This window comes from Capra hircus, chromosome 17 (assembly GCF_001704415.2).
Source record: "Capra hircus breed San Clemente chromosome 17, ASM170441v1, whole genome shotgun sequence".
NCBI classification, from domain to species: domain Eukaryota; kingdom Metazoa; phylum Chordata; class Mammalia; order Artiodactyla; family Bovidae; genus Capra; species Capra hircus.
This window is the reverse complement of record NC_030824.1, coordinates 10,393,455-10,680,488: the sequence shown is the minus strand read 5'-3', so window position 1 is coordinate 10,680,488 and position 287,034 is coordinate 10,393,455. Positions and strand designations below refer to the sequence as shown.

Below are 287,034 nucleotides of genomic sequence, written 5' to 3'. Positions count from 1 at the left end.
ATCCTTACAGCCTTTATATTTTCCCAAGCCTGGAGGAATTTATTTAATTATGAACAGTAACAGCAATTGAATGATCCCTCTTTACAATCTTCCGCCCCACATGCTTCTTAAAAGGATCTGGAATAGCCTCCAGTATGGGTGCATACCCAGAAGACTCAGTAACTGTATCATGTCGCCTCTTCAGCCTCGAAATAGGATGGCCAAAGGAGCAAGTGATCAAAGTCTGCACAATCAGGGGGTTATAAATAGGGGAAAGCTGGACTTAGCAAATTCCTACGTGCCTAAACCAGGAGATGCCCTTGCAATGTGGGGGCTTTAAGTTGAACATAAATAAAATACATGCTTGGCTGTGCAGTAAAAGGAGCATGCAATTTGGAATTGGCAGCAGCCAAATTCAAATCCACACCTGCCACTTTTTTTTTAATTGAAGTATAGTTGATTAACCATGTTGTGTTAGTTTCAGGTGGACGGCAAAGTGATTCTGCTATACATATTTATCTATTCTTTTCCCATGTAGGTTATTACAGAATATTGAGCAGAGTTACCTGTGCTACAGAGTAGGTCCTTGTTGGTTATCTATTTTATATCTAGTAGTGTGTGTCTCTTAACTCCAAACTCCTAATTTATGATCCCCCCCCCCATTATTCCCTTTGGAAACCACGTTTGTTTTCTATGTCTGTGCATCTATTTCTGTTTTGTAAATAAATTCATTTGTATCATTTTTTCTTTGATTCCAGGGATAAGCATTATCATATGTTTGTCTTTTTCCATCTGGCTTACTTAGTGTGATTATCTCTAGGTCCATCCACGCTGCTGCAAATGGTGTTATTTCATTCTTTTAAAATCAAACCTGTCGCTTTCTTCTTAGGTGCTCTTGTGAATATCTTCGAACCTCTGTATCTTAATCTTCTGCCAAGTGTGGATGTTGGTAACAGCAGTTTCTCCAATGTGTAATGCTGGGCATGAATTAAAAAGCCAGCTCACAGATGAATTATTCGTTCTGTTTCTTTTCTCCCTCTGCTTATTTTTCACAGAGACCTTTATAGCACTTGCATCCCACGCTCTGTTCTGAAGACTTCCAGATATTAACTCATTTCATCCTCATAACATCCCTAGGTTGTGAGACTTTTCAGAGGGGGAAATGGAGGCAAAGGAAGGTGAATGGACTTACCCGGACTTCACAGTGACTCAGTGAGCAGAACTGGGATTTGGACTTGCAGCGGTATGGATTTTCGTATTGGTTTGGCCTAAAGGTTCATTCGGATTTTTCTGTGAGATGTAACAGGAAAAATCGGAACGAACTTTTTAGCCAACCCAATGCAAACAGTTTAAGAAGGGAGAACTTACACAAAACCATAGATGAAAACCTCACATCCAGCTGTCAAGTTGCTGTTTAGTCACTAAGTTGCGTCCGACTGTTTGCAACCCCATGGACAGGGCTGCGATTTCCTTCTCCAGGGATCTTCCCAACCCAGGGATCGAACCTGCATCTCCTGCTTAGCAGGCAGGTTCTTTACCGCTGAGCCACTAGGGAAGCCCCCAGCTCTCAAGAGAACACCCTAAATTCAAGCAACTGTCTGGCTAAAATTGGGTGTGTGAGGGCTCTGGTTATGTTAGAGCCTGGCCAGGCTTTGGGAAGCTGAGTTCACAGCCCCAGCTTATTCACAGGACCTGGGGAAATCGCCGGGACCCTCTAATACCTCCTTTGCCCCCTGCAAATGGCTTTGTCCTTGATGATGACCTTCTGGTGGGAGACAGCTTCCACAAGCTCACATTGGCTATAGAAGGACACACATCTTTAGGGAGAGCATCCCTTTATTATCTAAACAGGGATGCATTTGACAGAGGAAGGTGGAGCTGTTAATTACACCAAGACAGCTGGCATCAACTGGGAGCCTCCGGTCACAGTCCTAATACGCAACACCTGGAATGAAATACTTGCAGGAGCCACTTGTGGGCCCAGGTGAACGGCATTTGGGAGGAACATAACCAGCCAATAGGCAGCATGGGCGGCACCATGGGAAGCCTTAAAAGCACCGCTTTGGGCCATCTTCAACTCTTTTCTCTGGAGCCTGCCATCCTTTTAGGGGAGGGGGTGGGGGTTAGTATAGAAGACGCTTTCCTTTATCTAAACCAAGGATGCCTTATTGGGGGTAGGGGGCAGGTGGCTGCTGGTTAGGCTTTCTCTTTCTTAAGATATTCTAGAGTTTAGGAAAATCCTGGTGTAGGCTCAACATTTTTTGACCCAGAGGAGGAAGAAAGAGCAGCAGGGAACTTCCTTAGAATCAGAGATGAGAAGGATGTTGGAACTGTGGCTGGGGGGCAGGGGTGGTCCAGAGTCATAGAGGGGGTGGGATTTGTCTTTTCTACAAGGAAGCTTTTTTAGGCTCTGACACCCCTACAAGCCTTGCCTGTCCTCCGGGGGCTGTGAAAGGAATTGAAAGAGGAAAGAGTCAAGCTGTCTGTCTAGGAGGCCACTCAGCTAGCCTTAGTTCTCTTCCTTGAAGCTTTTAAGAAGTAAAAAGCTCCTTTTCGGCATCTCAAAGCTCCCCCTGAGGTCCTGGACCCCAGCCTCTGAGCAGTCTGTGGGCTCCACGTGGGGCGTGTTGACTATAATAGGGAAATGCGATGGAAAAAAAAAATGGAGTTTCCATTTCTATTAGCTGGGCTGTCGGACCAAAGAGGGCACGCTTGGTGAACCTGCTCCTCTTCCAGTCCAGTTCCTCCAGGGTGGTGCTCCACACTGGCTACTATGTAACTTTGTAAGGATGCTGGGCTCTGAAAGCCTACCTTCCAAAGCATTCAAGGAGGGGAGAGAAGGTGGATGAATGTTAACTACAGCTCAACTTTGGCCAGCTGGGAGCAGCTCCTGGGATGGTTTAAAAGCTATCTGGGTTTTCTTTGATGGGGAAGGAAAAGCTTTTGGTTACTGCAACCTCACAATGTCCTACCTTGGTAGGCATTTCTCAATTCCATCTCCCAAACTTTTCACAGCTGAGGGAGACAGGTTAACAGTGACCCAGAAAGGAGCAGGAGGGTTGGCACAAAGTAGGGTTGAAAGCCCACAGTCTTTCTCACTGAGGGTCCGAGTCATGCAGGGTATTGGGTACTAGGGCTCTGAAGTCGGGCTGCCCAAGCTGGAAGCTTAGCCTGGCAACTCCTTTGGAAGTCCTCCTGGGCAAGTCATGTAGCCCTGGTCCTTACAGAGTTTTCCTCATCATTAAACTGGGGAATACATGCGCTATATGCGCATCATCATGCAAGGTCAATTAAATGGGTATATCGCTCAGATGATCAAGGCTTTGTGTTGGTACAAAGCACAGGTGAGAGAAAGCTGACCCTTAATCTGGGGAAAGCAAGAGTGGTGCCTCAGATCAAAAATAGTTCTTTCATTTCAAACTGTGAGCAGGAAGAGCTTCCTGGTGAGGCAGCCCCAACTAGCTCAGGCGAGGGTCCCCAGGGATCCCCGTGGTCATATTTTCGCTGCCTCTTCTCCGAATTCAGCTCCTTCTGCACTGCATAGGGATGAAGGAAGTGGGGTGCTTGGTGGCTTAGCTGTCTTTTTTTTCCCCAAGGCACCCTGTGGACCCAATGGAGGTCAAGACAGCTTATGCCAAGTTGTGGGTGCCCATTTCCTACCAAAAAAAAAGCTAATTTGAGAACACCCTTGAAAGGGCCCAACGCTCCCATCCCCAGGGCCCTCCTTTCAGCAGAGCTGGGACTAAGTCCAGGGACCTGGGAGTAGAATTGTGCCCCATGGGTCCCCCCTGCTTGATTAACCTCTAGTGTGAGGCTTATACCCACGCTCTTAAGGTCTCAGCTGCTGTTGGGGTGTTACATTTGCAGCGGACTGAGATCTTCGTAAGCTGCAAAGTCGGTCATCAAGGCTCAACTAGCTCTACCAGAAGTTAAGTTCTCTTAACCACCTCAAGCGTTGTTGGGCCCCCTCTCAGCTTATTTTCATGTTCTCCTAACCCATTCCCTATAACCAAACACTGGATAATCTACGAATTGCATGCATGCATGCTAAGTCACTTTAGTCATGTCCAACTCTTTTGCAACCTCATGGACTGTAGCCTGCCAATCTCTTTTGTCCATTGGGTTTTCCTAGGCAACAAAACTGGAGTGGGTTGCCGTTTCCTTCTCCAGGGGATTTTCCCGACCCAAAGATCGAACCCTCGTCCCTTACGTCTCCTGTATTGGCAGGTGGGTTCTTTACCACTGAGTCACCAGGGAAAGCTCATCAGTGGTAATATAAGGAGCACTTCACGGCTTGGGATGACTTTTCCTCGCCTAACTAGGTCACCGATAACGCCTCCCACGGGCTGAGCGTTTACCGTGTACTAAGTACTGATCTGCTTCTGAATCTCCCGATTTACCCTAAAGACGAAGCTTAAGCTGGGTTCCGTACTCCAAATTCATAATCTTGTATCTTAGAGACTTCAAGTTTAGCTCAGGCTCTACCTGGCCTATGTCTGCCTCAATTGGGGGTGATATTTCTCAGTGGATCCTCATCACCCAGCCAGCTAGGTACCATCATCACCTTCATCAAATGAGGAAAGCTGGGGGAGGAAACCATCTGCCCTGGGTCCTGTGACTGAGCCTGAATTTAGCTTAGCTCGGCTTGCTGAGGCCATCCGAAGTGTCTCCTTGGTATCCTTTCAAGTTCTGCATGTTCATTCATCTCTAGGCAGATGGGAGCTGCCAACATCTGGGCGTTCATCACACCTCAGCCATTTGATAATGTGACGTGAGCACTGGTGGCCCTTGCAAGCTCCTTACTGTGCCCCTAAAGGGCCTGATGGGGGACGGGGTTGACTGCCTCTATGTTCTTACCTGGGTTTCCCAGGTGGTGCAGGGGTAAAGAATCTACTTGCCAATGCAAGAGATGTGAGTTCGATCCCTGGGTTGGGAAGATCCCCTGGAGAGAGGGAATGGCTATCCATCCCAGTATTCTTGCCTGGAGAATCCCCATGGTTGGAGGAACCTTATGGGCTACAGTCCATGGGGTCCCAAAGAGTCAGACACAAGTGAGCACACACACCCATTCTGACCTCCTAGGTTACCCTTTCTCTCCCCACCCCCAGGGCCCCCTTCTTTCTCCCCCAGATAACCTGTTGGATTGAAGTCACACAATCTTGTCTCACTTACTTGCTATGCCTGTGACCTTGTGCCCAGCACCTTATAACCAGGACACCTATGGGTTCTGGGGTTCCCAGCAGTTAATGGCTTTGATTGCTGCTCCCCCCACAAACAGCCCTAGAGAAATCAGAGCAAGGGGAGCAGAGCTGGGCTACCTTTGTGACACTGTCACAGCCTATCACTTTGTGCAGCAACTGGGGGCTCCGGAGAGGAAGTCAAGTCATGGATGAAGGAGCCTCATGGGAAGTTGGCAGGATAATGATTTTCCCTGGCATCCTAGTTGGGTGTCTAGGAAAGACTGGGCACTTAAGCCCCTTCTAGAGCCAAGATTGGGCTGGAGGGACAGCAGGTCTGATCTCTAGACCTGATCATTCTTACTCTTAGATCTTAAGGGCTTTGCTTCTAATAAGCACGTCTTACCTGAGATCAAGGCAATAAAAACGTCAATATCTAGGGTGGAATAAGAGGATAAAGAAAGTTTAAGCACCTGATACATGTCAGACACTAAAGCAAGAACAAGAATAAGGAATGGTCTAGCTTTTCCATAAACCTAGACTTGGATTCTGACATCAATCTGGTCTTTGATACTAGCATTTGACTTATGAGAACCTTATCTTGTTAGGTGTGAGAACCAGACTCTTCTGCGGGTGGCAATAAGACTAAATATCTAAAGAGAATGATTCTATGAGAAAAGGCATATAACTGTTCCTGAAATGTGCACTCTGCCTAGGTTCATTTCTTGTGAAAGATTCCCCAAGAAATTCCTCCCTAACTCAAGATTGTCATCTGCATGAGGCTTCTCAATCCTGTTGGGATAAGGCACTTAGGACAAATTTGGAGAATCCATATCCCAGTGTGGGCGTCCCTGGTGGCTCAGTGGTGAAGAATCTACCAGTGCAGGAGACAACATAGTTTCAGTCCCCTGGGTTGGAAAGATCCCCTGGAGAAGGAAGTAGCAACCCACTCCAGAATTCTTGCCTAGGAAATCCCATGGACAGAGGAGCCTGGTGGGCTATAGTCCATGGGGGTCACAGAAGAGTTGGACACAATTTAGAGGCTAAATAATACCCGATGCAGGAATACTTCATACAGTGTACCTCGCACCCCCTGTGCCTGAATCCAGTACAGGGTTCACTGGCTACTTTAGATTCAGTAACTCAGAGTTCTCTGCTGAGAATGAATGGATGCACGACTTAGCTTAAGTCTGACAAAAATCTCAAACATCCGAAGTGGGAGGAATAGCTGATGCAAAGATCCTGAGGTAGGAATCAGTTTGGGGTGAAGCACAAAAGCACAGTGACTGGAGTGCAATAAGCATGTGGGGTGGCGGTGGCATCTTTAAGATGAGAGCAGCTGGGCAGGAGCCCTGTTCTGTGGGATCTTGTCATGGTGAATGGATTTCAGACTTTTTCCCAGAGATGATGGGTCAAGACATCAACAATCAAAACTTGAGTGTTTGTCAATCACTGGTGCTATCTCAAGTTGATAACAGGCAGGGAGAATCCCAGGGATGGGAGCCTGGTGTAGACTGCTGTCTATGGGGTCACACAGAGTCAGACATGACTGAAGTGACTTGGCAGCAGCAGCAAGAAGTAGGGAGAACAGGAAGCTACTCCAGTTATCCAGGTGGGAGATGGAACTGGGGTCCAAGCCCGTACCAGTGAAGATGCTAAGATGAAGATGGATTGGGGACAGAAGAAATAGGACTTGATAAAAGATGGGCTGTTGGGTATGAAGGGGAGTTGAGCCATCCAAGCTGGAACTCCCAGTTGTGTGGGCTAAGCAGAGCAGTGTTCCCAGAGATAGGGAAGCCCAAGGTGGGACTATGTGATGTGTGTGCAATGTTTGAGATGTTATCAGGCCTGAGCCCCTGACTGTACTCTAACGAGTTCTAATACAAGTTGGGGACCTCAAGAAATACTCCCGTAAGGGGGGCACGGGGATCCTACCTGCCTGGTGTCTCTAGGTAAGCCTGAGGCCTCAGTAGCACAGCTGTGGTCCATGGGAGTAAGCAACGACCTCACCAGGAAAGAGTTGGCAAAAAGCGATGGCCAGCAACCAGAACCTCATCCCTTGAGGACAGAAGTTTCAGGAACAAAAGACTTATGACAGCAACACTAAACCCAAATGTCTGCTAGGCGTATAGTCAAGGCTGGAGTCCAAATCATGGAAGCAAATCATTAAACGCCATCAAGTGATTCTAAGAAGATACAAAATCAAGCCCTAAGACATGGGGAAATGTATTGCTAAAGCCTCCCTCCTAATCTCTACTTTCCAAACCATCTTTTATGAGCGGGGATTACTTCTAACATACTCAAAATGAGATCAACCCATACCCTAGGCAGAACCGTCCAAGAAGTCATACCCATCATGGAAAGCATGATCCGGGCTCAGCTGCCTCTGGGTATGTGAGTCATTTATGTTGTAAAAATAATGGCTTTTCCAAAACTCAACTTCTGAAGGCTCCTGAGCTAGTTAAACTAACTAGTTTCAACTGCCATGAACATTTCTAGCTAGTCTTGGAAACAGTCCCTGGAAACTTCAAGACTCTTAAAGACGAGTGCTGAAGAGGGGGTCCTAAGCTGGTCTAGCCTCACTGCCCCTTTATACAGATGAGGTAAACTGAGGCCCCATCTGGGGAAAGACTTGGGATCTGAGCTAAGGCTGCAGCTCAAATTCTGACTCAGGCCAGCACTTATTGCCCTAAATCTTCAGCCCTCCTGTTCTCACCCCCCTCCCTTGCTGAATCTGTCCTCTACCTATTGATTGAGGAGGGTCTTGATGGCACATCTGAATCCATTGATTCATTGATGCCTTGAGTAACTCTGCTCCCATTAGAGATAAATAATGCACGCCCTGACACAGTTCTGGCATGGCATTGATCGGGAACCAGGGGAGGATGGGACAGCTGTCAGTACAATGTGAACTGAAGTCTAGGAACTGAAATGATTCTTCAGCAGACAAGACAAAAGCACGTGCACCTGGGTTTCGGCAAAGGCAAGCAGCAGGAACAGCAGAGTCCAACCCAGCTCTGCTGTGAGCCTCCACTCTCGGCCCTTCATCGAGCCTTGCTCCAGCATCACTGTGGATGTGTGTGTTAGCTGCTTCAGTCATGTCTGACTCTGTGACCCCATGGACTGTGAGCCCGCCAGGCTCCTCTGTCCATGGAATTCTCCAGGCAAGAATACTGGAGTGGGTGATCATTCCCTTCTCTAGGGGATCTTCCTGACCCAGGGATTGAACTCAGGTCTCCTGCATTGAAGGCATAATTTTTTTACCATCTGAGCTACCAGGGAAACCTACTACAGACTTCTGTAAAGTACCTGCTTTTACATCTCTCAGAACTTATTCCATACATGCCAATTGCTGGGGAGAGTCCAGCCTTCTCTCCCGGGGAGGGGTTAGAGGGATAAACTGTTGTCTTTCGAGCATCACTGGATCCCTTTTGGCAGGGGGTGGGGGGGGGCAGCGGGGGAGGCAGAGAGGTAGATGGCCTCCCTTAGGTAGTCTCTGTGGGATCCCACTTGCACTAGCTCAGTCTCCAAAAATCTGAGTTAGAAAGCCCAAGTTGAGGGAAGAAGGGCCTTTGCACAGACCTTGGGGCCAGATAGGGGAGAGCCTGAAGTGAGGAAAGGCAGATGCTGTGAGCTAGAAGAGAGCAGGGGTTAAATTCCGCAAGCGTTTAGGACATGGTGCCCTATGGACACTGGCAACTCCGCTTCCTGAATCACCATGGACTAGACTTTGTTGAGGTAGATCACACACCAGCTTTGTCCAAGTGGATTGAATGCTGAAAGCTGGCCAAGGTTTGGTTTCCCAGAATTGAGCACTGAGCAGGAACACATGGATGGAAGAGAGGACAAGAACAAGATAGTGAAGTGTTTGTAGAACAACGGAGACGCTCAGAAGTGCCCTGAGCCTCCAGGGGAGGCAAGAGCATGCCTTGGCTTCTCTATAGAAATGGAAGAAATTCATCCCACAGTCCTCCCTTGGTGTCCATGGAAAGCACCTATACCTCAATAAGTTTTTTAAAAAGGAATGTTCTCCAGGGGTGGCGTGGACCCTTAAGATCACACACATCCATGATAGTTTGGAATCACTTCTGTATTAGTCCAATAAGCTCAGTCCGCAGTGCCAGTAGTGTTGGAAGAAACTTTTTTCTACGCTTCTAGGCTCTTCTGGCTGCTCTAAGAACTGAATCAACACGAGACAGATGAACTGGAGACAAACAAAAGGTTGAAGGCTTAGGTGGGAGTGGTTCAAGAAAACTAAGTCACCAAAATGATCAAAGCCTTCGCCTTTATAGATCATCTCCAGTGAAGACAAGAGGGTGGTGGATAGTTTGGGTAGCTCAAAGCCGAGGAAGGCAATTTGCATGGAGATGGACATTCACGTGTCTGGTCCCTGGGCCACATGTAGACTCAGTGGGACACAGCAACTCTGGTCTCTCGACCCTGCCAAGTCTCCGCCACCACACCTAGTCCATATTCTTTTATGTGTTAAGATGTTTTTTGAACTCATGATCAGTGAGGGAACTGTTTTTAAGATGTCAGAACGAGTTCAAAAGCGAAGCTAAAGAGCAGGCACAGCTGTGGATGAGGAAGAGCAGCCAGAAGGGCCTAGAGGCAAAGCTGGCTTCCTGGTGTCTAATTGTGTGCGCAGTCACACCCAACTCTGTGACCCCGAGGACTGTAGCCTGCCAGGCTTCTCTTGCGTGGGATTTTTCAGGCAAGAATACTGGAGTGGGTTGCCATTTCCTTCAGGCTTAGCCCATATTCTTTGTAGATATCTCCAGTTGCTTTTTCCCCCTACCAGGGAACAGAGCTTTTACGTTCTTCTAGGCAGTTAAGGGAGAAGGTAATAAAGCTGCTTCCATCTTCTGTTTTCCTAAAAGTCAGCACAAGTCAACCCTCATGGCAAATTTTGCTCCCATATAGCAGGCTCAGCTGGTCTTAGAGTTCAGGCTCAAGATGGCCCTAGAATATCAAACTGAGTTTGATACTGACTTGCTGCAGAGATTTTCCATGTACATGATATTGACTTCATCTCAAAGGTACTTCCAGCCCCCATGCTCAGCTCGAGAGTTCTACTTGCTTGTCCCCCTACTCCCTAAAAGAAATCCTTCTGAGACTTAAGGGAGCAAAGACAAGATGTGACGCTTAGGCCAGACAAATTCCTTTCTCCGAATCTGTCCCCATCCTTGGAAAGATCCCACCCTTCCCAAGAAGCGAACCAGGCTCGAAGAAGCTCCTGGTGTAGATTTGGCACTCAAAAGCAGACCCTCAGCGATCAGATTTCTCTTCCCATCTTACCATATGAAAACAGTCCCTTCTTGGGGGAACCAGTCTTAAAGATTGAGAAACTCAGATTCACATTTAATGGGAGGAACTGACATCAGTGGGGTGAGCGTGGCTCCAACCTGGGAGATGTCAGCTGTTAATGTCTCCTGAGAAGCCCTCTGCACAGTCCTAGTGGCTTAGGTCTCCATTCACAGATAACATGGTGGAGGTTCTAGCTCGATGCCAGTTGACAGAGGCCCTCTAAATGGAGATTTGACCATTTCTGACCTCAGTTGCACTGATTGAATCCAACCCTGGTCTAATGAGCCTCGTTAAGCATTTTACGCCTCTGCTGATGGCTTGATTGTTCTAAGAGAACAGCAGAGATGGAGTCGCATGTCATCCCAGGTGCTATTATCTGAAAGGGGATGTCCCAAACTCCACAGCCAAGCTTTGGTTCCCCTGTAATGCACATGTATTCGTGCTTTTTCACGGCACGCAAGACGATCGTTACTGCACAGGGGGACGGTATTAACCTTCTCCTGCTGCACAGCAGAAACTTGGCAGCTTTAAATATTCCACTAGCTCACTCTTCTGTAGGTGCTGACCAGGCTCAGGGTGGCTGGGTTCTCTGCTCAGGTGCCTCGAGCCCAAAATCAGGATGCCAGCTGGCTTGCAGCCTCACTGGGAGACTAGGAGTCAACTCAGCTTCCAAGCTCGTTCTTGTTCGTCTAATTCAGCTTCTGTGTCCGGCTGCGGTCACCTCCTTTCTGGCTGGCAGCTGAAGGCCACTCGTATGTCCCCCTCCATCTTCAAGCTGCCAACAAGCGCATTATGGTTCTTGTGCTTTGATTTTCTGGCTTGCCCTGTCTGATTTCTAGACATGTGATTAGGTCATGCTCAGTAGAATAGTCTTCTTACCCTGTAACAATCGCGGGAGTGGTGTCTCATGCAGACATTCACTCACACCCAAAGGGTTATTCGGCGGGGTGTGGATGGGATAGAAGTCACGGGGTGCTACTTAACCTCGTCCGTGGCTGTGATCCTCCGTTAGATCCCCTTGAGGACTGGGGTCGTCCTCCCTCACTGTGCTCAGCACCCATGGCAGAACTGGAACATAGAAGATGTCTGTGCTCCTAGGACCAAGTCTTCTACTAGAACTGGGGGTGTTCTTTTGAAGTAACTTTGTCTTCCTGGGGACAGAGCCTTCAAAACTAGGAACGTAAAACACTGGCAAGACATCTCAACGTACCAAGGGGGCTGCCTTCTGAGATCTTGTTTAGAATGCACCCTCCCCTTCAGTTTTCTAGGGTGTCCACAGCATCTGTGAAAGTCCCATGGAAGGCACTGCCGTTGCTGTTACTGCCATCAAGGCCCACAGCTTACACCATGGGTGTTACAGACCTGACCTCTTCTGATGAAATCCATTCACGTGCAGTGTATGACTGCGGTCACCTCCTAGCTGGCTGGCAGCAGAAGGCCCCTCAGCTCCCAGAGGCCCTCCTACACCCCCGGTCCATGTGCCCACCTCCACCTTCAAGCTGCCAACAGTGTATTACGATTCTTTCTTGTGCTTTGACTACTGACTTTTTCCATGTCTGACTTCTAGAGACACATTTAAAGGGCTCATGTGATTAGATTGAGCTCATCCAAAATAATGAGAATAACTGAACTGAAATGCCCCTCATAAGGGACTGAGCCAAGGGTTTTTCCTCCAAGGGCTTTAATACTTTCTCTCCCGATGTTGGGTGAGTGCTGCCCCCTGTGGGTCACAGGGAATAGTTCTTGTGTCCGCCGTCCACGTGTTCATCAGTCAAGTGTCAGGAAAGCCAAGTGCCATGCATCCCTTCTTCCCTCCTCCCTCATCAGAGGAGTCTGGATGTTTCTGCCTTTTAAAAACTTACAAGACGCTACCCATGTTCTTCCTTTTACATTTTTAGGAGATGAGTCTGATGGTTCGGGGCAGCACTATATCAAAGACAGGGAACTCCACCCTGCTTTCCCAGTGATGCCCACGGCCAACCTGTCCACCCTCCTCCCTGGGTCTCAGCTTATCCCTAACAGTGCTTGGTCCACAGTGAGCTACTGTTGAATGTGGAATCCTTTTCTCAACGCAGCCTCCTAGGGCAGCCTTTCAGGCTAGTATCTGTTATTCCTGAAGCAGTCACGATCATGGCTTTGTAAAGAATCAGTCCTCAGTTTCCTGGTCCAGGTGATGCTTGCTGGCATCATGGGTCAGCCTAGGGGCTTTGTGTACAATCTCCATCTGGAAACCTCCAGTGGGAGTAAAAGGGAACCTGCCTGTTAAGTTCTGTCCTCTTACCCAGGCTCAGCGTACAAATGAGGCTGGAGAGTTATAATCTCAGGACAAACGCAAGGTCGTCTCAGGTTCATGGGTCAGTTTGGGGAAAGTCTAAGCTGTCATCTGGCCTGAGGCTGAGGTCTTCCAAATTCTCCAGAGCGACTGTGCTTCTGGGAGGAGACCTGGCCTGAACCTCAGATGCGAGTTCCAGCCTGAGTTTTAACAGCTGTGGGTCTTGGCCAGAGTCTCTTAACCTCTTGGGGCTTGCTTTCCAATAAAAAAGAGTGAGTGTCTATCTTCAGGTCTCTGGAGATTGTGCCTTGTGGGTGGCCATAGTTCTCTGCCGGGTGAATGCGTTGATCTAACTTTCTCCCCTGAAGGCTGAAGAGCCTTAATTTCTCCCATGGGGACTCTATCTTCCTTGTAGTGTTGCCTGTGTGCATATGGGTCCTCCAACCTTCTTGGATGCACTTCAGACGCTCTGAAGGCCACCATGTCCTGTTGGGAGGTGCTGACTCTGGCCGAACCTGAAGATGCTTGTGAGATGAGGGCATCAAGGCACACCATCCCATGTTCCTTCCAGGCCTGCAGAGATCATGAAAGCTGTTGCCAAGAAAAATGACTAAGCCTGATCCTATGGTCACTGCATGCTCAGGTCTTGGCTTTCAAAGGAATCTGTTCAGGATGCACTGGACAACTGCTTTTAGATCCAACTTTGCATCTCAATCTGGGATCACACAGGCCCCAAAGTGGAAAATTACCAAATCAGGGTCAGCATCAAATCAACATCAAATTGACTGAAGCCTAACTCTTCTCTAGAATTGATGCTTTCAAATTGCGGTGTTGGAGAAGACTTTTGAGAGTCCCTTGAACAGTAAGGAGCTCAAACCAGTCAATCCTAATGGAAATCAACCCTGAATATTCATTGGAAGGACTGATGTTGAAGCTTCAATATTTTGGCCGCCTGAGGAGACTCATTGGAAGAGACCTGACGCTGGGAAAGATTGAGGGCAAGCGGAGAAGGGGGCAGGAGAGGGATGAGATGGGTAGATAACATCACTGACTCACTGGACATGAATCTGAGCAAACTCCTGGAGATACTGAAGGACAGGGAATCCTGGCATGCTGTAGCCCATGGGATCGCAAAAAGTCAGACATGATTTAGTGACTGAACAACAACTCTTAAAGCCTTCGAGATGTGAAATGCTATTTTGATAAGACATGGTTATAGAGCAGAATGTGAAAATGTGATTCCAGATCTCCTTAGAAGCCTGTGCATGTTACAGTGGAGGAAGCCAAATTCAAGCTGCCTGCTATACTCCAGACACTACTGGAGCTGCTGAATATTCAGTGGCGGAGAATGCCTGCCTGTGTGGTATATTCTAGATGCATGTGCAGAATACACTGGGTAGTGATAGGGTCTATGAAGAAAAATTGAAGCAGGAAAAAGGTTAAGGAACATAGGGGAAGCTTGCATCTGCCCTGGGTCTAAGGCCACGAAGATCTTGGGTAAACAATTTGTATACTTGGGTAAACAACTTCTCTACTTCTTGATCGGCAGAAAACTAATCCTCAATTTTGTCTTGAGTGTGTAGAATCCAAGAATTGACCTTTTTGCAGCGTGATCAAGGGTTCAGATCCCAAATAAGTTTGAGGAAATGCTACACCTCATAAACATCTTAGAGGTTCACATCCATATCTATAAAAAGCTATGACAAGCCCTGCAAAGGAATGTTGAATGCTGCATAAACCAGAGTCTCAGACTTAGTAACCACAAACTTCTGGGGGTGACAGTGGACTTGGGATCCTACGGACTCGCTTGGATATGCTCACCTAACCTCTGAAAGGAGAAAAGGTGAAGCACCTGGGGTGAGGCAGGAATGATGCAAAGTTAGCTCATGTTCCATTTGGGTTCTTTGCTGACTGCCAACACCAGTCTTCTCTAATCAAATCATCTTTAAAGACATGCCTGACTCAGGACCACATGTGAGGATAAAGGACCATCGTGTGTTCTAGTGACATTTTTTTTTTAATCCCAGGGGTTTTCCTAAACAGTTTCAGTCGACCACTTCAGAAAAAAAGCACAATTCCCTTTAAAAGAAATGCAGATGAACACAGAATTGGAGAACTAATCCTACATGGAAGAATCATGGTATAGAAAAGGCCAACTTAATTGGGACGGTTTGTTCCTGCAAGCTTAAACTAGGTCATCCTCAGGTCTTGACAAAATGCTTCCTCACTTGAGTTAGACTTACTAGAAAGTCTCTTAAAGAGGATGGAGAACTCTTGAATGTTTTAGACGGCGAATAATGACTTAGGGAGAGTAGTCTCTTTAGTGCTGGTTCCTCCCCACACCACACACTTTGGGGAGCTGCCTCAGCAGAAGAAGGAAATGGGGAGTTTGGCTTTGGAGGGTTTTTTGCTTGGGGTTGAAGAGGTGGTCCTACTGGGCTTCAAATCTGAAATAAGCATGGTTGGCTGTTGGACTGCAAGTCATGGAATCGCCTGGCCACCAGACCCAAAGGAAGAGCCCAGAGACAGTGGCAGACATCAACTTACTGGATAGGGAATCTTAGATGTATGAAACCAAGTCCTAGAACAATGACCCATTGTGTACAGCAATCGACAGGCAGGGTATAGAATCTTTCCTTCGTACTTAGAGGAAGGAATTTTTTATAGAAGGAATTGACTTCCAGAGGGCTCATCAGTTACTAAGAACACCAGAAGGAAGACCCTCATACCCTCTCGTGTTAATGACCATCACAAGGGCAGGTGTTTCCTTCCAATAAACGAGCAGGATTGCCCTGGTCTAAGGATTAGAATAGTTATTGGCCAGGGCAGGGAGCAAGAGAGCCACTAGGCAGCCAGTGGTGAGCTCAGTCAATGTGAGTTGAGTGTAGGTGAAGCAGGGATGGTTGAGCCTTGGGATGCATGGAACGCGAGCACAGCCATGAGGTGGCTGATCACACCTTAGTTCTTTGTATTCAAAGCTGCCTCTAGACACAGGTTCACAGATCTGGGGCGGCAGAGATTCCTTTCCATGCTAGCAATGCTTGTTGAGTTCGTGGAGTTTCCAGTCTACCAGCAAGTCCTACAGGATGGATACTGGGTCATAACTCTGAGACCAACAATCAGAACATGAAAGTACAGGCTATAAAAAGAAAGCAGTGTGTTCATAGTGTGTGTCTATGTGGGAAGGATTAAAAAAACCATAAACCTGTGCAAGTGAATGAGGACAGATGGTTGGCACAGCAGCTTGAAGAAATCAGGGTCTTCGCTGACCTGCCTGGTACTCCAGCTAACCTGAGTTTCCTGGTGCTCTCCCCACCCCCTCCCTCTCTTCACCTCTGAGATGAGCTGGAGAGCAAAAGGAACAGTTCCCAAGCTGACAAAGTTCACCTCGGCGGTCCAGACCCTGGATGGAGGAAAAAAGACTCGCAGGAGCATCTTGGATACAGGGAGTCAGCAGATTGCAAAGACAGTTTTGCTGTGAGTCCATCTTGCTTACGAAATGCAAACTTGCTGCTTCAGGGTTCAAAAGAGGGGGCCCCTGAAAGCTCACCTTGGTTTGCAATTGGGATTGGATTTAGGCGGAAGCACTGGATTCTGCTAGTGGGCTGTTTGCTTTTGCAGGAGCCAAAGGAAGGGAAGAATGGGCACCTCTCGGCCCTGGCACCTCCTTCCTTGGAGCACTCGGTAACAGAGCTGTCTAGACGGGGGGGTCCCCCACCTCTGGGATCCAACACCTGAGCCGAGGTGGAGCCAGTGGAACGATAGGGATAAAGTGCACGATAAAGGTCATGCACGTGAGTCATCCCCAAACCATCCCCTCTCCCCCAGCCACCGGTCTGAAAACTGTTATCCACGAAACCAGTCCCTGGTGTCAAAAATGTTGAGGACCTTTGGTCTAGACTGTTAAGCCAAATAAGGACCAGTAAGTAGCCTTCCAGCTGTAATGGCAGTTTTCACACCTGGAACATCCTCACACCTCTTTCCTCTGATGCTTGGACAACGTGGCACTGTAGAGCAGATGTTTCTTTCAGAACCTTCTCTCCACCCATCATCCCTGGAGCCAGGAAAGTCTTTTCCTTCTAGTCTGGGCCTTGACTCTGCATAGAATCCATTCTCAACCTTTCCTTCCTTCCTTGTGGGGAAATAGAGGCCAGTAAACAAGCCCATTATGACCCCAAGCCTGAGCCCCACTTTGAGATGAGATGAAAAGGTCGTCTGGAGTCGGGTGGGGACCATCCTCTAATCAGGGCTAAAGCCTTCATGGAGGAGAATGCTTATATTCAAGTAGCCTGGGTTGATGAATTTGGGTTCAACAGTATGTGAGCTTTGACCTGCAGGGAACTTGACACTTCCATAACACCCTTTGTCTTAAACATTGTTTTTCTTTTTTTTTTTTTTTTATTTTATTGGCACGAAGTGTAGCGGCTAAATGCTGCTACTTGCTGAGACAGGAGACTGGAGAGGGGTGTTGAAGAATCAAGATCCATTTCTGATGTCTGAACCCCTTTTGAAACTTGCCTTTCCAAAAGCACTAACTGATATCACGTATTGCCAAGACGCTTCTCCATGAACTTCATGCTGCAAACTGTTGTTGACTGAACCCAGACATGAAGACTGAGCTCAGTGCTACGGGCCACTATGTAGGTGACACCAGTCCCTTACACAAAGTCTCATTTATCTCAGCGCCTTAGCAGTCAGATTTGTATACATGACTGGGTCAAGGGTAGGGACTCCCAACTTTCCCCTTGATCCCACGTGGACCAGTGCTTGGCACAGAGCAGACAAGGGCATGGCAACCCACTCCAGTATTCTTGCCTGGAGAATCCCAGGAACAGAGGAGCCTGGTGGGCTGCAGTCCATGAGGTTGCAAAGAGTCAGACACGACTAAAGCAACTTAGCATGTAGGCACAATGAGATGACATGAAGGTGTATTCCTCCCCAATCCTCCCTCCAAGGGAGAAATCTTAGTTGAGCCTTAAAGTTGTGTGGGGTCTTCTCAATATTGAAAGTGCTAATCTGGGGGACCCTCAGCTGAAATCTCAACGAATCTTCATAGAGGAAGCAAACCTAACCCTAGACCTCATAATTACCCCCTGGAGTGTGTACTCACATTTGCAAGTGCTGGAGGTCATTGTGAAAGTGTATGGGTGAATTGGGATACCACTTAGCTACAGCTTTGTTTAAAAAGAAAAATGCATCTATTTAGAAGGGAAGTAAAGACGTACCCTGGAAAACCAAGTAACCGAGAGACTCTAGTTGCAATAACCACCTTTTGAAGGATATATAAGAGTTCTGTGACTTGGTGCATAGAGGAAGAGGGTTTCCTAAACACTAAGACCTCACTCAAGAATGGGTGACTTCTCTGGGCATCTAATGGTCAGGACACCACGCTTCCACTGCAGGGTCACAGGTTTGAACCATGGTTGGGGAACCAAAATCCCGCATGCCTGTAGCCAAAAGAAGACTGCAAGTATAGCTTAATGTTATTATATATAATGTTGTATATATACATATCTTTTTTGTCCCAATATGATGCAGTGTCTTTAGTCATCTGTCTTTGAAGACAAATTTCCAAATTTGTCAATTTTCCAATTAACACTGACTCAGCAGAATATCCTGCCCATAAAACTGGTCATTTTCTGAGGCTTTAGCCCATCAAAGTCCCACTCTTAAAAGAAAGCTGCATTGTTTATGAAGTCATATCCCTGATACCCCGTCCCTTCCTGGGACCTAATATATTCTATAAATACCAAAACTTATTTCAGATTTCTCAAACTGAAGTGTACTCATAGGGACCAGACACATAAGGCAGATGAAATGGGCAATGTGGGGCTTGGCCAGGAGTACACCTGTCTTCAACCAGAGCTGGGCTCCCTCAATACCTCTGAGGTCATGTGGGAATGCGGGCCTAGTGTTGGTAGTTCATCACTCTCTAAGAGGAACTAGAGGGACTTTTCCTGGTGGTCCAGTTAAGAATGCACTTGCCAATTCAGGGGACATGGGTTCGAGCCCTGGTCCGGGAAGATCCCACATGCCATGGGGCAACTAAGCCCGTGTGCCCTAGAGTCTACTCTCTGCAACAAGAGGAACCACCACAATAAGAAGCTCAACCGTAGCAACAAAGACCCAGCACAGCCAATAGAATGTTTTTTAAAATGGGGATAAAAGGGGGAGCTAGAAATGGATTTTGTGTAAATGTCAGGTTCATTCAGATCTCTGGAACCTAACAGATGCCTCTCCTGCAGGTTGGATATGTTCTGCTGGTGGGGCAACCTCTTAACCTTGTCTGGCTACTAGCCCTGGCAGGCATATTGGGGGTGCCCTCTATCTCCCCATCTGCGAAGCAGGATAGTTTTAATTATGCACACGAGTGTGTGGCCCATAGGATGGACATGCAAGGGAGCAACTAAAACTGCATACTTCCTTCGAGCCCAGGCTTTGAGCGGCGATCTTAAAGGTCAGTGTGTCTCAGTTCATGATATCCTACCCTACTTACTTTACAACTGCGTTGGTTTGCTTTTTTCTGCCCATATATCCTTAAGCGGGTAATCTGTAGATTTCAAGTGGGTTGAAGACCCCTCCATGCTCTGTAGAAGCAGACACTGATAACTATACCCCTCAGCACTTACATGCACGTGTTCTAGTGGTCACTGGTGGGGCACACTGAGACAAGAGGCTCACATCTAAGGAGCTGCTAGAGCCCCAAGGCAAGCAGAATAAGACAACAGGACAGCCTGCGGATGGCTGGAGGCTTCATGGGAGTTCATATCCTAAGCACTTAAATGTCTTAAGCACTGTTAGGTACTTTACATGAATTCTGTGTCACCGTAGCCCTAGGTTCTTGACTACATACCCATTTCAAAGGTGAAGTGCTAAGTCTCAGAAGTTAAGTAACTGGAGTTACAAATGACCCCACCTTGTTTTATAGCCAGTCAATGGCAGTGTCAGGATGAGGAAAGTGCTTAGTCTGGGGAGGTACTTAAGTTCTGCCCCAAGGTGGACTTCCAAATCCCTCTAGAAACCCAACTTGTTTGCCCATTCATCACACATGAGGCTCCTTCTCCACCTTCTCCCCTTACAACATACAATGTGCTACCCTGTGGACCAAGACACAGTAAAGAAGGCAGTCACACACTCTGCACTCCCAACACGGCGGCCTTCTAGGATCTGCCAGACCCTGGTCCCTGGCAGCTTACATGTACGGGAAGTAAGCGCCCACTGACTTCAAAATAGCGAGGCGGCACTGAGTTCAGCTGTCAACCCTAGAGGTATGAGCCCAGGAGAGCGTAGTGTCCCCTTCCCATCTGTGGGCCTCCCTCAAAGAATTCCTGGCAGAAGAGAACAATGTGTTGAAAAGGCACGCAGGTGGGCATTTGAATCACAAAATAGAGAGGCTTGAAGAACTTCTAGGCTTCAAGTCTTGATTCTGTGTCTAAACAACCTTTCAGCATCTGTCCCTCTTGCTGATTTTATTTCATCTTAATTTCAAATATGGCTATGATTTAGCCCAGCCCCTCCTTTTATACCAGTCTTGGGAGTAAACAACCAGCCAATAGGCAAACTGCTCCAGGATCAGGTGGCTGCCTTAGTCCAATCAGCTAAAAGTCACATGGTACAAAAATACGACCTGATTGGTGGGGGCTGGAATCTGAGTAGTTTCAGTTCCCAGGGGCTGCGGGTAGACAGGGTGACAAATACCCACCTGGTATCTTATAAAAGGGCAGTGTCTGTGTTGGGGGGATAGTATCTGGAAAAAACTAAGGCTGTCTTTCTAGCACTTGACTAAAAAGTGAATCAGCAAATCTGCAGTCTTCTAACTAGGAAAATCTGCCTACCCCATTCCTCAAACTTGGGAGGTGTATAGCTTGGCCTTAATCCTCATGTCTGACCCCTGAGTTAGATCATTACACATGGCAAACCCAAGAGCATAACACTTAGAAATGCTCTACGTGGACATAACAATCCTAGGTCAGCATTGTCTGTGGGTGTTTATGCTAGAAGCTGGGCACCAGCTTGCTTTTATGCTCATAATACATACAACCGAATAAGCCCATGTCCTACCATCAATAAGCAACTTGTCACCTTCTCTGGGTCTGGCTTTCGCCTAGCCTAGAATGTGCTCACTCTTGATAAATGCTCCATGTGAACTTGGAGGAAGGTGTTAGCGCTGTTGAATACCTTTCCCATTAGATGTAGCTGATAGGTGCTTTTTAGTTCAACTGTCTTACTGATTTCCCTGCCCTGCCGGGCCTGTCGATCAGATAGAAGGGTGTTAATATTCAACTCTCAAGAACTGCAAAGAGAAATGGATAAGTCCATATCTTCACATTTTGACATTATATATGTATACACAAACTGGTAGAGTTGACCCCTTAATCATGCTGTGCTCTTCTTAATCCTTGGTAACTTCCTCAGAGTCTTTCTTTTTGAAAGAGTTCCTCCAGCTCGTAGTGTCAACATGGTATATCTTCATCCCATTACTTTGCATCTTAATACGAAAAATGAGTTTCTTGCAGACAACATGATTGAGTGGCTTGCCTAAAAACCTGTTTGAAAACTAAGTACATGGCCTATGGCTCACTCACTTTAGTGGCGCATGATAGGCTGTAGCTAACCCAGCCATCCACCAAACTAGAAAGTTCCCACTTCAGGGGTCCGCAAACAATACTGAATAAACATTGTCACAATATGTCTTTGTGAACTGGCGCTTGCATTACTGTGGGATGGAATCCCAAGAGTGGGACTGTAGAATCTGTTGCACATAAATAAGTCTTACTGTTGCCAAGTTGCCTTCCAAAAAGGACAATATACACTCTGCTGCAAATAGTACTGTCTTCATTGGAGCCAAAGGCAGAATAACTGGGCAATCGTCCAGGAAGTTGGAATCCTTTTGATAAGGTATCTGGAACATTCAAACCAATACTGTCGTCTTGTAGCAAGCTCTTCAAATTTCAGTTAATTGCTCCAACGCAATCCCTCCTGCCCTATCGATGCATCCTGAGCCAATGGCTAAATACTTCTTAGGCACATAAATGCAAATATGCCAAGTCTGTGTCCAAGCAGAATTCCTTACAAGAGATGTTTGGATGAGCCTTATTTTATGTGAGGAGAAAAACTTGAATTTGGTTAAATATTTAGACTCCTATTACCTGAGTAAGTTAGTTCAGGTGATGGTTAAAGATGGAGTTCAGCCAGTGGTTAATGCTTGTTCTCTCTAGCCCATCCTATACCCTCTAATTAGATGGGCATCTAGAAACTGCAGTCTGCTAGGGAAGCTGTTTGAATGGGCTATAACCAAGGTGTTAAACCAAATTGTTTGTGGCTTTGGAATGTGGGGCAGGATTTTGCACAACAGCTTTATCTCTAGCTCTGCTCGCCACTAATAGGTCATTAACTTATCTGGGCTATGAATGCATCCTCATCGCATATGTCTATCAAACCATAAACCCACAGCCACCCTGGCGGACTGCATAGGCAATGCTGTAGAGACCTCTGTCTTGAAGCCAAGTGCTTTATATAATTCCATGGCGGTGGCCCCAACCAACTTGCTTTTCAACAGCTCTGCGTGGCACCTTTGCCTGTCTCATGGTGACAAGCCAGGACCTTCTTCAGGCATTTCTCAGCAGGTTAATCAAATGGCATCAGTGGGAATGTTTACAGCTTGCCGCCACTTAGGGAGCTTTATCAGGGTCCTTTTAATATCAGCCTGAAACCCAAGGCTGATAACAGAACAGGAGGCGGGATGGGCAGGGGATGGACAGCTTCGGGAGAGAGCTGGTGAAGACCAAAAAACAAGATGTCAATTTAATCTGAAAGACCTCCCATAGAGTCCCTGCAGTAGGGTAGCAGTTTGGTCTGGAAATTCTTTTCAGCGGGGGACATATCTCTAGTTCCAGACTCTTGGCCTCTAGATCTGTAGGTCTGTTCAACACTAGAGCACCAACCACGTACCAGGTTGTGTTTCTATGGTGATAAGATGCTGTCCTCTCTCTACTTATTCATAAATGTTGAGCTAAGATCTAAGCCTGAGTACTACTATTCCTGCCTCTGAACAGTTTCCTTTCTTGGCCATTCTTGATACCATTTGACAGTGGGTATATTTTGAATGCTATTTATATTTATGACCTAACAAGACATGAAGGGTTGGAAAGCAGTTTGAACCACACCATCACAAAGAATTTGACTATATCTGAGTTTTACCCACATTTGGGAAGAATAGAATAAAAGCATTAAAGCAAGAAACCTAAAGGCAAAGATAAAACTTGAGGGCCTCCAGTGAAAGAAACCAAGAGGGAGGCCCCTCTCTGGAGTTCACACTTGCTGCCTTCACTGAAAAATAAACCCTTGGTGCCTTTCAAAGAGCTAACATTCACCAATCTGTTATGGGTATTCTCCTGCCAACCTAGTATGGAGGTTTGATATCTGAGGCATTTTGTGCTAAAACAGGCAACATGCAATTATCTGACCACAGATGAACCACAACTTTAATCCCAGGCAGATCTCCTGGCTTTAATCCCATGCAGACTTCAGTGTCCCCATGGGTGTCCACTGTTTTAAGGGCAGCCTTGGTATCCTAAGCAAGCGGAATATTACCTTTGGCCCTCTAGAACTGCATGATGCATTGAAATTCAGCAGATGTTCTGAAGTCTGTGTTAGAGCATCTATCAAAGAGTCTGTTGTGTGTCAGGTCTAGGCTAGATACACACGAGAGTGAAACATACGAGCATCTTAATCACCCAGTTGGCAAGTCTCGCCCTGTCCACCCAAGTACTTTTCAATGATCTGCTGAACTTCTGTGACCCCCAGGTGCTTACCCTGTGAGCTGATCTGCCTCAATCCCTCCAGGTAGGTGATGGAATCCTTGTTTTCCAAGTGAAGTTCATAAGGATAACCCACAAGTAAGACTGAAATTCAAACTGGGGTGTATGAAGTCTGCTTCTCTTTACCAGCCACCTCTAGCTCCTACAAGTGGCAACTATATAGTCAAAATGAGTAAAGAGTTGACAATTAGATCAAGGTCACAGACTAGCTAGGCAATGGACATTAAAATATGACCTGGGAGGGGGTTCTGGGAGCAGGGAGAGGGCTGAGGTCCCTCAGTTTCAGTTCGATTCTGGCTTTCTGCATCACACTCTTCCTCATGCCTGGTGTTCGAGCATCTGGCTGAAAGCCCATCTAGAGAATAGACGTAATCTTCAGTGGGTGCCAGTCTGTGCTGGGAATGGAGGGCTGAGTGTATGGCTGAGTTGGTGACTGCAGAGCAGTCATCTGATCACCTCACCCTTGTCTTCCCACAGCGAGGTCTGAAGACCCCACTGTGAGTGGATCAATCCATTTTCTCTGTCTTTGCAGATAGTAGTCTTGGCTTTCCTCTCTTCCATCTGGACGTGCCGCATCCTTTTCCAGGGATTTCTCATTCTGTATTGAGTTTCTCATCCTTGTGAGGCGAGTAAAAACTCTTAAATTCCTTTGGGATTCGGGGAAAGAAAAGAGAAAATGGTTACCCCTTGAGCAATCAATCTGAAACACTTACCTGGCAGTTCCGACAGCTAACTTGCCTGTTTATTCACTTCCTTTGAAGTGTCTGTCTCCCAAGACAGCAGTTCCCAGGAGGGAATCAGCCTGTGAGTTCAGTCGACTGGTCTTGTTCCTGGACCAGCTTGTTTCCAGGAAATAAGCTGAGATAGAGTTACAGGCACCAAAGGCGCTTATTGGAGTTACACCGATGAAGGGGAAAGGGGAGAAGCAGGGTTGGATCCAAGGACCCACTGGCCCGTGACACCTACCTGGTCAAAGGAAAGTGAATAAACGGGCAAGTTAGCTGTTGGAACTGCCAGGTAAGTGTTTCAGATTGATTGTTAAAGGGGTAACCATTTCCTCTTGGTCACCCAATGGGGTGCTCTGGATCCAAGACTGCCTAGTAGAGCTTTGCATTAAGCTGACTCTCACGCCATTTCCAGGCATCTCTACACACTTCCCCTGTAAGTCTGGAGAAGAGCTGCCACATTTAAGTCCGTCACTCCTTCAAAGTCTGAAAACATCCGCTTTGAAGATACTGTCTCAATGATACTAGGGTTGCTGGGCTTAGCAAGTATTCAGAATTCCTAATGGATCTTAAATTTCAGATAGGTGCTTTCCAGTCTAAGTGTCCCAAATATTTCCTGGGATGCTGTTTATAATCTGGCAACTTGGCAGTACAGGGAAAGTAAGACACGAATGTTCTAGGAGTTCCAAGAGAACCTGCATTTGAACTCAGGCAATGTGCTTTGACTCCTGTTGAAGTTAAAGGTTTGAAGTCTCTTCCACCTAATGCTTGGAATGCTTTCTTTGGTGTAAGTTTTTGACCTATTCTTAAGTTAATCTTGACAAAACAAAGATAAAAGCCAAGACTATTTACGTTGACAATTGTCTTATTCTAGTTCAGCTACGTCATTATTAGAGCTATATCAAGTCACTAAAATATGGAATATCCATCCTGGTATATTCCCACTGAAATCCTCTCCCAGGTGATAGGAATCTATGCACCTATGCTCTGATTCTTGCCTCATGCAAATACACTAACAAGTTTCTTCTGCAAAGACAGTCCCGTCTGTGGCTCATGTGTTTCTCAGAATTATTACAGTAGCTTACAGTACATCAGAATTATTCAAAATTCTTACTAAGACACCATGAAGTTGTATAACAATCTGTCTTTTGAAAATTGATTCTTTTTCTTCTCTTTGGAGGCATCAAAGAGAAGGTGCTTGAAGATGACACCATTGGGGGTTTCTATTAGTCAACACCAGGAGGCTCGTACACTAAAACAAATGCTTATAGCTGTATCTTCTTCTGGGTTGGTAGCTAACCAGTATTTGATAACCAAATCAAAAGAGCATAATTCCATAGCTTACTATTATACTGAGGGTAACCTAAGTCTTCTGGCCATGTGGTACAACAGGCAGGATCCTAGTTCCCTGAACAGGGATCGAACCCTCACTCTCTGTATTGAAAGTGTGGAGTCTTAGCCCCTGGACCACCATGGATGTCCAGGTTAACCTTAGTCTTGATAACTGCATGGTTATGTGAGATGTTAAGGGGAAGCCGAGTGAAGGTCTAAAGGAGATCTACCACTCTGCTCTTCAGTTAAATTTTCTCAAAAAGCTAAAGTGGGGAGCTGGGGAGAGGATGTGAGTGACTGAGAATTCCCTTAACTTGGGTCTCTGCTCAGAATACTGCTTGCCCCAGAAAGCTGGCCTAGTGACCCCTGACATTCAGATGCTGAGCAAAAATTTAGGCAGAAATGGAATATCTGCACAGAATCAAAAGTATTCCCCCCAATATTAATTACAAAAGGATTTATGATAGAGAATTGAGGAAGATACCACTTTAACCAACTAGTCATAGTTAACATCACCAGCAATAACTGTCCCTGTTATGTGCCTCCTGATAGGTTGCACTGAAGAGGTTATAGCATCACTTCTGTATTCTTAACCCCAAAACTGCATCACCTTGGTCAGGCAAGCCCTTGGAGGGCGTTAGCAAAGTAAATGACCAGAATGCTAAAGAACCAAGGTTACAAGGTAAGGAAAGACTGAGAATCTCCTGAAAGATTGGAGGAGATGGAAACATGAGAATGAAAGGCAACACGGTACCCTGGATTGAATCCTGGGACAATTAGAAGAGCACCAGGAAGGGGGCGCTTCCCTGGTGACTCGGACAGCACAGAATCCGCCTGCAATACGGGAGACCTGGGTTTGATCCCTGGGTTGTGGAAGATCCCCTGGGGGAGGACATGACAACCCACTCCAGAATTCTCGGTCTGGAGAATCTCTATGAACAGAGGAGCCCGGCAGGCTGCAGTCCATGGGGTCACAGAGTTGGGCATGACTGAGCGACTAAACACACCAGGGAAGCCTCATGACCATGGGTCACAAGCCAGCCCGTCAGCTCTGAGGACAAGAGGCAAGATGTGCTTGTGCTGGAACACTCAGAGCTCTCTAATAAGGAAAAGCATGAGGACGTTTCCAGTGTGACAGCAAGCAACTTCAGGAGGCCAAGCTAGGATGGCCCCCAGGCAAACTTCTGTTTGAACACTCTGAATTCTGCAGCTGGAAAACCAGGCTCAAGGGGGCAAGCCAAGGTCAAAAGCACCACCAGCTGAAATCTTCCTTCTCCAGATCTCCCTTCAGTTATCACCCTTTGGTCTCCATAGTCATCCCACTGTATGAAGCTTTACCTTCTTTCAAGATGCGAGGCCTCCTAAGGGCAGGCTTGCCCCCACTTCACCTTTACTTAGCTCTGTCTCCTTCACAGACCTTCATCTCATTCCCAGTCCATGTCCAAGGCCCCAGGCCTGCCTCCTTGGTGAATGAAGCTTCATGGGATATTAAACCTCCCTAGAAAGATTGGGCTTCCCTAGTGGCTCAGACAGTAAAGAATACACTTGCATTGCAGGAGACCAGGGTTTGAGCCCTAGGTTGGAAAGATCCCCTGGCAAAGGGAATGGCTACCAGTATTCTTTCCTGGAAAATCCCGTGGACAGAGTAGGCTGGTGGGTTACAGTCTATGGGGTCACAAAGAGTCGGACACGACTGAGAGCAACTAAGCATGCATGGAAAGAAGACTCTGGGTTCCATCTCTCCCTGTGCAAGCCATCTGTATTAGCTTATTCTTCGCTCTCAAAATAGAGATCAGATTACAAACTGAATAAGAACACCATGGTCTGATGCGAGTTTAAGGAAAATGCCATTTGGTGCTGCAGCTCGGCATCGAATTGTCCTAAAATTTTTGACTCATGGCCCTTTTCATACTGCTTTGCCTTATCACTTGTTCAGGGCACTGAACTTCCCTTGAACCCTCATGGGAGTACCAAGTAGATGACAATCTGATCCTACATCCCAGTCTAATACCATGAGGTTTGCATGCTGCCATCTTGGACTCTTCATAGCTAGGAAATTGAAGCCTAGACATCAGAAATCTACCTGGAATCTGAGTGAAGTCGCTCAGCCCTGTCCGACTCTTTGCGACCCTGTGGACTGTAGCCTTCCAGGCATCTCCGTCTATGGGATTCTCCAGGCAAGAATACTGGAGTGGGTTACCATTTCCTTCTCCAGGGGATCCTCCTGACCCAGGGATTGAACCCGAGTCTCCTGCATTGGAGGCAGACACTTTAACCTCTGAGCCACCAGGGAAGCCTGGTGTTCTCTGTAAAGACACTCATTTCTATCACCCTGCAGGGTCTCTCCTGATTTATTAAAAACTTAATGGCAACACTGAGACTTGAGCTTGACTTTTGCACGAAAATTATTTGTTCAGTTTAAGCTTTGCTATGTCCCAGGCTCACGAGGTCATGGAGATTTTGCCTTCTTGGCACATATTAGTAGGAAACGGACATCTGTCACAGACAAAATCCCAAACTGACAAATCTGAAGGGCAGGCACACAGTGCCAAGGGGCCTATAAGCAGGAGATCTGACCTCATGAGAATTCAGAGGTATGAGGAGGTACCCTTGATCTGCCACGGAAGGATGGGGAGGACTTAACCAGCAGACGGTGCAAAGGGAAGTCTTTACAGAACAGGCAGGGCTGGAAGGTGGCCCAAGTGTAGAGAGCATATGGGTGGGTGAAGCCCGCTGGATGAGGCCGGAAAAACAGATGACAGAAGTGGTGGTAGCAGCAGTAGGGTGTAGACAGCAGACCACATCTGGGGGTGAAGTCACAGACCTGACTCAGGGTCAGGGAAGTTCTGTGAAGTCGACAGCTCCTCCAATAGGAAGGTCTTGCCAACGAAAAATTCTTGAGTGATGTCCAGCACCTCCATCCCACTCCTGCTCAAGTTCTAACTCAACCTGGCTCTCGAGAGTTTGGTCTGTATCTTAAACTGACCTTAATTCCCTGATGGATGGCTATGAAACCCCCATGACAGGAAGCGATGTTTTAATATTTCACCTCTTAGGGCTAATGGTTTGAACACACAGTCTGACTTAATTCTAGGCACCACTGAGTTTCTTTAAAGCAGATTAAGAGTGGGGAGAGGCTGATCGGGTTACTGAGGCCCTGGCCCCCACCCACCACCCTTGCCCCGGGGCCTGGTGTAAACTTCCATGATGTTCTTTAGGCTGCTCATTTTAAAACAATTCCAACAATGTGGTTTCTATTTCTCTCCTAATAGACCATTTTCTGCAGTATTTCACATCTGCGTCTGAGATGTTTTTCCAGCTTCAGTTTTTTCACGTTAAATCTCTCTGGTCAAATTGGGTAGACCAACCTTTTTTCCATTTGTGTTTCTTAACCAAGAACTTCCTGAAACACACCCAAGGGTCAACTGGTACAGTTCTTGGTACAGACTGGACTATGTCTTAGCTCTTATAAGGTTACTTCCTTGGAGATTCATGATAACCTTAGGGTGGGGTGTTTACTGATATTTTTATAGATGTAAACATACTCATAAGCTAAATCACTCAACCAGAGGTAAGAATGAAGGAGTTCATCTGATGTCTCTGAACTTCTAGTTAGATTCTCTATCTACCCAGAGGCCCCTAAACGTAACCAGTTCATGTCAATATGGGTGAATTTACTTTTCCAGTCATTGACTGTTCTACCAAACCTTATATCTGGTGACCATTTGGTTCCTAAACATTCAGTATGTTTCTTATAAATCCAAATTTGGACATATTTTTATGGCTTGTGAAACTAAAAGCTATGGAAACACACACTCCAGGCCAGTACCGTGGACCAAACCTGCAGGGGATTAGAAATGGCCAAGTGTGTGGGAGATGGCCAGCTATTTCTTCATACTTTGGCGAGCACTTCCAATGCATCGCTGCACTCTTGCTCTGCCTGAAAAACATTCAAAACGTGTAGAATAGAGTAAAATACACTGAAGTTAGTGTCAGTGAATCACGCATAAATGGTCCTATAGACACTGTCAACAAACGCTACAAACTTGCTTCTAACCTTCCTGTTGGCAAAAAGTGAAGCATAGTCTATGAAGTCGCTTACTAAGTACAAGTTAAAATTAAGCCTGCTCAGAAGGAGCAAGGGCATCCTGATGCCAGGAGTCAAGACCTACAAGACAGCCCAATATTGGTAATAACCACAGCATGGTATGCATTGAGCTGGTGTTTTGTCTAATCCAGAAGACAAAGGTCAGTTTTAATACCTCCTTTTACATTGGAAAAAACTTGCTTAAACTCGAGAGCTTCTGAGAGCTCAGTGGGGAAATGCAGAAGCAGCACTGAGTTCCAGGTCCCCTGGACTCCATGCCCATGCTCTTATTAATGCTGCCTTCCTTGTCTTTGCTATGAGTTGGCTTCCTGTAAGTGACAGTAAGGGTTTTTCTCAACATAAGAACTTCTGGAAGGAAGGTCCTCCTGGAAACTTGATGAGTCCAAGAAGTAGCCCACTGTAGTCTAGAGTAAGCAAGTGGCCAAGCCCAAACCTTGGGAACATGGGTGAAACTCCTCCTCTAGGCAGTCCTTGAGTTTCTCAAGCATGGGCTTCAGATCACAAGGTAGAATTTAAGGTTGTGATCCCAAGCCCAAGATCTGAGTCTGTGGCTGGTATCCTAAAGGGCAGGGGCTTACCCTAGTGGCTGAGTGGTAAAGAACCTGCCTGCTAGTGCAGGAGGTGTGGGTTCGATCCCTGGGTGGGGAAGATCCCCTGGAGAAGGAAATGGCAAACCGCTCTAATATTTTTGCCTGGGAAATCTCATGGACAGAAGAGCCTGGCAGATCAGTCTATGGGGTTGCAAAAGACTTGGACAAAACATAGTGACTAAACAATATGATGTGTAATCTTTGACTTCTTGCATCCAGCATAATGTCTGTGAACTTCATGTTGTACTGTGTGTCGGTGGCGGTTCCTCTTAAAGGGTGGGATTTAAATGTGCTTCCTCTAAAAAACTCAAAAAAACCACACCTTCTTTTCAAATTTATTTTTTAATTGAAGGAGGCATGGTTTTCTGCTTTGCTGTTTTCTGCCAAATGTCAGCCATACCTATGGCTGATTCATATGGATATTTGGCACATGTCCTATTTATACAACTCATGTATGCCAAATAGTTCAATAACACGGAAAGCTGATCTCAGAGAATCCTCATTCTTGAGGCAACCACTGCTAAAAGCTGAAACGCATCTTACACGCTGCGCACATCTGGCTATCATCGATGGCAGCTTTAGCCAAACCCCATCATGCCTTTCCTAAATTCTTCTAGAGCACTAGCGTTCCACAAAACTGGGAGCCAGCGTTGCTATTCCTAGTACAGCAATGAACTAAAGTCAAATCCAAATGAAACGGAGCAGGACCCTGTGGTCTTCACCCCCTGACCTCCACCTGCCTTTTGTCTGTGGGAGAACTTTAGCCAAAGAATAAGTTGATTCAGAAGTGAGAAAACGCAGAACAAAAGGAAAATGGTCAAAGGAGACCCCATGATAGCCTTTTAAGCATAGTCAGGGACCTTCAGTTCCTTCTCCAGGGCCGCAGGTGTTGGTCTGAGCCATACCCTCTAGTCTGTAGCATCTTATAGATGCTGAAACCCCCACCAGGGGGGAGATGACAGCTACACGATGGCCAGACTGCAGCCGTGACGTAAGCTGCCACAGTTTCGAGAACTGGCCTCAAGAAACAAACAAGCCGACACTGGGAGGGTAACTACCTACAACCACCAGGGTGGTCAGACCACGATGACCGATTTCAGGATGACTGTCAGAGCTGACCATGCTGTTTCTGTGTGTAGCCCCCTCCCTCTGTCTATGAAAGCTCTTGCCTCCTGATTGTCAGGGAGTTGGGGGAGGGGAGGCAGCCTTCGGGCAGCTGTCTGTCTTCCCCCTAGGTTGTCAGCATGCAAAATTAAGCAAACTTATCTTTTTTTTTTTTTAAACCATCCCTCCCACCTTCCTTCCCACTCCACCCCTCTAGACTTTTACTGAGCCCCAGTTTTAAGTTCTGAGTCACACAGCAAATTCCCACTGGCTATTCAAAATAAAGCAAGCTTTTCTTTCCACCAGCCTGGCCTCCTTTTTGTGTTCTGAGGGGTGAGCAGCCAGATCTGGGTTCAGTAACAGAAACGCTTCTGTCCTGTCACCTGAGGTGTGAATGGTATGGAGCTTCCCCAGTGGCTCCGTGGGGAAAGAACCCGCCTGCCAATGCAGGAGGCACAAGAAATGAGAGGTTGATCCCCTGGAGGAGGAAGTGGCAACCCACTCCAGTATTCTTGCCTGGAAAATCCCATGGACTGAGGAGCCTGGTGGGCTACAGTCCATGGAGCTGCAGAGTCACAACCGAGCACACACACACGAACCCTATAGATCTGCAGATGTTGAAAGCCCAAACCAGAAGTCACCTGATGCCAGAACCCGTGAGACTGCTACTTCAGTGCATTGAGGCGCCAACTAAGAGTACAGGGTGACTGGAGTAACTGCTAGGAGCAGGGGCTTTAGTCAAACCAGTGTTCAAGCCTTAGCTCTGGCTTGGCTAGCTATATGATGCAATGTAAATATCACAAAACTTTGAGCCATCTTCCTCTCTTCCCTCACCCCCCCCCTCTAAAAAAAGGACTAATCTACCCTTTGCAGAGCTGTTAGAAATAAGTGTGAATGCAGGGAAGCTAGTATGGTTTATACAAATGGTAACTAAAGTTAATAAAAGGAGATGTGCTCTCCCTAGGACCTGTGGGAGTTTGAGAAGCCCAAGCTTGGGTGGTGTTGCTAAGCAACACATCTCCATCTTGAGGATCTTGGTTGCCAAGGGCTCTCAGAGCTGGACCAATCCAACGCCCCGCTGACAGAGGGCAGAAGCAGCTGCCTTGTTTCAGGGGCAGGGGCTGTGCAGAGAGGAAGTAGGGGTGGGAGCCCAGATGCCTGACCCTGCAGCTGTGTGCCATTACCCACGGCACTTTGGGTAAGAGCAGGCGTAACGCTGGCCACTTGTCCATATAGTTTTATTGCTTTAATCCCACCATACTGGCCAAGGCCAGACCATGATAATATATTTAAGTAATGAGGCATGACAGCCAGGGCCTGCTGCGATGATTAGAACACACCTAGCAGGGTGTGAGAAGGTCCAAAGGTGAGAGTCTTAATCCCTTGGAAACGGCTGCAACTGCGAGATGGTAAATGAACACAGGAAGTTTAGACCCTGAGCAGGGCCAATAGCCAGTCGGAAACTCCGCTTGGGCCCAGGTAAACATATGCGTCCAAAAGCATGAGAATGAAGGGGTCTTTCAGGGTCAGGCTGGTGATGGGTTTTGGTCAAATACTCTGGCCAGTATTAGACACTTAGCCATTGCATACTCGGAAATACTTGGAGGTGGATTTGCCCAAATACTTCCTCATATTTATTAGGAAAGGGATTAAGTGTAATTCCTCAAGCTCTGTCAAAGAAATAGACATGCATGGTAAAACTCAAAAGCTGCAGTGTTGTGTAATTAAATTCTTCTCCTAGCCTGGACTGCTGAGAGGAATATCCTAAACTCTTCCACCTACGGAAAGATCCCTTCCTATATGTGAGTAGGAGCTAGCTACACATTCCAGCTGTCCCTTGATCCCCTCACTTGTTTCCAGTGATCATCCGACACTGATGCATAGATGTATCTCGCTTTCTAAATGGGATCTTGTTTGGACTTTCAGTAGAGGGGTGGTGAAAACATAGTCATTCAGGCTATGATTTCTTAACATGCAGTGAGATGCAGTGTTTTTAACTATCTTCTGGAACACTATGGGGGGAAAAAAGCAACTTTAGACCTTTTTAGTTCAAATCGCTTGTTTCTGACCCTGAAACATGGACATTCCATACAAACTAAAAATAGCCACAGTTGCATCTATGAAGGCAGAATGGTGGGCATTATTTTCTCTAGGTACTAATTTCCTAGTTTCATAACAAGAGGATGAATATAGGCTGATGGCCACCAAACAGCTTCTTAAAGAAGCATTTGCCTCACTGAGTAGGTTGGTTTGAGAACACACCTGAGAATCCATTAAAAGATGGAAGAGTCTCCTTTGAAGGAGATTCCTTTGGGTTATCACTCTTGATGAACAAAATGAAAGCGCCGAAAGTTCTAGAAGTTGACTTTCTAGCTTCCCAAAGGAGACTGAGATATATGATCCATTGTAGCAAAGAATGTTGGCTGAATGGTTTGGGGAAAAGTCAGAATTGCTTTGCCTAGAACAACCAAAATCCACAGGCTCTAACATCTGAAATTCTAGGTTCAATTATTGCTGTGTGGCCTTGGGCAAATGCCTAACGTCTCTAAGCCTTTTATGCCTCTTATAAAATGCACGTTGAGTTCTTGTGTTAATCTAGATCCTCTGAGAAGGAGATGCTAGGTCAGAATTAGACTTGTAAGGGAATTTTCTAGGAAAAGCACCTGGGAAGGGGAAACAGGCAAGCTGGAGTGACCTCAGATGTTGAGTCTGCCACACCACCACCCCAGTGATAAAAGGGAGTGGCAGTCAACTGCTGAGCAGCCTGAGTTTAGCAAGGCCACTGAGGAGTCCTTGAGTCACTCGACAAAAATGGCTCACCCAAGTGTCCCTGCAGTGCCATCACAGGCAGGAGCAAGGAGCAGCTCGTGGGGTGTTTGGCCTCACTTCAGCGCAGTAATAACTCTTTGCGTTCAGCGGGTGTGGTCATCTACCAACTAAGTTTCTAGTATATACAGCTCTGAAAGTCACGGTTTCAAAGTTGCTGCAGTATTATCATCTGATAGACTGAACTAGCATTTCGTGCACTGTCGAACCGGCACATGGTTGCAGTTAAACACACTTTTAAAAAATAATTTGCTATCTTATTTTTTGTTGGTGCATAGTTGACCTACAATGTGGTGTTAGCTTCAGGTGTCCAGCAAAGTGAATCAGCTATACATATATATTGTTGTTCAGTGGCTTAGTTGTGTCCAACTCTGCAACCCCATGGACTGCAGCATGCCAGGCTCTTCTGTCCTCCACTATCGCCTAGAGATTCCTCAGACTCATGCCATTGATTCAGTGATGTTATCTAGCCATTTCATCTTCTGCTGCCCTCTTTTCTTCTTGCCCTCAATCTTTCCCAACATCAGGATCTTTTCCATAAGTCAGCTTTTCACATCAGGTGGCCAAAGTATTGGAGCTTCAGTAATAGTCCTCCCAATAATATTCAGGCTTGATTTATTTTAGGATTGACTGATTTGGTTTCCTTGCAGTCCAGGGGACTCTCGAGAGACTTTTTCAGCACCACAATTCGAAAACATCAATTCTTTGGTGCTCTGCCTTCTTCATGGTCCAAGTCTCACATCCCTACATGACTACTGGAAAAATCATAGCTTTGGCTATACGGACCTTTGTTGGAGTGTGAAGTCAAGTGGGCAGTTGACTGGGTCACTTCAAATGGCTTAAGCATCACTGGACCAAAAGAGTAAACTTTGGGATGAACTGTCTCCCACCCCTCCCCAACCTTACACCTTGCAAGACCCAGCTCATGCAAGAGCGGAAGTGATAAAGGAAACAAGTACACTCAGACGGGGCAGGAAGTCCTAGCCAAGAGGTGTGCAATTATCCGGTCTCTACACACCCTCGGGGCAGAGGGATGGTGAGGAATGAGGTAGAGCTGTTCGTCTAGGGCGAGGTCCCCATCCCAGCAACTCCTGCCATGGCTTCTGAAGCAGAAGGGCTCAGCAGAGGTCAGCTGGACTTCCCCTCCACTGCCTAGCAGCCTCACTTCCTTTCAGCATCCTCAGAAACCCTAAACCAGCAGTCCCCAACCTTTTTGGCACCAGGGACCAGTTTTATGGAAGACACGTTTTCCATGGACCCGGGGTGGGGGTGAGGGGCGGTTTCTGGATGATTGAAATGCATTCCATTTACTGTGCACTGTATTTCTGTTATTACATCATCTCCAGCTCAGATCGTCAGGTATTATATCCCGGAGGCAGGGTCCCCTGGATTGGACAGTGCCTCGCGTTATCAGCTGGGTGATCACGTTTTCCCAGGTTTAAGAACCAGGGCTGGAGGGTGGGCGGAACACATGCGCATCCTTCCCTTCAGCCGTGCGCAGGAAACACATTCATTTCCAACCTGTTGGCAACGCACTGACAGTTAGAGGAGCCGCAGCTGCGGGTGTGGGAAGGCTGCAGGGGAGAAACAATTTCCCAGCCCCAGGCCGCTACGGAAGGAAAAATTGAACACTCACTGGTAATTGCCCTCCCGAGGCCTGTCGGGGCCTAATCTAAGTAGGCACTCGGGCTGAAAGGGCAGAGACTTGGAAGCCGTGACTTTTTCCGGTGGCCGAGTTCGAGCCTGTCCCCTACACCAGTCTTGCCATAGCTGTTAGCCAAGTTGCTAAAGTCTTGAATCCTTTCTTGGGGCTGTAGTCCCTTCCTCAGTAGTTTTTAATTTTTTTTTTTTTCCTTAAAAGTCAAAAACTGAAATCTGGGCTTGGCTCTTGCCATGTGACCTCTGACAAGGTCTTAACTGCTTTAAACGTCTGTCTCCCATAGAACAGCTGCAAAGGCGAGTGAGACTGTACATGCAGATCACGGGTCAGGCCCGACACATATCCCCCAGTAGCCTGTGTGCCTGCTCCTGAGATGAAGCAAGACCCTATGCCCTCCCTGTCCTCAGCCTGCCTTTTGTCTGGAAAAACTTTAGCCAAAGAATAAGTTGAATAAGAGAAGTGAGAAAACGCAGAACCAAAAGAAAACGGTCAAAGGAGACCAAATAATAATCTAGTCGTTGAGCATAAAGGAAAGGAGGTTTCCTTTCCTCCCTCTGAAATGTTTGAAGACCTGAGATATTTTCGTTGACTCTGTTAGTACTCGGATCTGAAGTTCTGTGTCTTTATAGGGGGTTTTCTGAGAGAATGTATTCTTGGATTAAGGGAGTGTCTGATGACTGCCAGGTCTACATGAGTGTTTTAACTCTGTTCTGTGTTGCGAGTTTTGATGGCCATTTTGCTTTGTCTGGCTACCATTTGGTTTAGACCTGAAGCCATTTTGTTAGAACTTGATTTTCTTTCCCTGTGCCTTGAGACGAGGGCTCTGACTCGGTTCTCGGGAACACTTATCTAGACCATCTCTAATCCCTGAGACTGAGGAAAAATGGGAATAAGCCCTTAAAAGTTTTATTTATTCCAACTGTTCTTTATGAATTAGATATTACAATATACAATTTACTGATTCATGACTAAAAACTTAGAAAATGAAACTAGATCTTGCACTGTGTCTGTCTAAATATGTCTTGGTGTATCTTTGTCTCTGGGTAACGCAGAAGGAAGCCCCGCATGGGCTTCCCTTGTGGCTCAGACGGTTAAGTGTCTGCCCACAATGCGGGAGACCTGGGTTTGATCCCTGGGTTGGGAAGTTCCCCTAGAGAAGGAAGTGGCAACCTACTCCAGTATTCTTGCCTGGAAAATCCCATGGACGGAAGAGCATGGCAGGTTACAGTCCGTGGGGTCACAAACAGTTGGACACGACTGAGTGACTTCACTTAAGAATAATCAGGGAGCTTTAGTTCCTTCGCAAGGGCTATAGATAATATTCTGAGCCATCGCCTATGTGTTGTCTTATAGATACTAAAACCACCACCAGGTGGAAGAAATAACTACATGAAGACCAGGCTGTAGCCATGATGTGAAGTGAAATTCACTCAGTCATGTCCGTCTCTTTGTGACCCCATGGACTCTGCAGTCCATGGAGTTCTCCAGGCCAGAATACTGGAGTGGATACCGGTTCCCTTCTCCAGGGGATCTTCCCAACCCAGGGATTGAACCCAGATCTCCTGCATTGCAGGCGGATTCTTTACCAGCTGAGCCACAAGGGAAGCCCATAGCCATGATGTAAGTTCCCCTAGTTTTGAGAACTGGCCTCAAGAAATGGAAAAAGCTGACCCTGAAACTGAAGGCTAACAGTACTGAATCAAGATGACGCTGGTCAGATGACCAATGACCAATTTCAAGATGACCATCAGAGCCTGGGGTTGCTCTTAGCTGCGCAGTTGGCTACTGGTTGTACCTTAGGGCAGTGGTCCCCAACCTTTTTGGCACCAGGGATGGATTTCATGGAAGAAAGACCATTTTTTCCAAGAACTGGGGTAAAGGGGATGGCTTCAGGGTGACTCAAGTGCATTACACTTATTGCGCACTTTAATCTCACGCTGCAGCTGATCTGACGGGAGTTACCAGTCCGTGGCCTAAAGGCTGGAGACCCCTGCCTTAGGAGTCAAGTGTGGTTGTTGAAAGCCTCGCCCTACCATGAGCTGAGTGACCGTAGGCAAGGGTTGGCGTTCCCTGAGCCTCGGGTTGATCTGGAAGCAACACCTGCCTCACAGGACTTCTGTCTAAATAAAAAGTGTTTGACACAGAGCTGTCTGTTCTTTGAGCCCTTTAAGAACTGTCAAGACCCCAACCAGCTTCTAAAAGACAAATAAAAACTCAGGGGTTGAGTCTGATCTATTTAACTTGACTGCTGCTGCTGCTAAGTCGCTTCAGTGGTGTCCGACTCTGTGCGACCCCATAAACAGCAGCCCACCAGGCTCCCCCGTCCCTGGGATTCTCCAGGCAAGAACACTGGAGTGGTTGCCATTTCCTTCTCCAATGCATGAAAGTGAAAAGTGAAAGGGAAGTCACTCGTGTCTGACTCTTTGTGACCCCATGGACTGCAGCCCACCAGGCTCCTCCGTCCATGGGATTTTCCAGGCAAGAGTACTAGAGTGGGGTGCCATTGCCTTCTCAGATTTGACTTGACTTGACTAGAGAGAGATTAAGCCATGAACCTAGATTTGGCTCAGTGTTTCCTTTTAAATCTTTTCCACATGCTCAGAACTTTTGCTAAGATCCCATGGCCTCTTCACCCAACATCATGGAAGGTGGCTGGCCAGGGGCATGAAGATCTGGTAACCGGGTACTCTTGTGTTTTTTGCCAGTGCATGTAAAAGAGGGAGGAGGTATGTTACTTTGTACTCGGTTCATCTAGGAATGATTGTCAAACCTAAAATAACAATGGCTTAACCAAATGTGTGTTGCCTTATTAAAATCTAGAGGCAGTCCCTCTAGGGTGGGCATGATGTAGGGACCCAGCCTTCTTTAGTCTTATTACTCCACTCAAGGCATAGCTTCCTAAAGTCACCTCATATTACAAAGTGGCTGCTGGCGTGCCAGTCATTGTCGGTATCCCAGCCAGCAGGAAGGTGAAAGGTGCCTCCTTTAGGAACACAGCCTAGAACCTGAGCTCACCAATTCCACCTACATCCTGTTCGCTAGAACCTTAGCAAGAAAATCTTGTCCTACTTGGGGTAATCATGTCTACACAACTAGAAGTGGGAAGATTTATTACTAAGACTGGAACTGATATTTGGGGCTAAATAGACATCTTTCTTAGAATACCAAAGCCCTTGACCAAGCAGTAGTGTCATCGGCCATGTGTCTGCAGGCAAACTACTGTGCCCATTTTACAGATGTGAAAGTACCTGTCAACTTCATAGCTTTGAGGGTTGACTTCCATGATAGTGTTTCTCTAGTTGCCAGCACCCAGCCGCTACTCAGATCCTTCCCCTAGGAGTTGTACCTGGCGGCTCGCACATTCTACTGATAAACCTCAGTGAAAACCTAGTCCTCTAAAAGTCTTCATGGAGAAATGCGAGTTGCATGTAGACATCTGGGCCTGATTTAGACAGTCTTTGAGAGATGTACTGTTCTCTGCAAGGCATCCCTTTTGTCAGAGGCTGCCAGCATCACAGGGACACTTAATGGCTAAGTATAAACAGCTGGCCCACATCTGCAGGATCCATTTTCAACAACTGTATACAGTAGATACTGCTGATAATGAACCTGGGTCCAGCAGGGCTCAGTTCATCCGGCGTACAGATTGGAGCGTGCTGCTGTGGTTGCAAGGTGCAAATGATGATTCCAGATAGCAGGGAGGCCCTGGGAGGCTGTATTGCCTTCAGACTGGGTTTCTTAGCTGAGTAAAGTGAGGCTGTTTTTCTACTAAATATTCTTGGTTTGTAAAATAGGGTGGAACTGCATGATGGCTTCCCAGTGAGTTGGAAAGCAATGCCCACCCCCACTCACCCCCAAGAACTCTGATACAACCAAGATCAGTATCATGAAATGTTAGAGCCAGGAGAATCTATAAACCCACCTGATCGGTCACCCTGTCTGGGCAGGAAGATGCACTTCAGATGTTTGACAAATATCCATCCATCTTGTCGAGGATCCCGTTTTGGAATCTGTTCTTGTCCTATTTGTGACCCCAATAATAGAAAGTGCTTATTAAGGTCTCAGGTGACGGAGATGCTGGGTTGCTTCAAGGTTGAATTGAGGGTTTCTGGGAGCTTATTTCAGCACCAGCTCCTCCCACCATGGGCAGCCATGCTTACCACAGCCATCTCCACTTAGAACATGAGCTCAACTTTCTTTTTCAAAGCTGCATAGATGCTCCCCCCTGCCCGCCCTCCCAACCTTTGCAAACGAGGATGCACCCTCCTTTTATCAAGAAGTTGAGTGGTTGTCCTCACAAGCATAAATCTGAACGTTACCTTTAAGAAACACATTTAACATAAAAGGAATACGATGATATCGTTAAAAAATGGTTTTCCAGCTCTAAAGCAATGAGCACTCCTGCCTTTTGACATACATCGGCACCTATGACCCACTTGAACATCCATATGGATCAAGTGTATCAGTTAGACTGGGGCTGGACTGAGAGCATCTCGCCTGACCCCTAACCTCTGGACAAGTTACTAAACACCTCTGTACCTCAACCTCCTCAGGTGTGCTCGGTCGTGTCTGACTCTCTGTGACCCCATGGACTGTAGTCTGCCAGGCTCCTCTGTCCATGGGATTATCCAGGCAAGAATACTGGAGTGGGTTGCCACTTCCTCCTCTAGGGGATCCTCCCGACCCAGGGATTGAACCCACATCTCTCAAGTCTCCTGAATTGGCAGGTGGATTACTTACCACTGGCGCCGCCTGGGAAGCCCTCCTAAAATGTAGGTGAGATTAGAAATAAGTTTGCTTAGTCCTCAAAATACTTTGAAGTAAAATTGCTTAGAACCATGCCAGATGTGTAGTGAACTGAGTAACTTTTTATATACTTTTTAAAAAATACCAACTTGTTTATAAAATCTGGGGCTTTTCTGCTGGGGTGTTGCCCAGCCTGCCCCAAAAGGCATTGTTATGAGGAGTTAATTTTGAAACCTGTCTACACAGATATGAGCAGAGAGTTGTGGCGGTATGACTTGTGACTCTAAAATGTCTTTGGTATAAGGATTATTTTAGGCTGGTAATTAAACAGCAGACATGGAAGAACTGGAAAAACTGAGTAGAAATTTACCTTTCCTAAAATGCTTATTTGTGATCTTAGATCGCATTGAGATTTGGAATCTCCATGGGCTGTCTCCCTCCTATACCAGAGAGAAAATACCCAGTGAAGTGAAAGTCACTCAGTCATGTCCAACTCTTTGTGACCCCCATGGACTATGCAGCCCATGGAATTCCCCAGGCCAGAATACTGGAGTTAGGTAGCTGTTCCCTTCTCCAGGGGATCTTCCCAATTCAGGGATCAACCCCAGGTCTCCACATTACTGGCGGATTCTTTACCAACTGAGCCATCAGGGAAGCTCAGGGAGAAACGGATGACCTTAATCCCTGGAAATTTTGACCCGTGCAGAAGGACACGACTTGAAGCTGCGTAACTACTTCACTCTGTTTACGGTGCCTCTCCTGGTCACCTCCCACTGCCTCCCCTGCCCTCAGTTCCACTGAAAGGGAAATAACCATTTGCAGAGTCTCTCTCTGGACTTCACTTTGGGAGCCATAATGGAATCCTACTGGAATGTTTTATGGAACTCATGCCTCTAACCAGAGCGAGATCTACCATGATCTGAAGACAGAACAGAAGGGAAGAGGCACCGTGCTTTCTGAGATATAGGAAAAGTCATCAACCATGTTCACGATGAACTTTGGCTATGGCTGCCCTGCTGGTGGGTCTCAAATATTTCGCTTCATCAGGAACCTCCCCTGAAATCATCTGCTCTTAGAAAACGAGCTTGTCGGTTTCCTTAACCTACCTTTTCTGGGCCCCTTTCCTGGCCACCGTGCTGCTGGGACCACACTCTCTAAACTCCAGATGACTTTTGGCTACCCTGACTTATATTAATATTTTCTCTCCAACAACCAGCTTATCTAAATGGCCAAACTAACTAGACACTCAGACTGTTCCAAGTCTATTGCAACGGAAGGGGGCGCATGCCCCAAAGGATGTATTTTAAGAGAAATCACTTTGGGGAAAACTCAAGCTTAGTTTTCCATGCCACTTACCAGTTTTTTCTTCCTATGGGGGCTCTGCATTCACCAAGATGGAGCCTTCCAACTCGGGATCAATTAGTTTCTGGGCCATGATGAGGGACCTGAACAAAGCTGGTCATAATTGCTCAGCGCATGGGGACAAGTAGCATCTCCTGGATCTTAATGAGCCTGAATACTTGGGCTAAGAGGGCCCACCCTGACCCCCTGTGGAGGTGATTACCCCCTCATTGCCATCTGAAGAATGGAAGCAAGGATAGGGGGCTTCTCTAATGAGAGCTGACAGTGGCTCCAGCCTCTGGCTTCGGGAATGAGGGGGAGGCCAGGGGCTCAGGAGCAGGCCATCCCCTGAGTGTCTCCTCCCTGACCCGGGAGAGCAGAAGTCTGTTTCCCTGCTGCTCAGCGGGGCACAGGTGGGATCTCTATCTCTGAAGAAGAAAGCGAGCATGGTGTTTGTTTTGCATCGGCTTAGAAAGAGGGATTAAACTTAAAGGCCAAACCAATCAGACCCAGAGGAGGTGCAGAGATCAGGGCAACATGCTCTTGGAGGCTGATCTGAGAAGACCAGTTGCCTTAAAGATTCCAAGCCTGCTCCCCACTGTCTGGGGATGAGGTACCTGATGAGCATGTGCTCATGGGAGTCACAGGACCCTTGCTGATGCCTTTTCTCACTCCGTCCCTTTTTCTTTTTCAATTTTGTTTTAATTGGAGGATAATTACTTTACAATATTGTGATGGTTTTTGCCATATCAATGAGTCGGCCACACACATTACATGTGTCCCCCCATCCTGAACCCCGCTCCCACATCCTTCCCCAGCCCCATCCCTGTGGGTTGTCCCAGAGCACCGGCTTTGGGTGCCCCGTTTGATGCATCAGACTTGCACTGGTCATCTATTCCCCTCCTTCCCTTTTAACAGCAAACATTTCAGTAACCATGATGGAGGAGGATGCCCCCGCAGTGAGCACCACCTGACTTGCTAGTCGCTTAGAACTCTTCCCCCAGCAAACACAGACTTTGGGAGAGTGAAGGGCACTCAGGATCTCTCCTCTTGCTTTCTGATGCTTTATCTTCTTAGATACTGGATAAGTTAAGGTTTATCTTGAGCTTGTTTGGAGCTGGTTCTGTCTGCCCAGCTGTTGGGGCTGGCGCATTTGGTTATCCCCGTGAACCTTCTCTCTGGAATCTTTCACTTTTAGAGAACAAGTTTTAGTTCCTATTCCTAGTTACCTCTAGATTTCTGTTTGTTTCTGAAGCTTGATTTCCAGATCCATCTGTGGACTTGTTTTCTCTCTCAGATACAGAAGTCACAAGCCCCTCTGTTACCTTAACACACTAGAAACTCATTGTTCCCCTGCTGTGCTGTGTATCCATTCATAGTCAGCAGGAAGCGTGTGTGGACCTCTTCACTCTGAGATCCATTAGTTTCATTTTGGGGCTCCATCACCTAGAGCCTGGGGCATCGTCTGCTGGGGAGGGGATGCGGGCAGGGCAGGGCAAAAGGGTGGGACCAGGACTTTGAATCTTTCATGAGCTAGAAGTGCAACTGGTGGCTGAAACTTCTTTCTGTCTGGAGCACTCTTGACTCTGAAATAGACCACTCCTCTGAGATCTCCTACATGTTTGCCCAAGGTGGAGGCGCCCACCTTGGAAGGGGAAGCCAGGGTAGTAACAGCAACCAGGCAGGAGGACAGTAAGGCGGGCTTCCTTCAATGTGCAAACTTCTGGGTCTAGATACATCATGGTGTCTGGCACCTCACCAGGCAGAACTTAAGGCCCCAGGAGCTATTCAGCAAGTTGTCATTACCACCCCTTCCTAATTCCTGTATGTGTGGAGTATGGGGAGAAAGCATGGCTCAAATGCTCTGGGACAAGTAGATGACAGTCATGTCAACCTGTAGCATGCTGTTAGCACCAACATCCCAGCAGGCTGCCGGCAAGCCTGGGTAGGTGCATTTGAAATGGCAGGACAGAAGCTTCTGCAAATATCCCTGCTTACTGAACTGAGAGAACCACTGAATCCAGAGGGGGATGCGTTGTACCTCGAGGCTGACTCACTTGCTTCTCTGCTCAAGCTGTGTGTAGGTCCGGTCTGCTTTGAATGTAACAGACACCACTTGGATGCGCTGCGGCTCTGGCTTTCTGAGGTCTCCCAAGGCTGCTGCCTGGTACCTGCGTGGAAAAGTCTTTCATGGCAGAAGGTGCCAAGGTTTTCGGTTCTCCTGCTCTGCAGCCTGATTCTTGCTTAGCTTCTTAGATGCTGGCTTTCCCTTGAAGACACTTTCTCAAATAGAGACCCTGATGCTTTTTTTCCCTCTTCTCTTACCTGGCTTGCTGTCCAGAGTGACCTTGGGATTAATACCTGTGGAAGCCAAGTAGGAAACAGGATTGGGTGGGTATAGAAGCTGAACTATCCATCTTTCTTTTGATGGAAGCAGTTCTAAAGATGGAAGACTCCATAAAACTTCCTGAGTAGGGGCAAGCGCATCAGACCTCTCTATCTTGTATTGATTTGTCACTGGCAAGGGTGATGTCAGGAAATGGGTATATAAGCTGGGAGAAGGCAGTCCTTCAGCTGAAATAATCTCCCCCAGGAGCTGACTGCTATTAAGTGAAGTCATCAAAATGAAGGCTGTTGGGTGGCAATGTAAGTTTCCCAGAGATGGCATTTCTTCCTCACTCGGTTTGCTTTATCCCAGTCTCCTATATTGTGAGTGATGAGGTCAAATCACTTTTTCTACCAGTTTAGCAAGTGAAATTTGTGAAACTAGAGATTATGTATGTACTAAGTTGCTTCAGTCATGTCTGACTCTTTGCAACACTATGGCCTGTAGCCCGCCAGGCTCCTCTGTCCATGGGATTTCCCAGGCAAGAGGACTGGAGTGGGTTGCCATGCTCTCCTCCAGGGGATCTTCCCGATCCAAGGATCAAACCCGCGTCTCTCAGGTCTCCTGCATTGGCAGGAGGGTTCTTTACCACTCCTGCCTCCTGGGAAACCCCGAAATTAGAGATCACAGCAAATTTATAATAAAATTGAGTTTTTAAATTTATTTTTAATTTATTTTTATTTATTTTTACTTTATTTTACTTTACAATACTGTATTGGTTTTGCCATACATTGATGTGAATCCACCACGAGTGTATACAGCTCCCAATCCTGAATCCCCCTCCCACCCCATATCATCTCTCTGGATCATCCTCATGCACCAGCCCCAAGCATCCTGTATCAAACATAGACTGGCACTTCGTTTCTTACATGATCGTATAGAATTGAGTTTTTATACTGAATCTTAAGATCCACATTCGAGGTAGACATCAACGTCTTTGGCTGAATATCCCTAAAGAATAAGTAGATTGTTACCTCTCGGGAGGTATTTCTGGTGCACAAAGCTCTGTTTTCTTGGGCAAAACAGCACTCAGATGCCTTTATGCACAGCCTACCAAGATGAGTGTTACCCCACTGATGGGGTTGATGTTGAATGATGGCTTTCTCTATACGTTGTCATCGTGTTTGAGTGCCTTTATCTGGTTCTGGGTCAAAAAGGGACGTGTGATCCCACTCTGGTATTCCTTATAACACAGTAACTAAACCAGGCTGGATTTATGAGAAGTACAAAGCCTTGTTCAATTTCTGCATAAGCTTTGTTTGTTCCTCTTTGCCTAAAACTGGGAGAGACCAAGCAACTAAAATTGTACCGTCTAGATTGTGAAGTTGCACACTCTTGCCTGTCCAGCCCCCAGCTCCACTAACAGCCAACGCACATTGTCACGCACATGTGGGCAGTGCCAGGCTCTACCCAACTGACTGGAAGGACCTCGTTTAGTTACTTTTTGGTCATCAACCCTGAGTCAGTTGTGGCAAGTGTGTCTCAAGTATCTCATAAGCTCCACAGAGCCCTCAGATCCAAAGCAGCCAGTCAAGGCTTTCTCGTTGTACTTTCTGAGGTTCAGGCCCACATGGAAGGGACGATGTCTGACTTCAAGTGGAATCTTAACCCTGGTCACTTCTGAGTATTTCTGTCACATGTCCAGAAGGTGGGACCCTAGAGGAGACCTACACCAGACCCACTGTCTTTCAAAGCCTCATGGTGCATTCATCTGGAACGTCCAATAACCTATAGGACAAATAATTTGGTCTCTTTAAATGCCAATAATTCACCTTAAACCTGATCATGGGAGTCTCGCTGTTGGTCCCTTCTGGAAGTATTTCTTATGGCCTCATGTCTGGAGGACATGGCCCACCTCCATGGATGCTGAGATATCTCACTCTAACATCTTTCTATTGCAAAGGTTCCTCTCCCCACTTTGATTCACGTGTGAAATAAGTGTGAGATCCTTAATAGTTTTCCATATATCTCACTCGATTTCTGCCCTGTATTGATGGGGCTTGCAGCCAAGCAGTCTTCTAATCCCATCACTCAGTCTACACCTATTAATGAGCAATTATTATAAAAAGGCAAAGCACAACAATGCAAAAAGCAGATTCAGAGTTCTGTCCAAAGGAATCGCTCATAGAGAAAAGACTAAGAGTTGCCATTCTTTCTTTGAGCTAGTCAATAGAATGAACAGATTCAAAGGATATGGGGAAAATATTCTGGAGCGTCTTATGCAAAGATACTGCTCTACATTCATGTCCTTATTCAAAAATTATCTCATAAATCTTATCTATACTCCATCTATATTTTCATTTCCATTCTATATTTTGAAGCAAACATCAGTGTGTATGCATTTCTTTAAACACACACACACACAGAGGTCTACTTCCAGCATGATAGCATAAGCGTTCTGAGATGGACTTGTTCCCTGGGGAAAATGTTAACCATTCGAAAGTGTCAGGAAATGACCCAAAGATCCTACAGCAAATGAACAAACACTTAATCAAGAAAACCTACAACTTAGAACTACAGGGTCTGGTTTTGTTGTTATCGGTGATGTTGGCAAATTTTTTGGCCATGCCACACAGCGTGGGGGATCTAGTTCCCTGACCAGGGATCAAACCTGTGGCCCCAGCACTAGGAGCACAACGTTTTAACCGCTGGACCACTAGGGAAGTCTGTCTGTGGGTTTTGAACCAGGACCTGCAGACTCCCTTCCCCCTTCCTAGCTCAACAAGGGGTTTAAACTCCACTCCAGCAGGGAACAGCCAGTGACCCAGGGCCCTCTTTTCCCTCAGGCCCTAGCTTTCTTTCAGAGAGATGCAGGATGTCAGCATTGCTTGCCCTGCTCCAGAATCTTGTTGAAACTAAGTCCTATATGAATATGGCTGAGATGTGGGGAACCCCCTCCTTCCACGGGACCCCCACCCATGGGACAGAGATTCTACCTTGGGTTCCACGCTGCTGAAAATACTGGGACTCATGGGGCAGCGGTTTCATGGTGAGAAATAAGCCAAGGAGATCTGAATTTACTGCCCCCCCCCCCATGCACTGAGCACTCACCTCCTAAAGTGGGGATGTCAGATGCTCACCATTGGCCCCACCTGATCCCTGGAGCCACGGCTCAGATTCTGCTCTCTGGGCCTAAAGTCATAGAGCAGAACTCCAAATCTCTCCCCATGAAATGGACTTCATATGCAAGACTATGGAGACCTCCAGACCCAAGGACATGGACAGCTTCATTGGAGACTGACGCTGAACTACAGCCTGGCTAGTGCAGCAGTAAATGGGAAGAAGAGCACCTCGGCTAGGAGGGCCCCTTTTGGGGGCAAGACAAATCTTAAATGCTTCACACCGGCATTGATCTCCCTTGAGGCTGATGGATTGGGGTAACTGATAAACAAACTTCAGATAAGCCCAACCAGTTGTGTCTCCAAGGGTACATCCACCATGCAACACACACCTTGATGGGTTTAGAGACTTCTAAAGAACTCACAGGACTGGAAAAGGTCAGTTTTCATTCCAATCCCAAAGAAAAGCAATGCAAAAGAATGCTCAAACTACCGCACTCATCTCACACGCTAGTAAAGTAACGCTCAAAATTCTCCAAGCCAGGCTTCAACAGTACGTGAGCCATGAACTTCCAGATGTTCAAGCTGGATTTAGAAAAGGCAGAAAAACCAGCGATCAAATTGCCGATATCCACTGGATTATAGAAAAAGCAAGAGAGTTCCAGAAAAACATCTACTTTTGCTTTATTGACTATGCCAAAGCCTTTGTGTGGATCACAACAAACTAAGTGGAAAATTCTTAGAGATGGGAATACCAGACCACCTGACCTGCCTCTTGAGAAATCTATCTTCAGGTCAAGAAGCAACAGTTAGAACTGGGCATGGAACAACAGACTTGTTCCAAATTGGAAAAGGAGTACGTCAAGGCTATATATTGTCACCCTGCTTATTTAACTTATATGCAGAGTACATCATGTGAAATGGTGGGCTGGATGAAGCACAAGCTGGAATCAAGATTACCAGGAGAAAAATCAATAACCTCAGATATGCAGATGACACCACCCTATGGCAGAAAGTGAAGAGGAACTAAAAAGCCTCTTGATGAAAGTGAAAGACAAGAGTGAAAAAGTTGGCTTAAAACTCAGCATTCAGAAAACTAAGATCACGGCATCTGGTCCCATCACTTCATGGCAAATAGATGGGGAAGCAATGGAAAGAGTGAAAGACTTTATCTTTGGGAGCTCCAAAATCACTGTAGATGGTGATTGCAGCCATGAAATTGAAAGACACTTGCTCCTTGGAAGAAAAGTTATGACCAACCTAGACAGCATATTAAAAAGCAGAGACATTATTTTACCAACAAAGGTCCATCTAGTCAAGGCTATGGTTTCTCCAGCAGTTCTGTGTGGATGTGAGAGTTGGACTACAAAGAAAGCTGAGTACCGAAGAATTGATGCTTTTGAACTATGATGTTGGAGAAGACTCTTGAGAGTCCCTTGGACTGCAAGGAGATCCAACCAGGCAATCCTTAAGGAAATCAGTCCTGAGTATTCATTGGAAGGACTGATGCTGAAGTTGAAACTCCAATACCTGATGCGAAGAAATGACTCATTGGAAAAGCCCCTGATGCTGGGAAGATTGAAGGCAGGAGGAGAAGGGGATGACAGAGGATGAGATGGTTGGATGGCATCACTGACTCAATGGACATGAGTTTGAATAAACTCTGGGAGATGGTGATGGATAGGGAAGCCTGGCATGCTGCAGTCCATGGGGTCGCAAAGAGTCAGACACGACTGAGCGACTGAACTGAAAGAACTCAGAATGGGGTTGAATAAATTAGTTCATTGCAATTCTTTTTTAACAAACTTACTCATGTCCTTTAAAGATCTAATTGGTCTTAATCAAAAAAGTTGTCTTCTGGTGGTGTCTTTAGTAATAGGTGAGAGAATCCATGTTGCGAGCTGAGATGAATGTCTTCATTTTTCTAGGGTACATTGGAAAGAGATTGTTCTACCCATACTTGGTTATTTTTAATGGAAGTTATTAGGTCTTTGCAAGACTGGAGTATCTCAATCAAAAGAGGCGGGAGCCAAGGGCATTAGGCCTCCTGGAACTGTCTCAAAGGGGGAGAGTTAATGAGTTTCCAAAGGGGTGGATCTGAGATTTAGAAGGACCAACAGTAATGCTTTTGGCCAAGGTAGTTGGAAGACCTGTAGAAATGTTGCCCATTAAGTCTTAATGTCCTTAGTGCATTTACCAGGCCAGAAGACTGAGGGCAGTAATCAACAGTGAAAGTGGTGTCAGACCAGCCACATGGTGCAGACTTCAAGTTGAAGTACTTGTTGAAGTACTCAACCAGTAAAATGGGTGCTCAATCATTGAAACTAGGTAGGAATGTCCCAGGTAGGGATGGTCTTAACAAAAGGACGTTAACCATGGAAGAGACAGTAGCCTGTATGCAAGGGAAGGCTTTGGTGCAGAGTAAAAACATGATCTCCATGACTAAAATACATTTATATCCATGAGATTGAGGAAGCCATACGAAATGCATCTGCCAGACATCAAATGGTCCGTTAGGCATGAGGGTCCATTAGGCTGCTAGAGACTGGGAACAACACACAAGACTTCCTGGGCTGTATTTTGCACAAGGGAGGTAGGCAGTTCTTCAGTTTCATTCATTTCCTCACCAGTATTCATGAATGTTATTGTCAGTAGACCAATGGTTTAATGCAGGTACAGTGGTGAGGGGTGGGAATCTGAGTCTCTTGTAGCTCTGGTTTGGACTAAACAACCCAGTTCTGTCATTGACCAAACCAACAGTGGAATGGTTGTATTTCCCAACTTGTTTTTTTTTTTCCTGTGGAGAAGCCCAACCATCAACCTCAGCCAGTTTTCTTTTTTTTAACTTATCACTTGGAATATATCCCTTTGGACCATGACAGAAATTTGGCTGCTATTTGTTCCTTTAAGTGTAGCGTTCTTTGCGGAAATGTCAACAAGGCGATTTCCCTTAGCTTCTGGAGAGTCAAGTTTAGAATGCTTGAGAATCTTATAGCTAAAGCAGCAGGTAAAAGTACTGCATCCTAAATAATTCCCAAATATAGGGTTCATTTTAAATGAACCTTATTTCCACTGGAAATAAGGAAGCCACATTGCTTCCATGATATTCCAAAACCATGAACTTTTCAGAAATCACGTGTGTGCATGCATTCTCAATGGCTTCAGTTGTGTCTGACTCTTTGTGACCCCATGGATGGTAGCCCACCAGGCTCCTCTGTCCATGGGATTCTCCAGGCAACAATACTGGAGTGGGCTGTCATTTCCTTCCTCAGGGGATCCTCCTGACCCAGGGATCAAACCACATCTTTACAACCTCCTGCGTTGGCAGGCAGGTTCTTCACCACTAGCGCCACCTGGGAAGCCCTGTATCTTATTATCAATAACAATACTGTCAATTTTGCCCTTGGCTAAAGTGCAAGCCTATGGAAGAGGGTGTAGTTCAGGCTGTAGGGCAGAAGTGTCCACAGGTAAAGGTGCTGCCTCGATACCCAAATGAATTGCAATAGCATATCCGGCATAAGATTTGCCACTGTCGCCTTCTAACAAGAGCCACCTGTGAACACAGACAACAGCGTTATCCAGAGGATTTCTCTTCAGATCATCACAAGGTGTCAGGAGGTGATCTGTCAGGATTAGGCCGTTGTGAGGGACCTCACTGGTGACAGAAGAGTACCAGGGTTAAGGTTATTGCAGTGGAAAAGTTATGTAAGGAGCAGTTAACCACAGGGGCTACTTAGGAGGTAAGGTAGCTGACTGAGAAATGTTGAGTGTGGTGAGAATTCAGGGGGGCTTCTACTGTTTGAGGTACAAATATTGTGAAAGAGGATCCCATGATTTTTCTCAGTGGTCTTAATTAAATGGGCAATGGAAGCAATGGCTCCAATACAAGGGGGATCTTCCATGTCACAGGGTCCCCTTGCTGGCTCTAATATCCTGTGGGTTGATGGTGGCCCCTGTGTTTTTTGAATGAGTACCCCAAGGGCATTCTCTTCTCATATACAAAAAGGAGAAAAGAATCAAGACAATTGGGATGCCCAAGAGTCGGTGAATTCATCAAACCTGTGTTATCCAGCTTTTTCTCATAAAATTCTGTAGAAGTGAATTCTGTAAAACTCTGTAGATGATTCTCTAGTAAAAAACAAAAACAAAAACAAAAAAAACTAGAGGTTTGGCCATAAGAGAAAGTGGAATGCAGTTTCAGCAGTAGCCAACTAACCTGTGAAAATCTTGCAGCTGATTCTTAGTTTGTCATCCTAAATGAAACCAACCCTGAATGTTCATTGGAAGGACTGATGCTGAAGCTCAATACTTCGGCCACCTGATGCCAAGAGCTGACTCACTGGAAAAGACCATAACGCTGGGAAAGATTGAGGGCAGGAGGAGAAGGGGCAACAGATGATGAGATAGTTAGATAGCATCACTGACTGACCAAATCTGTGCAAACTCTGTGAGATAGTGAGGGACAGGGGAGCCTGACATACTGCAATCCATGGTGTGGCAAAGAGTTGGACATGACAGCGACCAAAACAACAAGATCCAGACAGACATTTAGGCATTTCAAGTGTAGCTCTTGTTCTGATATAAGATGCCCTGAATATCAAACCTGGGTTTGGGCAAACTGCAATTTCAATGAAACCACTCCCATTCCAAAAGGAATTAGGCTGAAGGCTAACACAGTTCCAATTGGAACAACCTGATATCAAGAGTCAGGTTGAAGTGCTAAATGAGTACTTGCAGATACAGAAAGCCTTAACCGGAAAAGATGAAGCCTTAAAATAGATCCTGAATAAGACCTGGAGAGCTTCAAAATGCAAAGAGGGTGGAAACTTGGATCCAGGAGAGAGACCTACCCTCAAACCCCAGGGTCCGTGAGAAAAGCAGTGAGCATGAATTGAGATATTGTGGGAACTGAATCTGTTTGCTTGCCCACCTCAGAGCCACTAAGGGTCTTCTCTGGATCTCTATACGAGCCATCAAAATGTTTGTCTTAACTACACTGCCAGGGATTGCTCCAAAAAAAATTGGGTCTATTCAGGATCAGTGTGCGTGCATGTTCAGTCACTTGAGTCATGTCTAACTCTTTGCGACCCCACAGACTATAGCCCACCAGGCTCCTCTGTCCATGGGATTCTCTAGGCAAGAATACTGGAGTGGGTTGCCATGCCCTCCTCCAAGGGATCTTCCCAACCCAGGGATTGAACCTGAGTCCCTAATGTCTCCTGCCTTGGCAGGTAAGTTCTAATTGGGAAGCCCTCCTCAAGATCGGCATAGAAGTGCAATTCCAGGTTTGCATCCATAGCACTGCACTTGCAGGTCCCATGCAACAAGGAGAGAACTCTTGCAGAGGGAGAAAGGAAGTTGGGAGAGCCATAGGAAACAGTCCATTGGAGGAACTGAATGACTTTTCATTAGCTGAGTTATGACAGTCTCTCACTGGCTGAGCTCTTGCCAGACAAAAAGTGTCCTTCCTTTTGGGCTCTACCATCATTGTAGGGCAAGAGAGATTCCCCTTGTGGTGCCCCAGATCTAATTGAGATTTTTTTGTTCCTTGTTTTACCAGCAGGAAGGGTCTAAGTTTTCACATTATGATCACCAGCTTTTTAAAAAATTACGTATTTTTGGCTGTGCTAGGTTTTTGCTGCTCTGCATGGGTTTTTTATAGTTGCTGCCAGTGGGGGGTTCTCTCTAGCTGTGATGCGAGGGCTTCTCATTGAGGTGGCTTCTCTTGTTGCAGAGCGCAGGCCAGTCACAACTACATAATGAAGCCTCGGTAAGGAATCGACCTGTCAATGCAGGAGATGTGGGTTTGATCCCTGGGTCAGGAAGATCCCCTGGAGAAAGAAATGGTGACCTATTCTAGTATTCTGGCCTGGAAAAATCCCGTGGATAGAGGAGCCTGGTGGTCTACAGTCCATGGGGTCACAAAGAGTCAGACATGGCTGAGTAACTAAACAACAACAGAAAACCCCAAAGAATAGGATTAGGAGACATCCAAATCTCTAATTCTAAATTGGTTCTCCTGGCAACCGGCTCTCAGTTTGAGTTATCCAGAACTCACACCATTAACATAACAGTATGGTTAAAAGGGGCTTGTTATGAATAACAAAAGACGCCATTTTACCCGTGTAGCTCTAGAACTATTCAGGAAGTGGAAATAAAACTAAATACTCCAACAAAAGATGCTCCAATGACTCTAGTAATTTCTCCTAGAAGGGTTTTTGAAAGCTGTGTGTTAGGATGAGGATTAAGATGGAATGCATATTTTTATTATGATAATCACAGGGCTACCTTTGCAAGATATCTATGTAGACTTTTCAAAATGTCATTGGTTCTTCCTTCCACAAAGGGTTCAGCAACAATTTTTAGAGATATCCCCATATCAGAGGCTGGAACACTCTATTGCACATTTTAGGCTTTGTCTTAGAAGAGCTTCTTGTTTTTGCTATTGCTGTTTTATCCTTTACTGGCATCTCTTTCTCCAGCTCACCTGGCTCTGTGGAGAAACCTGGAGAGACTGCAAGAGAAGAGCCAAGGGTTAGCTTTTTCAGGCCAAGTAAAGCCTTTCTTTATGTGAGTGGGAATTATGATTGGGGGCATTTCAAGGTCAAACCTAGAGAAGGTCAAGTTGGTGATTCTTCCGTGTCTGGAGTGCTGAGGATTTACAGATCGAATAAGGGGCCAACTCTGAATGGGTGGGGATTTGACTCTGCAACTTGATCCTGTTGTAGCCTCATCTGAGGGTGCTTTTGGCTGCTTGTACCTGATTTCTTCTGTTCTCTCCTTTTCTTATTAAAATCTAGTTTTTGAACACAAAGAGCATGTCATACCGTCTTTAGTCTGGGAGTGGGGGTAAATCCTTCTAGAATAATCTATTTCCCTTAATGCTGGATTGGTCTAGTTACCTGAAAATCAGGTTTTAGGTGGATTCAACCATCAGAGGCTTCTGTTGTATAACACATGCCATCTTGGTCCAAATTCCTAAGTGGAAAAACATAGAAAGGGTACTCAAACTCAGAGGCCACCACTATTTGGGTATTTCAATCTTCCTTTTTTTTTTTTTTCTTTTTAAATATTTATTTTTGACTGTTAGGTCTTTATTGTGGTACACGGGATCTTTCATTGCAGTGCATGGGCTCAGTAGTTATAGCACTCGGGCTTAAGTTGCCCTGAGGCATGTCAGATCTTAGTTCCCCTGACCAGGGATTGAACCCACACCCCTTGCATTGGAAGCTTGGAGTCTTAACCACTGGACTGGCAAGGAAGTCCCCATGTTTCTATCTGATTCTAGTAACCACATAAACACCACATCCCTAGTTATTTAACATTTAATGAGCTACTTAATGCGTATGCGTGGGAAGTCGACAGTGGTGCCAGGGACTGAATCTGTTGTGAATCATGACTTCCTTCTGTATTGCAATAAAAATACTGCAGATAAACAATAGTGATAGTAAAGCAAAGAACACATGTGTTTCAAAGTGAAACTAGTGGCTTAATAGAAAGTAGAATGGAGCCTATCATCAGGATTTCTGTGCAGATAGATGAAGAACAAATGAACAGTCCATGACCAAGAGTCAACCACGTCTGAAGCCAAAGAACTGAGGGATGATCTTGTGGTCCAGAGGAGATGTGAGCCACTGTCTGAAGCCATGGATGGAGCAATAAGATGAAAAACCCAGGGGATGCCCATTTTGTCCTCCTCTTTGCTTAAAGGTTAAAAGACCCCACATGCCCTTGCCAGTGAGTGACAATGACAAGAGCAGGAAGAGGCACTGAACCTACAATCACTTGGCAGTTTCTAGAGACTTGGCCCTGAGTCTCTGGCTCTTTCAGGATGAGTGTTGGGTGAGTTCCTCATTGGCAATTTCTTGGCTCCCGCTGAGATGACTGCGTGCTACGTGCTCAGTCGTGCCCAACTCTATGTGACCCCATGGACTAGACTGAACTGAAGCACTGACTAGTCAGCACTACTTGTGATTCTGCAATCTCTGGACTTCTCATAGGAGCTGGTAAGATTTTCCAGAAGCAGAGGGAAAAACTGCACTTAAAGAATGAGCTTTTACATCTGTTCCTTCATTTTTTCCTAAGTCACACAAGGAGTGAGCTAACCTTAGAAGGTACTAAGACTTCAGACTCTGGCCAATCCTGCAGGAGTGTGGTGAAGAGACTGTAGACCCAAGTTCTCAGGGGTGGGGCCTTGCTTAGGGATGCTCTTCACAAGTGATGTTAGGCTTCTTGGCAGGACCTAGGGAATCTCTTCCTCTGCAGTCCTGTGGGGCCCAGAATGGTCCTCAGTGGGCCTGGAAATGGACTGTAAATAAATGACTCATGGCTTTCTGCCCGGGACCCTTCCCAGGGTAGATCAGGAGGATCAACTTGCCTTTGCAATGGGGCTTGGACAGGAACTCCTCCCCAGAGTGTCTCCTCCGCCTAAAGAGGCTAAGCCCTTTATTGAGGAGATTCCTGTATTTCTTCAATTAATGGAATTCTTGCTCTCCCTGAAGAATCTCAGATTTCTGAACTATGTTTTCATGTACCAGAGTTTTCATCCTGATTAATCTGGAAGAAGGGACCCCCTTTGAGTCCCAATTTATTCATGCAACTCTGCCCTGTTCTTCATCAAAAAGTCTACAAGTCTATGAGATGACCCAGTCATCACAGGAATCCACTCACATTATGACCTTCTCTTACCAGCCTACACACTACCAGCCTTGAATCCTGAAAACTGAATGTCCTTCTCCATGAGAATCCCAACTGGAGACAGAATCCATGTCAGATGACTACTTATAGACATGGGATGCATTGAGAGAACCAATGAGACTCCCTCCACTGGAGTCTCAGGGTTTGTCACTCCCACTCCTAGGACTGAAGGGACGGGGAACATAACCAGTGCTCACGGCCACCAACTCTGAACTGGAGTTATGAAGTTGCAGTCTGAAAGAGATGCAGCCACTGGCTGAAGGGGACTGATTACCCCAACCACTCTCCTCTTGTCTATCACTACTAGTAACTCGAGTCCATCAACGGATTCATTTGCCCTCTGTCTTCCAGATGAGTAAACACAAATGATCCTCTAAGAATCCAGAACCAGGTGCAGAATGCTAGAGTGTGCCTCTGGAGGCAAAGCAAATAATCAAGCCGATAGCAGGATTTGAGTGGGTGTGCTTTCTTGGTTTATGTTCAACTCTGAGGACTGATGGTTTCTGATATATGGAGCAAGGTGTGGTCCTCCACTGCAGGCTGGCCATGGCATATTTGGGGTGTTTTAACCTTATAGCGCTCTGGATGACCTAGTCATGGGGAGACTGTCTCCAGAATGCTTCCAATAGTCTTCCCCTATCTGCTCCTGGTGCCACTGACATCATCACAGCAAGCCTTCTCATGCTTCTCTCAGGTTCCCACGGCTCTCACTGCTATTGCATCACCTCCACACCTGCTCGGAGAAGGCAATGGCACCCCACCCCAGTACTCTTGCCTGGAAAATCCCCTGGGTGGAGGAGCCTAGTAGGCTGCAGTCTATGGGGTCGCTAGCAGTCGGACACGACTGAGCGACTTCACTTTCAATTTTCACTTTCCACTTTCATGCATTGGAGAAGGAAATGGCAACCCACTCCAGGGTTCTTGCCTGGAGAATCCCAGGGACAGGGGAGCCTGATGGGCTGCTGTCTGTGGGGTCGCACAGAGTTGGACATGACTGAAGCAACTTAGCAGCAGCAGCAGCAGCCACACCTGCTCTCCCTGACAACAATGATGGTTAGGAATCAGGTGTATAGTACATCTTGCAGTAAGATTATCCCTGGTTTTTAGTTTTCACAGAACATCCTTCTTTGGCTGTATTTCTCAGCACAATGAAAGACACATGTAATAGAGCAAGGCTCATCAATGGCTCAAAAAGCTGGTGGAGCAACAGGGGTCTGGACTCCCAACCCCAAAGCAGCCTTTTCATGAACTGTAACAAATTATCTAGCATCTCAGAATTAGCTTCAATCCCCATCGTGTGTCCTAGTGGGAGCAAGGCAGATGCTCCAGGTCGGTCTGTCTCCTGGGATCTCTTTGCCACTTTCGTGCCCACTGGCTCCTGAGGCACTTCTAACAACCAACATCTGCATCTTAGTGACTAGAACTCAGGAGGTTCAGTCAGTACACACGTGAAGTATAAACACCTTAACCAATGACTGGTGGCTACAGGAGTATAAATAACTCAGCTCCCTCACTACCATGAGGCCAACTTGACATCATTTATGTGATCTCAAGATTTCACCTTAGAACTGAACCAATTACCTTTTGGGAGACCAGACTTGGTATCAAGTCTTTAATGCTTAGAAGCCTCCCTTGTCCCATTTCCTTGCTCCCTGACTGGTGGGTCCTGAGGCCACGTCTTAACAACTTCCCTTTCCTAATAACATCCCCTCTGAGGTTCAGGTGAAAGCTAAGACAATAGGCTACCTAGGTTCTCCACATGGTCTTTTGGCTTGGAATGTAGCACTTTGGAAATTAAGTTGGGGGTAGATGCAACTGTCAAATTCAGTGCTCTGCATTTTAATACGGGCCTAGTGCTTTTAAGTCAAGAAGTGGGGATGGGCTTCAAACGTGGAATTCTCTAGATCCTGGCATCACATAGCGTGTGTGACAGGGTTGATAAGAAAATGAAAGTGAGGGAGCATCAGGAGATGGCAGAACTGCTGACTAGAATGCCGAAGAATCCTAACTCCAAGCAACCGCCGGATGTGACCAGCTCTGGCTTCTCTGTCACTCCTACATCAGGTGGCTAAACACCTATCAAGTAAGCTGAATAAACTAGGTGAGATTTTCTGCATGTAGGAAGGAAGTCTACGGTGAATTCTCCTGGAAAGAAGACCTTTAAAAAGAACACTCAAAAAAAAAAAAAAAAAAAACCCACTCATCTCAACACATAAGGATGACTTGGTTAATTATAGCCATATGAGTGCATCCACTTAAATTCATCAAGCTCTGTACTTATGATGTGTGCACTTTTCTGTATGGATGGGATAGAAATTTATAGTTAAAAATATTAGATTAAAAATACTGACTTGGGAATTCTGCCCACAATCTTATTGCTGTTAAAAAGGAAAAACAGGGTCCAGGATTTAACTATGGAGAAGAAAGTAGGACCTCACATGTTGCTGTCTCATGCCACTGGCCCAAGCTTTGCTCTCCCTCTTCAGGTCAACCAACTTAGAGGAGAAATGAGGAGGATGCAGACGAGACTTGTTTTTGCCCTAAATACCGGGTGGGCCAAAAAGTTCATTGGGGTTTTTCTATAAGTGGGTCTGGGAAAACTTGAACGAACTTTTTGGCCAACCCAATGAGAGCTTGGTCTCTGTCCTTTCCCAGACATCAGCAAAGTCTGCAACTTTGAAACCACCTCCCTGATGAAGCCCATTGCCTCCAGGTCAAGAGGGGAGGCTGCCATTTCTCTTGAAGCAGTTTCCTCCCAGGCAACCAGACGCAGCAGCTAAGAACTAGCCAGGCATCTGTTGGTGAGGCCATAAATCAGAAGGCCTCAGGTGGGGTCAGGCCTGGTCAGATTGCTGATGGCATTAGGGTAACGAATGGGGAGTGGGCTGTTTATGTTGGTTTTGGCTCAAGTTGGGGAAAGAATGTCAGCGTTTAACTTCGTGATAAACTCAGCACCAATGCATCCCGGGTCAGCAATTTATGTTTTAAAGATCCGTTGGGAGGAGCTGGGGCAGAGCCTCCCTGGGAAATCGTGGCCACCCGAGCAGGCCTGCCCTGATGTAGGAGGTAGACAGGGCCTGACACGGATGGAGGGAGATGGGCTGGAGTGTGGACCGGAGTGGAGACTAGGCAAAGGCACCTGTAGGGAGGGTGGGCGAGGCTGGTGTGAAATAAACAAGAGGAAGCAGAAGCAGGCAGAGAGAGCCTCAGATCCCACTGAAGATGGAATAAGGGCTAAACTCCATGGGCGCCCCTGAGAAAAGACTGTCCCTTTGAGAAGTGCCAGAGCGGGTGGCAGTGGCCAGACCCCTGGACCCCACAACTCAACCAGCAGCCGGGGTGCCCTGGGAAGACCATGGCAACAGCACGGGGCGGGCCGTGATGGGTCCCCCATCGCATTGCTGCTGTGTCCTCTCCTCGAAGGGGGCTGGACCCCCATGGCTGTCACCTGGAGTTCTCCCTACACACCTTTCTCCTTCTAGGAATTCAGGTTCTTTGGAGAACCGGCTGATGCATCCAGATAAAGTGACCATTTAAATCAGGCCCTCGGAGAAAATGAACCTCTAGCTCTTTACAACCGTATCTGCCATCCTAGTGGTAGGCATAATTTTTTTTTTTTTTTTTAAGGCAGCAGACTCTGTACCTGGTGGAGGTTGCTCTTTTCTAAAATTTATTTTTGGCTGCACTGGGTCTTTGTGGTGTGACTGCTTCTCATTGTGGTGGCTTCTCCTGTTGCAGACCATTGGCTCTAGGGTGAGAAGGCTTAGGTGTCCTGAGGCATGTGGGATCTTCCAGAACACGGGATCAAACCCCCATCTCCTACACTGGCAGGCAGATGTTTAAACAATGGACCATGAAGGAAGTCCAGCGTGCATAATTTGAGAGGTACCTTAGTCACCTGCTCAAAAACCTGCAACCCCACCTCCCCCCCCCTTATAACTCCTTGAAAAGCCAAAAGTCAAAGGGTCTGAAGCTATGCCATTTGCTAAACCTTGATATCTCCAAGTGTCTGCTCTGGAGACCTGAAAAGCATAAGAGGGGCAATGGGAAGGTGACAGAAAGGTGACTTGATAGTTAAGGTTGCACGCATGCATGCTAAGTCACCTCAGTCGTGTTCAACTCTCTGCAACCCCATGGACTGTGTCCTGCCAGGCTCCTCCATCCATGGAATTCTCCAGGCAAGAATACTAGAGTGGATTGCCATGCCTTCCTTCTCCAGGGGATCTTCCCAACCCAGGGATCAAACCCAGGGATCTCTTATGTCTCCTGTGTTGGCAGGTGGGTTCTTTGACTAGTGCCCACCATGGGAAGCCCAGTGGTTGAGGTCACCCTCTGTCATATCCCAGTGCTTTCAGGTTGGTGCTGAGCGCTGGCCCAGCCCAAAGCCCAGCAAGGCAGAGAGAGGTGCCAGGCAAAGAGGCCAAGACACCAGTGGCCAGCTGAACTGAAACTCAGGACGTCGGAGTGACAGGTTGCATTTTCCCAAAGTGATGATAATATTTCCTGTATATCTTGCCAAACCCAATCAAGAGGTGGGATCTTTAATACATCCTCAATCCTGAACCTAAAGCAGTCTTTGACACATACACGCTTGATACTATGTATAAAACAGGTAGCCAATGAGGACCTACTGTATAGCACAGGGGACTCTACTCAGTGCTCTGTGGCGACCTGAATGGAAGGAAGTTCAAAAGGGAGGGTATGTATGTATATGCATGGCTGATTCACTTTGCTGTACAGTAGAAAGTAACACACCACTGTAAAGCAGCCATGGTGTGAGGAAGCCCAAGCCTCCCTGAGGAGAGGCCCATCTGAAAAGGAACCGATAAACAGCACCAGCTCACCCGCCATCTAGGTGGGGGGAAAGAATCCACTTTCAAGACTATTCAATCAAGTTGCCCCACCTGATGCCATGGGAGCTGTTGGTCCCACGCACATCCCATACATGCAGATCCATGGGCAAAGTCAATGGCTCCCGTTTCCTTACGGAACTTGGTCTGAGCAAAGGACTACAAAGAGCTTTCCAGCTTTGAAATACCAACGGTGAGGTCTGGGAAAAGAAGATATCATTTACAGATGGATCAGTGGTTAGCATCTTGGACACTTTCAGAGCTGGGGGACTCATCTTTTGGGGTCATATCTTTTTGGCCTTTTATACAGCTCATAATGTTCTCACGGCAAGTATACTGTGGTAGTTTGCCATTCCCTCCTCCAGTGGACCACGTTTTGTCATAACTCTCTGCTATGACCCGTCCATCTTGGATGGCCCTGCACTGCGTGGCTCATGGCTTCACTGAGTTATCAAGCCCCTTCGCCATGACAAGGTAGGGATCATTCATCCCAGTTCCCAAGAAGGGTAGTACCAATTCCCAAGAAGGGTAGTGCCAGAGAATGTGTTAGCCATTGGATAATTGCACTCATCTCCCATGCTAGTAAGGTCATGTTTAAAATCTTGCATGCTAGGCCTCAGTGTTATGAAAACCAAGGACTCCCAGATGTTCAAAATGGGTTTAGAAATGGAAGAAGAACTAGAGATCAAATTGCCAACAGTCACTGGATTATAGAAAAAGCAAGGGAATTTCAGAAAAACATCTATCTCTGTTTCACTGACTACTCCAAAGCCTTTGACTATGTAGATCATGACAAACTGTGGATAGCTCTTACAGAGATGGGAATACCAGACCATCTTACCTGTCTCCTGAGAAACCTGTGCTGGGTCCAGAAGCAACAGTTAGAGCCCTGTATGGGATAACTGATTGGTTCAAATCAAGAAAGGGGTACGACAGGGCTGTCTGCTGTCACCTGGTTGCTTAACCTATACATTGAGCATATCATGAGAAGTGCTGGGCTGGATGAGTTACAAGCCAGAATCAAGATAGGCCAGAGAAACAACAAACTCAGATATGCAGATGATACCACTCTAACGGCAGAAAGCAAAGAGGAACTAAAGAGCCTCTTGATGAGGGTGAAGGAGAATGAAAGAGCTGGTTTAAGACTAAATATTAAAAAACGGAGATCATGGCATCTGGCCCCATTACTGCATGGCAAATAGAAGGGGAAAAAGTTGAAAGTAGTGAGATTTCCTCTTCTTGGGCTCCAAAATCACTGGATGGTGACATCAGAAGATGATTGCTTCTTGGCAGGAAAGCAATGACAAACGTAGACAGTGTGTTGAAAAGCAGAGGCGTTACTCCACCGACCAAGGTTCATCAAAGCTATGGTCTTCCCAGCAGTCACGTATGGTTGTAAGGGTTGGACCATGAAGAAGGCAGAATGCCAAAGAATTGATGCCTTTGCACTGTGGTGCTGGAGAAGACTCCTGGAAGTCCCTTGGACAGCAAGGATATCAAACCAACCAATCTTAAAGGAGATTAACCCTGAATATTCACTGGAAGGACTGATACTGAAGCAGAAACTCTAGTATTTTGGCCATCAGAATCAAACAAACAACTCATTGGAAAAGTCCCTGATGCTGGGAAAGATCAAGGGCAGAAGAGGATGTCAGAGGATGAGATGGTTGGATACCATCACCGATACAGTGAACATGAACTTGGGCAAACTCTGGGAGCTGGTGAGGGACAGGGAGGCCTGGCGTGCTGCAGTCTATGGGGTCGCAAAGAGCCAGACCCAACTGGGTGACTGAACATCAACAACAAAGTTTTGGTGTTGTGATGTCATATGTCTGAAGTCACAGGACTAGTAAGAGAAAACTAATATTCAAAGCCAGATCAGCCTTACCCTAAACACTGTTCTTCCTCATGCTACTAACAATCTGATTGACTGTCTTCACAAACAGAAGTCAGTCAATGCCACGTTTGGCATGCAAAGTATTGGGTTGGCCAAAAAGTGCATTTGGATATTTCTGTGAGATGGTTAAGAAAAACCCAAACTTTTTGGCCAACCCAATACCCTTTGGCTTCTCAAGCAAGGATTCTTAGAACAGAAGAGATATGAAAGACATCCTCCCTCTGTGTAGACCTCATGTTACTAAGAAGAGACACCAGTTTCCACAGTTGCTCAATCCCCAGTCAGACACAGGATTGCTGAGAAAGGTGTGTGTGCATCATGCAAGCTGTGAATCAGAAGCGCTTAATCTTCGAGACAGAAGACAGACAACACCTGCCCATCTCCTAGCTGAGCCTTAGTTTTCTTGGCTGTAAAATGAGGGTAAGGAACTTGCCCATCTATGGCATTCTGGAAGGACTAGTGACTAAAATCCTGACCCCCTAATCCATTGCTCTTCCTGGCACACCAAGAGCTGCCCCCAGTGCCGAGTAGAAGGATGTGCCGATAACATGAAACTTATTTCTACCTTGAGCCCCAAAGGATCTCAGCCTATAGCTTGCTAGCAAAGCCATGGGATCCTCATTGCTGGATCAGACCCCAGGACTGGTCGCATTCTCTCCTACATTCAATTTCCTGCAAGCACAGGTATCTTGGTATTGTTGAGATGGAAGTGAGGCCACCCCAATGCTCTGTGATGCTGAACAAGCTACACCCCTTGTCTCAGATCATATACTCTTTTACAGAAAGGGTATGCTGGCTCATTAAGGGGTAGAGACTTCCACTGTAACAGATGGTGGTCGTGAGGTCTACACTGAGAAGCATGGAAAGAAACTGTGTGTATCCACAGTCCAGGGAAATTCATAAAGATGGGACATGAAATGACACCAAGGAAACTAGGTAACAGCTATTGATTGGCTGATGGTGTCCATCCCAGGCTCACGGGTACCTTGGAGCCTGTAAGTGGAAGGCCGAGTCAGTGACCCACCCTGGGATCAGGAATGAGATGGAGATAGGCTAGCCAAGAAATCGACAGCTGTGTTGACTAGTGCTTGAGGAGATGGGTTTAGTGTCAGACCCTAGCTTGGCACATTTTTTTAAGCCCCTAGAAACTTTTATTTTATTTTATTTTTGGCTATGCTTGGTCTTCATTGTTGAGCAGGCTCTTTTCTCCAGTTGCAACAAGTGGGGGCTACTGTCTAGCTGTGGTGCTCAGGCTTCGCATTGCGGTGCTTCCTCTTGTTGTGGAGCATGAGCGCAAGGGAACACAGGCTGCAGCAGTTGCGGCTCCCAGGCTCTAGAGCCGAGGCTCAATAGTTGTGGCACATGGGCTTAGCTGCTCCTCAGCATGTGGGATCCTCCTGAGTTGGGGATCGAACCTGTGTCTCCCGCATTGGCTGTTTGTTGATTGAATGGGCTGCTTCTGCTCAGTCGCTTAGTCATGTCTGGCTCTTTGTGGTCCCAAGGGCTTTAAGCCCGCCAGGCTCCTCTGTCCATGGGATTTTCCAGGCAAGAATACTGGAGTGGGTTGCCATTTCCTTCTCCAGGGATCTTCCCAACCCAGGGCTCAAGCCTTCATCTCTTATGTCTCCAGCATTGGCGAACAGGTTCTTTCCCACTAGTGCCTCCTGGGAAGCCCCCCTAACTTGCCTCTTGTCTTGCTAGGAAACCTTGGACTAGCTAAGTTGATTCCTTTTCCCCTCCATCTATAAAATGCGAGTGAAGTTACCCAACTCCTAGCACTCTTTGCAAATCTCTGTAATCACATCAAGTCCTTATCAGACTGCTTAGCATGCCGGATACTGCGTAAACTCTTATCAAGGCTGCAACCGTCTACTTGTTCATGGCTGCCATTTACAATGGACTGGGACAAGTCGTGGAATGTCAAGTCAAGTGGGCCTTAGAAAGCATCACTACAAACAAAGCTAGTGGAGGTGATGGAATTCCAGTGGAGCGGTTTCAAATCCTGAAAGATGATGCTATGAAAGTGCTGCACTCAATATGGAAAACTCAGCAGTGGCCACAGGACTGGAAAAGGTCAGTTTTCATTCCAATTCCAAAGAAAGGCAATGCAAAAGAATGCTCAAACTACCACACAATTGCACTCATCTCACACGCTAGTAAAGTAATGCTCAAAATTCTCCAAGCCAGGCTTCAGCAATATGTGAACCATGAACTCCTTGATGTTCAAGTTGGTTTTAGAAAAGGCAGAGGAACCAGAGGTCAAATTGCCAACATCTGCTGGATCATGGAAAAAGCAAGAGAGTTCCAGAAAAACATCTATTTCTGCTTTATTGACTATGCCAAAGCCTTTGACTGTGTGGATCACAATAAACTGTGGAAAATTCTGAAAGAGATGTGAATACCAGACCACCTAACCTGCCTCTTGAGAAATCTGTATGCAGGTCAGGAAGCAACAGTTAGAACTGGACATGGAACAACAGACTGGTTCCAAAATAGGAAAAGGAGTATGTCAAGGCTATATATTGTCACCCTGCTTATTTAACTTATATGTAGAGTATATCATGAGAAATGCTGGACTGGAAGAAACACAAGCTGGAATCAAGATTGCCAGGAGAAATATCAATAACCTCAGATATGCAGATGATACCACCCTTATGGCAGAAAATGAAGAGGAACTAAAAAGCCTCTTGATGAAAGTGAAAGAGGAGAGTGAAAAAGTTGTCTTAAAGCTCAACATTCAGAAAACAAAGATCATGGCATCTGGTCCCATCACTTCATGGGAAATAGATGGGGAAACAGTGTCAGACTTTATTTTCTGGGGCTCCAGAATCACTGAAGATGGTGACTGCAGCCATGAAATTAAAAGACGCTTACTCCTTGGAAGAAAAGTTATGACCAACCTAGATAGTATATTGAAAAGCAGAGACATTACTTTGCCGACTAAGGTCCGTCTAGTCAAGGCTATGGTTTTTCCAGTGGTCATGTATGGATGTGAGAGTTGGACTGAGAAGGCTGAGTGCCGAAGAATTGACGGTTTTGAACTGTGGTGTTGGAGAAGACTCTTGAGAGTCCCTTGGACTGCAAGGAGATCCAACCAGTCCATTCTGAAGGAGATGAACCCTGGGATTTCTTTGGAAGGAATGATGCTAAAGCTGAAGCTCCAGTACTTTGGACACCTCATGCGAAGAGTTGACTCATTGGAAAAAGACTCTGATTCTGGGAGGGATTGGGGGCAGGAGAAGCGGATGACGGAGGATGAGATGGCTGGATGGCATCACGGACTCGATGGACGTGAATCTGAGTGAACTCCGGGAGCTGGTGATGGACAGGGAGGCCTGGCGTGCTGTGGTTCATGGGGTCGCAAAGAGTCGGACGCGACTGAGCAACTGAACTGAACTGGGACAAGTAACACTGGAATGTCACATGCTGAGTTTCCTAGGAAATGGACTGAAGTGAGGTTTAGAGCAGCCAGCCAGCTCCATCCGTTTTGGCACCAGGTACTAGTTTTGTGAAAGAAAATTTTTCCTTGGACTGGGGCAAGGGGGATGGTCTCGGGATGATTCAAGCACATTGCATTTATTATGTACTTTTATTTTCTATTATTACATCAGATTCACCTTGGATCATCAGACGTTAGATCCCAGAGGTTGGGGACCCTTGTTTAGAGGGTGACCTTGGGATCAACCCCTGGGAAGGAGGGAGAATTGATCTCCACTGAGAACCAATGACATGGTCGGCCAATCCCATCAGGGCCCTGGCTCTAGAATGGCCATTGTGAGGTATCCTGGGATGGTCTGGCCTTTATACCCCTTCACAGGTTTGTCCCTGGTTGTGAGCTACATATGCAAGAACACGGCCTTGGGTTAAGGAGCTCTCTGCAGTTGATGTGATCTATGAAAGGGGATCCAGGTGGTACCTCCCTGATATTTGGAGTTGGTGTGGGCTAGGGAGGGCTTCCTGGAGGAGGTGGCATCTTAGCTGAGTTCTTAAAGATCCTGGAAGATTTGGCCATTTGAAAGATTTTGGAGGGAAGGTCTGAACAGACGTCACAGGCGAAGAGTGGGGAGCAAGTGGGAGAAGAAAGCAGACACACCAGTTCCACTGATGACCTTGGACATACAAAGCATGTTCCTATTTCAAGCCTCTGCCCTCGGAACTCATTTCTCCTAGATGCCTGTATGGCTCACTCCCTGTCTGCATTCAGAAAGCCTTTCTAAGGAGGCAACCTTCAAGCTGATGGCTCTCTAAAACGGCCCCTGCTGCCCTGTCCCTTACCTAGTTAGACTTCCCAGCTCTCACTGCTCCCTGATAGGGAGGTAACTTGACCCATCTTCTGTGATGCTTATTGTCCCCAAGAACAGGAAGGGCACTGCCTTGGGCATCCACTTCGTGTTTTCAGCATCCCCAGTGCACACACATACTTGGCTGAAGTGAAGGGCTTTGACTGAGTGAGTGAAGAGACTAGAGAGAAGCAAGGGCCAGGTGGTAAGCTAGAAGATGACGTCAGTGTGCAGGGAACTTGGCATGGTGGAGCTTTTTTAGAAAACTTGGTTCAATCAGATGCCAGGTGTGCTGACACCTGGAATGGATGTCCTCAGAAGGACAGGGGGACCTTCCTCCCAGAACCCTGGAGAATCAGGGACTTTCAAGGCAGCTGATGAGGTCCATCTGCCTGTCTCCAGGCCAGATGGCACCGTAAGCCATCCCAGGTGTGGACTGTGCCAGACTCCCCCAGAGAACGCGCTTTCAGAGGTCTCTCATCAGCTTGCCTTGAAGTCTCACACCTTCCCCAGGCAGGATGTTCCGTTATTGCAAACTCCCCAACTGATCGTTCTCAGGACCAAGGCCTTTGATGGTTTTATTGTCCCTAAATTCACAACAGGCGCCAATAACTTCAGAGCAGGTAGAGAATGCAGAGCAGGGAGGGCACGGGAAGTGAATGGCCCGGGATCAAGGCAGGAGATTGCAACCTATAAATCTGCGGGCACCAGACTTGCCTCTGAAGGCGTCCACGTGTGGGGTGGAGGCGGCTTCTACAGTCTCCAGCCCAGGATGGCAGGGCTAAGCGGATCAAGGTGGTCCTTACCTTCCAGAGCTCCTGAGCACACCTGGTTTGGCTGTGTGGGAAATGGTTGGCCCACTCAGTCAACTGCCATGACCAGCTCTAGAACCAAGTGTCATCAGAGACTTGAATCAGCAAGGCTTTGAGTTTGTTCCCCTACACCAGGCTCATGCCTGGACCAGCTTAGCCAATTTGCCAGCAAAAGGGTCTGTTTGAGGGACCCCAGACTGAGACAGGAATTTGCATTTTGCAGTACATTTTCCTCCCTTCTCTGTCATATTTCCCCACTCCGTTATGCTTTCTAGAATGACCTTCCATTAAAGGGGCTGTTAATAAGATGACCACTCTGGGAAACTGGGGTTTATCCTATTGGGAACCTCTCATGAAACTGCTTAGAGCAAGCCTCAGGGCTGTTCTCTAAGAAGGAAGCTGGGGACATTTAACCACTAACCCCAGGCTTTTATTGGCTCAGAGGATCACTCTGGGTATTAACTTCTCAACACTTCTCTACTGTTCACAATTTTTGTGGCCAGAGACAGCCCTTAGACAGAGATGCAGTAGTTTTAGAAGTGGGAAGGCCACGGGAAAAGAGCTGTCCATTGACGTTGCAGGTGAACTTCAGGGTGAGCCAGGAGGATATAGGGAATGCATGCTACATTTGGAAACTTGGGTCGATGAGTTCTTGCATAGGATTCCAGGTCCACGAACTCCAGCTTGGACCATTTTAGCAGTCTTCATTTGTTCAGCCCACAAATACTGAGGCAACGGCTATGCTGCAGCACTGTTTGAGCTACTGAGATTGTAGACCTAGAGCCTATAGATGGGATCTCCTATCTTCAAGAAATAGCCCCAGTTTTCCTGACCCGATAGTATGGAGCCTCACTTCATCACACCAGCCTACTTGGCCTCCCTAGATCTTCAGACAAATAAAATATCTGAGGTGGCCTCCTGCAGCTGATTAGGCTGAGATCTGAAGAAGAGGAAGGCAGATAAGCCAACAGGAGGTGTGAGGAGCATTTCAGGTCAAGGGGACAAAGAGGAGTAGAGGGTAAGAGGTGACTGGGTTTGTCGTCACACTGTGGGAAAGTCAAATACGGCTGACAGAGGGTGGCTGGGGGATGCGTTTGGAAAAGACAAAGGGGATGGATTGTGTGGAACTTTGTGGGTTGGGGAAGGGAGTTTAGCTTTTATTTTTAGGCCGGTGGGAAACTAGTAGAAGCATTAAGGTGAGATTTTATTTTTAAGTTTATTAAAATTTTTTAATGGTGGTATGTTGCATTTTCATTTTTTAAACTCAGTTCAAGAATTTTTTTTTTTTTTTAGGCTGTGTGGTATGTAGGATCTTAGTTCCTGGATAAGGGATTGAACCCCACCCCCTACAGTGGAAACATGGCATCTCAACCACTGGGAAGCCAGGAACCACTCAAACCAGGGAAGTCCCAAGATGAGATTTTACATCATCATCACGGGTGAAGCCACCTGGTCTCCCTGCATCCTCCCTAGGACAGTCAACAGGAAGGAAGTGGGCAGATTCAGGGTGTATTTGAGTTTGTGCCCTGTGAACAGATGGAATGTGGAAGAGAACCTTGTAAGCTAGAATTCTCAAGTCTTGTTAGTTTGGTCTTTCAGAAAGTTAGGCAGAGATGGAATGTAAAGGGAAAAGTGGCTTATTTAGGGCAATTCCCAAGGATACACTGTGGCTGACATCACTTCCCAACTCTTCGTTCAGCGATGCCCAACAGATAGGCTGAAACTAGTCGGGGTGGAAGTATTTACGCCAAAGAAATCTGACAAGCACCATAAGTCAGAGCCAACAGTTAACCATTTTCCGTCACACCACAGATAAGCCTGGGAAAGAAGAGGAGGGAAGAAGAATTGTCAGGGAGAGCCTCAGTCTCCAAAACCAAGCTGATGAAGTATTAATTAACCTAACAAGGAGTTTGAGCAAAGACTGCAGGATTCTTCTAGTAGCCAGAAAGGGCTAGTTACCCTAGGTTGCTGGGTCATTGCCAATGAGCTGCCCAGGAAGAGCGTGACGTCAGCTTGAAAGTTGAGGCTGATCCCCAAACTGTCAGCTGAACCACATTTCTGCAGCTGAATGAAAAGCTCTTTTTTTTTGGGACCCAGGAGATGCATCTCCACTGTGGCTCTGTTCCGTGCATGTGTATGGCGGGAGTGGTTGTCAAGTGAAACACACATACGCAGACCTCCACACTAGGTCCTGCTATTAGACAACAGTATCGATCCCCACGTCTGGATCTCCACGTCCTCTCTGGACTACATCTCGTTCACTTTCTTTCTGTGCTGGTTCTGCTCTCTTCTTTTGCATCCTATGGAGTCCAGTCAGTGGAGGTGGGAGATGAGAATGTGAGAGAGCTTGGGGTCATTGATTCAACAACTGACTCAAACAGCAGAAACTTGCCCCAGATACCAGCATGGTTTCTGCTTGCTTCAAGTCTTTACTCATGAGTCCTTTTCTAGGCATATTTTAAACTGATAGCCTATGCACCACCCCCTCCCCTCCACCCATGTTCCTGCTTTATTTTTCTTCATAGCTCTTATCACCAACTAAGTTTGCATTTGTTTGGCTGACCTGTCTCCTCCAATATAGGGAATATGAGCTTGGAACATGAGCCCCACAAGGACTGAGATTTCATTGTGTTCACTGCTGTGTTCCCAGCGCTCAAAGCTATAGCAAAGAATAGGTCAAAGTGGACATTTTTTGTGAAAGGTTCCTTGAGTGTGTGCCAGGTACACTTGCATGGCCTAATAGGGCAGATCCATCTGCAAGGTCCCAGACAGTGGGGGAAGATGCCAGATAATTTAATATAGAAAATCCATTTCAAAGCCCCTAACCTGCTCTAGTATTTTTACCCAGGAAATCCCATGGACAGAGGAACCTGGCAGACTACAATCTATGAGGTTGCAATGTCGGACACAACTGAGCACACACACACTCAAAGTGTTACTTACCCTGCTTGCTCTAGCAAGACAACTCGGGCATTAGCAATAGTGGGGGCCCCTTCCAGGGGACATGGAGGGCTGGAGAGGTAGACTCACCTCTTCCTTTGATTGGAGCCATTGGGCTGAATCTGGAAAGGCACTGGATTTTCCCATCAGTGGCTGATGACTGGGGCGGGGCAGAGCTGGTATCATGACCTGGAAATAAGGATGAGATAACACCTGAGGGAGAGAGGAACAGAGAGAAGTAGCCTGGCCTCCCCATCTCCTCTGCTCCCATTGGATGAACCCAAACCAAAGCCAGCTGCCAAGGAGCCCAGGAAGCCTTCAGCTGTCTTTCCATGCAGAGCTGAGCAGAAGAAAGGGAGAGAAGTGATGAAAAAGCAAACAGGTAATGACCAGCAAAGCAGTCCTGGCCTTGCACACAGTAGGTATTCAGATATTTGAAGATGGCAGTTTCTGCTCTCTCAAAGAGGAACAGAATGGAGCAGACCGCCTGGGATGAAGGGGGCAAGGCCATGTGGAGACAGGGAGATGGAAAGTAGCCTCTGTCACTGACAGGCTTCTGACTCCTAGCAAGTCCAGACATTTCTTGTCCTTTAGACATTTTGAGATCCACATCCTTAAAAAAAAAAAAAGACACCTCTCCCTCCCCCTACTTTTTTAAATTGTAAGCTGGCTTGAATGAATGTTTCTAGCAGCCCAAAACAAAAATCTTGATTGGAACAGTTTGATTCCAAAAAGACAGTGTTTGGGGGGAATACTCTTGCTCAACAACCTTCTATGGCTCACTACTACCTTCAGAATCATGTCCATTCTTTTTTTCTGAAAGGCCTCCTATACAGGTTATTGAGCTCAACTCTGTGGTTCAAGCATGATTTCTACTGAGTCTAGGGACTCAGCTGGGTGGGTATTTTGGTATTGGCTGGGCCCACTCATCCATCTCTCATCAGCTGGGCAACTCTGGGCTTTCTCGTGTATTGGCATGTGTGTGTGCTCAGTTGCTTCAAGCATGTCCCACTCTTTGCGACCCTATGGACTATAGCTCTCCAGGTTCCCCTGTCCATGGGATCCTCCAGGCAAGAATACTGGAGTGGGTTGCCATGCTCTCCTCCATCGGATCCTCCCTACCCAGAGGCTGAACTTACATCTCTTACATCTCATGCATTGTAGGCGGATTCTTTACCACTAGCACCACTTGACAAGCCCCTCTTGTGCTGGACCAACCGGCTATAGGTTGACCTCATGGTCATTCTCTGAGGTTCATCCACACCGTGGTAGCATGTCTACTTCAGCTAAAGTAGTAGATGCCCCAGTGTGCCACCCAGATCTCCCCTTTCCAAATGGAAACATTCCCCGGGTGCTCTGAGTTTGGACTGCTAATAGCTCACAGATCAATTGTCCTCTGGAAACTGGCTTCTGGCCAAAGAGAACTTCTCCTAACATCTGCTACCATCTCAGAGGCAGTGTACCGTAAATGGCTCGTCTATGAAGAGCACAAAGCTCACCTCTTCTCACCTTTGAAACTGGGATGGCTCTTCACAGTTGAACCAAATCTCCTGGACGGGGTCCACCGAGGCCTCTGCAGCTGCATTTCAGTCCTATTTCTCCCAGGAGAAGCACAACCCTTCTTCCTTGGCTTCCACAGGGACTAATGCTAAGGGTTCTCCCCAGGATGAAAATCCATCTGCATGCAAATCCCAGGAAACAGCTGACAACATGTGACTTTGTTACTACCCAGTTGAAGAGTTCAACACCCATCCTTAACACCAAGCAGTGTGCCATTAGTTACGTGTAAACAACCAGCTCTCTGGGGGAAACGTTCTGATGTGTGTGTTTGCCAATTTCCATGCAGTAAATGCTTCCACCATGACCAATGTCAGATTATCATTTTGAAGTCATTGAATGTGGGTTTGGGACAAGATGGGCAATATGGGCTCATAGGTGTGTAGGAAGCCAGCTCCAGGCCCCAGCATTCCCATACATGTATGCATATGTAACTAACAAGTATCTTGGAGCAATACCCGCCCTTATTATATGGAGAGATTCTGATTTCTCTACCATTTTTTCAAAGCCCATCTCAAGTCACTGAGTTTTAAGTCCTCTAGTGAGTCCTGATCATGACATCTGGTCCCGTCACTTCATGGCAAATAGATGGGGAAACAGTAGCTGACTTTATTTTGGGGGGCTCCAAAATCACTGTAGATGGTGATTGCAGCCATGAAATTAAAAGACGCTTACTCCTTGTAAGGAAAGTTATGATCAGCCTAGACAGCATATTAAAAAGAAGAAACGTTCCTTTGTCAACAAATGTCCATCTAGTCAAGGCTATGGTTTTTCCAGTGGTCATGTATGGATGTGACAGTTGGACTATAAAGAAAGCTGAGCATCGAAGAATTGATGCTTTTGAACTGTGGTGTTGGAGAAGACTCTTGAGAGTCCCTTGGACTGCAAGGAGATCCAACCAGTTCATCCTAAAGAAGATCAGTCCTGGGTGTTCATTGGAAGGACTGATGTTGAAGCTGAAACTCCAATACTTTGGCCACCTGATGCAAAGAGTTGACTCATTTGAAAAGACCCTGATGCTGGGAAAGATTGAGGGCAGGAGGAGAAGGTTGGATGACATCACTGACTCAATGGACATGAGTCTGAGTAGACTCCGAGAGTTGGTGATAGACAGGGAGGCCTGGCGTGCTGCGGTTCATGGGGTCGTAAAGAGTCGGACACGACTGAGTGACTGAACTGAGTCCTGACCTGCAGTCTGAAACGTGTGTGTTAGGAGTGGGTAGACCTGGATTCAATCTATGACTTGGGAAGATCCCCTGGAGGAAGAAATGGCAACCCACTCCAGTATTCTTGCCTGGAGAATCCCATGGACAGAGTAGCTTGGCAGGCTACAGTCCATGGGATTCCAAAGAATCGGCCATGACTGAGCAACTAACTCTGCTTGGCAGAGTGTGAAGGAGGGTTTGGGGACAGAAATCTTCCCACCCCTCCAGGGTCATCCAAGATCTCCTCATTCAAGAGGTGGGGAGAGAAGGATGAGTGGAAAGTTGGGTTTTTTAAAACATCAAAACTCTTGCAAATAACCTCTTTTCCTGAGAACTGGTTCCTGCTGGACAACCTAATTCTCCCTGCCTGCAAACATGTTCCTCAGCACATTATGAGACTGCAGTGAAGATTCAATTCCCAAAAAGTATCCAAATCTTTCCCTCATCCAGTACCATCACGTCCCCGCCCTAGCTGTATAAAACTCTTGGGTTCTTCCAAAGTCATGGGCTAGGGAAACAAGTCAGGGGTTCACTGGATAAATGAAGCCATATTCCGCCATTAATGCATGCGTGCATGCTCACTCAGTTATGTCCAACTCTCATGACCCCGTGGACTGTAGACCTCCAGGCTCTTCCATCTGTGGGATTTTCCAGGCAAGAATCCTGGAATCAGTTGCCATTTCCTCCTCCAGGGGATCTTCCCTACCCAGGGATTGAACCCATGTCTCCTGCTTTGGCAGGCAGATTCTTTGCCACTGAGCCACCTGGGAAGCTGCTGCCATTAATATCCTGGTGTTAACTGAAGTCACCTCCCTCAAGATGGTGTAAGGCTTCCAGTACCTTCAACAGCTGGCCAACTGGTTACAGCAGGGCTCCGATCAGCTGCAGGCATGTCATTTGGCTTGTGCAAACTGGGGAAACTGGACACAAAAACCTGGAGTTGGGCTTCTCATGAGCAGAGCCTGGCAACACTGAGCCTGAATTCTTGCATGGCCAAGACCAGATGGAGACATAAAAGCCAGCAGAGGGGCGTCTTGAGATCAAAGCTGGCAACGGTGCGTCTGTGCTCTTGCCTGGTGATGACCTGATGGCCTTCAATGGGAACTCTGCCCTGAAGACCAAGATTCTGACAGCAAGAGTTTGAGACCCCAAGAGAACAAGGGGTGAACGTCTGGGGCATGACGACCCTGGGGTAGACGGGAAGCCAGCCCCTTTCCATAACACATGGTGGGATCCCGAAGGGCAGCACCCAGTGGGCAACAGCTGACCGAGTTCAGCTGGAAGAAAACTTGTTCCCAGCCCAAGTCGGTCCACTAACTGCAGCCCTTGCTTTAGCTGTTTGTAGTTGGTTAGAAATGATGCTGTCTGCCCCAGAGAAGTTTCTCTCTTCTCTGGGCAGCTGAGTCTCCTCTATCTCTTTGAAGATTATAGGGCTTTAGCCTGCCTTTAAAGTGAATTTTTCCCCCTGTGTTTTATTATAATTAATGACCAGAAAACTCTTCTCTCCTTCCCCCTCCCGCCTTTATCTCTTAAATATGTTTCTTTCCTCTTTAAAAACGCAATATTTCTTTTAACCCAGGATATAGATGAGCCTGTCCCTAGCAGGGCAGGCCCGGCTTCATCTGTCAACTTGATTATGCAAAGCCTCTCTCTTCAGCTGGCATCCGAGGTGGATTTCAAAGCCATGACTCATGTGCGCTTCCAGGCACAGGACCGGGGAGCAAGCTCCAGCAATGAGCCCTCCACACAGGTTTCCCTTCTGGAGAGAAGGTTTCCTCCAAGTCCCTGGGTGGCTAAAGGATTCGGAAGGCTCTCTGAGTACACACACGGGCAGACACAACCACGCGGCAGACAGTTCTGCCCACCTGAAGCAGCCTTCCTGTTAGCGATGTTCCAGGGTCCTGTCTCTCGAATCCAAAGAACACATCTGCAACAGCTCAGACAACTGGGATTCAGTGGATAAATGTGCAAAGATGTAGGTAATAGGCCTGAGATTATTTCCAGTTTTCTACGATGCTCTATGGGACATGCATTAATCAGAACAATAGACAGATGTCCTCAATATTAGGTGTACAATAGCAGAACTCAGAAGAGTTAGAGTGGGTGCCCACATCCAGGTGTGCAGGACAGATCTAGAACGAGGTTTCTCCATCCCAGCACTAGAGGTGTTGGGGGCTGGATAAGTCTTTGTTTGGGGCTGTTCTTAATGCACATTGTAGGATATTTCACAGCATTCCTGACCCCTACCCACTGGCCCCAGTGGCAGCCTTCAGGTGGATCTCTAGGCATTGCTGAATGTAGAATAGTGGTTCTCTTGAAGATGTTTTTTTTTTGCCACTCCATACAGCATGCAAGATCTTTGTTTCCGAAACGGAGATTGAACTCATGCCGCCCTGCAGTGGGAGCACAGATTCTTGACCACTGGACCACCAGGGAAATCCCAGAATAGTGATTCTTGTGTGAGTGTGTGCTTTGTCACTTCAGTCGTGTCCCACTCTTTGTGACCCCATGGACTTTAGCCCACCAGGCTCCTCTGGCCATGGGATTCTTCGGGCAAGATGACTGGAGTGGGTTGCCATGCCCTCCTGCAGGGGATCTTCCCAACCCAGGGACTGAACCTGAGTCCCTTAAGTCTCCTGCATTGGCATCTGGGGTCTTTACAACTAGTGTCACCTGGGAAGCCCATAATAATTCTTAATGGGGGTGATTTTTTGCCCTGGAGACAAAGATACGTACCAAGATATCAACAGTGAATTTTTCAGGGTAGCAGAATTAAGTGAGTAGGATATTTTACTAATTGACTTTTTAAAGGTTATATCACTTCAGTTTGGGAAGAGGGAGAGATGTTGAGACATTTGCATACTTGATTTAATAAATATAATTTTAAAACTAAAGATCAGGTATTTAAAAATGCAGAAAGCCCACGTACTTAAAGGTTCTTGCCCACACTATTAGTATCCAAATGTATATGTTACTTTTTGGGAGAATGTGATTTCCATTCTGAGTCCTATGCATAGGGCCCCTGAAGCTTTTATTCAGGGCCCAAGTGTCCTGAATATGAGGCAAAATGACTATATACATTAGTCATACTGCGCATTCGACAGGCACGCACTTGACAACAAGCTTAACTTGGGTGGAGGGGCTTTTGCAAAGTTAACTCTTTTATATACTCTCTGAAAAGCACCATTATTTCATCCTCATTGTTCCATAGGTGGGATGCAGGTTTTCATCAATACAGCGAAGAAAGTTACATGTTTGGGACTTCCCTGGTAGTCCAATGGCTGAGACTACACACTGGACTTGTCGACCTTAAAAAGATGCACAATGTGAGAGTTTTGACTTAAGTTTTACTTGGGGGCAAAATGAGGACTGCAGCCTGGGAGCCAGAACCTCAGATAGCCCTGAGGAACCGTTCCAAAAAGGTAGTGGGAGAAGGTCCATCTATAAGACTTTGGTGAAGGGGGAGTTCAGTGCCACCAAGCACTTACTTTACAAAAGGTTTTCTGCTAGTCACGAGGAGCTGATGTCACCATGAAGGGATTTTCTAGACATTGAAGAGATGCAAAGATTGGGATCTTGAAATCAGTTCCTGAGAATATCTGTTCTCTAACTTGTTCCACCAGGTTCCCTGGACCACAGAGTGCCTCACTCTCCACCCTAGATTCCCCTCAGGGGGCATTGAAGGTCAGCAGCTGCAGCAGCACAGGGTTCAGTCTCCGCAAAGGCAGATGGCAAATGCTCTTGGCAAGGGCCAATTTGTAGTTGACAGACTCCAATGCAGGGGGCCTGGGTTCAATCCCTGGTCGGGGAACTAAGTTTCACATGCCACAACTTAGACTCAGGGCAGTCAAGTAACAAAAATATTTTTGTAAAGTGACATATTTGCTCTGCCTGCATTAGGAAGCCCTTCGTGGGAGGAGCAGTGAGAGGCGTGGCTCAGTGCAGGAATAACACCAAGCAGAGGTCCAGTCCACATGGCACCCTCAAGGAGGCGCCTCTTCCCAAACCACTCCTTGAAAAGATTCCTGTAATCTTGGGAAATATATCCAGGATCATGGCTCAAACAGGCTTTGATCCGTCATTTGGGAGATTGTAAAAATCCAGAGGCCAAAGCCCCATTGCTGGAGACAAAGATTCCACTGAGTCTGGAGCAGGGCCCAGGCCTCTGGATGCTTTAAGAGCATCCCAGGAGATACTAATATAACCACACCCCATGTCTTGTGGGCCATTTTCTGCCTGAGCCTGTGGTTAGAAGCCCTCTGTGATAAATGAGGGGTGGGACTTTGGCCGTCTCAAAAGATGGATCAGGGTGGAGGGACCGCCCCATGCATGCTGGGCAGTCAGCGACAGCAAATGTGCTTCCAGAAGGTTTGCAGACCCTATATCTGAGCCACGTGGACGAATCGCCAGCTGAACTTGATCAGAAGCACAAAGATCTGGAGGTCTGAAGCTTCCAGGCTCAGCGTTTCTCAGCTATTGAGTTTTAAGTCTTACTGGGTCTAAAATTGTGCTCCTTGGAGCAGGGAACATAGGAGGTCTCCAGCCTAAATCAATAATGACTCCCATGCCCCACCGCCTCCAAATCCTGCCCAGGCCTTAAGGCCCAATTCTAATCTCCCTCTTCCAAGAAACCTTGTCTAATTCCTATAGAATAGAATTACAAGCACATCATTACCCTAGCAGCTGAGACTACAAACTCCAAGATCACTCAGCAAGGTCAGGTCACAGCCTGGCTTTGGACAGGCCTGGGTTGGCAAACACAGTTCCCCAATACTCCATCCACCCTTTGTAAAATGGACCTACAGACCTGATGAGCCTGGTCCATGGTGGGCAGTGATAAGCACAAGAGGGGGAACACTGCTGAAATCCAATTAAATTCTGGTTTTCAGTTAATAGTAATAATGTAATGTGCTCAGTCATGTCCAGTTCTTTGCTACCTTATGGACTGTAGCCCACCAGGTTCCTCTGTCCGTGGGAGTTTTCAGGCAAGAATACCAGAGTAGGTTGCCATTTTCTCCTCCAGGGGATCTTCCTGATCCAGGGATCGAACCTGTGTCTCCTTGTATTAGCAGGCAGATTCTTTACTACTGAGCCACCTGGGAAGCCCCTATAATGGAAAAGAAACTGAAAACTTCATATATATAACCGAGGGCTTTCCAGGTGGAGCTAGTGGTAAAGAAACTGCCTGCTAATACAGGAGATGCTAGAGACATGGATTCAAGCCCTGGGTCGGGAAGATCTCCTGGAGAAGGGCATGGCAACCCACTCCAGTATTCTGGCCTGGAGAATCCCATGGACAGTGGAGCCCGGGAAGCTACAATCCATGGGGTCAAAAAGTCAGACATCACTATAGCAACTTAGCACGCACGCATGCAGGAATAACTGAATCACTTTGCTATATACATAAAACGCAACACTGCAAATCAACTATACTTCGATACAAAATAAAAATGTACTGATGTTTAAAACACATTAGGTAAAAATGTGAGGTTGTATGTAACCTACAGTATTTATCTCAAACTCAAGGCATGTATTTAAGGATGTATCAGTATTTGTAGGGAAACACAGTGAACGACCTAGGATAATGCTGTTTAACAGAACCTTGGGTAATAATAGAAATCTATATATACCTCTGCTGCTTGGTGCCATACCCACTGGTAACACATACTGTGGAGCACTTGAAATGTAGCCAGTGTAACTGAGGAATTAAGTAGAATTAACATTGAAAGGGAAATTGCCTCATTGGCAAGTGGGTACCATATTGAATGGCAGACGTCTAGAAGGTATAGAACCTAACGGCATGGGGGCAGGAGACCAGAAGTCACAGGGGAATTTTCCCTCTTTTCCCCTCTGGCTTGCTTAGGAAATATACTATCATCCTGTATTATATTGCAAGGGCCAAAAAGTTCAGGTTTTTCATAAAATGTTACAGAAGAACGTGAACAAACTTTTTGGCTAACTCGGTACAAATGAACTCTCTTCTAAGTGTCCTGCAGTGCCCTGGATTGGACCCTGGGATGAAAAAAGGATAGCAGTGGAAACACTGCTGAAATTTGAATAAAGCCTGGAGTGAGTTACCATTAATGGACCTATGGTTTCCAGCTCTAACAAATGTCCCATGGTGATGTGAAACATTAAGGAAAGCATGTATGGTGGGTGGGTCTCTGGACTATTTTTGTAACATTTCTGAAATACTAAAATTACCCCCAAATAAATGCTGTCACGTCCAGCTGTTTGAGACCCAGTGGAGTAGCCTGCCAGACTCCTCTGTCCATGGGATTTCCCAGGCAAGAATGCTGGAATGGGTTGCCACTTCCTACTACAGGGGATCTTCCTGACCCAAGGATCAAACCCTCATCTCTTGGGTCTCCTGCATTGGCAGGAGTGTTCTTTATGACTAGCGCCACTTGGGAAGCCATCCCCAATAAGCGTTTGTGGATCAGTCATGTCTGACTCTTTGCGACCCCATGGACTGTAGCTCTCTAGGCTCCACTGTCCATGGAATTCTCCAGGCAAGAATACTGGAGTGGGTTGCCATGCCCTTCTCCAGGGGATCTTCCCAACCCAGGGATTGAACCTGGGTCTCTTGCCATTGCAGGCAGATTATTTACTGCCTGAGCCAGAAAGGTTACAGCAAACTTTGCTTGTCCCCAGTAAAGCTTGTTGTAAGTAATACTGGTAAGCTTGGTGCTCAGTCTTTCCTAGATGGTAAAAAGTTAGACTCTTGCAGCTTCTCTGATCAAGGAAAGAACACATATGAGAACCCTTCTCGGTTCTGGGCTTAGGAAGTTTGCGGAACCTCGGCTGAGAAGCGGGAGGCTGTCTGACTGCTCAGGAGCTTGGTACCTGCCTCTGCCAGAAGGCTGGTCTTATACCCCAACAGCGGTTACAGAGATGAGGGTGAGAACCCAAGACACTTGAGTCCTGACGGGCACACTGCCATGAAAAGATGCCACCAAAGCTGGTGCTGCTTTGAGGTCCCTTTTAGCTTGTTCTGAATGTACCTCAAATTATGAAAAAGCCTTGGACGTAGGACCCCACCTTCATCACCTGGGTCCTCGTCAGCGTGACCTGGTAGTAGCTGTGAAACTGTTTCACAGCTTCCATTCTAAGGAAGAATTAGAACCACATCACCTCTCTGAGCCTCCAGATCTCAGGCTGAGATCTCGTGCGTGAGCTCTCTTGTGTCCACTACTGATGTACAGTGTGGAAGACAGGCTAGGTCCCTGCCCTTCATGGAGTTACAGGATCAAGAATTGCTGGACTTCAGGATGCATCCTCTGCAAGGATGTAAGGATTTAGGGGTAAATCTTCCTGGGGAGCTTCTGGGAGCCTCCATCTTCTCACAAAATGTGCATGAAGGTGTGGATAAGAATTCACTGTGATTAAAATGAAAGCATCAATTTTTACGACCCAATTCATCGTGACTGCTTCCATTTCTGACACCCACCATTATTCCCCCAAGTGCGAGAGTCTTGAACCGCATCCCTTTCTGGAAAGTTGCCTGGTTGAGCTGGGAAAAGGGGAAGGAAACGGCTGTGACTCTTGATGACTTAATTTCTGACTTGATCCTCAAAATAATGTAGCAATAGTAAACTCAAACCTGGGAAATGCTGGAATCAAATTCGAGTCCCAGTTTTGTCACTGGTAGCAGACCGGACAGATCCCAGTTGTCAGACCTCAGAGGTGGATTTTTCAGTCTGGAAGGAGGCTGGAGGTCCGTATTTTCCTGAGAGGAATAAGGACATCTCCTGAAAAACTTCTGTTGCAGTAGGAGCATCACGGGGATTTAACGAGGTCTTCCAGACGCATCGGGACCATTGCACAAAGTGGAGGCAACATCGTGACTTTCTGGGTTGGCAGAGCTACCGCCCCCCACCCCAGCCCGTGGCTCACGTGACATCTGCCTTCCCCAGCATTGTTTCTGCCGTGAGTAAATGATGACTTTTTAATCAAAACCAGACCCGGCCTCTCTCCTGACCGAGCACCTCACCAGCACCAGCCTTCCCCCCACCCCTGCCTGGGGGCTTTTGGGCCGGGGGTCTTTGTCCTTCGGGGAGCTGCTTCATCACTCGTTTCCTCCTTAGCACAAGGCAGCTGGGCTGAGGATCCATCTGCCCATCACTGCGTCACAAAGTGGGCTTCTGGCTTCTTCTGCAAGCAGAATGTGAATAAGAAATCTTCTGCGGGATGTGAATAAGAAAGTCTGAGATGCTTTGCTCCCATGGTTCCAGCAATACCCATAATGGCAGAGAAGACTGAAGACATACACGTCTGTTTAAAAAAAAAAGAAACATTGAGTCCACAGGGCTAAAATCTGTTGACTTGATGCCAGTGGGTTCTATTGTCCTGGTATTGGCGGCAGGCTTGTAGGGGAAGCTGGGACAGTGTGGAGCAAGTCCCAGCTCTAGGCCACTCCACCCAGAAACTCCAACCACCCCTCCAGCTCTGGGAAACCCCTTGTCCCACCCCTAAGAGGTCCCGGCAGGTCTCTGGGATCTGTTGGATCACTTTCCCTGCTGCCTCTGAGAACCAAGGACCCAGCACTAGACCTGCTTCTCCCCTAAGGAGCAGCCTGGCCGCACCTGTGTATTCCCAGGGGAGCCCCCTTCCTCCTGGCTCCCATGCACCTCTGAAGTCTGACAGTCTGGATGTGGCTGGTCCCAGCCCTTCCAGCGGGACTCTTGTCCCTGCCACTGCAGGAAGGGCAAGTGGACGGGCTGGGTCACCTCTTCACTGAGACTCGAATCTCCAACCCTCACCTTCCCATCTCCAGTCCACAGCAGAGGACCTTGGCAGCCTCCTATGCATCTTTCAGGGCAGCTTCCCTGATGCTTCAGACAGTAAAGAATCCACCTGCAACGCAGGAGACCAGGTTCAGTCCCTGGGTTGGAAGGATCCCCTGGAGAAGGGGATGGCTACCCACTCCAGCAAGGCTTCCCCGCCGGCTCAGCCGTAAAGAATCCACCTGCGATGCAGGAGCCGTAGGAGACGCGGGTTCGATCCCTGGGTCAGGAAGATCCCCTAGAAGAGGGCATGGCAACCCACTCCAGTCTTCTTGCCTGGAGAATCCCCATGGACAGAGGAGCCTGGAGGGCTACAGTCCGTGTGGTCACAAAAGAGTCAGACACAACTGAGCGACTAAGCACACACACACACCTCTTCCAGAATAGTCCTCTCTCCCTCCTGTTTGTGTGCCCAAGTGCCCTGCAGATAATAGTACATATCTCAGAGGCTTGTTCTGAGGATTAAATAAGCAGATATTTTGTCAATCAGTGAGACCAGAGCCTGGCGCATCACATTCTACAAACATTATTTAATAAACGCCCCCCTGAGTCTTCACAGAAACCTCACAGAGGAAGGAGCTAGCATCTCCCTCTTACCAATGTGGAAGCAAGAAGCTGGGGGCTCCGTGCCTCGCAGGTCACACAACCAGCCCATGGCAGCCTCCGAATTTTGAAGCTCGGCAGCCTGACTCTGGTCTTTGCCCCAACCTCCAGCTTCATGCTGCATTAACTGATTTGGTGACCTGACGCCAGATGGTTTTTCTCCTTGAATGTGGGCATTTTGTATTGGTAGCCTCACTGATCACCAGCTTCAACACTATCCATTCAAATTGCCGACTTTTTAGCCCATAGCTTCTCAGGCTATTGTCTTATTAAAATGGCTTATGAAATCTTTTCTTAAGCTGTCTACCAGTTAACTAAAAATTGGGGGTGGGGTGGGGAGAGCTGATATTAGCCAACTGCTGGGTTTCTTTTTTAAAATTTTTTATTAGAGTATAGTTGCTTTATAATATTGTGGGTATTTCTGCCGTATGGAAAAGCAAAGCAGCTATGGGTTTATATACATCCTCTCTTTTGGACTTCCCATTTAGAGTTCCCTGTGCTATGTGGAGGCTCTCATTAGTTATCTGTTTTATACATAGCAGTATATGAATGTCAGTCCCAATTCCTCCTGCCTTCTCTTTCCTCTCTTGGTGTCCCTATGTTTCTTCTCTGCATTTCTGTCTCTCTTTCTACTTAGCAAAGAGCTCCATCTGTACCATTTTTCTAGAGTCCACATTGATGTGTTAATATATGTTATTTGTTTTTCTCTTTCTGACTTACTGATTTTCAAATCACATCTATATCACACCTCCCAGGTACTGAGCACACATCTAAGTTCTCTGCACAAGTTAACCGCTTTGAACCACCGTTTCCCTATCGGTAATGTGAGGAAGGAGAATTGTTTTGAGGATTAAAAGAGTTTGCTTGCCCATGGTTGTTGCTAAAACTACTAAGAGAGCCAGCATCTGAAACCCAGAGTTCTGGCCCCTGACCTGTGATCCTCACAGCCCTCTTGAAGACGAGGGGCCAAGAAGATGCTCAGCTCAGCCGGAGGCTTCTCTGAAAGCCAAGTGCACCGGAGGCGGGCAAGACGGGTGTGCCGGGCAGTCGGCAGTGTGTGCGCTAGCCCCACCCTTCCTTCTGGAATGAAGGCCTTTGGTCTACAGAGGACGTTGAGTAATAACCAGAGAAAGTGCCGCTCTGGTTCCCAAATAAACAGGCTCATGAGTGATGAGGGGATCCCCTCCCCGCTCCCAACCCCCACCCCACCCCAGGCAGCTGCCCCGCCGGCACTGTGCACACGTTTCATACATGAAGGCGGGTAAACACCACCAGGACCCACTTCAAAAGGCTCCGTGGGCAGCCGCGGCTGATGGAACCGACGTGCCTTTGGGGGGCTGGGGTGGCCTCCATAACAGACGGCCCCAAGATGTCCAAATACATCAGCGTGGAGGCCTCAAAGGCCCAGAGCCTGAGAGCAGGAAAAATAAATAATTTCGTTATCTCTGATGAATTTTTGCCTTTGATCTCACACCCGTCCCCCCAACCTCCTTCCATCGCTCTTTCTCCCCACCCCCTTCCCTGATTTTTCTCTCCTCACTACCTCTCTCTCTCTCTCTTTTTTTTCTTTTCGTTTCCTCCTCATGGTTTGATTTATGCCCCAAACTGCTCGGTGAGGCTGACGTCCCCTGATGAATTGATGAGGTTGTTCTGTTCCTAGACCCCAAGCAGGCGGCTGGGAAGGGGGCAGGGGAAGACCTGGAGGGTTCATTGTGAACAGGGAAAGACCTGCTCCAGTTGGGGGGGTGGGGTACCATGTAGACACATGTGGGCACGTGTGCCAACCTGTGGTCCATTGGCACGTCTGGGTACCTGCAGCTGGGGCAGCCTCTGTCTTCCTCTTGACTGCTGGGTTTGAGGCCACCCAGGGGTGGGGAAAAGGATGTTTTCCTGTCTTCCCTTCCTCCCTTGAGGGCTATTCATTGTAAAGCCGCTGAGTGCTTACTGTGTGCAAAGCCCTAGGAATCAAAGGGCAGCATAGTGCCCAGATCTCAGGAGCCGGAATGCCCAGGTTCAAGTTCTAGCTCTTCAATTCACTAGCTGTGTGACATTACAAAAATGACTCAACCTCTCTGTGCCCCAGTTTCCTCACATGGAAAACAAGTGATAGGGTCCATATCATAGCATTTAAGTAATACTGAAGCCACTGAACAGCACCTACTGGGCGCCAAGCACATTTCTACATCCTATGAGTGGGGGAAACCCCGGAAAGAGTGAATGAGGCCAACATGGTTTCCAAAACAGTCTGGACATTCCACCCACAGTTTATGAGAACCACTCACCCACACCTCTGCCAACGCTCGTTTGCTTGGAAGCGACATGTTACTCTATCTCAGCAGGTCATACACTTTTTTTAAACTCTTTTTTTTTTTTTTTAATTCTTACTCTCTTTTAATTTTTGGCCATGAATTGCAGCATGCAAGATCTTAGTTCCCTGACCAAGGATGGAACCCACACCCCTTGAAGTGGAAGTGCAGGCAAGCTTAACCCCTGGACTGCCAGGGAAGTTGATATACTTTTGATACCTTCTCCTGCATAGCCCTGAACATACCTTCCTTCCATGGTCTTCATTTTATCCCCAAACTGATCCTCGTAAGGGAGGAGTTTAATAGCATCCCCATATCATGAACACACAAACTGAAGATCAACCCAGGTCACAATGATGGGAAGGGATCTCTTTTCAGTAACCATCTCAGCCTTCAAGAAATCAGTCTTGGCTGCATACGAGCATTGTCTCTACCACCCTGGAGCATATAGCACAATGGTACCTTCTCCAGGCAGGCAGTAACTTTCATGCTGGGAGCTGGCGTGTGTTCTTAGTCACTCAGTCGTGTCTGACTCTTTGTGACCCCATGGACTATAGCCCTCCAGGCTCCTCTGTCCATGGGATTTCCCAGGCAAGGAAACTGGAGTAGTTGCCATTTCCTTCTCCAGGTAGGAGCTGGACTCCATTCTAAAAGCTTGTGGTGGTGTGGTTTCAAAAGTTTCAGACCAAGGCTGGTGCCACGCTTCGGACTATCGAGCAGGCATCCAGGAGCCGTGAGGAGCTCACACTTTAGAATGAGACCACGTGGTAAGCGCTGCCTCTGTTAACGAGAGCCACGTGACCCTGGGCAAGTTTCTCAACTTTGCAGGAGCTTCCATCTCCATCTGAAAATGGATACACACTTTGCTGCTAGAGCCAGTGTGTAGGTGGGACATGACTGTGGCACATGGTATATTTACAGATGTCAGAAACTTTAATTAGGATCTCGGGATCATGCAATATACACCACCATGACCGAGAGAGAGAGAGAGAGAGAGAGAGAGAGAGAGAGAGAGAGAAGGATATATTTGAGAAAGTAATCTAGTTCCAGCAGTTCAAGTATAAATGCTGAGAAATGTGTCTCCTTATAACTCAGATCCCACAGAATTCTGAAGAGTGTGTGTGTGTTTGTGTGTGTGTGTGTCAAGTTACTCAGAGTTGCTGGGCCACCTTGATTAGAGTGTGGACCCTCCTTGCAGTGGTCACCTTATAGCCACACTTCCTGCCTGCTGCTCCATCAACTAAGAATAAATGGGTAACATTCCAAACAAAGGATAAAATCAACCCAATTAAAGAGGCAGATAAAAGTAGAAGAGGTTAAAATAACAAAATTAGAGTAAAACAACTTCCTTGAGTGAGTTAAGACCCTGAGCTGTAGGTTCTTAAACACCCACACTCCCCTCACTAGAACTACTCACAGTTATAATGGACGTATATTTGCTGATCCCTTCCTGGTGCCCGGGAGAGGAGAAACGTAGGGACAGCCTGCCACCTTAAATGTAGTGTTCCACACAAAGATGCATCTTCACAATTTCCCTGCCGGCAGCTTTATCTAATGAGCCACCTAGACCCAAAAAGCTTCAACAAAGGATAAGCTAGAGCTTAGAACCTGATAAGAGATACAAGCTAAGATGACAAATGATGCCATCATGGTCTGAAATAAGGAGAAAATGGGTGGGAAAATTCTAAAGTCAAGAAGCTAAGAACTTAAGCGACTTCCCTGGTGGTCCAGCAGCTAAGACTCCTCGCCCCTAATGCAGGGGACATAGGTTCAATCCCTGGTCAGGGAACTAAGATGCCACATGCCCCAACTAAGAGTTCACATGCCACAGTTAAAGATCCTGCATATTGAAACCAAGACTCAGCACAGCCAAATAAATACATATTAAAAAAAGAAGAGCTAAGAACTTAATCAGCTAAAAGGAAGCGTGATGTCAGTCTTGAGCTCTTTTTCCTTTGTGTGTTTAAGCTCATAGGTGACTGTCTAGGTTCAGATACCTGGATGTCTTCAGACGAAGGTAGCTCGACTCCAGAAGGGAAATGCTTTTACTTACCCATCTTCCCAGGGTTAGAGTTGTCAGCAAGAGGCCACAGAAGTGCTTTCCCCTAACTTCCAGTAAGCGGTACCCTACACCACTTTCATTTCACGCCCAGGAGTGAGCTTGGGGGTCAAACTCTCAGGCTTGGCTTCTGAATGGGGGAGGGGAAGCCCAAGAGGGAGGGGATATATGTATACATACGACTGATTCACTTCATTGTACAGCAGAAACTAACACAACATTGTAAAGCAATTCTATTCCTATTTTTAAAAGAAGTACTATTTCTAATATTCAAAAAAAATTAAAAACAGGCATGTGCTCACAATTTTTCAGCATAGCTTCCTTCCAGCAGCCTCCCTTCTATAAAATCTCTTGTCCTCCCTTCCTGATTTGGTTGGTGTAGTCTGCTACAGCTATTCCCTCTTTGAGAGATTCCCACTTGAACCAGTTTGCACCAGCCTCAAAATGTCCCTGTGGTTTCTAGGGGTCATGTGTGGGGTGTCTGGACCGGTCAGAGCAGAAAGACAAAGGAAGGAAGGTGATTTGGCACATGACTCCATAGGATCTGCTGTAGCTAGGCATCCAGAATCGTTCATCCATGAACACCAGGTAGCCCCACCGGAGAAAGACCTTGATGTTGGAGGCCCACTGACCATGGTCTGCATAGGAAGGTGTGATGGTCAAGGATGATGTAGGCTACAGGGTCAGGTGGCTGCAATTTCAACCAGTCTTTACCACCCACCAGCAGTTTGCTCTCAGACACATTTGATATCCCTGAGCTTGCTTCTTCTCTCCTGTAAAATAGCAATAACTATACCATGACATAGTATGTCTTGGGTCAGGAAGATCCCCTGGAGAAGGAAATGGCAACCCACCCCAGAATTCTTGCCTGAAGAATCCCTTGGACGGGGGAGCCTGGCAGGCTACAGTCCACGGGGTTGCAAAGAGTCAGACACGACTGAAGTAGCTTAGCGCACAGGCACACGTGACTGTTGGGATTAAAAACACATTCAGAGACGGTAAAGGGTTTTGAGTCCCCGTGTGCTGTACACTTTCTAGTATTCATTACTATATTATCGTTCCTCTTGTGCTTGACATCTGCTGGCTGTGTGTCTTGAAAAATAAAAGTGACATCCTGAGAATCATATCAAATGGGGAGGGTCCGTTCCCCCCGCCACCAGCATCACCAAATTACTGTAAGGATGAGGCAAGATTTACTCAGACCTGCCTCATGTACAAACCTCAGAGTCCATGGTGCTGTGTTTGGACACTGAACCCTCACACAGTGTGCATAGCTTTGGGCAATGACTCTGCCTCAGTTTCCTCACCTGTAAAATGGGAATAATAAAGCCTCAAGGTGCTGCTCTAAGGATTAGCAGAGACTATGCTGGACAAACATAAAAAAGCTCTGCAAACATAAACTGCAGTTAAGTGCAGGTAAGAACTTTTTCTGAAAGTGCAGAAGATTTTTGTGATAATGCTTCAGGCATTGTAGTCATTAACTGTGTGTTCCGCTTTTTCCTCTCTTCCCTAGGGAGCTCTACTCCACCCCATCCTGTCCTGTCATTGTCTTTCCTTTCTCTCCGTTCCTTTTCATTGAGAAAAAAAGGATACCGTCCCAGAAGCTCCCAGCCCATCTGTTTCAACATTCAGGGAAAGATGCCAAACAGCCTCTGCAGCTGGGGACTGGCTTGCCTCTGATAAGGATGGAGAGAGGTGAATTCTGAAAAATTAAACAAATCCCGGTGCCTTTGAAAGGTCACCTGGCTCTAAGGTTGGCCATCTTGTCAATGACAGACTGCAGGGCCAGCCAGCCAGAAGCAGGGAGCCTCTGGAGCAGATGAAACCAAAGTCTGCGGTGGCCACAGGGGAAGAAAGTTCCAGAATGTCACTGTGCAGGTAAGCCACCCAGAGAGGAGGGAGGGAGCTTCCAAGAAGTTGGGTGTTCCTGCTCTCGTTTGGAGCACCTATATCCAGACACAACAAATGTTGGAAAGGCTTACTTTCTGGCAGAAAGTCGGCACTTTTCCATTGCCTTGAGGCAGACAAGAGTGCTGCCTCTAAAGGTGGGGCTTCAGATCTCTCAACAGCAACACAGAGAATGGTGTGGGGGCTGAGCCCGCTATAGCTGCCCTTTTCCCAGGAAACTGCATGAGACTCACGATGCCCATCGCTTCCTGGGGTTGGACAAGGCAGTGGGGCCGGGCCTTGTGTGGCAGCAGCCTTGTCCCCCGAGGACAGGTTAGAGGGTGGGCTCTGAGAGACCTGCTGTGCTCAGGGGGTCAGGGTGGAGAATGGGGACCACACAAGCAGAGCAGGGAGCCCCGCTCTTGGCCACAACGCATTGAGAAGCTCCCATGCCCATAATGAGGTGCCTAGAACAACAGATTTCCTTCAAGAATGTTTCCTCTGCATTTACAACTTGGCCATCTGTTGGGCCAAAACTTGTGCCAAACTTGGCTTCAAATGTGCCTTCCTCACTAAGCTTGGGGCTTCCCCTGTGGCTCAGATGGTAGAGAATCTGCCTGCAGTGTGGGCAACCCAGGTTCAATTCCTGGGTTGGGAAGATGCCCTGGAGAAGGGAATGGCAACTCACTCCAGTATTCCTGCCTGGGAATTCCATGGACAGAGGACCACAGTCCATGGGGTTGCAAAGAGTCAGACACGACTTAGCGACTAACACTTTCATGTTCCTCACTAAGCTAATCGGTCCTTGCTTTTTATCTCAAGTGAGAGACGTGCAACTCTGCCTTTCACTTGAATGTGTAGAGGCCACTGTAGGGTTATGAATTGGCCTAATTTTAATATTGTTGTGTCTTGAGGAATAAAGAGACCCATGGAGAGGGAGAAACACCCAGTGGGTGAAGAAGTCAGAACAGACAAGACATTCATCAGTTAAGTTCACCATCGTATATGGGTGGGGACTGTGGCTCCCCAAAACAAGTACAGTAGGAACACCAAAGATCCCGGATCCTGGGTCATCATAATAAATAGAATGAGGATATAAACATTGGAAATACAGAGAAAATATCAAAGTGTGACACAGACAAGAAAACGAGTAGGTGCTTTGGGAAAAAACATGGCCAATAAACTCACTCAAATGCAAAGTTGCCACAAACCTGCAATTTAAAAAAAAAATGCAAGTATCTGTGAAGGGCATAAAACAAGATATGTGCATTTTATATATATATGTGTGTCTGTGTTATATATATATATATATTATATATGCTATAGTTATGTGTGTATGTGATACACAATGCAACATGAAATAGATGTGAATGTATATCCATACACATACATTCATATATACACATATGTGTATGTAACTACAGGCTTCCCTGATAGCTCAGTTTGTAAAGAATTGAATCCACCTGCAATGCAGGAAACCCCGGTTTGATTCCTGGGTCAGGAAGATCTGCTGGAGAAGGGATAGGCTACCCACTCCAGTATTCTTGGGCTTCCCTTCTGGTACAGATGGTAAAGAATCCACCTGCAATGTGGAAGACCTGGGTTTGATCCCTAGTTGGGAAGAGACCCTGGAGAAGGGAAAGGCTACCCTCTCCAGTATTTTGGCCTAGAGAATTCCATGGACTATATAATCCATGGGGTCACAAAGATAGATATATATAAAAATCAAATATATATACATGTATAAGGCCTGTATATATTCATTCACAGGTATATCATACATATGAATACATGTATATTCATACGCTGCTGCTGCTGCTAAGTCACTTCAGTCGTGTCCAACTCTGTGTGACCCCATAGATGGCAGCCCACCAGGCTCCCCTGTCCCTAGGATTCTCCAGGCAAGAAGACTGGAGTGGGTTGCCATTTCCTCCTCCAATGCATGAAAGTGAAGTCGTTCAGTCGTGTCCGACTAGTAGAGACCCCATGGACTGCAGCCCACCAGCCTCCTCCGTCCATGGGATTCTCCAGGCAAGAGTACTGGAGTGGGGTGCCATTGCCTTCTCTGACATTCATATGAGTCCATGCTAAGTCACTTCAGTCATGTCTGACTCATTGTGACCCAGTGGACTATCCTCTGCCCATGGGATTCTCTGGGCAAAAACACTAGAGTGGATCCCCTCCTCGAGGGGATCTTCCCAACCCAGGGATTAAACCCAGGTCTCGTATGTCTCCGGCATTGGCAGTTGGGTTCTTTACCACTAGAGCCACGTGGGGTTAGTGTTAGTGTTAGTTGCTCAGTCGTGCCCGACTCTTTGCGACCCCACGGACTGCAGTCCACCAGGCTCCTCTGTCCATGAGATTTTCCAGGCAAGGATACTGGAGTGGGGTGCCATGGCCTTCTGCCAGGTGGGGAGCCCTCCCTAAACTTGGGGCTTCTCATCTGGGATGCAGACTCACTGAACATACTCCATCTGCCTGGACCATTCCTTGAGGGACAAAGGGAGCACCATGATCCTCCTGCTTGCTGTGCTATGAGTAAAAAGTCCTTTGTAGCTCAGCAGTCCCATGACCTTTGACAATAAGTATTCAAAGTATGGGCTTCCTTGGTGGCTCAGCAGTAAAGAATCTGCCTGCAATGCAGGAGACCCAGGTTCGATTCCTAGGTCAGGAAGATCCCCTGGAGGAAGGCATGGCAACCCACTCCAGTATTCTTGCCTGGAGAATCCCATGGACAGAGGGGCCTGGAAGGCTACAGTCCATAGGACAGCGCAGAGTCGAACACAACTTAACCAACAGCAGTTGCAGCAGCAGCCTTCAAAATACAGCTTTGAAATAGCCACTATAATAAATACCATTTGTTTCCCATTGCAGATACAGCCAACCTAGATAGTTTTCATCCACAGAGATGGACATGTGAGGTTTAATTCATCCATCCCTTGTGCATTTCCTTTGTCCTAATCATGGCATCTGGTCCCATCACTTCATGGCAAATAGATGGGGAAACAGTGGCAAACTTTATTTTGGGGGGCTCCAAAATCACTGCAGATGGTGATTGCAGCCATAAAATTAAAAGATGCTTACTCTTTGGAAGGAAAGTTATGACCAACCTAGACAGCATATTCAAAAGCAGAGACATTACTTTGCCAACAAAGGTCTGTCTAGTCAAAGCTATGGCTTTTCCAGTAGTCATGTATGGATGTGAGAGTTGGACTATAAAGGAAGCTGAGCACCAAAGAATTGATGGTTTTGAACTGTGGTGTTGGAGAAGGCTCTTGAGAGTCCCTTGGATTGCAAGGAGATCCAACCAGTCCACCCTAAAGGTGATCAGTCCCAAGTGTTCATTGGAAGGAATGATGTTGAAGCTGAAACTCCAGTACTTTGGCCACCTGATGTAGAGCTGACTCATTTGAAAAGACCCTGATGCTGGGAAAGATTAAAGGCTGGAGGAGAAGGAGACGAGAGGATGAGATGGTTGGATGGCATCACCGACTCAATGGACATGAGTTTGGGTAAGCTCTGGGAGTTGGTGATGGACAGGGAGGCCTAGTGCACTGGAGTCAATGGGGTCAGTCAGACATGACTGAGCAACTGAACTGAAAGGATGTTTTGAGCCTACATACTTCCAATTATCTGTCATCTACTGAGAATCAAATTTATACCCATAAAATGATGGTAAAGGGATCATGAGGAGGTGTTGACAAGAGTCTGTCCCTTTGGCTACTTGGGTCAATTAGTGGAAAAGGAAGATTTCAACAATCGAGTCACAGATCTGTATCTGAAATATTATCACAAAAAAGTGCTGTGAATCGGCTTCCCTGGTGGCTTGGTGGTAAAGAATCGGCCTGCCAATGCAGGAGACACGGGTCCAATCCCTGATCCTGGAAGATCCTACAAAGCAGCAAAGCCCGTGTGCCACGGGCTATTAAGTCTGTGCTCTAGGGAATGGCAATTACTGAGTCCTCACACTGCAACTACTGAAGCCCACGCACACCAGAGCCTGTGCTCAGCAAGAAGAGAAGCCGCTGCCAATGAGAAGCCCACGCACCACAACTAGGGGAAAGCCCACACAACAGTGAAGACCAAGCTCAGCCAATAAATAAATATTCAAAAGGGTGTGAAGTCATGCTCTGTTACCAAAACCCAGCCCCGCCACCAACAAGCTCTGTCACCTAAGTCATAGCACCTCCTTCGGCCTCAATTTCCTCAAGTATAAAGGGACCCAGGGGTTGAACCTAAGTCCCTGCATAGGCAGGTGGATTCTTCTTCAGCTCTGGGTCCTAAGAATAGGAAGATCTGAAGGGAGGTAGTTTCTGCTCATCCAGCCCCTCAGTGCTTTGGACAAAGAAGCTCTGGAAAAGTGGAAAACTAAGGAAAGAGATGCCTGGCTTTCTGTGGCAGCAGCTGCCTGCCCCTGGTCTGTCCCCCCAGCATCAGATCACTGCCCCAGTTCCCCTGGCCGAGCCTGACAAGCTTGTACGTTAGCACATTTCAAAAGCGGTGTCCACTTTGGGAACGGTGCTCGGGCCCGAGAGCAGTCACTTCCTTTGACAAATGCCAGTGCTGACAGCTGGATGGTGTTTTACAAACCCTGGCCTCCTGCTGCTCCCCGGGTGGTGCCGGGCAGAGCAGGAAGGAGCTCAGAGGCAAGTCGTTCACCAAGGGCAGTGACACTTGAGAGGACATCCACTTGGTGGAACTATGAGCACGTGGATGGGGGCGGGCAGTTAGCAACCAATGCCTGACAGTCCTTGGGCTGCCCGTTCCCCAGCTATGTCCCCTTAAGCAAGTTAGCTCACGTCTCTGAACCTCACCGTCCTCACCTGTAAAATAGAGGCAGTTACCTTGCTGCATAGTTATCTATAATTGATGACCAGGTTTTCGCAAACCCAGCTTAAAATAGCAGATGTTTATTCTCTCAGTTTCTAGGGGGAATTGGTATATTGCTGGGCTGAATCATCGGGGACAAGATCTCTGGCAAGACTGCAAAGGGTCAGCCAGAGCTGGGGTCTCATCTGAAGGTTTGACTGGGGAAGGATCCACTCCCAAGCTCCTGTGTTGTTGGCAGGACCCAGTTTCTTGAAGGTTGTAGGATGGATGGCCTCCATTCCCAACTGGCTGCGGGTGGGAGGCTGCCCTTGCTTCTTGGCCACGTGTGCCTCCTGGTGTGGCCACTTGCTCCATCAGAGGCAGCAAGGGAGAAAGTCTGCCAGCAAGATGGAAGTAACAGTCCACATAACGTATCACAGATACAGCATCCCATCCTCTTGGCCCTGTGCTATTGCTCAGAAATAAGTCCCAGGTCCTACTTACACTTAAGGCGGTGGGATGGCAGTTTTACAAGGGCATAAACACCAGGAGGTGGGGATCACTGGGGTCCATCCTAGAGCCTGTGCACCAGGCTTACCTCGCTCACAGTGAGGGAATGAAGCAGCTGATGTATGTGAAACACTTAGTGTACAGCCTGGGTTGTCTAATTCTCCTAGCATTCAGGATCCTGGCAGGACACAAAAGGCACATTCAAAGGATTAAGCTTGCCCCCAGAGAGGTGGAGAGGGAGCATAGAAACAAAAATGGGGGGTGCGAAGTACCCCGGGGCTAGCATCAGCAGGTGCTGTTAATGCCCCCATCCCTGAAGAATAGATGCTTGTAGACTGAATGCTTTTATCCCTGCAATGTTCATGTGTTGAAACTAACCCCTTAAGTGATGTTATTAGGAGGTGGGGCCTTTGGGAGGTGATCAGGCTGTGAGGTGGAGCCCTCATGAAAGGGATTAGTGCCCTTATAAAAAGGATCCCAGAAGGACTTCCCTGGTGGTCCAGTGGCTAAGACTCTGCACTCCCAGTGCAAGGGGCCCAGGTTCAATCCCTGGTCAGGGAACTAGATCCTTCATGCCACACCTAAAAATCCCACATGCTGCAGTGAAGGCCAAACAAAGATCCTGTGTGCTGCAACGAAGACCTGGCACAGCAAAATAAACAATTTTTTTGTTTTCAAAAATAGGGGGACCCCAGAGCACCCCCTCCATCATGTGAGGACACAGTGATCAGATGGAAACTATGAACCAGGAAGGGATTTCCACCAATCACGGAAACTGCTAATACCTTGGTCTTGAACTACCAGCTTCCAGAACAGCGAGAAACAAATGTCTGTTGTTCAAGCCCCAGGTTGATGGTATTTTTGTTACAGCAGCTAGAACTGACTAGGAGGGAGAGTACAGTTCCTAGAACATGGAGGAAAGAGCCATATGGAGAAGGCTGCTTGATGGGAGCTGTAGTCTTTGGTGAGGGAGCAGCCACTGGCCAACCAGTGGCCCAGCTTGGGGGAAGCCCAGGGGGAAATACAGGGCCCTCTCTCCTCCTCTTCCCAATATGCTGCCTCACCTTCCAATAGCAAAGGCCCCATGGAAGTCAGAGAGGAAGGGAGCCCAGGTGATCAGACCCCACTGGTCAACCTGAGCAAAGAGGTGCAGAGCAGATCTGGGGGCCAACAGAGCATCCCCTGCGGTCAGTCACACCAGCCGTTTCCTAGGCAACAAGTGAATGGAAGGCAAGTGCGAGTCTCCTGTTCCCAAAGATTGAAGCACAGCTGGGTTCTAGGGCCACGGAGATTCAAAGCCCAGCACAGCATAGTTCTCAGTCTAGTGCAGGGTCAACATACAACAGCTGGTGGTCCAAATGTGCTTCTATAAATAAAACTTTATTGAAACCCAACCATGCTCACGCATTGACATCTTGTCTACCGTATTCTTCCACTACAGCAGCAGCATTGACCGGTTGCAATAGAGAATGTACGGCCCTCAAAGCCTGAAATATTTACCAATTGGCCCTTCACAGAAAAAAAAAATTAAGCTGTTTACAGGACAGGGGTAGGGAGAAATTAAACATAATCCCTGTTTTTAAAGGTAAGCATGTGGTAGGTGATTAATAACATCCAGTGTTTGAATTAACTGGGACACAGTATGAAAGCCCCTAAGTGACACTCTTTTAGAGGAAAGAGTCCTTGTGCACTTCAGAGGTTTCTATTTTATGTTATTTTATTTAATTTTGGCCACACGGCACACCTTGCAGGATGCTATTTCCCTGACCAGGGATTTAACCTGGGCCCCCAGGAAGTGAAAGAGCTGAGTCCTAAGCCCTGGACCACCAGGGAATTCTGCGATATCTATTTTAAAAGGTAAACATGAAATGGTTTCATTGAAGGCACTCTGAATCCCAATATCTCCTTAGCACACGCACACACACAGCCCTGGGTGATCAGTGACAAGCATGGGAGACCCAGCAAAATCTCAGAATGCTTTCTGAATTTACCGTGAATTTGGTTTTACTAAAGCCATCGTGTTTCTATTACCCCAGCTTCCTCGAATAGATTCCCCATCTTGTCTTAGCAAACTCATTCTTATCAATAGTTAAAAGGGGAATGAAGAAAGTCTACATTTAACTCACTCATCAAACGTCTGAGCGTCTTTTATATGGCAGGTACCAAGGCAGGTGCTGGGGAGATTTAAAGCTACAATCTCTTGGAGACCTGAACTTGGAGGTGATCCCCCCACCTCCACACATGCCCTTGGCTCTGTTCCTCTCTCTTCCAGCCCACCTTCACAGTGGATGCATTAGAACATTCCGCACAGAGTCAGGCTGGTCTCCAGGACTCCTGACTCTCACACGTGATACTTACTAGATGTGAGATCCAGGGCCAGGGGTTTCACCCCAACCCTAAGTTTCCTCATCTCTACAATAGGACTAACATTCCCTGTTCCATTTGGTTCAGCAGGCAATCATGAAGCTGGGAAGAGATCCCGGAAGAACAGATGCAGTAGGATTCCACTCATATGAGGTTCCTGCTGCTGCTGCTGCTGCTGCTGCTGTTAAGTCGCTTCAGTCGTGTCCGACTCCCAGCAACCCCATGGACTGCAGCCTACCAGGCTCCTCCGTCCACGGGATTTTCCAGGCAAGAGTATGGGAGTGGGGTGCCATTGCCTTCTCCTATGAGGTTCCTAGAGGAGTTAAACTCAAGAGACAGAAAGTGAAGTGGTGGGTGCCAGAGGCTGAGGAGAGAAGGGGGTCTGGGGGGTTATTCTTCAGTGGGTGCAGAGCTCCAGCTTTGCAAGATGAAAACATTCTGGAGGCAGCTGGTGGTGATGGTTGGGCTATAGAGTGTAGGTATTGAATGTCATTGAACTGCAACCGTACACTTAAAAAAAAAAATTTTTTTTTAAGAGATAATGGCGGAGTAGGTGAGCTTTTGTGAACACTGCTGCGGAAAGAGAGGAAGGCCTTCTCTCTTGTGGTTGTTGGGCTCTGCTGCCACCCACAGTGGACTCTTGAACCTTGAGCCCTTTGCTCCTTGCAGCTGTCAAGCGGCCTCCCCACCCCAGCTCATCCATCACTGGGTCCCGGCTCTCAGCCGTCTCCTCAAGGTCATCCCAGGCACCACGCTCATCTATCAGTGGTGCTGATACCACCCGCCTCTCACCCACCTTCCCCAGCCCTCCACCCCTCCTCTAGTCTCAGGCTTGTCCCTGAGCCTTCTTTCGGCTCCACCTGCCTCTCCCCCCTTACCTCTGTGACCTCACTTCGGCCCTTCCTAATCGTCTCCTCCAGCTCTAGTCGCCAGAGCCAGAACTATGGCAGGTGTGGCAGTGACAGAGACGAGACCACCCTTACTTGGAGCTGATCCCCCTGCCCAATTCCTCTGGGATTCTAAGGCAGCACTTCTCAAATGATGGACCCGTGCCCCAGTCACCTTGGGTGACTCGTTCGCATGCAGAGTCTGAATCAGGCAGTCTCATTGGGGCCTGAGATGCCACATGTCTGACCAGCTTCCAGGTGATGCTGAAGCTGGTCTAGAGACCGCAGTGGGAGAGGCCCCATCTAAGATGCTACCCAGTTCTCCCTTGGATGCCTGACCCCAGATGGATATCCAGGGACCCTGAGAAGGAGCTCGGGGAATATCGGGGTTCTTGCTTGAGAGCTTTTGGAGAAACTCCAATCAATCAAATTGAATGAAATTGGAGTGTGGGGTGGTGATCTTCAATTCATCAAGCATGCAGTTATCCATCATGGAGAAAGATAGGTATTTTGGTGGAATTTGAGAAATTCTCTTTTCACAAAAGTGATTGATGAGGAAAGTGGGACAAACTCTGATTACAGGAGAAACCAAAGAATAAGAAGTAGATGCCTTACTGTCCAGGAGGTGGAGTTTAATCCCTTCTCTCTCCTCCCCCCGACCTTCCCCACAAATAAGAGGATGTGGGAAGGAGGAAAATGGTGGCGTTACAATGAGGAAACCTGGCAGACACCACCTTGACCACAGGATGAAGGTCACCGCCACCTGTGAGGGCGGGTGGCCAATGGGGTTCCCACAGCTGGGGTCTTCTTCCTGGAAACCCATCTCCCCAATCTGATTGTCAGAACAGTGGCAGAGAAGCCGCAGTGCAGGGACATTCTACGAAGCACCGGACCAGTGAGTGGCATTCCTCACGTCGGCCAAAGCCACAAGCAACAGAAGAAGACGGAGAAACTGCCACAGATTGGAGGAAACAAGATCAGTAAGTGTACATGTGATCCCAGATAAGACATTGGATCAACCAAAAGAAAAAAGGAAATATGATTGTGTAACAGGTGTGTAAAAAGCTCAACATTCAGAAAACGAAGATCATGGCATCCGGTCCCATTACTTCATGGGAAATAGATGGGGAAACAGCGTCAGACTTTATTTTTGGGGGCTCCAAAATCATTGCAGATGGTGACTGCAGCCATGAAATTAAAAGACGCTTACTCCTTGGAAGAAAAGTTATGACCAACCTAGACAGTATATTCAAAAGCAGAGACATTACTTTGCCGACTAAGGCCCGTCTAGTCAAGGCTATGGTTTTTCCAGTAGTCATGTATGGATGTGAGAGTTGGACTGTGAAGAAGGCTGAGCACCGAAGAATTGATGGGTTTGAACTGTGGTGTTGGAGAAGACTCTTGAGAGTCCCTTGGACTGCAAGGAGATCCAACCAGTCCATTCTGAAGGAGATGAACCCTGGGATTTCTTTGGAAGGAATGATGCTAAAGCTAAAGCTCCAGTACTTTGGCCACCTCGTGCGAAGAGTTGACTCATTGGAAAAGACTGTGATGCTGGGAGGGATTAGGGGCAGGAGGAGAAGGGGACGACCGAGGATGAGATGGCTGGATGGCATCACGCACTCGATGGACGTGAGTCTGAGTGAACTCTGGGAGATGGTGATGGACAGGGAGGCCTGGCGTGCTGCGATTCATGGAATCACAAAGAGTCGGACGCGACTGAGCGACTGAACTGAAAAGGTGGTGGAATCTAAATAAAGTTAAGATAACTTTTGATAACAGTGGAATGCTGAAGTTGGTTTCCCAACTTTGATGAAAGTTCCATGATGTCAAAAGATGCCGACATAGCGCCGAGCTGAGCTCTCTGTACTATACAGCTGCTTCTGACTAGCCATCTATATTACACATGCTAGTGTGTGTGTGTATATATATATATATGAAAGTCGTTCAGTCATGTCCAACTCTTTGTGACCCTATGGACTGTATAGTCCATTGGATTCTCTAGGCCAGAATACTGGAGTGGGTAGCCTATCCCTTCTCCAGGGGATCTTCCCAACCCAGGGATCGAGCCCAGGTCTCCTGCATTACAGGCAGTTTCTTTATCAGCTGAACCACAAGGGAAGCCCAAGAATACTGCAGTGGGTAGTCTATCCCTTCTCCAGCAGATCTTCCTGACCCAGGAATCCAAATGGGGTCTCCTGCATTGCAGGCGGATTCTTTACCAGTTATAATATCAATGCTACTGTCTCAATTCATCCCACCCTCTCCTTCCCTCACCACATTCACAAGTGTGTTCTCTATATCTGCATCTCTACTTAGCTCGGTGCTATGTGATGATCTGAAAGGGGTGGGATGGGGTGGTGGTGGGAGGGAGGCTCACGAGGGAGGGGATATTTGCCTACTTATAGCTGATTCCTGTTGTTGTACAGCAGAAACGAACACAACATTGTAAAGCAATTATCCTCCAGCTAAAAATAAATTAAAAAATAAAGCTAAAGAAATAGAAAGATGTCAACATGAGGGGTGAGGGGGTATGGAAATTCTCTGTATTATCTGTGACACTGTGACGTAAATCTAAAATTATTCCAACACTTTAAAAAATTCTTTAAAGAAAATAACCTCTGAGATTGTAGGCAGAAATATAACTTGGAACCAATACTGTATTGGAGAGGGTGGTATGCGCAACAGCAGAAAGGAATTATTTTATCACGGACGTTGTTTTACCGTCTCCTGCCAGCTCCTCTCCAAAATACTTCTGTGTCGATCACTGGAACAGTTGGGAGCTGAGGGAGAGGTGTGGTGAAGCGGCTGCCTCAGGCAATAAGAAGGCACATTTATCTGTAAAGAAAAACAACAATAAAATCAATGAACAGTTGGTCTGCTCTTTATTACTGCTATATGCTGGCAGTTCTAAGCAGCCATACTTTTGATGCAAAAAATTCACCTTGCAGGCACTGAATATTGAAACCAACATCAACTGAAATGCTGAGGCCAAGTAGAAACAACCCAGCTGCTGATTTGGGGACATTCTTGCCCCTAGAAGAAGAGGCTAGATAATGTACTTATCAAGGCAATTTGCACATCAAGATTCACCCCAAATCCCAGCCTCGCTGTGTTCCCCCATTCAGAGCCATCATGTCATCAACTCTACCAAATGTCAACCTACTTCCTGCCTTCCAATCATCCAGCCCAACTTTTAAAACCCTATCAATACTCTGCCAGACTTCCCTTTTGATATATGGCTAATATCGTCCCTTAGTGCCGTCAGTCTAATACACTTAGCCTTGGTTTTCTATATTAAACCAACAAGGATCTACTGCATAACACAGGGAACTCTGCTCAATATAATATCCTAAATGGGAAAAGAATTTCAAAAAGAATAGATTTTTTAATTTTAATTGGATCCCATTTGTTTATTTTTGCTTTTATTTCCAGTATTCTGGGAGGTGGATCATAGAGGATCCTGCTGTGATTTATGTCGCACAGTGTTTTGCCTATGTTCTCCTCTAGGAGTTTTATAGTTTCTGGTCTTACGTTTAGATCTTTAATCCATTTTGAGTTTATTTTTGTGCGCTTAAAAGCTTCTGCACAACAAAGGAAAATATAAGCAAGGAGAAAAGACAGCCTTCTGAATGGGAGAAAATAATAGCAAATGAAGCAACTGACAAACAACTAATCTCAAAAATATACAAGCAACTTATGCAGCTCAATTCCAGAAAAATAAACGACCCTATCAAAAAATGGGCCAAAGATCTATACAGACATTTTTCGGAAGAAGACATACGGATGGCTAACAAACACAAGAAAAGATGCTCAACATCACTCATTATTAGAGAAATGCAAATCAAGACCACAATGAGGTACCACTTCACACCAGTCAGAATGGCTGCGATCCAAAAGTCTGCAAGCAATAAATGCTGGAGAGGGTGTGGAGAAAAGGGAACCCTCTTACACTGTTGGTGGGAATGCAAACTAGTACAGCCACTATGGAGAACAGTGTGGAGATTCCTTAAAAAATTGCAAATAGAACTGCCTTATGACCCAGCAATCCCACTGCTGGGCATACATACTGAGGAAACCAGAATTGAAAGAGACACATGTACCCCAGTGTTCATTGCAGCACTGTTTATAATAGCCAGGACATGGAAACAACCTAGATGTCCATCAGCAGATGAATGGATAAGAAAGCTGTGGTACATATACACAATGGAGTATTACTCAGCCATTAAAAAGAATACATTTGAATCAGTTCTAATGAGATGGATGAAACTGGAGCCGATTATACAAAGTGAAGTAAGCCAGAAAGAAAAACACCAATACAGTATACTAACACATATATATGGCATTTAGAAAGATGGTAATGATGACCCTGTATGTGAGACAGCAAAAGAGACACAGAAGTGTAGAGCAGACTTTTGGACTCTGAGGGAGAGGGAGAAGGTGGGATGATTTGGGAGAATGGCACTGAAATATGTATACTATCATGTAAGAAACGAATCACCAGTCTATGTTCGATGCAGGATGCAGGATGCTTGGGGCTGGTGCACGGGGATGATCCAGAGAGATGATATGGGGTGGGGGGGTGGGAAGGGGGTTCATGAGTTTGGGAAGTCATGTACACCCGTGGCAGATTCACTTCAATGTATGACAAAACCAATACACTATTGTAAAGTAAAATAAAGTAAAAATAAAATTTTAAAAAATAAAAGATTATTAAAAAAAAGAATAGATGTACGTCTATATTATAACTGAACCACTTTGCTGTGACCTGAAACTAACACAACATTGTTAATCAACTACACTCCAATAAAAAGTAAAAATTTAAAAAGAACTGGCCTTCTTGGAGAAATATCTTACATTACTTATATGCAGAATCTAAAAAGAAATGATACGAATAAATTTATTTACAAAACAGAGGGCTTCCCTGGTGGCTCAAATGGTAAAGAATCAGCCTGCAATGCAGGAGACCCAGGTTCAATCTCTGGGTCAGGAAGATCCCCTGGAGAAGGAAATGTATTCTTGCCTGGAGAATCCCCATGGACAGAGGAGCCTGGTGGGCAATAGTCCATAGCATCGCAGCCATACTTACAAACAGATTCACAAACTTAGAGAATGGTTGCCAAGGGAGAAGGATGAGGGGATGGGATAGTTAGGGAGTTTGGGATCGACATGTACACACTGCTGTATTTAAAATGAATAGCCATCAGGAAATTATATTAAGCAACTACTTTCAAACTAATCTTAACTCCCTTGAGAAAATATTATGACTTGGCTATTTCTATTTAAATTAAGAAAATTCTTTCTCCAAAAAAATCTAGAATTAGGGTTAAATCCAAATACATATATAATACGTGCTGTTTTATATTCCTGCACATTATCCTGGATCTTATTTCATTTAAAAATTTTTAAAAAAACTATAAACAAATGAATAACCAATAAGTTCCTACAGTATAGCACAGGGAACTCTGTTCAATGTTATGAGGCAAGCTGGATGGGAGAAGAGTTTGTGGGAGAATGGATCCATGTATATGTCTGGCTGAGTCCCTTTGCTGTCCACCTGAAATAATCACAACACTGTTAATCAACTATACTCCAATACAAAATAAAAAGTATTTTTTAAAAAACTTAGCCTTCTTGACCTATGGTTTTCTCAGGGGCTCTTTAGGGGGAGTCAGCAGATGCATTATATAAAATTACTACCACAGGTGCACAAAGGAAAACAAGCATAAGATGTTCACACATGGTATGACTTCCAGGGGAGAAAGTGGGTAGTGACCTAGGTGTCCATCTGAGGGGGGGCAGTCATTAAATGAACACTGACTATTGAGTGGTATTTCACAGGACAGAAAGCTAGTGGAGCCATAGGTATCGATGCTGAAATGTTCTACCCCATTCTGAGATACATCACACAAAAATCACTAACTTGAAAAACAGAATATGATCCATACTTCCCAGATTATCTAGGTGTACATTTATGTTTGAAATATAAAAAATGAAAGAAAGACTGGAGAGTTACCCAAACTAGTCCCAGTGGTAACCTCTGGAGAGGGTCCACGGAAGCTTTTTCTTTATATTTTGGTTTGGCTTTCTCTTCTCTTTCATTAAAACTATTGCTGCCTTTGTTTCGTGTGGGGTTTTTTTCATAGATTATCTGATTTTCTCTTCTGGTGGCTCAGACTGTAAAGAATCTGCCTGTAATGTAGGTGATCTGTGTTCGATCTCTGGGTTAGGAAGATCCCTCGGAGAAGGGACTGGAAACACACTCCAGTATTCTTGCCTGGATAGAGGAGCCTGGCGGGCTACAGTCCCTGGGGCTGCAAAGAGTTGGACATGACTGAGTGACACTTTCACTTTCTCCTGGCCCTACATCTGGAACGTCACTAGGTTGTCCTCCTGTGCCCAGGTGATCCCAAGTGTGAGTCATGATACGACCGAGAACTTACTCCAGGCAAGGCCATGGACATAACTTTCCGTTTAACGTTCGCAGCAGTCCTGACGAGTAAAAGCCCTCCCTTTCTGAGTACCAACCCCTACCTCTCCTGTTTCCCCAAAATAACCAATGCTAAGAGTCCTTTATATTCTTCCAGGTAAAAAATCCTACTTAATAATATGCCATCATAGTAATTATGATGATGGTAATTAATAAGAAATTGCCATGAACGTGAAAATGAAAGTTGCTCAGTCATGCCTAACTCTTTGTGACCCCATGGACTGTAGCCTGCTAGGCTCCTCTGTCCTTGGAATTCTCCAGGCCCGAAGACTGGAGTGGGTAGCTGTTCTCTTCTCCAGCTTTCTCTGGATCTGCCGTGCATTTTCATGGCAATTTCTTATTAATTGCCATCATATGGCACTTTATTAAGTAGGATTTTTTCCCTGGAAGAAAGTAAAGGACTCTTAGTGTTGGTCACTTTGGGCAAACAGGAGAGGGAGGCGCAGGTATTTAGACAGGGAGGACTTTTACTTTGAATTTCTTTCCCTTTTGTACTGATATTCTTAAAAAGAGCTTCAGAAGGTGTAAAAACCCAGTGTCAGCAGGGTTACCCAGGTGATGTTACAGGGCTTGGTTCATGGTAAGTGTTGACAGTTTATTAATTCCTGAGTTTGGAAACATAACTGCCCACCATGCAGTGAGCAGGATCTACACCAGCATTTATTTAGAATTTACTCTTTACCTAGGCCCTGGAATATAAGTGGTGAAATGCATTATCTTGTTTAATTCTCACTGGCTTATAATATAGACACTGTTACTGGTTAATTTCACAGATGAGGAAAATGAGGATTATAGAGAATGAGCAAATTGCTCAAGGTTACCCAGCTAACAGGTGGTGAGCTGAGTGACAGCTCTTTTTTCAGTCTGCATTCTTAGATGTAGGATAACAAGAGCCTGATGCTGGGGAAGATTGAAGGCAAAAGAAGAGGGTAGCAGAGGATGAGATGGATTCAATGGACATGAATTTGCGCAAACTCCAGGAGATAGCGAAGGACAGGGAAGCCTGGCATGCTATAGTCCATGGGGTTGCAAAGAGTTGGGCACGACTTGGCGTCTGAACAACAACAGGGATACAGCCTTCAAGTTTCCTGATTCACACTGTCAAACTCGCTTTGGGGGACTGACTCTACCCATTCTGCTGCAGCAGAGTCTGAGATCTAGACTTTGGATGACAGTGGAATGAAGACATTGCTCCCAAGATAGGGCTTTGCAGAACTGCTATTGTCCCTGTGCCCAGGTCTGCAGAGCCCAAGACAAGACTAGTGTGCCAGGCATTTATTAATGGACTATCCCCAGGAGAAACCTGTAAGGGAGGAGAAGCAGGAAAGGGGGTCCCGTGAGGATACAACTTCAGGCGAAGTCTCAACCCGATCCCACAGGGCATTCTGCAGTGTGAACTATGCCTCTGAATTTGTCCCAGCTCAGGGAAGGGAGCTGGGTTTCTCTACCTCCCATCAATCCATCACAGCCTAAGAGCTGCCCCGGGAAAACATGAAGTTCCCGAATCTTCTCTCTCTCTGCCAGTGAGGACAGAGCAATTCCAGTGCCCCAGGGGCCACCTCCCAGAGGGAGGGAGAGATTCAGGCCAATAGGAACACAAGGGCAGAGACACCAGCAGCAGTGGGGACTCAGGCAGAGTAAACGGCACCCAGGGGACCTGGGAGGGAAAGTCAGGGTCTTCTCCACAGGGCAATGCTCGCTGCGTCCATCCTGGGCATCTCATCCGCCCTTTGCCTTTTTTTTAGCCTGCCCGCAAGGCATATGGGATCTTAGTTCCTCAACCAAGGATCAAACCCATCACCCCTACATTGGAAGTACAGAGTCTTAACCACTGGACCACCAGGGAAGTCCCTCATCCGGCCCTTTGGATCGTCACGTTGATGGCAACGTGCACCTGAGCCCCCCATCCCAGGCTGCGTCCCTCCTTCTGGACACCACTGTCCTAGTCACAGGGCCAGGTCATTCCCTTTTGGATGACAGTCTCCTCTGTGATTGGTTATGTGGCTACAATACCGTGTGACTTCCCTGGTGGCTCAGACGGTAAAGCATCTGCCTACTATGTGGGAGACCCAGGTTCAGTCCCTGGAATGGAAAGATCTCTTGAAGGAAATGGCAACCCACTCCAGTATTCTTGCCTGGAAAATCCCATGGACGGAGAAGCCTGGTAGGCTACAGTCCATGGGGTGCAAAGAGTTGGACAGGACTGAGCAACTTCACTTTCGCTTTCACAATACCACGACTTTTATCTTCTCCCCTTAAAAATGGCAGAACCTTTGCTTTCAAAGGCATATGACATAAAAGTCTTACATATAATTTTTCTTTCAATTTTCAGGTTTCATCTACCAGATTAATTGATCCTAGGCATCCTCCTCTGCTCCCCCACTCTCTCCCACCTTCCCTCCGTCTCTCTCTCTCATACACACAGATAACACTCAGGCTGCATAGAAACACACACCTGTGCAGACCATTGGAGGCACTGTGAATCGCAAGAGCCCTTATCTTATGATTACTCAGCCACTGAAAAGAATGAAATAATGCCATTTGCAGCAATGTGGATGGACCTAGAGATTGTCATACTGAGTGAAGTAAGCCAGACAGAAGGATGCTCCTATGACATCCCTTATATGTGGACTCTAAAAAGAAATGATTACAAGTGAACTTACAAAAGAGAAAGAGACAGACTTACAGAAAGAACTTATGGTTGCTGGGGGTCAGGAGGAAGGATTCAGGAAGGGATAGATAGGGAGTTTGGGATCGACATGTACACACTCCTATATTTAAAATGGGTAACCAACAAGGACCCACTGTATAGCATAGAGGTTGTTGTTCAGTCACTCAATCGTCTCCAGCTCTTTGTGACCCCAAGGACTGCAAAACGCCAGGCTTCCCTGTCCTTCACCATCTACTGGAGTTTGTTCAAACTCATGTCCATTGAGTTGATGATGCCATCCAACCATCTCAACCTCTGTCATCCCCTTCTCCTCCTGCCTTCAGTCTTTCCCAGCATCAGGGTCTTTTCCAATGAGTTGGCCCTTTGCATCAGGTGGCCAAAGTATTGGAGCTTCAGCCTCAGCATCAGTCCCGCCAATGAATATTCAGGATCTATTTCGTTTAGAATTTGGGGGAGAATGGATACATGTATATGTATGGTTGAGTCCCTTCACTGTTTACCTGAAGCTATCACTACATTGTTTGTTAACCAGCTATACTGCATAAAAAGCTTAGGGGGAAAAAAGAGCCATTATGGCAAGCAATTTGATAAAAATCTGCTAGAATTCCGAAATTCCGTGGTGTCTGACCCACTTCTGAAACTCCAGAAGTAGCAGTCAGGGCTCAAGGAACACATACGAGGGGTTTGATCATAGCACGTTTTATAACATGCAACAAACGTGGTGTGACCTTTTCATCCATCAATTGGGAAATGGCTGAATGATGGTATAGCCACAGCATGGAATATTATGCAATGCCTAAAAAGAATGAGGCAGACCCGGACATTTTAACTTGAAAACTATCCGGGGCCTATCAGTGATAAAGGCATGCTGCAGAGTAAACATGAGGTGTGATCTAATTTTTGCAAAAGGGGGGAAATCCTACATGTCTGTATGTTTCTTATCTGTATGGGGAAGAAAGTGGGGAAGGTCACATATCCAGTCTTTCTTGTTGTTTAACTCGAGGTGAGAGGATGCTAGAGGCCCTCTACTTTTCTCATTTTCCCTTGAAGATAGATCGTGAGCACCATTCAGACTTACAAGATGAAGTGTTGACCCTAAAGCCTTGGGAACTTCCCTGGAGGTCCAGTGGTTAGAACTTTGCCTTCCAATTCAGGGGTACAGGTTCGATCCCTGGTTGGGAAGCTACCATCCCACACGCTTTGGAGTCAAAAAACCAAACCATAGAACAAAAATAATATTGTAACAAATTCAATAAAGACTGGGCCATATCAAAAAAACTTTAAAAAGAAAAAAAAAAAAAAACCTAAAATCCAGAAGACAGCTGGTGGAAGAAGGAGCATGGAGAGGGGCAAGACCAGCTTCCCGTCTGCCCCTCTGCCCTCGTCTGCTGTCCCAGGCTGGATGGTGGATTGCAGGGCAGGGTCCCCCCACTGCTCTGCCACCCCCTGAGCCCTCCCCACCGGTCCTCCTGGGATGTCTCATGTTGACAGGCTCCCTGCCGCCCAGCCCTCCAGCTCCCTGGCAGGCCTGCTGCCCCGGCCCTGACCCCAGCCCTCCCAGAGGTTGAAAGGCCACCATGAGATAACCCAGCTCCGTGCCCCAACCCCGCAGAAGGTCAGTTAAAAAAGCATCAACCTGGAGGAACCCTCTAGGCTGCGTCTCTGGACCCTTCAGAGCCTTCCAGGAAAACAGCCAGCAGGCACTGAGCCCTTGGTTGCCAGGCACTGTGCTGAGCCCTTCAGTGCTTCCCCGGGTTGCAGTCTCCTCTGCAGAGAGCACAGTTAAGAGCTTGGACTCTGAAGACAGTGCTGATGTCTCTGGGACTTTGTTTGCTCATCTGTGAAATGGGATGATGATAATAGTACCTTCCTCAATAGACTGTTGATCAAAAGACTGTGTGTCAAACCATGAGACACAGGCCCCCCAAAAAAATGCCAGGAAAGAGTAATGAATAACATAGTGCTGTCTATAGTGAGATTCTAAATTACTCTAAATTACATTGTCAGACTCTAATCTGTTATCTTTATTTTTTTCACAGAAAGTATTATTAATTGTTGTTAGTAAAAGTACAATCAGGAAAAAAATTTTTAATTGTGCATGGGGTGTAAGATGATATCTGTGCTTGCATGCTCAATCATGTCCAAATTTTTGCAACACCATGGACTGTAGCCCACAAGGCTCCTCTGTCCATGGAATTCTCCAGGCAAGAAGTCTGGAGTGGGTTGTCATTTACTACTCCAGAAGATCTTCCAGACCCAGAGATCAAACCTGCATTGACAGGTGGATTCTTTACCACTGCGCCACCTGGGAAACCCTAAGATTATATGTATAAATGTATTCATATATTCATTCATCTAACCTCTTAGCTGTATCCTCATATATAGATATACATATGTATTTATATATATTCGCTTACCTGGATTTCTCAGGTGGCACTAGTGGTAAAGAACCTGGAGACGCAGGAGACACAGGTTTGATCCCTGGATCTGGAAGATCCCCTGGAGGAGAGCATGGCAACCTACTCCAGTAGTCTTGCCTGGAGAATTTCATGGACAGAGGAACTTGGCGGGCTACAATCCATAGCGTCACAAAGACTCAGACATGACTGAAGCGACTTAGCATGCAAGCATTTTCTTATCTATATTAATATACATGTTTTTTATATATTATATATATTTCATTAGCTCTTTTCTGATGTATCTGATTTATATATTTTATTTATAAATATTTTATTTAGATAGATTAGAGCAGAATCAATATAATAGAGAGATAAATAGGTATATAGATAAAGAAAAGAGCCGATATTTATTAAGTACTTACTCTTTCCGGCAATTCTCTTTCAAATAGTAAATAGGACATCTTGAGTTGAACTCAGACTGGACCTGGTCTCAAACCACAGCTCCCTCTTAGATAATAACCAAGTCTCCTCAGATGATTGCCAGGGGGAGGCTGGGAAAGTGTCCCCCGTAGTGCTACCCCTTGGAGACCTGGGGTCAGGTTGAAAGTGTCCCTGCAAAACGAGAGGCCACTTAGATGAACTTTCCCAGCAACAGAAGAGGGTGTGGGCAGGACTGTAGGAGTTTCGATGCTTCGGGGTAGGTACTTGGTCTTCTGTTGGGGGGCAAAGAGCTGGGTCATCTTGCTGCACAGCTGTGAGGGGCATGCCTTGGGGGGTGGTCTCTCAGTGACCTTGGGGCAGCTGCCGCTCTTAGGGAAGCCAACATGGGAGGATGACCAGGACTTTTTTCAGCAGATGCCACTTGCCAGTGAGCTGAGAATGAGATGGTGATGGGGGGCCAACTCCTAGGCCCCCAGAAAACTCACTGCCCCATCTGACCTCCTGTCAAAGGCCTAGCCTAATTTAGCTCCTATACTACTACAACTAAGTTGCTTCAGTCGTGTCCGACTCTGTGCGACCCCATAGACGGCAGCCCACCAGGCTCCCCCGTCCCTGGGATTCTCCAGGCAAGAACACTGGAGTGAGTTGCCATTTCCTTATCTCCTATATTTTTCTGTAAATGGGGACATTAGTAGACTAGGACCTTACAATAATAAAAACAATATTATTTATTAATGGTTAAAAAGATAATGGGAGATTCTGGTGGCTCAAACGGTAAAGAATCCGCCTGCCATGCAGGAGACCTGGGTTTGATCCCTGGGTTGGGAAAATCTCCTGGAAAAGGGCATGGCTACCTACTCCAGTATTCTTGCCTGGAGAATGCCATGGACCGAGGAGCCTGGCAGGCTACAGTCCATGGGGTCACAAAGAGCTGGACATGGCTAAGTGACTTTCACTTTCACTTTCCAAAAGGTAATAATTCAATCAGCTGAAACCCTTGATTGGGTACATGATGTGTACCATCTCATTTAATTCTGCTGGTGACCCCCATGAACTGGGGACTCTTTTAATCCTCATTTTCCAAGAACTGAGCAGCAGAGCCTTATGAAGAGCTGCCACTTACCCAGCGCCTACCGTGCACCAGATACCACACCGAACACTTTTCCTGCAAGCCTGCTCTGATGCTTAGATAATGTGGTTAAAAGGGCTGCTCTCCCCAGTTCTCAGTCAGGAAAACTGAGGGGCACAGGGGTCAAATCCCTTTTCCAAAGCCTTGGGCAGAGCAAGTGGCTGAGCTGGGATGTAAACCAGAGTTTCTCGGCCTCCAAATCCCTTTCTGTTTGAAACAAAGACTTACTTCTGCTGAAAGAGCACGAAGGACCCCTTGTGGCAAAATTTCGCCTCACGGGAAAACAGCTCCCAACGGAAGAGGGCAGGATTGATGGGGAAGAGGCAGAGAGATGAGTAGGAGGGACGTCCCCCTCATACACACACTGCGGGGAGAGAAAGGAAAGACTCCCACGAAGGCAACCTCAACTGTTTCACTCAGCATCTATAAGAAGGTGAAAAATGACGACAACCTAAACCGGCCACCACAAGAGACGGGGTAAATAGATTCATTTATCTGATGCAATTCAAGAGGCCATTCAACCCGATGTCACAGATCGTTAAGGATTTGGAAAGAGGATCTCAAGAGGTTCATGAAAATTTGGACTGGACAGGCATACGTATGTGTACACACACAGCACACGTATAGTGCATACACATAGAGCAGGGGCCCACACACGTACACACTCTCACACGGATCCATCTGAGGTCGTTTAAAGAGCTCTTCTCTACTTTTCGCATAATTGCCGAAGAAGACTCCTTGTCCCTTATTCAAACAATAAAGTAGAGGGATTGTTCCTCTTCACATTAACTTATTCATGTTTTTTTCTTTAAACAATGTGAATTAGCACAGTGCCTGACACTTAGTAGATCTCAGCAAATGAGAAAGGGATAAATGGAAAAAAAAAAAAAAGAGGGCTGGAAACAATCATTTTCGGCTGATCCATCTTTAACAGACGCAAACTACGTTTTACATCCTTTGAGTCATATATTAAATCAATGTTGCACGGTTATACCCGAATGGTAAGATTAATTATAGGCAAGTTTTACGAGTCTTCTTTCTTGTATTTTCCATAGTTAATAAGCCTAAATGCTTTATTTTTCCTCTGGAGAGAAACACAGTTCTACAAAAAGATTAAAAATGCATTTTATCATACTATTGGAGAAGAAAATCTCTACTGGAGAGGGCTCAGTATACCCACCTTTAAAATGAGGTTGGATTAGATGACCTTCACACGCTCAGCTGTGTCTTACAGAAGGTGAGTCACTGGCCACATGCGCTCTGGTTCCTCCAAGCTCGCTTATGAAGAGCAGCTAAAAATCCTTGAAAGTAGGAACTCGGAAGCCTTTGTTGGACATGGAAAGGCAGAATCATCTGGGGACATTTTTCTGCGGGTTCAGTCAGTTCTCTGATCTGGGCCAGTGGCTGCCAACTTGACAAGAATTTCTAAATCTTATAGACATATTGTGCCTTGATGTTGCTGTCTGTCAAATGGGGCAACAGCTTGCCTCTTGAATCTTACCCACTATGAGGTGAAGGAAATAGGCAAAAAATACACTGTATGTGGCTCAGTCCAGGTACCAGTCCTTCCTCTAAGCCTGTCCTTTAGATCTGTGCAGAATCTGGGGAGAGGTGGGAAGTTTGAAAGCCCCTACGGGAAATACTTGAGTGCGTTTTTGAATGTCCCCCCATGGGACTGAATGGGTGAAACAGGGATGAGAAAAAGCCAACTCAAAGGTTGCATTACTGAACTGGGTGCCACTAGGGATATCTGGGCTCTGTCCCACCTGGGGCCCATCTGAAAAACCACATAGAACACACCTCAAATGCTTTCCCCCAAGATATGAACAGAGAGAGTGGGAAATATTCACCCACCAGCTTCTGATCCCATGAGTCAGTGTTTTCCCAGAGAATCTTCCAAGTATGTGTAGGGGTCCACATGGTAGAACTTTTTGCTGTGGACAGAGAAGAAAGCAAAAGTTGGGAAATACAGATGAGGTGAAGTTCTGTCTGGCTGCTGACATAGGCAGCTGTTTTCCATGGCAACAGGATGCTGGCGCAAAAAAAGAGATAGAAAGGAAACGAGACACGGCTTCGTTGCATTCTGTACAACATAGTTAGGTGAGTCACCGTGCTCTAAGAAGAGCTAGGTTCAAACCCCAGCTTTGCGTCTGGATGGCCATGTCCCCTAGGGTAAGACACATCACCTCTTTTCTGCCCCATCTGTTATATGGGGATGTCAGTGGTGCCAATTTCATGAGGTCATTACAAAGACGAGATGGCATGATGTATGTTAAGTGCCCAGGAGCATGTGTTTAATAAAAGGAAATGTTTGAGGATGGAAGTCAGTGGTAAGGAATCTACCTGCCAATGCAGGAGGTACAGGAGACGCAGGTTCAAGCCCTGGGTCAGGAAGATCCCCTGGAGTAGGAAATGGTAACCCACTCCAGTACTCTTGACTGGAATGGTCCATGGACAGAGGGACCTGGGTGGGCTACAGTCCATGGAGTCTCATAGAGTCAGACACAAAGGGGCACAAACACCAAAGATGGAAGCAGCTAAATACACATATTGAACCCAGTATCTGGTAGAGGATCTGTGTTTGCTACTTGCCTTGGGAAATATTTACAAAACAGACCTCAGGTTCCTTCTCTGTAAAATGGAAATAATAATAAAACTTACCCTATAGGGTTAGAGTGAGGAGGAAGAGAGATAAAGCATGGACACATTCAAATAGGTCCTCAGCACATGGTGAGTGCCAAGCCTTGGCACTGTTGTTAACACTCTGAGTTGATTACAATAAGGGTCAGCTTCAGAGAGCGAAGGTACTGCGGCTGGGTTCTGTGTGTGAACCAAAATAAGCCCTAGACAGGGGAAGGTTCTGACCCAGACTCTGAGGTGCTGTTGACACAGCAGGCAGGGGGCCAGGAGCTGATGTTGCCCTCTTGGCTCACATCCCTAGTGGAAGCTGGAAACCCAGGCAGTACCTACAATAGGTCCTGCTGTGTTTTGAAAGGAGCTGTGGAGGACCCACGGGGACGCCTCTGTCACTGAAAGATCAGAATTCCAGTCTCTGCTCTGCCCCGCCCCTTGCTGTGTGACCTTGGGGAAGTCCCTGCCCCTCTCTGATCCAGCATTCCCATATGAACAGTGAGGCTGTCAATTGCAGAACTGCCCAGGATTCTCCAGCCAGAGATTCCGTTTCTTCTCTCTCTTCCCTGCCATCCATCTCTCCTTCCCTGGATGCTTGTCTGATCTGGGGTGGTCTCAGACACCGGGAGCTTCGGCACTGTTGGTCCCGGCAGGGTTTGCTCATTTGGGCCCTATCACCTGGCCACCTAGTCTTCTCCACCCATCTGTCTGATTGGATGTGGTGCTCTTAGGTCATCTGTGGCTCCTCCCTCTTGATTTCCTTCCTTACCCTTTCCCCAGCCCTTGGCTAGTGGACAAGTGCCACCTGGGGGAACTGCAGGGACGTTAGAAACCCCCAACCATGTTAATGCTAAGTAGAATTTAACCAGAACTCCACCTGGCCTGGGGCAGGCCACCCTGCCTTCTGTGTTTCTCTCTGCAAGGGGTAGTCATCACATTTTAAAATTTGCTATATTTTATTATGTTCTGACATCAGGGGTGGGGGGGCATACTTATTCTGGACAGACCACCCCTCCCAGGGATAGCTGATTCCAGGGGCTGGAAAAGGACTTGCTTGTAGGTTTCTATGCAAACCAACCAAGCCAGAGCCTATACCCGGACCCCTTCCTTTACTGGGCTCTCACAGACCAGGTGACCCCCAAGGGCCAGGTACCAGGCAACTAGGGACAGCCTGTATGCCCCAGAACCTGTTTGAACCTGTCAAACTGGCCAAACTTTAACCTGCCTACTGTGGCTTGTTTTTCCTGCAGAAACCACTGGAAAGGCTCTTGCCCATCCCCTGCTCTGCCTCCCGACAGAGCCTGGTGCATCCCATGGCCTTGCGTGCCATGCTGTGCCTTCTGCTTCTGGGTGTTTCTGAGTAGAATTGTTTTCCTTCAAAGCAGTCATGCCTGTGTCTGTACGTCTTACGCATTAGGACTCTCTGTGACCCCGTGAACTGTAGCCCTCCAGGCTCCTTTGCCCATGGAATTCTCCAGGCAAGAACACTGGAGGTGATAGCCATTTCCTTCTCCGGAGGATCTTCCCAACCCAAGGATCAAACCTACCTCTGTCTCCTCCATTGGCAGGCAGATTCTTTACCACTGAGCCACCCAGGAAGCCCGTCTTTCGCCTTATATATGAATTGTTACAGAGTCCTTTTATTACAGGATCCTTCTCAACTCTTATTTTGAACCACAAAGTATTCTTGGGGGACACAATAGCCTAGAAACGTGCTTCTCAAGCTTTGGCAGCACCCCGGAATCACTTGGGAAACTGAAAAATTCTGATGCCCTCATCACACGTGCAGGGAATCTGATACAACTGGTCAGGGATGGAGACCAGGTACCATGATTACTCAGAGTCCCCCTGTGAACCTAATGTGCATCTGAGTCTGAGAAGTATGGGTTGATGACAAAATCAGTCCCTGCAGACGATGCTCGTGGAAATCACCTGGTATTCGTTCCTCCTCATTTGCTTAAATCCCTAATTCCAAGGGGAATTCAGTAGCTATTCCCAGGAGGATGTCTTCAGCATGGCATATGTTGGATGTCACAGGCCAGAAGTCCCTTTAAAAAATTTTTTTTTGTATTGGAGTATAGTTGATTTACAATGTTATGTTAGTTTCTGTTGTACAGCCAAGTGTTTAAGTTATACATATGTACATATTTACTCTCTTTTAGATTCTTTTCCTATAGGTTATTCTTTCCATATAGGTTATTAGAGAGTATTAAGAGTTCCCTGTGCTATACAGTTGGGCAAGTCTCCTAATGAAATAAAGTGGCTGCATTGTAGAGGATGAACATACCCCCAGGGAGGAAATGGAAACTCAGCCGTCCTAATATTGGGTAAAAGGGTTCCCATGGTTTGCGATGCAATTTCCAGCGTCAACATCGGTTATGGATGGAACTGTGTCACCTTGAAATTCATATGTTAAACTCGTAATCCCTGGGACGTCAGAATGTGCTGCTATTAGGAGACATGGAAAAGGTAATCAAGTAAAAGGAGGTCATCAGGGTGGGCCCTAATCCACTCTGATTGGGGTCCTCGTAAGAAAAGGGAATGTAGACAGATACACAGAGAAGGGAGATTAAGGTAAAGACACAGAGAGAAGATGGCTGTTGTAAGCCAAGGGGAGAAACCTCAGCAGAAACCAAACTGCTGAGACCTTGATCTTAAACTTCCAGAACTGCCAGGGCATTAATTTCTGTTTAAGGACTTCGTTATGACAACTGGAGCCAACTAACAATACCATTGTTGTTGTTGTTCAGTCAACCAGTCTTGTCCGACTGTGACCCTATGGACTGCAGCACACCAGGCTTCCCTGTCCTTCACCATCTCCCAGAGCTTGCTCAAACTCATATCCATCGAGTTGGTGATGCCATCCAACCATCTCATCCTCTGTCGTCCCCTTCTCCTGACTTCAATCTTCCCCAGCATCAGGGTCTTTTCCAATGAGTCAGTTCTTTACATCAGGTGGCCAAAATACTGGAGCTTCAGCTTCAGCATCAGTCCTTCCAGTGAATATTCAGGACTGGTTTCCTTTAGGATTGACTGGCTTGATCTCCTTGCAGTCCAAGGGACTCTCAGGATATCATACACTTTTTCAAACCACACTGCATTTCAGACAACTCAGTCTTGTTTTTAACATGGGGCTGTCCAGTCACCAAATCGAGGCTTTTAATGCTGGGAAAGGAGAGTGAAAGACAAGGATTCTAGAGCCTCAGGCTGAAATGGAGCAGGATCCTATGGTCCTTGCCAACCAGCCCCAACCCCTTCCACTGCCAGCCATGTCCTCGGCCTGCGTTTTGTCTGTTGAAAAAATTTAGCCAAAAAGGAAGTTTAATCAGAAAAGTGAGAAAAATGCAGGAACAAAGGAAAATGGTCAAAGGAGACGATATAACCATAATGTAGTCATTAAGCACAGTCGAGGACCTTTAAGCTCCTTCTCAAAGGCTATAGATATTAATAATATTCTGAGCCATATTCTGTGAGCTGTCTTATAGATACTAAAACTCCCACCAGGTGGAAGATGTTCACTTCATGATGACCAGGCTGTACCCAGACATGAGTTGCCACAATTCCAAGAGCTGACCTCAAAGAAATGGAAGCTCTGGAACTGAAGATTAATTGTACCTAAAATAACCAAGATGACAATGGTCAGGCAACTAATGACCAATTTGAAGATGACTGTCAGAGCTGACTGTGTTGTTTCTGCATATAGCCCCCCCCCCACCATCTCTAAAAGCTCTTACACCCTGATTGTGGTGGTGAGGGGTGGGGGGCAGGGTGGGGAAGTCAGCCCTTGGATGGACATCGGCCCTTCCCACCCCCTACCCTCAGCTGTCAGCTTTATCCAAAATAAAGCAAGCTTTCCTTTGCACCAACCTGGCCTCTCTATTGGCTTTTGAGTAATGAGCAGCAAGACCCTGCTTTCAATAACAAGACCTAATTCCCTGTCTGACCAGTTGCAACTTGCTCAACACCCTCCCCTTGGCTCAGGGTCTGCTTCTGGAGCAGTCCAGCCCAAGACACCTTCCAGCCCAGGAATTTGAGTCTGTGATCCATCCTGACTGGGGGCTGAGGTCTCTTTTATGTGTGTGATATGCTTGGCTGGCTTGCCTCGACCACAAGTAGCTAATATTAGGAAAGGATGGTTTCCCAGGTGGGTATTCAGAGCCGCTCAATTTGACCACTTTGCTCTGCAGCAAAAGCCAGCCTTCCGAGACCCTGTTTCATCTCACATGGGCAAAGGGCCTGCGGTTCTGGACTTCATGGACTCAGGTGCAGGCTCTCAACCTTCATATCTCACCTGACCCAACATGCTACATGCTGTGCCAGGTAACTATTCAAATTCTATTCAAAAGGAAGGGACCGTTAGCTGCAGAGTCTCTTATTTACTTATTCATTTCTGGCTGTGCTGGGAAGGCTTTGTCTAGTTGCAGTGACTGGGCGGGGCTGGAGGGTGGCTCCTGTTTAGCTGCGGTGCTCTGGCTTTTCACTGCAGTGCCTCCTCTTGCTGCGGAGCACGGGCTCTAGGGCACGCAGCCTTCAGTGGTTGCGGCACGTGGGTTCAGCAGTTACAGCTCCCGGGCTCCAGAGTGCAGGCTCAGTAGCTGTGACGCACGGGCTTAGTTGCTCCAGGGCGTGTGGGATCGTCCCAGACCACAGATCACACCTGTGTCTCTTGCACCAGCAGGCAAGAGATTCTTTACCACTGAGCCACCTGAGAAGTCCAGCCCACAGAGCCTTACGGAGGAGAGGGGATAAGCTGGGATCTAGAAACCTAGAGATCACTAACATGACAGAGAAAGACAGATTTCTGATATCACTTGTATGTAAAATCTTTAAAAATAATACAAATGGACTCATTTACAAAGTAAACTCAAAGACACAGAAAACAAACTTACTGTTACCAAAGGGGAGGGGAGGGATGAATTAGGAGTTTGGGATTAACGATACAAACTACTGTATAGAAAATGGATTAACAACAAGGACCTACTGTACAGCACAAGGAGCTATATTCAGTTTCTCGCAATAACCTATACTAGAAAAAAATTTAAAAAAATATCTATATATACACACATGTAAAACTGAATCACTTTGCCATACACCTGAAACTAACACAACATTGTAAATCAACTATAATGAGAGAAAGATAGGATATTTTTAAAAAAACTTTCCGAAAATCCCATGGACGGAGGAGCCTGGTAGGTTACAGCCCATGGGGTCATAAAGAGTCGGACACGACTGAGCGACTTCATTTTCACTTTTCCTAAAACTTGAGATCAGAAAACCAAATTGCTGTCAACTTGCTTACATTTAGAATGGATGAACAACAAGGTCCTACTGTATTGCACAGTGAACTCTATCCAATCTCTTTGGATAAACCATAGTGGAAAAGAATATTTTAAAAAAGAAAGCATGTATGAGTAAAACGGAGTCACTTTGCAGTGCAGCAGAGATTGGCACAACATATACATACTTCAATTAAACACACACTAGGAAGAAAGGGGGAAAATCTCTTCAGCAGCTTGCCTGTGCAAGGGCGGTCCCCAAGCAAGAGGCATTGCCTTCGGCTGGGAGATTGTTTTCTGGGCTCTTTTTGGAAAAGAAGTCAAATAAGGTTTTTGAAAATTGTCTTTAAAGGCTTCCAAGAAAACTCAGTCCTCTGACCAGAGCAGGAGGTGCTGTGGCCTTTGCTGGGCAGCAGCCACCCGGGAGCTGGGGAGGGAGTCAGGCCAGCTTTGGCATGAGGTAGCCAAGCGCAGGGCAGAGGAGGTCAGGCTCTTGGAGACGCCAATGGACCACCCCAGGCAGGCAGGGCTGTCCTGTGGGACTCACAAGTGGCTCATTCTCTCTGAGATGGCTGGGCACGGGGCACAAGTGGAAAGGTTGGAGACTGTGTATCTTGGCAAAGCAGGGAAGAGGGTCTGGGAGATAGCTGTTTCACAAGGTGGGCATTTGTGTCTGCCATCTGTGTAGGTGAAGGAGCGATTCCAGGAAAGCCCCCAGAGGACTGGCGCCATCTGTGGAGCAGAAATCTGAAAACTTCAGGACCGAAGTCGGTCAGTCTCTCCTTTTAGAGAGAAAGATAGGGAAAGAGAGAGAAAAAGAGAAACAGAAAGGGAAAGAGAGAGGAAGGGAAGAGAAGTGGACAGGCAAAGAGAGAAAGGAAAAGAGATGTAGAAAAGGGAGGGAGAGAGAGGTTCTGGGATGGGTGGGAGCCATGATATCTGTATGTCAGCATCCTGCCACTGTCCAGGCCCACAGTTCGAAAGCAGAAGCAGGGGGCCACATGATGTGGGCACAGGAGAGCTTAAGACTTTGTAAATATCTCCCCCTCTTCAAAACTAGGGCCTGAACACACCGGCACGAAGCCACCATTCTTCTGATACCTTTACAAAGAAAATTAGGCCACGTCTGGAAAATACATCCCACTGGTCAGTTTATCACCACCTAAATATTAAAAATAGACTGTGTAAAGGCATGTCACCAGTATGTAGCCTGTAGGTAAAGCTTATTTTATTACAATCCTATATATTAAAGTGTTAGTCTCTCAGTCTTAGCCGACTCTTTGCGACCCCATGGACTATAGCCCACCAGGCTCCTCTGTCCATGGAATTCTCCAGGCAAGTGTACTGGAGTGGGTTGCCATGCCCTTCTCCAGGAGATCTTCCCAACCCAGGGATCAAACCCAGGTCTTCTGCTTTGCAAGAAGATTCTTTACTGTCTGAACCACCGTGGCTTGTTACTTTCCACTAATAGGGTGGCTACTGCCTGGAATGTTCCTGGGTTTAGCCCTGAAAGCCTCCTGTCCTGGGAAATCCCTCAGGCCTGGGAAAAGTGGCTGGGCTGGTTAGGCATCCCAAACACACACACACACACACACACATCCCCCACTTCTATGCCACCCCTGATCTTTTTAAGGATTTTGATGGTTTAATTGAAAAACTTAGTCCATCACCCTTTTGGACCTGTTAGCGGCCATGGGGAGCCCTATGTACATTCCACAGAGGTGATAGATGCGGCCGAAGCTCCGCCCACATCCCCATTATTCCTGATGCACCCACTCCCGAGTTGCTTCAGGAGGCTCACAACCATGCAACCTTCCCTGAGAAACTGAACTGGACTGAGTCAAGCCACTTCGTCCAGAGATGGACACCCCTGGGAGGCTACACTTCCTTCTACTGGGGGCAGCCAAGAATCGGCAGGTATGGGGGCAACCCTGTAATGCAGGTGATGCTCCAGAGTCCCCCGAGGGTCAGGCCAAGGCCAGACTTCAGCTGGGACCACACCCTGGCTGGGCCCCTGCCCCTGCCCTCTCCGATGCCTCACTCCCCCTCCCAACCCCTCAGGCTCTGCTTCTAGAAATCCTGACCTGGGACCATGCCTATGGGCTGGGTTCGTGAACTTCGGTGTCATCTTTCCCACCACAGCATCTCTGGAAGCGCTGCCCTTCTTTCCATGGCTAAGACCAGCGCCGAGGACACCAGCATCCCTCTCCTGCCCGACCACACAGTCTGCTCCCCAGCCTCTCTGCCTCCACTCCTGCCCTCTGCAGATCACTCTCCTGTAAATGGCCAGAAGGGACTTCTAAAATTAAAAAAAAAAATGTAAATTTCTGCTCAAGGTGCTCCTCTGCCATCCTTCTGGAATTCAACACCCTTTGTGGGCAGTCGGGGGGAGAAAGGGATGGGAAGAAAACGTCCTCAACCTGATTACAAGAAACCCTCAGCAAGCGTCAGGCTTGTTGTTATTCAGTCACACAGTCGTGTCCGACTCTTTGCAACCCCGTGAACTGCATCATGCCAGGCCTCTGTCCCCCACCATCTCCTGGAGCTTGCCCAAGTTCATGTTCATCGCATCAGTGATGCCATCCAGCCATCTCATCCTCTGACACCCTCTTCTCCTTCTGCCCTCAATCTTTCCCAGCATCAAGGACTTTTCCAATGAGTCGACCAAACATGAGGGCTTAATGATGGAACACAACAAGCATGCCCCACTCTCCCTAAAGATCTGGATTAGGACAAAGATGACAGGATTTCCCTGGTGGTCCAGTGGCTAAGACTGTGTGCTCCCGATGCAGAGGACCCAGGTTCAATCCCTGGTCAGGGAACTAGAAGCTTCAGCCAGGGGATTAGGCAAAAAGAAGAAAGAAAGGAGGGGGGGAAGAAAAAAAAAGGAAAAGAAAAGAAAAGGCAACCAGATGAGAAAGAAAGGCTGTTCTACTTGTGGATGACATGCTCTTGTGGGCTACATGGTGGCTGAAGTCCTAATCCTCAGCACCTATCGATTTCTGTGGCCAATTTCAAAACGTCAGTATGACCTTCCTGAGTCTGGCACTGGGAACTACAATGTCGTACTGGGAGATGACCTCACCATTCACTGTGATCCTTCCTCTGAAAGTTCTTCTCCAACTTTCCCTTACACGGTGTCTGGCACAGAGCAGATGTTCCATAAATACACATCAAATTGAAGGGAAAAGCACTTCTATGGCTTTCCGTTGCTTTTAAGTTAAAATCGCAAGTCTTTGCTGCACAAGCCCCTGCGCGATATATGCCCAGCCCATCTTCATCTAGAACCCCCTCCCCCCTCATTCACTGCTCTTGGCCACAATAACCTCCCTTCTCTTCCTCCAATAATCCGAGTCCTTCCCGCCTCAGGGCCTTTGCACAGGCTGTTTCCTCTCTTCAGAATGCTGCTTTCCATTGAGCTAAGTCTTACTCAGCACTCAGGTCTTGGTTTAATGCAGTGGTTCTCAACCGGAGGGCATCTGTCAATGTTTGGGGACATTCTTGGTGCTCACAACTGGTCACTAGCATCTAATGAGAAGAAGCCAAGGAGGCTGCTCAACCTCCTCCAATGCCCAGGACAGCCCCTCAATCCAAAGAACTATCCAGCCCCAGATGTCAGTAATGTCGAGATGGAGAAACTCTGGCTTCTGCTCAGACCTCCTGCCTTGATCACTTTATTAACGGAAGGACGTCTTCCCTGGTCCATCTCTCATAACAGTATCTCCCACTATTCTTTCTCCTCTTATTGCTTAAGCAAAATCTGGATCAAGCCCACAGGAGACAGTCCAGGCTATTTGAGAAGGTACTTGGGATGCTCAGAACGGACTAAACCACCCCCACTGACATCAGGTTTGCAGAAGCAGGAAAGGACACTGGAAGTCTCCTGCTGTGTGATTTATTAAGGAAGTGCTCCAGGAGGAAGCAACAGGTGATGGGGGAAAGCAGACGCGGGACAAGGGAGAAGCCAAGTCAGGGTGAGGTCTCCACAAAGCCCCAGCTTAGCCTGATCCTGTGGGGAGCTCAGGAGCATAAATTTTGCCTCACAGCTTGTCTCAACTCATCAAGGCAAAGAAATAGAGCTTTTACGCTCCTGAACCAGTTAGTTGATAGCTAAGGGTGGTGCCCAGGGTGTAGTCTATCTCCTGGTATCTCAGCACTCTGGGTTTGTAAGCAGAGCAGTGGGTAGCCTGGGAGCAGACTTCCAAAGACAGCTCCAGGTGCAGCTTTGAGGAGCAAAAGTTCAAGGAAGCCAGAGGATGTTCACACAGAAAAAAAAAAAGTGAAGGGAATCTGAACAGGGCATTGATGGTGCAAATCTGCTGAAAACCTGGCGATCTGGTTAAAATGAACAGCCCTTTGTAATTTTTCTGGTCCGCAAATGCCAGATCCTGTTTATACGTCCCTAGCTTCCAGGGGCTGGCAGAAAGGGACCAGCATTGGAGAGCCTCTCCTGGGAGCCGGAAGCTATGACATGACTCAAGGGGGCTTTATTCATGCCAAACCCTTGCCCACGGTTCTTGCCGTTCACACTCCTTCCATCATGAAAGGTTTCGGGCTTCTCTCCCTTCTCATGATTTATGTTTCAACAAAGGTCGTTCATACAGATAACATCTGTAGATCAAATCCACTTGACTTAATCAGCTCGGGGATGCTTCTTCATGTCTGCCTAAAACTGTCCTCCTCTGAGCAGTAACATATCTCCAATATTCAAGAATTTCTGAATCTTGTTTCCAAAGTGCTACATGCACCTGAGATTTTTGTAGAGAGGATCTGTCATTTTGTTTGATGATTTGCATGGCCCATGACCCAAAACACTTCAGAAAAGAGAGGTTCCTCTCCTTGGCAGCACTGAAATTTTCTATTTTAGGGTGTTTATTAGTCTGCTAAGGCTGCTGTCACCAAGTCTCATCAATGGGGTGGCTGGTACAGTAGAAATTTATTCTCATGGTCCTGGAGGTTGGAAGTCCAAGATCAAGGTGTTAGCAAGGGTGATCCCTTCTGAGGATATGGAGGGTCTGTTTGTTCCTGGCCTCTTCGCTGGCTTCCGGTGGGTTGATTAGCAATCTTCGACATCCCTTGGCTTGCAGACATGTCACTTCCATCTCTGCCTTCATCTTCACATGGTGTTCACCCTGCATGCATGTCCATGTCCCATGTTCCCCTTTATAGAAGTACAGCAGTCATACTGGATTGGGGGCTCCCCCTGCACCAGCATGACGTCATCTGATTATATCTGCAGTGACCCTATTTCCAAATAAGGTCACATTCTGAGGGACTAGGGGTTAGAATTTCACAATGAGAATATCTGCAAAATACATTTCAAGAATGTCTTTTTTTTTTTTTTTTTTTTTTGCTTGTGCTGTCTTTGTTGCTTCATACAGGCTTTCCTCTAGTTGCAATGAGAGAGGGCTACTCTCTAGTTGTGTTGCTTGGGCTTCTCACTGCGATGACCTCTCTTGTGGTAGACAGGCTCTAGGGCGCTCAGACTTCAGTAGTAGCAGCACGTGGTTTCAGTGGTTGTGGTGCGTGGACTTAGTTGCCCCGTGGCATGTGGAATCTTCCCAGACCAGGGATCAAACCTGCACTGGCCGGCAGATTCTTAACCACTGGACCACGAGAGAAGTCATCAAGGATGTCTTAAAGTCAGGCAGGTGCCATCTTGTGTTGTAAGATGGTGCCAAAGCAAAGGATGGAGGGAGTGAGTTCACTTGGGTGGAGAGTGTGAGGGGGAAGGACAACAGCTGAGGTTGACCAGTTGGCTGTGGAGAGCACAGGCCAGCCCCAGCTCACAGATTCTAAGGGGAGTGGCATCCAGGTTCTCAGATTCTTTGCACACCTCTTCTATCTACTCAAACCCACCTCTTACCTCTGCCACTAATGTGGGGACTGGTTCACCAGTGAACAACCTAAAAGTGGGAGGCAGTTAACAGTCATGAGGTCACCTTGACCAGTGGCAGATGGGAGCCAATGGAGAAATGCTTCTCTCTTTCATGTCATGCACAGATGCTTCTGAGAGGCATTCCATGAGGCTTCCTTGGTCCTGCAGCAACCACACCAGTTGCCTATGCATGCATGCGTGCACGCTAAGTGGCTTCAGTCATGCCTGACTCTTTGCAAACCCATGGACTGTAGCCTGCCAGGTTCCTTTGTCCATGAGATTCTCCAGGCAAGAATACTGGAGTGGGTTGTCATACCCTCCTCCAGGGGATCTTCTCGACCCAGAGATCAAAGCCATGTCTCTTACGTCTCCTGCATTGGTAGATGGGTTCTTTACCACTGGTGCCACCTGGGAAGCCCCACCAGCTGCCTGTAGCCATGGCCAAATCAGTGACACATGCCCACACTGGCTCTCCTTCCTTCCCTGCCCCTCATTCCTCCTCCCTGGCGTCACTTTCCAAGCCAAATGCCTGTACATGAACCCGTGCCTCAAGCTCTGCTTTCAGACACAGGCTGAGACCACAGGGACAGGGCAGAGGTCTTCTCTCTGGTGCCATCTACATGTCCCCTCTATGAGCTGATGAAGCTCTTAGAGGAGAGAACTGGTGAGAGGAGAGAGGTCCGGCGGCCGTATCCAGTCCCTGAAGGCAAGCCACTGACCACAGCTTATCAGGAGCTCAGGAGCATCAGTAAAAGCCCACGGGGCCACTGAAATAGGGGCAGCTCTATTTCCTAAAAGCCCCGATGTGTTCCACAATTATCATATGTAAGTTGCTTCTTCCCTAAAACCCCTTCTCCTCCAAAAATCAGAATTGCTATCTGTACTGACCAGGCTTCCCTGGAGGCTCCAATGGTAAAGAATCTGCCTGCAATGCAAGAGATCCAGGATCACTCCCTAGGTTGAGAAGATCCCCTGGAGAAGGGAATGGCTATCCACTCCAGTATTCTTGCCTGGAGAATCCCACAGACAAGAGGAGTCTAGTGGGCTACAGCCCATGGGGTTGCAAGAGTCAGACAAGACTGAGCAGCTGTCACTTTTTCTGCACTGACCACTTCCAAGAGCATCATTCCTCTAAAAGCAAGAGCTCACAGTCCTGCAGCCAGGGCATGAGATTTTGAAGCCTCACTGACCAGCATGTCACCTTGGGCAAGTTCCTTCCACTCTTTGTGCCTCTGTTTTCTCATCTGTAAAATAGGGATGTTAACAGGGCAAGCTTCAGAGTGTTGTTGCAAAGTTCATGTGAGGCCAAGGCCTGCCAGGCGATTTCCTGTGAGCATGCAATAAATAAAAAACAATTTAAGCCGTTTCCATGGAGAGGGTTAGTGACCGGAAGGGCACACGAGGGAGTCTCCGGAGTGGGGGGAGGGGCAGCTTCTCCATCTGGTTGCTGGTTCCATGAGCGCCTTTAGTTTGGGCCCATTCATGTTGATACATGCATTCTGCTGTGTGTATGTTGTATTTTAATAAGACACTGAAAGCCAAAAATAATATAAAATAAAGACTTGACTGGCAGTCCAGCAGTTAAGACTTGGCCTTCCAATACAGGGGGTGTGAGTTTGATCCCTGGTTGGGGAGCTAAGATCCCCCATGCCTTGGGCCAAAAAAGCAAAACATAAAACAGAAGCGATATTGTAACAAGCTCCATGAAGACTTTTAAAAAATGGTCCACATCCAAAAAAAAAAAAAACTAGATAAAATAAAAAATAATCCGCTGCTGTTGGTAGTAATGTTACTGAACCCAGTCTGCAGGAGATAAAAGGAGAATTCTTGGCTTGAGCAAAAATCCCAGTGGCTTTGCATTGGGCCCATGAGGCAGCAGCCCAACCCTCCAGTTAAGACCAGTTCCCAGATGGGCAGATGCTGGGCTCTTTCTTGGTTGCGTGACTTCACATCTCCAGACCTCAGTTTCTCCACCAATCAAATGGAAAAGCAATGTGTGCTAAGTCGCTTCAGTGGTGTCCAACTCTTTACAACCCCATGGACGGTAGCTCATCAGGCTCCTCTGCCCATGGAATTCTCCAGGCCAGAATACTGCAGTGGGTTGCCATTTCGTCACCCAGGAGATCTTCCCGACCCAGGGACCAAACCTGCATCTCTTCCATCTTCTGCATTAGCAGGTGGGTTCTTTATCACTAGCACCACCTGGAAAAGCAATAATCCTTGTTGAATTTCAGCATCTTGTGTGGCTCCCCATTTTACTGATGGGGAAACTGAGGCTCTAAATAAATCATTAAAAATCAGTAGGCACTGGGACTTCCCTGGTTGCCCAGTGGTTAAGGCTCTTCACTGCCAATGCAGGGGGCCCAGGATCAATCCCTGGACAGGGAACTAAGATCCTGCATGCTGCAAGTAAGACCTGGCACAGCCAAATAAGTAAATTAAAAAAAAAAAATTAGTAGGCACTAAAGCTTTGGCGACTATGCAGACCCTCAGTCCCTCTATGATCTGGCTCTAGGAATACCAGCGGCCCTAATAGCGGCAACGACAGCTGGCATTTATGAGCTCAAACTGGGAGCCAGGCTTCTGTTCTAAACGCTGTTCCTTTCTCAACCCATTTTGTCCTCACGCTAATAATCCCCATTTTGCAGAGGAGGAAACTGAGGCATGGAGAGTCAAGGTCCCAGAAGCAAAGCCCATGCTCCTAACAGCCCCTGCAGCCAAGCCCTCGCGGCTGGGTGGGTTGCTCCTCGCCCCCGCCCGCCGCCCCGCCGGCCACCCGACACTCCCCCCGGCCTTCCTCCCCCTCCCCCATCAGTGCATTTAGCCAGGCTGGGTTCTAGCCAAGTCTCCGCTGTCACAGCGTTCTCATCTTTGATCACCAGTCAGCGTTCTTGAAGTGCCGAGTCTCCCAGATGTTGGGCTGATCAAAGGCAGCTGTTGCCCGGGACCCTCCCCAGAGCGCAAGATTATAGACGCGCACCGAGGGGAGAGGCGGGTGGACACGAGGGACGCACACGTGACGGAGTGACCCGCGCAGCCCGCGGGGCGGGGCTCGGCGGGGCGATGGGGGACCCCTGGCCACTGTCCCCGCAGGTCTCAGAAGGGCCCGGCGCTGAGCAGAGATGTCGATGCTGGGGACAGATAGGCGATGGGCTTAACTCTGAAAAGGCGGAAGCTTCAGGGGCCCAAAACTCAGAAGCAGATCAGAGGCAAAAAAACTTCAGAGATTAATGTGGAGGTTGCCAGTAGCTTTTATAATGACAGTAATTCCCTGCAGTTACATGACTCGCCCCATTGACTCCATCTTTTCCTGCAGGTCGTCGAAAGCTGCATTCTGTGTTTACAATTAATTAAATAAAACAGAGCATGAAACAGCATGTACCAGATAGTCCTGAGAGTTTGTTTTTGTTTTTTGGTTATCTTTAATACAGTTATAGCAACAGAGTAGAGGCTCCTACACCAGAAAACTTACAGTGGTGGCATCTGGGTTGGGAGAAAACATTTACTTTTCATCTTCTTTCATCAGTTCAACAAAATGGATGGGCGTATTCTCAAGGAATAGTACCTAAGATTTAGTCAACGTTTGCTGGATTCCAGAGACTGGCTTATATCTATTTTGCAGAGTTAATATATGCTATTTTTATAATAAGAATTTTGGAACTTAAGCAAAATATAAAATCATGTCGCTACTTGGGTAGCAATTTCCTAGAAGATAATATAACTATATAGATGATACGTGGACAGACGTTAAGGGCTTCCCAGGCGGCTGAGTGGCAAGTCATTAGCCTGCAATGCAGGAGACCTGGGTTCGATCCCTGGGTTGGGAAGATCCCCTGAAGGAAGAAATGGCAACCCACTCCAGTATTCTTGCCTGGGAAATTCTATTGACAGAGGAGTCTGGCAGGCCACAGTCCATGGGACTGCAAAGAGTTGGACATGACTAAGGGCACATACAGTCAGATGATAGAGATAGATGATAGATAGGCAGATAAATGGATGGATGGGTGGATGGATACATAGATAGATAAGATATATCAGGCTAGGAAAAAAATGAGCTGAAATACACAAGGAGCCCCCAGCACGTGGCAATGTGGCAGGTGGCAAACCCCATCTCCCTGCCTTGTCCCAGTCTCTGTTTCCCGTGAGAGAAATAGAAACGTATGCTGTGTTAGAAAACCTTGTGTCCCCATCCTCAGAAACCCCAAGGCCACAAATTCTAACTGAAAATTAACTCCAAACTCATCACTTCCTAATTGTTTTAGTACATTTTGCTATTATACATGCTCTTGTGGTTACTTCTAGCTGGTGGAAATTTTTTAATTATTAATTTCATTAAATCTTCACTCTAGCCTACACCTCTTTTTTTAATATAAAGTCATTTAAAATTTTAATTTATTTATTTGACTACACCACACAGCATGTGGGATCTTATGGAACACATCCTCCCCACCCCCACCCTGCCCCTGCAGTGAAAGTAGAGTCTTAACCACTGGACCACCAGGGAAGTCCCTGGCTGGTGGAAATTTTATATAGTGGGGGTGCTACTGTGCATCTCGTCCCAACTCCGCAGGCAGTGACATTAGTACACACCAGCCACTAGGGACACACACCATGGTAGCTGGCACATGCTACGTGACAGGGTTTTGTTTCTTTTTCCCCAACAGCCATGGTGACATGTTTACCAGCACACACTACAGTCAGCGATAGAGCCAGGATTCGCAATAGACAAGCACAGAACCTGTGCTCTAACACCTTCACTGAATTGCAGTCACCCCCGCCCCAGTCAGAGTTCCACTCTGTGACCTCTAAGCCTGTTTTCTAAGCCGATGGTGCTACATCTTCCAGGAACATAAAGAAATAAAAGGCAAGTTTCAAGTAAGCAGAGAGGAATCATTCTATGGGGAATGAAAATACATGAATTGCATGCTGTTCTATTGATGCTGCAGGCTTTCAACAGCAGTCCCAGCCTCGACCCCAGCCCTCTCGGGGGGGATGGATGGCGGTTGTCACAGCTGAGAACTGCCCTTGTTTGAGAGGATTGTGGAGCGTGGAGGTGTCCCAAGGAATGTGCAGAAGAACCCTTTAAGAGAGTTATCTCACAGATGCCCCATGGCACATGTTTGTCCATTCAAACATATTTAGGAAAACTCAGCCACTTCATTTTTCTCTTTCCCTTCATCAAGACGCACCCAAACATCATGTGAATCCTGAGCCCTGAGAATAGACGGGAGAGCTGAAGCCCACGCCTTGTTCTTCCTCACTAGGTACTGTGTCTGCCTCTTGTCCCCAGACATTTCCTGAGACATAAGCACAGCTGTAGAGAGGTCACTGCTGCATGGTTTGGAACACGAGAATGACGTCCTGGTGCAAGCAGCTGACGTCACAGGGTGCCGGGAACCATGTGCGGTCGACGAGGGTTGAAATCAGATCTACCATACCACTTCCCTGCCCCAGATCTTGATGGGGTAGCCCAGAGCCCTTCGGTGAATGTTCAAACACCCCAGCAAAGTCAAGGTCCATTCCGAGCATCTCAGGCACTCAAATGCCATGTCCTTCCCCTTCTCTGCTCAACACACACACACGGGTTATTGACCATCCCTAGAGGTTTATCTTCTCTGAGCTGCCTGGAGAGGTAAGGTTCTCCCTCTGTCCACCAAAAGAAGTGATATTCAAAATAACTAATTGACTAGTCAGAAATCTACCATCACCAGTCTACAAATAACAAATATTGGACAGGATGTGGAGAAGTGGTAACCCTCCTACACTGTTGGTGGGGATGTAAATTAGTATAGCCACTATGGAGAATAATATGGAGGGTCTTAAAATTAAAAAAAAAAACAACAATAAAACTAGAGCTACCATATGATCCAACACTTTCACTCCTGGGCACATATCCAGAGAAAACTCTACCTCCAGAAGACATATGCACCCTAATGTTCACAGCAACACTGTTTACAATAGCCAAGACACAGAAGCAACCTAAGTGTCCATCGGCAGATAAACGGGGTAAAGGAGGTGTGATACATCTATACAATGGAATATTACTTGGCCATAAAAAAGAATGAAATAATGCCATTGGCAGCAGCAGGGAGGGACCCAGAGATTGTCATACTAAGAAAAGTCAGTCAGATAAAGACAAACTTTATATGATATCGCTTATACGTGGAGCCTACAAACGGATACAAACAAGTTTATTTAACAAACAGAAATAGACTCACAGACATAGAGAACCAACTTACAGTTACCAAAGAGGAAAGGGTGGGGGAGGCATAAATTTAGAATTTGGGGTTTACTGATACACACTCTTAAATATAGAACAGATAAACTACAAGGACCTGGTGTGTAGCACAGGGAACTATAGTCAATATCTTGTAATTACCTGTAATGAAAAAGAAGCTGACAAAGAAACTACGTAAGCCGAATCACTTTGCTGTACACCTGAACATTATAAACCAACTATATTTCAACAAAAATTTTAAATTTAAAAGATCTAACCATCAAGCCTGGGATAAACACCCATCAAAACTGACTTTGACTCAATCAGAAGGGAGTAATTCCAGCATAAACAGCCAGGCTACCCACACCAAGCATCCTCTCTGCCCAGCCCTGCCTCTTCACAGGGCTGGACCACAGGGTCCCTTTCTCTCTCTGTTTCCACATGAAGAGTGTGAACAAGCGGAGAACAGGAACCGTGCCCCCACAGACTTGCTCAGTCAATATCTGCTGTGTGCCGAGTAGAATCCAGTCTCACTAGTGAATAGCTCTCTGCTCTTAGCCTAATCTGTGAAACGGGTCAATAAAGACACATGCCTTGTGATTTGGCTTAAAAGGAGCAATGCATGTGATGTGCTTAGCATGGTTAGCATAATCCATTAATAACTGGTAGTTTCTCATTATTATTTTGTGTGTTTTGGCTTTCTGGGCTCGTCGACTGAAAAGGGAGTTTTCTCCAGGATGGAAGGGAGATGAATTGGGCGGTGTCAAGGTACCAGCTTGGTAGCCCACTGCTCAGCCTTGATGCTCTGGGGCTGGAGTCTACCCACCCCTCCATCCTGCCCCCCCCCACCCCCCGAGAGCATGGGACCAAAGAGGAGGCTGATCAATCACCGGGACTTGAAAGGCCAGTCGGCTTTCATATACCGCGTCCTCCCAATGTTTCTCTTAGCTCCATGCTAACACCCGTTTGTTTAGAACTCGCAGCAAATACATCTCAGAGAGGACTTTGATCCCTGGCAGCTGCGTGAGTGAGGCGGGGTCCCAGGGGCAGACAGAGTCTGGAGAGGAGGCAGGCTGGCCTTGCCTCTCTCATGCCCTCTGGGCTTGGCACGTCATCCCCCAAGCCCCGCCCCAGCATGATGTCTTTGGAGGCAGAATCAAGGGCAAAAGGCCAAGCTCCAAAAGTCAGAGAGTCTCGGGTTCAAATTCATCTCTGCGACTTTCCAGCTGTGTGACTGTGGGAAAGGCACTCAACCTCTCTGGGCACCACTTCCTCCACTATAAAATGGGCATAACCGACTTAGTCCTCGAAGCCAGTAGTTTGCACAGGGATAAATAAGATCATGAATGGAAAGCACTTGGGGTGAGATAGGAGCTTAGTAAGTGTTTAAAGGAGCAAATATTTTGCCTCTGCTTGTGAGAAAGACGGCATGACATTGTAATTAAAAGCACAGGGTCAGGTGCCAGAGATAATCCTACTGTCTAGCTGTGGGACCTTGGGCAAGTCACTTCCCCCTTTTGAGCATCAGTTTCCTCATCCATAAAGTGGGAATCTTACTATGGCCTCCCTAGTAGGGAAGGTTCATATAAAAATAAACCAAGGCAGCACCTTAAAGTGCTTAGAGCAGTCCTCAGCACATTGTATACACTCAAGAAACATGACCATTGTCATCACGATGTGGAAGCGTAGTGTCAGGCAGTGCTGTGTGGCCGTCGCATCCACCTCTCCGAGCAGATTCCTATCATGAAAGGATGATGATGATAGAGAACTCACAGGTCCGGGGAGGGCACTGCGATAAGGCAATCCCATGAGGACAGATGGCACAATGGGTCACGGGTCATTTAGGGTGGACTTCTTTTAAAATCAGGAGAAAAAGGGACTTCCCTGATGGTCCAGCGGTTAAGACTCTGAACTTCCACGGCAGAGAGCATGGGTTTAATCCCTCGTCAGGGATCTAAGAACCTACATCCTGTGTGGTGCAGCCTTAAAAACAATTTTAATTATTAATAAAAATAAAATCAGGAGAAAAAAATGAACATAGTAGTAATGAATATAAAGTTGTGAATCCAGCCTGGGTTATATTTATCTTTACACCAATGCAGTCATAAAATAGATATATGACTACTGCAATAATTATATGACTAGGTGTGATGTTACATATCATACATGTATAACGTATATATAACATGATTGTAAATATGTACATATATATAACATGATGTGTATATATATAATGTGATGTGTATGATATGTAACACACTTAGTCATATAACTGTTGCAATAGTCATACATCTATTTTGTGACTGCATTTATGAAAGTGAAAGTGAAGTCACTCAGTCATGTTCGACTCTTTGTGACCCCATGGACTGTAGCCCTGACGGGCTCCTCTGTCTTTGGAATTTCAGGCAAGAGTACTGGAGTGGGTTGCCATTTCCTTCTCCAGGGGACTTCCTGACCCAGAGCTAGAACCCAGGTCTCCTGCATTGCGGGCAGATTCTTCACAGTCTGAGCCACCAGGGAAGCCACTACATGTTATATGTATACATTGTATATAACATATAATTATATGTATATAAATATATGTATCTATTATGCACAGGAAAGGAAAGGAAAGTGAAGTCGCCCAGTCACGTCCGACTCTGCAACCCCAGGGACTGTAGCCTATATATGTATACACACATATATAGGGGCTTCCCTAGTGGCTCAGACGGTAAAGAATCCGCCCGTAATGTGGAAGACCGGGGTTCGATCCATGGGTTGGGACGATTCCCTGGAGGAGGGCATGGCAAGCCACTCCAGTATTCTTGCTTGGAGGATCCCCATGGATAAGAGGAGCCTAGTGGGCCATGGGGTTGCAGAGTCAGACATGACTGAGCGACTAAGCACACACACAGCACACATATATAGAGATACGTGTATATATCTAAACACACAAACACACACATGTACTTATATATATATATAATTGTATTAATGGGGGGAGCAGTCATCTTACTGTGTCCAAGTCCCAGAGGCGCTAGGAGTCCTGAAGCGGGCCTGATGCTGGTGTGGACACTAAGGCTCAGCCAGGCTGGAAGTGTCTGGGCAACTACATAGATCATACCTCAGAGATGTCCTCGCTCACCAAGGGACAGGGAACCTGGGACATGTATCCACCCACTTCACTCGGTGAGAGTAATCACAAAAGCCTGCCTAGTGCCAGGGTGTGCAGGGCCTGCAGCTGTAAGAAGCTCTCAGAGGGAGGACAGGGCTGCAGAAGCAGTCTAGCAGGTGTCAGCGCCCAGGGAGTGTGGGTGGGCATCAACGCCCTCTGATCAGAACATCACTGCTTTCAGTTTCTTAGGCATCTTCCCAGAAATAGTCTATGCATATATAAGCATACGTGTGTGTATTTGATATATTGTTACACAAGTGGTACCCTCATAAAAAAAAGATACATTAAAAAAATGGATGCATTTAGGAAGGCATCATCAAGACATTTGTTATAGTATAAATAAACATGTACATACAGTACAGTCTTTAAACCAAAATGGAATTATACTCTACATACTGTTTGGAACACTGCTTTCTTCCCCCAATGAATATATATTGAAAATCTTTTCATGGCCTTCTTTTTAGGAGTTAAGTGAATATCATTGTGTAAGAAAATTTCAGAGTTTTAAATATTTTTTCTTAAAGTTTTAAACAATTCTTGATGGTTGGCCATTTCTAGAGCTTTGATTTTTCACTATTATAAACAACACATACTCAAAGCTTTAATACGTGGGTGAAATAACTTCCTAAAATAAGCTCCAAGAACTGCAACCACTGTGGAAAAGTCTTCTATGTGGTTTACAAAAAAAAAAAAAAAATAAGAGTAACAAGTTTGCACCACTTCTATCAGAATATTATAGAAGGTCCATTTCCCAACACCATCACCAATACTGATTATTACATTTAAAAAAAAATTTTGCCAAGTCGGAAATAAGTTAATCAGTAAAGATATATTTCAGAAATGTTCCAGAGGCACCATCGTGTGAAGTCTGTATGTTGTCCTGTGAAAGAGAGGAAAATCCACCAAATTATGGGGCCCGTCCTAGGAATGGGCAATCTCGGCTCCAGGGTATAAACCTGGCCGGCTGGTTGTGGTCCATTGACTCCCACCCCCGCCCCCTTGTCATTCACCTGCCTATTGGACTCAGCCAATGGGAGGCACCATCAGACAATCGGAGGCGGGTCAAAGAGCAGAGAGGTCCCACCCACGCCCAGCCTGCACAGGTTCATGAGATAGTGGTTGCGTCTCACTGTGCCCATAGCTGCTCTTTAAGCAGTTCGTGTCGCCTCACTCCCCTCTACCTCTTCACTCCTGCAGTAGCAATGTCTCTATGGCTGCTGTTAACAAACCACAAACTTGATTTGAAACAATACACACTTTCACAGTTCTGCAGGTCAGAAGTCGAAAACCTGGGGAGACAGTGAGGTATCTGTTGGGTAGTGCTGCCTCTGGGGGCTCTGGGGAGGTTCCGTTCCTTTCCTCCTCCATCCTGGGGGTTAGGGGGGCTGCCAGTATTCCTTGGCTTGTGGCTGTATCGCTCCCATCTTCAAAGCTGCGTCTTAAAATCACCCTCTGCTCCATCTCACATTGCCCATCTCCTCTATGGGAAATCTATGGGAATCAAATCTCCCTCAGCCTCCCTCTTCTAGCTTCACACAGAAATATAAAAACACTTAATAGCTGCAAAGACACTATTTTTCCCCCACTATATTTTTCCCCAATAAGGTAGTATTCTCAGTTTGCAAGGATTTGTTGTTGTTCAGTAGCTAAGTTGTGTCTGACTCTTTGCAACCCCATGGACTGCAGCACACCAGGCTTTCCTGTCCTTCACCATCTCCCAGAGTTTGCTCAAACTCTGAGTTGGTGATGCCATCCAACCATCTCATCCTCTGTCGCCCTCTTCTCCTTTTGCCTTCAATCTTGCCCAGCATCAGGGTTTTTTCCAATGAGTTGGCTCTTCGAATTAAGTGACCAAAGTATTGGAGCTTCAACAACAATCCTTCCAATGAGTATTCAGGGTTGATCTCCTTTAGGATTGACTGGTTTGATCTTCTTGCAGTCCAAGGGACTCTCAAGAGTCTTCTCCAGCACCACAATTCAAAAGCATCCATTTTTCAGCGCTCAGCCTTCTTTATGGTCCAGCCCTCACATCGATACACCACTACTGGAAAAACCATAGCTTTGACTATTCAGAGGTTTGTCGGCAAAGTGATTGCAAGGATCAGGGCCAGGATATCTAATCGGCAGGGCCATTTCTCAGCCTGCCATGGGCCCCACTGTTGCATCTCTGGTGCCTTTGGTCTGTCAACTAAAAATAATAGTCACAATCTAATAAGAGTTGAGAGCTATGTTTCCTTCAGCAGGAATTTGGGGACTTCAGGACCAAGAGAACTGCTCCAAGGGGGTAATGGGAGAAGATAGGTTATATAGAAGTTTTGTGACAAACGGCAGGTAGCCTGCATGTCAAAATAGTATTGTCAATTAAGGAAAATCAGTTACCTTAAGGAATTTAGCCTTTTCTATGTATGGAAAGGGCTTTACATGTCGCTCAGTGGTAAAGAATCTGCCTGCTAATGGTAGGAGACACAAGAGACAAGGGTTTGATCCCTGGGTCGGGAAGATGCCCCTGAAGGATGAAATGGTAACCAGCTCCAGGATTCTTGCCTGAGAGACTCCACGGGCAGAAGAGCCCGGTGGGCTATAGTGAATGGGGTCACACAGACGGATGACTGAGCAACTGAGCATGCATACAGACATGTATTGGAAGATGCAAGAGTCTGGGCTCACTGAAATCATGCCTTTGTTATGCGCCTCAGCTGTCTGGTGCCAGTATCCTGTGTTTTCACATCCTGAGTTTCCTCGGGGCTCACCACTCAAGGGAGTGGATACAGTCTGATGGCTACTAGCTGGCAGGTATTATTTCCTGAGTTCCCTCAGCGCTCACCAGCTCACCTCTGGTGGTGGAATCGCTGATGGCTGGGACATCTTTTGTTTACTGATGTGGCAGGAAATATTCCATTTATCAGATCTTTGGCATCTCCTAACCCTGCCCATGACTCTGCTCGGTCCCTGTATCCAATGTCTTCAAGACCTCCAGGGTCTTTTCTCTGCTTGCGACCCTGACTAGCAGTATCCTTTCTTTCCTTCCCAGACAGAACGCTCCCTCTTGCAGTCTGCATTTAGACAGCTTTCCTGCACTTCCTCTGGGTTCAAACCCATTTATTTATCCAGAAATATTTACTGAGAAACGCCAGCCACGCTGTTGAGCAGGCTTCCACTGGCAAGGAGGCAGTGTTCTGTCTCCCCAATGAGACGAAGTCAGGAATAAGCCCCATCCATTGTGACCAGGTTAGGCCCGTATGTCTAGGGCTCCTGCGGCCCAGTGGACAGTGTCCTTGAAACCTCCCACTTTGAATTCAGGTTCACAAAGATTTTCCCCCTTGTTCCGCCGCCCTAAACGTGTTTGCACATGATCCTCTGGCGCCACTTGCTGGCCAACCTCTAGAACTGCAGACAGATTTCTAAATGGGCAGCGCAAAGACTAGATGAGTAGAGAAGCCTTTCTTGATTAAGATGGGCTTCCCTGGTGGCTGGGTTTGATCCCTGGGTTGGGAAGATTCCCTGGAGAAGGGAACGGCTACCCATTCCAGTATTCTGGTCTGGAGAATCCCATGGACAGAGGAACCTGTCAGGCTACAATCCATGGGTTCACAAAGAGTCAGACCGGACTGAGCGACTTTCACTTCCCCCGGTGGCTCAGTGGCAAAAAATCCACCTGCCAATGCAGGAGATGCAGGTTTGATCTCTGGGTCGGGGGATCCCCTGGAGGAGAAAATGGCAACCCACTCCAGTATTCTTGCCTGGGAAATCCCATGAACAGAGTCCACGGGGGCTATAGCCCATGGGGTCGCAAAAAGTTGAATGCGACTAAAGCAATTTAGCATATGAGGGATCTTAGCTCCCCAACCCACCAGAGATGGAACCCACAACCTCTGCACTGGAAGGGAGAGTCTTAACTACTGGACCACCAGGGACTTGCCTCTTCTAGCCTGCTGGTTCCTCATCTAGTCTGATGGTGGCTGGATCACTCAGGCTCCGCCGCAGTCATCTTGCAGAGTTCTCCCTTTGGGTCTGTGTTTTCACGTGGCTTCATTATAAGGACGCCAGCCTTTGGAATGAGGGCCCACCCTGTATCTTAAAAGATCTCATCTTGAGATCCTTCACTTAATGACATCTGTAAAGACCTCACTTACAAATAAGGTCACATCCGCAGGTTCCAGGGATGTCAACATATCTTTCGCGGGGGGCGGGGGGAGGGTTGGGGAGGACATAATTCAACTCCTGGCAGGTGAGAACAACGTTGGCACAGGTGAGAAGCAGAGAGTGGGTGGCGTGGCTGGAGCTGAGTGGACGGGGAGCAGTGGTCAGTGGAGGGACCTCATAGGACTTGAGGCCGATGTCAGGAAATGAACTAGCTTTTCAAGCCACGCCTCCTCGGTGATTTCTCTTGGGCAGTCAGGTAGCTGTAACTGGGATGGTGGAGTGACCAGGCCGTGTGTCTCTCCTCCTGCAGGTTGACCTGGCCTTGTCCTCAGGGTGGGAGGGGCTCCCAGAGAGATGGCAACGTGTAAGCCCCCTATCATCAATGCTCAGACATAGTCCCGCCGCTTCTGCCCCATTCTGTTCATCAGAACCAGTCCCCTAGCCGGCCTGTCCCAGTGCAGGAAGGGGAAATGGGCTTTCTCTTGATGGGAAGAACTTTGAGTCTCCACACTGAAGATGGGGAGAAAAGAGGGAATAACCGAGGTCATCCTTACACTCGCTCCATCACAGCCAGATTAGAATTGTGGCTGCGTAACTTCTGAGCGATGACATTCATGCTTCCCTTCTTTTAACAGATAAACGTGGATAGTAGCTAATTATCCATGGCTCAGGGAGCTGCTTCTCAGGTGGCGCTAGTGGTAAAGAACTCACCTGCCATTGCAGGAGACATAAGAGTCACAGGCTTGATCCCTGGATCAAGAAGACCCCCTGGAGGAGGGCATGGCAACCCACTCCAGTATTCCTGCCTAGAGAATCCCATGGACAGAGGGCTGGGCAGATTACAGTCCATGCGGTTGCAAAGTGTCAGACACGACTGAAGGGACTTAGGAGCAGCATGGATCAGGGATCCGGGACCATGTCCAGCAAAATGCGGAGCTTCAGCTCTTCCTCTTCAATTTAATCACAACATTGCCTTTAAGTCCCTTCTTTGCATTTCAAACACATCAATTGCCAGTTATCAAGGCTCACTGCCTCCAGGAAGCCTTCCCTGATTGCACGCTGACCCACCTTGACCAGGGCACTACCTTTGAAAAGCCCTTCTAAACAGTCAAATAATCAATGCCTTAAAAGCCTTTGGGCATTACTGTTTTTCTTTAGACTTAAAATGTTTCAAGCCCCTGACCCATGGGCCTGAAAAAGCCCAACTTCCTCTTCAACATTGCATTTGATAAATGAATTCAATTAAAAAAAAATCGAACTTGCACCCAGCAACAATTACCCCACCTCCCCCCAGCCATCCTGTTCTCCTTCCTGGAGGAAACTGTTACCAATTTCTCATCTATTCCCCTAGAGCTAGCCAAGCACTGGCTCAGCAAATATTTTCTATGAAGAACCAGGTGGCGGGCCATAGGTTCGGTTTTGCAGGCATGTGGCCCTGGTCACACTGCCTCACCTCTGCTGTCATCACACAAAATCAGCCACAGACATGATGTATGTGAACATATCAGACTCGATTCCGGTACAGTTTTACTGATGGACACACAAATGTGAATTTTACATTATTTTCATGGGTCACACAACGCGGATTTTCTTTTGGTATTTTTTTAAACCACTTAAAAATGTGCAAACCTTGGGATTTCCCTGGCAGTCCAGTGGTAAAGACTCTGCACTCCCAATGTAGGGGACATGGGTTTGGTCCCTGGTCAGGGAACTAAGATCATAGAAGCCACTTGGAATCACAAAACAAAATAAAAATTTAAGAAGTGTGCAAACCCTCCTTAGCTGTGAAATCATTACAAAAACAGTGACAGCACAGGCTAAACCCAGCCCGGGACATGGTTTGCTGCCCCGCATTCAGCAGTGGTTGTTCACACCCCCCGCCCCAGTGTTTTTCTACACCAAGGGGAACATCCTTCTACACCATGTTTCTTGCCCTATATAATATGCCTTGGCGATTATTCCACCTCTATAAATACCGATTGCATCAGTATTCATCCTTCTCTTTTAATTTTCAAAATATCTTTTTAAAGAGATAGTTAATAGATTATTTTAGAATCATTTTCGATATACAGAAATGTGAGAATATTTGAGTTCTCACGCACCCTGCGTCCAGTTTCTCCTACCACGAACATTCCTCTGGCACGTTTGTCACAGTGAACCAATCTACAGCGATATATTGCATTGGCCAAAAATTTCATTTGGATTTTTCGTCAGATCTTAAGAAAAACCCAAATGAATTTTTGGGCCAACCCCATATTATTACTAACAGAAACCCACGGTCTGTTTGAACTTCCTCAATCACCGCCCCCGCCCATGTCCTTTTTCTTTTCCAGAGTCTCATGCAAGATGCTACGTTGCAGTTGGTCAGCCCGCAGCCTTCAGTTCCTCCTGGCTGTGATGGTTTCCCAGATGTCTCTCATTTGGTTGACCTTGACAACCTGGAAGAGTTCCGGTCAGGGATCTTTGTAGGCTGCCCTCTCATTGGAGTTTGTCTGATGTTTTTTTTCATAATCAGATGCCTCGTGTGCAAGAAATCCAGGGTCCCTCTTTTCTCCATCCTCCAACCCTTCTGAGATCTCTCCCCACCACTGGCCCCTCCCTGCCAGGAAATGAGTTACTGTGGGGTCTAGACAGACTTCTCACTGCCTGAGAACTTTTGTGAAGGCAATGTGATTGATGGGAGTCAGCTTAGATTTATCTGCCTTTTTTCTTTTTAATCCCCAGGTGTAATCAGAGAGGCCAGCCTGGTAGGATCCAGGTGCCCCTGGATTATATCTGCTGGGAAGGAAAAAGAGGCAGCAGACAGAACAAGAAGGCAGGAAAGCAGGAAGACTAATAATAATGTTACAACGTAGCTGTTTATTAAATGTATGGGGATATACAGGTTCTTCCTTTCCTGGACATGTGGGGACCATATTTTTCCGGTCCAGAGTTGGGCTGTATGATTAGCCGAGAGCATTCCATTTTCTTTTAAGACCTTTGAAAAGCCTTCTGATTTGTGAATTTCTTGAGAGAAGGCTACATTTAGTTGCACATTTTAATAAAGGCAGTTCATGAAAATAATAAAAGGAAAATACATGAAACCAGGCCTGGCTGGGCAACCCACACTTGCCCTCTCATAAAAGGCTAAGATCTCAGAGCTCCCTTGTAAAGCCTGCTCCGGCTGGGCCCCACCAGGGTTGTGGAGTGCAGAAAACAACCCCCTAATTGTCATTTAATTAAAGAGCACTTTCATACCCATCAATAAATAACTGTTGAATAAATTGGATGTCTTGGAAACACAGTGACCCGTTGTCACCTACTCTAGACTTGAGGGTCCATTTTTACATTGGGGTGTCTGTTTTCTTTGAAACACACAGTATGTCTTATGTAGACAATCTACATAAGACATGGAGAGGGTGAAATATGACCTTTGGAGTAACCTACTACCAAGCAAGAAAATCCTCAAGCAATATGTTAAACAGACATGGCCACCTCCTACTCCCTAGAACCTGTAAACGTGACCTTACTTGGAAAAGGGTCTTTATAGATATCAACTGAGGAATCCTGAGATGAGACCATTCTAGATTTAAGACAGGCCCTAATAAACATGTGGACACCAAAGGAGGAAAGGGTGATGATGGGATGAATTGGGAGATTGGGATCGACATATACACACTACTGATACGATGTGTGAAATAGATAACTGAACCTACTGTATAGCTCAGGGAACTCTAAATGCTCTGTGGTAACCTCAGTAAGAAGAATATCCAAAAAAGAGGGGATATGTGTATACATATAGCTGATTCACTTTGCTGTGCATGAGTGCTCAGCCATCTCCCACTCTGTGTGACCCCATGGCCTGTAGCCCACCAGGCTCCTCTGTCCATGGGATTCTCCAAGCAAGAATACTGGAGTGGGTTGACATGCCCTCCAACCCAGGGATCAAACCTGTATCTTCTGCACTGCAGGAGGATTGTTTTTAACTATGCCATCTGAGAAGCCCCTCACTTTGCTATACAGTAGAAACTAACACAATATTGAAAAGCAACTATGAGTGTGTGCTAAGTCACTTCAGTCATGTCCAACTCTTTGTAGTCCTATGGACTACATAGCCCGTCAGACTCCTCTGTCCCTGGGATTCTCCAGGCAAGAATACTGGAGCGGGGTGTCAAGCCCTCCTCCAGGGGATCTTCTGGACCCAGGGATCAAACCCACATCTCTTTACATCTCTTGCATTGGCAGATGGGGGTTTTTAAACCATTAACATCACATGGGAAGCCCCCAAAAGCAACTATACTCCAACAAAAATGACTTTAGAAACAAAAAAGATGGGCCCTATACCCAGTAGCAGGTATCCTCATGAAACAAAAGACAGGGAGATGGATGTGATTCAAACATGAAGATGGAGGCAAAGATGGAGTGATGCAGTCACGAAGCCAAGGTTCCCCTGGAGCCACCAGAAGCTGGGACACTCAGGAAGGATCCTTGCTCAGAAACTCTGGGGGCAGCGAAGCCCTGCAGACACTTTGATTTTGGATTTCTGAACTCCAAAACCGTGAGAGAATACATTTCTGTTGTTTTAAGCCACCGAGTCTCTGGAAATTTGTGGCAGGTGGTAGGAAACCAATACACCCCAAGATCCTATGTCCACTGGCAAAAAAATGCACAAGCTACAAAGTAGGAATTGCGTTTTATTTGGAAGACTTACTGAGGACTTCAGCCGAGGAGCTTAGGGCTTCTCAGATAGCTCTGAGGCACTGTTCCAAAGAGGTAAGGGAGGAGCCAGGATACATAGGACGTTTTGACCAGAAAAAAAGTTGACTACAAATGATTACTGATAATCACAAAAACAGACATCTTAAATTAACAACTTTAGTGATTTTCTATGTATGGAAAGATGCAAGAGTCTGGGCTCATGGAAATTATTCCTTTGATATCTTGGCCACCTAGGGTCAGGATCCTGTTTTTCTCCATCTTGAATTCCCTTCAGGGGGCACCTTTTGGGGGCAGCTGCAGTAGCTGACGGTGTGGCAGCTGAAACACCGTCTGTTTACTGAACTGGCAGGCAATATTCCTTGTCCACACCTATCACGCTCAGTTCAGTCGCTCAGTCGTGTCAGACTCTTTGCGACCCCATGAATCACAGCACGCACGCCAGGCCTCCCTGTCCATCACCATCTCCCTGAGTTCACTCAGACTCACGTCCATCGAGTCCGTGATGCCATCCAGCCATCTCATCCTCAGTCGTCCCTTCTCCTCCTGCCCCCAATCTCTCCCAGCATCAGAGTCTTTTCCAATGAGTCAACTCTTCGCATGAGGTGTCCAAAGTACTGGAGCTTCAGCTTTAGCATCATTCCTTCCAAAGGAATCCTAGGGTTGATCTCCTTCAGAATGGACTGGTTGGATCTCCTTGCAGTCCAAGGGACTCTCTAGAGTCTTCTCCAACACCACAGTTCAAACACATCAATTCTTCGGCGCTCAGCCTTTTTCACAGTCCAACTCTCACATCCATACATGTCCACTGGAAAAACCATAGCCTTGACTAGACGGGCCTCAGTCGGCAAAGTAATGTCTCTGCTTTTGAATATACTATCTAGGTTGGTCATAACTTTTCTTCCAAGGAGTAAGCGTCTTTTAATTTCATGGCTGCAGTCACCATCTTCAGTGATTCTGGAGCCCAAAAAAATAAAGTCTGACACTGTTTCTACTGTTTCCCCATCTATTTCCCATGAAGTGATGGGACTGGATGCCATGATCTTCGTTTTCTGAATGTTGAGCTTTAAGACAACTTTTTCACTCTCCTCTTTCACTTTCATCAAGAGGCTTTTAAGCTCCTCTTCACTTTCTGCCATAAGGGTGGTATCATCTGCATATCTGAGGTTATTGATATTTCTCCCGGCAATCTTGATTCTGGCTTGTGTTTCTTCCAGTCCAGCGTTTCTCATGATGTACTCTGCATATAAGTTAAATAAACAGGGTGACAATATACAGCCTTGACGTACTCCTCTTCCTATTTGGAACCAAGTCTGTTGTTCCATGTCCACTTCTAACTGTTGCTTCCTGACCTGCATACAGATTTCTCAAGAGGCAGGTTAGGTGGTCTGGTATTCACATCTCTTTCAGAATTTTCCACAGTTTATTGTGATCCACACAGTCAAAGGCTTTGGCATAGTCAATAAAGCAGAAATAGATGTTTTTCTGGAACTCTCTTGCTTTTTCCATGATCCAGCAGCAGATGTTGGCAATTTGATCTCTGGTTCCTCTGCCTTTTCTAAAACCAGCTTGAACATCAGGGAGTTCACGGTTCACGTATTGCTGAAGTCTGGCTTGGACAATTTTGAGCATTACTTTACTAGCATGTGAGATGAGTGCAATTGTGTGGTAGTTTGAGCATTCTTTGGCATTGCCTTTCTTTGGGATTGGAATGAAAACTGACCTTTTCCAGTCCTGTGGCCACTGCTGAGTTTTCCAAACTTGCTGGCATATTGAGTGCAGCACTTTCACAGCATCATCTTTCAGGATTTGAAACAGCTCCACTGGAATTTCATCACCTCCACTAGCTTTGTTCGTAGTGATGCTTTCTAAGGCCCACTTGACTTCGCATTCCAAGATGTCTGGCTCTAGATTAGTGATCACATCATCATGATTATCTGGGTCGTGAAGATCTTTTTTGTACAGTTCTTCCATGTATTCTTGCCACCTCTTCTTAATATCTTCTGCTTCTGTTAGGTCCAGACCATTTCTGTCCTTTATCGAGCCCACCTTTGCATGAAACAATCCCATGGTATCTCTAATTTTCTTGAAGAGATCTCTAGTCTTTCCCATTCTGTTGTTTTCCTCTATTTCTTTGCACTGTAATACAACTTAATATTTAACAGCTCTATGACTTTGAACAAGCTGCTTTACTTGTCTGCAAAATGGGATGTTCATTGCCAATTGGCACCTAACATTCACAGGTGAGCGCCGAAGAATTGATGCTTTTGAACTGTGATGTTGGAGAAGACTCTTGAGAGTCCCTTGCACTGCAAGGAGATCCAACCAGTCCATTCTAAAGGAGATAGGTCCTGGGTATTCTTTGAAAGGAATGATGCTAAAGCTGAAACTCCAATACTTTGGCCACCTCATGCGAAGAGTCGACTCATTGGAAAAGACTGATGCTGGGAGGGATTGGGGGCAGGAGGAGAAGGGGACGACAGAGGATGAGATGGCTGGATGGCATCATTGACTCGATGGACGTGAGTCTGAGTGAACTCCGGGAGTTGGTGATGGACAGGGAGGCCTGGCCGTGCTGCGATTGATGGGGTCGCAAAGAGTCGGACACGACTGAGCGACTGAACTGAACTAAACTGAACTGAACATTCACAGGTGATGCTCAGTAAATGATTCACGGTACCTGGCAGCCTGTCTGAGCCTCAGCCCATGTCTCAAAGACAGGCAAGATTCCCTAATCCTGCCCCCACTCACAGGGCCAGTTAAAAGCTCAATAATAATAAAATAAAACAGGAAAGATAGCTAAAACGATTTCTGCTTAAGCACAGTTCAAACACTGTTCCAGTCAATTCCCTGCCAGTGTTACGAACGAGCTCCCCCTGCCGGCCTAGCCATTACGGTGTCCTACCCAGGTGCGGCCAAACAGCCTGCGCCTGCGCAGGATGCAAGCACTCAGGCCCGCCCCTTAGAGGGTGTGACTTCCTTGGGTAGGTCTTTGGCCACGCCTACTTCCGTAGAGGCGGGCTATGTCTAGAGCACGTGACTTTGTTCCGGCTTGCCAAGATGGCGGCGCCCAGAGCGGTAGCGTGAAAGTTGGTGGTGGTAGTCGCTACCTATTCGTGCTGAAATCAAAAAAACAGTGGGAGAGTTCGCTATGTCGCGACTGATCGTGAAGAACCTCCCGAATGGGGTGAGTACAGAGACTGGGTTTGAGAATCTGAAATTGGGACCCAGCCAGAAGTTGGAGATTGGGAGGGAGGTGCCTGGGGAGAGTTGAGGGGTTTTCTCTCTCGGGCAGGGTTCCTGGAGGATTCCGCAGGATTCTCGGCAGATTCATTTGACGGTTGGAAGAGATGGGTAGTGCCTCTTAAAGGTTTTACATCTGGCCCCTTGGTACCCGAAACCGCTTTCTTAGGAAGATGCTAGTCCCCACGTTGCGTCGAATGCCTTGTTCCCATAACCCCCTCGTTCGATCACTTTTTTTTGTTGACTTCTGACTGAATTAGACACTACACCTATATTCTTCTTCCATTTGGGATACTGTCTGGAAGGAAAATGGGGTGTAATAGGCTGGGTACCTGTTACAGTTTCCGGTTCTCGCCTTGAGGGCAGTAGGAATGAATAGTTTTAAGAAAACTGAGTGACTGTGAAAGGCTTTAAACCACTTAATTCCGTAAGTGGAAAGGGGTGGAAAGGGCATACTTGTCTCTGCCTAGAGCCCACAGAACCTGGCGCTGTGGTAGGCATCCAATAAAAGCATGCTGAGTAAATGAGTGGAAAAAACAGCTGAATGTGTAGTGTCGGATGGCTAGATGCCTTCTGCCCCAGAGAATTATCTGTACTTATTTAACAGTGACCTTTCCTTGGGTGGAGAGGGCCCTCCACCTCTGGTGTGGCCAGTAAGCTCATTCCCCAAATACAAAATGTGCCATGTGGATGGCATGAGAGATCTGTACTCCTTAGAAAGAGTAAGAACATAAAGCCATTTCTGTTTCATTTTTGTGCTTTTTTACTTTACCTTTTTTTTCTCCATGGCAGGTTGGGGATAATCACTTATCATGTGATTATTAAAATTCAGTATAAAATGAGAAGCAAAATCTTTATTTTTAAGGGTCTTTAAAAATTTTTATATTTATTTGGCTGTGGGATCTTTAGTTGTGGCATTTGACCTCTTAGTTGTGGCATATGGGATTCAGTTCTCTGACCTGAAGCCCCTGCGTTGGGAGTGCAGAGTCCTAGCCACTGGCCAACCAAGCAAAGACTTTTGTTCTGTCCTGTCTTCCATCTCCAAGAGTAACCATCTTTATGACTTGGCATCTCTTGACAAGTTACTTATTTCAGAATCCTTAATGTCATCACGCAGTAAGCCTGCAAATTATCAGCTCCTACTACAACTGTTTGTAACTAATTCTTTCATTTATCAGACAAGACATGCAATAGGAAGAGACATGCCATACTGGAAGCAAAATGAGATGGTAGTTGAGAGGGGAAGAAAGGGTTGCCATGCTAAAATCCTTATCGATCAGAGTGAGGCATCAAGAGATGCTGTCTAGGGCTAAAGGATGGATCAGTAACAGATGTGTGTGTTTTTTAAGATTTTTATTTATTTATTTGACTGTGCTTGGTCTCCATTGCTGAGTGGGGGGTTTTCTCTAGTTGCAGGGCAAGTGCTTCTCACTGCAGTGGCATCTCTTGTTGCAGAGCACGAGTTCTAGAACAAGGGCTCAGTAGTTGCGGTGCACAGGCTTAGTCCTTCCACAGCATGTGCGATCTTCCAAGACCAGGGATTGAACCCGTGTCCCCTGCATTTCAAGGCAGATTCTTAGCCACTGGACCACCAGGGAAGCCCCCAATAATTGATATTTTTAAAGTAACCTATTTAGGGTAAATGATGTAAGAATTAAAAACAACAAATAACAGAGACTGGAAGGGAGAAGTGGATGATGTAGGTTTCTTATCTTTCATAGTGGAAGTCAGCAGGTAGTCTTCGGGGGTATAAATAGGCCAGGAAACAAAGTTGAGAGCTTACTGTTGGGACACAGAACTGTGCTTATGAGGAGTCCTGAAAACAAGCTGTAAAGATGCTTACTCCTATCTACCACAATCAGGAAACACTGTAGTTTACCATATTCCTTATTTCACGCATCTACTGTGACAGGCATTTGTTAGATGTTTACATTGTAGCAGCTATGATGCTGGGCTTCTGGCACAACAGGTCTCATTAACCTCCTAGCAGCCCACAGGCCCGGAGGATTCTGAGTCTTGACTTCCTCATTGATGAAGGGACTTGGTTAAGGCCACACACAGACAAGTATTGGAGCTGGTTTAGAACCAGGTGCCAGCCACAAAGCACACTCTGCCACTGCCCCGCCTAAGGGGAGGAATCCTGGGGTCTCGGGTTCCCAGCCCATTTTGTCTCTTTGGCTCTGAGGCCTCCCGGCTCCTCCCTCACCGTTCCTGTCCTGTCCTAGATGAAGGAGGAGCGTTTCCGGCAGCTCTTCACCGCCTTCGGCACGCTGACGGACTGCAGCCTCAAGTTCACCAAAGATGGCAAGTTCCGCAAGTTTGGCTTCATCGGCTTCAAGTCCGAAGAAGAGGCCCAGACGGCGCTGAACCATTTCAACAAGAGTTTTATCGACACGTCCCGGATCACGGTGAGCGGGTGTGGACCTCACCCCCACCTGCCTGTCGCCAGGGATGCCCTGGCTCTTTCTCTCCACGTGCGAGACCAGTGCCTGGCCCCTTCCAGACCGTGATGCCTTTGGTCTTCCTCACTGTTCTCAGATCCTCGTGCTTGTTAATCCCCTGCAGCATTTGTGGAAGCAGTTTTCCCCCGAGTCTCTGATTCCCTGTGTTGTGGGAGAGGAGCCAAGAATTTGTGTGTCTCACAAGCTCACAGGTGATGGTGTTGCCACTGGTCCCAAAATGAGAAGCACTGGTCTACGTTATTCATCCACTGCCCCTGGTCAGCACCCTCCTGTGCTGGGCGTGGTGGCAGGTGTCATCATCATCCTGTCCTTGCAGGTGGAGTTCTGCAAGTCCTTTGGGGACCCGACAAAGCCCCGAGCCTGGAGCAAGCATGCTCAGAAATCAAGCCAGTCCAAGCCACCCCCAAAAGACAAAGACGCCATCTCCACAGGAGCTAAGAAAGTGCGTGGACGGTCACTCCCAGCCATATCCCGGGTGTCAGCAGAGCGGTCACCCTGGGAAGGCAGGGAAGTGGGAGGTAGAGGGATCTGGGAATCTTTCTTGGATGGTTCCTGAAAGCAGCCCTCCCAGGGCAGTGGGGTTCCATCTCCTTTCATCTGTGACCCTCACGCCTGTGCCTTCTGTTTACAGGACGACAAGAAGAAGAAGGTCGCAGGTGAACTGGAGAAGGTGGGTCTGTCTTGGTGACCACGCAGAGCGTGGGCAGCAGAGACGTCCCTCACCACCCGTCTCCCCTTGCCATATCTCTGTGGCTTCTTCGTCTTTCTGTCCAGTGCCGCCCTCCCCAGGACCAACCCAACTGGCCCCCAGGAGTCCTCTAGAGACTGGGGGAACATGCCTCAGAGAACGTGCTTACTCTCCAAAGAGTTAGCAAGGGCGAGCCTTCCCTGACCTTCTCTGCCTGTTCTCTCTTCTTCCCGCTTCTCCGGTGCCCACAGCTGAAAGACGATAATGAGTTCCAGGAGTTCCTGTCGGTTCACCAGAAGCGGACACAGGTGGCCACCTGGGCGAACGACGCCCTGGACGCTGAGCCCTCGAAAGGGAAGAGCAAGCCAGCCAACGATTACCTGAACTTTGACTCCGACTCAGGGCAGGAGAGCAAGGAGGAGGAAGATGGGGAGAACTCGGAAGGTGAGGGTGTGCCCCCCGCTATAGTGGGCACCCTGCACCTGCCCACACCTGTGCACGAGTGACCTGGGACCCCTCCAGGCTGGCCTTGGGAGATAGCAGATCAGATGCTGCCCCATAGAGGGTTGATTATCCCAACCATGGGTACATCGGACTTGATCGATCCTGGTCCCTTATTCAGTCAGTGGATTACTCACTCAAGAATAGATTGAGCACCTACTGTATGCCAGGCAGTAGATGTAGCAGTGAGCAGAAGACAAGAGAGTCTGCTCGGGGAGCTGTCGTCCTGGTGGGGAAAGAAACAGTACAGGAATCAGACTGATTCCTTTCTTCAGTATTCAGTACATGATGTGAGCATGAGTGCCCCAGAGAGAAAGCAGGAAGGTGGGGGGGGGGGACCTGGAGAAGGGTGGCACTTGAACAGAGGCAGTGAGGATGAACCTCTGTCCTTAGAAGGGGCTCACGGTGTAGCCATGAGGGTCTCAGCATGGTGAGTGTGGTGATCGAGAGGTGGGAATCAACTTCGGTTGAAAGGCAAGGGAGTGAATTTAAGGTGAGTTTTATGACTGGTAAAGTCTCTGTGCAAAGCTGGGATCCAAAGGACTCAGTGGGAGTTGGGGGGATTCGGGGGGTGGATGGTGAGGAGAGGTTCCAGGCAGAGGGAAAGGCATGGCGGAGGAGTGGGAAGAGCAGGAGCCAAGGGGTGTCCACGTGCTCAGGGCGGCTGCAGCAGAGGGGGCCGGCGGAGAAGCCAGTGAGCTCGCCAGACCCCCTGAGGAGTTTGGATTTCCCCTGAAAGAGCAACTGGGGTAAAAACCCGAGCTCCTTGTTAGGCCTGGGAGCCACCGGCGGGTCTGGCTCAAGGAGTAAAAATCCTCTCTAGGGTCTCAAAAAGTTGTGCAGCCTCACACTTGGCCAGTGAGAGAGGCTAGTGAGAGAGCCCTGAAATTCTCCATGTGGAGCATGGAAATTGTCAGAATGCCGTCATTTCGGTTATTTATCCAAGGGCTTGCTGGGTACCAGGGGGGCTTGGCAGGGGCTCCTGGTCACTGTGAGCTTGGCACCTAATGTGTCACACCACCACGCTGTCTGCCACCCCAGCCCTCTGGTTTGCCCACAACCATCACCAACTCCCAGCCTTTCCATCTTTCCAGAGGAGGAGGTTGGCCTCAAACCCAAGGAACCCAAGGCAGCCGTGCAGAAGGAGCTGTCCGACATGGATTACCTGAAGTCCAAAGTGGTGGCAGATGAATCACCATCCTCAGAAGAGAGTGAAGATGAAGCTGTGAACTGTGAAGAGGGGAGTGAGTCAGAGGAAGAGGGTTCCTTTGCTGCCCCCGCCCAGCAGGACAGGGAGGCGGCCCCAGCCAAGGTGTGTGTGGATCTGTGAGGAGCCTGGGGAGGGAGACCTGGACCTCGCCTGCCTTCCCTGCAGCCCCTTTGTGGGGAGTTTAATACTAAGGAAGGATAGTTCAGCAGCCTGGAGACCTGCCTTTAGCTCTCAGCCTAGCTGCTTGCTTGCTTGCTGTGTGACCCCAAGCAACCACACTCCCTCTCTGAATTTGGTTCCTTTTGCTAAGAGAGAGGCTGCCTGCCCCTCCAGAGTTGGGAGGGGATGTAAACAAGCTGAAAAAGGGTCTTGAATATATTATATTCAGTATTCAGTAGGAACGTAGGCAGGGGTGAGCCCACGATCAGCAAGACTAGATGAAATTAATTGAGCTACATGTGAGGTTCAATGCTAGGCATGTTGTTTTGTCACTGAATCTCATGGTAGTTGTGGGGGAATGGGGTTTCTTGTCCGATTTTACAGGTGAGGAAACCGAGGCCCAGAGAAAGGAAGTGACTTGCCCACAGTCATGGCTGGGTAGTGGTGGGAGTCAGGACCCAGATCCAGATCTGCCAGGCTCTGGAGTCTAGATTTAAATATGGGCGCTGCCTTCCAGGATGGCCTCGTCTCCCACATGAGGCTGCTCTTTGCTCAGGACAGCGTCCCACATCCTTTGTGTCTTCATTCCCTCCTCTCCTTCCCTCTCTTTCTCCTTTCTCTTCTCCTTCCTTTCCATCTCTGCCCCTCATAATTGCTGCCTCCTGTCCTCTTTTCCTAAAAATACATATTCAAAAGAGATAGTCAAGTGTGGCTAAGTCAGGGAGCTGTGCGTTCAACTCCAGGCTCTGACCTGGAGCAGCCATGGGTCCCGAGGTGAAGTGCTTCTCCTCTGGCCTCTGACCTTCATCTGAGATGAGGCTCAGCGAGCCCTGGTCCCTATGTCTGATTCCCAGGGCTCGCTGAGCCTCATCTTAGATGAAGGTCAACGCCCGTGCCTGAGTGTGCACTGAAACTCAGAAGTTGCAGGCTTCAGGGAGGTATCCCGTAACTCATGCAGGTCAGCACCCCACAAAAGCACATGACTCTTCCTGCAGTGATGTTAGACCTGATCGCTCATCTACTTGGGATAATTGTGAACCTTAAATTGTGCCGGGACAGCTCAGAGCAGATTTCACCAGCAAATGAGTCCAAGTCAGGGCAAGTTTTATTACCAAAGGAATTAACCCCCAAATTAGGTTTTTTTCAGAGCTGTTTCAATTCTAAAATTACAGAAGACATCCCGAACCTGTAACCTCTGTTAAGATTGTTTTACAGATTCAGGAGGACGGCTGTGTCTGCACAGTGCTTTGTACGGTGTCTGGCGTAGAGTAAGCCCTGAATCCGTGGTGGCAAATGTCACCGGAGGGCTCCTTCCAAGTCTCTTGCCCCTCCATGTGGCCTGGGGCCCCTGCGAGCAGACCCCCGCCGTGAGCCAGGCTGTGGTTCCGGCCCTCATCTTGGGGCCACATGGAGGCTTGGCATCTCCTCCCCCAGGCCCTGGCCAGACTCCGCATCCCTGGCAGGCACAGTGCTTCGGGCGTTGCCTGTTTGCCTAGCGGCAGGGGTTTCAGCACGCTCACTGGGACGTCCAGGTCGGCTCCTCCTGCAGCCACACCTGGGAGCTCAGTGCGATCATTTCTGCTCTCTGCCATCACTCAGACCGAGAAACTCACTCAGACCGAGAAACCAGCCAGCCAGAAGGAACCCACCACCCCCCACACTGTGAAATTGCGGGGAGCCCCATTCAACGTCACAGAGGTGCGTGCCACGAACCGGGTGAGGCAGGGAGACCCTGGGGAGGGGGGAGACAAAGCTAAGGGTGCCTGGAGCCTCTGTTGCACTAGGGCTTCAGGGTCGGTTGAGGACTTGAGCTGGAAGGAGCTGAGGGCCTAAAAGGCTGGACATAGAATCTCGGGCATTGTCAGGCTCAGAAAACAAAGACGGCTATACCGAGACAGAGAAAGACTGCACTCCCTCACTGGTCATCTGTACTAGAGGTGGGCAAACTTACCTCTGCTAGAAGCTTTTAAAAAGGGACCAGCTAGTAAATACCTAAGGCTTTGTGATCAGTCTGGTCTGTCACCACTATTCAACCCTGTTGTTGTAGCAGAGGCACCACTAGATGACAGGTAATCCAGTAGGCGTGGCTGTGTGCCAATAAAACTTTATTTACAAAAGTAGGCAGCGGGCCGCATTTGGCCTGCACCCTATAGTTTGCTGGCTCTGAATCTACATAAGAGAGAACACTTTGTAAGTTTCCCTCCTTATGAAAGTACTAGGAAATGTTGTTAGTGTAGCTAAACAGAAAAGCAAAAATGACCTATTGCTGCGATGACTGTAGAAATTGCCAACCCAACTGCTTTGAGAGAAGGGAGTGGTAAATAGAGAGGATACTAGGATGCAGAACTAATGACCTACAGCTCTGGTTACTATAGGTGGAAAGACGGACCCTCCCAAGCAAATTGGAGCAGGCTCCTCCAAGCCCCACATCTATATCCCATTCACTGACAACCACTAATAAATTCTGGGTGTATCTTCTTAGAGATTTTTTTTTCTTTGTATGCAGACACTGACCTATGTCTTTTCTTTTTAAAATGCAGTCCTGCAGCAGGAACTATTTTGAAACTTACCCCCCAATCATATTATGTCATAAATATTTCTGAAAATTAATATTCTGCTGCAGCACCATTTTTCACGTTGCATGCTCGTCTTGGCTGCGTCACGCCTTGGTTGCAGCACGAAGCCTCAGTAGTTGGGGCATGTGGGCTTAGTTGCTCTGAGGCAAGTGGGATCTTAGTTCCCTGACCAGGGATTGAACCCAACCCCCTGCATTGCAAGGCGACTTCTTAACCACTGGACCACCAGCGAAGTCCCCTGCGTGCTGCTCTCTGCTCTGGATGCACTGTGTTAGATGCACTGCTGCTGCTGCTAAGTCACTCAGTCGTGTCCGACTCTTTGCAGCCCCATGGACTGTAGCCCGCCAGGCCCCTCGGTCCGTGGGGATGCTCCAGACAAGAATACTGGGTTGTGTTGCCATGCCCTCCCCCAGGGGATCTTCTGGACCCAGGGATCGAACCCCACATCTCGTATGTCTCTTATACCCAACCCCCTAAACTGAGACATGGGCGTTGTTTCCAGTCTTCTGCTGTTTTGAATAATGGTGCAGTCAGCACATTTCTTGAGATCAGAGGTCAGCAGGCTTTTTCCTGTCAGTATTAGTTGGTGCACATTTTAGGTTTTTGTGGGCATATGATCTCTGTTGTGCTTTTTTTTTTTCCTTAAAATCCTTTGAAAGTGTAAAAGCCATTCTTAGGTTGTAGGCTGTGGGCAGTATTTGACCTGTGGGCTATCATTTGCCAGCCCTGGCTTGTATAAATATTTTATACAAGCACCTGCACGTACATTATTAAGGCTTGGATACAGAAAGTCCGTCACTCTGGAAGCTTGGCCAGTTTATGCTCTCTTCAACAGAGTCTGAGAGTGCCTGTGAACCCTGGGCATCCCTCTTTATCAGTGCAGCAGGTCAAAACGACATCTCATCTTTCTGAGTAACTTGCGGAACTCAGTAGTCATAAGAAAAAGACGGATTAATTGGCTAGATAACATTTACAGCTTCTCTAAGGCAACTTTGTATCAAAAAGTCAAAAGGCAAACAGCAGGCATTTATAACACAAACAACAGACAGAACTTGTTTCTTTAACTTACAAACAGTTAAGTAGAAGTCGGGAGCTATGGATGACCCAACAGAAAAGTAGAAAGAAGCAAGGGTATCTTCTAAGAGAAAGAGTTCAGATGGCCCAGAAAGATGCTTGAGTTCACTGGTAATTAAAGAAATGCAGACCAAATCTGTAGTGAAATGGGGAACGAAAACTGTTTCTTCTCCTCACAGAAAAATGTCATGGAATTCCTGGCGCCTCTGAAACCCGTGGCCATTCGAATAGTGAGAAATGCTCATGGGAACAAAACAGGTGAGGCGGGGGCTGTTTCCGGGGGGGCTGGAGAGGCAGGTGCCTGGACCGGAAGGTTGGGACGGTTGAGCTGTGGAGATGCTTTGAGGATAGTCACTGTTTTTCTTCTTTGTGGTCCCCGTCTCAGTGAATGTGACAGTACCAGGACAGAGTCTGTCTCCTGTCCCCTGCCACGGGTATGAGGTGTGCAGCTGTGGAGCAGGGCCCGGCCCCCAGGCCTGGGGGCTCAGTAATGACTGTGGCCTTCAGCCCAGGGGCTGGGGACCCCCGGGGACTGAAAGCAGGAAGAGGCCACGATCAGATTCAGGATGGCCCCCTGGCTGGTGAGGGGAGGGTCCAGGGCAGGGCCCGAGGAGGCAGGTGGGCTGGGATGGGGGCTTTTGCAGTCCCCAAGGGGAGGGTCTCGTGATACAGACCAGAACCCTGGCCTTTGGTGCAAATTATGGCCCTGCCACCTGCTAGCCATGTGTCCGTGGGGACATCACTTAACTCAGGTTCCCCGACCCGGGACCACGGATCGGTACACGTCCACGGCCTGTTAGGAACTGCACAGCAGGAGGTGAGCAGCTGGCCAGCAAGGGAAGCTTCATCTGTATTCATAGCCACTCCCATCACTCAAATTACCGCGTTATCACAATATAATAATATTAGAAATAAAGTGCACAATAAACGCAATGTGCTTGAATCATCCTGAAACCATCCCCACTCCCGGTCTGTGGAAAAATTGTCTTCCACGAAACCAGTCCCTGGTGCCCAAAAGGTTGGAGACCTCTGTCTTAGCACGCCTCTAGAAAAGTGGGGAGGGGAGGCCTCTCTGTGGCTGTCGGGGTTGAGGCCCCATGAGGTCGAGGCCTTTCGTTCTCGGAAAGACTCCTTGGAAAGGCACCTCCTTGTCTGTGCCAGTCAGAGCCACAGGCGGTCACTGTGCAGGTGGCCCCTCTGGTGCCAAGCTGGGCACAGCCCTGCCACCACAGACACTTGTCCAGAGAAAGCCAAGGAGCAAGCACTGGTCAGCGCGGGGTGAGGCTGGGAGGGAGGCCAAGATCGCCTATGTTTGTGACGCCTGTGGTCCAGCATTTTCATTCCAGAAAGCCAGCCGCAGGGTCAGAACGCTTCCTGCAGAGGGAAATTTGCCTTGGGGCGAGGGGAGTGGAAGGAAGAATCTGAGATTTGGCAAAAACCGTTAGGTTTCCCGCCACCACTTCCTGCTGCTTCCCCCAAACACCTAGCACAGTGTGAGTCTTCCTCCGTGGCTCCCACGAGTGTCTGCAGCCTCCGGACCTTACCTTTGTCGTGGTCCTTTTGCAGGGTATGTCTTTGTGGATTTCAGCAGTGAAGAGGAAGTGAGGAAGGCCCTGAAATGCAACAGGGAGTACATGGGTAAGGATGCCCGCATGGCGGCAGGTGTTCTTTCAGTCAGTTACTCGTTAAGGTCATGTTGAGGGTCTGCTGTGCGCTGCCAGGCACTGCCCAGGGCACTGAGGATAAAGCCCCTGCCTCCTGGGGCAGAGATCAGGCTGAGTTTCCTGTAGAGGATATCGAGAGGGGAGAGAGAGGCAGTAACCAGAGGGGCTGTGCTGTGGACAGATGCGGGCAAGGGTTGGGATTGGAGGATTTAAACAGGATCGTGTCTGCTTGGACCACGTTGAGCTGGTGACACTGGAGCAAAAGCTGGAGGAATTGAGGGAGCCAGCTCTGGCTTTGTAGGGCGGGGCCATTCCGGTACAGGGAACAGCAAGTGCGAGGTCCAGACGTGGGAGGTCTCTGGACTCTATACAAGGACGTGATCTCTGACCCCTCCCTGGTGTGGACAGGTGACTCAGATCCAGCCATCAACCCCTTGTGAGGACATGAGTTATCTTAGGGAAGGGAGTAACCTAAGGAGTCTTGTTCGCAGGCCAGGTGGTAGGATTTATTGAGTACCTACTATGTGCGTGTAGAGGGAAGGTGGTGGTTGCAGTGTAATCAGGCACTCAGAGTGATGCAGGGACACAGCTGAGTGGCAGGGTGGGGCTGTCACCCGAGATGATTCCCTGGGCAGCGCCAGGGACCGGGCTCTGGAGTCGGGAAGATGCAGCCCCGTGACCCAGGCCAGCTCTCCCAGGGCTGAAGCCGAGCTCGCAGGCCGAGTGACATTCAGGCCTGGCTTCAACTGGGGCGCTGCCCTGGTGAGCAGAGCCTGGCATGCGGTGCCATCCCTAGCCGCCTTCGCCGTGGCCTCTGGAAGGCAATAGCAGCGATGAGTCTGGAAGCTGGGAGGTTCCGGGCCTCCCCCCAGCCAGGCCCTGACAGCCTTTCCTCACCCAGGTGGACGCTACATCGAGGTGTTCAGGGAAAGGAATGTCCCCGTGGCCAAGGCACCCCTGAAGAATGGTGCCAAACCCTGGCAAGGCCGGACGCTCGGGGAGCACGAAGAGGAGGAGGACCTGGCCGACTCCGGGAGGCTCTTTGTGCGAAACCTGCCCTACACCAGCTCTGAGGAGGACCTGGAGAAGCTCTTCTCCAGATACGGTAGGGGGGGTAGCCTCTGGCTTGCCACACATGCCCAGGGCAAGTGGCCTGAGTCCCTGTCTGCCTAGGCTTAACTTTAGCCTGACGACTTCCCTCGCTGGTCTCAGTTTTCTCATCCATAAAATGGGCTTCACCATCTCTGAGCTGCTATCAGTCAGACAGGTTGTAGGTAGTGGAGCTTGAAGTCCTAGATAGCATCACAGCCACCTTTCGTGGTCTGAACCCAGACTCCCTTAGCTCTCACTCATTAAAACTCAGAATTGACGGGGTTGGGTATGGTTTTCTGAGGTATCTCTGGTGTGCAAACCCTGACTTTGGTCTCGGAAGCCCACTCTCTCCAGTCTGAATTCTGCTAAATAGTCCTGCTCTCAGACCGAGCATCCGGATAGGTTTGCCAGCGAGGGCTCCTTTCCCTGTTGTGCTGCCAGCGTTATTTTGCCGGGCATGGACTTGAAGGCCCGTAGTTCAGGTTGGCACACAGGGCTGTGCTTGTTTGTAAGGTCATGGTTGTTGAAGAGAAGGAAAGAAGCAGGGGTACAAAACGGTGGGTAGGGGCCAGGTTGAGATGCTTTTAAGATGCCCTGGAGGGGGATCTCCACTTCTGTTTGGAGATCAGCTGTGCATTGAGAAGGATCTGAGCTTGGTTGAAGCCCTGTCCCAAGGAGAAGGGAACCCTGAGTCGGATTCAACCATCTGGCAAATTGGGTGTCACGTCCCAGCCTGTGTCCTGCTTGCCAGATCCTCCCACACAGGCCAGGGCTCTGGTTTACAAGGCAACGCCGGTGCAGAAGAGAGGGTGATCAGTAGACTCGTCTGTCCATCTGGGAAGGAGGACGTGGCCACACCCTGGTGTTCACAGTGGAGAGGGTGTACGTTAATATGAGCATTGTAATGTCCAAGCAGACACTTTTGAGACCCTGTTTAGTATATGACACGTATTAGTGCATTTAACCCTCCCTGATGCCCTCTGAGCTGAGGACTCATGACACCATTTTACAGATGAGAAGACTGAGGCCCATAAAGGCTGGTGGCTGGCCTGTGGCCACACAGGAAGTGGGTGGTGGAGGCAGGGCCCAGCCCACCCAGGCACCTTGCTTTCAGGATAGACGCATGAAGGACACCCTGACCTGACAGGTGGGGGTCTCGTGGCAGCCCCTTGCCAATGTCTTTCTTGGGCCCAGCAGCCGCCTCAGCTCCACACTCTCACTGGTTAAAACCTCTCCCCTGACTAGTGCCCAGAATTTTCCTGCACGGAGCTCATACCTGGCCCCGGCCCACGGGACACTGACGCCCTTCCTGCCCTCAGGTCCCCTGTCGGAGCTGCATTACCCCATCGACAGCCTGACCAAGAAGCCCAAGGGCTTTGCCTTCGTCACTTTCATGTTCCCGGAGCACGCCATGAAGGCCTACGCGGAGGTGGACGGGCAGGTGTTCCAGGTGAGCCCCTGGGCTGGTGGGCGACTGGTGGGCCCAGGTGGTGGGAGGAGGCCGTGAGTGCGTGCACATGTGTAGGCACAGACGTGCAACCCAGCTTCTAGGGACGCACACCCGATGCCCGTGAAGCCGCCTCCTGATCCGAGCTGCTGGGAGGGTCCCCACCGAGGGCAGGGTCTGCTCAGTTCTGGTCCCTGATTTAGTGCCTAGAGGAGGGCCTGGCACATAGCAGGCCTTTAAAAAGTGTTTGTGGATTAAATGAACATGCTCTCCAGCTTGAGAAATACCACTTTGAGGAGGAGTAAGGAAGGAAAGAGTTTTGAACCAGGCATTGAAATGGCCATAGTATAGAATGTAAGAAGCTTCTCTTTCCAAGTGACGTGCTTGGCCCACGTGCCTCCCTTTCCTGTCATTCATTCACTCGTTCACGATCTGTTGATCCCCTGTGGATGCAGGCCGGGCCTGATCCTTGCCCACATGGAGCGCACATGCTCGCAGGGACAGGGTGGGGTGGAGAGCCCACAGGTGTTACTTAGAAACAGCTCAGCATGCTCTTTGAGGTGGTGTCAGACCCTTGTGCTAACCTCATGGGTGTTCTGCCTGAGGCTCCCGTCTTAAGATGGAAGTCTCAGCGCCGGTCCAGCCCCCGCGTGGAGAGGCCAGCGTCCCCTGGGCAGGATGTAGAAGCATTAGCCCCCTGCCTGTCCTCACCTCCTCCTTCTCGTCCCCTCTGCAGGGCAGGATGCTCCACGTGTTACCATCCACTGTCAAGAAGGAGGCCAGTGAGGATGCCAATGCCCCGGGATCATCGTCCTACAAAAAGAAGAAGGAGTCCAAGGACAAAGCCAACAGCTCCAGGTCTCTACCCTCCTCCGACCCGGACTTCCCTGTCCTCGTCCCTCCTCTCCTTGCCCCCTGGGCTCCTGGCTCCTCGTGGTGACCTTAGCCCCTCGTCCGTAACCTTGTTGCGCCTCAGGTTCCCCATCTGTAAGATCAGAATGAGAATCAGTGGTGCCTCACTTTCATGGTGTTGTAAGGACCAAGTAAGTTAGTGTAAGCAAAGCTCTTGTAAGCAGAGCTCTTGGTCCCTGGTGCGGAGTGAGTGCTTGACGGACCTGAGGGGGTGTTAATATCATCGTGGCTCTGTTGTCTGCGGGTCTTGGGGGTTTGGCCCACACCAGGTAAGACAGAGCAGGAGGAGGCTTTGGGGACTTAGGGAGGCAGGCCCAGGAGCTCCTTTTTTACAGGCTTTGCATCTGAAAAGAGCTTCCCCCATTCACTGTCCCTCTGACCTCTCTGTCCTGCCTCAGCTCTCACAACTGGAACACGTTGTTCATGGGCCCCAACGCCGTGGCCGATGCTATCGCCCAGAAGTACAGCGCCACCAAGAGTCAAGTGTTCGACCACGTGAGTGGGTGCCCCCTCTGTTATGTCCCCTGCTCTGGGCAGGGGAGGGGGTGCTCTGGACCTGCTCTTGGGGAGTGGTTCTGGGCAGGAAGGCAGCAGGGCCATAAAGGGAAACAGTCTACCTCTTCTTGAACCTTCCAGCAGAGGAGGAGATGCGATCATTAACCAAAGCACTGCGCATTGGCGTGATAACTTGAAGAAAGCTTCAGCCAAGTAGGGAGACAGAGTGGGAGTGAGCAGGCTGCTCAGGGGTGAGACATTCTAGCATAAATTGAGCAGAGGGTGGAGCTGAGTCTGTATAGAAGCCCCGAGGCGGGAATGAGCTTGACATGAGACCCTTACGTACGAGTGGAGGGGTGAACGTGGGGTCCTTGATTCACCCCGACAGATGTGGAACCCAGAACCATCAAGTCAGAGCGGGCGTCCTCGGGGAGCATCCATAGGGTCTTGCTCTATCCATGCCTCCTCCTCGGACTGTTCAGAGGCGTGACAGCTGATCGGTCACCTGCCCGACAGCCAACAGGGCACCTTCCCTTTCCCTCTCGCAGGAGACCAAAGGCAGCGTGGCTGTGCGCGTGGCCCTGGGGGAGACCCAGCTCGTCCAGGAAGTGCGGCGTTTCCTCCTCGACAACGGGGTCTGTCTGGACTCCTTTAGCCAGGTGGGTGCCCTCGGGGGTGGGGGTCTAACATCAAGGGACGTGGGAAAGAGTTGGAGGGTCGGTTCTGTCAAAGACGTTGACTTTGCAACTGTCAATTAAAGTAAGAAAGGCCATTGGCTCAGACTCCTGGCCTGTTGGAGCTGGATGATGTCTCTTGGGGGCCGATAGGCAAGAGTTTCTGCACACAGGTTGGGGGTGTGTGTGAAAGTCGCTCAGTTGTAACTGACTCTTTGCGACCCTTTGGACTGTACAGTCCAAGGAATTCTTTAGGCCAGAATCCTGGAGTGGATAGTAACTTTTCCCTTCTCCAGGGAATCTTACCATCCCAGGGATCAAACCCAGGTCTCCTGCATTGCAGGCGGACTCTTTACCAGCTGAGCCACAGGGGAAGCCCAGGAATACTGAAGTGGGTAGCCTATCCCTTCTCCAGCTGATCTTCCTGACCCAGGAATCAAACCAGGGTCTCCTGCATCACATGGCGGATTCTTTACCAACTGAGCTATCAGGGAGGCCCTTACACAGGTTCGGGGGGAGCCCTAAGCATCCTTCATCCTGTCTCTCCCCTGCCCCGCTAGCACCTTACTAAGAGCACCTGTGGTGTGTTTGGAGGCTGAGACCTTTCTTGACCCACGTGGGGGGAGGGTCCTCCACGTGCTTCTTCCCCTCTAGGTAGAGGTTCTTAGGTATCTGGACAGTGAAGTCTTCGAGGGCCTATTGAAACACCTGAACCATCACCACCCCCTGCACCCCCCTCATGCGCACACACTGCATTTACAGCCTAGGAACCTGAGGTCCGGGGCAGAGATGGGAGGACCAAAAGGCCAGATGGGGTCTGTCGTGGGAGCCTGGACTCAGTCTCAGGGCTTAACACCCCCAATCTGCAGTTTCCTCGCTTCACCAAACCTTAGAGTTTCACCGTAAAAGAATGGTTCAGGTGGAAGGACAGGTAGCTAGTAGAAGGATAATTAAATGGCTGGATGGTAAGTGGGCGCGTAGAAAGTGGGAGTGATGGGCAGGGGCATTTCGTTGGTGAGTGGATGGATGAATTCAGAAAGTGTGCTAGTGTCTTAACTAGGGCTTCCCAAAGCACTCTTTCACGTTTATGTGCTTTATTAATTCTTTCACACTCATTACAACCCCAGAGAGGCAGCACCATTGTGCTCCCATTGTACAGAAGGGCCCACAATCACAGATTCACTCGTCTTGGGTTATGGTGGAGCTGGATTTGAATGCAGGCCCGAGAGTCCATGCCTCTTAACAGTGCACCCTGTGACCTGAGTTACACTTAAACGCCCAATGGTGCCCAGCTTTTTCCTCGCTGCCAATGGCTTCTATCCCCTTCTCTTCACTTAACCCTCAGAGCAACCGCGGGAGGCTCATAGCTAAAAGGTGGGTGTTGCCATTAGACCAACTTGGAGATGCGCAAACTGAGGCCCTTAGAAGGAAACATAAGCTAAACTCTCTTTGACATAAATCATAGCAGTATCTTTTTGGATCTACCTCCTAGAGCTATGAAAATAAACAAATGAGATCTAATTACACAAGAGCTTTTGCACAGAAGAGGAAACCATGATCAAAACAAAAAGACAAGCCACAGAATGGGGGGAGATATTTGCAATTGATGTGATCAACGGGATTAATCTTCAAAATAAATAGCTCACGCAGTGCAATATCAAAAATCAAATATCAATATCAGCCCAATCAGAAAGTGGGCACAAAATCTCAGTTGACATTTCTTCAAATGAGACAGACAGATGGCCAAAGGCACGTGAAAAGATACTCAGCATTGCTAGTTATTAGGTAAATGCGAATCAAAACTACAATCAGGTATCACTTGACACTAGTCAGAATGGCCGTCATCAAAAAAAGTCTCCAAACAATAAATGCTGGAGAGGCTGTGGAGAAAAGGGAGCGCTCCTATGCCACTGGCGGGAATGCAAATTGGCACAGCCGCTGTGAAGAGCAGTGTGGCGGTTCTTTTAGAAACTAAAACTTGAGCAACCATATGATCCAGCAGCCCCACTCCTGGGCATATATCCAGCTGCTGCTGTTCAGTCACTAAGTTGTGTCCAACTCTGTGACTCCACGGACTGCAGCACGCCAGCCGCTTCTGTCCTCCACTATCTCCTGGAGTTTGCTCAGATTCATGTCCATTGAGTTGATGCTATCCAACATCTCATCCTCTGCTGCCCCCCTCTCCTTTTGCCTTCCACAATTTGAGAAGATTCACATTAACATTCAGTGAAGCACTATTTGCAACAGCCAGGACATGGAAGCAGCCGAAATGTCTATCAGCAGATAAATGGATAAAGAAGATGTCCATATCTACAATGGAATATTACTCAGCCACGAAAAAGAATGAAGTCATGCCATTTAGAGCAACATGAAGGGACCTAGGGATTATCATACTAAGTGAAACAATTCAGAGAAAGACAAATACGATACCACCTACATGTGGAATCTTTAAAAAATTGTGTGAATTAACTTACAAAACAGAAACAAATTCACAAACTTCAAAGACGAGCTTATACAGTTACCAGGGGGGAAATGTGGGGAGGGATAAACGAGGTTTTGGGATTGATAAATACACACCACTGTATATAAAATAGATAATCAGCAAGGACCTTCTACTGTAGGACTTCCCTGGTGGTCCAGAGTGGTTAAGACTACATGTCCACTGCAGCAGGAGGGGTTTTTGATCCCTGGCTGGGGAACTAAGATCCCAAGTGGTGTGGCCGAAAAAATGCCAAAAAGTACCTACCGGGGACTTCCCTGGTGGTCCAGTGGTTAGGGCTCCATACTTTCACTGCAGGGCACATGGGTTTGATACCTGGTCTGGAAACTTAAGATCCCACAAGCCACATGGCCAGAAAATAAACACAATTTTTTTTTTTTTTAAAAAAGAAGGACCTACTGAAGAGCACAGGAGACTCAACTCAATGTTCTGTAATTGCCTATATGGGAAAAGACTGAAAAAGAACGAATATGTGTGTAAGTGAATCACTTCACTATAACCTGAAAACTAACACAGTGCTGTAAGTCAGCTGTGTTGCTGTTCAGCTGTACAGTCATGGCTGACTCTTAGTGGCCCCCCAGGCTCCTGTGTCCATGGGATTCTCCAGGCGAGAATCCTGGAGTGGGTTGCCATTTCCTTCTCCAGGGGATCTTCCAGACCCAGGGATCGAACCCGCATCTCCTCCATTGGCAGATTCTTTACCGAGTATACTCCAGTATAAAACAAAAGAAAAGAATATAGGCCTAGAGGAAAAACACTTGATCAGAGGTTTCAAATTAGACCAGTGGCTGAGGTAAGACTTGTACCCAGATAGACTCCATGCCTGGAATTCTTCCTGTTAAGTTTTTCAGCTCTTATACGCCATCTGTCATTCATTTTTAAGAAAATAATTGCTAACGTTAGCCAACTCATCCTGAATCAGTTTGCCTATGTCAACTTGATAGACTCCTTTCCCAGAACGATCCATGAAATGGGTGCCGTGTCCCCGTGAAAGGTGATCGGCTGAGCCATAGCCGAGTGCATGTCTCAAGGTCGGACACCTGGTATCTTGGTTTGGATTTTTCCAAAAGCCAGTTCAGAGACAGATTCAAGCGCAGGTAGTCATTGGACAGAACACAGGGAAGAAGGGGAGAGGGGGTGGATGAGCCCAGTACAGGCTGTGCTGCTGGGGCAGCAGGCTGAGGCTTTCCCGGGGGGACACCCACCCAACTCACATCAGAGTTGTCCCACCCAAGGGACTGGGGACGCACCAACTCCAGAGGACTGTGGGCCGCTCTCAACCTGGTGTTAACTCCTCACTCGTGTGGCGACAGGCAGTCTGCAGTTCCTGGCAGAGGCCCTGAGGGCAGGGATTCAGGTCCTGGCCCTGGCTGGAGTGTTCCGGAAGGTCCAGTGAGGGCTGTGGTTAGGCAGTGTCAGAATCTGCCTCACCTCAGAGGTGGAGGGACTGGAATTTGACCCAGGGTGGGAGGGGGGTACAACCCCGGAGCCCTCACCTTCATCCCTGCCCCTCATCCCCCTCCAGAGAGGGCAGGGTCTCCTGGGCTAGCTTCCTAAGGGCCTGGTACCCAAGGTGTCACATGGGCGCCTGGTGTGGCTTTATCCACCCATCACTTGCTGCCATTGGGGGTGCAGTGACTCCCTTCCATTATCCCACCTGAGCTGTCCCCTCCCTGCAGGCTGCCGCTGAACGAAGCAAGACCGTGATCCTGGTGAAGAACCTTCCCGCGGGCACCCTGGCAGCTGAGCTGCAGGAGACCTTCAGCCGCTTTGGCAGCCTGGGCCGCGTGCTCCTGCCGGAGGGCGGCATCACAGCCATCGTGGAGTTCCTGGAGCCACTGGAGGCCCGCAAGGCCTTCCGACACCTGGCCTACTCCAAGGTAGGGCCACCCGAGCCCCGCTTCCAGGAGAGGACAGAGGGAGCTGACGGATGGGCTATCTTGGCATAGACCTTAGACCTGGCATGTGCTGGGAACCACCTGTCTTTGTCATACTGTGCCCCTGGCAGCACCTTTGGATGAAAATGTGAAAGGCAGGCTCCAAACATCCCCCAGGAAGCCTGCCTTGGTTCCCTGCCGACCCTGGGTCCCTCAGCTTTCTAGCGCCCCGTGAGCTTGAACCATCATCCATGCTGCTTGGTTGGCTTGCACCTACGATTAGTTGGAAGCCGGAAGGCAGGCTATCTCCTGGTTTTTGGTGTACGCTAAGTCACTGCAGTTGTGTCCAACTCTTTGTGACCCCATGGACTGCAGCCCGCCAGGCTCCTGTGTCCATAGGATTCTCCAGGCAGGAATACTGGAGTGGGTTACCATGCCCTCCTCCAGGGGATCTTCCCAGCCCAAGGATCGAGCCCAGGTCTCGTGTCTGCTGCGTTGGCAAGCAGGTTCTTTACCACTAGTGCTGCCTGGGAAGCCCTTTGGTTACTACGGAAAAAATATGTGTATTAGTGTATTCCTTTCTGTGGTTGCCATGATAACACTAATTTAGTGGCTTAAAGGAACAGAAATGTCTTCTGTCACAATTCTGGGGGTCTGAACTCTGAAATCAAGCTATTCAGGGGCCAAGGGCCGTTCTCCCTCTGAAGGCTCTTGGAGGTGGGAGCATGGATCTTTCTGGCCGCTTCCAGCGATTGGTGCCTCCAGGCATCCCTTGGATTGTGGCTGCATCCCTCCAGTCTTTGCCTCTGTCCACACAGCTTTCTCCTTTTCTTCAACTCAGATCTTCACTCTCCTTTTCTCTTACACGAACTCTTGTCATTGGATTTAGGGCCCTCCCAAATAATCCAGTGTGACCTCATCTCAGAATCATTTACTTGGCAAACATTTTTCCACATTCAGAGGTTCTGGGAGTTAGGACATGGACTTATCATTGGGAGGGCCACCATTCAACCCACTGCAAGTAGCTACTCTCTATCAAGCACTTCAGTGCTTTTCTTGTTTATCCTTTAAAAAGAAAAACCCTCTGCACATACATGTGTACACAAGCACTCTCTGTAAGTGTGTGTCTGTGGAAGGAGAGAAAGCCGGCTGTCCCCCTGCCTAACGTACTTCCTCCAGGGGGCTGCCCTGTATCCATGGTTCTGCCCCTGTTTCCCATTCACACCCCGTTAGAGAAGGTTGAGGGGACACAGATGTGTCCAGTGACAGCAGATGCTGACCTCTCCCCTGAACCCCGAGGTGCAGCAATGGCCCCCTGTTCTCAGGGCTCAGGCGGCACATAGGGCTCTAGGCTGTGCCCCTCCTCCTGACTCCACTCCCTGGGGTGGGGGGAGAGGGTCACCCGTACTCTGAGCCTCAGGCTCTTGGTCTCTGTTGTGGACTGAATCCCCCTCCCTGCTTCTCTGCAGTTCCACCACGTCCCCCTTTATTTGGAGTGGGCTCCAATGGGCGTCTTTTCCAGCCCAACCCCCCAGAAAGAACAACCCCAGGACGCACCAGTGGAACCAGCGGGAACGGACAGGATGGAGCCAGAGACAGGTGAGAGCTGGGTCTGAGGTCAGGGTGTCCTGAGGCAGCAGGCAGGGGAAGGACGGAGGGCTGGGGGCAGCACCAAACTGTGTATCGGGTATTTGGTTGAAAGCTTTTTTCATCCTGAGACTGGTGGGTGCCTGACACTTGGATTTTATAGGCACGAAAACTGTCCTTAAAAAACAGAACGTAAAAATGATGGGTATGGTTAAGGTAGGCTGACTTTTTTTGATTTGTCAAGTAAAGGTTGTGAAAGGGGAAAAAAGGCAGCTAGAACCCATGGCACCCCACTGTAGTACTCTTGCCTGGAAAATCCCATGGACGGAAGAGCCTGGTAGGCTGCGGTCCATGGGGTTGCTAAGAGTCAGACACGACTGAGCAACATCACTTTCACTTTTCACTTTCATGAATTGGAGAAGGAAATGGCAACCCACTCCAGTGTTCTTGCCTGGAGAATCCCAGGGACGGGGAGCCTGGTGGGCCGCCATCTATGGGGTCGCACAGAGTCGGACACGACTGAAGCAACTTAGCAGCAACAGCAGCAGAATCTGTTAGAAGTGATTCAGAACAGAGCAAGAGAAAACAGCCTTCTAGTTCATACATCTGCCAGGATAGGTGAGCCTGGCTGTTGGAAGAGATTCTGTCTCTGGGTCCTTGGGATGGTATGGCGCCCTCTGGTGTCCAGTGACTGCAAAGGCAGGAAAGGGGAGGGACCTGAGACCCCACCCGCTTCACGCTTGGGTGGGGAGGGGCCGCTGCTGGCGCTCAGCAGCACAGCTCTTCCTTGTCAGCCCTGTTGTGCAAATTGAATTGTAAGACATCTTGCTGACCCTGCTCCCTGAATGTCAGGAGCGTCCCCTGTAACTGTAATGTCCCCTGCATGCCAGGTGTCCTCTAGGGGACAGTGCAGCCCTCGATTGAGAACCACTTGGTCAGAGGCCCATGATTCCATCCTAGAATCTGAGATCTTTAGAGAGGACCTGGCAGCCCCTTAACCAGACAGTAAGATCTTGCCCGGGGTCCTCCCTGGTGATCCAATGGTTAAGACTCCAGGCTTCCACTGTAGGGGTATGGCACAGATTCTATCCCTGGTCAGGGAACTAAGATCCCACGTGCTACATGGTTTGGCCAAAAATAGATAAATAAAAACAAGAAACAATTTTTTAAAAAAGATCTCATCGGTAAAACCCCTCCTCCCTACCCCCATCTTACCATCAGGTTGCCAGTTTATTCAGATAGGATTAAAGAACTGCATCCCCCATCTACCCCTAATAAAAGAGGGGTGTTATAGGAGTGGGAGAAGTGAGCAGTGGGAAACAAAAGTCCTCAGATGAAAGAACAGCCCTTTGATTGAATAGACCTCGCTGTTCACAGACCTCCCTAAGCTGTCTGCGTTTCCCAGTTTGTCTTGGATTGGTAAAACCTCCTTCAGGACTGGCCCAGTCGCTACAAGGCATTGGGAACCCCTGGGCAAGAAGCCTCGTTTCCATTAGGAAGGAAAATTCCTCGGTCTCTGCTTTCTAGGGCTCCCAAAGCACCCCTCCCCATTGGGGTTGCCAACCATGGATACAGATCTTTCAGAAGTCCCTCACTGGCCCCCGTCTGTGAGTTATTTTTGTCTACAGATTGGATTAGCCTTTTCTTCCAACCTGCTTATGCTCTCTTCAAAACAAATTTTCTTTATGTAATCACGATTTCTTCTTAATCAGCCATCAGCCTCACATTATCGTCAACTTTGATTTTCACTTAAGTTATTAAACTTGGACGTGACTCTTGTTTTTTGGCCAAAAGCAAGTCCTCCTTTAGAGCACGGATTTGCCAGGAGTGAGAGTCCTGGGAACAGACCCAGCGGAGGCCTCTCCCTGCCCTGGTGACCACTGAGTGTGGTGGCTGCTGCCACGTGGCCGTGCCCTTCTGCACCTGTCCTGGTGCTCCCCTCCTGTCACGCCATCCTTTTCTTCTGTGGTGTTCGTCACAGTTTGTATTTATCCTGCCTATTCATTTGTTTCACTTGCTTAACATCCATCACTGCTGGAGCGTGAACCACGAGGGTGTAGAGCGCCATCTCACTTGCTGCTGGGTGCCAAGCACCCCGTGGGGCCCCAGGCATAGGGTGGCTTGATGAATTCACTCCAAGGAGTGAATGAAAGCAGGTAAAAGGGTTTCTGTGCTTCTCTATCTCCCCTTGTGAAAGGTAGGGGCTGGGTCGTCCTTGTCCTTGTGTCCCGAGCCCCAGCACGTGGTAGAACTTGGTGACGCTGGAAGGTTTGCTCTCCGTCGTTAACTTCAGCCGCAGCATGTGGCACCATCCGTGGCAGTCATGCCGTGGCTCCCCTCATGGGTGCCAGTGTGCACCCACCCCTTCGCCTCCCTCTTCATGTAAAATTAATTACGGTTTGGCTGTGCTGGGCTTTGGTTGCTGTGCGCGGGCTTTCTCTAGTTGGGGCAGATGGGGGCTCCTGTTGATTGCGGTGCTTGGGCTTCTCATTGCAGTGGTTTCTCTTGTCGCAGAGCACGGGCTCTAGGGCCTGTGGGCCCAGTAGTTGGGGTTCATGGGCTTAGTTGGCCCGAGGTAGTATGTGGAATCTTTCCCGATCTGGGATCGAACCCACGTCCCCTGCATCGGCAGGCAGATTCTTAACCACAGGACCACCAGGGAAGTCCTCACCGCATTCTTACTTTGTTGCAAACACTTATTACTTCCAGATGTGCATCCTTACGGCTTCACTTCCTGTCTGTCCGACTCCCTCACTAGCCGTCCATCCCGCAGGGCGGGCGCCGCTTCTGCGCACTGCTGTACCCCAGCCCCTGGGAAAGCAGCACCCAGTGTCTGGTGGGAAAGCAGGAAGTGGTTGGTGAGCAGGTCCACGGGCCAAAGCCGCCTTTCCTCCCCGCCAGGCCCTGCACTAAGCACTCCGGGTCCTCAGGATGTGAGGCTTTTGGCTCCTGGGGACGTCTCTGTCTTCCTTGTCCTCTCCCAGCCCTGTGACCGGGCAGGCCGTCAGCCTTCTCCGAGGCTGTTTCTGCATCTGCACATCAGGCAGGAGGCATTTGTGAGAGTGCAGTGAGAAGCCGCCCGTCCATCACCATTACTCTGACCCGCATTCTGCCTAATTCAGCACCGTCAGCTGAAGTGGATGGTCTCGAATTCAGCCCTGAGGATCAGCCAGATACCAGCTGCTAAGCTGGAATGACCAGGATGGGCTCAACACATACCACTTTCCCCAGAAGCTCCCAGGCTGATCGGGGGACAGAGGGAGCTTTTAGGGGGAAGCTGAGATGTCACAGTCATAGATGTGGGCCCTGGACGCAGAGTATTCTGGAGCCTTTCAAGGGGAGGCTTTGCCAAAATAGTGTAGAGACTGCCCCGCCCACCCCCAGAGTGCAGGTGTTGAGCATCCCAGACCAGGCCCTACCTCCTCCGAGGGGCTGCTGTCCAAGGTCCTGCCGCCACTCACACAAAGGCGGCCTTGGAGCAGGGAGGAGGGAGCCTGTAGCTGTGGCAAATACAGGGTATTTGGGGCCAAGAAGTTGTGCGCGCCTGTGCTGATTTCAGGCCCCACTGAAATCGGCAGGCAGATCCCCACAGAGCTCATCTCCTGGCCTCCTTCACCTTTTTTTGTTCCCTTTCATACTCGAATCACATACACAGTCCCGAGCTGTTCATTTTCACCCGCTCCTCCCCCACACCCGCCCTCTACACACTGTCCACGAAGCTTCCTCAGCTCCCGTCGGCCCTGGGGACTCAGCCAGCCCCCAGCCCTGGATTTTCCCAGGCTCCCCAGGAAGGCAAGCAGGAGGGGAATGGATAGAGTTTTTTGTTCACTGCCCCCCTCTCCCCTCCCCCTGCCCCCACCTTCTTTTCTGCAAAGCCCTCCATTCTCTGTACCCGTCTCGAGGGAGGGGGACAGTGTGTTTTATCTCTCCACAACCAAGACCCTCACCTCCAGATAAAGGGCTCCGAGTGGGGGGAGGTCCTGAAAAGCTGCTTGCAACTGATAACAGTCTGTGCTGTCAGCCTTCCGCGCCCAGAGCCGGGAAGGGGAGGGAGCCACCGTAAATTCTGCGGCCCGATTATAATAAAGCCCCATGTGGCGACGCGTGACTGGATTTTATTGTGCCAACCACAGATGGAAGCATACCCCCCAGCTCCCGCCTCTCTCAGCCCCCTACCACCCCACCTTGCTTTCCAAGCCTCCCCCCTGGTCCCCAGCACCCCCCACCCCCACCCCCAGCCCCGTCCTGCTCCTGCTTCTTCCCTCTTTTCTTCGATCCTGGTGAGGTCGTTGGCAAGCATCTATTTGGTTCATGATACATCCTTTCTCCTTCCCAGTCTTCCTGTCCTCTGCCCACTGGTGGTCAGGGGAGGAAGCGCACTTCACGACGACCTCTGGCTTCGTCCTCGGCCATTTGTGCACCTCTCTAGATGCGGGCGTGGGCCGCAGCAGGGCCTGGCCACCCGGGGAGGAGGAAGCCCTTCCCGGGGACATGGCCAGCAGAGACACGGTCCCCCGGACTCAGAGCTGTGGCACCCGCTGTTCTCTACAGCCTGCCATGGGCCAGCCAGCCTCTCACAGCCATGGGCCTTCAGAGTTAGGGATTCACAGCGTTTCCCCCGGCCCACTGTTTCCCCGGCTTCTGTGCATTAACTCCTGTAACTGTGTGATTGCTCTTCCCCTTTTCTGAATGGAAAGAAGGAAGCACAGAAAGGTTCGGTGACTTCTGCGAAGCCCCACATCCAGAAAGAGCCAGGCTGTGCCCCACAGCTACCAGCTCCAAGGTCTGTGCCCTTAGCCATGACACTGCAGCTTCTTGTGAAAGCTCTGAGCACCCGTCCATAACCTGGGTCCATCTTCCCATGTGGCAGCCGTTGGCTGGTGCCACAAACAGGCTGCCACTTAAATGGCTGTGAGCTCTGCTGGTCACCATCAATTCCACCAGTCTTTTCTGCAGAAAAAAATTCTTTTCGGTTAGTCTCCCATGAACCTCTCTCCCAACCTGAAGATGCCTGGGGTTTAGGGTTCAGATGCAGTGACTTTCTTCGGGCCCCTCCCATTTATGGTGATGTGGCCACTGCGGTCAGCAATGGGATAACGTCCTCACAGTGCCTGGCCCGGCCCATGCACGCAGTGGGGCATCTGATCAGCATCTCTTCCTTTCTCCTTTCATCTCCAAGACATCAGGCACAAGGAGAGCCAGTGGGGCAGGTGTCCTTCAAAGCTGAAGGTCACGGTCTTCTTTCCGATTGAAGTTCTCATTCAGAACCTGGAGTCTCAGCCTCTCTGCATAGCTTTCTTCCCCATCATTAACAATACTTTTTTCCCACCCCGCTTTGCTTTGAAAGTTGAGTTTTGAGGACAAATGGCCACCCCACGGAGTCACTTGTTGGGTAAATTGTGTGAGTTTCTCGGGTAGGGGAGGGAGCCTTCATGTAGATTTCTTCTTTTCTGTCCTGGAAGGAGAGTCTAGATTCTAGGTTTACCTCCAAGGGAGTGCCAACAGCAGAGGCTGCCCGTTCAACTGATGTGGAACGGCAAAGTCCTCACTGTTGCTGTTTCCATTAGGACTTGAAAGGGTTGTTTCATGACAAAGTGGTTGAAGTTTAATTAGGAGTGGCTGGCAGTGGGCTTGCATCAGAAAGGGCCAGGGAGATGGGGATGGCTCTGGTGCTCAGCATGAGGATGCAGGAGACAGATTTGAAACCCCAGCAGCTCCCCTGGGCTTGAACTACTTGAATGCAAGTGTTCACAAGAGAACAGAGGGTCCCCATTGTGTGCAGGGCTCAGACCTGGGGTGGGGGAGGGAGCCTTGGAGAGGTGGTGATGAACTGCTTTGGCAAATGGATGAGATGAGGTTTGATTTCCCCGAAGTGGTGGTGGTTGGCGGGGGTAGGGCTCGGTAAGGGAAGAGCTTCCAAAATCTGTATGTGGGGGAAGGGTGATTGTCCCCAGACCCTGATCATGAAAGAAACTAGGGAGGTTGACCCAAATAGAACACACATCCCAGCAGCATAACTTCTCAGGAGGTCCTGATGCGATTCTCAGCCTCGAGAGGCTTCCACACTCACCTGCCACCAGGGCTGACCAGTGGCCTGAGTTGCAGCCGTACACCCACCCTGTAACTCACAACCTCACGCTTGCCCTTCCCTTCCCCTGCGATGCTGTTCCTTGAGACGAATGTTGCTTCGTCTGTTAGGGCTCCTGGTTGTTGGTCTGTGCTGCGCACTCCTTTCTCTTGAAGACGAGGCAGGATGGGTTCTTCCCTTCCCCCACATTGCCCCCCAAGAGTTGCTAAAACCCAGCATGAGCCAGAGTCTCAGAGTCCTGTCCCTTCCTGACGCTAGCCACTCAGAGGCAGAACCCTCTTGATCCCCCTTGGTCCAGCAGGTTCTGTGCTCTAGGTCCTGGAGCTTAGGCAGGTAAGACATTATTTAATGGATTTCTTTTGTTGGGGGGCGGTTGGCCTGTGCAGATGCTGAGACCCCAGAAGGTGAACAGCCGATGGACAGAGCAGCACACGATGCTTCAGCAAAGATGGAAGAGGAGGAGGAAGAAGAGGAAGAGGAGGAGGAAGAGAGCCTTCCCGGGTGCACTCTGTTTATCAAAAATCTCAACTTTGACACCACTGAGGAGACGCTGAAGGGAGTGAGTGACTTCTTGGCCCAGAGGGAATGGGTTGGGGGCGGGACTTCCGGTCTGGTGATCCATCCCTGTGGTCCCTGCATCTGTCTCCCACTCCCCACCCCCTCGCCTGGAAGCGAGACCTGCGGCAGTGTGTAAATGAATAACCTACAGCCACCTGCTTGACTCTTTTGCTAGGCTGTGTGGTAGACATCTCACCCAGAGATCTGAGCCGTAGCCAGACCAGTCTGGGGGCTGGGAGAGGCGTCCGCGTGCACGTGACACATGAGAGGGCCTGTCCGGGCGCCTAGGGAGGCATATGAGGTGTGAAAGAGGCAGTCAGAAGACAAGGCCCCTCCCCACGTGGTGTCTGCGAGGTTGACGTAAACGCCAGGCCAGCGCAGTCTCCTGGCTTGACAGAGCCAAGCAGGGGCACAGCAGTGAGCATGTCGGGGGCAACCCTGCCAGGAGACCCTGCTGGCCGAGAGTGTTGCATTCATAGGAGGGGGCAGAGGGGAAGACGATGGGGAGCTCAGGAGCCTCTGCTCTTCCTCTCTTCCTGCCCACGCCTGCGGTGGCCTGGCTCCCCTCCGGCTTTCATCAGTCAGCGGGCCCAACCTTTCTGACGCTAACGACCAATTTTGTGAAAGACAATTTTTCCATAGACCAGGACAGAAGCCATGGCTTTGGGATGATTCAGGTGCATTTCATTTCTTGGCACTTTTGTTTCTGATCTCGCACCGCCACTGATCTGACTGGAGATACCAGTCCACGGTCTGGAGGTTGGGGACCCTTGTTTCAAGACACGCCTGCACCAGTTGCAGGATTATCTGGTGACACGTGCCGACCTTCTCTTCCAGGTGTTTTCCAAAGTGGGTGCGGTGAAGAGCTGCTCCATCTCCAAGAAGAAGAACAAAGCAGGTATGCCACATGAAAAAAATGGTGTTGCTCCAGGCAGGGGTAAGGGTGCCTCTCACCCACTCATTCTGAAGGTCTCCTTTCATTTCGGAGCATTGCCAGCCCCACACTCTCTTGTCTGGCTCGTCCAAAATGGTCCTCCTTTCTGGGTCCCTGAAGACTCACGGTTTCCAGCGGGAGCATCCATGCACATCAGGTTCTCCTGAGTCGAGACCCTTTGCCACGCTGGAGTGTCAGGAGTGGTTTCAGAGCAGGGCTGTTAGGGGGCTGGCAGGGTTGACCCTGTTCAGCGGCAGACACCTCTCCATCCTCCCAGCATCTCTGTGCTCCTGGAGGATCTTCCCTCCAGGGAGGGGCAGGAACCGACCCATCTTGGGCTTTCCTGCTTCCCTCCCAAGACCAACCACCCAGATATGGAGCACCTGTAACACTCCACCAAGTCATCATCCATGCCCCTCACTGGCCTTGGGGTGCCTGGGCCAGGCGCCCTCATCCCTCCAGTCCACCTGGGGCAGTCTGACAAGTCCCTTGGCCTCTGGTCTATTTTTCTTTTCCAGCCCTGGCTTCCTACAGATAACGGACAGGCCCTCGGCCCTTGCTTTTTTTTTTTTTTGCAGTCACAGAGTCCCCATCCCTTCAATTTGGGGTATTTGTAGGGATACCATGTGGGTCAGCCCATGACTGTGTCCTGAGAAATAAATGAGCTAGTGATGAGAGCCCGGGGGGCCTGGCTGGATGGGAGCCCAGCCCGGGGTTCTCTACGTCTGATCAAGACTCAGAGAGGAGGGAGACGGAGCAGTTAGTGGGGTGTGTGGCTGAAGGAGGCGGCAGAGGGCTGTGGTAACAGGTCGGGAATGTACCGAAGGGGCAGAAGATGCTCCTGGAAAAGTAGGCTGATTCCACATCACAGAAGGGCTTCCTACTGGGGAGAGGAGTCTGGGCTTTTTCCCAGAGGCACCTTGGCGAGTTTGAAGCAGACACGTGGCCCAGGCTTTGGGGCATTCCCCTGTATCGGTTTGGGCTGCCATCACGAAGCACCAGGAACCAGGTAGATTCCACCTCAGAAGTTCACCATCCCACGGTTCTGGGAGCTGGAAGTCCAGGATAAAGGTGCAGGCAGGGTTGCTTTGTTCTGAGGGCTGTCAGGGAGGATGTGTTCCAGCCTCCCTGCTCGGCTTCCAAGGGAAGGTCTTCATGTTCACGTGGCATTCTCCCCGTGTACCCCTGCCCACCCGCTCCCACCACCCCTTTTCTTTTGCATAGTGACACCAGTCTTAATTGTATTCGGGCTTAGCCTGATGCTGCTAAGTCACTTCAGTCGTGTCCGACTCTTTCAGACCCCGTTGACTGTAGCCCAGGCTCCTCTGTCCATGGTATTCTCCAGGGAAAAATACTGAAATGGATTGCCATGCCCTCCACTAGGGTATCTTCCCAACCCAAGGACTGAACCTGCGTCTCTTACGACTCTTGCACAGGAGAGTTCTTTACCCCTAGCACTACTTGGGAAGCCTAATGACCTCATCTTTAACTTGATTATCTCTGTAAGGAACCTGTCTCCAAGTAAGGTCACATTCAGAGAGGCAGGGATTAGGACCTCAGCATACACATGGAGGGGTGGGGGTAGGGCACAGTTCAAACCATAACGTCCCTGTTCCCCCAAGAACTGCATACATACTTTAGGCTACACGGAAAGGCTACAATGCAAGCAGCAGGTGAGCAACATGAAGGCTCTGTTGTGCCGGGTTCAGGAAAAGAGGTGATCGCTGAAGTCCGGGGCGGGAGTCATGCTGGCAGAGGGGTCGCCCACTCCACCTGAGGCTGTTCCTGCGGCTTTTGGTGTCACTTTGCCCCTCTGGAGCCTGCCTCCCGGCCCCCCCAGAACACTCTTCAGCTTTAGAGCAGTTATCTGGTGATCCCCGGGAGTCATGCTGGCAGAGGGGTTCCCCACTCCACTGAGGCTGTTCCTGCGGGTTTTGGTGTCACTTTGCCCCTCTGGAGCCTGCCTCCCGCCACCCCCCCCCCCCAGAACACTCTTCAGCTTTAGAGCAGTTATCTGGTCTTTCAGTGTTGTGAGCAGCTCCCAAAATCTACAGTCTTTCAAGAGTCTCTGAGAGCCCTGTTCTCTGGGCTCATCCATCAGTGTCTGTTATCAGCAAGGGGCTCTAGAGGAACCAGAAAGCTGGCTGAGCTGGGGTCATCAAGGGGACAGTTGTAATGAAGGAACCAAGTGCCTGGGCGTGGGCTGGGCTGAGACCCACAGGGGATGCCGAGGCAGTGGCTGAGCCCAGAGGCTGTGGGGGAAGGAGTCGTGTGGCCGGAGCCATAGAAGAGGGGCCCCAGGGACTCCCCTGGGGATGGAGGGCAGGCAGGGGCCTGAGACTCCATGCTTCCAGCACAGGGGGCCAGGGCTCAACCCTGGTCAGGGAACGAGATCCCACATGCTGCAACTAAAGATCCTACATGCAGCCAAATAAAAAAATACTCAGAAAAGAAGAGCCACCAGCAGAGCCAAGGGTGTGGGTTGGATACTGGAGCTGCCAGAACACACCAGAGCAAGGAGACAGTGGAGTGCTTGGAAAGAACCAGGACCCTCAATGCGCTCTCCTCCACCCACCCATCTCAAATCAGGGCTTCCCATTGGCTAAACCCAACAGGAAACCAGAAGTCCAGGGAGCCCAGGTTGTGCTGACTGTGGCCGTCAGCCTCCCAGGGCAGGAGAAGGGCAGAAAGGATCTGCACAGTGTCAGTGACTCGGCGACGAACTTGTCTTCATGTATTTGCCTTTTGCACCGTCTCGATGCACTTTTTAAATAGCCTGTGTGCACAGATACCCCTCAGCCACCACCCACACCATTGACCCTGAGAACAGAGATCGCACAGATCCTCTGACACGCAAATACTGGAAGTCCCCACAGGGCGGTGCGGCCCGTCAGCCAGCAATTCCATCTGAGCCTCCCTGCCGTTGCCCAGAGAGCCACGCACATCTGGGCTGTTTGTGGAATGCCTTCCTGCCTTGGGCACCCCTGTTGTGACAACGTGGTTGTGAGCGGAAGTGCAGACACACGGGCGCGTGGCAGAGGCTCAGCCTCACGAAGAGATGCAGAGATGAGGACCACTGAGTCAGTAATGATACACCTTGGAACCTCCTTTGAGCCCATCATCCTTGAACCAGCCCTCTTTGAGTGCAGCTGTGAAAAAGAATACAGAATACAGTCAGTAAATTGGCGTCCCATTTTGTGTCAAAAGGGCGAGATGTCAAGAGATAGCTTATTCGTACATCCCCGCAGTTATACACGTTTACGTACAGGAAGCCAAGTTCCCTATAAATGGTTGCACTGTCCCTGGCTCTCTGAACTCTTGCTACTCACGCCCCAGCAGTAGGGAGCCAGAGAGGGTCACCTAACACAGTCACCCTCCCTGTCCCAAGCTGATGTCTGAAACCTGGGAGCCGGAGGCCGTTGGACGGTCAGAAACACTTTGGAGAGTAAGCCCCTGGCACCCTTGACTCTGTCGCATGTGTCCATGCTGTGCGCTACGTATGGAAGCGGGACTGCCTGGGTAGAGTTTTTTGCTGCTTGGCCCAAAGGCGGTCATCCCTCCCTCTGGAAGATGGGATTCTATCACAAAGTTAATTATCGTGTCTATCATCTGTTAATTAATAGTCCACCAGGCCTCAGGTGGCGGCTCTGTAACCGCGTTGGCTGATTCTTCCAGACGACCAGTAATAAACGGCACACCGGGGGCTGGGGTCTTTCTGGAAACCAAGAGGGGCGTGAAGAAATCAGAGAGTTGAGGGGACGTCCAGGGGGCCCCTGGGAACCCTTGAACTTGGTCCGTCCCAGCTTCTTTGTTTTCCTCCCCACCCGGCGCCCTGGTGCGACTCCCAACTCTGTCTCTTTCAGGAGCGCTGCTGTCCATGGGATTTGGGTTTGTGGAATACAGGAAGCCGGAGCAGGCACAGAAAGCTCTCAAGCAGCTCCAGGTAAGCAGGGGGTCTCCGCCGGGGTCCCCCTGCGGCGGCGCTAGGCAGGCGCGGGGGGCCGGGTGTCCTGTCCAACCTCTGAGATGGAGCAGAAATGCAGGCAAGTCCACATCTTCCGAGGCCCTAGGCAACAGCAGCCTGAGGCCCTGAAGCTTCCTCGGCTCCCCCGTCTCTGCGGTGCTCTCATTCACTCTCTTGATCAAGAAGAGCCTGGTTTGTGCCAGGCCTCGGGGAGACCGGTGAAGCAGACCTCTGAAGAAGCAACACCAAGACCAGGCCATGAGAAGGGCTCGGGTTTGCTGGCAGGAAGGGGGTAAGGGGCCATGTTTTCCTGTGTGCCTGCTTTCTGGAGACCCCCTTGGTTCCCGCTGTTACCTGCCATGTCTCCTGCTGTGTGGGGTGGTGGCCAGGGTTGGGGGGCACTGCGGACAGGCTGGGCGCTCATGCTTGTGCCTCTTGAATAGGCTTCTAAATGCAGGGAGCGTGGAAGGGCCCCACGGGTCCACGATCCCTTTTAAACCAGTATTTGGAATGGCCTGTGTCTGTCTAGGCAGGGCAGGCAGTATGAAATGGAGCTGACTAGGGTGGAGTTTACAAGCCAGGGTGGCGCCCTCCCGGCTCCTCATTCTGAGATGTGTGCTGGCTGGACTCTGGGTGGTAAGGGCACCCATACGGGGCCACCGCTCTGGGGAGCTGGACTTCATCATAGGGACCCTCCAGGTAACTGAATCTGTCCCAGTAGAGCTTGCTGGTCAAGAGAAAGGCCTTAGGGGTTAAAGGAAGTAGAACTGGGTGCCTAGCCCATTTGATTGTTTTTGTAGACATTTTTGTAGAATTTTGACGACTCGCTCCTTGGCCCAAGGTGACTCCCAAAAGAGCTGAATTGGGTTTCGGTGGGAGTTGGGGTGGGGGTGGCCTCTCCTCTGCTCTCCACCTCAGGTGCCCACGGGGCCAGGGTGGCCGTGTAAACTAGCCCAGGGGCTGGCATCACCCAGAGCAGAATTGAGGTGCCCCCCCACCCCGCCCCATCCAAAGGGACCACGTCTTGGCCTCAGCCAGTTACTGCCTCACGGTGGGCCCCAGCCATACCACATCTTCTCTGGTTTTTTGTTTTGTTTATGGTTTTTTTCAAGAGACACTGGAAGTCCAGCTGTGTCGTTAGATGCCGTGTACTCTAAGTGGATTTCAGCTGTGCACGCCCAGTGGTCCATCTTTTCTCGTCCACGTGATCCAGGAGTCTCAGGTTTCCCCCACACACGGGAGAGTTACGTTCGGTGGCTTGCTGTGTGCTCCATATGGGCATGTTGCCACCCAAAACCATTTCTACAAGGCTATGTGTGCTGTATTTTATGGGAGATTTAAAGGATTTTCAAGGGTAATTTTGCTAATACACCAGTTTTGCCTAAGGGACCCATGTTAGAGCCTCGCTTTAAAGGCATCTCCACTGTGATTTAGAATTCTTTTTTTTTTTTTTCCCAAGAGCCTGCAATTCAAACCCAACTCTCTCTGGAAACCAGACCGAAGGGGGTTACTTGGCCTGAAAATGCTTATAAACAATGGAAAATACTGTGCCCCTTGAATGGCTTAAAGGTCAAGGCCATTCTTGGCTCGAAAGGACTCAGAGGGCTGGGTCTCCATCACCAGCAGCTGCTGCCCACACTCGGCAGGAGGCACTTCTGGGAGAAACCCTTCTCAGTCCTTGACCCCAGCAGGCTTCTCTGCCCTGAAACAGTCAATCCCCCCTGGTGTTGCAATTCCCCTCACTCAGCCAAAGCCTGCTCCAGCAAAGGACAGGACTACGGGCGTGTGTTTCTAAGACAGAAGGACAGGCTATGTTGTGTCCTCTCGCAGGGTCATGTTGTGGACGGCCACAAGCTGGAAGTGAGGATCTCGGAACGAGCCACCAAGTGAGTGTCCACCTCCGCACCCGCCGCCCCTTCCCTTGGATCTGAATCTGTCCCTTTAACCCTGATGCTGGTGCCGCAGAGGGCATCTCACGGCCCTTTAACATCCTCCCTGACCCAACCCCTCTCACCCCTGGGGCCCCTTCCTGATGAAGGGGGTGCCTCACGTGCCAGCTTCAATGCCCTTTTCCCTGGTGAACTGGGACGGCGCCAGTCCCCAGAGTAGACGCATAATACACATTCATTACAACAGAGGGAACACGGGCCAGAGAAGCAAGCAACGCCTGCTTGTTCTTGCTGGTATCAGTGAGCCAAGGCAGAGTCAGTCGCGAATTGTTGGCACTTTGATGAACCAAAAGCAGCATTAAGACCTAGACGTCTTATTCTTTCTGTCTTTATGGGGCTTTCCTTTTTGGAGCCGGACAACAGTGCCCAGAGACAGCCTCTGCTTAATTTAAAAAGAGGTTCCGTAGGTGTTAGAGATGGAAGCAGCCCACAGTTTCGTGAACTGGTGGAGGTCTTCTGGGGGGGTTAGTGTCCTCACGTCTTCACCTGCTTGCACATCCTCGTTGGGCTCATACACCAGGAGTGCTTTGAACAGCAGCCAGCAGGTAAGGGGTCAGAGTTATCATCATTGTCCTTGTCAGAGCCACCCGCCCCACCTCACTGTGGGTTGTTGAGCAGCTGCTGATCGCTCTTCCTTCCCTGTCTGTTTTTCTAATGCTGCCTGTGGAGCCTGCCTAGGCCACATCTGGTGGTCTCTACCCATCCTGGTCCATGCCATGCTGAGCATCTTCAGCCAGAAGCAGGCTTGGTGCAGGAGCCCCCAGAAGCTAACAGAGGCTCCTGAGCCATGACTTAAGAGTGAGGGTCCAAGCTTTGAGCTCCGCAGCTTTGGGTTCTAATCCAGGGGGCTCCATGACCTTGGGTGGGTGGCTTTGCCCACCATGTAAAATGTGAAAACTGGAGATTGTGCACAAAGCATTTAGCACTTGCCCTGCACATGATCCCTCAGCTAGTGGTACTGGTCTTTCCTTCTCAGTCCCCTGACTCCAGGGAGTCAGGCTGAAGTCATCTTGCAGGCTCTCAACTCCTAGGCCTTGTTTATTTAGTCTTTCTTTCACTCAACCAAAAATTACAGAAAGTCTGCTGGGAACCAGACAGTCTTCTCAGGAGCTCTGGAGGGAGAATCCTTGGGTTTCTGGAGTGGTGCTGTTTGATAGACCCTTCTGCAGAGGTGGAAACATCCTCTGATGCTCTCTGCACTGTCACTGCGCGTGGCGTTTGAGCACTTGAGATGTGACAGGTACCGCTGTGTTAGTTACCTGTCACACTATAACTGAGTGTCCCCAAACTTGACAGATTAAAACAATGCATGTTTATTATTATCTCACAGTTTCTGAAGGTGAGGAATTCAGGAACAGCTTAGCCGGAAGTTCTGCCTTGGGGTCTCTTAGGAGGTCACAGTCAAGATGCTGAGCAGGGCTGCAGTCTCATCTGAGGGCTCAACTGAGGTTGACGGTTTCACTTCCAAAATGATGCCTTCACGTGGCTGTTGCCAGGAGGCCTCAATTCCTCACCACGTTGGGCTCTTCCCTAGGCCTGCACAGGTGTCGTCATGGCACAGCAGCTGGTTTACCTCCAGAGCAGGTGATCCAGGAGAGAACAGGGAAGAAATGTCTGTTATGACCTGGTTTCACAGGAGAGCAGGAGGGGAGTACACCTGAGGGGCATAAATACCAAGAGGCAGGGGCCGTTGGGGACCACCTTGGAGGTTGGATGATCCAGCAGCTGGGGAGTGGAATTTTTTAATTTTGTGTTGTGTTAATTGCGATTTAATTGCTTGCCACGTGCGGCTGTGGCTACTGTCTTGGACAGCACAGCCCTAGAGGACAGACAGCAAAGAGACACACGACTAAATATGTAAAGGGACCTAAGACTCCGTGCTCCCAATGCAGGGGGCCCGGGGTCAATCCGCCGTCAGGGAACTAGATTCCACTCGCCACAGCTAAAGATCCCAAGTGCTGCAACCAAAACCCTGCATGCCGCGAGGAAGATAGAAAATCCCTTGAGCTGCGGCTAAGACCTGGCTCAGCCAAGCAAAAATAAATGAAGTTTAAAAACCAAAAAACCCCACATGAATTTTTTTGACAGTAACGAGTGCCAGGAAGAAAAATAGAGCCGGGGGTGGGAGTAGGTTGCTGTTTTAGTGGTGATGGGGAGGAGGTGACGGTGGATCAGACTTCAGATGAGTCAGAACAAGTCATTTTAGTACCAGCTGCTGTTTATGTGCTAGGCACAGTGCAGAGTGTTTCAACACATCTTTTTCTCATTAAAACCTCAAACAATCTGACAAGGTTGGACCATTATTAGGCCTGTGATACAGCCAAGAAAACTGAGACCTGGAGAGGCCAAGTGATAACTTGCTCAGGATCACACAAATTGTATCTAAGTGGCCACAAGACTCTGACACTCAGATCGTCAACTCATGCCGCTACTCGTGGCCCTCCCCTGCTACCACGGAGTGGAAGGTCTCCCTGGAAGATCAGGGGGACAGGTTCCAGGTGGCCTTGAACCTCAAGTGGCAAGTTTCCTCTCGCAGCCCTGGCTGGCCTCCATGGTTAGAAGCTGCTTCAGGCCCCTCATGGCTCATTTGGTAAAGAATCCACCTGCAATGCGGGAGTCCCGAGTTGATTCCTGAGCCCAGAAGATTCCCTGGAGAAGGAAATGGCAACCCACTCTAGTATCCTTGCCTGGAAAATCCCATAGACAGAGGACCTGGCAGGCTACAGTCCATGGGGTCGCAAGAGTTGGACACAACTTAGCAACTACACCACCACCACCACCAGGCCCCTGTATGCTATGCTTCTGGTCAGTGATGAAACGTCTCCAACAAGACCTGGGGAGCAGCCAGAGTCCCTCTGGGCACCTGCAAAGATACACAGGAGACTGGGTTTGGGGGGAAACTGCCCCCCGCTGCCCCCATCAGAGTTCTTTCTTCAAGTGTCTGCTGGTCCCAGATGAAGGGCAGCAGACACCCTCTAGGTAGGATGTGTCACCTGGGCACCCACAGCTGCAGCGGGGAGACGAGAATTAGGCTGCATGCCACCCAGGGGAGCCCCCCTTCCCTTCGCCTTCCTCTCAGCCGCATCCACACTGCCTCCGTGAGTCCCTCACCTGAGTAGGGGACGAAAGCATCAGGGCTGGTGGCGGGGGATGGTGGTGGAGTCAGCAGAGTGCAACAGCTGTGCCGAGGTCCCAAATAACCCAAAGCCTTCCCCCGACCCTCCAGGCCAGCCCTGACAGCCGCCCGGAAGAAACAAGCACCCAGAAAGCAGACAACCTCCAAGATCCTGGTGCGGAACATCCCCTTCCAGGCTGACAGCCATGAGATCCGAGAACTCTTCAGGTAAGAGGCAAGGCTGTGCTGAGTGGGAGCTGGCTGGGCCTTCGGGTCCTCGATGGTGTGCTGAAGGCCATCACAAAGGTCATGTTCTCACCGCCAATGATGTGTCTCCCTTAATCTCAAAGACTGCTGTCTCAGAGCACTAGGCAGAAAGGTGTGCAGATGGGATGATCAGTTTTTCTCTATCCACACTGGTGACCTACAGGAGGGACAAGAACCAGGCAGACTGAAGCCCAGCTCCTCCCTCGATGGGCCCAAAATCCTGCCACCCAAGTCACCCTTTGGTTTAAGCCGGCAGTCCACTGCCGTCTCTGCATGTCAATCACCTGGTGACTTTGATAAATGCACCTTAGCTCAGACTCCGCCCCCAGAAAGTTACATTCCTTTCGTTGGGGGTGGAACCCAGAGACTGGTCTTGGGGTCAGAGCACCCCAGGGGATTCCGATATCCTGCCGGGATTGGGGACCCCTGGTCTACATTGCTGTCTGTGGAAATCCCCTTTTGAAATGAGAGGAGATCGCATACCTACATTATGTAGTCCATCGGCAGCTGCTAACACGGGAATCAACACTCAGAGGTCTCTCAGAGGCTGGGCAGGAAACAACCGGGCAGAGCTGGCAGGTGGGGACTGACGGGCTGGAGGCCAGCGGATATCCAGGGATCTCAGGTGCTTCTCTCAGGTTTTGAAAGAGAAACTGGCAATCTGGATCCTTAGGGAGAATAAATTGGCAACTAATTCACTTTCTAAAAACAGTGCGTGTAGGACAAAGTCTATGCATGGGCTAGATAGAGCCCGGGGCCACAGGTTTGCAACCCTGTGCTGGAACATTGCACCAGTTGGTTCAGGTAAGTTAGCTGCCACCCAGTACCAAGCCCTGGATGAAGTGTCTTTAGGGAAAGGGCCTAAGGGGCAAACAGTTAAAGCAAGCATGCTCTCCAGGTGTGTGCCACGCAGCACGGCAAAGAAGCCACTAAGCTCTCAGAACCTAAGGGCAGACAACGTTGGCCCCAGCCTAGCAGACTGTGGAAGCCTGGCTGCAAACTTAGAGTGTTCTAGGAACCTGTAGCTCCTTGGCCTGCACATTGGGGGTGGGGGTGTGTTAGACCTTGTTTGTTGATCCCACATTTGTCCAGTTCTGGCACAAGGATCGGGAGAGCTAAGTCCCCGTTAGGGTTACCCATTAGCTTCTTGCCAGGTAAGCTGTGGATGGAAGATAGAAGTCCTAGATTTTGGAGACTAGAAAGGATGTATCATCATTGTGTGAAATCTACCCTCTTTGCTTTTACTCAATGGTTTAAAGAATGGGAAGCCACTTGAGGGATTTCCTTTAAAAACTCCTGTCTTCCTTCCCGTGATCTAAATCACACACTGGCGTGCCGTTCGTTAACAGACGTGGTCAGCATGGTGCCGACGCAAAGATGCTGGCCCTGTCGGTTTCTGAGTAGTAGGGTCTTAGTTATAGTTTCTGGTAAGGTGGAGTCACAATGGGGGGGACTGTTTTCCATCTCCCGGTGTCTGGGGAGACGAGTCAAGAAGAGTGAGCTTGCCATCCCAAGAAGGTACGTACCCTGAGCCTCTCGCGGCTGCTGGTTTCAGCGAGCTCCTGCTTTTTGAGGAGTCCAATTTAAAGAACTGCCAGATCAAACCAGGATTGTACATGTGGATCAAGAATCGCATATCGCCAAAATGACAGTTTCGCTTGGTTCTGCAGTCTGAGGATGACACTGATCCAGGGAAACAAAAGACCGAGATGGAGAATGAAAAGTGCTGTCTGGTCTCGCGTTTTATGTTTGTTTTGAGAAGACAGGGAATTAGTGTCCCTCCCCGAACATCATTACACGTGGCCTCTCTTCTTCCTGCCATTCCCGGCAGTAGTTTTCATCAGCCCCTGAAAACCCAGAGCCTTCTTGGAGCCTGGCTTTGTTGTGTGTCCCAGCTGGGAGTTTGAGACCATTCCAAGCGTGGGCAGCAGGGGTCGCTGTGAGTCTTCTCAGAGAGACAAGCTGGGCCAGGAAACCAGACCCAGTTTCAGACAAAGCCAGCAGCCTGTAAGGGTCAGAGGCAGGGGGAGATGTCCAGGTTCAAGGGAACCCGTCCAGTCCATTTTGACGGGCAAGTTTTGTGGGCTTATCCTACCAGGCGTGATCACCGCTCACCGAGTGTTGGGCTCCGCACCGTGCTTTCCTGTGCTGTTATCTTTTTTTTAAAGCAGCAGAGCAGCGCTGCAAAGGAGGGGTGCTGTTATCCCTTCTGTACCCAGAGGGACACTGGAGACCTAGAGAGATGAGGTTTCCAGCCCAGGACCACACGGCTGAGCTGAAAGTGGGGTGTCCTTGGTCTGACCCAGAGCCCTGGCTTGGACCCGCACCTCTCTGGGCCTTGAACCATGAACCGCACCTCCTTAATCCTTCTCTTGGGTCTTGAAGAAGTTACCATCCCCCAGATCATTTTAGTAGAACTGCCATCCTGTGAGGGTGTGTCGTTTGTGCCAGGCACTGCGCTAGGTGCTGGGCGCAGAGCCGTGTCAGGAGAGACGGGCTCCTGGTCACGAAGGACCAGGAAAGAAAGTGACAGGGACGGACAGTGACACACTCAAGGGGTGCAAGCTGGAGTGCAGGGCTGTGGGGGAGTGTGGTCTGGTTCTTGAGACCACCTGTTGAGAGGCAGCAGCTCCCCTGCCCTCCCCAGTGCCCGGGGGGACCCTGCCCGTGAGCTGGGGGCAGCAGCTTCTGGGCGGAGGCAGTGTTGGCCTGGGCACTTCCTGGAGGCCACCAGCCTTCCATCTGGGCTTCGCTGCACCAGAGCCCAGCCTCTGAAACCTAGCCTGACGGGTGCCCAAAGACCCTGCAGATCACGCCTCCGCAGGATTGTCCTCTGGGCCAATTCAAGGCTCGCCCTTTAGAAAAGTCAGGGAGGTGGGACCTCCCTGGTGGTTCAGTGGTTAAGACTTCCCCTTCCAGGGCAGAGGGGTGTGGTTCAGTCAGGAAGCTGAGATGCCACCTCAAGGCCTGAAAACTAGAAGATAAACAACAGAAGCAACATTGTAACAAGTTCAATAGAGAATTTTTAAATGGTTCACATCAAAAAAAAAAAAAGTAAAAAGTAAATGGAGTAGCACTTCCCAGGTCCCTCTCTGTTGCCCCCTTTCTGGACCTCAGTTTCCCTCGGCATGAAATAGCAGTCTTCATACTGCTGGTAACGTGTGCTGTGAATTTTGATAATGATGCCACAATAATAATCACTAGTGTTTATCCCTATCATGAAGCAGACTTTTGGAGCCCGACCTCTGCGCCAGGCACTGTGGGCTGAAGTGCTTTGGCTCTTTACAGCCCTGCAGAATGCTTGTCGTCATCGTCTCCAGTAAAGAAACCAGCTCCGGAGCCCAGAGTCCTACCACTGGGTCGTCAGAGGCTCAGGCTGGCACCCGGCTCCCTCACCACGTGGCTGCCTCGAGGGCTGTTAAAAGGATTAAGTGAGATTATGCATGTGGGGCACTTAATACAGCGCCGGGTATGGAGCGGGTAGTTAATCAGTGTTCGCTGTGGTTATTAAACAGCACAAAGCTGGTGGCTTCAGGCTGGGAACCCAAGGCAGGGCTGACTCAAGACAGAGCCTGTGTCTTTGACAGCAGTGCCAAATCCTTGGAAGTTTTCTGCAGTATGTCCTTTTTTTAAAATTTTTTATTTATTTTATTTTTGACTGGCTTTTCTGTAATTGTGGAGAGCCAAGGGCTCTTTTCGAGTCGCGGTGCGTGGCCTTCTCGCTGTGGTGGCTTCTCCTGTGGAGCGTGAGCTCTAGGCCACGTGGGCTCAGTAGTTGTGGTTTCGGGGCTCTAGCTCACCGGGCTCATAGTTGTGGCCCATGGGCTTCGTTGCTCTGTGGCATGAGAGTCGCTCCCAGACCAGGGATCGAACCCCTGTCTCCTGTCAAGTGGGCGTCCCCGCTGCTCTCTGGGTTGGCTCTGGGTTTGGTCTGTGGTTCACTGTGGAGGCCACAGGCTCCTGGTCTGTAGATGGTTCCCAGTAAATGTGTGCTGAGCACCTGGATTTAACTGCAAAGCCTTCCTCTGTGGGATCTGACAAAGACAGGGCATGAGACGCAGAGAGGTTAAGGAGTTTGCCCAGGGTCACACAGCTCTGCAGCGGCACAGCCGGGTGGCTCTCACTCTAGACGCCCCCTCCCTCACCTCCCCTGAGGTCAGGATGTCAGGTGGCAGAGATGCAGCCACCTCCTCGGGCAGGCTGGGCCTTCGGCCCCAGGCTGCAGATGGACGCTTTTTCATCTGAGCGGTTTTTTCCCTTCCTCAGAGGTGCGAACCACCTGCCAGGGGTGTGAATGGGTGAGTTCACAACAGGTGTCTAGAGGCCCTAATTACTTGGCTTGCATCGCCCGCTTTGTGGACGGCGTCCATCCGTCCCCGGCCCCCTCGCCTCCTCATTTCCTCTTGCAGTGACACGGTGACCGCGACCGGGACCGTGGAGGGAAGGCCCAACACAGCTGGCCCGCTGAGTTCCTCTCTGGCGCTCCCCCCAACCCCTGTCTCCCCTTGCCCAAGGGCGGGGTCACTGCCGGTTTAACTCCTGGTGGTCTGCAGTACCTTTCCAGAAGCTTCGAGCCCTGTCATCTGCTCTCCACAGACTCCTGGGAAGATGCCTGGGGCCACTTCCCCTTCACCAGGAAGAAGCCCTGCAAAAAACAGCTCAGGCGGTTCGAGAGAGCCAGCCTGGACCAGTCCTGAAGGCGGGGTGGGGAGAAAACCCTCAGCCAGGTTCCGAAGGGAGTGGGGTGAGGAGGGCACAGCTGTCCCCAGGTTCCCCCTCCACCCACCCCTGTCATCTCCTCCCTGCAGAGCGACCCTGAGAAGAAGGCTCTGCATCCGCTGATGAGACCTGGCCGTGCCCGTTCATTGTTTCATCCACAGCTGCTCTCACCTGCAGCAGCGTCAGGTGACCGAGGCAAGGTCCACAAGGTTATGGACTACTGTCCATCCGGCCCTTCACGGGGAAAGTTTGCTGAGCCCTGGACTAAGGAGATCGTGGGGCCTGCGGGAAGACGGGGCATGCCCTAAGGGGCTTTGTTTCTGTCTTCTAGTTTTAATAATACACGGAAAGTAGTTTTTTCTTCCCCCTCTTATAAAAAAGACAAACGTGACGGGTAATGCTAGAGCCCTGCTGACCCCTCTGAAGACAGGATGTGAGGTCTCAGCTCAAGGAATTGCAGTGTCCATTTCTGCAAACCGCACCCACGCCGTTTTTTTCATCAGGGTATCTCTGCTTCTCCACTTTGCTGGGCTTTTTTGTTTGTGTGCTTGCTTTGTTATAGGACCGTTTTTTTATGAGCAGTTTTTGGTTTACAGCCAAATTGAGAGGCAGGTTTAGACCGTTCCCATGTACCCCTGGCCCCACCTATATGTACACGGCCTCCCGAACTAGCAGCGTCCCCACAAGAGTGGGACAATTGGACTCAATGACTGTGTGGTCTGCGGTGTTTTGTCTTATTTGAATAACAAATGCTCCTGGGAACATTCTTGTGTATGTCGGTAGCCGTGTGCGTGTTTTTCTGTAGGGTGTACCCATCGGAGTGGAGTTGCTGGGTCATGGGTGAGCATATGTCAGCTTCAGTAAACATTACTCAGATGGTTTCCAAATCAGTTCTATCAGGTTCCACTTCCAGCTGCCCACTGACCTCGCCAACACTTGATAGTGTCTGTCTTTCTCTTTTTAGGCATATCTGGTGCGTATATAGTAGCATCATCACATGATTTTAATTTGTGCTTCCCTGATGGCTAAGGAAATCAAATCCCTTTTCATACTTTTATGGTGATTTGATTACATTGTTGTTCAGTTGCTAAGTCACATCTGATTCTATGACCCCACGGACTGCAGTGCACCAGGCTTCCCTGTCCTTCACCATGTCCCAAAGTTTGCTCACACTCATGTCCGTTGACTTGGTGACACCATCCAACCATCTCATCCTCTGCCTCCCTCTTCTCCTGCCTTGAATCTTTCCCAGCATCAGAGTCTTTTCCTGTGAGTTGGCTCTTCACTTCAGGTGGCCAAAGCATTGGAACTCCAGCTTGAATATACCCTTGTGGAATGTCTATTCAAATCTTTTGCCCATTTTTTAAAAATTGGGTTGTCTGATTTTTTAAATTACTTTCTTAGTTACTTTTTACATAATTATGCATATTCTGGATTCCAGTCCTTTGGTGGACGTAGGATTGCATGCCCTTCCTCTCCTATTCTGTGGGTAGCTTAGCAGTATCCCTGGATGAACTGAGTTTGTTAATTTCAAACATTGTCGATTTGTCATTTCTTCCCCTTCTTGGTTAGAACTTTCTGGGTCCTGTTTAAGAAAATGGTGCCTCCTCCAAGCTCACGAAGACGGCCTCCTATGTTTTCCTCTGAAATCTTTGACCCTTCGTAGTTATGCAATCCATCTGGAATTGATTTTTGTGTATGGCGTGAGGTAGAGATCAAGGGACATTTTTTTCCCCCACATGGATATTCAGTCGGCCCAGCATCATTTATTGCAAAGGCCATTCTTTCCCCTCTGCTCTGCAGTATTGATTTTGTCATAAATCAGGTGACCGTGTATGTGAGGGGCTGTTTCTGGACTCTCTAATCTGTTCCGCGGGTCTATTTGTCTCCCCTTGTGCCAATACCCCCAGTCTTAATTACTGTGACTTTGTAATAGCTTGCTCCGCGGTGTCTTTGTTCCTTGTGAGGGCCTCGGCCGTTCTCGGCCGCCGTGCTCTTCAGGTCTGTGTGTTTTATTCCTCAGCAGCTGGAGGTTCTGAGCAGAGGGAGTGGTGGGATCTGACTTACATCTGTGAACAATCTTGTGAGGAGACTCGAGCGGTTTCTGTAGTCGGCTTGCCTAGAGGGGACAGGGGCTGGGACCAGGTGTCAGCCGTGGAAGTGGGGTGCCAGATGTGTATGGGGGTGCGCTTTCAGAGTCATGCTGATGGCTTTAATGAAGACTACGATGCAAACGGGAGTCAAGGATGACGCCTGTGTTTCGGTCCTCAGCAGCAAACTGGATGGTCTGGGGGCAGGTGGTCCAAGGGAGGGTGAGCCCCACTCCGCACACCCACCACTTCCTCGCCCATGACAGAGCACACGCAGCAGGGGCCAGAGAGCACTGCCCAGTTGGCCTGTCCACGCGTGTGCGTGTGTTTGGGGGTTTGGGGCCGCCCCTTAGCTGCGTGGTATCAGCTGTAGCAGCAGCATCGCTGTGTCAGTATCCCTCACCGGCCTGCTCTCTGCCTGAGAGGGAGGGCTGTTGACAACAGTTGGGTGTTCGCACAGCCTTTACCAGCAGGCCCTGCCGGGGCCTGAAGTGCCTTTGTGCTCACGATTTCATCTGTTCCTCCCCCCACAAGCCTGGGGAACGGCCGCTGATGAGGCAGATGGCTGTGCGGCCATAAAACCCCAAGCAAGTGGCAGAGTCGGATCCGTGCTCCCAGTCACTCTCTTTCACTGCCACCTTTCCCTTTGCAGAGTCAGGGGACAGAGATGCTCCTTATCTCATGTGCTCATCTCATTCGCTCAGTCTCGTCCGACTCTTTGCGACCCCGTGGACTACAGCCTGCCAGGCTCCTCTGTCCATGGGATTTCCCAGGGAGGAATACTGGAATGGGTTACCATTTCCTTCTCGAGGGGATCTTCCCGACCCAGAGATTAAATCCTCATCTCCTGCATTGGCAGGTGGGTTCATTACTACTGAGCCACCAGGAAAGCCCCCATCTATCCATGTAGCTTATATCTGTTATGTCCTTATACTATGCCAGTGATTTTCCGTGTCCGTGATGCTTGTCAAGGCCAGTCTACAAATACTTAACATGTGCTCACTGCAAGCTGGATACTGTGCCCATTTCATTCAAAGGGCCTGCTTCTGTCCCTGGGATCACTGCATTCTAAGGACATGATGGGCCCACCTGGGAAGGTGATGACAGTTAGGAGGCAGTAACAACAACAACAACAAATACAGAGGGATCTGTCCTCCCACTGAGGGACTGTCCCAAAGGCAGAATGCAGGAGTCCTTGCCTGACCCCTTTTTATCTTGAAAGAGACCCGGGGTTTTGAGTGGACTCCACAAGCTAGCTGTAGAACACAGCTCAACACCCTTACAGGGTCCAATCCCAGAGGTCCCACCCTGCCCCGCCTGTGGGGTGACCACATCTCAGCTCCAGCTTTTAATGCAAGGGGCCCTTGGAACAGAGGGGAGAGGCATGAACTAACCAGGCTATAACTGATTGGAGGAGACCGCAGGGCAAGACTCTCAGCAGGTGTTACTGGGCATCTTATTTCTGCTCAGGGGAAAACCAAGCAAATACACACACCTGTCAGCACGGCTAAAAGAACAATATAAGAGTAACACAAAAGGCCAGCGAGGATGCAGAGAAACTGAATCAGACACGTTGCCGGGGGGATGTAAAATGGTCCAGCTCTCCTGGAAAAGTGTGTGGACAGTTTTAGACGAATGAGACAGACACTTATCACGTGACTCGGCAACTGCACTCTTGAGCATCTGTACCAGAGAAATGGAAATGTGTGTTCATACAGAAACCTACACGCAAGACTCCCGTGGTGGTCCAGTGCTTGCAAATTCACACTTTCACTGCCAAGGGCCCGGGTTCAATCCCCGATCAGGGAACTAAAATCCCGCAAGCCACGCAGCCCCGCCAAAAAAGAAAAGTTTACACATGTCTAACCACTGATGAGTGGATAAACCAGATGTAGTCGGTCTCCACACTGAAATGTTACTCTGCCATAAATAGGAATGCAGTGCTGTTGGCTGTGACACCATGGGTGAAATCAAAACCAACATGTTAAGCGAAAGAAGCCAGACACGAAAGACCCCGTACCACACGATTTCATTTATAATCAACGTCCAGAAGAGGCACACCGAGAAAGGAAGTAAATTAATGGTGGTTTGGGGATGGGCAGAGATTGCGGGTGACGGCAAAGGGATGTGAAAGCTGATGAAATTTTCTAAAATGGCTGCGGTGATGGTTGCACAACTCCGAACACACTAAAAGCTGTGGAATTGTACACTTTGGGCGAATTGTATGGTATGTGAATTGCATCTCGATAAGCTGTTGGAAGGAAGGGAGGAAGAGGCACACACAAGTCCATACCTGTTTCATGCATACTGTCCTTCATTGGGCACATGGTTAAACTGCGATGCATTTGGACGATGGAATATGATTCAGCAGTAAAAAGGAACAAACCAAGACGCCCTGGTGTCCCAGTGGTTAAGAATCTGCCTGCCAAGGCAGGGGACACGAGTTCAACCTTTGGTCCAGGAGGATTCCACCTGCCTCTGGGCAACCGCGCCCGAGCTCTAGAGCCCGTGCTCCGCACCAGGAGAAGCCACCACAGTGAGAAGCCCGCACAGCGTGACTAGAGAGTGGCCCCCAGTCCCCACAGTAGAGGAAGCCTGTGCACAGCAATGGAGACCCAGTGCCACCACCACCCCCAAATTAATTAGTTAGTGAATTTTCTTTTTAAAGAACAGATTGGGCTTCCCTGATAACTCAGTGGTAAAGAATCTGCCTGCTAATACAGGAGACACAGGTTTGATCCCTAGTCCGGGAAGACTGCACATGCCGTGGAGCAGCTAAGCCCTTGCGCCACAGCTGCCGGAGCCCAGGAGCCGCAGCCTCTGAAGCCTGCGTGCCCTCGAGCTCGTGTTCTGCAGCAGAAGCCACCGCAATGAGAAGTCCACACACCGCAGCTCGAGAAAAGCCCACGCGGCCCTGAAGACCCAGAGCAGCCAAAAACGAATACATAGACTATCGCACAGGCAGCAATCCAGATGAATCTCTAGAGAACTACCCTGAGTGGAAGAGCTTATCCCCAGAGGACACACCACCTGATCCCATTGCTGTAACGTTCTTCAAATGACTGCATGACAGAGGTGGAGAGCAGATGGCCGGTGGCCTGGGATTGGGTAGGCAAGAAGGAAAGGATCTTGTGATGGGCCAGCTCTGTGTCTTGTGTGGGCAGACGAGTCTACATGCGATAAAATTGCACAGAACGGAATATTCACACACATGGATACATGCAAAACTGGTGTTTGGGAGCATGGAGTATTAGCCCCTGGACCACCAGGGAAGTCCTTTGTGATGTGCTAAGTTGCTTCAGTCATGTCCGACTCTCTGCGACCCTATGGACTGCAGGCCGCCGGGCTCCTCTGTCCATGAGATTCTCCAGGCAAGAAAACATGAGTGGGTGGCCATGCTCTTTTCCAGGGTATCTTCCCAGCCCAGGAATCGAACCCAGGTCTCATGTATTGTAGGCGGGTTCTGTACCATCTGACCCACCAGGTTTAGCATAAACTTGGCTACGGAAAAATAGTAAGCTTCAGTTGTTTGCAGTGTGAGTGAACAGGTTACGTGTTTTTGCACCCTTTTTGGAGAGCTAGGGAACCAGCAGGTAGGTTTCTTAGGCTCTTGTCCATCTGTAGATCCATCTCCAGGTCGTCAGTCCTGCAGCCTAGGCAGGGAGCCCCGAGGGATCTGGTTGACGTGAGCTGGGCGATACTCTCTTCACTTCAGAGGCCTGCTTTGCAGAAAATCCACGCCAGACTCTGCTTCTGTTTGTTTTTTTAGTGACCCTGTTCCCTCTCTACCAATAATACGTCTACTCAGGGGCGGTCAGAGGCTATAAAAGTGACTGCGGCACTTGCCCACAAGGGGTACTCGGGTCACCTGAGTTCTCCTTTTCCACACCATCCTTGCTCCCCAGTCATCAGAAGCCAGCCGTGAGCTTGGAAGGGAGCCAGTGTGATTTTCCGAGTGAGAACGCCCGGCCAGGGAGTCGGGAGAATTCTGGCTCAGCTCCGCCAGCACCCGCTTCATAACCTTGGGCACTTGGTGACGTCTCGGAGAGTCTGTTTATTGAGTGACTCAGTGATGGGGTTGGGCGAGACCAGCGGAGCAGAGGGCTTCCTCCTCTCGTGAGCCAGCGCAAACCCGTTGGTCATGGCTGCTGGAGTTCGGTCTCAGAGGATTCTGAGGCTGCCTGGGCTCTGCAGGAAACGGCACTGTAATTGACTAGCAATGTCTGCCACGGGCGTGGCACCTGTGATAGGCAAGCAGCTGCAGGTATCCACCAAAGAATATGGTGTTTATCACCCGTCGCTGGAGCTCTTACATTTCCATCTGCTGGACTGAGTGGTAGTGCAGTTCCAAACCCTGGCCTGTGTGAAAGCCTGCTTCTCTCTCCTCTCCAAAAAAATAAGAATGAGCTGAGAAGTTGAGAGGCTGTTTCTTCCTGTGGTTGTTCTCTACCTTCCTTTGCGATTCTATGGATCTGGTCTTCCAGCGCAGCTGATATTTCCTGTCTCTCCATGCCCAGACTCATTCCAGAGTAGGGTGACGAAGCCCAGACAGTGGAATGGTGCTCCCTGGGGAGAGCCATGCAGTTCCGAGGTGGGGTCGCGGGAAGGAGGCTCTGTGCACGGCTCCCGCCCGCCGCAGCCGGCCCCCACCTCTCCACCCCACGTTCAGTGCCTTTTCAGTTACAAGGTCTCGACGCTTTGTCTGGGTTTGCAGGAGGGCGGCAGTTGGCTCATTGTTGCCTCGGGTAATTGTGCTCCGTGTCTCCTGCACCCTGACGCTGAACGGCAGTGGGGAGGGAGCCCCAGGAAATCTTGGGACGCCTCAGAATAAGAGCAGCTTCTGAATCCTTTCCTGTCTCGGAGCTTTCCATGCAAAGGGAGTCCTGCCACCCTGCTTTTTAGTTAAGAAATAACTCGTGGGTTTAGCAAATATTTACAAAGCATCTATCACGAGGCAGGGACTGTGCCAGATGCTAGGTTACAGAAACCAACGTGAACTCCTGAAAGGGAAGGGACTATCTTGGTTTAGGGAGAAGTGGATCCAGGGTTCACTCCATTAGAACCCTCATGGCAGAAGGCAGGTCATACACATGGTTGGTCTGGTGACTCAGCTTCTCTAGGGCTCAGTGTTCATCTCTGTGCATGGGTGCGTGCTAAGTCACTTCAGTCGTGTCCAACTGGCTGTAGCCCGCCAGGCTCCTCTGTCCATAGGATCCTCCAGGCAAGAATACTGGAGTGGTTGCCATGCCCTCCTCCAGGGGATCTTCCTGACCCAGGGATCGAACCCAAATCTCTTGCATTGTCTTCCGCATTTCAGGCAGATTCCTTCCTGCTGAGCCACCAGGGAAGTCCGTTCATCTCTGTAGAATGGCAGGATTAACAGCTGTTTCCAGTTTGCCATAAGGACAAGGTCAATGCTGTTGGTGAAGCGCTTGGCCCTTCTCCAGTCCAGAGAATGCTGTATCTGGTACCCAGAACTCCCATAGTACCCTGGGAGGGCACTGCTTATTCCCAGCCCTCCTGCACGCTCTTAGAAGACTTACCTTATCTTTGTGCTCCTCCTCAAGGATACTCAGAAGTGAGGGAGCTTTACAGCACGAAGGTCTCCAGAAAGGTTTTACATTCTAAAGGAGCATTTTGTAAAATCACGGGCTATGGCCTTGTTTCTCAAACTTGAGAAATATATAAACAGCCCTCCTTTTAAAAGAAAAATCTAATGGCCCTTCCCCACACAGCAGTGATGCACATATTTTTATTATGATGTTACTCAACTGTGTACAAATGTAAACCCCAGCATCAACCAACAACTTAACACTTACGGTTCTCTTAGGACTGTATAATCAAACACATTTTCACATTAAATACAAACAAAATTCAAAATCAATAACATTCACAAGTAACAACATTTTTTTTTTAGTGTGATGGATGATGTTGTTTTGTGGAAACCAAATTTAGAATGTGGGTTTTAATATTAGGAAGATGCTGCTGCAGGTCCAGATCTGTAGTCGGTTTCCCTCCTTTTCCGTCAGTCATGCTGAGGTGGAGGATGCTTGTCTGCGTAAGTATGGGCAGCAGGGGAAGGGTTTACTTGCCAGTGCAGCATAATCAGACCTCTCTTACCAGAACCTCAGCCAGTCATCGGACGTCCCTTTTCAGGCAGCGTTGCTCAGTGATTCTGTGAAGCCGTCTCCATCGCTTAAAAGTTAGGATTCTAGTATCACTGAAAACATCAGTGAATAGGACAACCAGTTTCTTGTTGACTTGAGGACAGAGAAGTGTTTCATTGTTCCTTCCGGCTAATCGTTTTCTTGTTGCAAGTTGGGGCATGTAAAGATAAGTTCAGCACGAAACAGCATCTGTTCTTACCCCAAGTACTGTCCACCCCGGTACAGGTCTTTTGAGGTTAGTACTGTAGTCCCAGGACTCTCCCTAGCACTGCTATAATTCACATATGTGTGCGCATATTAAAAACTACAGAGTGGGATGGGTTGGCAGATTGGGATTGACATCTATACATGCGTGTGAAATAGAGAGCCATTGAGAACCTTCTGTACAGCACCGGGAACTCTGCTCAACACTGGATGGCGACCTAAACGGGAAGGGAATCCAAAAAAGAGGGGATATATGTAAACGTATAGCTGGTTCACTTTGCTGTACAGCGGAAATGAACACAACATTGTAAAGCAACTATACCCCAATAAAAGTTAATTTAAAACAAATTACATTTTCTGAATACAAACAGAAGATTTTTTAATTATCCTACAAAGTAGCTAATCTTGCCCATATCCCTGCCCCTACCCTCGTACAGGTCCCCAAGTCAAACTGAGAGGCAGCAGACCTCACAATGAGAAACTCAGTTCTGTTAAGTAGGCTCTTACCATAGTACAGATTTCAGGTCCTAGGCACTTGTGGGGTCCACTTAGACCTGTAGGTCTTTTTCTCTAGCGAGCCCGCTTACAGTTGAAATGCTACTGTTTTTTTATGCAATTCGTGCAAAAGGAGTCACTTACTTGGTCATACAGAGTTCAGGGAAGCTTTTGGAGCTCTGTAGCTTGCCCTCCCCACTCCGGATTTGTTGGGAAAAGATGGGGGCCAAGACAATTGTAGATGTTAAAATTAAAGCAAGAGACTGCTCAACACAGGGGCTGTCAGAGCTGGAGGCTTGTGCTAAATCCATCACCACCCGTTAGCTTCATAATTCAGAGCACCACACGCTGTAGCCCATGGCACTTCCAGAATTGTGCAGTACTCAACCTGTACCACTGTATGTGGCAGCCCTGGGAGTCCATCAGATTGCAGTTTCACTGTTGGCCCCTTCATCAGCAGCTGTCAGACTTGAACAAGCCATTCAAATACCCACCTCTCAGTGTCTGCATCTGTAGAATGGAGACCATAGTACACACCTGTCAGGGTTATTGCGAGGATTCAGTGAGGGGGTGAAAGTGAAAGTGGCGTGCTTCCCAAACTGCACCCTGAGGCTCTTCAGGGTGCCTCAGTGACCTCAGAGACGCACTGGGCCTTTCAAGAAAAACACAGCTACATCATCCATCAGGGTGCCAACTGCAGCTTCAGTTTACACCTGTTAATGGTTTATGGGCTTCCCTGGTGGCTAGACAGTGAAGAATCCACCTGCAATGTGAGAGACCTGGGTTCGATCCCTGGGTTGGAAAGATCCCCTGGAGGAGGAAATCGCAACTCACTCCAGTATTCTTGCCTGGAGAATCCCCATGGACAGAGGAGCTTGGCAGGCTACAGTCCATGGGGTCAGAAAGAGTCGGACATGACTGAATGACTAAGCAAAAGGCACATTAATGGTTTAGACTGTTAAGCTGTTATAACGTCCTCAGTTTGGTTCAGTTCAGTCACTCATTTGTGTCCGACTCTTTGCAACCCCATGAACTGCAACACGCCAGGCCTCCCTGTCCATCACCAACTCCCAGAGTCTACCCAAACCATGTCCATTGAGTCGGTGATGCCATCCAACCATCTTATCCTCTGTCGTCCCCTTCTCCTCCTGCCCTCAATCTTTCCCAGCATCCAAGTCTTTTCCAATGAGTCAACTCTTCATATCAGGTGGCCAAAGTATTGGAGTTTCAGCATCAGTCCTTTCAATGAACACCCAGGACTGATCTCCTTTAGGATGGACTGGTTGGATCTCCTTGCAGTCCAAGGGACTCTCAAGAGTCTTCTCCAACACCACAGTTCAAAGCATCAATTCTTTGGTGTTCAGCTTTCTTTATAGTCCAACTCTCACATCCATACATGACCACTGGAAAAACCATAGCCTTGACTAGGCAGACCTTTGTTGACAAAGTAATGTCTCTGCTTTTTAATATACTATCTAGGTTGGTCATTGGTAAGAGTCTTTTAATTTCATGGCTGCAGTCACAATCTGCAGTGATTTTGGAGCCCAGAAAAATAAAGTCAGCCACTGTTTCCACTGTTTCCCCATCTATTTCCCATGAAGTAATGGGACTGGATGCCATGATCTTAGTTTTCTGAATGTTGAGCTTTAAGCCAACTTTTTCACTCTCCTTTTTCACTTTCATCAAGAGGCTCTTTAGTTCTTCACATTCTGCCGTAAGGGTGGTGTCATCTGCATATCTGAGGTTATTGATATTTCTCGCGGCAATCTTGATTCCAGCTTGTGCTTCATCCAGCCCAGCGTTTCTCATGATGTACTCTGCATATAAGTTAAATAAGCAGGGTGACAATATACAGCCTTGATGTACTCCTTTTCCTATTTGGAACCAGTCTGTTGTTCCACGTCCAGTTCTAACTTGCTTCCTGATCTGCATGCAGGTTTCTTAAGAGGCAGGTCAGGTGGTCTGGTATTCCCATCTCTTTCAGTGCTCAGTCATATCTGACTCTTGGTGACCCTGTGGACTGGAACCTGCCAGGCTCCTCTGTCCATGGGATTTCCCATGCAAGAATACTGGAGTGGGTTGCCGTTTCCTCTTCCAGGGGATCTTCCTGACCCAGGGATCGAACCTGCATCTCCTGTGTCTTCTGCATTGCAGGCAGATTCTTTACCTGTTGAGCCATCAGGGAAGCCCAAGCTGTTATAAGCAAACTATTAGGTGTCTCTTTTCACCTAGGAATGCCATGAGAAAATTACTGAAGTGTCAAGGACACCAGGCATGAACCAAGAGCGTTTGGGAAGCTGTGGCCTGCTGTTCGGTACAAGTCACAGCTCGATAAAGAAAGGAGATTGTTTTATTATAACTTAACCAGAAAGGCTGTGCCGGCCCCACACTTCCATTTCTTCTCAACTCTTCATGGGTTGCACGTGTGGGATTGGTGTCCTCGATGGCTAAGCTTCCCTTTCTGCCTCCCTTCACTCCACCTCTGCTCGCTTGTAAAATGCATTTCAGAACATTGACTTCCCAGCTGAGATTTTTTTTAAAACCCTGGGCTGCCCACAGTCATCTCAAAGGGGTATCGTGAAGTGTCCAAAACATAAAAGTCTTTAGAAGGAAATGCATTCACTTGAGTGTCCATGTGCCTCACAGGGTTCTTGGCAAAGGCTGGTACCTGAGGTCTCAACTCCGCGGTGGGGGAGAGGGAGTGGCCTTGATTGCCTGACCTGTGCAGAGGATGGCCTTGACACCCTAAGCCTTTGAATTGTACATGCTCCCTTGGTTGTGGAATCCCCAGAGCTCCCACAGCAGCTTTCCCTGCCCTGGGACAGGCGAACATAGCACCCTGCAGGGAAGGTGTGTGAACCCAGGGCCCAGCATTTTGTGTGTGTGGTTTGGTGGTGGTGGTGTTGCTGTTCAATCACTAAGTTGTGTCTGACTCTTTGCAACCCCATGGACTGTAGTGGGCCAGGCTTCCCTGTCCTTCACTGTTTCCTGGAGTTTGCTCAAATTCATGTCCGTTGAGTCAGTGATGCCATCCAACCATCTCATCCTCTGTTGACCCCTTCTCCTCCTGCCCTCAATCTTTCCCAGCATCAGGGTCTTTTCTGATGAGTCAGCTCTTCTCATCAGGTGGCCAGAGTATTGGAGTTTCAGCTTCGGCATCCGTCCTTCCACTGAATTGGTTTGCTGTGGTTTTTTCAAACTCTCTTCCTCCTAGCCACCTCTGACCATCTGGCACGACTGGGGGTACACCTTAGCGTGCAGATATAGGGTTAAACTCTATGAGCATGCCAATAGGTCAGTTTTGACTGGCAAAAACAACATTTTTACTTAGTTCAGCCTAAGTAATTGTTCATCCTTAATTGAATACCTTCCATGCAACCGTCAGTTCCATGCACTCATGTTTGTGATCTCCCTTTTTATTAAGTTTTTTCCTTTAAAAAAAATTAGTTGCACAACTAAAAGTGAAATATGTTTTCCTTGTTGAAAGAAAGCTTGAAAGCCAAACGTTTAACCATTGCCACCCCAGAGAAATTTACATGATCCATTTGGCCACCCACCCACCCCTACCCCATCCCCTCTTCTAGGTCTTTTCTCCTGCATTCTATATATGTGTGAACCTAAAGACAGCATACACAATTGCATTGGCCCGTTTGGACCAAAACGGTGCCGCGTTTCATGTATCGTGAAGAGTTTTTCCCTCCTGAAGTGTACCTTGGCGATCCTTCCAACTTAGTCCCTGTAGCTCTGCCTTGTTCTTCTCAATGTGCTATGTCATCGCTTTACTCCGTGGGAATCATGCAGCCCATTTTACAGATGAGGACAGTGGAGTTTAGAGTAGAGACAGTCACAGCCAGGAGGTGGCAAGGCCCCTTCTGACTCCCCAGCCCAGGCTGAATTTCCTCCTCCCAGCAGCCTGCTCAGTCGTCGTTTACAGACCGATGTGTAACTCCCTCCAACCCAATGGGGCTGCCAGGCACTCCCATCATTCAGGTAAATGGAGAATTACCGCTGATAGCATAGATGGCCAATTTCCAAGGAATTAGAATAGAATCATGTTGAAACTCCGTGGAGCGTAATTGAATGTTTGATGATTGGGGCCCACAGGACCATGGGTCATCATTGTAGATATCAGTTATCACTGCACGCTGGTAGAAACCTTAGTTCACAGGGCGTCCTGGCTGCTGGCCTGAGCGACTCTCATTGTGCGCCTGTCCCCTGTGACAGGCCTTGTCCTCTGGCCAGAAAAGCAGACTTAGAGAAGGAGACAGTCCTTGTCCAGCATCGGAAAGCTCAGGGACACCTGGGGGTGGTGGCCCCCAGCTTGGCCTTTAACATCATCCCACTAGGCATGTCCCACTTGAGCTTCTGCAGAGCCCTGTCAGCCAGAGTCTGGACTCTGCGATCAGACGCCACTGGCCTTTGTCACAGCCCAGACCTTCACTCATTTGAAGGGATAGATGTGCAGTTTCTTCCTGTTTTGGGGAAAAGGAATCTCTGAGAGCTGAAGGAACTTCAAAGTGCCAGCGACTTGCCCAGGAATCTGTAAAGGGATCTTGTCTTTTTCTGTCTGTTTACAAGTAGATTCCTCATCCACTTGCGGGAGTAAGACCTTAGTTCAGTCACTGAAGAAATGTAAGAAAACTGTCAATTGGAAGAAGATTATACTACAGTTCCCATACTGGGGAGTCCTTCAGTAAAGGGATACTCAAGTCTGAGCTCCGTAGCAGTCAAAGCAAAAAGGGGAAAAAGCACCAGCGCCTGCTAATTCTTAAGCTATTGTCTAGCCCTGTAAAGACCACGGGACTGGCAAGATGAATTTTTTTTTTAATTTATTTATGTTTTTGCACAAATTTACAGCCCTGTTCTGGAATAGAATACAGAGTTTACACAAAATGTTAAAATGAGCACAAGACAACTTTGAGTTATATTCATGGAGTCTTCCCTAGTGGCTCAGGCGTCTGCCTGAGCGTCTGCCTGCAGTGCGGGAGACCTGGGTTCGATTCCTGGGTCGGGAAGATCCCCTGGAGAAGGCAGTGGCACCCCACTCCAGTACTCTTGCCTGGAAAATCCCATGGACGGAGGAGCCTGGTAGGCTACAGTCCATGGGGTCGCAAAGAGTTGGACATGACTGAGCAACTTCACTTTCACTTTCATGGAGTCTTACCTCATCTGCCCTGTGGGATAACATGAATCACTGAGGCGTCTTGAGAGGTCTCAAGTTTAAGTGGAGAGAAAGGGCTAGAAAGAGGGGGATGAAAGAAGGAAGATGGTGCCAGGTCAGGAGGCCCAGTGCCGAGCTTGTTAGTGTACCTGCCCGTGCTGTGAGTGTGTGGTGCATTCTGAGGGCAGCATGGTCCTGTAGAACTCTCTGCAACCATGGAAATGAGTCCACTCCGGTGACCATCAGCTCCATGTGGCCATTGAGCCCCTGAAACACGGCCTGTGCAGCTGAGGAACTGAATCTCAGTGTTGTTTAGTTGACCCTTAATAGCAAATGTTTTTCCTCTCAATTTGAAGTAGTCACATGTGGTGGTGGCTGCTATACCGGACAGCACAGTATGGAAACGTTCATACCTTTTGATCTGGAGATTATGTTTCAAGAGTTTTATCCTAAAGAAATGATCAGAGGTAGGGATGGTTTTTCCAGTGGTCATGTATGGATGTGAGAGTTGGACTGTGAAAAAGGCTGAGCGCCGAAGAATTGATGCTTTTGAACTGTGGTGTTGGAGAAGACTCTTGAGAGTCCCTTGGACTGCAAGGAGATCCAGCCAGTCCATTCTGAAGGAGATCAGCCCTGGGATTTCTTTGGAAGGAGTGATGCTAAAGCTGAAACTCCAGTACTTTGGCCACCTCATGCAAAGAGTTGACTCCTTGGAAAAGACTCTGATGCTGGGAGGGATTGGAGGCAGGAGGAGAAGGGGACAACAGAGGATGAGATGGCTGGATGGCATCACTGACTTGATGGACACGAGTCTGAGTGAACTCCGGGAGATGGTGATGGACAGGGAGGCCTGGTGTGCTGCGATTCATGGGGTCGCAAAGAGTCGGACACGACTGAGCAATTGCACTGAACTGAGGGACGAGCTTGCTACATGGGGCTCTGCCATGAAGGGTTGTTCATGGCAGCGAGAAACTGGAGACACGGTTAATACCCAGCAGTGAGAAAGGATGGGTGAGTAAATTTTTGAATGAAATGCCAGAGAGACATCAACAGCATTCATAAAGAACGCAGACGAGAGGGGAAACGCTTTTGTCCAGCAATTAAGTGAAAGAAGCAAGAATCCAAATAGGGTACAGTGTGATCTCCAAGTAAGCATGGGTAGAAAAAGACAGGAAGGAAGTGCTCCAGAATAACAGTCGCTGTTGGCGGGTGTATTGTCACTTCTTATTTCCATTTCTGCATTACTGTGCGTCCGGCAGATTGCCTATATGAGCATGAAGGTCACTTTAGATTCAGAAGGAAAAGTAGTTCTTCAAAATAAGACAGAAGAAGATGGCTATCCATTGCTCTGAGTTTCAGGAGCCAGGAGGGTGGAAGATGTTTCTTGAAATATTCTGGTCAAACTCAAGACCCAGTTCACTTGTAATAGATCCTCTGAGTGGCTCCTAGCTTTCTCTCTTCCCCATCTCTGTTCCCTGTTGCCCTTGAACTCCAAAGTCAACCCTTTTTAAAAAAAAATCTATTTGCATTCAGTAGAGCCAGGACAATATATCACTTTAGTGGGGTGTTCTTTTGTTTTTCCTGCTCAGCACTGTACAGAATTTCAAAACTCTTTCATATCCAAACTCTATTGCCTCTTTCTCTGTTATTAGTAAGGCAAAGTTGTTGTTGTTTTGGCTGCACTGGGTCTTAGTTGTGGTATGTGGGATCTTTAGTTATGGCATGGGGAATCCCGGTTCCCCAACCAGGGATCAAGCTGGGGCCCCCTGCATGGGCAGCTCGGAGTCTTAACCACGGGACCACCAGGGAAAGCCCCAAGACAGAGTTTTACTCTTTTTAAAATTCTCTCTTCTGATTAGAAAAGTCACCTCATTCCGGAGCCTTTGGAAAACAAGCCAAAGAAAACTGCCCCCTCCCCACCACAAGACACAACAGCTGGCTTGGCGGGCGCCTTCCCGCGTCCTCTTTCATTCGGCTCTGTAGTCAGGGCAGGTATTAATATCACCGTCTTGCACATGAGGAGACAGCAGGTCAGCGGGGTTAAGTGCCTCGCCTGGGGTCTCGTGGCGGGTTAAGTGGCAGAACCAAGCCAAGCCCAAGTTCTAGTCTGCGTCCTTTCCCCGGCTCTCTAGGTGAGGTTTGACGTGGCCCCCAAACAGGCTCCTCACCTATTCACGGGACGTTGAGAGCCTCTTGTCCTTCCGAGTGCGGCACTTAAAAGCTTCCTATAATGGCTCAGCTCACAGAGTAAGTTACACCGGGCTGATCCTTTCTTTATGGGAGTTTACTCTTTAAAGTAGGCACGGGTGACACAGACGGGGTTATTCAAGACGCGCATTGTCGCACACACAACGGAGTAAGCTAAATGTTTACCCGACACATGGACGGGGGAATAAAGGCTTTCTGCAGAGAAATGAGTGGGAAGAAAGAGAGCGAGTCATGTGGAAGAGGTTTTAATCCAGGCAGCATGATTGCACTTCCCTAGGACAATTATACTCTGCCTACCTTGAATTTAAATAAAGTCCCTTCAACGGCTTGTTTGCAAAAGCGCTTTTTTTTTTTAAATTTCACCCCAGCCAGAGCCGTCACCTCAGCTTCTCTGAATATAGCCAAGCTCAACCCAGAACGGTTAAGAAAAAAAGTCACAGTGGATTTCTAAGGGCCTCCAGAGTGTGGCATGTACTCTGGAATTTTCAGAGGCGTTCCGTATCCTCAAGTGAATGAGTGTTATGGCCTCTGCCTCCTCTCCCACCTGGAGGATCCCAGCCCTGCCTTAGATCCCAGGCGAGGGCTGGTCCCAGCCAATGAGAAGGGAGTTTCAGATCCTCTCTAAGCCCCCGCCATCCTAGGGAACACAGGGAAGTGCTGACCACACACTTTGTATTCCCTGGGGCTTATTTGTGCTTTTCTGTACAAGCTGTGCTCCTGTTGGCTTCCCCAGGGGAGTAACAGCCTGAGTTTGAAGGAAAGAGTTGGCTTGATAAATAAAAACACAGCCCAGCAGATGGTGATGCGAGGGGGTGGGGGGCGGGGGTGTGAGGCATCCCGGGAAGGAGCCTCCCCTTCCCCGGCTCTCTCCCTGGGGCTTCCGACTCAGCCTCCCTGGATGGGTGGACAGAAAAGAACCCCACCACCACCGGCACATCCAGCCACATCTTGGAGTGGGCAGCATTCCCTTTGGGGAAGGATGGTGGACCCGTTCTGAAATCCTGTGGGACCCCCTTTAAGGGGAACAGAATGGGGACTGTCTTCCACGTCTTGGTGGTTTGGGGTTTTTTCCTTAGCCCATCTCTCCTCCTCCCGGGCCAGCGCTCATATTGCTAGCGTCCCTGACCGTTCCCCGCCGCACCCAGAAGCCCGCAGGGTGGGAGAGGATAGCGGCGCGTCCCCGCTCACGAAGTCACTCATTTGTATCTCATTTTCGAGTTATTATCGAGCCGCCGGTCGTGAGAGTGTTTTGACAGCAGCTGTCAGCAAGGTGCAGGCAGCTGCCATCGCCTCCGATTGGCTGAAGACACCGATGGCAGCGTGCCGAATAACATCCCAGCCCGTCTCGCCCCCGCCCCAGCCAGGGACCGGGGGGGGGGGGGGGGGGGCGGGGACCAGGGCGCCAAGGGGAGAAGCAGCAAACAGAAAAGCAGAGAAGGGAGGCCACCCCGCCCCTCCAGGCCCCAAGGCAGCCAAGCCCAGCTCTCAGCCCGGCAGCGTCCGGAATCCATAGCATGTTTTCCGACTCCCGCTAGAGAAGACGGCCGTAAAAGACTCAGATTGTGTCTCGTGTTTTGTGTAATTTATTTTATTGGAGGTTTTTGGGCAGCGAGGGTGGGGAGGATGAGAGAGGATCCATCCAAACAACCATTTAGGCTTGTCAGAGTTCATTTATTGAATTAGCGAGGTTACCACTCCCGGGCTCCCAGCTGCCAGCCCGCAAAGCTGGGCTGGATGCAGCCTCGAGCCTGGAGCAGAACCAGGCACTCCGATCAATTACGGTGGCTTTTTTTTTTTTTTTCCTTCCTCCCTCTGCTCAACTGAAGTGCAGAGGAATGTGTGTGTGTTTTCCCTTCTCCCCTCAAGAGTCTCCTTTTCTCTGTAATATCAGTCGTTCCACGTGTTTCTTTCTAAGCGCCGTGCATCCGAGCAGGGAATAAATAATGCTTTGTATTCACTGCCTTTTACCTAAGCAGTTTAAAATTCATTCTTTTCTCTTCTTCTTTTTCTTTAAGTACTGGGGTGCGGGGCAGGGGAGAGAAAAATGTGAGCGACACCAGAGAGCAGCTGTTTCGTGATCACTTCTGCCTTAAATCGAGGGCCCGTGGGGTAGTCGCAAAGACGCAGTGACCGTAGGAGAATGTAATCTTTATGTACCAGGCAAGGGAGCCCGTGTGTCATTCTTGTTTCCTCCCCCCAAAAAATTCCCACATTGACTCAGACTTCCACGATGGGGGTCTCTTACTTTGGGTTTCTGCTGCTGCAGTCAGACTTGGGGCTGAGATGGTTTGGGCATTACAGCTGGGTACCCACCTCCTCCCTGCAGAGTTCCCTCCCTCACCCAGAGAATTGAAAAGGGCTACATCCTCAGAATGCCTCTGTTCATCTCTAGTACAAGTGGTCACCGGGGCTTTGCTGGTGGCTTAGCGGTAAAGAACCCACCTGCCAATGCAGGAGATAGGGATTCGATTCCTGGGTTGGGAGGATCCCCTGGAGAAGGAAGTGGCAACCCTCTCCAGTATTCTTGCCTGGAGAATCCTATGGACAGAGGAGCCTGGCGGGCTGCTGTCCATGGGGTCACAAAAGAGTCTGACATGACTGAGCAACTAAACTAAACAGCATCAGCAACGAGTGCTCATCAGGGGCGTTTGTGCCCACTGGGGGACGCTCAGCTGTGTCTGCAGTGGTGTTTGGCCGTCGGTGTGCAAGGTGCCAGTGGCCTCAAGTGTAGGCCAGGCATGCTCCAGGGCACAGGACGGCCGCCCCACAACAACAGATTATCCTGCATAAGACGTGGGTGGTGCCGGGCTGGAGAAACCCTGGACTATAGGGAAAGGGACCTTATTTGCAGAGGAAACAGCAGAGGAGCTGTGAGCCTGCCAGTGTTTTTAAATAGGGCTGCTGTCAGCATGGGATGAGGGGTGTCTGAGGGGCATTTCATCTGTGAAGCTGCCACCTAGTCAGTGCCACCGATGTCCCCGCCTTCACTGTGACAACCAAAAGCAACCCCCTTCTGGGCAAGGGGTGCCTCTTTCCTTAGGAATCCCTGCCTCGGGGGCTTCCCTGGTGGCTCAGTGGTAAAGAATCCGCCTGCCAGTGCAGCAGACAAGGGTTTGATCCCTGGTCCGGGAAGATCCCACGTGCCTCGGAGCAGTTAAGCCCACGCACCGCAACTTCTGAGCCAGTGCTCTAGAGCCCAGGAGCCACAACCCTTGAAGCGCACATGCTCTGGAGCCCGTGTTCCACAACCCTTTGTACCGCAGCTGGACACTATGCCCTGCTCACTGCAACCGGAGAGAGCCTGAGCAGAGCACGGAAGACCCAGAGCAGCCAAAAATAAAACTAAACAAAAAACCCTGCTTTAGTTTTGTTTTTAGTCATGACTCTATGCCCAGTGCCAACCTAAAGTCTTACGCATCCTTTTTTTAAAATAAACGTTTCATTTTCTTGGCTGCACCACGCTGCATGTGGGATCTTAGTTCCCGACGAGGGATCAAGCCCGAGACCACTGCATTGGAAGCGAGGAGTCTTAACCACTGGACCACCAGAGAAGTCCCTTTGCACACCCCTTTTTATATTTAGTCTTTACCGCAGTCCCAGGAGGTCGATGTTTTACCTCCATTGTAAAGATGAGAAAAAATTGAAGACTTGAGAGGCGACAGCCCTTACCTGCAGCCAAGAAGCAGGGAAGACAGGGTTAAAACCCAGACCTGTCATAGGCCAAAGTCTCAGTCACTCTGCTCACCGATCCTCTCAGAGCCTCTGTCTCCTCACCAGTTAGATGGGTGGAAGTCATAACCATTCTCCCATCTCAGATGTTTTCCTGCGAATCATAAGAGAGAATGCATGCAAAAGGCCTTTGGAAAAGTACAGGGTACAGATGTAAGGAAACTGTAGTGATTGTTGTACCTGCCAAGAATCTAAAGCCATCTGAACAGTGAAAAGTGTTTTTCACGAACCCATGTCATCAGCTGAGTCAGTGGCCCCTGGAATGCGAGCCTGGAAGATCGCCTTTAAAGCTAGACGAAGTTGGGGCTGAAACATGCAAAGTGGCCACATGGCTGTCTCAAATTCCCTTTGGGTGATCAGATGCTGGCTTCTTCAGGACTGTTACGTGCTCTGTCATTAAACTAAATGGTTATATTATGGTATTTCAAGGGGGATGTTTTTTAGAGCATTGAGTTTACACAAAAAAGCATCATGGGTGTAGTGGTTAAGTCCCCCCAGCCCAGAATCTCAACAGAGCAATGTTCTGTGCTGTCTCTCTGTCCCCAGCTTGGATGGGTGATGGGGGGTGGGGGTGGGCAGTAAGTCGGGGAAGCAACAGCAGGGTGGGCTGCATGTCCAGATCACCTTGAGGACTTTTAACAGTGGGACAGACAGAGCCTCATCCCAGCCCAATTAAAGTGGAGCCTCTGGGGACTGGCATTTTTTTTTTTTAACAACTTAAGTAAGAATGTGTTTCTTCAAAAACAGGGTTGTTTTTATCATTGCAGTGCAGTTCTCAAAAATCATGGAATCATCTTGGGTGCAGTCACCTTATCTAATCTACAGACCTTATTCACATTTTGTCAGTTGTCCTAATAATGTCCTTTATTTGGGGAGGGGGCGGAGGGGCCAGGTCTGATTCAGAATTCAATCCAGGATCGCATGTTATATTTAGTTTACTCATCTCTCTAGTGTTTGTCACTCCAGTCGTGTCTGACTCTTTGCGACCCCATGGACTGTAGCCCACCAGGCTTCTCTGTCCGTGGAATTCTCCAGGCAAGAATACAGGAGTGGGTTGCCATTCTCTTCTCCAGCGGATCTTCCCAACCCAGGGATCCAACCTGAGTCTCCCACATTGCAGGCAAAGTCTTTACCATCTGAGCCACCAGGGAAACCCAGTTTCCTTTAATTTTGGAGACATTACCTGGCATTTCTTTGCCTTCCGTGATCATGACAGTTTTGGAGCAGCCAGCCAGTTGTCTTGTAGACATTCCCAGCTGTGTCTGCAGGCTGCTTCCTCGGGATTAGGTTGGATCGAGGCTCTTTGGTGGCAGTAACCTCAGAAATGGCATCCTCTGAGGTGCCCCGTGTCAGGAGGCACCTCCGCTTTGTCCCACTGCTGATGATGTTATCTTTCTTTTTAATTAATTAATTGGTCGCACAGGATCTTAGTTGTGGCTCGAAGGCTTTTGGATTCAAGGGCTCAGTGGTTGCAGTGAACAGGCATCCGTCTAGTTACATTATAAGGGCTTGGTTGCCCCATGGCATGTGGAATCTTAGTTCCCAGACTCTCTGCATTAGAAGGCAGGTTTTTAACCACTGGACACCAGGTGATGTTATCTTTGATCACTTGGTTAAAGTAGTTTCTGCCAAGTTTCTCCACTGTTAACCTATTATTGTTCCCTTTGCAATTATCAATATTAATAGTAAATATCTCATCTCGGGAGGTGCTTTGGGGCTCTGCAGATATCCTGTGTCTGGGCTCGCCATACTGCGGTTAGCATCCACTGATGGTGCCTGAATTATTCATTGCTGTGCTGGCTAACAAATGGTGATTTTGTAATTCATTCATTGCCCACGTTTATTGGTTGGTAGTCTCCTGGGAAGAGCCTCTCTGCCTTCTCCCCTACCCCCTCCCCACCCATATTTATTTTTTAAATTTTTATCAGTGTAGGCTCAAGAATTATTCAATGAGTCATAACCCATGATCATCATTATTTATTATGTTATTGAAATTGTCCCCAGTTTGGCCACTGGAAACTCCTTCAGGCTGGGGTGCATCCTTTTGACATGTCTCTCTCTTTTTTTCCCCCTCTTTGAGTACTTCCTTATCTTCTAGCTTAACAAGACATTGCAGATTCATCTTGTACTTTTTCAGCTCCAGCCCTGGAACCAGCCATGTCTCCAAGGAGCCCTAGTTCTTTTCAGTGGGTGGTGGTATTTAGATACCCAGATCTGGGTGCTGGGTGTGTTCAGGGGTCTCACGGCCTCTGGACCAGGATCTTAGCTCTTTTAGGGCAGGGTAATTTTCTGTGATAGAGGCTGTCCTACGTATTGTGGGGCATCTAACAGCATCCCTGACCTTTAGTGCTAGATGTTGGAATTTTAGTGTCCGGAAGCAGTGGCGGATACAGAATTTCTCCAGTGGGAGAGACGGGGTGTCTGCAGGGACTCACGTAGAAGCTGTTTTCACACGGTAATGAAGCATATGTCTTATTTAGAGAGCAGGTGGCATGGGGACAGTTGAAAGTCCTGAAGGCTAAGGTACCCCCAAGTCACTCCTTGGAGCCATCTGTGGTCTTGGTCCGGCTCCCCTCCCCAAAATTCTCCGAGCCTTCTCATCTCCCTCTGCCTAGGGCTCTCATTTTAAATTCACCCCAACCCCAGGGTCTTCTCGCATCCTTCCTGGTACCAAACAGGCTTTGTCTTGCAACTCTTTTTTAGTATGACCTTATTTAAAATAAAATGTGCTGGTCCGGGTCCTTTACCTCTGAAGCAGAAGTGTAATACTGGAACACAGAGTGATGCCCAATTGGGATGAGGCTTTACAGTCTGCAGAGCCCTTCTGTGAACCCCTGTGGCAGGCCAGGCCACACATGGGTCAGTGCCGTGTCCACTGGCCCAGAGTCCCACAGGCCAGGTTGCCGATGTCACTGAACAACCTGTTAAAATGTGGAGAACCAGGCAGCCTGTTAGTCTGTCCATTCCAAGGGGAGTGAAAAGTTTCTTCTCCTCTTTTTGTTTAGTATTTTTTTTAATATTTGTTTGGCTGCACTGGGTCTTAGTTGCAGCGTGGGGGATCTTTCATTGTGGCATGCGGACTCTCGGGTACGCCATGGAGGATCAAGTTCCCTGACCGTGGATTGAGCCCAGGCCCCCTGCCGTGGAAGCCTGCAGTCCTAGCCACTGGACCACCAGGGAAGTCCAGAGGTTTTCCTTCTTTTCACCGCAAGCCCGGAGACCACCCCCCAGCACTGCATCTCCTCCGGTATTACCGCCATTCGGTGTCTGGCACCCCAATTCCAGAGCTTCCCCCCCCAGCACATCCCCAGACAGCGCCAGGCTGGACTTCCCAGGACCCCTGCCCGCTGATGGGGCCTGGCAGTTTCACGGCGGGAGTTGCAGTTATGAGAGCCTTAGCAGCGGGGGTGCTGGCCGCCGGGTGTGGTCCTGGACACACCCTCGGGTGGAGGGTGTCTGCATCACCTGTGTGGGCAGGGTTGGCTTCCATCCGGACGGATTGGTCACCTAAAAGAGCCATTCACCACCCCCAGAGTTAGGGTGATTTCCAGAGTCAGTGGTGTAAGAGGCAAGCTCCACTCAAGTCAGGGAGACAGGAGGTCACAGTGCCATAAATGTGGCTCCATTTCTTGTCCACACCCTCTGTCCACACTGCCACCTAGCATCCTGACCATCCTGTCCTCTCCTGTCCCCAGCTTCGTCCTCCTCCATCCATGGGCCCCCAGAGGAGGGAGGAAGCCACTCAAAAGCTTTTGCAGGCAGTGGCTTTAAACAAAGCTTCCCAGGTGGCACAGTGGTAAGGAATCCACCTGCCAACGCAAGAGACATGGGTTCGATCCCTGAGTCGGGAAGATCCCCTGGAGGGGGAAATGGCAACCCACTCCAGTATGCTTGTCTTGGAAATCCCTTGGACAGAGGAGCCTGGTAGACTGCAGTCCATGGGGTCACAAAGAATGGGATATGCATGCACAGCTTTAAATAAAGACCCCTGAGGCTCTGGAAATAAAAGGAACATAGCTGAGAGCCAGAAAAAGGCACAGTTGGGAGTGGATGTCCCTACAGCTTTTCTAATTCACTCGTTTCTCTGCTGCAAAGGTAGATAGGGAAGGCATGCCCACCTGGATCCTGGGAAGAAATGTTCTCAGCCTCCCATCTCTCCAGTCAGGAACCTTCTCTAGCTGCGGGTGCTTCAATTATTTTTGGGGGGTGGGGACATCAGGCCATACTACCCTCATCCTCCTTCCTCCGTTCCTATGACAGATCGTTAAATCATTCCACAGGAGCCAGCACTCAGGCTGAATGACCACAACAGCCGTATCGTGGCAACTGTACTTGTGTCCGGTTCTGTCACTTCCTTCTGCAGCCGCGGCTGCCGAGACACTTGGTTGAAAAAAGTCATTTTCAGGGCCGGGCGGGGAATCCAAGACAATAAGTGTTCCAAACCTCCCTCCCATGTCCACACACCCTTTAGAGCAATGCCCCAGTTAGGGCAAAGCTTGCCCATGGAATGAAGCAGATTGGGGGCATGGGCATTTGGGAGGTGATGTAGGTGCTTAGGTTGGCAGGCCAAAAACTAAAGGGCATTACAGACTAAGTGAAAAAAAATTTTTTTTAATTTTTATTTATTGATTATTATTATTTGAGGGGGTTGCTATGCTGGGTCTTTGTTGCTGCATGCAGGCTTTCTCTAGTTGTAGCGAGCTACTCTCTGGGCTTCCCAGGTGGCGCTAGTGGTAAAGAATCCCCCTGTCAATGCAGGAGACAGAGGAGATACGGGTTCGATCCCTGGGTCGGGAAGACGCCCCTGGAGCAGGAAATGACAACCCACTCCAGTATCCTTGCCTGGGGAATCCCCATGAATTGAGGAGCCTGGTGGGCTACAGTCTACAGGGTCGCAAAGAGGCCGACACGGCTGAAGCACCTGAGCAGGCACGCCCTCTCTAGCTGTGGTGCTCGGGCTTCTCATTGCAGAGCGCAGGTCTAGGGTGCATGGACTCACTAGTCAGGGCACATGGGCTCCGTTGCCTGTTTCACATGGGATCTTCCTGAACCAGGGATGGGGCCCAAGTCCACTGCATTGGCAGGCAGATTCTTAACCACTGGGCCTCCAGGGAAGTCTGACCAAGTGACATTTGATGAGGTCCATGGGGCAGCAAAGAGTCGGACACGACTAAGCGACTGAGCACACAGCCACAGATATCGTCATTTGGTTCTCCCCACACCAGAAGCTTGGAGAAAGGATGTAGGAACAGAGAGATCAGCAGGTGACCTGGGAGCACCGAGGGGAGGTCAGGAAGGAGCAGTCATCCCCGGGGGCGGCCGAGGCCACTGTTGTGTCACCAGGGCCTGATCCCACAGAGACTCCTGAGATGGGCACAGAGGCCTTTCCAGAACAGTCCGCCTGAGAGCCTGCGCCCTGCCAGCTGGACTGCCCCCCAGGGCCAGGGCTGCCCTGCACTTGGGATTGAGCAGGCACCGGGAGCACAGTGGGGGCCACCGGAGGGGGCCGCTGGCAGGAAGGGGGAGTCAGAGTCCTCGGGGGACCGGCCGCCACAGCTGCAGCCACACGCCCGCACCGGGGAGGGAGTATGCGACAGAGTCTGGTCCCTTGCGCTGCTCCCCACGGGCAGCCGCTGTAGCTGGTGGCTTGTGCTTCTCTCCAGAAATAGTGCTGTGAGCACAGGCCCTCCCGTGTCCTGCCGTCTCCCTGCTGGGTTTTGTTTTCTTTTTTAAACTCCCTGGCACCTGTTTTTTGGTTTTGTCTTCTTTTGTGTTGTCTTCCACTTAATCGACTATCTTGGCTAAGTCTGGTTTGGGAGCAGTTTTCTAACATTGCACCCCCAAAGGGGAGTGGGGAGAAGGGAGAGGGGAGTGCCCTGTTCTTCTGAGCATAGCGTCCTCTCCTCCAAGGACAGAGTGTTCAGGCGGATATTCTCTTGTTGTAGTCCTAGAAAAGCTGAGTTGGGGGCTGCTGGAGTGTCTCCAGGCCCAGCCATCTGCAATGGCAGGCTCCAGGGAAACCATCCCCTATTAGGGTCTCCTCCAGTGGATGTCGCCTTGGGAGGGTGAGCGGGGGAGGCCTAATGATACTTTCTGCAAACCTCCCTAATTACCAGCCGACATGAATTTTCTCACGGCCTCTGATAGTGCCCCCTGATCATACAGACAGGCCTTGGAGATACTGTGGTTCAGATCCAGACCACGTCAATCAGGAGATTCACAATAAAGCGAGGCACACACACGTTTCTTTGGTTTCCCAGCACACGTAAAAGTCATGTGTTCACTCTGCTGTTAAGAAAATCCATGAAGTGTGCAACACATTGTGTCTAAAACAATAACGTACTTAGCTTAATTGAAAAGTACCTTCCTGAGAAGTCCCTGGCAGTCCAGGGGTCATGACTCAGTGCTTTCACTGCTGAGGGTCCAGGTTCAGTTCCTGATTGGGGAACTAAGATCCCACAAGCCTCTTGGCATGGCCTAAATAAATAAATAAATAGTTCCTGATTGCTTAAAAATATCAAAATGATTACAGTCATCACATCCAAGATCACTGATCAGGGACCACCACAACCAATATAACAGTGATGCGAAAGTTTGAAATGTTTCAAGAATTGCTAGAATGTGATGCAGACACAGAGTAACCAGATTCTGCTGGGGAAAACGGTACCAGTAGACTTGCTCGATGCAGGGGTACCACAAATCTTCAGTTTGTTTTGAAAAAAAGTGCTGTTATATCTACAAACCACAGGAAAACGAGGTCTGCTTATAAATACCCGATCAGGGAAAACAAGTAGCCCAGGAAGGGGCCAGGAGGTAACGACACCTGGTTTTCAAGGTGATGTGAGGAGGACACGGCTGTGCAGGGGGAAGGTTCTGAGCTGGGGTGAGGGGCGGGTGAGGGTGGGCAGCAACGGTGTGATGACTGAGGGGAGTGGGATTGGGCCAGAGGATGAGGTTGGTCTGGAACTGGGGTTGTCAAACTTCTGTAAAGAGCCTGTAATGGTTAATTTTAAGCATCAACTTGACAGGGCCACCAGGTGCCCAGAAAGCTGGTAAAGCATCATTTCTGTCTGTGAAGGCCTTTCTGGCAGGGGTGAGCCTTTGACTTGGTGAACTGAGTAAAGGGCAGGAACCTCACCAGTGGAGGGGTGGGGGGCACCATCCACAGCCTTCCGCCAGAGCCCAAATAGAACAACACAGTGCTGGAAGCGGGACCCGGCTCTTCTGCCCCCAAACATTGCTGCTACTTGTTCTCAGGCCTTGGAACTCAGACCAGACTCACGCCAGAGGCCCCTAGTTCCTGACCCTTTGACCTGGGACTTAAACACCATTGCTCCCCTGGTTCTCTGACCCTTGGACTTGGACCAGAGCTAGCTTTCTTGGGCCCCCAGCTTGCAGGTGGCAGATTGTGGGGGCCAGTCTGCCTTAGTAAATGTCTTTCTCTGTATGTATTGGATTGGCCAAAAACTTTATTCACGTTTTCCCTACGATGTTGTGGAAAAACCCAGATAAACTTTTTGGCCAACACAAGATAGATAAATAGATAGATAGATAGATAACCTATTGGTTTTGTTTCTCTGGAGAACCCTGAGCCAGAGAGTAAATATGTTCGGCCTCATGGGCTGTGTGGTCTCCATCAGATACTCAGCTCCGTCTGACTCGCCAGCAGGCCTAAACAGACTATAAGCAGACAGGCAGAGCTGTGCTCCATTGAAACCTTACCGACCCAGAGAGGTAATAGGCCAGATTTGGCCCTTGGGCCATAGATTGCCAACTCCTGGTTTAAAAGAACCAGTTACTTTTTCCTCATCAGAATAGACACGGATACTGGAGAGCAGGTGATGCGTCTGCTGCAGTAACTGACCGTCCACCCCACCCCTCAGTCCATCCCATATGCCATCAGTGAGTGTCCCCAGAACACAGTAGTAATGTTCACTGGCAGAGCTGCTCCCCACCAGGGAAATCACACACAGACACACACACCCCTGCAGAATCCCAGGGTCCAAACCACACCTGTGTGCAGCTACCCTGTTTCGCTTTGGAGAGGATGAACTCTAGTATCCCCGGGCCCTGGGGCAGCCCGTCCAGTGAACAGAGCATCAGTCTGTGGGTGCTGAGTATCATCAGTCTGTGGGTACCAGTCCCATCTCTGCCACTTGACCTATAGAAGGGAGGCGGGGCCAGGGGCCTTCCCCTCTTCCTCATCTGTCAGGGGGGTTGCAGTCCTGGCCCAGGACTGCTCTGCATTGGCTCAGAAAGTCAGAACTTGCCAGAGAGGAGCACCCTTACCTGCCTCACCTGGTCCCCTGTACTGACTCTGTCATCCTCCCCCTCATTTGTCCCTTGTGCTCTTAGCATACACTAGGGCACAGCTCTGTGTGAAATGCTTTAGACACTGTGTCTCTTTTAAGCCCCACCACAGCTCTATTGAGTGTAGGGGGTTGTTATCCCCATTTTTACAGACTCACACGCCAAGGCAGAGAGTGGGGGAGCAGCTTGACCCCCAAGCTTGCGTTGTGAGCCCGTGTATCCCTTGTCACACCGCCTGTGCCTCCCGACCTCTGATCTCTCCCACGTTGAGTGGTTATTGTTGTTATTTAGTCGCTCAGTCACGTCTGATTCTTTGTGACCCCATCATGGACTGTAGCCGGCCAAGCTCCTCTGTCCATGGGATTTCCCAGACAAGAATACTGGAGTGGGTTGCCATTTCCTCCGCCAGGGGATCTTCCCAACCCAGGGGTCGAAGCTTCGACTCACATCTCCTGCATTAGCAGGCAGGTTTTTACCACTGAGCCACCTGGGAAGCCCTGGTTTGAATGGGGACCACCCCAAACATGGGGTGCGAACTCATCCTTGTCTTTGGAGGAACAGCTCCCCACCAGGGGTTGGGAAACAAGACATCTGATCTGTTTAGAATTTCTGTTTCACTGGGGGTGGGGGGTGGCTTGAATGGAGCCAGAGAAATCAAGCCTGGTTTTCTTTTCTCTCCCATCTTGCCCCACGAGGGCGTGAAAACCTTTGATTGTTTTTCTCTCCCAATAATTCCCCACGCCCACCCCAAGGTGCGCGTCGCCCCAGGTCTGCTGCTTCTGAAGAAGCTGCAGCCTCACTTCCTGTCTTCCAAGTGAAACGGGGCAGTAGAGGGCAGCCGGGGGGGGACGGGAGACGCAGCCAAGATCCACACCCCACGTGCCGAGAGGCAGCCGGGAGATAAAGCACGTCCAGGGCTTTGTACTTTGCCAGAGACAGGATAATTTACTTTTCCCTCCTCTGGAACTTTGCAAAGGACCCTCTTTAACTCGCTGGGTAGATAAACAGTGTTTGTTGCAGAGAGGACCTCTCCCTACTGATGACTGACTCTTCCCTTCCTCTTCACCTCTGCCTGGGGCTCGTCGATTTTCTTACAGCCCGAATCCTGCTGGCCCTAATTGGGTTTCTTATCACGGAAAGACCTCCCCACCTCAACCTGAGACACCTGTACACACCAAGATACACCCCACGGCAGGACCCATTGTGGCCCTCATGCCCAGACTCTCTCCCTCTGCTGCCCCCAGAGCCACTGGAACCGGCTCTCCAGAGGCCGTTTCTCTCCATCCCTGACTCCAGACCCCTCCAGCTCTCGGCTCCCACTGGACTCTCAGCTCCTAAGCTTCCTCTTCCCTCCTGTAGTTGAACCGAGCTCTGCGCTGGTTTATTCAGCCCCAAACAAATGGCTCCCTCTTACCAATCCATTTCCACCTCTCCCTGCCTCTGAAAACTTGCCAGCCAGCCCGAGCTTGGCTTGTTTTATTGTCGTTTTCTTTCCCAGGCTTTTAAAAATCCTGTTTGTCCCAGTCAGTCAGAGTGAGCATCGCCCTCCCGCTCGGCGCCAGTGAGGGACCGTCCACTCCCTGTCTCCCGCCGGCCCCTGGAAGGGCCTCCCAGGCCTTCCATCAAAGGCCCACGCTGTGGGCTTTCCTCCCGCAAGGGTGTGTCAGCTCTCCTCCCACTGGTGACAACCTGCCGGCTTTTCTTGGAAAGCTCAGATATTGAGGCTGCCCGCTTATCTGAAGCACAATCCAGTCTGAGCCCTCTGGACCAGAGAAGGGGGTCCTTCCCAGGTGTGAGGTGTCAGTCTGGGGGCCTGCCCGGCAGACCCAACAATCACACTGTCTGTCTCTTCCCAGCCATGAGTAGGGCTCGATGGATGCTCAGGACGCTTGCTAAGGGGATGGAGAGCTTCCTGACGCTGTGGGGGTCCTGGAGCGTTCCTTCTAACAGCAGGTGTCAGAAGTTTCTAGGATCCCGAGCTCTTCAGGAGCTGCTTTCCGTATCTGTCAGCATCTCCTTAGCCTCTTTTTCTGCTCCCTCCTATCACTCGCCTGATGGCTTCCCAGTGGCTGGCAGGCTCCAGTGAGAACCTGAGGAGGGGTTGCAGGAACAGAAGTGGGTTACTGCAGTGGCCTGGGGATGCAGGACAGCAGAGGAAGAAGTCGGGGAACTCCACGGTCAGACAGCCCTGGACATTGCCCTCTGGGTTCAGACAGACAGCTCCTCGGGGTCACGTACACTCTGGGAGCTCAGCCTCCATGAACCTCGCTCCCAGCAGTGAATGAGAGCAACAGTCTCCACCCTTTTTGGCACCAGGGACCAATTTCATGGAAGATGGTTTTTCCCTGGACCAGAAGTGGGGGAGTGAGGGTTGTTTCAGGATGATTAAGGCACATTACTTTTATTGTGCACTTTATTTCTAATCCAGTGCTGCCGCCAATCTGACAGGAGGTAGGGGTCCGCAGCCCAGAGACTGGGGACCCCTGGATGAGAGCTTCCTACAAGGCCCCAGGGCCCGTTTACCTCCCTGAGCTGTGTTTCCTGTTTCTGGCATCGAGGACCTGGGTCATAAGAGGGACCACATATGGTTTGTTCTGCTGCACACCAGGCGCCGTTAGCCCCATCCTGGGCCCTGGCCACACAGTAGTCCAGCAGGGAAGAAGGACCTTAAGCAAAGAGAGAGCAAGATACACGGAAGGATGGAAGTCAGTGGCATCCAGGAAGAGGTATGCCTCGGGTGATGGCAGAGGCAAAGCTGGTGTATGTCAGTGGGCTGGGTGGGAAGCCTTCAGGGTCCTCTACCTGGCAGTCTGTCCCGCTCGCCATTTTGTGAGGCGACAGCCAGGCTTATAGGTCTGTGTTGACCTCCAAGTCGATGGGTCCTCCACCTGGCAGTCTGTCCCGCTCGCCATTTTGTGAGGCGACAGCCAGGCTTATAGGTCTGTGTTGACCTCCAAGTCGCTGAGCCCAGGACACATCACAGAAGGCATGTCAGGGCTGTGTAGATACATCTGCCATTCGCCCCTGCACCTGATGGCCCCGGGCTGCTGTGCTTGGCCAGTTATTTTAAGACCATGTTTTGGGTTTTTTGGATTCACACAGGGGTCAGCAAACTAAGGCTCACATGCCAGCCCCCTGAGGCTTCCCAGGTGGGGCTAGTGGTAAAGAGCCTGCCTGCCAATGCAAGACACTCGGGTTCAATCCCTGGGTCAGAAAGGTCCCCTGGAGAAGGGCATGGCAGCCCTTTCCAGTGTTCTTGCCTGGAGAATCGAATGGAGGAGCCTGGCAGGCTACAGTCCATGGGGTCACAAAGAGTCAGACACACTGAAGCAGCTTAGCACAGCCCCCTCCCTTTGTTAATAAAGTCTCACTGGCACGTAGCTGTTTGTTGACACTGCAGTGGCAGAGCTGAGAAGTTGTAAAGGCAAAACTATAGACTGTCTGACCTTCGCAGAGGAAGCGTGTGTACCCCTGGTCAGCCCTCACTTCTTGAGGCCTTTTATTAACCTCTTGGCCCTTCTCAGCTGCTCTGGGACAAGAAATTAGATCAACGAGTTTGCAAAGTAAAAGCAAACAGGCTTTCAGTGGGAGGGGGCAGGGTCAAGGGCCCTCCCATGGGTGACCAGCGGAAGCTCAGTGCGTGGGCTTCCTGGCATCATTCTCTTTTGCCCGTGGGACTCTGCTTCCTTCTGGAGTCTACACGAACGCGCGGCAGCATCTCCTCCTGCAGGACGCAGGAGCTGTGTGGCACGGGTGGTGTGCAACTTGCCATGCTCTGAGCCCCATGCTCCCTGCGCCTCTGTCCTCGACCCCTAAGTGGTGGCGTTGACTCACATCTCATTGGAGCTCCGATTCCTGAACCAGTGCAGGACGCTCTCACCTTCCCGCCCCTTTTCCTAGAGCTGCTGTCGGGACACTAGAGGCTGGTCTGGATGCCGAGTTGCCACCTTGTGCTTCCCCAGAGAGATGAGAAGGGCCGGGCCTGCAGCCGTGAGGCAGGCATGCTCACTGGTGTGCCCAGCAGCCCCGAGTCGCTCTGTGGCCCATGTTCAGTCTCCCTGGGATGCATCAGGAAGTGGGAGATGCTGTTGGCAGCTGTGGGCTGCTGGTTGCCACTACAGTGGGGGGACCATCAGTGGAGAGTTTCTAATCCCCCCAGTGACTAGAACTTTTCTGCGTAACCACCTGTGCCCCTTAAGATCCCTTCAAAACCTTACGAGCTCAACGGAAGTTCTCCCTGTATTTGTAAAATCTGGTTTCTCTTTTTTTTTTTCCTGCACATCCTCCTTGTCTTCGTCTACCCACCGTCCACAGTCCCCCGTTAGGACCTTGTGGATCACTGGGAGACCTGTGCCCTTAGCTTAAGGTGTCAGAACAGGCCATGTTAGTTTGGGAGAGTGGTGTGGGCCTGATGGCAATCAACCGGAGGTCATCTGGCTTCATGACGTGCAGTCCTCCCTAGGGTTCTGAGCGTCAAGATGGATCCAGAAGAAATGACGTTGAAGGGTCCCTTCTGTATGTGTATGGATGTGTCAGAGGAGGGGGCAGGCACTGAGTGGAGGTGCCAGGGGCTGAAAAGTGGAGTGGCCCCCCCTTCATTCAGCCTGCTCGGGAGGTCTGGCCATGACCTGGCAGCGGACATCATGAGGGCTGTGGGCCAAAGGGCAAGGGGTACCTCTGCCCAGCACACCATGCCCATCCTGGATAGGGGGTCCAGCTGCCTGCCCTGTTTAGCATGGGAACTAACCATACCCTTTCCTGCCTCATAGAGACCCCAGGAGGGTGCAATTCTAATCCAGTATGAGAGGGCTCAGAGTCTGGTCGTGAGGGGGAGTCCTAGGAGTGGTCCTTCTCTGAGCAAGCAGCAGCAGTGATGGGCAGAGTTACCAAGTATCAAAAGGCATCAAGTTATACCCACATTTAACACCGACTTCAGACTTCCTGGATGCTCTCACCCTCATTTCCTATTTTCTGCAGTTACCGTGGAAATATCGGGCACCACAGAGACCATTGCAGGAAGTCAGATACGCAGCAGGTTAATTCTTTAATCAGATGTAAGCCCACCAGAAAGAGGCTAGGTTTTAGAGGAAGGTTTTTTTTTCTTTCTTTCTAATTTTTTCCCCCCTCTTGAATATTTTCTGTACTGAGACTAACACCAAAGGGTGTTAAATTGGTTCTGAATGTCCAGCTCTGGCTGCCCACATTCTTGTAACGATTTCATTAGCCTGAATTATCCACTTTATTTTCTTGTAATGGGATTAGCTGTACTTGAGGCAGCTGAAGACCAGAGGGGGAGAAAGGTGGTAGGGAGAGCGTCCGCCACGTATTCCATTAGCTCAGCCCGGCAGAGGCGTGGAACCCACCAGAGTGCACGCCCCAGGCCGGTGGGCATGTCTAGGAGCTCTCCTTCCAAGAGGAAGAGGGGACACGCGCTGTCCCAGTGGGCTCGCTTGGCCCGAGGAAGACGGGGGAGCCTGGGTCTGGCTGAAGGATGCCTCCTTGGGGACAGTTCTTCTGATTCTCTTGTAACACCGGTAGGGCACGTGGAGAAGATGGAGCACTGCTGCCTTTTTCAGGGCCCCAAGAGTCACACAGTCACATCTGGCCCTCTTAACCTCTTCTCCTTGCAGGAAACGCCCGGGTTCCCCTCGGGAGGGGCCCTGACCTGCCCTGCCTACTCCTTCTCAGCTTTGACCTGGCACATCATAAGAGCTTGGGAAGGGTCACTCTCGTGGCCCCAGTACAGATCTGTGTGAAGACAGGGGCGTTACTGATAAGACAGCTTCCCTTTCTTCCTTACTTGTGGGACCATGATGTCAGCAGCCCCTGTATGGCAGGCTAATTGTTCCCGTTTTACAGATAAGGAAACTGAGCCTCAGAAAGCTGACGTCAGGTGCAGGGCTAGAATCTGAAGCCACGTCTGACTCCAGACTTAGATTCTTTCAGCGATGCTGTGACTTGGCCCCTCGTGGTCAAAACTAGACTCATTCTGAGCAGTCCCCCACTTGGCATAGTCCCAGGTGAATTCGAGGTTTCACCCAAGTGTTCAAGACAAAGACCTTTCACCTGGAGGTGTATGATTCTCTTACTTCTCTTTGTCTTCCAAATTGGACTTCCCAACTGTGTTCCTTGGAATACCAGTGTCTTGGGAGATGCTTGTTTGAAAGGAGGAAAGATTCAATGGCTGGATGAGCTTGAGAAACGCTGTTTTCTCTCTCGCTCTTCTAGATCCTGCTTGAGATATTTTAAAGGCACTGACAAGGTCTGCAGCCAAGAAGCTTGCTGAGTTCTGTTTAGCCAGATCTCTCCTACATGTATTTAATTTCAGAAGTTTTCTTACACAAAATACCTATAAACATCTTTCGGGACAAATTTGAAAAATGTTGTTTTTTTAAAAGTTGCCTGTTATTTCAAAAGTCTTTTTTTAATGGCATTTTCTGCCTGAAGCCTGTACTTGGATCTAACAGACAATGTTCAGTCTGGGGCTATGTCCTGTAGATGGTAAGGCGCAGTTCATGTGCATGTGTGCCACCCACGAAGACGTCCATGCCTGGTTAGGTGCTGCATGGCAAATGCAATGGAAAAACCCCCTCGTCCTCAGGGAGCCCAGGGGCCCAGGAAGGGTAGGACAGGGGCTCAATCTGGGGTAGTAAAGAGTGGAGGAAATTCAATCACTTGGGAAGTAGACCAGCCCTTCTGATCACTTAGGATCGAATCAGAATAGAACCTACATGTGGGGATGCTAAAAACGGGGAGTCGGGTATCTTTGGCAACTCAGCACTGAAAATGTTTCGACTTTGTTACCAGTATTTGAAAACTCTATTTCTTCAAAGAGTCTGGACTGCAGACCTCTTTAGAAAAAAGATCTCCCAGCTGGCTGTTTGGGATGGGGCCGAGGGGTCCCTGCCCACTCTGATGGAGCAGTGGTCCTCAACCTGGGCAGGCGCACCCTCATCTGGAGGGCTTGTTACCACCTGGACTGCCGGATCTCCCCCAGTTTCCGATTTCAGAAAGAGAGGAGTGGGCTGAGGCTTTCTGACAAGCCTCCCAGGTGACACTAATGCTACTGGTCCAAGAACCGCCCAGAGTTGGGACTTTGCCAGTTTGCCCCAGCTCTTGGCCCCCTCCTGTCGTCTGTCTGGCCCCAGAAATTTTTGACTTGAGGGCCAGCATTCTGTCCCTTACATTGTCCTGGCCCTGGCACATCTCAAGATGTTCTTATACACCTTCCTCCCTTTCTCTCTCTCTCTCCCCTGATTATCAGTCCAGCCTGGAAACGACTCAGCCAGGGTCACACAGGCAGCGAGGGCAGAGCCGGGCCAGGGCCCCTCCACCAGAACCTCTCGGGAGAGTCTGGGTTCTGCCTGGAACGCAGGCCCTGAATCTGATTCAGAGATACCATTTAACTGCTCATCCCCGAGAGGGTCACGCCTGCCTGCAGAGGACCCTGTGAAAGGCTATTGAGAAAAGCTAAGCGCTATCCTCCACACCTCCTTTCTCCCTTTCTTGGAAACCAGGCCATTCTTCAGCCTCCAAGAGGCAAGAATGAAAGGACTACTGTGCTGATGGTGATAAGGTAACCTTTCTACATCCAGCTCTCACCGTGATGAGTGGTGAGTAATTGGAAAGTTCACTCTAAAAGGCACTCTTTAAAAAGCGAGCGAGAACAAAAGGAGGAGGAACAACTCTGAGCTTAAATATGCTGCCACGAACCAACTCCCAAACCCATTGCCTGCCCCCTCCCCACCACCACCCCCCACAACAGAGTAGAGGCCCGATTGGGGTCAACACACACCTTTATAACCTTTTGGGGGAGCGGTCACTGCAGGTGGAGCCTCGCACTGAGACCCTCTACTCCTGGCTGCAGCTTGGCCAGGGTTGTCTGGGGGGAATGATGTCGTTGCTCTCTGACCCAGCAGGGCAGAATTCTGAACCCCATTGTCTGGGCTCTGGTCCCTTGGTGAGTAATCCTGCCCCCGCCTCCCCCGACCCCCGTTTTGCCGCTGTTACTCACTCCCTGCAGTTGAAGGAATCCCTTTGGCTACTTTGGAAGGAGCGTGGACCTCCAGGGGCCAAACGATCCCTGTGATACCGTGTGGTTGTGGAACATGAGAGAGTGTCCTGAGGACAGAAGGACTGCGCGTCCTGGCCTGGCCCCAGACACGCTGATGTCTGTCGCAATAGCGTATGCCTGGTGTGAGATGATCAGAGCGAAGGAGGGGGACCTGGCGCTCACTGAGGACTCGGTCAATGTCAAGTGAGTGTTTTTGTGAATGTTTACAGGGTGTTTTCTGTGGGCTAGGCACAGGCCAAGGTTCCGCAGACGCAACAGAGACTAGACCCTGCTGTTTTAGAGTGTTCTTTCATCTCCTGTGGTTCTTTCTGAACGGCAAGGGAAAGACAGGTAAACAAGCCATTCCAGACAGTGCTCAGGGGTGACAGAGAGTGGCTGGTGCGGCAGAGGAGCAGCGTTAGAGTCTGGGTTCTGCCTGGAATGCAGAAGGCCTCATTGAGAAGGTGGCATTCAAGCTGAGACTGGATGACAAGAGGGTCGATCATGGGAACAGCTCAGCACTGAGAGTTCTGGGTTATGGGAAGAGCAGGGTCGTAGGTTCTGAGGCTAGGCCAAGCTTGGTGGCTTCAGGAGCAGGAGGAGAGCCAGAGTGGTCAGGTTAGCCTCCGTTTCCCAGTTTATGAGTCCAGAGGATTGGGCGAGGCAGCCTCGGCTAAAGGCTTTGCTCTGTACACATTCCAGAAGCTGGAGGTTTGGGTGATGGGTCATGTTGCCCGGCCTCCCTCGGTTGCAGAAACCCACCTGTCCTAGATGGAGGGATGGGTTTGTCCTTAGGTGTCCATTCAGCCCATCTGTCCCTCTATCCTGCTTCAGCTGGGGCCCTTAGCATCATGGCAACTCAGTAAGGAGAGGAGACATGAGACGGGACGCCGGGCGAAGCAGCTGCCAACCTGCCACATTCACTTATCTGGTGGGAACTACTCCATGGGTCCCTGAATTCACGGACGGACTCTTCATCAGCATGCGGGAACAGAGGGAGAGTGGTGAGCAGAGATCAGAAGCCCCAAGCTGTGGACACTAAGCAGTTGAGATGGGAAGGGGATTGATCCCAGAGTCCTCTTTTTAGACCCTTGGGCAGCGGTGGGGGAGCTCACAGCCTGCCTGTAGCTCTTACCTGCCAGCCCAGGATCCCTAAGAACAAAGTTGATGTCTGGCACACCCTCACCTCTCACCTGGCAGCTTGCACAAAGAGCCCTTTGGCCAATTATTGATAGACAAGGCAGGCCACGCAAATGCCCAGTGAGCAGAGGCTCAGGGACAGACTGCCCACTTGGAGTTCAGCCTGGCTCGTGACCACCTGTGGGACCTTGAATAGGTCACTTCACCCCCTGTTGTAGGTAATGACTCAGGGGTGACCTTGGAGAAATCACATAGTTTGAGCCTCAGTTTTTTCCATCTATAAAATGGGCACAGCAGTGCCTAGATCATGAGGCTGTTGTGAGATCATGTGCAGCCCATGTGTAACACGCTGCAGGGCACGTGTCACTGAGAAGGACCGTAGGAATGGATGGATATGTCATGTGTGTTAGAGAATTGCTGGTGGCAGTGGTATACTGGAAAGGCTTCTAATACCAAGAGATTTAGCCCTTTTTTTCTTGGCTCTAGAAGAAACAGAAAGAAGCCTGCAGTTTATTCTTATCACAAAACCAGCCCTTCATCTCTTTCTTGTTCAGACCACAGTGTTGTTCCAATTCTGGATCCCTTGGGTGGCAGCTGATTTCTGCCCCCTCACCCCCGCCCCCACCCACTCAGTAATGCCTTGAGCGCAGGTGGAGAGATGTCAGACTTCCCCCACGTGACTCAGCATTTCTGCTGGGACGCTGGTTCCTCCAGTGGATCCACATAGGAGACCAGTAAGGACTTGTGTCCTGGGAGCAGAAGGGCCGAGGCTCCCTAGGGCGTGCCTGACCTCCACTTGGTGTCAGCGTGCAGGGCGGAAGGTTAGCCTTGCATGAAGCCTCCAAACCCAGGCATCAGAGTAGCTACAGAACCATCAGGTTCGGCATCTCTGGAGGGCTCTCTCTCTCTCTGTCTCCCCATCACTTCCTTCCCCTCCCCAACCCATCCCATCACTTCAGTGGAGGAGAGAGAGGCTGCTTCATCCTTTTCAGTAGCAGAGCCAAAAATACCCCCCCCACTCCCCACCCACCGAGCAAAGTTGCCATCCAGGACTGCAGCAGGTCTCGTCACAGAGCCTCAAGGGAGAGGATCCCTACACACATGCACACACAACGCGCATGCACACACACACACATGCACACACACACACACGTTGTGTCTACATTCAGACCTTGTGTGCAAACAAATTTGCATGCCTGGACTTGTTTATGAGGCCCAGGCATAATTGGCTTGCCTCGCTCCACACCTCAGCGCCCCCTCCCACCTCCCCCAACCCCTACTGCACCTCGAAAGAAACGAGAACCGTGACAACAAACTCCAGTTGTTGAAAGCCCACGAATCCCCTACCAGCCATGCGCTCCCCCGGCGTGGCGGAGACGGGGGTGGGGCTGCGGCGTGGGGGGAGTGATGGGTGAACTCGGGGTGAATGAAATAATTGGAAAAGTGAGGTGTGAGTTTGTTACTGAAGTGTGAGCGTGGTGGGGGAGGGAAGGCGGGCCATGTTTAAAAGCCCGGTATGTCCTCTTTATTCACAGCTTCTGATACAGTAATTGCTATTTTGTGGTTTCTATTATCTACACAGTAGGGAGCATCCGTGTCTCCTTCCCAAGCGGTAGAGTCTGGGCTTGGGGAGGGGCGGGTGGGAGGGTGGGGTTCCTGGGTGCCCTGTCATCTTCTCCCTCTCTGGTTCCCTGGTGGCCCTGCCCAGCCTCACCCAAGCCTCTGCTCCCAGGAGACACACACAACTTCCTGCAAAGGCCGCTCTTAAACATGGCTCCGTGGGCTTTGCTGTCAGATAAGAACCTTAATAATGGTTGGTATTTATATATCGCTTATCTCCAAGGAGCTAAAGGTACTTCATTGATTTTCTCCGCCGCCCCCCACCACCCCCCATCCCACCACACCAACCTTTTTTCTTTTTCTATTTTAATTCCCTTTCAGTATCTCTCTGAGATCATTAGTATCGGCTTTATTTTCTCCCACACAGTAGTTTCAACCAAAGCCATCCACGTCCCCAGCAGCCTTTCTCCGCCAGGAGCAAAAGCTGGCTTGGGTTTCGCGTCCCGGGCCGTGGGGCTTAGGCGGGCCACTTGGCCTCTTTGGCGCTTTAAGTTTTCTCATCTGTAAAAACAGGAGGCAGCGACCCTTAACCCACAGCTGTTGTACCTGGAAACGGTATGTTTAAAAGCCCTAGCACGTCACAGGCACTCTGTTGGTCGCTGGGGTGACAGCCACAATGACAGTGTCTTGACACTCCAGCCATTCATTCTGGGGCTTCACAGGTAGCGGTTCTAAGATCTAAGCCTAATCTTCCAGCTGTTTCAGAAGCCTGCCCTCTCTCTTGTCACATTCTCAGAAGGAAGGAACAGACGGGCCCACCATCGCCCCTTCCCGGTCCTCCAAAGGATGCTGGGGTTCAGTCTCTCAGTCAGGTCTGAGTCTTTTACGACCCCATGGACTGTAGAGCACCAGGCTCCTCCGCCCATGGGATTCTCTGGGCAAGAATACTGGAGTGCAGGGCCATTTCCTCCTCCAGGGGATCTTGATGGCCCAGGGATCAAACCCATGTCTCCCGCATTGCAGGCACATTCTTTACCATCTGAACCACCACAGAAGCTCCCACCCCCGCAAAGAATAGTTTTGGTTTTGTTTTTTAAGCTCCTCAGGTCCTGGGACAGCATTTCCTTGGCCATGCAGATGTCTGTCTGGACAGCCCAAACGGGCTGTGACCTCCCCATCAGCCCACCGTCTCCCTGGGACAGGACCCCAACTCCCTGGTCCCTGCCCTCATCCCTTATGGATTGAGGCTGCCCTTCCATCCAGGCTTTCCCAGCCGAGCTCTCATATCCCGCTTCTCCAGGCCACGTGAGCATGGCTCCTTCAGCTTCTCTCCATCAGCTTTATTCTCCACCTTTTAATTATTTTCCTCGCCTTTCTCCGGACCCTCAGCTGCTTACCATGCATAGGGCGTCCACAGCTTGCAGTGCTCTGCGGAGAGGGAGGAATTAACCTCACCAGTCTCTACCTCTGTCTGTCTCTCGTGCACGTGCATGCACACACACACACATGTGCGCACGTGTGAGCTCCCCTGAAAGGAGCCAGGCACAGGAGGTTGGAGCCCCTGTGGGCAGACGCAGGGGGTTTGCACACAGTACAGAGGTGGAAGGAACTGGAACTCAGTCAGCCGCCCTCACTGTGATCTCAGGCAAGTCACTGGACCCCTCAGAGCCTACACGGGGCGATCCTTGCCCCCTCCTACACTTAGCTTTCCTGCTTCACGCCAGATAGGACCACACCCCAGGGACAGAAAGTCCCTGCTCCTGAAAGTGGTCCCCTCCAGATAACTGAAGGAGGTGAAACACTGGGCAGTGGAGAGAGCTCCGGATTCACATCAGACAGTCCCCGGCTCACTCTCCAGCCCTGCTGCCTACTCGCAAGAAGCACTTGCCTCCCTGAACCTCAGTTTCCTCATCTGTTAAATGGGCATGGTGAGACCAATGATAATGAATGTTTGTGCTATTGGTGTGTGTACCCTGTGGCCTGGTTCCTCCAGCCTCCAGGTTTGGGTGTGATGTCCCTAGTGGTCGTGTCCCCCTTCCACCAGGGGTACTGTTTCTTCATTCCAAAACTACCTTCAGACATCCACGCTGAGCCAGGCCCGGGGTGCCTAGCCACAGATCCAGTGATGAGCAAGATAGAAAGATGTGGTTTCTGCTCTTGCAGAGCTGGGTTCCAGCCTCAGAGGAAAGCAGAGAATTACTCGGGTGTCCGCATGGCAGCACCCTGAAGCACAGTGGGCCCTCGAACCCCAAGCAGATCAGCCAAGGCTGTTGCCTTAAGTCAAAGCCTAAAAGAGCCTGGAAGCTGGGGCAGGAGTGGAGGGCCGGGCGGAGAGACCAGCACACCCATAGGTTGTGTCTGTCCAACGCCCAGCATGGCCTGGACACATATGGGTGCTTGCCAAGGCCCCCCTGCGCCAAGAGCCTTCTCAGACCAGGTTTGGATCCATCCGGTGCTCCTGCCCCTGCAGCCCCCGTGGCTTTCTGAAGAACTTGGGGCCAAAGGGCTGCTTATATTTACCAGAAGGGGCCTACCAGAAAGTGTGTGTATCCCCTGCCTTCCATGTCCAAGGCCAGCCCTGGAGGAGGCGCTAGGGCTTCGCTGGAGAAAGAGGCAGCGTGTCTGTTGCGGGGCGCGTCGGCCTTTAGGTGGCAGAATAAAGCAGGGTTTGTGGACTGGGCTCCGCTGGGTGCTCTCCCACCTCACCGTCCTGCTCGTCCCCACCTGCCCAGCCTCCGGGCCCTTCCAAGTCGGCCATGAGCCCCAACTGGGGGTGGGGGTGTGGGGGGTGTTGGGAAGACTGACAGGGTGCCCCCCAGCACCTCCCCTTCCGGCAGGCCAGCCTCCTCACCAACAGCAGCACCCCCACCCCCTGCTCAGAGAGAGGCCAGGAGGGGGAGCGAAGCGGCCGGGCGCGCGCCAGGGAGACGTGCAGATTCATTTTGAGGCCTCATAATGCCGCATTTACACACCATCCTGCCTCCAGAAATTGGGCTGGCCGATGCCTGGTCATGCTGGCAGAGCCGCGGGTTAACTCCTCGGATTTAGCTTAGATCATTTCACGAGAGCTTACGGCCTTTACTGTGTTTTTTTCGCCCAATCGGTCTCTGGCCCTGAGGCGTCCTAGACCATCGTGGGTAGGCGCGTATGCCCTGGCACCTGCAAGTGTGTGTAGATTTTCAAATAAAATAATACCTCTCTTCAGATGCCGCACACATTAAATATTTATCGGCAGCAATCTTGTCTGTATATGTTTGATAAACGGACCTGAGGATGGGGTGGGGGCGGGGGGAGTGGGACGGGGTAAAAGCAAGGGAGGCCCCATCCTTTTGTGCCGGAATTTCTCAAAGTTATCCTTTTGGGGCAGGGGGTGGAAAGGAGGGGAGGGGCTGGGGGGATGGCCAGGGACCGTGTTTACCTGTCTGATCCCTGTTGGGAGGGGGCGGGGGGGGCGAGCCATTTTCTCCTCCAGCACTTGGCCTGACTTCGCTTAGCACATATCAAAACTCAGAGGCAGGTGGGAGAAGTGGAGTTCAGAGGGTGTGGCTGTGTGTCATTCAAGCGCCAAGCACTGAAGAAGCATTTCAGGTCTCGTGTCTGGGATCAGGGACTCATCCTGCGTACACAGTGCGGCCGTGGAGCCGATTTCAGGTCAGGAGACTGTGCTGACCCCGAGTCCGGGGGCTCCCGGCGCACACACATGAGCAAGCCCTGGCTGGTCAGATGTGCAGGAGGCTGGATCCCCGCCCCCCACCTGCTGAACATTTACCCCTGCCCTCCAACTCCCCAGGGGCAAAGGGAGGATGAGTGTGTCCACCCATTAGAAAGGAAGGGAAAAGTCTCCGTCAGCCAAGTCGTCCCCGCTGCCGGCATGATGACCAAGGCCTGAAGGGAGGAGGCCACCCACGTGCCCCCGCCGGGGCACATGCTGGCCAGGGGGGAGCTGGCACTGACCCGAGTGTGTGCACACCTGTCTGTGCACACGTGTGTGGTCTGTAAGCACCCCACTCTTCTGGCTGGCAAGGATCAGCGAGTGGGGATCGGTCCTGGCCCACCCTCATGTCTGCCCCTGACCCGGCTCCAGTGCAGGCAGTTCTGAAACTCTCATGTTTTTGTTCCAGCACCTTTGGGGAGCTGAAGACCGTCCGCTTGCCAAAGAAGGTGACCGGGACCGGCGCGCACAGAGGCTTCGGCTTCGTCGACTTCCTAACCAAGCAGGACGCAAAGGTGAGACCGGGGTCCCTCCCACCCAGCTTCTCCTTTCTGGACCATTTTGCCAAAGAAGCAACAAGGCCTCTTAACAGATGTGGGTGCCCCTACCCACCCCCCACCGATGTGGGTTTTCTCTCCCCTCCTCCCCACAACCCTGCTAATTTGTATGATGTCTTTGGAAGAGAAGACCCTGGGTTTTGTGTTGGAGGAAGGGGCAGTTCAGGGTCCCAGCTACTGCAGGTCAGACGGCAAACATGGGAGACAGTGTGGAGAGTGTGGAGGGGAGCCGGTGGGTGGTACTCAGTGAAGAGGCCACCAGACAGCCCAGTGGGAACCCCTGGGGTCACCTCTATGCCCACTTCTTCCCACTGGTGCCTGGGGCTTCTGTTTTGTGCTGGTTTCAGGTCAGGCCAGGCAGGCGCTGCTGTGTGTAAGCACGGGTGCAGAGCTACTTGGAGAGAGCTTTTATTTTTGAAGCAAGGCGGCCTCTCTGGGTTTGGGGCTTGGTGCACGGGGGTCCTGAGTCCTCATCCTCTCTCCCCAGCAGCAGAGAGGGCAGAGGCTATGTGACCCAGGGTTCATTCAGCTGTGTCCGTAGTCGCTGGGCCGTGGCGCCGTCACCGTGGGCTCCCTCTGTGAGCCGTGCCACAGCCCGCCCGCCCCCACCCCGGCCTGTCTTCTCTTGAGGGCTCAGTGCAGCAGAGGGCAACTCACACTGAGGGCTGGCACGCGCCCTGCCTGCGACAAGGCATCTTCGGAGAAGCAGGGTGTTGGTTGGGAGCACATCCGTTGGCCTGCTGCAGGGTGGAGCTGGAGGTGGCAGCTCAGGGACACAGCTGCGGCCTTTGTGGGCCCTGGGAAACATGCAAGGCAGAGAGGGTGCCCTGGGACCCCAGCAAGCCTGCCAGCCAGCCACCTTTGTCTCTCAGCGTCTTGAACTCAAGTGCCTGCTTTGTTGACACGTGGCCATGTTTGTCCAGACATCTGCTCCTCTTTCTTCTCGCCTGGCAACCCTTCCCTTGCCTCCCGTCCTCGTGGCAGGAGAGACCGCACCGCCTGCTTGCAGCCGGTCCACGCACGGCCTTGACGCTCACCATAAGGGGTGCACCTGTGGGGGGGCCCCACGCTGGCTGGGTGGGAAGCTGGGAACAGCATGTCCAGAGCACAGCTCCTAACGGCTGGCCACTCTGCTTTCCCAGCTCTGCCCTGTTCCTCAGTCTCCTCGTCTGTAAAAAACAGGGTGATGACTGGTCCCATGGTCACAGAGTGAAGGCAGATGGTGACACGGGTCCTGGCACACGGTGCTCATTCGCGCCAGCCCAGGTGCCTTCAGGACCACCAGCTCTCCATCCGCGGACAGGAGAGGAGAGGCCTGCAGAGTAGTGCTTCTCCACTGCGTCCATCGAGCCCTGAGCTTCCGTGTTTGTGTAGAACCGCCGTCATCTGCTCTTTGTCAGGGAGACTGTGCCCAGAGGAGAAATGAAGGGGCTTCACTCCTGGTCCCTGAATCACATCTTTTATTCAGGGACAGTTGGGTTTCCCAGGTTGCTCAGTGGTAAAGAATCTGCCTGCCAATGTAGGAGAGGCAAGAGATACAGTTTCAGTTCCTGGATCAGGAAGATGCCCTGGAGGAGGGCATGGTAACCCACTCTAGTCTCCTTGCCTGGAGAATTCCATAGACAGAGGATCCTGGTGAGCTACAGTCCATGCGGTCGCAAAGAGTCGGACACGGCTAAAGCTGCTTAGCATGACACAGCACAGCAGGGCTGGCCGTCAGGGCACAGACTCTACAGCCAGGATCCTAGCACTTACCTGCAGTATGACCTTGTGGCGGGGGGGTCCTACATGCCTCAGTTACCCCCCGTATAAAACAAGAACGGGACTTCCCTCATCCTGTTGTCCTGAGGTTCGGATGAAGTGATAGTCTCAGAGCGGGATTTGGCCTCTGTGAGCTCTGTGTGTTAACTGCAGTGAGGAGGAGGATGGTGAGGGTGGTGGTGGTGATGATTTGAGAAAAAGGCATAGAAGGAGCAAAGAGAAAAGTTGTCAGCACTCCTCCAGCTGGAAGCCGAGGCCTCTCCCCAGAGCTTGACGGCAGAAATAACGTGGCTCTTAGGGCCCAAAGGGTGGGACCAGACGTGAGCTCCCAGCCTTGAAATTCCACGTGCCCCCCGTCCCCAGGACACAGTCAGTATTGCTTTGTTCCCTGGGATCATTAGAACGGGGCAGGGAGGCGGGGGTCCGCAGGTGGGCAGGGCAGTGCCAGCGCCTCGCACTGGAGGCCAGGCTGCAAATGTTCTCTGCCAAGCCCAGCACAGCCCTCTGCCGATTCATGGAGGTGGCTCCTCCTCCCCCCCGCACCCCCGCCCCCGTCCCTTCTCTCCCTTCTATCCTGGGCTCCAGGAGGAGAAAGGGCAGCTGAGGACAGCGAGGATGCAACCCCACACCCCTCCGGAATTGGCTCTCACTGCCCCTCACCTCACACAGGCAGCAGCCGGGCTCCTGAGCTGTCCGTCCCCGACGTCCCCGTCTTTCAGGCCCTTTGTGCCGCCGAGGAGCAAGCTGGTCTCCCGTAAAGTCTGAACCCGCCAGGAGCGCGCCTCTCCTGCAAAGATCCCTTTGCTCTTTTTGCTTCCCGGAGAAGCCGCCGTGCCTTCTCCCTCTCTTTCTCCCCGTCTGTCTGAAGAACTTTATTGTCTCCCGAGTGGAACATTTAGCGCTCTCCACTGACCCATAGCGCTGTGCGTGCTGCCTGTCGGTGAATAGGATTCTGAATATTGTAAATACCTGGTTAGCTCAAGGGTGGGCGTGAGTTTGAAGAGGGAAAGCAACGCTGGAAGGAGACATTGAGTTAGAAAACCCCAGAGATCCCTTTTTTTCCTTCTCCAAAGACAGCACTCATGGGAATCCCAGGGCTGGCAGAGGGGCCTCCCGGGACCTCTCCCCCTCCCCCATTTCTCAGGGCAAGCACCCTCCCGACCCCAGCGGTTCTCCCTTTGAAGACCTGCTTTAGAAACCCTTTCCAGGTCTTGACTGACCCCTGGCCATTCGGCTCCCTCACCAAGGGCTTCATTTCATCCCCGTTTTTCTCTCCCACGTGAAGGTGAGCAGTCAGGCACTGTCTTGGCATCAGCAGTGACTGAACCTGGAGATGTAAGCCTCCCACAGGGACCCCAAGAAGTCCTCAGACAAGAGAAAGGGCAAAGAGGAGGAAAAAAGGGGGAGGGGGACTCCTACGAGGGGCAGAGGCGGGGAGGAAGTAAAGGCCGATCGCAGCACCTTGGGTCCGGAGAGCAGTGAGGAGATGAGGGCTGTGAGCCCAAGTGTCTGACTCTGGGCACAGGGCTCCTCCCTGGCACCAGCTGGTCCACTTCACCAGCTGGCAGAGGAGAGAGTTAGGCTCCCCAGTCAGTCCCCAGAGGTATGCCCCCAACACCCAGGTCTCTCTTTGGGCCCCAAGCACCAGCCATCTGCGTCCTCCCCACACCCAGGGATTCTCAGTCTTCTGACCTTGCTCCATGACCCCGTGTTCCAACCCAGCATATCCTGGGGAACTCCATCATCTGTCTGCCCCTCACTCCCAGGGTCAAGCACACACCCCCAAATGAAAGAGAATGCTAGCATGAGGCTCCACGGAGAGCTCAGGGTAACCAGGCAACTAAGGACAATAGTCAGAGGCTCTAGCGACGGCCGGGCAGCCTTTGTGTGTGACACGTACGCGGCACACGCATTGTCTCATCCCAACCTGCAGCAACCCCGGAATGCGGGAGGGGTTTGCATTAACTCGCTCCCCGGTTTCTCCGAGCACTGGCTAAGCTCTGTGCGTAGAGGGCCGTGGGAAGCCGGGACCTGGCTTTTGCTGAGATGCTAAACTGGGGGTGGGACCTGGCCGTCAGCCCCTATCACAGGCTCCCGAAACTGGCAGGTTCTCCCAAACCTAAGGCATTTCACCAGCCCCTGATGCCCCAGGCATAAATGTCAGCCCCTCTGGGGACTACTTATTATCTGAGCCTCCAGGTGCAGTGAGCCTGCCTGTCTCAAAGAACCTTCCCCCACGTGCTGGAAAGAAGCAGGGATAAAGGTTGGTGAGAGCAGACGGGAAGTCCCAAATTCAGTGGTCTTCTCCCATGGCCTGGGTCTTCCCTTTCATGTAGGGGTATTTGTAGTGTCTCAAGCTCACACAGTTCTCTGGGCCCTGATGATGTTTCTGGAAGGGGAGCCCCTTGGCACCGATTTAAAAAGCACATCCACTTCTAAAAGCCCATCTGGGCGTTCGCACGCATAGGCTTAAGGAAGCCATTTGACAGATGGAGAAACTAAGGTTCAAAGGGATGGGGCCACTTGGCCAGAGCTGAGAAACCCCACATGTCCATTTGATTCCAAAACCCACGTGTTAGCACTTCCTCCCTTCATTCACGTATTTACTTACAGCGAGTGTTGGCTGCAACCAGATGGTATGCCCAGCCCCTCTGCCCCACACCCCCAACTAGCCCCAACCCCCCTAAAGAAAAGGACTCACCAAGTAGACATTTTGGAGGAAGGCCAAAAGGCTGGGCCTTAAATCATCTCTTGGGAACAGGCCCAGGATGGAATCAGCTCCTCCAGGGGCCCCAGAGAAGTAGCGGGCATCCCTTTAGCGGCCTCCACAGCCCCAGTCTCCATCCAGCCCTCCCAAGCCTTGGAGGAGGCAGCTTTCTACCTGGACAGGCGACCTGGGATTCCAGACCAGCTGTGTCCCCGCCCATTGGCCAAGAGGCCACCAATAGCCATTGGGATTCCATGTAGAAGCCGCCACCTTCTCCGTCTTTACCTGGACCGCCGGTCAGTCACTGAGGAAGAACAGACTTGAGGCTCAGCAACCAGAACATTCTCTTTTTTTCTCTTTTCCTCCCCATGCATGCGCCTTTAATTTCTCCCTTCTCTGAGCCCACCGAGCCTTTGTACTTTTACAGTTGCAGCTGTTTTTATTTGCCATCGCTGCTGTTGTTTTAAAAGGTCTATTTTCACATGGAATGTTATCCAATTAGCAGAGCAATGTGTTGGCTTAAATAAACACTTGGGGGGAGCCGGCAGTAGGGAGATGGGATGGCGGGCGGGTTGGCAGGCAGTGTTCTTCTCACTGGTAAACAGCCGCAGCTTTAATTGGGGGGTCGCCAGTTGACGTCTCCTTTCCCACTTCTCACTTTTCGCACGCTGCTGGCGGTGGGGGAGGGCAGGGACGGGTGATGTGGGCACATGGCCTCAAGCCCACTGCAGTTGGGGTGATGCTGAGCATCTCGTAGTGGGAGTCCCACCGGGCCTCTCCATACCTATGGACTTCGCCTTGCAAATACCACCAGAACAAGACCAGTGGTGGGAAGAGGTGATGGCGAGCGAGCCAGACAGAGCTTCTCAAGGCAGAGACAGCCGCCTCCTCGCTGGGTGCCTGGCCGTGGTGCAAGCCCCATCAACAGTGATTGCCATCAGGCTAGTGATGGTGTGCAGTCTGCACACATTTGCTTATCTGAGTGCAAGGACTGCAGAGAGTACAGCCTGCTCCATGGCCCCCAGGGAGTGCAGCCAGGGACTGAAGGGAACATGGCCCCTTGGGAATGAGGAATCCAGGCTGTGTCCTCCCCCGGGCGGCCCATGTTCTAGAAAGGCAGGGTGGCATGGTGGTTAGCAGCGTGGCCTGTGGAATCAGAGCTGCCTCCTTCCATCTGTGTGTCTGTGCGCAAGGGGTTTTATGTCCTCGCACCCCAGGTTACTCATCCCCCAACAAGAAATAATAGTACTACCGCTTGAGACAGCTGTGAAGGTTAAGTGGAAGGATGCGTGCCAAGAGATTGCCATAGGCTGCGACAGAGGGCACCAGATAAAGAGAGGCAGTGGTGTGCTCTGGGCCCCCTGCGAGGTGGTTTCGCTGCACTTTGGAGACTGGGTGTCAGTTGCCTGTTTTCCTTAACTGGACGCAAATCCAGGAATTAGGGTGCTGCCCCCACTGTCTATTGAAGCATGTGTGTTAAGTGTGTGCATTCGTGTCTGAGGGGGTTTATTTATTCTTAGTTTTGACTGTACTGAGTCTTCATCGCTGTGTGGGCTTTTCTCTAGTTGTATCGAACGGGGGCTCCTCTCTAGTTGTGGTTCGAGAGCTTCTCACAGTTGTGGCTTCTCTTGTCTCTTGTTGTGGAGCACCGGCTCTAGGCGCGTGAGCGTCAGTAGTTGTGGCATTCAGGCTTGGTTGCCCCACAGCATCTGGGATCTTCCTGGACCAGGAATCGACCCGTGTCTCCTGCATTGGCAGGTGGACTCTTAACCTCTGGACCAACAGGGAAGCCCTCGTGTTTGTGCTTTAGTTGCACGTTTTGCCTAGTTCCTATCATCAGGGCCCAGGGCTAAAAGAAAACACCTTTGAATCCTGAGCCTTGCACTTGAGAGCAAGGATTTGGACTCAGCCAGCACATCTATGGGCTGAGAACCCGGGATCAGGACAAGCCACCCTTCTACAACAAGCAGATGTTCATCCATCGCCACCAGGCATGAGTGGCCTGAAGCATCCCCGCGTGCGGCCCGTGCCCCTCTGTCCCTCCGTATGTCCTGAAGCTGCCCCAACCGCCTGGGGTCAGAGTGGAGGCCACGGGGCTCCACCGCTCTGAGAAGGGCTCGGGTTCTGATGTCCTCATCTCAGATTTACTCAGCGATCTAGACCAGTTCCCAAGGAACGGTAGCCAGCCCAGCTGAGCTGAACGGCCTTTCTCCCTCCCAGCAGCACAAAGTCATCATCATCTTAAAATCAGATTACCAGGAATGCCCTAGCAATTCTGTGCTTAGGACTTCAGGCTTTTGCTGCCGAGGGCCCAGGGTTCAGTCCCTGGTTGGGGAACTTAGGTCCTACAAGGCATTGTGGCACAGCCCAAAAAAGCAATGATGAAACTGAACTACCAAGGGCAGAATCACAGGTCCGAGCAAGCACAGGCCCTGAGTGTGTGCCAGGCGCTGGATTAAATGCCTAGTCATGTACTCTCAGCCTCAGGAAGCCTGAAGCTCCACCACTTTGTAATCGAGAAAGTGAACACCGAGAAGTTTCTCGTCAGATCAAAGGCAAGAAAGCACCAAGACCAAGCTTTCTGCACCACTGTGAAGCCCAGGGCCATCGCCAGACCCCGCCGCCCCACTGCCTGGTCACTCTGGGCCCTCGGCTCCCTGGGGGGCCTCTTTCTCTAGTGGCTCTATTCTCCGTGTCTGAGGTCAGAGGTCGTGTGTCACCTTCCTGTTCCCTGGTTCCGTCCCTTCATTTGGGCTCTTAGTAGGTCCTCCAGTGATGCTGAGTAGAGTTGAGCTGTGTAGATGGATGGATACAAGGTAGAGACATCTAATCATCTGAAAGATTTAGACACAACAGCCTAGAAAATGGGTCCCTAAGCGTTCCTTAGAAAACTGCCCTCAGCTCCACAGTGTCAGAACTCGGAATGGCCCTAGGTGTTAAGTGGGGTCCCCCAGTCGGAGTCACCAGTGTTGTGCAAAGAACCCCACTTATTCAGGGGGCCAGCTCCTCCCCCGTGGAAGCCAGAAGCAGCTGGAAGATTTGCCAAGAGCTCGCTTACAGGAGTCCGATAGTGTTGGTCCAGGGACAGAAATGATGTGTCCCTCGGGAGCTCGGTCCAAAAGAAGACAATACCGAACGTTCCAGGGTGGCGGCCCCTCCTCCCGGGAGTCGCCGGCCCCTGGTGTCTGACGCCCTCGGCCGAGAAGGAGCTGCGGTCCCAGCGGGGCCGGCACTCCGAGCTCACGTGGTTGTTCTTGGCTGGCACGGGCCGTGCTTCCTCTAGGCATCGGGGGCACAGATGGTTTGGGACAGGTTGGCGGCATCCATGTTCAGGTGGATCTGGCATGTGCTGAGAGATGCTGCCCTCCCTCTCGGCAGGAGACAGCAGAGGGGCCAAGAGATGCCCTGGTCTTCTCGGGACAGGAGGCCTGGCCTGGGTCCCTGAGACGGGAGTCCTGCCAAGGGCATCGAATGGGCCTTTGTTGCCAGGAGGCAGAGGCCTGTCTCCAGGGAGAGCCGAGGAGAGACCTCCTAGCCGGCGCTGGAGGCCAGGGCTCTTGGGGCCCGCAGTTGGTGGCTTAGGTCAGAGGAGGTGAAAGAGGCGTGCTTCCGGGACAGCCAGGGTAGAGAGCCGGGTGATGGGGACAGCTCCGGACCCAGGCCTGAGACCTGCTGTCTGAAGCGGGCCGTCCATCTGCCCAGATCAAGGCAGAGGGACTTCAGGCAGCCATCTGCGTCAGCAAACATAACCCAACCCCAGATGGTTCCAGGGAAGAGAGATTTGTGGAGGGGTAAGAAGGGCTCGGGCTCGCCAGGGACCATGCAGTCCACCCCCCCCTCCAAGGGCCAGTGACAGTGGGAGCTGCCGCCACCTCAAGCTAAGGGACCTTAAAGGGACAGATGAGGGCTTGAGCTGTCAAGGGGGAGCCACCAGCAGGAGCTGTCGTCCTTGGCGGAGGGAGCAAGGGAGAAAGTCCCCCGACCTCTCCGACCCCTCCCTCCAGCCTCCCATATGCTTGTCCTAAATTGAACCCAGGGCCCATGAGCCCTGGTTATCCCCCACAGGAGAGTCACCCCGGAGAGGGGGTTGCAGAGGAAGGGCAGAAATAACCAGCACAGGCGTGTGGGACCGTGACAGGAAGTAGCCCCGAAGTGGCCCAGTTAGGGGTGGGTGTCTTGTCTTCCGGGGCCTCCTCCTCTCTGCCAAGCCACTGCATCCTCAGAGTTCTGTTCTGCACCTTCAGGCTTCGGCCAGCCAGGACCAATCTCAGCGTTCTTCCTGGTCTGGAGATGTTTTCAAGATCCTCGGTGGAGAAGACTCCAAGGCTTGCTCTGTACCTACTGAGCATGTGTTGCCCCGAGCAGTGTGCTGGGGATAGCAAGGATAGAGACCTCCCTTGGAAGTCCAGGTCAAGCTGGGGAGCCCGGCGCACAAGCAGATGCTGGAAGACAGCTGGGGGCGCAGGGCACAGCATGGGGGGTGCTAGAGTCTGTAGGAGGGAAGCAGGGGGCCACCAGCAAGTCGGCTCTGGAGGGGAGCCCTTCCGAGGCTGAGGAGAATGTTGTGAAGGCCCAGGGATGGAACCCGTAGAGGCAGAAAGGGATAAGTAAGAAGGACCTCGTGCTGTGCTGTGCTTAGTCGCTCAGTCGTGTTCGACTCTGCAGTCCACGGACTGTAGCCCACCAGGATCCTCTGTCCATGGGGATTCTCCGGGCCAGAGTACTGGAGTGGGTTGCTGCGCCCTCCTTCAGGGAATCTTCCCGACCCAGGGATCGCACCCAGGTCCCCGTTTACAGTCTGAGCCACCAGGGGGCCCAAGGATACTGGAGTGGGCAGCCCATTCCTTCTCCAGGGGAATTTCCCAACCCAGGAATTGAACCAGGGTCTCCTGCGCTACAGGCAGATTCTTTACCAGCTGAGCTACCAGGGAAGCCCGAGAAGGACCTTGACGTGCCTACAAGTTTTGGCCTCAGTTTTCCTCTCCTTGAAATGGGAGCATGACCTGTCTCCTCATGAGTAGGCTGAGGTCATGTGCTTAGAGTTCTCTGGAGCCCAGCAGATCTGTAATCCTGGGTTTGCAGCCCCTTGGATGGCAAGGGAAGAACACGGGCACCAGAAGCAGGATTTGGCGAGAAGCAGGGAGCTGGGAACAGCTGACTTTCCACTTCCTCCTCCGTTGGAACACCCAGCCCTGCACAGAGCCCTGGGCAGCCTGCCATGACTGAGGCCCCATGGGCACGCCAAGCCTGGAGCTGAGGTCTGGGAGGCTTTTCTCTGAGGAGAAGGTGGTGTGGGTTGGGAGGAAGCTGCTATCAGACAGCAGTCCAGAGAGGCTGGAGCTGTGCCTGGAACCTTCCCCTGCACTGGTCCAAAAGCTCGAAGGTCTGGGGCTGGGTCTCCCCCTCACCATTCCCCTGGCTCAAATATATAACAGACTCCTCTGGGCTCTTTTTTTTTTTTTTTTAAGCAGATCGTTCTTATTAAATTAATCAGTTATTTCTGGCTGCCCTGGGTCTTCCTTGCTGTGTGCGGGCTTTCTCTAGTTGCAGCAAGTGGGGGCTCCTCTTCGTCGTGCACAAGTTTCTCATTACAGCGGCTTTTCTTGTGGAACACAGGCTCTAGGCTCGCGGGCTCAGGAGTTTCGGCTGCCAGGCTCTAAAGCACAGGCTCAGTAGTTGTGGCGCACAAGCTTAGTTGCTCCACAGCACGTGGGATGTCCCGGGCCAGGGATCAAACCCGTGTGCCTTGCATTAGCGGGCAGATTCTTAACCAGTGGACCACCAGGAAAGTCTAAACCATTTCTTTTTGTAAGTCCTTACTGAATTTGTTAACAATATAGTTTCTGTTTTATGTTTTGGTGGTTTTTTTTGCTGGCTCCAAGGCATGTGGGATCTTAGCCCCCTGACCAGGAATTGCACCCGCTACAGTAGAAGGTGAAATCTTAAACCACTGGACCACCAGGGAAGTCCCCGGGCTCTTTTAAGGAAGCCCAAATTACTCGGGATTATCCAAGGCCAGTTCTAGCCAGGAATCACTGTCCTTCCTGCCTGGGACAGTTTGAGGCCACCACATTCCAACCAGCGAGGCAGTGGGGCTGGAAACACAGCCTGATTTCCTACTTACCTGAGGGGATTAGAACCAGGAAGGGTAGTTCTGCTATTTTTAGAGATTCACATATTGTGCTCTAACCTCAAATACAAAAGAGCTTTCATAGCCTACTTACTATTGTTCCTGCTCTTCAGCGTGGCAATGGGAAGTCGGGGACACGTGTCTTAATAATAACAACAGCCAGCCTTTAGTGAGAATTAGCATGTGCCGGGCAGTGCGGTGTTACACTTAATAGTTCATTGAATCTGCGCAACCATTCTTCTCTTCTACCTCTAGACTTACACATGGGGAATCTGAAGCTCAGAGAGGTTAAGCAGCTTGCCCAAGATCACACAACTTACAAGTGATGAAGCAGGAATTTGAACCATAAGTAGGCTTAGACTGTAAAGAATCTGCCTGCAATGCAGTAGACTCGTGTTCGATCCCCGATTCGGGAAGATCCACTGGAGAAGGGAATATCTACCCACTCCAGTAGTCTTGCCTGGAGAATCCCATGGAGTTCATGGGGTCATGGGAGTCAGACACGACTGAGCAACTAACACACAGACACAGCCCAGATCCAAGACCCCAGATTTAACTGCCATGCATCCTCATGTCTTAGAGTGAAAAGCCCTTCCAAAGAGAAGGGATGAAAATTTGAAAGGGGTGATGGGAGGCCAGGAGACGGAATTTTTGGCAATTCCCACAATGAACAGGGCTTTCCTGGTGGCTCAGCCGTAAAGAATCTGCCTGTAATGCAGGAGACACAGGTTCAGTCCCTGGGTTGGGAAGATCCACTGGAGGAGAAAATGGCAACCCATTCCAGTGTGCTTGCCTGGAGAATCCCATGGGCAGAGGAGCCTGGTGGGCTGCTGGGGTGAGCCTGGTGGTCGGTCCATGGGGTTGCAAACAGTCAGACACGACTTTTCGACTTTACCACCACCACAGTGAACAGAGACTGCCCCAGGCTTTGTGTGGCACTGGAATGGAGAGCGGGTGAGAAAGAAACACAGATGTGACGACTGGAGCCAGAGAGAGGCTGGGGTTGGAGCATCACACCTTGGACCCTCCTTCCAGGCTCCATTATCACTTCTTCGGACTCTGACTTAATAACCCCTCCCAGAGGCCGCCGTTTGGCCACCCGCACCCGACTGTATCCGCGGGACCACCGCTCCTCAGGGACGCTGGCACCAGAATGGAGTACCCACCATGCCAGACTCCCAACCAATTTCTCTCCCCTCTCTTAAAACCCCAGCTCCCCCAGTCAGGCTGTTTCTCTGCCTTGCCAGCTGAGAACGCGTGTGTTTTAAAGCTCTGAATGGGCCATTTCGGCTCGGAGTCCAGATGCATTTTTATATCTGTGTGGGAAAAAAAATGCAGAGGCTCGGCTGGCAGTCAGAAAGAGTTTTTAAATTAACGTTTTAAAAAAAAAGGGAAAGAAAGTTTCCCGCACCTGTCCCCACTCAGAAAAGCACAGAGAAGAACAGAGGCATTTCTTTAATTTGGCCCCACCCACATTTAATCTTTAGGAGATAACCTGTCCCGCCCAGGTGCTTTTCAGATGCAGCTGTCTATCAAATACCTACCCTGTGCCACCCTCGGGGCTCATACTGTGTAAGTTGGACAAGTAACCCCATTTCACAGGTAAGGAAACTGAGGCTCATAGTGGGGCAGTTGTCTTACCCAGGGTCACGCTCATCTTCCTAGGCTGCCATGGCTTAAAACAGCAGAAATGTCTTCTCTCACGGTGGGTGCTTGCTAAGTTGCTTCAGTCATGTCCAAGTCTTTGCGACCCCATGGACTGTATAGCCCACCAGGCTTCTCTGTCCATGGGATTCCCCAGGCACAAATAGTGGAGTGGATTGCGGTGCCCTCCTCCAGGGATCTTCCCAACTCAAAGATGGAACCCGCATCTTTTATGTCTCCTACATTGGCAGGAAGGTTCTTGATCGCTAGCGCCACCTGGGAAGCCCTTAGTGTCAAGGCCAGAAATCCAAGATCAAGGTGCAGAAGTGTTGGTTTCTTCTCAAGAAATCTCTGTTCCACGGCCTCTCCTAGCTTCTGGGTGACAGCCAGCATTCCGTGGCTTGTGGACATCACTCCAACCTCAGTCCTCACGGGCATTTACCCTGTCTGTGTCTTCTCGTGGCCATCTCTTGTAAGAATGCCAGTCACACTGGATCAGGGGCCCGCCCTGCTCCACCATGTCCTTGTCTTAATTTAACTGCAGCTGCAAAGACCCTCTTTGCAAATAAAGTCACAACCTGCTGGGGCATGGACGGGGTAGGGCCGCCCCTGTCAGGGTTAGGATTTCCATGTATCTTCTTTGCGACAGGGACCCAATCCAACCTGTAACCATCACAGTACAGATGAGGTTAGAGAAGGCTTGGTTCCTGTCCAGATCACTTCTGGGTACATGCTGCCTCCTCGCAGCATCGGAGAAGCCAGAGGGACATCCCTCCACAGCGTCTCTTCTCATAGCAGATGGCAGTGACTGCTACCCAGAAGCAAAAAGCAAGACATTGCTGCCAGCTGCTGCTGCTGCTCCCCAGTGCCCACAGAGCCCAGGGACCTGCCCTCTCCAAACTCAGCACTAACCCAAGGCCCTTCTGCCAAGAGAAAAAAAAGTCAGAGCTGTCTGTGGCGGTAACACCACCTCCAAGAGAACTAGCATCTATTGAGTGCCTGCTGTGTGCCCTTAGGCTGTTCGGGGCACTTTGAGTGTTAACGCTACTCTAGAACCCTAGAGGAGGGTGCTGTTAAAACACCCATTTTACAGATGAGGAAACTGAGGCCCGGGAGGTTTCTTTAACTAGCCCAAGACCCTTAGGCTAGGGAGTGCAGAACCCGCCCTGCCCAGGCAGAGCGGCCTCAGAGCCCAAGCTCCTGGCCACCAAGCACCAGCAGCCTCTGTGTACATCAGGGGTATTTTGGGAAGGGCCCCAGCACAGAGCCGTTTAGCTCTAGACCCGGTGATACTGAAGATGGAACCTGCCGGTGCTGTACAGTTCCATTTATATGAAGAACAAGCAAATCTGCAGACGTGGAAAGTGGACTAGTGCTTGCTGGGGGTCCGCAGGGGTGGGGAGTGGCTACCGGTGGGTCCACAGTTCCTTTTGGGGTGATGATGGTTCAACGAGCTCTAAATGTCCGTGTCCATCACTATTCTGAAACAGGTGTGGGGACGGTCACGTGACTGTGAACAGACTAAAAGCCATTGCATTGTAGATGGGTAACTCGGGTGGTAGATGAGTTATATCTCAGTAAAGCTGTCAGAAAACAAAAATCAAAAAGAGCAAAGTAGGTAGCATGCAGGGGAGGATCGGGAAGGGTGGAAAGCAGGAGGGAAGAGCTGGGTGGATGCTGGCAGCCCCGAGAGTGTTTCTGCAGAGGGCAGCAGAGAGCCGGGGGACGGAATCCCCAGGGCCGGCAGAGGACATATCTGCCACCCAGTGTAAGCAAGGGGCCCGTGTGCTTGTCATCGAGGGGCCAGACCAGCTCGGCTTCCTCAAGAGGCGCTGCCCCAGGAAGAAGGTCAGCCGACTAACAGGCTCGCCATCGCCAGACAGGCTGTGACCCTGGAGGGGAGCTGGCCGCCTGGCCCAGGCACTGATCACAGGCCGGGACGGCGGCTGTTGTGACCACCCCACCACATGTAGCTCTGCCCTGGTCACGTAACCCTGTAGTGGAAGAGGAGCATGCAGTGCCTCCTCACACCCCCACCAGGGAGTGGGTGTCCCGGGGCCAGAGCTGGCCTTTAGCTGTGGGGGGCAGGCAGCCAGGCTGCAGGGTGGTCTCCACTCATGTGCTGTGTCCCTCTCCAGAGAGCCTTCAATGCCCTGTGTCACAGCACCCACCTGTACGGCCGGAGGCTGGTGCTGGAGTGGGCCGACTCGGAGGTGAGCCTGCAGGCCCTGCGGCGCAAGACGGCCGAGCACTTCCACGGTAAGAGGACTGCGGGGGGCCAGGCGCCTGGTCCCCCCGCCTCTCCATCTCTTCTGCACCTGCTTTCTGTATTCCTTCGGCTTTCTCTGAGCCGGTGCAGGGCGCTGACCTCTGCGGGTGGCATCAGTGGCCTCCACACCCTTGGTGTTTGCCCGTCGACTCCGGTCATTGGGAGGCCTGGCAGGAAGTCAGGGAGAGGGGGAGCCTGGGTCAGGGTGGTCATCCTCACCACCCCACCCCCACCCCTGCCACCTCCCCACCTGTCCGGGTGCTGCTGGCTAGCTGTCACTGCCACCAAAGGCCACAGCTCCCGTCCAGTGGCCCTCTCCACCCAGCAAGTGCTCTCTGTCCAGGGTCCAGTGGCCAAGGTAGGGGCCCCTTGCCCCAATTTCCCTGCGCCCGCTACCCCTTTACTTGTCCGTCCTCTGTTACCCGGTTAGAGCACCGTGTACTTCCTGCCAGGACCACGCCCCGCCTCTCACAAACCTGGGTGGTATCACCCGGCCTCGCCGATGACTCAGCCCACCCCCGCTAAGTATTAGTGAGCCCCTGCCGTGTCCCATGCCAGCAGTGCAGCACTGACCCGGGCGGGTGGCAGGGGCTTGGGCCCAGGTGGAAGGCGCTGGATCCAGAAAGGCCTCCCAGCAGAGGTGACACTTGTGCCCACAGAGGGGCTCCCTGAGGTTAGGAGTGTGACTCATGGAGAAGCAGGCTGGCCGGCATGGCGGGGGCAGGTGGAGTCGGGAGGGTGGCCGGAGGGCCTTACATAAACCTCGCCTTCTCCAGCATATCCTCCAGAAGTGGAATGGAAGCCCTGTGACTGTAGCTCCGCCCACCAGGCTCCTTAGAACACACCCTCCTCCCCACCCCAGGGGCCTCTCCCATCTAATCCTTCCCCACCACGCCTCCCTTGGAGGTCACCATCACCAAATGCCCAGCAGGACACTGACTTTGCATATGCTCTTCCCTCTGCTCACAATGCCTTGCCTCAACTTTTTTTGTCAAACTGGTCAGTGCCTATCTAGCCTTTAAGGCCCAGCACAAAGGACACCTCCTCCAGGAAGCCTTCCCTTTCCCTGCTCCTCAGGTTATCAGTAATGGCTCTGTTCTCTGCTGTTTCCACCTGTGTTCCTACATCTCCTTGCCGCATAGTCATGTATGTATTTACGATTCTTCTCCTCACTGGACCAACACCTTTCCCCTAGTGGATGGAGACTGCATCACTGGGCTCACCTTTGTCACTGATGGGTTGATCTCTGAGCCCCCATGCCAGCCAGGGCCCGTCCAAGACTAGGGAATCCATAAGTAAAGGCAAACGAGAAACCAGAGACGTTAGGGCTAAGTACACAGCCACAAGCACACAACTCAATAAGTCCCCAAATCCTATCTTTATCGACAGCCATTGACAGGCCCAAATGCACCCATCGGCAAATGTTTGTGTAAGGGACTCTTCCATCCCCCCCCACCTCCCCTCTCTGGGGCCAGGAGGCGATTGCAGGCTCAGCAGTCCTGCCCTGCCTCAGAGAGCAGCCCCCTTCAATAGATTGATCTCCAAAGACAGCCTCCCCCCAGAAGAAAGCCGCAGCCAGAAGCACTTCTGTGAGATTGGCCATCTCCCCAGGTCAGCTGCAGGCCGAGGCCCAGACAGGGGCAGGTATTAGGTTGGCCAGAAAGTTGGTTTGGGGGACTTGCCTGGTGGTCCAGTGGTTAAGAATCCACCTGCCAATGCAGAGGACACGGGTTCGATCCCTGGTCTGGGAACTAAGATCCCACATGCCCTGCAGCCACTTTAAAAAAAAGGGGGGGTTAGGGTTAGGGCATGTGGGGCCGTGCATGCCACCACGCACCACACCTGCTGAGCCCGCACCCTAGGAGCTATGCTCCGCAACAGGAGAAGCCACCTCGATGACAAAGCGCAAGTACCACAACTAGAGAGTAGCCCCCGCTTGCCACAACCAGAGAAAAAGGCCGTGTGCAGCCACCAAGACCCAGCAGCCACCAAGACCCAGGGTGACCACCAATACCCAGCGCGGCCACCAAGACCCAGCAGCCACCAAGACCCAGCACAACCAAAAATAGATTTTTTAAACAGTTTCTTCATGAACTATCCAGAGAAGGCAATGGCACCCCACTCCAGTTCTCTTGCCTGGAAAATCCCATGGATGGAGGAGCCTGATGGGCTGCAGTCCATGGGGTCATGAAGAGTCAGACACGACTGAGCGACTTCACTTTCACTTTTCACTTTCATACATTGGAGAAGGAAATGGCAATCCACTCCATTGTTCTTGCCTGGAGAATCCCAGGGACGGGGGAGCCTGGTGGGCTGCCGTCTCTGGGGTCGCACAGAGTCGGACACGACTGAAGCGACTTAGCAGCAGCATAAACTATCTTTCGAAAAACCTGACGATGGTTTGGAAAAGATGGTATGGAAAAAAAGCAAATGAACCTTCTGGCCAACCTAATGCAATGATAGCAGGAAAAACAGCCGTGGATTTGCACCCATCTTCCTGTTCATGCTCTCATGGCGCTATGCAGCGGGTGTGATCAGCCCCATTCTGCAGGTGACAGAACTGAGACCAGCTGAGCGTAGAGGGACTCACGACAGCTACCGTGTATTAATGATAAGGACTTCTTCTGTGCTGGGGCACCGTCTGTATGTGACACGCATCGTCTCTCCCATCCTCACAGCAACCCCTGCTGCCGTGGGTACTGCTCTCCCCAGCTTGTTGTTCAGTCACTAAGTCGTGTTGACCACATGGACTCCAGCATGCCAGGCTTCCCTGTCCTTCACCGTCTCTTGGAGTTTGCTCAAACTCATGTCCTTTGAGTCAGTGATGCCATCCAACCTTCTCATCCTCTGTTGCACCCCCTTCTCCTCTTGCCCTCAATCTTTCCCAGCATCAGAGTCTTTTCCATTGAGTCAGTCCTTTGCATTGAGTGGCCAAAGTATTCATCTTACAGATGAAGAAACAGAGGCATGGAGAGGTTCCACTGAGCGCCTCCTAGCTGAGTGTCCTGGGACAAGTCACTGCGGCCCCTGGGGCTTCTGTTTACCATTCCACAAATGAGGATATGAATAGTACCCCGGATGGAGTCATGAAATGATCAGCGATAACAAGAACAGCACAAGCTGCCTTTCCCCACCCCCACAGCACCCCTAGGACGTTGCTGTTGTTTAGTCACTCAGTCGCGTCTGACTCTTGCGACCCCACGGACTGCAGCCCCCAGGCTTCTCTGTCCATGGATTTCCCAGACGAGAATACTGGAGTGGGTTGCCGTCTCCTACTCCAGGGGATCTTCCCGACCCAGGGATCGAAGCCATGTCTTCTGCATTGGCAGGTGGATTCTTAACCGCTGAGCCACCGGGGGTAGACGCCCTTAATCACCCCATTTTACAGATGAAGGGACTGAGGCTCGCATAGATGATGGAACTTGCCCAGGGTCACCTAGATAGTAGGGGGTGGAAGCAGAGTTTGCACTCTCGGACAGCCTGGCTATAGCACCCCATCCTTGGAGTGACACCCCTTCTGTCCCTCCCCAGTAGGCAGAACGCTGTGGGGGAAGCAGGGCAGACACGTCAGCCGAAAACCAGTGCTCTGAAAATGTCAGCCCTCTCACCCACCCGCCCATTGTCTGCTGGATCTCCTTGGGAACAGGGGATACCCGCAGCAGCCTTAAATACTCAGAACAGGGCTGCTGGCCTCCTGCCCTGCTAGCTGCACCCTTTTCCCGGCTCTGCCCCTTTCCCATGGCGAAAAGTACCCAGCTTGTTTGTGTCAAAATCCGCATTGTTCAGAGCTTCCAGGGCCCTGGCAGACTTCAAGGGCAGGTGGGATCCATGCCCAGTTCCTCCCCCCCGGCCCCAGTCTGTGCCAGGAAGGCACTCAGATCTCAGGTGGAGGCCCTGAGCCCCATTTGCCCAACCCGAGCACCGAGGCCACAACAAAGGGCTCCCTGGGGAAGGTGGGCCTCAGAATGAAAGGCTGGCATCTTAACCATTTGGGGGGACCCAGCAGGGAGCTCACTGGTGACACCATGGCCTCTGAGGTGGCCGGAGTGATAGAGAGGCCCTCCATTATGGCTGGTGCAGTCAGCGTGCATCACCCCAAGTTCACCCTCACCTCCGGGGCTCAGCTCCTCCACCAGGCCCGCTGCTCCCCTGGTGGAGACCGTGGGGACAGGGCGCTGCTGGGCCGAGGGCTTCCCAGGCCCTGTGACCAGCTCTTCTCTTCCCTGTCGGTCCCTGACAAGCCGAGGTCAAGGCACACAGCTCCACGAGCAGTTTGGGCCAAGTAATACCCATTACTGTTATTATTCCCATGACAACCTTCATCTGTTAAGCCTCACTCTGTGCCAGGTACTGTCTACGGGCTTTCACAGGTATTAATCCTGCAGAATCCTGGCAGGTAAACACCATCATTATCCTCCGTTTCCCAGATGAGGAAACCGAGGCCCAGAGAGGGCCAGTGACTTCCCCAGGGGCGCCCAGCCACTAGTGGCCAAGTCAGGAGTCAGAGCTGGGCCTCTAGCCATCCTGCCGGCTGCATGTGAGCAGCGGTGCACACGGCCCCTTACGTTTCACCCCAGTCTGTGCAGTGACCTCAGGCAGGTTGCTCTGCCTCGGTTTGCCATCTGTACTCTGGGACTAGGGTGTTACCTCATAGGGGAATCGGGGGGCAGGGCTTACAGGAGATGATGCTTCTGAAGCTGTGGGTGCCCAGTGAGAAGGCAGCAAATACTACGTTTTCTCCCCTCCCCTGCCAGGCGCTTATGCGTCCTGTTTTCCTTGCACTCCTGTGGAGGCAGGCCAGGGGAGGATGCTCTCTGGGCAGAGGAGAGAGACATAAAGAGGAATCCTAGTTTTTAGAAGCCCAGACAACAGGGAATGTGTGAGAGAGAGGGAGGGAGGGAGAGGGGATGAGAATGAAATGCCCATCAGCTGGGCAGGGCATGGGATGGTACATTTGCATCTGATCCCGGATGCCACCTAGTCCCCATGCCTGGCACACAGAAGGCGCTTCTCAGTACACGGTAACAATGAGGAGGAGATGGATTCCTTGCTGATAAAAACTCGTGCTATCTGGCCATCCGATGCGATCGGCGGAACTAAGTGCCCTCAGCCCGCCTGTCTCAACTTCACCACTTACCTAGGGTCCCTTATCAGCAGCCACAAAAGCTCAGAGAAAACCCCCCAGTGCCCCTTCCCCAAGGCAGGGGTGGGCAGTCTTCATTTCATCCACTGGTGTCCCTGATCATGTGGGGCGTTAGACAGTCCCTGGTGAACTGGCGCTTAACGAAACACCCATCAAATGGACCAGCCGAGAGCAGGTCTTTGAAAGTCATTGGAAAAGCTGCCCCAAGTAGGCAAAGCCCTTGACTCCGGACAGTGACACTCGCGCCCAGGGATGAGCACGACCACCCCGTTCCTCAGTCCCGCCTTCCCGTTGTCTCCCTGCCCCCCTTCCTGGCCGGAATCAGCTATCTCATCCACAGCTCCATGGCCCCCTGGCAGGCGAAGTGCTATTCTTCGGTGCCTTGCATGCGGGAGGGTGAAAAGAGAGAGCACGAAGGCAAGAAAGAGGAAAGGCGGCTACTGGCTGCGTCCCATTCTTCCTGAGCGTGTTACAAACCAGCAGGGTCAGGGCATTGAGAGGCTTTCAGGGCCCCGGCAGGCTGCGGTACCTGCGAGCGCCACCGACAGAATATAATGGTACGGAAGCAATCCGCCCGCAGAACCCTCTGTTTTCGAGCGCGCACAGCCAGGGAGGCCGGGGCAAACAGGCTTTTATTTGGCCGGGAGCGCGGCTCTGCTTCCCAGCGTTGTCTTATTCCAGCTGGGAGACTGATGGGCTGTGGTTAGCGGCTGCACCTTTCACCTCCAGAGCTGGGAGCGCAGACATGACCAGCATGGCAAGTGGCTGGCAGCGCCGCCGTCCCCCCACCCGGCCAAGCCAGGCCAGCCTGGGATGTGAGAGCTGCCATCTTCAGGCCCAGGCAGTCACTGGCCTTCAGCATGGTGGCCCTCCCCACTGGGGAAGTAAGGAGCCCGATTCCTGGGCCCCTGGCTCCATCAGCCTGGCCCACCCACCCGTGACCTGAGATCTCAGCCCAAGTATCAGAGATTGGACTTCTCTCGGACACCTGCCGTCCTGGGAGTTCCCCTGTCACACCCCACACCTTGTCTCCCTGACACTTTAATGAACACAGGTTCCTGTGCCTGATGCATAGTGAGGTCAGACTGAAACGTGAGAAAGGTTTATTGCAGGGCCGTGCAAAGAGACAAGCTGGCTTCTGACCCCAGAAACCCTCAAGCTCCCCTAAGGGTTCCAGCAAAGCATTTTTAAAAGCCTGGTGGGAGGAGGGGATCCCCGGATCCGTGATCAGATCTTGCGTAATTTTCTGACTGATGATGAGGTAGCAGGGCGGTGTCACAGGGGTTAACTTTATCAGTCCTTAGGCTCCAGGAAGCCTGGGGCTATGAGCTCACGGTCATCAGGTTGTTTAGTCTGACTAGCTCAGTCGTCTGACTCGTGATCTTATGGACTGCAGGACGCCAGGCTTCCCTGGTCCTCCCCTGTCTCCGGGAGGTTGCTCAAATTCATGTCCCGTTGGGTCGGTGATGCTGTCTAACCATCTCATTCATCTCATCAAGTAGTTAACATCCTCCATTTGATGGGGTGGGTGTTCATATCTGCAAAACAACTGGAGACATTTGCATCAAATATTGCTGTCTGGACACTTCAGAGAAGAGCTAAAGTAGAGGATATCAGGGAGGGCCTGTCCTGGGAAGGCCCCATAGGGTCCTGCTCTGTTGCACTTTGTGTTCACCTCTGTAGTTTAACCTGGCTACTCCCCAAGAGATGTGATCCTCCAGGGAACATGGTCCTCTCCATGTCCCCTGCCTCATCTTAGCATCCAGCACAGAGCAGGTGCTCACTAACAACCTGTGGGGTGAATAAGCGAACAGAAAAACCCTGATCATCAGAAGGGCCCCTTTTAATGGAGCGTCTAATATGTCCTGGACTCTGTAAGAGCGGCCCTGTGTACTATGCTGCCAGGGATCCCTAACCTTGACCCTTGAAACCCCACTGGTCAGAAGAGAGGCAGTCAAGTGCCTCCTTGTTAAAGATGAAGTCAGAGAAAGAGGAGAGAGCTTTGTTGAAGATGTACCATGTGCAGGGGGTGGTGCCAGGTTTCATGCACTGTCTCATTTTAGCCTCAAAACTCCCTAGAGAGAGGTGCTGTTCACGTTTTTCGGAGGTGAAAACAGCCCCAGAAGGGTCGAGTGACTTTTCCTGAGGAGATGCTCATCTTTGCACACTATAGGACAGCTCACCCTATCACCACTGCCGAGACCCCAGTAGTTCCTAAATCCCTAATTATCCCCCCACCTTTTATCAGATCTGGATTCCATGGTCCAACTAGGACCATGGTTACAAACTACAGCCCACAGCCAGATCCAGCTTAATGCCCATTTTTGTAAACGCAGCTGTTTTTTGGCACGCAGCCATGCCCATTTTTCACATGAAGTCTCTAGCTGTGTCTTCACACCGGAAGGACAGAGTTGAGTAGTTATGACAGAGACCCTACGGCCCTCAAAGCCCTAAAATATTTACTGTCTCCCCTTTTACAGAAAAAGTTTACAGCCCCTAGAGCTTGTGAAACGGCTGCCCTTCCTTTATGTCTGAAGCCATGTGGGTGGCTAATTCCTCCCACATAACCCCCCTTCTCAGAGAGTGTACTATTTTAGAGGCATCATAATCACAGTCTCATCCTCCCACCTCGAGGCCTCTGCCTGGGAATCCCCCAGCTTTTCCTGGAGCAGAGGCTCCAAAGCCTTGCTTCCCATTCTGGTCATTCACACCATCAATTCCCCATTGATCATCTAATTATCCAGCCTTAACTTGGCAGCAAGGACAAAGCAGCCACCAGAAGAGACAGTCCCTGCCCTCATGGAGCTGGTATTTGAGTGGGAGAGACTAATGATTTAAAAAGTAATGACAAGAAAGTTCTGACGATCGCAAGCTCTGTGCAGGAAATGCAGAAGGCTAATTTATTCTCCTCAAGGTGGGAAGAGGGAGGAAAGATTTCAAATGTGGTGGTTTTGTTGCAGGAAGGGAGACCCTTTCCAAGGCCCAAGAGCAGGCTCTCATCTAACACTCGGAAATGAATTGTCCAAGGAGACACATGTGCTAAGACAGCAAGAGATTTTGGGGGAAGGGACACCTAGGTGGGGAGCAGGAGGGTAGGGGACCCAACAGGAGCACTCTGCCATGTGGTCTTGGGCTTTGTGGCGATAGGGTTAGTTTCGGGGCTGTCTCTGGCCAATCATTCGGACTCTCCATTCCCGGTGGCACATGCATTGCTCAGCCAGGATGGATTCCAGCGAGGAGAATTCTGAGAAGGTGAGTAGGGCATACAGACTGGTGTCTCCTCTCTCCTTTTGACTTTTCCCAAATCCTTCTGGTTGGTAGTGGCTTGTTAGTTCCATGTTCCTTGCCAGGACCTTCTGTTGTAAAATAATTCATGCAGATGGCTACTACAGGGTGGGCAGGGTGGGCAGGTGGGCAGCTTCAGTCAGTGTTTGCCCTAACAGTTCCAGAAAGTCTTTCCCAGGAGTTGGTGTTTTTGTGTGAGGGAAAGGAGCCGGCCAGCCCAAGAACTAGAGGGACATCCTTCCAGGCGGAGGGAGCCGCAGGTGCAAAGGCCCCGGGGCAGAAGGCTGCTCATAGCAGGCCATTGTGGCTGGAGAAGTCCCGGGTGGAGAGTGGTCGGAAACAAAGCCACAGAGGCCAGCAGGGCTCCCTCGTGGGATCTTGTGGGGTGGGATCTTACGGGGTGGTGCAGGAAGCATGACTTTTCGTCAAGTTACCTGGGAAGTCCCTTGAAGATTTAAACTGGGGAGTGCCATGGCCTGTCGTATCACACTTCATACTTCATGCTCGCTGCTACACGGGGCAAGAATATGGAACAGGAGTCCCAGTGTAGTCGTCCCAGCTGGCCAGGGCAGTGGTCTGAGCAGGGACGGAGACCGGAGGGGTGGACAGAAGGCAGTGGTTTGAGCATGTGCGGTAAAGATAGAGCTGGCCAGACTTGCCTCTGAAAGGCAGAGGGGAAATTAAGGCCAGAATGGACATATTTGCTCTAGAAGGCAGAGGGGAAGTTAAGGCCAGAATGGAAATATTTGCTCAAAGCGAGCCTCTCAGAGGATGGTGGTGCCACGTGATGCTGAAGCTGGGAAGAGCGGGTGGGGGCCGGGGGTGTGATCCAGACACATCGGGTTTGAGACACCTATTAGGACTCACCGTGGGATGTCAGGCAGATAGATCTATGAGTTCGGAGCTCAGGGGCAAAGTCCAGGCAGAGATATAAATTTGGAAGTCATCAGCATACAGATGATATTTAAAGCCCGCAACAGTTCACCAAACCCTCCCCTTCCATAACTTAATCATTCACAGGACGGCACATTTTCAAAAGATCGGGGACCAGGAGAGCCTGTTATCCCCACGCCAGCCCTTGCAAATGGCCTTCTTGATCTTGGCCATGAAAACATAATCTTCAGGCTTTAAAAATCAGTCAGGAAAGTTTGAGCAAGTATGTGGAGTCACAGAATTTATTATTCCAAATATCCCTCTGCCATGGATCTTGCCAGCTACCTGGAGACAGGTTCCCATAAGCTCCCCTCACCTCGTTTTTATTCTTCCATTTGGGTGCCTCTCATTCCCACCTTAAGGCTTCACAGTGGCAGCCCTTGTTTCAGAGGTCTCGAAGGGCCCAGGAGGCGAGGGAAGACTGTCCTAGATTGCCACCAAGGGTCCCGATGGAGTAAAGGCCACCATGGGCCCTGGGGCGCTTTACAGGAGGTGTTTCACCCTGCCCCTTGGAAGTGGCTGCCCGCCCCTGTCCAGGGTGCTGAATTTAGTTCCTTCTCCTGCTCCCAGCCGTGTTGACGAGCGACAGCAGGAGAGGTTGACACTGACCAGGAAACACACTCTTCCTCAGACGCCCCCGGCCACCCCAGCTGATGGAGGCAGAATCGAGAGAAGAAAAATCAGGAAGCAGGAGTGGTTTCGGTCACGGTGGCTCCACAGTGGCAACTGCTAGCAAGGGTACCAGTGGCTGGGCCGTGGGGAGGGAGCCAGGTTCCGAGAGCCAAGTGTTTTCTCCCTGCAGAGGCGCTGGGGAGGCTGGAGGGGGCCTGGAGCAAGCCAGAGCAGGGGTTTCCCCGGGCGCCCCCTCCCCCTTGCTCCCACCCCCGTGCCCCGATCTGCTTTGAGTGGTGTTTTGGAAATATTTCCAGGCACTCTGGCAATATCCTACACACTGTCTCCGCCTTCCCCTGGGAGTGGCTGTCCGTGCGGAGAAGGTACTTGCTCCCAATCCAGCTAAATTGTTATTGACTTGTGTTCTCTGCGTTCTGCAAACATTTCACTCAGCCATCGCCAGCGAGGCCAGGAATCCCTGCTAGGGCTAACGGGGAAACCAGCTGTGCCGGGCCATTTCTCCTGCTCTTCCTCATCGATCACAGAATTAAACTGACAGAAGGAGAATTTCAGAGCAACTTGGGAGGGGAAGGGGCCAAGCCCGGATTGGATGAAGGTTCAGGGACCTGGGGACTGAAGTGCTAGAAATAGGGGCTGGAGGAGGGTGGACTCGCCTCCAGGTCTGTGGCTGGTGGCAGGGGGTGGCCAGGTTTGTTTCTGAACCGTAGGCTGGCCCAGGCCTGAGAAACCCAAGGAAAACACACAGACGAGGAGGTTGTCATTACTGCTTCAGGACCACAAGTGAAACTAGTGGGGTTCTATAGGCAGAGGGAAGAGAGAGAGAGAGTAAATCAGGCCACACTGGTGAGCCATCGATTAAGATCATGGGTCTTTATTTTGCCTAGAAGATAGAAAATAAGGTGGGTTTTTTGAATTAATATGATTATTAGTTCTACTTACTTACTTTTGGCTATGCTGGGTCTGTGTTGCCGCACCCGAGCCTTTCTCTGTTTGAGACTCGCGGGTCTCCTCTCCAGGTGTGGTGCTTGGGCTTCTCATTACAGTGGCTTCTCTTCTTGTTGGTCTTTCTTGAAAAATAAGACCTGACCACTCCTGGGCCTGCGTTCACATAGGGTAGCTGGGGCCGGGTTACATGGGCTGTTTGTTTTATTGTTGTTGTTTTTCCCCCTTTTGCCACAGTTCAAATCCATCCCTATGGTCACCACTCAGACAATGTGATTAACTCCATCACATTCCTCCTTGGCCCCTTTAGGCCTTTGCACTTACAGATCCTGGTACAGACAGCATCCCACCTTGGCCTCTTGAGATGACATTACTGATTCTTTTGAGCCTCTTCTCCCAACCCAGGGACTTTGCCAAGAGAAAACGGACAGGGATCTCATGCTGACCAAACCCCCAGAAATGGGAAGATCCCTCCAGGCCTGAGACGAGAGAGTGGGGGGCATCTTCCACCTCTCCTGGTTTCTTTTCCTTTTTTTTTTTTTTTGGTCCTCTGCAGTGAGTCACCTTCTTTTGGCCTCCCCACTGCCTCCCCACCCTATACAGGCCTCTCCAGCATCTGTAACTAATGCAGAAACGTGCTGGACCAAACCCCAAAGTCCCCAGGCTTAGCCCAGCCGCAAGGCCCTACCAGGGACTAAATCCACAATAATCCAGGCCAGACAGCTTCACCAACCCCCGTGGATGGGAGCCCGCCAGCCCGGCTACCTGTAACTCCTAGGCCCCCGGGATGCCCAGAGCACAGCAAGTTTGACCTGCTGGGCTTCACCGGGAGCTAGAGTCCTGAGCACTGTGAGTAATCAGAGCAGTAATCACAGTAACCAATGCCCACCCCAGGCCATTTGCATTGGAACCTCTGGGGGTAGGGTCCAGGTATCAGAGGTTTTCTAGATGATTCTATCAGGCTGTGGGTTGGGAATCAATAGCAGCTTTTTTTTATTTATTTATTTGTGCCACATCTTAGTTGCAGCATGTGTGTATCTAGTTCCCTGACCAGGGATCAAGCTTAGGACCCCTGCATTGAGAGCTCAGAGTCTTAGACGCTGGACCACCAAGGAAGTCCTCAGTAGCTCCTGGAGAAAAAATAAACAGCTGATGCGGGCAAAGGGGTGCTGCCACGTGGCCTGCATCTGTTTCATGCCCTTCCTGTCTAGGAGTCTGGGCCGCTGGCTCCCCCTGCAGGATGGGCAGCAGAGCCAGGGGACACAGGTGTCTCTGGGGCATGACAGGAAGGCCCCGGGACCAGCCCGATCTGAGCTCATGGCCCCACGTGGGCACATCTTCCCCAGAGCCCTAGAACGACTGCTACCACATCTGAAAAATGGGGCAGTGATATCTCCCGGCACGTGGGAGGCCTGTGAGTCCACGCCCAGCCCTCTGCCTGCAGCCCAGAAAGCTGGGCTCGAGGCCCGAGGATGCAGGGTTCTCTGGGCTCCAGCTCAGCGCACTGGCTTCCCCGTGTCCTGAGCAATGCCTGCCCTCCCGATGTTCTTCGAAGACACTTGTGTTTTTACACCTCTGCGCACCTGGCACTGGGTTGTGAATGTCCACACGTTATTTGTTGACTCCTCTGCAGTGGCCTCTTCGGTCACACCCTTTCTACACATAGGAGCGCAAGACTCGAGTAGATCAGAGGTGACTGGGGTGGCTACTAGTGGGGGTGACAGAGCTCACAGCCCAGCTCTGCCAGCGCCGGGGCCCCAGCATGGCCTCTGTGGCTGCTGGTTCGGTTTGTCATTTGTGGTTTTCTTGGCTGCTGATCCCCTAGCACCAGGCCTGGTACCGTGTGTGCGTGTGTGTGTGTGTGTGTGTGTGTATTCAGTGACTACTAGGTGTGTGTGTGTGTGTGTGTTCAATGACTACTTGCTATGAATGACTAAAGGCTGGAACCTTCAAGGCCTGAGATCAGGAGAGCAGGCACTATCCCCATTTAACAGATAGGAACACTGAGGAATGGAGTTAAGCAACTCCTTTAAATCCCTGAGGTGCCAGAGGTGGGCGTGGGGCCCAATCTCCCACCTGCTGGCTCAGAGAAGATTCTTTCAGATCACGTGCTTCTTTGGGGACCAGCTGTGCTTTGAAAAGGTACCTCCTTGAAACAGCCTCCTTGTACCAATAAAGTGCCACTGGTCAGGTCGTGGGAGCCAGGCTGGTCCTGTCTACACACAGTGCCCGTTATTCTGTGAGCATCTAGTATGCGCCTACTGTGAACAGAGCCCTGGGAGGCAGACCTGTCTGGTAATCTGAGGATTTTGCCTACAGGGTCTGCAAATCTGGAGCATGGGAGGCAGGGCTACCCTGGAAGGGGAGCCTCAGACGCTAGGCCAGCCTTCGGGGTGCCCAAACCCCCCCACCCCCGCCGACATGGCCCACACCCTGTGTCTCCAGCGCCTCGTGTGCTTGATGGCCTGGGGCAGCAGGCCGTCTGTAGGTGGTGGCGCCCTGTCCCCACCTGGAATGCCACCCTCCACTCCCCTCCCCAGCCTCCTTCCTCTCCTCCCCTCAAGGGACAGATGGGAGAGGGGTACATCTGCTACCCTTTCCCCGCCGCCCCCGGCCTGTCAGAGTCACCTCTGTTTCGGGTTTAATAGGGGAAACCCGCTACACGGCCTTCACTTGACAGTTTGCCTCACCTGCCCTTCGTCCCGGGGAGCAGCGAGCCTGGGGCCTCCCGGAACAGACAGAAAATACCCAAACAAGTGAGGCCTCCTCTCCAGGGGCAACCAGCACACAGCCCATCAGTTACCCTTAGGTAGGGACATGGGCCAATGTGGCCAGGTTAGCCAGTTCCAAGAGAAACTAGAAATGGAGACTCTTGTGTGCCTTTCCCATTTTTCCGTACTAGTAATTTTTTTTTTTTAATGTTCGATGATGTCAGCAAATCCAGAGCTCTTCAGTGCGCCGGCCCCGTGAGGCCCTGCTTCGTGCCATTTGGTCACCTGTAGACACGGTGTCTGCCGTTTGCGTGCCTTAGTTTGGGTTCTCCGGAAGCAGCCCCCAAGATGTGGGTAAGGCTCCCAGCAGAGCAACTGGGAGGGGAGCCAGTAAGCAGTGTGTGTGAAGTATGCAGCCTGGGGGCATCCCCCTAGAGCTGTGCCGCTCCAAACTGTCCCCCAGAAGTCAAAGGAGCTGGGATGTCTCTTCAGGGGCCTCAGTCCCCAACACTGCCAGCCTCCCCCGTGCCGGGGCCGGGGGTGCCCTCGTAGCCAGAGAAGGCCCCTGGCCCTCCATGTGGGTAGGGAGCCGTTAATACATCCCCAAGTTGTCCGCTAACTCCGTGGGTGACCCCCAGGAAGGGGTGGCCGCCACGGCCACTGTTATGTGTCGAGGGCTGGTAACAGCCACTCAAGTTCGTCTAATGCAGGAAGGAGGTGACCGGCCCACGTGTTCTCGGTCACTGCACCCGCTGATAACAGTCAGGGTTGGCTTACCTTCACCACGTGCCTCGTGGGTGCTGGGCTCTTGTAAAGGCCTTCAGCGCCTCTGCCCCTCTGATAGCTCTTTGGCCTCCATGAAGCCGGGTGCTCTTCAGTACCTGCTGAGACAGAGCGCAGAGTGGGGAGGCCAGGCCCCCGGTGGCCCAGCAGGGACAGCAACCTCACCAGCGATCTGGGCAGCCTGGCTCCAGCTGGCCATGCCATCGGTTGTGACCCCTCGTCCGTGGGTGGTCACACCGGGGTCCCTTCCAGAACCCCCTCCTCCTTGACCAGCCATGAAGCTTCCTCTCCTCCTCCCAACAGCCCCCCGCCCCTGCCCACCCGCTCGCACCCTTCCCCCTGCCCGCCCCCCGCCTTGCACGCAGGGCGACAGCGCCAGCCAGGGACGGGAGAGAGACTCGGGCTGGCATTCTGTCAAGGAATTAATTGAAAAATAAAATCATTAGATGGGGAACTCCAGAAATGCAAAATGGTGGTTGGAGGGTGGTTGGGGGGCGGTGGGGGGGGACGGGGCAGGACTGGGGGGTTGTTGGGGGACGGCTGAGCTCTTTGTCGAGTTAATTTCTCGGGTATTGATGTTTGGTGACATTCACTTGTTGTTTATCTTCGGGTGCAGCTGTAATACGGAAAGAAAACGCACAGCTTGTTTCGTTTATTTATTTTACACCTTTCTCCGGCTCTGCATTATGTTTGTTTGGTGAAAACCCACTGAGGCTTTTGATGTCGGGGAAATAGGATTTGAGCAGCTGTTCCCGGCAAGCGGGGCGCTCCGCGTGCGGGCAGGGCCGGCAGGGGGTGCTGGGTGTCGCTCGGTGGGGACTCGGGGCCTGACACGTCCTCCGGGGAGGGCGGTGCTGGGGGCCCGGCCTGAGCCAGATACGCCAGGCCCCCCCGGGTGCTGAGCCCTCGGGGTGCCAAGCTCCCATAAACTTGCTAATCCTCGCCACCACCCCAGGAGGTGGATGAGTCCTGTGCCCGCCCCCAGTGGACCGACGAGGCAGCCGAGACCCAGGGAGCGCAAGTGACCTGCCCGAGGTTACCCAGTGCGCAGCGGCAGCGCTGTGACCTCAGACCGTCTCACTTCCGGGCGTGAAGTCGGCTGGTCGCTAATGACTTCCCCCACCCCTCACCCCACAGCCCCCAGGGGAGACCCCTGCGCTTCCGGCTAGTGACTGGAGGCGGGTAGGGATTGGATTGTACTTGCTTTGGCCTTGATGAACCAAATCGCTTCGTTCCTTTCCCTGTTAATGATCGCCTGCTGTGTACTGGCCTTCCTATGACAGCGCCACCCCCCGGCCAGTGGCGCTCCCTGGCCTGATGGTAGAGGGACATGTTACGTCAGCGCCTCTGATGTGAGGAACAGCAGCAAAGGCGGTGGTCTTGGCGCTGCCGTGGAGTCCTCGCTAAGGGCTGGTGTCACTCTCTTCTCTCCTTCAGTCCTCGCCGCAGTCCCGAGATGGGCAGTCCTAGCGGCCCATACTACAGATGAGGATACTGAGGCCCGGAAGGGCTCAGGCTGCGGCACACACCAGCCTCCAGTCAGTGCTTGGGGCTGCGGGGTCAGTGCCCACCGCTTCTGAGCTCAGTTACGACAGGTGCTGGGGACAAGTCCAGGGGCTTTGAGGGGTTTTCAAAGGAAGGAGGAGCCCTCACCCTCAGGGGAGGTCAGGAAGACAATGGAAGGCGGCTGAAGAGAAGAGGGGTAGGGGAACAGCCATGTCCCCCCATTTTATACATGAGGGGTTCAGTCCCGGACCGGGCACGTCCCTGCCCAGGGTCACCCAGCTTGGGAAGAGCCGAGGTCAATGCAGCCAATCCTCAATCCAGACTGCGACCACCTGCCCTGTCACAGAGTCCTGGGTGACCTGGGCCCTGCCACATACCCCCGCTCCCCGGGGGCCCCGTTGGGAGACGCCTCTTCCCTCCCAACACAGAGCATGCGTGTTGCAAACTGGACTGTCTGAGATGGAAGCCAGGGGCTGCCACGTGTCAGCTGGGGGGTCTCGGGGGGCGCACACTTCTCTGCACCTCTGTTTTCCCATCTGTGAAATGGGGGCAGTGGCCTCACACCAGGGGGCGGGGGAGCTGTGTGAGACCCAGGTGCGGCCCTGTTTCTAGAGTACCTGTCCCGTATGTTTCCTCGTCCAGCCATGCCCCCACCAGGCCTCAGTTTCCCCAGGATCAGCACCTCTTGTCCCGCCTCTGTTTAATTATTGTCCTGACAACTGCTGTTTTATTTTTTAAAAGTTCCCCACCTCAGTGCCCAAGAAGGACTTACTCATTCATTTGACTGTTCATTTGTCCATTCTTGTGTTCGCCAGATGACGACCTACTGTGTGCTGAGGCCTGGGATAAGACGGTTCCCATCTCACAGGGTTCAGTCTGGCAAGGCTAGGCCAGCATGATGCTGGGGACACTCAGGTGGCAGGGGGCCCTCAGAGCCCCCAGGCCCCTGGACAGTGGGCCAGGCTACTCTGAAAGGTTCCCCCAGGTGGTCTGGTGCCCTTGGGGGTGCCCTGTGCTGGCCACTGGGGGCACCGGGAATGTAAGCCACAGTCACCACCTGCAGGGCACCTCTGGGCCAGCTGGATGAGAAGCACCAGGTGCCTGGCACTGCCCCCGTATCAGTCTTGGAATCGGGTCAGGCCGTGGGAAAGAAGAAACAATTCTGCCAAAGAAAGACGGTAGCTGCCACCGTTAGGACTACCGCTGGCCACCACTAGCTACCCCCTTGACCGCAGGCCAGCCCAGGAGAGCAGGGACTCGTTGTTCCCAGCGCTCATACCCACCCCATTGTTAGTCACTGGGGGGGCCGTCAGTGACAGGCCTGCAGGCTCTCTTTGCTTCCATTTCCCGGCTCCTGTTACCTGCCCACAAATTCCATTTCCAGAGGCCATTGTACACCTCTGGTGATTATGAGGAAACCCGGGGTGAGGAGAGGAAGGGGCTGACTGCCCTGCAGGTGGCCACCTCAGCACCTAGCCCCTCCGGTCCCCTCTCCCTCCTCCTCCTCGTGACTAACGATGCTGGTGATGCTGGCGTGGGGCTCGGGCCATGTGGGCCCCCCACCCCTTCTTCACGTTCTCTGAGGGGCCAGCTCCACCACATTGCCCCTTCCTGCCCCATTCGCTCAGCCTCCCACTCGACAGCTGCTCGTGGGCCCCCACGAGGTGCCCAGCAGTGTGCTGAGGCAGGGGACACGGCTATAAGCAGGAGAGTTCTGTCCCCAAATGAAGAAACGCGCACCATCGGTGGTGAGAAGCGCTTCGAAGTGAGGGGGCCCTGTGGATGGTGGCCAGGGGGTCCTCACTGGGGAGGAGATGTGGGAGGGGGAGTCTCGGGGCGGAAGCACACCCGGCAGACCCAGGGAGGGGCCAGTCCAGTGATGCCTAGGACGGCCTTTCTGCAGTCAGCAGAGCGCCCGGAGCAGAGCAGGAGCAGAAGATCCGTTGGGCAGCTGTTGGGGGCAGGGTAGATGGCCGCAAGGGTGAGCGCAGAGGCCAGGAGTCCACTGAGAAATGGGAGTACTCAGGTCAGGCAGGTAGTCATGGAGAAGAGAAGGGCCAGTGATGGCGTCAGTTTCATAGGAATGAAATGAAGAAATAACCTCAGAGACCAAGTCACTCTCCCAGGACCACCTGGAAGAGACCCAAGATGCTTCATCTCCAGGGCAAGCGTTGGGCCCTGGGGAGACCCGCCACCTGCAGGAGCCCCTGACCCAGCAGGGGAGATGGCCACCGCTAAGGGTCACGGGGGCGATTAGTTCTAGCCAGAGGACTTCACAGAGGAGGTGTTGTTTGAGCCAGAGGAGGAGAGGGGATTGGGACAGCCTCTAACAGCTGCCTCTAAACAAGCCCACCATGAATGAGTGGTTAGATTAGCAGGAGACAGACAGAGTCGGTCTAAGCTCAGAGCCTAATGTTCCCCCATCCCCACAATTCCCCTCCTGGGGGGCCAAGGGGACCAGCACATTCTCTCCTCCTACCCTTTGTCTCCCTGGCGATCTCTGGGCAGCACCAGAGACTTAGGAAAATAGGAAAGACCATGGGCTCTGCTGTGTCTTGGGTCCTGGCTGTACCGCTTCCTGGCTGTGAGACCTCAGGCCTAGCTGCCTGCACTCAGTCCCGCACCTGTGCAGTGATGACAACAGCTGCCTGCGGGGCCACGGAGAAGGCGAGAGCCGTGGCGCACAGCAGACCATCGGGAGTGTCTGGGACCCAGAAGACAGACATGTTGCTGAGCCTGCCACGTCCGTCCTTCCACACTGTGCATCTCTGTCCCTTTCCCCGTTTTCTCACAGAGAACTCCTCCACATTCTTCAAAGCCCAAGTCAAATAACCCCTCTTCTCTAAAGCCACCTCCAATTGTTATTCCCTCCATGTCGCCTCTGGAGTCCTTGAGCATCTCGTCACCCCCCATTTCCTGAACACCTGCCGTATGCCAGCTGCCTGCTACCCCATTGAGAGTCCATGACCTCCAAGCAAACAAGAATAGTTCCTACTTGTTCCCTAACCTCCGCCCTCACTTGACTCCGCCCCTCTGTCTCCCTCTACACCCTCCGCGGAGATGCTCTAACCTCTGCCCCTGCTGGGAAGGGCCTTCCTCCCTCTCTTTCCTGGGTGGGTGGATGATGGGCAGGGATGGCTGGCAGGACCAGGAGAGGGGCCACCCCTGGGCAAAGCAGAGACTAACCCTCCACGTTTCTCTGCCCTCCTCCCTGTGCTCTCTTCCCCTTTCTCATACCCCCTTTGATCCTCCTCCTTCCCACCCCCCCCATTTCTCGTCTGGTCTTATGCCTTCTGCATCCTCTCTCGCCTCCGTGTCTATATCTGCTCTCCCGTCTCCTGCCACTTCCCTGTCTTTCTCAATTTCTTCCCCCCTCTCCTCCCCATCCCCCTGTCCCGGCTTTCCCCTCCCCCTCCCTCCTGCTCTCTCCCCGCTGTCTTCCCGCCTCCCAACCCTGTCGGCTGTTCTTTCCTCCTCTCTTGCCATCTGGGCTCCCACAGAGCCCCCGAAGAAAAAGCGGTCTGTGGTGTTGGATGAGATCCTGGAGCAGCTGGAAGACAGTGAGGACGACGGCAAGGAGCAGACCCTTCAGCTGTGAGCTGGCACCGAGGGTACGTGGCGGTGGGGCCCTGGGGATGGGCACAGCCGCGCCGGCTTCCGCACCCCCTACCATGAGGGCTGGGGTGGTGGGGCGGGAGCCCCACGCTCCACTGGTCCAAGGTCAGAGGGGACGAGGGTCTCAGCTCACAGCCCCAGGCATCCCAGGCACTGACTGTGCCTGCCCTGTGCCAGGCATTGGAGGCCCAGAGAGCAGGTGGGGCACCACCACGCTGGGGCGTCCCGCACAGCAGCACAGGGACCCGGAAGTGGCCAAACCTCCCAGCCCCGAGTCCCGTGGCTCACTCCTCCTCCCAACAACCCCGAGATGCAGGCAGGGCCCCATCCGCGTGGGGTGAAGGTCAGAGCACAGAGGGACTTCGGGGTGCTCACTCCAGGGCGGGCAACTGCATGGCAGTGAGGACCTTCAGGCCCCACTGCCCACAAGCCCAGAACAATCCCCAGGGTGACGGCCACTCTGTGGAACTGGGCCATCTGGGCGTGAAGCCCCCCAGCCCACCACACCCTACTCCGGCCAGCACAGACCAAGGATCCCAGCCAGGTCAGCTCACCTCCCTGGGCGCAGCCTCCGCCTCACTAACTGGTTCCCACCACGTAGGGCTTTAGCAAGAAATGATCGAATTCATCAAAAAGAACGCAGACACGGTGCCAAGCATGTAAGGCAGCTCCAGAAGCTTCTCTTCTTGTCCCCTTCTAGGGCTGCTGAGCTGGAGTTCCCACCTCCGTCTCATCAAGGGACGGACGGCTCGGAGTCTGGAACGTGGCCTCTGTCCTGCCCCTTCCTCGCCACTCGGGACCGCGAGCCGTTTAGTCCTCCGTCCGTCCTCGCCGACCGTGGGGCCACTCATGAAGCACCAGGCTCCGAGCCCAGACACCAGCTCAGGTGGAGTTCAGCCTCATCCACTAATGGCAGACACCCTCTGCTCCCAGGCCGGGGACCCCGCGAAATGCGAGCAGGTCCCCAGCCCGGGCCAGTGGGCTCCCAAGGCTCACCCCAGACTTGGGGCGCCCACATGCCCACACCTGTTGGAGATCCCAGCCCAGCACACGCCAAGATGGGGGTGATGGGCAGGAAAGAGCAGTAGCGTATCTGCTCTGGGCCTGAATCCCAGCCTAGCCGCCCCCAGCTTTGTGACTGTGGACCAGCAAGGTTCCGTCTGAGCCTCGGTGTAAAATGGGCGTGATCTTGTGCCTACCTCACAGACGGTGCTGGGACCACACCAGTCAATCCAAGTAAAGCCCAGAGCAAGCACTCATCAGCATTGTCCTTTCCCTCTTCATTTGCAGGGCTGGGGGGCTCCAAGCCAGAGCCCTGGGGTCTTCTGACTGGCTGTGTAAAATTTGCCCTGTGTGTTTTTTCTGGGAGGACTTTCTGATCTACAGCTGGCAATTTCCAGAGTAGCCTGGAATCCAGGCAACACCACAGAACGCTGACCGCCCTGCGAAGCTGAGCTTGTCCCTAGTTCCCTGGGAGGCAGGTGCCTCCTAACCCATCCTAGCCCGTACCAGGAATGTAACAGAAGTGAAAGACACAGATCCAGTGTGTCTCATCCAGTCTTTATAGTGGAGTGTCCCACCAACCCCAGCATCAGACCTTGGCGTCTGGGTAGGGCCCCTCGGGGACCAGGCTCCTAAGTTGCCATGGGTCCCAGGAACGATAGGGCTGAGGTCCATACCCTCCCTCCCCACTGCTCGTCCGCTTACAGGCCATGTGGATTCTCCTGAAATAAGATTGCAGGCCTGACACGGAAGGAGGTGACTTTGGCACTGATCTCACTGACCCAGATGAAGGTACTAGAACATCCCCAGATAGTGGTTTGCCGCCTCCTGGTTTTGCTGTGCCAGCTCGGGCTCTGCATTCAGACCATTCTGAGTGACTTAACCTTCAATTCCTCAGTTTCCTCATCTTTAAAATGGGCTGGTGCTGACAGCGCCTCCGTCACAGGGGTGCTGGGAGACCCAGAGAGCTTCAGGGATCCACAGGATGAGACTCCGTCTGACACCTGGGTCTCGAGTCTTTCTTTGACCTTCATGCCTTACTGCCTTCCCTGTGTCCAAGAAAAAAAGCTCACAATCCACAGACCAAGCCCAAGAAAGCTAAGGAATATCATGGGAGCAGGGGGGTCAGGAAGCTGATGGTCTGAGAGAGCTGCAAGGGAAGAAACCAGCCACTCACCCGGCCATTTACAGGGAGACTACGGACCTTCCCTTCCTGCCTGCCTGCCCCAGCCTGGCCTCTCTGCCTCTCACCCTGGGGGCTCCCTGTCTGGAGTGGAAGGATCCCCCCACCATAAACAAATAGGAACAGTTGCTTCCACACCCCTAGAGATTTCAGGGTGCCCCATCACCCCACCTTCATGCCACTCCTGGCTCTCTTAGATGCCAACAGCAGACTCCACCCTTTCCTAGAAGCACCGCATTCTCCACACACAGCCATGAACTGGATCGTAATAGGTGCAGCGGCAACCCCACACCACACTTACAATAAAAGCATCCTCTTCACCAAGACAAGAAGCCCCTGTCTCATCTGCCCTGCCCCTGACTCACGGCCCTCTGGCCCTCACAGCACGATCTACCCCAGGGCCTTTGCACTTGCTCTATCCTCTGCCTGGGACATCGCCCTTCCCCCACTTTTTTCCAGACTCAGTCCTTTCCCACTTCCACCCCACCTGCCACTTTCAGATCTTAGTCTAAGCTTCCCTCCCTCCCTCAGAGAGTCAGCCCCTGACCACCTTATCGCAAGCAGCACACACAGCTGGTCTCTGCCCAGCCCCTGCCCCCACGTCACTTCTCAACCCATCTTGTCGCTGAGAGGCATGGGGAGGGCCTGGAGTTTGAACTGGTGTCTCAGGAATACTGAGCCCCATCCCCACCCCTGTACCAGTTCTTTGCTGTGGCATACAGGCCTTGAGAACAAGGGACCAAGTGAAAGCATTTTAGGGAAAAGGAATCCATCCAGCGAGTGCCGGGTGAACTGGAAGACTTCATGCCTTTGAGCCAAGGCAGTGGGGAGACTGTTGGTCACTGGGCTCACCTGGGAGGTGGAGCATAGGGGGCTTTCAGGGAGGGGTTTCAGGCGAGCTTGAGCAATCATGGGACGTCACTGGTCCCAAACCAGTGCAGATCTCAGAGAGAGATTCCAGAAATAAAGCACAGAGGTCACGGCTGAAGAAGGATGAGCTGTCTGATCTTCATGTAGACAGACAGTCTCACCCCTTCCCAAAGGACCTGTGTCCTCCCAGATGGTCCAGGGAGAGCTAGGAAGAGCCCCTGATGGGGGCCAGGCTAGAGTAGGTGCCCAAGAGAGGGCAGGTGATGCCAAAAGCCCAGGGAGTGTGAGGGCAGTGGGGCCATCTGTATCTGGACAAGGCCTCTGGGCTCGGGGTGTTGACACCTGGGGCCTGGATGGGAGAAAGAGAGGCAGCTGAGGCCCCTGAGCCTGGCGGGACAGACACCTCTGATGGATGAAGAGGGTCCCAGCCCTGCTGCAGAACACAAGGGGTCAGCCTGCAGGAGGGGGCAGGGGTCAGAACACATGGGCCCTGAGTCCAGGAAGGCCTGGTTTGGGATCTCAGCAATGCCACCCACTGCCTGTATGACCTCAGCACCTCTTGCCTTGATTCTCATATCTTTAAAATGGGTGTAAAGAGAACCAGCCCTGCAGGATTTTTCTAAGGACTAACTAGAAGGTCTTCGATGGGAGATTCCCCGGTGCTTTGACTGCCGTGGCCCAGTTCAGTCCCTGGTGGGGGAACTGAGATCCTGCAAGATATGTGATGCAGCCAAAGGAAAAAGAAAAAAGGGATCCTGGAAGGAAAGGATTCAGCAGACTATTGGGCTTCTCTGGTGGTTCAGGTGGTATAGAATCTGCCTGCATTACAGGAGACCCAGGTTCAATCCCTGGATCAGGAAGATCCCCTGGAGAAGGGAATGACTGCCCGCCCACTCCAGGATTCTTGCCTGGAGAATTCCATGGACAGAGGAGCCTGGCAGGCTATAGTCCATGGAGTCACAAAGAGTCAGACACAACTGAGCAACAAACACTTTGATTTTTCATACCTAGTGAACCGTAAGTAATGGTGAGTGAGTGAGTGATGGTCACGCAGTCGTGTCTGACTCCTTGCGACCCCGTGGACTGTAGCCTACCAGGCTCCTCTGTCCATGGGGATTCTCCAGACAAGAACACTGGAGTGGGTTGCCGTTCCTTTTCCATAAGTAACGGTAGTAGTAGTAGTAGTAATTATGATCCTTATTATTCAACAAAGAAAACTTATGGGGCTACACCCAGGAAATGCCTAAGGAAGTCAGTACCTCACGTGTACGTGCCAGACCATCTGGGCCCACGCTGGAGGCACAGGCAGGACTGGGTGGGAGTCAGCAGGAGGCAGGACATGATGGGAAGGAGCCGTGGTATCCTGGAAGGCAGCCTGGAGGGGGTGCCCTCTGCCCAGCACTTACACAGTCACTCCTCACAGAGCCTACAGCAGACTCGGGAGGGGCCCACGATTGCCCCCTCCCCCAGGATCCACCGCCTAGGTGTTGCTGCGCTCATTCCTAATCCTTGCAATCCTGGGGTCACCCATGGGCAGCAGCACCCCCACCAGTGTCGCCTGTAAGCCAGGTTCAGGTCCTTGTGTCAGCGCTTCTGGGCCATTGCACAGACCCGAGCCGTTTAAAGAAAGGCCCTCAGCCTTGGGGTGATGCCAGGGTGTGAGGCCTGCCTCTTCCTCCCAGGAGAGCCGAGCTGATGTCCTCCAGCAGGTTTGCACACCAGGCAGGGGCTGGCATGGAGGATCACGAGACCAGAGGGAACCCAGTCCGAGCGGAAGCACCTTGACCCCAGGAAGGATGCCAGGCACCTTGTGGTGTCTCAGGAGACTATGGGGGTGGGAGGGAGGGCAGAGACCAGAGGCAGAGAGAGGCTGGTGCAGTAAGTCCTCAAAGCCAGCCGCTGCCGCGTCATTCACCCATTCATCCATTGCACACTGGGCGTCCCTGTGGGCTCAGCTCTGTGCTGGGTGCCCAGGATGGTCTGTATCCAGACAAGGGTCTCTCCCAGGCTGAGACCCACGAACCAGGCAGAAGACAAATCTCCAGCGGCCTTTGCCCCCGTGGTTTTTTCTCCTTTCCTTTCACGGCCTTCCTTGGGCTCTTTTGTCTTTTGTGGCAGGACCCGTCCCTCCCAGCGCCCGCCTGAGCTCCGCAGCCTCTAGGAAGGGATTAGTGCAAGCCGAGCATGCAGGCTTTGGTGAACAGAGCCGAGTTTGGTTTCAACATCTAATTCAATTTGTTCTGCCGAGATTGAAATATGAAATGGTTGCCAGTCAAACGTTCAAAGGACGGCGAAGGGAGAGTGAGCGCCTGCTGAAATTTAAATTTTAATGAAAATGACTTTAACCCTTTGGTACTCCTCGCAGAAATGGAACACGTGCTCCCATCCCACAAAAAAAGAAAAAAAAAAAAAGCCTCGGGTTCTCTCTGCTGAGCTTCATTAATAATATGCGATCATTTTTTTAAGCAGTATTAATAATAGCAGATTAATAGAATCCTGGCTTAATAATAATCTGTTCTCTCATGTTGCCCCAGCTGTTGAAATAAGCACCTTCCCCAAGCTGACTTTTTCTAACTCTACACTGGACAGTCCAGGCTCCCCTGTTAGAATGGCCCTCGTAACACCTGAGCGCCTTCCTGGCACCTGTGCTATGCTTAGCTGCTCCGCTGTGTCCGACTCTGCGACCCCATGGACTGTATAGCCCACCTGGCTCCTCTGACCCTGGGATTCTCCAGGCAAGAATACTGGAGTGGGTTGCCATTTCCTTCTCCAATGCATGAGAGTGAAAATTGAAAGTAAAGTGGCTCAGTCGTGTCCAACTCTTCGAGACCCCAACAGGCTCCTCCGTCCATGGGATTTTCCAGGCAAGAGTACTGGAGGTGCTTGTAAGTATCTGATGAAGGAATGGACGCCACTTGATCCAGCCACTGTGAAAGGGAAATTTATGAGATGTACAGAAAGGGAGCATCAGAGGGACAGGTGACGTGCCCCCAGGTGACACGGCACAAGGGGCTGCCTGTGGGACACGCCCAGCTCCGCACTTTTCTGCCCGAGGCAGCACATGCTCGCCGGAGAGCCTGGCCCTGTGCGGGTTGCAAATGCACGCCCTCCTCTCCTCGCCCTGTGTCGGGGGTGGACGGCACTCCTGTCCCCATTTCACAGATGAGGAGCTTGAGGCACAGGAAGGAAGGCCAACATGTGCTAGAACTCCAAACCCAACCTCAGGGCAGCTGGAATGAAAGCCATCAAATCACTTTCCCCCCAGTGAGGCTCTTCTTGCTCAGCATCTACTTGCCATGAACCCCTAACAGGCTTTTTGGTATTGTTTTTAACACCATCAAACGCCATCGATCCCCACTACACGGGAGCTTTTTGGAGGCTCAGTGTGGCTGTGGAGGGCACCAGGGTAGAGAGTCAGGGTGATGGGGCACCCCCGAGACTCCTGGAGGACGGTTGGCTCCCGAGGGCAGAACCTGTGGCCTCATCCCTGGGGGCTCCTGTTGCTGCAGAGCCAAGAAGAGGACTGAACCCGGAACACCTGGGCACGTGCATCCCACAGGTGTTTACTGAGGCATCTGTGCACCACGCCCAGCCCTGGGTGCTGGAGGCAACCGTCCAGGGTCCCCAGGAGCTGTCAGTGGAATGTGGAGAGACAGCAAGCAAATGTTTTCTCCTTTGGTGCCCCTGAGGCTACTATCCATGCGGAGGTGTCTGGAGGGGCCAAGGGAGGGCTCCCCGAGGAGGTGGTGTGAGAGCGGAGGGGGTAAGTGGCAGGGCAGTGGAAGCAAGGTCCCTGGGGTGGGAGAGCCCACTGCGCAGGCTCATTTTGGTTTGGGGAGTGGGGTACAGCCCTTGCAGTAATCCAGGGGAGATGTGGCAGCTTTGACCAGCGGAAGAAGTGACAGGATCCCAGAAAGTGAAGCCCAGCGGACAGGTTAGAGGTCTGGCTGCAGGCTCTGTGGAGGCATGCTTCGGGACTTTAGCAACTGGAAGAAAGAAGGCAGCGTGTGCTGAGACAGGCCAAGTGCAGGAGCTGGTCCAGAAGGAAGCCAGGAGTTGGGTTTTTGATGTATTCGGTTGGAGACAGCCGTCAGGTGGAGATGGAGAGCTTCCTGGTGGATGTGTATCTCTAGTTCAGGGGAGAGGGCTGGGTCAAAGGCATAATAGGAAATCATGTTTTTCCCTTTAAGAAATCCAAAAAGCAGCGTGGTACTCAGAGCCCCATGCAGGAAGAGCTGGGATGTCCTCCCTCGGAGCTCACCAGTTCCTAGTTCATTTTGAAGCTACTTTTATAGTGTTCCAAACTCTTTGGATCACAGGACCCCTTTTCCCAAGCAAAAGCCTCAGGCAGAACCCCAATGGAGAAAACAGAGAAAATAGAACCGCTGTCTTCAAAGTCAGGCAGGATACAGGGTCTGGCCCCCACTACCTGAGTGGGCAGAAAACTACGGATATATATGTCTCATGAAGCACTGGCTTCCCTGGTGGCTCAGATGGTAAAGCGTCTGCCTGCAATGCGGGAGACCAGGATTCAATCCCTGGGTCGGGAAGATGCCCTGGAGAAGGAAATGGCAACCCACTCCAGTATTCTTGCTTGGAAAATCCCATACGGAGGAGCTTGGCGGGCTACAATCCACGGGGTTGAAAAGAATCATACACGACTGAGCGACTAACGCTCACTTTGGTGAAGCATGGAATACAGGCTGCCGTGGCATGAGTGCTAAGTTACTCCAGCTGCTGCTGCTGCTGCTGCTGCTGCTAAGTCGCTCCAGTCGTGTCCGACTCTGTGCGACCCCATAGACACAGCCCACCAGGCTCGGCCGTCCCTGGGATTCTCCAGGCAAGAACACTGGAGTGGGTTGCCATGCCCTCCTCCAGGGGATCTTTCTGACCCAGGAATTGAACCCATGTCTTCTGTGGCTCCTGCCTTACAAGCTGGTTCTTTACCACTGAACCACCAGAAGACCCCTTCCATGGCACACGAGATGATTTTAGGCAGTCCCTGAGCTTTTATTTTTTTAACTTATGGGTTTATTTTCACATGTATGTTACACAGCTAGCTCATCAAACCAATGGTTTTGCTAAACTGTAAGAAGCAGGTCAAAAAAAAATGAATTTGTATAAAGAAAATTCGTAAGAACATGAATGTGATATAAAGAAGTGGTAGAGAAGGAACATGAGTGACCTAAACCAAGAGTCTGTACGCTGCAGCCCGTGGACCAGATCAAGCTGCTGCCTGTTTCTGTAAATAAAGCTTTATTGTCACACAGCCACACCCATTGGCTTCCAGATGGTCTAGACTGCCTTCCTGCTGATTCAGCAGAGCTGAGTAATTATTAATACAACAGAGACTGTATGGCCTGCAAAGCCCAAAATATTTACTGTCTGGCCCTCTACGTCAAGTCTGTCTGATCTAAAGCAAGCCCTTCCAATCTTACAGCTCAGCAATCTAGCGCCAGAGAGGGTGGGTGGCTTCCCCAAGGTCACACTGCAGCATTGCTCCCCATTCTGTGCCTTTCTCACTCTGCTGCCTCTGCCCAGACCCCGCCAGCCTCCCCAGGCTGGAACCCCAGCTCTGCTACTGACCTACAGCACAACCTTGAGCTTGCTCCTCGACCTCTCTGAACCTCAGTCTTCTCATCCATGAACTGAGGACGACAGCCCTACGACTCCCGAGGTTGAGAGAATCAAACGGGTACAGTGTGATCCCTGCCACGTGGCAAGCCCTAGACAAGCAGGCACTGTCGTTACCCCAAATCCCCTAGGAGCAGACGTGCCCCCCGAGCCCGGGCAGGCTCTCACCATCACCCACCACCCAGCACAAGCCCCAAGCCCAGGACCTTCTGGCTCAGTGATAAAATAAGAGAGGCCTTGCGATCTAATTAGAGCATCGCCAGAAGCCAGGGCTACATCCCCTCCAGCTTCCTTAATAGACCCCATTTCCCCTTAATTGCAGCTTTCATGAAAACGATCCTCTGGGGCTGCAGTGCCCCATCCTTGGGCTCAGGCCAACAGCAAACATTTCTCTGTGGTCGTGCAGATTTCTGGATGGCAGCTGCTCCTTCCTTCCCTGGGAACTGTCAGGAGCCCTTCCCTTCTCCCGGTCCCCCAAGAAGATTCCAGGCCACGATGCTTCCACCACCTTGCACATCTGGGTGTCACCCCACGACACAGGGCTGAGTCTCATCTGAGACGAGGCAGGTAAGGAAACAGGCTTGAGGACTGAAGGGAGCCTCCCACCCGTAATACTCCAGAAAGGTGCTGGAACAAGGCAGGTCTCCTTCCCTCCAGGCATCTACACTGGCCACCGCCCCACAGTCAAAGTTTTGACTGCTTGGGAGAAGGAAGGACGCTTGAGAAGACATAGCCCAAAACACTGATTCCTCTACTGATTCTCCAACTGTGCTCCCCAGAGGAGCTAGGATGTGGGGCTCCTCCCGCTCCAGGATTTCTACTCTCGAGTTCCACGCCCAGCCCTTGTGGAATAAACATGTCACCGCAACAGTTTTGAGCTGCGAGACCTTCTGTATACCCTGAGATGCTTAGCCAGCTTCTCCTGGTGCTCAACTGAAGAACAGGAGCCAGCTAGGAATATAGCCAGCTGTGGTGACCTTGCAGACACACGGTGTAGCAGTTAGAATATATGTCCCCTTGTTGTGACAAACCCCAAAATCCACGGTTTTAAAGCAGATGGAGGCTGACTCAAGGAAGCTATCTTCTCGTCTCCGCCACGCTGCGCTCAATCACTCAGTTGAGTCCGATATTTGCGACCCCGTGGACTGTAGCCCACCAAGCTCCTCTCTGTCCATGAGATTCTCCAGGCAAGAATACTGGTGTGGGTTGCCATTTCCTCCTCCAGGGGATCTTCCCAACCCAAGGATCAGACCAGGATCGCCTGTGTCGGGAGGTGGATTCGTTACCACTTGGCCCCCTGGGAAGCCCCCCGGCCATCCTATGTGTGGCTGAATGTGGTCCTCACCATGTCTTCTCACAAGACTTTCAGGCGATTCCTGGCCAGGAAACAAAAGCAGAATCATCCCATTCTCCAGTGGATTCGAATGAAAACTGGTAATAAAATCAGGTATGACCCCAAGAGAAGACATTGAAGAAGAACCAGGCTGGGTCTATAAGGAGCCTCGCGTAGGAAGTGACACCCACATATGTGGTGTCCAGGTCTCTTGTGTCTGATCACATCACAGTAGAGAGAACGTCACTACTGTCTGAGCAGGCACGTGTGTCTTATGGGACAGATGGGAAGGCTGTTTCTCTCGTCGGTGTTGCTCCATGAGGGCTTTGGCTTAGTGATAAACATGTGAGAGCTTTTGTTGAAAAAAAAAAAAAGGAAGCATTCGAGAGCTTGTCCACAAGTGTGGGGTTCCCACCAAGTCACTGACCTTAAATTGAACTCATGTAAACTAATACCAGGGTTTAAATTCACTTATGTTTATAATCATGTCATGTCGGTTCATACATATATTTTGGAATCATGTCATGAGAATTTATTATGTGTAAATTCATCAAAGACGAACATGCCTGTTCGGGCTGAAGTATTTCCATGCTACCAAGTCAATGTCAGTGTGTGGAATTATGTTTTTGCTTGTTTTTTGTTTAAAGCCTTTAATTAATCTTTAAAAATTGTTCTATAATAAATACCCGTTTTCATGTTTGAAAAAAAAAAAAAGGTCGTCCTAGTCCAGCCTCTGGAGAAGCAGGCCATTCAGAGACTCTTTAAATTGCTAAAACCAGGAAAGGTCTAGCCAGGCAGGTGAGTCTGGCCTCCTTGATGTATCTTCTCACTTCAGGAGCATTTGTGCTGCCAAGGGACCCAGATGGAGCTCATCAAGCCCCCAGGTGTCAGTGGACCAGCAAGTTTATAGCCTCCTGCCAGAAGGGTCTGTGCTCTTTGCCCTCTGATCTCACAGCTGGGTGGGCCCCAGCACTGCCCGGGGTCACTGGGAGATTCCCTCCAACTGGGGGAGGCTCAATCCCAGTCCTCCTCAAAGGGGAGCCGACCCTTCCCCACAGTGTCTCATCCTACGTGTGAGACATGGTTCCCATCCCCCCATTTTTAAAAGAGCCCCCAGGTTCTTTCGCCACCCAGATCCAGTTCATCCCGGTTCCCAAGACTCAGTCCGTTCAAAGCCCGTTTTCTCTGGGAAACATTTCAATTTGAAAATCGGAGTTTGGGGTTTAGCCTCTGCAGCCTGGCTCCTGTCCAATCCCTAGGTCACCTGCCCTGGCCTTTGGAAGCTGGTAATCTGGGTGGGGGGCAGTGAGGGGAGAGAGGAGTGTTGCAAAGTGGTTCCTCCTGGTTCCTGCTCGGAGAGGCCAGACTTGAACTTCCTAGGGTCTGGAAACCATCTGGCTACTCCCCACCGTCTGCCCAGCCCCTCCTCTCTGCCACCATCCAGACTGGAAAGCCCTGCTTCACCTCCCAGTCTGTCCATGGCCGGGGATGGACAGCTGTGAGTCGGGGGCCCTGCTGCGTGTGGGGCGGCTCAGGTCCCCGTATCCTCAGAGCAGCCGCCTCCTCAAGGCAGAGTCACGTGGCAGCTGAGGTTTCAGACGTATCCACTCATGAATATCAATCAGGCCTGGTAATTCACAGTAAGTGGGCTCCAGATTGACTAATAAGCAAGGCTTTCACCCCAAACCAGGGCCCGGGGAAGGAGAGTGCAGGCGGCAGGCAGGTGTGGTCACGATGTGACCAGAATCGGGCAACCTGACGGCAGGGCTGCAGACGGTGAGATGGTCCACGCGTGGCCGCTCACACCCTCACGGGGCTGCCAGATGGCTTGGGGAGTGAGGGGTCCCCTTACACAGCAGCCAGCACCCTGGGGGAGCTGGGGGCAGGTCCTGGACCCTGGACCCAGAGCACGTGAAAGGGCTGGGGAGAGGGGATGGGGTCTTTTGAAGATGATGGCACCCACGCTGCCATCATTGAGGGTGGCTGCCAGGCATGGAGGGTGTGGGACCCTGAATGAGAGCCAGGTCAACGTCTCTTGGGGATGTCCTGACCATGGTCGCGGGAACCAACCGGAGATCCCAGGAGAGACATGTTGCCAGGGGCAGACCGTCTTGGGAAAACTGAGACTCAGCACCAAGTGAGGAAGGCCTGGTCCTGAGAGCTGTGGGCACATCCCATGAGCACCCGGCTCACCCACCCTCCCCACAGCCCGAGGTCTGTGAATCTGAATCAGGCACAACTGAGTGGGAAGGGCCAGACTGCTGGCTGGACCCCAGCTCGACAGCTTACAATGAACTCTGTGACCTCGGGGCCAGATGGCCTGGTCTTTTTGTGCCTCAGTCTCCTCTTCTGTAAAATGGAGATGACAGGAGCACCCACCTTGGAGGAGTCAGTGAGCGAGCCTTGGTGGGTGATCACCCCGCTGTGTGACTCAGGCTGGACACTGAACCTCTCTGAGCGCTGACCCCATTTGTAGGCTGAAAGAGGCATAAAGCCCCTGGCACATGGTGGGCCTTGGGAGATCCTTCTTTCCTTCCCTCGACCTCCCCTACTGTGGTCTTGGCTCATCCACCATCCTAATGACCATCAGCACCACTGCCCTAACAATGGATCTATTTACTTAATCCTTCACCCCCTCACAAGATGGGCACCATGGTCACCATCCTCACCTCCAGCTGAGGAATCAGAAACCCAGAGAGGTTAACTGCCGCGCCCAAGACCACACAGCTCCAAGGTGAGCCAGAGTTGGAAGCAGGCGGCCGACTCCAAGATGTGCTGCTCCCCACCCAGCCCTGATCCTCCGTGTCTGCCTCTGCCTGCTGTTTCTCAAATGTGGGAACACAGCCCCGCCCGTCTGAGAAAGCCCTGGTGAGGCTCTGAGCCTCCCTTCCTGCTTGTTCTTGTTAGCTGGAATCTTCCCTCCAGCCAGGCTGATGGCAGCCAGAGCCCGTCCCTTTTCCTCTTGTACCTGGAGTGTTTAGATTTTATATATATATATATATATATATTTGGCTGCTCCAGGTCTTAGTTGTGGCATGCAAGATCTTTAGCTGTGGCATGCAGGATCTAATTCCCCGACCAGGGATCAAATCCAGGCTCCTTGCATTGGGAGCACAGTCTTAGCCACTGGGGCTTCCCAGATGGTGCTAGTGGTAAAGAACCTGCCTGCAAAGGCAGGAGACGCAACAGATGCAGGTTCGATTCTTGGATCGGGAAGATCCCCAGATCGGGAGGATCCCCTGGAGGAGGGCATGGCAACCCACTCCAGTGTTCTTGCCTGGGGCAGAGGAGCCTGGCGTGCTACACGATCCATAGGGTCCCAAACAGCTGGACAGGACTGGAGTGACTTCGCACATACAGTCTTAGCCACTGGACCACCAGAGAAGTCCGAGTGCTTGAACTTTTAAACAGAGCTCGTGGAGGCCTGCAGAGACTACATCCTTCACTTCTCTGGGGTCCTGCCGCCTTGGTGCCACAGTCCCTAACTGTTAGGATGCAATCTGTTCAAGAAGCAGCACCTGCCCTCCTGCCCTCTCTTCACCATGGGTGTGGGGGCATCATCGGTATTCAGACTCCCATCGAGAACCTGCGCTCTGTCTCCAAAGGCAGTCGGTTCTGCCAGGGATGGTGGTCAACCCAGAGTAAGGACTTGAGTGATTTGCAGCCCACATTGGAAGACCCTGAGCCTCCCGGGCACACCCGTAACAGAGTCTCAGGGCTGAGGTGTGAGTCCTAATGACTCAGCCGTCTTTCTTTAAGAGCTCAGTCCTGGACCTGGGGATTCAATGATACAGTTCAGTCTAGTGATCAATGACTGAATCCTCACCACAGCTCTGCGGCCCACGGGCACTGCTCTTTCCCTCCATTTTGCAGATGGGAAAACTGAGGCTCGGGGCTATGTCAGAGACATCCCTGGAATCTCCTGGCTCCTTAGAGGCTGGAGTGTTCCTGCCGGGTCTTCTTGACATTCATCCACAAGCCCCAGACCACTAGCCAAGGGCTTTGAGAGAGAAGGTTGACTGGCACTTTCCCCAGGCCAGGTCCCAGGGTCCACGGAGAGGAGGGGCAGACATAGCCTCCCTCAGGCCACGTGGGCTGGGCAGGAGCTGACAGTTCGGACTGTGGCAGCTGAGACTGCTGAGCAGGGGGATCCCCTGGGGACACTGGTGATCTTCCCAGTTCTGATGAGGTGTGTGTGTGTCTGTGCGTCCAGTGTGCAAAGGACAGGGAAGCCAGGCACACACACCCTGCGTCGTCCAGAGCTTAGCTTTGGCTTCAGAAATCTGTGTGTCCTGCACAAGCCGCCGCCTCTGCTGCCCAGACAGCAACCAGGACACATTTCCAGCGTCCTCTGGGCCCCTGCCCACCACTCTGATTGAGGCTGTTTCTCTGATTCAGGACAACAAAACGGTGGTTTACAGACCACAGCCTCTGTGACCCAAGGAGGTGAAGAGGTCAGATGCCTTCATCACAAAGTCTGGGTCCATCCCTGAAAGGCCTGTAATATAAGATCAGGCAGAGGGAAGGGCTGGAGACCAAAGCAAGGAGAGGACACCAGAAGTGGACAGGCGGAACGCCTTCACACGGGCTCGGGGCCGACTCGCTGAGGCAACAGTCACCCACCATCCCCGGGGCCTCGTGACAACCAGCATGCAGTATGTGCTCAGTAAACAGCCGCGCTGTCGGGGGCAATCAGTGTTGTTCACTTTATGGTCGGTCCCATCGGTTCTTAAGGAGCCGCCGGGTCAGCTTCAAATTCCCCAGTCGAAAATGCAAAGGCGGGCGATATTCACGCGGGGCCCCGGGGAATAGCTGCTGCTGCTGGTTTTCATTTGCATCTCAAGTGAGTCTCCAGGCCTCCAAGCTGCAGGGGAGCGCCGCGTGGAGGCGGTGGGTGCCCGGGACACCTGCCTCCTGGTCCCAGGGCTTCCAGTTTCTCCCTCACTCCTGGGGAGGGGGCAGGGTGAGGGTCAGCCATCGGGGCTCGGGAAGCCCAGCCCACTGCCTCCCATGAAACACTGGGTAGTTTCTCATTTTCCCCTTGAGCAGTTTCACAGCCCAGTTAAACCTGCGGCAAAGGCTCGATGGGATGGAGACCCCGGCCTGGGTAAGGAGGAGGGTGAGGGAATAAATACGCCCAGCACGGTGCCCTGCCCCCACCAACAACAAATGTGAAAGAACCAGGAAGAGCTCAAGGGAGAGAGTGATTTACAGACACTGGCCGCGGCCCCTTCCCGGACCCACTATGAGTATTTGCCAAATACATAAATATTCCCAGCCTATAGATTCCGCTTTGGACATTTCTTTTGCGAACCAGGCGGCAAACCATACAAAGACACCCTATTCTAGCTCTTTGAAAGCAGAGGTTTGTCCCCTAGTTCATGCCCCTAAGTGTGGTTCAGCTGCAGACTTCTTTTGCTCATAGAGATACTCTTTAGGTGGCCCACCTAAAGAGTCTGACCATTTTGTGTATCAGAGCTGTGTTGGAGTCAAAAGCACATCTATTGAGAACCTCCCCTGAGCCAGGTTTTTATGAATAATGTCCCTCTGTACCATGTGAGTGGAGGTCATGTACCCATTGTCCAGATGCAGAAACTGAGGCTCTGAGACACATGGAGTACCTTTCCGAGGATTACACAATTCAGACACAGCAGAGTCAGCCTTCAGAGCCCGGGGTCTGTCTGACTCCATGGCCAGTGCTCTTTTCAAAATATACCCTGATGGGTGGGAGCAGTGAGGGAGAGAGGGGTCTTTCTGGGCCCATTATCTTGAAAAGGGTCCCACATCTTGGGTCCAGGGAGTTTCAGGCCAGCCACAGTCCTGACAGCATCATCTTACCTTCCGGCTCACTGGGCCCCTTTGCAACTCACTTTCAATCAGCCGGAGCAGCTGAAATGAGATCCCCCAGCAAGTGTTGGCCCAGGCCCGCCAGCCATGGATGGCATCTCCAAACACTGTTCCTCCCTGTTCGAACTGCAATCAGATTTAACCAGAGACTGTCTGAGCTCAGTTGCACTGAGGCTGGCCTCATGGAACCTCAAAGCATCAAAGTCTTCAGGAGTCTAGCCCCGCCATATCCTTGCCATTGTCCCAGTCTCCGGCCTTGTGATATTTCTCAGAACAGAATCATCCAGCTGGGGCCTTGGGGCTTCGCTTTGCAGCCCCTCCAGTGAGCATTCCCTGCCCTCGCTTCCTTCAGGAGGCCTTTCCTTCCACCGTATAAAGTAGCACCACTACCCAACCCGCTCTATGCTCTGACTCTGTTTCATTTTCTTCCTAGCATTTAGCACCCTCAGACATCGTTTTTGATGATTTATTATTCGTCCCTCCTCCCTATCATCTAGAATGTTCCCGGAGAGCAGATGTGTCCTCTAGGCCACTGGTAAGTCCTCAGAGCCCAGCACATCACCTGGACAACGGCGTACAGATTACCCAGCAAAGGAATCAGGTTCTGCAAGTAGCCAGTAGGTTCTTTCTCCTTCAGTCGGGGCGGCTCTGCCAGGCGAGTCTTACCCCCACTTCACAGATGAGAAGACTGAGGCCCTGGTGCCTGCCCAGGCACAGAGAGCCCCCTGTTGTTTCACCCTCCAGCGGCAGCCAGCCACAGGACCTTTTCCCCTCCGTGAAGGAGGGATGTCCATCCAACTCTTGGCAAGCTGCTTTCTGAAAGTGACAAACAGGAATACAATCAGACAAGAAGTTGGAAAGTTGAGTTGGCCAGAGGGGCTCCGGGCGGGGCTGCAGCCGCTGTCTGCGCCAGAGCCTGAGCGGCCACGGGGTCTTGGGGTTTGCTGGCAGACGGCTGGCTGAAGGCTCGCGCCTCCACTTAGTTAGAATGCAGCCGTTTGATCGCTCCCTTCTCTCTGATGGCAGCAAGTGATTGACACTTACAAATTACCCAGCCGAAAGTGTCGAGTCTTTGACCCCTGAGTAACATCTTTGGCAAGCCTGAGATTTGCCAGCATTTTGTCATCTAATTACTACAAATCCCTTGAAAATTCACTGGCTGGTGAATTTTTAATGCGGGGCAATTTCAATGTGATGCATTGCCCAGATGGGTTCTTGTGTTTCTCACCTCTCTCTCCCTCTCTCTCCCTGTCTCTCTCTCATGCTCACTCTCCATCCCTCCTCACTTAACTTTAATAATCTCACAAACTTCTGGATGAGCTGGCAGCCGGACCCCAGCCTGAGTCGGGGCAGAGCTGTTGGAGGCTGTGCTGTCTGCCCATCTGATCATGTCTCTGCTCTGTTCTTTAGAAATGGCCACACGACTGGTCCTCAGAAGGACGCTTCATTCCTGCCTCCCAGCCAGCTTGTGGATCTCTGCTCTCTCCCGCTCCATGTCCCCAACTAGCACAAATAACTGAGCTATAAAGTAAACCTGTCTCCTTCACGACACGCTGTGTGAGTGGTCACTTACCCCAAAGAGAGGGGCTGGTAACTCTTTGTGAGGTTGGTTACTTTCACGCTAAATCGTTGGGCAAAGCAAGTATTTCAAGACATTATTTAATTTTCCCCACCTAGTTCTTTAGACTCTTGAATGATGGCACTCACCAAGGCAGGGGAGAGAAGCTGCCTTTTTTTCAGAGCAGAGGAAGGATTGTACCTTCCACTCCATGTACCCAGACAACCTCCTGCCTCCTCTGACCCCCAAAGGATGCCCGATTTTCTGCATCCAAGCACCACAATAACCCACCGGTGCTCAGGATGAACTTGGACCATCAACCGCCAAGAAGCCAGCACTTAGAGCTTGCTCCCTACAGGAACAAAGCTATTGTCAAACCACGGGTGAGAAGTGGCCGGTGAACAGGAAACCCGACTCCGTTCTCTCCCAGAGAATTGTTCTCCTGTCGCGGCTCAGTTTTCAAATATTTCTTACTCTTTTTTTTTCTTTCACCTTTTCTATCTATATCAGATTCTTATTTTTAATACAAAAACAAGATGCCTTTTAAACTTCGCCCCCAGAACAGCCCACAGTGGTAAGGTTTTCCGAGCTGACAATGCAGAGAGTGAAAACCACGGTCGCATCCGTGTTCTGGTTGTTGACCTCTTGCAGATAAGTCCCTTCCAGCCACCCCGCCAGCCCTCTCCACCCCCGCCCCTCTCCCCCTATTCAGGGAAATGAGCTTTTGCTTTTCAGCCCCACTTCTGGTTACATATGTACACGGCTGATAAAATATTCCACTTCACCCCTTCTCCCCATGGGACCCACCGTCTTACGGGAAGAGGGTTTGTATGACAGCAACCGCGACAAACCGCGTGTCGCCTGGAAACAGTGATGGTGGGGGGGAGGGGTGTGGGCAACTCTCTCCTTGCGGCTCCTTTTTATTCAGATTCCTTCCTCTGCTTCTCAGGAGGGCCATTGCTGGAGAGAAGAGCCCTGAGCCCCCTCCGTGGGCTCCGGGCAAGGCCCAGGTGTCCCCCCTTCCTGTCCCTCTCGTCCTTGGAAGGAGAGATGCTGTCCCAGCCCCGCCCACTCCCTGCCTGGCTACAGCCCCCTCCCCTGGACATCCCCCGGGGCCACCCAGACACGCAGAAAAATCAGCTTTGCCCCAGCTGTGACTGTTCAGTGCCCCAGGTCCCCCTCCCTGGATGCCCCCCAAATGTTGGGGCCAGAGCAGAGTCAGGTGGCAAAGTTGGCTGGACCAGAGGGGACCCAGCAACTGGAGGAGGAGCTGAGCCTTGTCCACAGGGAAGAGGATGTCACGGCCAGCAGAGGTTGTCCAGGAAGGAAGGAGATTGAAGAACGGTCCGGGAGTCCCACCCACAGAGGCCCTTGAAGGGATGTGACGCCACACTGCAGACCCTGATCCCTGCTCCCCTTTCTGCCCACTTGTTTCTCTTACGTCTCCCTTCACTGATGTTCTCAAACCCAGAACATTCCAGAGGCCAAAGCAGGGGCTGAGGGAGACATCCCAGGCTTCTTTCTAACCCCCTTATGCAAAAAGCTCCAGCCCCCTTTGCTCTGTGTTCATGGGACCGGGGGCTTGCACCCAGCATTCTTTTTTTCTTTTTTTTAATATTGTTTAATATGCCATAGTGCAAGTTCAATTACTTTTTTTTTTTTTGGCCACGCCGGGTGGCATGTGGGATTTTAGTTCCCCGACCAGGATCGAACCCAGGCCCTCTGTACTGGGGGTGTGGAATCCTAGCCACTGGACCACCAGGGAAGTCCCTGAATCCAGTATCCTGAGAGCTGCCCCCAAGGGTCTGTTTCTGCAGAGTTTCAGCAAGCTGGGTACCAAGGGGCAGAGCCACAGACACTGTGCTAAACAGAGCTTCCAGTGGGGTGTGGGGTTACTAGAGGGGCAGAGAATTTCAAAGGTAGGAAGAAAATGAGGTTTTAACAGGAAGACAACCAGCATTCAATAAGCACCCACTCGGTGCCAGACACCAGGGTGGCAAAGATGATAGACGTGGTCCAGGCCTCGAGGGGTTAAAGTTTACCGGGAATGACCTCTGTGTGCAGAGTCTGATCCCTTAGAAGCGGGGCATCAGACAGCAGGTTGCAGGTGGAACCTGGGGCAGCTACACTGGTCTTCGTGGGCCAGGAACCACTCCTGCCTTGAGACCCTGCTAAGCCTGGCCTGGGTGGTTTTCAGGCAAGCTTTTTTCAAACAAAGGTGCCCCACGTGCATTTTGCATGAAATAAAGCCCGGTCCCTCCATGCCGTGGTCCAATTAGCACAAGCGAGCAACGCTGGGGCCACGTGAAAAGAAATGCATTGGGGCCTAAAAATAAGAGTGTGCTGCAAATGATTCGTTCTGTTTATCTGCCCATGGATGCTACCTGTCATCCCCCTTGTGGTCCTGAAGGCAGGAGTGAAGCAAAAAGGCTGACAGCAAGTACAAAGGTGCCTTTATTATGACTCAAAATCCCTCTGTTTTTTTCTCCTTTTGTTTTATTTTGGAGTGTGTGTGTGTGTGTGTGTGTGTGTGTGTGTGTTTGTGTACACGCATTTTACTCCTAACAAAAGTGCTCTCATTTGAAGGTCTGGTTTTTTCTGAACCATAGTCTCCACTTGCCAGTTATCTGCCAACAGTTCTGAGACTATCGACATTTTTTCCCTCCACCTTTTCATTTATTCATTCAGCAAATATTTTGGGGCACTGTGGTTTGCATGGAGAGACATACTGCTCGAATAGAAAGTCCTGCTCTCCCTAAGTCTCGTGAGGAGAGAAATGATAAGGCAAATCATACAAATACATGGATGATTTCACGTAGGGATGAGGGTTAGCGAAAGGGTGGACTTTGGTCTGGGAAGGCCATGCTGAAAAAGTGAAATTTAAGCCAAGACTTGAAGCTTGAAAAGAAACCACTCATGCATGATGGAAGTGGAGGTGGGACACAGGATCTTGGGCAGAGAGACAAGCGAATCCGAAGAAGCAGGGGAGCCTTTCTTTGAGGACAGAAAGTTGGCCAGGGTTCCTGGAGCAGAGTGGATGATATGAAGAACGGACACGGGAGATAATTAGAGGCAACTGCCGAGGGCTCGCCATTCTCTCAAACAGGAAAGACATAAAGGTTCCAGCAGTGACGTGTGGGAGGTGGGATAGAGACAAGAAGCGGCAGATGCTGGGGGATAAACAGTTGTTCCCAGTCTCCTTCACCTGTGCCGCCCTCCACTTGCTTTCCCAAGCCCCTTCTCCCCATGGCAGCTAGAGGCATCTGAGAGACAGTTCTAGGCAATCAGACATAAGCAGAAATCTGCTAGAAGCTTCCTAGGAAAGTCTGTATTTTCCTGACAGAGAGTGAAAGTGCAGCATCTTTCTTTTTGCCTTTAACTTGGATGTGACGGTTGGTG

The 287,034-nt window shown here is 50.3% G+C and overlaps 1 protein-coding gene and 1 pseudogene across 2 annotated transcripts; both read left to right on the top strand.

Annotated features, from left to right (window-relative positions):
* Positions 146,037 to 267,468, top strand: RBM19 (RNA binding motif protein 19). 2 transcript variants are annotated; one of them, XM_005691470.3, is made up of 25 exons: positions 146,037 to 146,192; positions 148,474 to 148,656; positions 149,027 to 149,152; positions 149,342 to 149,380; positions 149,650 to 149,842; positions 150,994 to 151,211; positions 152,868 to 152,966; positions 155,098 to 155,176; positions 156,485 to 156,556; positions 157,484 to 157,687; positions 158,994 to 159,124; positions 159,858 to 159,979; positions 160,432 to 160,528; positions 161,077 to 161,187; positions 165,382 to 165,582; positions 167,049 to 167,178; positions 173,641 to 173,813; positions 174,650 to 174,710; positions 178,610 to 178,689; positions 180,541 to 180,596; positions 183,886 to 184,002; positions 231,999 to 232,104; positions 246,527 to 246,647; positions 266,094 to 266,204; positions 266,909 to 267,468. In XM_005691470.3, exons 1-24 carry the CDS (start codon positions 146,157 to 146,159, stop codon positions 266,189 to 266,191), a joined length of 2,853 nt encoding a protein of 950 aa, XP_005691527.2. In that variant the 5' UTR covers positions 146,037 to 146,156; the 3' UTR covers positions 266,192 to 266,204; positions 266,909 to 267,468. The 2 variants fall into 2 exon arrangements, with proteins under 2 accessions (XP_005691527.2, XP_017916673.1); XM_018061184.1 differs by lacking the exons at positions 231,999 to 232,104; positions 246,527 to 246,647; positions 266,094 to 266,204; positions 266,909 to 267,468 and adding an exon at positions 224,642 to 224,843.
* Positions 276,112 to 276,905, top strand: LOC106503023 (annotated as a pseudogene).

What these genes read in the sequence shown, in the direction of transcription:
- RBM19 (XM_005691470.3), top strand. Translation starts at nt 146,157, where the DNA reads ATGTCGCGACTGATCGTGAAGAACCTCCCGAATGGG. An exon ending in GGGAGGCGGCCCCAGCCAAG is followed by an intron (nt 151,212 to 152,867) that starts GTGTGTGTGGAT and finishes GCCATCACTCAG; the next exon opens with ACCGAGAAACTCACTCAGAC. An exon ending in CTGAGGAGACGCTGAAGGGA is followed by an intron (nt 173,814 to 174,649) that starts GTGAGTGACTTC and finishes CTTCTCTTCCAG; the next exon opens with GTGTTTTCCAAAGTGGGTGC.